The sequence below is a fragment of the Plodia interpunctella genome, chromosome 11 (genome assembly GCF_027563975.2).
Source record: "Plodia interpunctella isolate USDA-ARS_2022_Savannah chromosome 11, ilPloInte3.2, whole genome shotgun sequence".
Lineage (NCBI taxonomy): Eukaryota > Metazoa > Arthropoda > Insecta > Lepidoptera > Pyralidae > Plodia > Plodia interpunctella.
This window is the reverse complement of record NC_071304.1, coordinates 9,471,163-9,702,901: the sequence shown is the minus strand read 5'-3', so window position 1 is coordinate 9,702,901 and position 231,739 is coordinate 9,471,163. Positions and strand designations below refer to the sequence as shown.

The 231,739-nt window shown below is 35.1% G+C and overlaps 4 protein-coding genes, 1 long non-coding RNA gene and 1 pseudogene across 14 annotated transcripts; 3 read left to right on the top strand and 3 right to left on the bottom strand.

The window, feature by feature from the left end:
* Positions 1 to 1,044: 1,044 nt before the first annotated feature.
* Positions 1,045 to 80,753, top strand: LOC128673474 (protein winged eye-like). Of its 3 annotated transcripts, none has more exons than XM_053751336.1 (15): positions 1,045 to 1,164; positions 1,514 to 1,830; positions 47,075 to 47,160; positions 47,478 to 47,546; positions 50,668 to 50,791; positions 51,171 to 51,339; positions 51,714 to 51,912; positions 52,252 to 52,356; positions 67,239 to 67,394; positions 73,306 to 75,791; positions 76,041 to 76,263; positions 76,503 to 77,176; positions 77,467 to 77,652; positions 78,060 to 78,221; positions 78,574 to 80,753. In XM_053751336.1, exons 3-15 carry the CDS (start codon positions 47,103 to 47,105, stop codon positions 78,799 to 78,801), a joined length of 4,839 nt encoding a protein of 1,612 aa, XP_053607311.1. In that variant the 5' UTR covers positions 1,045 to 1,164; positions 1,514 to 1,830; positions 47,075 to 47,102; the 3' UTR covers positions 78,802 to 80,753. The 3 variants fall into 3 exon arrangements, with proteins under 3 accessions (XP_053607311.1, XP_053607310.1, XP_053607312.1); XM_053751335.1 differs by having other exon boundaries at positions 1,081 to 1,213; XM_053751337.1 differs by having other exon boundaries at positions 1,088 to 1,830; positions 67,269 to 67,394.
* Positions 80,754 to 80,870: 117 nt separating this feature from the next.
* Positions 80,871 to 95,741, bottom strand: Fmo-1 (Flavin-containing monooxygenase 1). Of its 3 annotated transcripts, none has more exons than XM_053751610.1 (9): positions 95,585 to 95,741; positions 92,264 to 92,462; positions 87,812 to 87,950; positions 86,631 to 86,814; positions 85,876 to 86,151; positions 85,346 to 85,509; positions 84,768 to 84,911; positions 81,560 to 83,842; positions 81,300 to 81,435 (listed from the first exon to the last, which is right to left on the bottom strand). In XM_053751610.1, exons 2-8 carry the CDS (start codon positions 92,458 to 92,460, stop codon positions 83,648 to 83,650), a joined length of 1,299 nt encoding a protein of 432 aa, XP_053607585.1. In that variant the 5' UTR covers positions 92,461 to 92,462; positions 95,585 to 95,741; the 3' UTR covers positions 81,300 to 81,435; positions 81,560 to 83,647. The 3 variants fall into 3 exon arrangements, with proteins under 3 accessions (XP_053607588.1, XP_053607585.1, XP_053607586.1); XM_053751611.2 differs by lacking the exon at positions 95,585 to 95,741 and adding an exon at positions 93,800 to 93,936; XM_053751613.1 differs by lacking the exon at positions 81,560 to 83,842 and having other exon boundaries at positions 80,871 to 81,435.
* Positions 88,258 to 89,696, top strand: LOC128673634 (uncharacterized). The gene is made up of 3 exons (XR_008405100.2): positions 88,258 to 88,877; positions 89,070 to 89,273; positions 89,557 to 89,696. It is a non-coding gene; the product is annotated as an uncharacterized LOC128673634 (long non-coding RNA).
* Positions 95,742 to 103,307: 7,566 nt separating the features above from the next.
* LOC128673677 (sodium-independent sulfate anion transporter-like) lies at positions 103,308 to 122,639 on the top strand. Of its 4 annotated transcripts, none has more exons than XM_053751685.1 (14): positions 103,308 to 103,502; positions 112,624 to 112,758; positions 113,332 to 113,402; positions 114,063 to 114,255; positions 114,967 to 115,071; positions 115,885 to 116,003; positions 116,601 to 116,763; positions 117,035 to 117,199; positions 117,847 to 118,008; positions 118,803 to 118,943; positions 119,245 to 119,390; positions 120,119 to 120,280; positions 120,803 to 120,956; positions 121,198 to 122,639. In XM_053751685.1, exons 1-14 carry the CDS (start codon positions 103,466 to 103,468, stop codon positions 121,248 to 121,250), a joined length of 1,806 nt encoding a protein of 601 aa, XP_053607660.1. In that variant the 5' UTR covers positions 103,308 to 103,465; the 3' UTR covers positions 121,251 to 122,639. The 4 variants fall into 4 exon arrangements, with proteins under 4 accessions (XP_053607660.1, XP_053607661.1, XP_053607659.1 ...); XM_053751686.2 differs by lacking the exon at positions 103,308 to 103,502 and adding an exon at positions 106,786 to 107,052; XM_053751684.1 differs by lacking the exon at positions 103,308 to 103,502 and adding an exon at positions 111,317 to 111,442.
* An 81,373-nt stretch (positions 122,640 to 204,012) lies between these two features.
* On the bottom strand, positions 204,013 to 216,729 carry LOC128673661 (probable cytochrome P450 9f2). Of its 3 annotated transcripts, none has more exons than XM_053751664.1 (10): positions 216,426 to 216,729; positions 210,706 to 210,869; positions 209,657 to 209,773; positions 208,192 to 208,403; positions 207,387 to 207,522; positions 206,989 to 207,078; positions 206,400 to 206,618; positions 205,966 to 206,063; positions 205,518 to 205,686; positions 204,013 to 204,327 (listed from the first exon to the last, which is right to left on the bottom strand). In XM_053751664.1, the coding sequence occupies exons 1-10, from the start codon at positions 216,632 to 216,634 to the stop codon at positions 204,161 to 204,163; spliced, it is 1,581 nt and encodes a 526-aa protein (XP_053607639.1). In that variant the 5' UTR covers positions 216,635 to 216,729; the 3' UTR covers positions 204,013 to 204,160. The 3 variants fall into 3 exon arrangements, with proteins under 3 accessions (XP_053607639.1, XP_053607640.1, XP_053607641.1); XM_053751665.2 differs by lacking the exon at positions 216,426 to 216,729 and adding an exon at positions 214,072 to 214,414; XM_053751666.2 differs by lacking the exon at positions 216,426 to 216,729 and adding an exon at positions 213,182 to 213,517.
* A 1,890-nt stretch (positions 216,730 to 218,619) lies between these two features.
* Positions 218,620 to 221,885, bottom strand: LOC128673882 (cytochrome P450 9e2-like; annotated as a pseudogene).
* Positions 221,886 to 231,739: the final 9,854 nt, after the last annotated feature.

Sequence of the window (231,739 nt, the reverse complement as noted above, 5' to 3'; positions counted from 1 at the left end):
AATTTGTAAAATCACAGTCTTGAATTATAATATTATGTAGGTATGATTACGTAAGAATTGAAGTATAGTATTACCTACGTTGACAGTAATTTTATTTTGATCTGCTAAAAGAAGTTTCACATAAATTAAACTTCTAATTTTACTATTCCACTATAAATATTACCATTATATAATCTGTGACATACATCACTAGTGGCTGTACAAGTTTTAAAAGCACTGTTTAATTATATTGGCAGTCTCATTTAATAAATCTCAAATTTAATAAATACTTACAAATTGGAGAAAAGTAAAGTGAAAAAGAATTGCTAGCTAGTGTTGTGGCCAGATATTAAGGATCGAAATTTAATCAAAAAATTATCTTTTTATATAAATTATTCCCATACTTTTTTTGTCTGATAGATAAGTACTTAGTGTAGTTATCATTGCCAAAAGATTTGGAACTTTTAGATACTTTTGTTAATCTTTATAATAATAGTTGTGTTGTGCATTTTGCAAAGTTGTGTCGTGCTCAGAAAGTGTCGACAGATCAGCAATCTAACGTAGCAAGTTAACGTTGCCTATTTCCATTTGCAATATTTCCTGTTTAAAAATGAACAGAGATTTACAAATAGCTTTACTATTATCAATATTATGCGGTTTGACCCTTTTTTAGAAACACGGTGTTTATCACCGTACTCTTGATGTTGTCTCAAAATATAAGGAAATTTAATATAACAGAAGAAACTACGATGTAAAAAAGGAAATACCTAATAAGTTGAGACAATCAAAACTTGTGTCAAAACGAAGACAAATGACATATAACTAATTGTTTATAGCAACTACTTTTGTAGCTAGCCAAGTCACAATTCTACCGAAAGCACAAAGTTAAAAATAAATAAACTCGTGAAACCTTACACTTGGTTTTAGAAAGACCGTTGCCTGGTTCGAAGAATGGCGGAATCCTTACAATGCAGGTTGTATACAAAACTTGTTTGACCAGAATTGAGAAAAAAAGTGGCGGGCAAGTTCGCCTACAACCTACAATAGCATTCCGCGTTCGTCGGGCCCGCCCGCGCTCCGCCCCCCGATCTGCCCGCGCGCCCCTCGCCGTCGCCGCCAGTCCGCGACCGAGCGCGACCGCGTGCGTTTGCTTCATATACTCATTATGCGCCCACCAGTTGTTTTGTGAGTAATACCATAAACAAAACGGGATACTAGCTAAATCCTTCACAATGTAAGCCTACCGTATACCACTTGAAATTAATGGATATTATTTAAAAAAAACAAAGTTGTAAACTTATATAGTGTATTTTTCTAATTTCATTACAATGATCTAATGAGAAAAACGAAAGGATGGTGAAACCGGCAATCTGTGCTGTGAAAAGTTGTGTGGTGAACAAATACGGTTGTTCTGTTCCGGTTGTTATCGATTTTTCGGCGTCACTACTCCCGAACAGCTGTTTTTGGGATGCGTATACAGTACATCGCTAGCAGTCGTTTTGTTTATCTTAATTTGTGTTTGATTAATTCACAGTACTTTTACTAGAAATATTCAATACAAATAAGAATTGTAATGAGTGTTGGCGATGGTTCGATATGAAGCTCAATAAAAAAAGTTGCAACCAAAGTGCATGACATAAAAAACGGAAAAAATCGGAAGTGATCAGATTTGTAGTGTTGTGAAGTGATTAAAAATCGGTGATTGGAAAATATATTGTTATTAAGTTTCACCGAAGTGTACATACAATTTATACAAAGCAAGGAAATCTGTGAGTGATCAAAATTCGGTGGGATATTGTGCACCACGTATTGGATTTACCTTGTTATTGTGGATTGAGAGGTGAAAATAAGGTAAAAATTGTTTTTATAGTACTTTTTGCTCATTTTGTTGTAAATATAAGCGTTAGTTGCTTGTTTGAGCGCACCGTGCCGCGTGCCTTCATACCGGTTTCGAAGTAGGCCTAACCGTGCACCGCCGACCTTCTCTACTGATAGTTTTCGAGAACCATACAGTGTTATTTTTAACTTTATACTTCAAATTTTAAAGCAATTCTCTCTTACACCCCAAATACCGAATTAATACATAGATAGAGTTAAGTATACGAAGTTTATCTGGCTTCCGTAAGAGGTAATTTTAGTAAAACAGTTACAAAATCTTATGAAGATATATCTATGTAATCTTAGCCTATAACATATATATTCTATATATCTTTTTTAATAATAATAATTTAGTAAAATATAAATAAGACAACAAATTGTATATAGTAGGTAGTTGACTTGTGTGGGGCCATCAAAAAAGGTAAGTTTTTAATAAAAAATAAAAACATATGTAGGTAGGTACTTAAATAATAACAAATAGACGTGTACAGGTAAAAGTCACTGAGTATGAGAAGGTAAATATAAGATAATTTTAAAAAGTTATAACTGGGATAGTTATACCTCATTTCAACCATGGCACTTCGATTACAGAAATTACTAGTCTTTGTCATGGCAGAAGAAAACTTCTACTTTTTGTTATTTTTTTTTATTCAACCTTCCATTAAAATATAGTTCTCTCTTTCTACCTTACTTAATAAAATAATCAAGAAAAAGTGAAGTGAATTATTATAAAGTAAAATCCGGTTTTTGAGTTATAGAACGTTCCCAGCACTATTTTTGAAATTTTATAATAGGTATTCATTAACGAACAGGATAGATAGGTAACTTCAGTATTTTGGTACCTTTATGCTTTTGAGAACATTGGATGGCTACCTGCTGAGGTGATAATTATCGAGAGTTTCCCCAACTTTGGAATATTTCCAGAAATATTCGGTAAATATTCCAAAATTACAGTAATTTTAAAGTTTTCAAAATCAATTTTACTTTATTCATAATAATGTTAATGAGGGATACAAAAGATATCAGGCAAATGCATTTGTAATATATTAGTGTGTTTATCAGTTTGCCGAAGGCCTATCTTGATTAATTTTGGGCAATTTACAATATTTAAACATATTTTTCATATAAAAAAATAATAATAATAAAATTTCATATAGTAAAATATCTAATTCTTTCACTGGGTTTTAACTCGAGTAAATTCCCAATTTTCCAGTTTCTACCTAAATAGCTGGGAAAAACCGTTTAAACAATCGTTATACTGCTTACATTCAGAAAAATATTAGACGATGAATACTATAGTATTCATAATTTGAGAGAAAACAATCTTATTTAATTACTTTAATACTGATACGGCATATATCACAAAGTTGTTATTTATTTACATAAGTTTTTTAATATATTACGAATTAATTATTACAACACGAAACATAAGTACAATTATTTAAATATGCTAAACTAAAAAAAAAGTATGTATTTTATGCCTGTATCTGAATTAAATTACAAACAGTAATTCGGCCATAGGAATAAAGGCTAAAGAATTTATTTAACATGGCTCAAATTTCTTAACGTGGTTAATTAAGTTAAAGGAAAGCCAAGAAAATCTTAATTACTCACCAAAACGTATAATACTTAAGATAACAAGTAATTTTGTTAAAGTGGCTAACTGTATACTTTACAAAGACTTTCATATTTATTTTTACTAATAAAAGCTCAATCATTAAATTTCAATAGGTATTATCAGTTTTTTTGGGAAGAACCGGAAAATCTCCGGAAATAAATTTGAATTGATATGATTGAACCTACCCGGGAAAATACCGGGAGGAAACCATATCTCTGTATCCATCATCATCACTGTATGTCTTTAGTATTTTCATGCGGCATCCGCTCTGAAAATATAAAAATGCTTTCATTGATTGGTATAACCACATGTAATTATCGGATTCTATCTAAACGCTTCTTGAAGACCGATTGTTACCTAGTTTGGCGACTACTTATTTAACAACACAAGAAATGTCATGTCATTTAGCTATACATAGTTTAAAAGGAACGGAATAACCAAAAAGCAGATAAGATTCGATAGATTTATAAGTACTCGTACCTACAGGATTTTGCGTCGTTTCTATTCTACTTTCATAATGAGTATATGTGAAAATATCTATGTGTTTGTCATCATAGAAAAACAAAAACCACGCGGAATAATCGGAAAATAACGACAATGTAAGTAAGTTTAGGTTCATCTTCGGCTTCCACCGCAATGGTCCACCGAGAAGAGATTTCTAATTTACACAACCATACACGGCCGCCATTTTACTGCCGTCTATTCCTGGAAGCCGGCAAACAGTCGCTCGTCTGCTGTCATAAACTCTGGATGGGCAACGGAATGGTCATACCATTTGAGGAATAATAATTCATAGTATCCTATTTTCAAAGGTTTTGGTAGGTACAGTCAAACGCTACTTGCAAATTCAATTAAATGTTGCCGTCATTTAGAATACGTTTTATACAAAAAGAAATATATTTTTTGCTGTAAATTTTGTTAAAGAGATCTTGTTATATAACGCGTGACAAAAATCATGTCCTTGCAGTAAACCGTTAAAGAGTTCCCTCGTCGGAATGATCCTGGTCCTGGGTTGCATAACATCAGTAGCGTAATAATGTATTGCCATCGTAATTAAAATCACAAGTAAAATTTAATTATCGTGTTATCAACAATCCGTGTGAACAATACAATCATACAACTACTTCTCTGTGGTTCTGTTAGATGAGTTAGAACCACAAATAAATAATCTTATTGTAAGGGATTAGGTACTATTTCTCATGAGAGATAAAAGTACTATGTACATACTTCAACTTGTAATAATAAAGTTAAATTAATTAATTAATGAGCAATTTGGCATTAGCAAAAATAGACGATTTCGTATAATGTAGTACCCACACTGTCTCCCCTTTGAGATATTTTAAAGTCTTCGACCACATTCAATTGTCACACAGCTACCGGCTGATTAAGGTTGAAACGCATTGCTGTTATAGCTCTAAACCTAAAATCTTATTTTACCCATACAAGCATTCTCGCACGAACTATTATAGTATGCGTGACAACATGATTGTTCCTCAGTTTTTTGAATTTAGGATTTGAAAATGTAATTCATTGAAATATAAGATCTTTAGCATACACGATGGGTATAAGTGTAATCATGGCACTGGTTATCAGTTACTTATTATCATGGTCAAGTACACTAAGCTCGATCTTATAGCGGAATAAAACACAACATCCACAAGGGAAACTTTGTTTATATTTAAAGTCAGAAGATGAGTTTTGGTCCTATGAATCAGTGTAGAATTTAATGCCCTAAAACTTAAAAAATATAGGACTATTCGATAATGGAGTCTCACAATCACAAGCCTTACAATATATACCCGTAAATCGATAACTACGTCCGTATTTTAGCTTGGGATTCTCATCATTATCTCAGCCCTTTTATGTCCACTGCTGATCAACGACATCTCTTCCTTTACGCCAAACTTCTCTATCCTATGCTAATCTAATCCACGTTAGCGAATTTAGTGATGTCATCTCGCGGCTGACTCTTGTCTTTCCCCTAACCTAGATTTGTCATATCGGTTAACAAATTTTGTAGGCTTTATATAGTACAAATTTTGCTAGTTCTCTTCTAGGTTACATTTGTGTTTGTCTTCTTTTCTAAAACTAAATTTGTAGTTAAAACCGCTAAGCAGACAAGTTAGGAAGCACATGGTGTTACTCTAGCTTCTGTGGTGAAATCTTCTATATTATGTACGTTACATTACGTAAGCTTTAGATAGACTTATAGATGAATAATTTAATGGGAATTAAATATATTTTAAGATTTTCACTATTTACTCTTATTGCCGGTTTGTGTTTGTACTTATTTTAGAATTTTTGTAACAAAATATACTTCATTTTGCGTTTGTTTGATAGCCTCATTTTGTAGCACTATATGGTTTCGACTATTATAAATACCTGACAGCTGTGAATGAATTCATAACAGTATTTGAAAGGGTATTTTTATGACAACTTTCTGACTAATTTAACATTCCTCCGACAGTCTCGGCTACCGTTACGAATCCCAATCTACATGTTTACGTAGCTACTCACAAGGCGTGAAATTGTCTATGCCCGGTAGGTAGCTAACTGAAACAATTAAGAACATATCTCGGAAACCATAGGAATATTCGTTGCAAGTCTCGAGCCCGAGGCACGCATTGGCCTCCAACCAAGTGAAATGCACAAAATACATTCGAGTTTTATCTCGTTAAACTAACGCCATACTAAAATGAACCGTTCCCTCTAAATGTTATGGACTAAAATGTATTGCACTTGTGAAATTATTCTGTCGATGACGTGTCGCTGGTAAAAGGTGAGCTGCGCAAGCGATTTCAGACCTTCGAATTTCGAATGGAGAATGTGTATTTGAAAATACGCGTTCTAAATAAGGGTCGCTTGGAATTGTCACGGAAGTTTAGGATGTAATTTATGGGGGGTAAGGTCGGAATTGGAATGGATGATAGTTTATAAGGTTTTTTATGGTGGTCTGTCGGCAATCAGCTGTTTCGGCACGCGCATTCGGCCCCCTGGGAGAGGATGATGTCAGCTTCGCCCGACGAGGGCTAGAAAATTCTATTAAATTTTGCTAAAATCTCAGCTCATTTTCGTTTCCAGTATGGCGGGTTAATTTTGTGATTAGTGATGCTCGTATTATTTAGATACTGTGGGCTTATTGCCACAAAGCAGGGCTGCAAAATATAGTAAACTAACTAGCCACCCGCCCCGAATTTAAATAGAAAAATAATTATAAACCTTCCTCAGGATTAAAAAAAATCTTTGTGCACTAAGCATACATAGGGACAGACGGTGGGAAGCGATTTGGTTTTTACTATGTAGGTACCATATTATATATATACAAATATATAACTAGTTACCTATTGTGTAGACTTATCTGCCATTAAGTTCATTTTTGGTCTAAGTCCTTTCTAAATAAATATTCTTTTGCATACTAAATAAATATGTTAAAAGATGATGGCGAATTTTCGTTATTAGTACCTGTGGCCTGAGATGATGTAACTATAGAGCCACAGAATGATATAAAATCTTCTTTGAAATAATAGCACCTTCTATGATAGACTTTACGAGAAGGTCCGCAGCACCCTCTATTCCATTGAGAACTAAAATTGAAACTCTCAAAGTGACCTTCGAAATGACAGCCCCCTTCGATAAACTTCATTATATCTTCGACCCCCGAATATTGCCCCTTCATGACGTCATTCGCATCGCACTGCTGTCAATATTATGCGATTAACTATTGTGGCTCCACTGAACCGCTGATGTCCTGGTACATTGGGCACAAATACAATTTCAAAATACATATGGGAACTTCTCAAGGAGTTTTGAATGGGTATGAGACTGTATGGCTAGTTCAATAAATCCTTTAAATAAACATGCAAATTCACCAACAAAATAACAAGAGACATATGAAACAAAGCCACTATGAAATAAGCAATATTCTATGGATCAACTAAGGTCGCATTAAGAATGGAGAAATTATCAAAATTTACTGTGAAATTAGAATCGATCTTCGAGAATTCTTGGGACGACGTTGCAGACGTTCTTGGAATCAGAACAATTTTAACCAAAGCAAACGTAATAGAGACGCATTAGATCTTAGATTTGAACCTGCCTCCCAACCTAGCTGGGTTGGGAACCGCAGAATTCATAATTGTCCTAATCTAAGCTAATAATCTAATAATTTTCGCTGGACATCAGTTGAACCTACATCGTCCCTATTCTAGGGAGGAACCACACTGTTCGAACTACTAGGAACGTAAAAGGGACGTTTTACGTTCCTAGTAGTTCGAACAGTGTGGTTCCTCCCTGTTAAGCATTGATCTTGCAATCTTGGGGGAACTTAGCAACTTAGCGCAAAATGTTTGGGTCCCCTGGGACCCAATGGCCAGTAAACGATGGTGAGATTCCACTGATGATCCTGATCCCTGTGCAGTCATGTCGCTGCTAGGTTCAAGATTCGAACACCGTTATATGTTCAACTGGTATACCAAAAATAGTGGTTTCCATAAACCACCACGGTGATGGAACACATCGCAAGGAAACCTGCACACTGGTTGACAGTTAAGTTCATTAGTATGTATGCGATTACTTGCCACTAAATGCTGAAAGTGGTCACAAAAGTCATGTCTAATTACTTTAGACGACTTGAATAAAATCTTTTCGTTATTCAACCAATCCAAATGAAAAAAAAATTCCATACCGTAGCATTCTAGAACTGACATAAATTTACTGAAGTATATCTGCCACTAGCTTCGTCAAAATATATAACAGAAAAATATTGCGCACGTTTCTTCGAAAAGTTTATTATCTAACAAGCGTCCCTGCACCTGACCCAAAGGTCCCCATTATACTGGCTTCTGAGATTTTTTTAGATGGATACTTCTAACTGTTATTTAGTCCAAAAAAAATGTAAGTTTTCTAGGTAGAAACTGCCTATGGCGATGCAGGCGCCTCTCAATTAGAACCTAAGCTAAATTTTATAGACCGTAAATCAGCCGTCCTTGTAAGGGCAATTTATTACTAGACCTTCTCAATTAGTTCTAAGTAGATGTTTTAATCCTCCTTTATAGGTTTTCTTTCCATTGAATTTTTAGTGTAATATAGGATAGGAGCACTCTTTATACCGGATATAAACCGGGAAATCCCTTTGTCTCTATCTTCACGTGTAGTCCTGAAACTCCGAATTCACATAAAAACTGAATATTTGACTTTCGTATTTTCCAAATATCCACAGTTACGCCATTGGAAATTCACGCTGAAGAACGGCGGACCAAAGCTGGTTGCTAATAAATTAAATATTTATCAGATTCTTACAATTAATTACCCCGGAATCGAATAAAGTCGATTTTATTTCCTAATTTATAAAATCTAAATTATTATAATAACGAGCTTGCATAATTAAATGCATCTCAAAACCGGACAACCGAATCCGAAATTTTAAAAAAATACGTAAAAATAAATCGATTTTCGATTTCTCGCGTTCGGAGAACGAACTTGGCAAATAGCGTTTACCAACCAGCGACCCTTGACCTCCCTATGAAGAAATACATCGTGTATTAGAAGGGTCAAATAATCTGGTCACTACAACCAGTCTTAGTTGATCTCACAGTGAAGCAAAGTTATATTATTGGAGGGTTCTAGTAAAGTGGATGATTCTAAGCCGAGGGAAGTGATCCATCAGACCTTATCTCACAGGAAACATGGGTCGGTTTTTTTATTTTGCTCGAGCTTGCATCCACAATCGTTGCTACTTAATTGGAATCAGTATTTTATTAAAAATGAATTATGGATTTGACACGTTTCATCCTAACGGGATAGACAGATTGTTTTGTAATAAATAAGTAAACACTTTATTATGCCAAAAACAAGACAAATTTTTAACAAGACAATTAGAAAAATTTACAATAGTTGGCTTTATCGCTCTTCCAGGCTATCTTGAATATGAATGGTACTTAGTTCTTAGGTTTAGAATTAGATTGTTGACATCCAATGAACACATCTTTAGATTTCTTACTTACCTACCCGTTTTTTGCGGGTTTCGTACCACGAAAAGATAAAAACTGAACCCTCATAGGATCAATTTGTTGTCCTTTTGTCGGGGCAGCCTCATAAGAGACACAATATTGATAACGGATAGGCATCGACAGCATTGCCAAAGAGGGGTGACTTCTACAACACGACAACGATCTAATATCGCTAAACAACATCACTGAAATCTAGCACTAAAGCCTCGTCGTCCGTTCGGTCGGACAAAGGAAGTCGGACCACGTGACTAGAGCGCCTCAGAATCTAGATATTCCCACGAGAGTGACAAAGGGCATACTTACTATTCAGTATTTACCGTAGCCTTTTTGGTTCCTTTCTATGTCTTTGTAGTCCGACTTTGCGCTCATTTTGTTTGAATAAGTAGTAGTTATTACTTATGTTTCTTATGTAAATGTTGCAATAAAAATCCATGCGTTTCCTGTACTTTGATAGTCTCACGCTTGTGATAGGATAGAACACTATAGCGCCATTGTGTGTAAGCGCAGTTAGGGGAATAAACAAAATAATTCTACATTCTTCAAAGTGTAGCCCCGGGGCTCAACTCCCCCCTGTGTAATACGAATTTCTGAACGGAAAATGCGACGGCTACGTAGGCACGACTGCGAGACTGGATATGATTTTCTCCCGGTATTTTTCAGGAAATTCTCTATACCATTCAATTTCTTTGCAGTTTTTCTCGTTTCTTCCCAAAACATGGAAAATTTGGTCCATGACATACCCTGTTATGGATAAAGTGACCAACAGATAGTAATTCATTTTTTCATATAAACTTTTTGAATCAACATAGTGTTTAGAAGAAATTGATACGTCAACGTACATTTACGCGACTTACAAATAAACAAAGAAGTGATCTTATGATCTCTCTTCATAGTGGTATTCCTCAGGGCGGTTCTTACGTGAAGTGATACACACAGTAACTTTCTTAACACTATTAATGGAGTGGTTTGCCGTTGCCTTCTCCATTTCACACACTCGTTGATAATCAACCAGAGTGCAGGTTTCCTCACGATGTTTTCCTTCAGCGGAAGCAAGTGGTGGTCGATGTGAGTCAGATTGGTATACAAACGCACTTATGTGGCCCGAGTAGAATTCGAACTTGGGACCTTTCGGTTCACAGGCCACCACCACCGCTTGAAGTCCCACGATAGAAGTAAAAAAATGTCCCACCAATAATCGTGATATTCGCCTGAAATCGAAACTTCGATTAGTAATAAATATTAAAAAAAAAAATGTTTTGGCACATTTTTTTAACCTTTAGATGATGTGTGCTGGACACAGGTCGCCCTTATATTTCCACCCGATTCAGTTCAAGACGAAGAGACACCTAATGTTGTAAAAAAAAAAAATGTTTCGACTTTTCGGTTGGATTGTTGGCCAAAACCGAAACGGTGTTCGAAGCCGAACATTCGGTTAAACACTAGTTTTCTTACAGTGTCATATTGAATTACTGTTAAAACATTACCACCTAGAAATAAATCAAATAAAATAAAACCTGACTATTATGTGAGAATATTCCTGTACACAGCCGCTGATTAACTAAAATAGCGGAGTTGCATCTCAAAACGAGTGTCTAAGACGCACACGAAAGTTTGAGACACATTTGCAGTACACACTCATGCATGTGAGACACTCTTGCCTGGCAAAAAAGACACGTTAAATTAGCAAATGTGCTGTCTAAAAACTCATATGTCTATGTTTCATTTAACGTACCGGTCCTTATCGAAATGCATTACTTTAGTGTTGATAGCCAATAAGTAACGTCCTGTATAAAATAACGGTATATTAAAACATGTTACCGTATTGGAATCCTCCAATTTCTTACGTCAGATGGTCTTAATAATAATAGCGTGCGCTTGACTCAATGCGGGCGACAAGAGGCGGGTCCGAGGGGCGAGTCAGGAGCAGAAGCGGTTTTGATTGCGCTATATTAATATTCGTAAATAGCTCTGTATTACGAAGCTAATTTTTCGTACTGAGTTTTGATATGATACAAAATCGCTACGTCTCCATACCATTCGTATGCCGGCTTGAAGGTTGTATGCAATTAGTTGTTCTCTGAATTTCACCGTTGTCGCGTTAATCTCTCACACCGAATAGGATACAGTTAGGGCTTACAAAAATAAAATGTTTTGTCTTCGAAACGTAAACACGACACAATTCGAATTGAAATCTCGCAACTAGCGTTGAATATAATGAAAGCGTTGTTCTAATGTTAAAGTATAGACTACAGTGAGGCTATTCACTAAAATTTAAGTATATTAGTACAAAAAAAAACAGCAAAACAGCACAAGTGAAAACTTTAAAATAAACGTTGTGGATTTTTGACGTCTTAGAATTTTCGATCAGGTTACGTGTCCCGACGCGAGTTTAACATTTTTTACCCATCACAAAAAGTGCACAATGTCCGGAAAAATAACAAATAAAAGAGACCCCGCGCTTGCCTGTACTGCGCGCCACATAATCACCAGTAAATAACCCAAGTCCCGGGCGGTACTAAAAAGCGCTGTAAAAACGTCCATCCAGCCGCTTTACGTCGCTTATTGCAGCTGCTGCCGTATTTCGCATGCTTAAATATATTATGTACGGTTCTATACATAGTAAAGTGCTATTTCTGTTTGCCTGTTTGTAGAATTAGTCGTTAACACGGACACAATCATATTTCGAACAAGTACCATTTTGCGTATTATATATTTGTCAATGAAAACACGACGAGTCAGTTACTGGTCAGTTACTAGTCATTTATTTTCATTATATTTGCTAAACTTTAACTTCACCTCCCTATACGACACGACCCCTGCCTTGTCCTTTCAATTGATCCACTAATGCCCTTCGTGGCTTCCCTTTCCCTCTCCGAGCTTCGACATTTCCTTCAGAATTTCATAAAGTCGTGTCGTGAGGGAGGTAAAATCGATGGCAGAGGATAGGTGTAAATGGAGACAGCTGATGATGATGAACTTTTAACTTAGCGCGAACCTGTTTTAGGGTGTCAAAGTAAAAAAGGAACCCTTAAATTGTTTCGTCGTCTGTCCGTCATCGGCTTAACTCAGTGACTCTTGGACAGTTTATTTTCTCTTTTTGATCTATGTAATTTTAAATCAATTTCTTTGTATGGTTTCTAGATTGGTAGTTTATATTCGACACATATCTTTTATTAAAAACTAGATGTTGAACGGGGCTTCGCTCCCGTGGGAATTTTGTGATAAAATATAGCCTATAGCGTTGTTGGATAATGCACCTTTCGAATGGTGAAAGAAATTTTGAAATCGGTTCGGTAGTTTCGGTGATTACCCGCCTCAAACATCTCACACCTCATCTCAGCTCACCTCTTTGTAAAAATAGTATAGATTACACACCTAAACCTTTCTCGGAAATCACACTATCTATAGGTGAAAATATATGTAATTTTTTAATTTATCGCGAACAAACAGACGCGGCAGAGGATCATGTTTTACTATACGTAAGTATTCGAGTACATTTGACATTTTATCTATCCAAATGAGACGGATAAATCATTGAAGTAGATTCTGTGTAAACATAAATGGATACGATGGTTTCATCTCTGTCTGTAACCTGTTCGTATCATCTCATTTACTCAGGCAATATCCCCAGGGAACACCCGGCACCTAGGATGCATTATTTGGGAAATTCGGATTCAGCTTGAATATGTAACAATATTATTCGAAATGCGGCCCTTTATATAGCAATATTATGCTGTCTGAGTGGATAGTTTCCAGAGCTAAAGATAGTGAATGTCAGTCACCGGGTCATTCAGATAGATTGGCTGTCTTATAAAGCTGAGACTAATTAATTTTCTAATGTCATAAATCTGACAATTCTATTCGAAAACTGATTAAAATATTCGAGTTACTTTTAAACTTTCACATTACATAATTATATACTAAATAACAGGTATTAAACGCGCACATACCTTTTCTATTTCCCAGACGTTTCGAAGCTTGTTACAAGAAAAGGTATGTGCACGTTTAATACCTGTTATTTAGTAAATAATATTCGGGTTATTCACTTATCATATGAATGTGACATGACTGATTGGTGTATGATTAAGGGTGAGTGGCACCGTCAACTTTGATGTTAACTTTAACGTGCGCAGAGAAACGTAAAGTACGCCATTTAGTCTAAACGTGAGCGGCGTGCCGGTTAAAGTCTACGTCAAATTTGACGGTGCCAATCACCCTAAATTCTAACAAATATATATTTTGTATTTATCGCATGCCATCACATCACTATTTCATAATATTAGCGCAGTCGCGTAAATTTAACACGACGTTTCTGTAATTTTTGAATAAAGATTCAGATTTTTTTTTCATTATTGTTTTTCGGCCAGTACCTACTTACAATGTAGACAATGGTGCAAATAGTATATTTATTATACAAAATTTTCGGTCCTTTTTGGTAATCACAATTTTTTTTTTTGCGTTTTCTTTTGACCATTTGTGGACAGCTCCGTGTCATCACATTGGGAATAGGGAATAGAAATTAAGAAATTACTAGCAATTTTACAAATCAAGTACACATACGTTATAATATTTTTCTCAAAACCACAAACTGAACATTTCGGAACGAACACTGATTAGAAGATTATTCTAGAGTACATACATACATATACAGTTTTAAATCTTATCAAAGGAATTAAAAGCTACCATTCTCACTAATGCACGGCATTGCAAACAAAAAGAGAACCGGTCCGAGTGATAAATGAAAGCCATGAAATGAATCGCTTCCTAGAAGTTCGTGAGAAACGGACCATGTGTGTGTTTGGTTTGGAGTTGATGGGTTGTATTGTACAGTCGACAGCATTAGTTATAGTGTAGCAGTGAAGAAAAACAATCTTCTGTGTTTCGAAGATTGTTTTACTCGCGACAAGAGCGATTCGACCGCTGCGGCCGCTATAATAACAATCCGTCAGTTTTGTTGAGGAAGGAATCATTTCCAAAATAAATCATTCATAAAATTGACATTACAGTACAGATTAATTATTTTAAAGTCAGATAGTAAAACTAATTTTTGTCTTTGTTAAAATTTGAAAAATTGTAATGACAGTGATACTCTGAGCGCCACGCTCCATTGATACAGAAAGGGGCGCGCGAGTCCCTTGAGTCGCGCTCCGTCATTTTATCGTCCGTCGGTAGACAACGCAGACGCAGAACTGTATGTAGTCTTATACGTCAACGCACGTCATTGTCACAACCTATAGAAAACATCGGCGATGCAACTTACTGCGTCGTCGCAACGGATCACGACCGAGCAATAAAGATGAGAGAGAACTGAGGGGTTAGTGTGGGTTTACATATCACTTCTCACCATCGTATCGATTCGAAGTGAGACGCAGCGAACCAATCGGTGATTACCCGCCTCAAACATCTCACACCTCATCTCAGCTCACCTCTTTGTAAAAATAGTATAGATTACACACCTAAACCTTTCTCGGAAATCACACTATCTATAGGTGAAAATATATGTAATTTTTTAATTTATCGCGAACAAACAGACGCGGCAGAGGATCATGTTTTACTATACGTAAGTATTCGAGTACATTTGACATTTTATCTATCCAAATGAGACGGATAAATCATTGAAGTAGATTCTGTGTAGACATAAATGGATACGATGGTTTCATCTCTGTCTGTAACCTGTTCGTATCATCTCATTTACTCAGGCAATATCCCCAGGGAACACCCGGCACCTAGGATGCATTATTTGGGAAATTCGGATTCAGCTTGAATATGTAACAATATTATTCGAAATGCGGCCCTTTATATAGCAATATTATGCTGTCTGAGTGGATAGTTTCCAGAGCTAAAGATAGTGAATGTCAGTCACCGGGTCATTCAGATAGATTGGCTGTCTTATAAAGCTGAGACTAATTAATTTTCTAATGTCATAAATCTGACAATTCTATTCGAAAACTGATTAAAATATTCGAGTTACTTTTAAACTTTCACATTACATAATTATATACTAAATAACAGGTATTAAACGCGCACATACCTTTTCTATTTCCCAGACGTTTCGAAGCTTGTTACAAGAAAAGGTATGTGCACGTTTAATACCTGTTATTTAGTAAATAATATTCGGGTTATTCACTTATCATATGAATGTGACATGACTGATTGGTGTATGATTAAGGGTGAGTGGCACCGTCAACTTTGATGTTAACTTTAACGTGCGCAGAGAAACGTAAAGTACGCCATTTAGTCTAAACGTGAGCGGCGTGCCGGTTAAAGTCTACGTCAAATTTGACGGTGCCAATCACCCTAAATTCTAACAAATATATATTTTGTATTTATCGCATGCCATCACATCACTATTTCATAATATTAGCGCAGTCGCGTAAATTTAACACGACGTTTCTGTAATTTTTGAATAAAGATTCAGATTTTTTTTTCATTATTGTTTTTCGGCCAGTACCTACTTACAATGTAGACAATGGTGCAAATAGTATATTTATTATACAAAATTTTCGGTCCTTTTTGGTAATCACAATTTTTTTTTTTGCGTTTTCTTTTGACCATTTGTGGACAGCTCCGTGTCATCACATTGGGAATAGGGAATAGAAATTAAGAAATTACTAGCAATTTTACAAATCAAGTACACATACGTTATAATATTTTTCTCAAAACCACAAACTGAACATTTCGGAACGAACACTGATTAGAAGATTATTCTAGAGTACATACATACATATACAGTTTTAAATCTTATCAAAGGAATTAAAAGCTACCATTCTCACTAATGCACGGCATTGCAAACAAAAAGAGAACCGGTCCGAGTGATAAATGAAAGCCATGAAATGAATCGCTTCCTAGAAGTTCGTGAGAAACGGACCATGTGTGTGTTTGGTTTGGAGTTGATGGGTTGTATTGTACAGTCGACAGCATTAGTTATAGTGTAGCAGTGAAGAAAAACAATCTTCTGTGTTTCGAAGATTGTTTTACTCGCGACAAGAGCGATTCGACCGCTGCGGCCGCTATAATAACAATCCGTCAGTTTTGTTGAGGAAGGAATCATTTCCAAAATAAATCATTCATAAAATTGACATTACAGTACAGATTAATTATTTTAAAGTCAGATAGTAAAACTAATTTTTGTCTTTGTTAAAATTTGAAAAATTGTAATGACAGTGATACTCTGAGCGCCACGCTCCATTGATACAGAAAGGGGCGCGCGAGTCCCTTGAGTCGCGCTCCGTCATTTTATCGTCCGTCGGTAGACAACGCAGACGCAGAACTGTATGTAGTCTTATACGTCAACGCACGTCATTGTCACAACCTATAGAAAACATCGGCGATGCAACTTACTGCGTCGTCGCAACGGATCACGACCGAGCAATAAAGATGAGAGAGAACTGAGGGGTTAGTGTGGGTTTACATATCACTTCTCACCATCGTATCGATTCGAAGTGAGACGCAGCGAACCAATCACATTGCAGTGTGGTTGTCGTTGCGTCACAATAGCGCAATGAGATTGATTCGCTGCGTCACAATTCGAATCGATTCGATGGTGAGAAGTGAAATTCAAACCCGCACTTCTCAGATCTCTGAGTGATATTCTTACTCTTCTTACTGTTGTACAAAACTCGATGACTACACAATCTTTGTATCCTGAATTTCTCACTGTTATATTTAATATTTTTTGGCGATAATCAGCCATGTTTATGAGCTATTCTATCAGTAGCATCTTTTTGTTTTAAAGCTCAAACTGGTATTGTATTCTATATGACGTTAATATATTAAGTTTTATTAAAGGGACAGACCGAGAACGTTCCAGCTGCCCCTTCTTTTATAAACAACTCAAACATTTTTTTCTGATGTGTCCGATAAGGGAACAAAACAGGACAGATCGGAACCTTCCCTGTAGTTAAATAGATTCAAGTATACAAGCTCTTCTCAAAATTTTCACTTTTCGAAATAACTTACGCATTTTTATGGGCACACCCGCACACCCGTGCACCTTGTCAATTTACAATAAATCAAGGAGCACAAAAACCAGCCCATTCACAATTCTTATCCATAATATCGCGGACCAGTTCGCCGAAATTGCTGGATTCGGCATACATTACTGGTTTTCCATTGGGATAAACAAAAGCTTTCATACAAACTACGCGATGTTTGTGTAATCGCGTCGTCATCTAAGTTCGACGATAATGTGCAGCGGGCTTTAGACAAAAAAGTGCACAATAGCGTGTGCCACGACGATAAAGGCGATCGTTCATAAAGCGCAGTTTCTCCTCTAATTACACTGTAATTGTGTAATTTCTCGGAGGATTGTAAATTACAAACTTTCCTTGGCCGTGTCAAGCTGCCGTCAATGGAGAATGTAAACTATGCGCGTTTTATTAGGTAAAAAGGCAGCCGAGTTTCCAAGTGATCTAGGCGCTTGATTGGAAGAAAAGTGGTTTCGAATGTCGTGCCACCGCCGACGTCATCGCCGTGGCGCTACTGTCGCTGTCAACAACAACGCGGCTGAAGTAATATTGATAGATCCATATTAATGCCGCGGGTTTTTTAACGTGGCGCGGTTTCGTAGACCATAGAGCTGTGCGCGGACTTGCGGTTTGTTTATAGAATCGATTGTTTTTATCCCTCGATCAAGAATAATCGAGACACAACGCTTCATCAATTGTTATCTCGTAGCCGCTACCGGTCAATAGGAATACGAAGGATGGACCATTTATGCTTTCGATAAAGGAAACATCATGGACATACTTGCAAAAAACAAAACATTTTTGTGTCTGATAAATATCTGTTTATTGATGCGTCTGCGTCTATCTTTATTTCCGTTTTACAGATAACTTATGTTATTAGCGACTGTAAACCTGCGTTTATTCTGCCAGCAACAGAAAGCCGCTAAATGTCAATTTTGTTTAACGATTTAAAGGCCGGTGGATACCGACTTCGTAATGGCTGGTTGCGTAGATGCGTCTACGCATGCGTTATACCCGGCTTCTCGAACAGGATGCCTACGCGAATCCGTGAACATTGCATAGTTCGTATGAGTGATTTTGCGGTAAATAAAATAGCAATATATGCGGAATCTGATAAATTCGGCGAACAGGTTAACGATAGTGTGGAGCCGGCATTACAATTCCATGCAATAAACGCGCACGCATACTCGTTACGTAGTCTGTGTGCACCTGTTTTATTCGTATTATAAAAATGTGGCCATTATATAAATATGTTTTTTACAATCATATCTTTTTGCCACAAGCTTTTATTGTCGTCATTGAGATCTTGTTGCATTCAACGCGTGACAAAAATATGTGCAGTAAACCGTTGAGGAGTTCGCTCGTTGAGAGCCCACACTGAGTGAACTACTGGTCGCTTATCATAATAATGCATTGTGTAACTGACGTGACAAAAATCAACTCTATTGGACAAGTCGAAGTAGGAGATATTAACTTGCAAGATTTAATTATAATCAAACATCGAGACACAGAGAAATTTAATAAAATCTTGTAAAAATAAATAGGTACTTACTTAACCATTATTGTTTATGTCCAATTTCAAGAACTTTATAGTTTTGTCCTATGTCCTTCTCCACACTTCAAACTATATGTATGCACAATTTCAAGAAGATTAGTTTAGTGGAGCGTGAAGAGGTAACGAACAAACTTACTTTCGCATTTATAATATTAGTTACGATATACAGGCATAGCACGCTTACAGTTTCATAACATGTATCTATATGTAGATTACGAAACAGAAGTGCCCAAAGATAACGTTTTTTGTCTCAATGAATAACAATTAAAAGTCATTAATAAACGTAGAAATCATCATCACATCGAATGGGAAGTTAAGTTTCGACGGTTATTCTTAACATAAACTGACTTTGGCCGTAGTAAGTCCGCGTTTTGCCCCACCGGCCATTGTATGTAGATCGGGAACATAGACTAGTATATATAGACGAGTTACATTCGGTCTATCGTTCTGTACCTAAGTGCCGAGATCTTATGAGCATAATATGATGTGCAAAAGTGAAGGTCTGATCATAAGTTTGTTTGGTTACCTCTTCACGCTCTATCTACTTAACCAATATTCTTGAAATATTGCATACATGTAGTTTGAAGTATAGACATAGGGTATCTTTCATCTCGGGAAAATAACTGTTCTCGTGGGAAATTAACGCGGACGAAGCCGCGGGCAACAGCTAGTATGCAATAAATGATTTTGTATTGTAGCTACTCTCAATCACAAATTGTATGGACTCCACGTAAAATGTATTTACAAATGTACGTAATATTTATTATTATTTAAAATTAAAAATGTGGACGCCTTGGTTAAGTTGTTAAACCATTTGTTCGATTAAGCTCAAATTTCACTCGTCCATGACACATAATTACACCAGTTGCATTTGACTCGATTAAATTGGTATTCCAGACACAAAAAGATATGCATTTTTCGGTGGTCTGGTATTTCAATCAAACGAATGAGGGCGCAATGCATTCTTTATGTTTGGCGAAAGACGAGAGTTTTTTGAGTAAGATTGTTGATGCAAAAACGGCTGGGTCAATTTTCATGAAATTTGGTATGAGGTAGCTGATATCTCGCATTAACACATTATTTTTATCCAGAAAGTACGCGATTCCCGTAGGATTTGGTTAAAAAGTCTCTTAGTCGCTTTTTAAAATGTATTTTGTTAATTATTATGCGCGTAACACCGCGGGTTGCAGCTAGTAAATATTTAAAATTAATTCAAGAAAGATACATCTACCTACTATCTTGACACTTTTTTAATACAGCCCGTTCTTCACCGAAGTCGATCTCCTTTAGGTACTGAATACTAATGACAGTTGTTGTTTGTCTATGACCAACATGTTAGATATGCAAGCGATAGAAGAGGCGAATCGCGACAACGAACGCCGATGACGTCATTCGTCAACGCGCTTAGAATGACCGTAGACTTTCCATAAAATATATTTTTTATTACAAGCTGTCCCAAATATTATAACATTCAATGCCATTACAAATAGGCATCTCTAATAAGTTATCGGTTCTAGAGAATTAGGCAAAAAATAATTGAACAATACAAAAAATAAGGTAGATAGATAATTAAAAACGTGATGTATAAGACCTACATTTGTTAATTGACGTCTTTGGAGAAAAGGCCGCGGTGAAGTTTGTTGCGCCGCTTCTTCTTCACCTGCGCTTTGGAAGCCGGCAGTAGACTTAGTTTAAGTAATTTTTTGACGACAATAAGTGACGTATATTATTCTAAATTGAATAAAGAATTTTTAATTTGAAGTAGTTTTGTGCAGTTTTGTGGAAAGTTTTTGATTTTTAATTTTTTTATTAATTTATTTTTAAAGTATACTTTCTGTTCTGTTATTTTGTATTTGGGATCTTCAAGGCAAGTGTGAATATGTTTTTGACGTGTCTTTGCTTCCCATCTGGCTAAGGTATGGTCAATCGAACGCACTCAAATTGTTAATTAAAAAAAATTTCCCAGTATTTTTATCGCGAATGTGTACCTATCGTAGTAGTTAAAAATATTTTTTGTAAACTTTGATTCCCAGCTGAATTTCATGATGTCGGTCCCTACTGCTGTAACTTTAAAACAATAAAAAGCCAAGCAAAAAGCTGTAAAGTTCCAACCTTTGTGTTCTAAAGCTTCCTTCGTTCTAAACTTTCTCCGCTTCTATTTTCAAATTACGGCAAGTTTTAGAATATGATATTTCTAAGCTTTCCAGTATAATTTACCAAGAGTTGTACTTTAACAAGCTTTTATAATGTTTTCCACAATTAGGGGCTCCTAAAGGGGGCCTATTTAAACGGCACCTAAGAGAAATGAAAAAGAAAAAAATGCAATTAAAAATATTTATACTTACGTAGATGTTGTTTGTGGAATATATCAGGTATATTTTAAGTCGGTGCCCAAAGTACCTATATATGTGTCGCTTTTAGTTAGATCCATCTAATTTGTAAGTTTTTAATCTATTTTCATTACTTCTTAACTAGCAGGCCGTTCCGGCTTCGCTCGGGTAAAACCATAGTAAATTGTACAAACCTAAACATCCCTGTTGAATCACTGTCGATTTAAAAAAACCCGATTTCAATCTGTTGTGCAGTTTAAAGTTCTAAGCATAAATAGCAATTAATAATATCACAAATAGAACATGTAGGTTTAATGTATTTTAATACTACTTTGTATGTACTCATGTATTATGCAAATACTTCTTGCTTTCAATATTTCTTTCGGACTTTTCTGACTGTCGCCTCGCAGTTATCTAAGAACGAACAGAACTTTTGAATTTAGGTATCAAAATATTAGTACGAATATTCTAGATCAGTTTTATTTTAGTATATACTCAGACGTCTAGCCATCCTAAACATGCTTAGATTCACTCACTTTTTACACCGCCCACTGTTTCTCAGCGTGTATCTACAATGGGCCATTCCATACTTATAGAAGGCGCCATAATAATATCAATATTGCTTAAGCCCCTTTTACATTATACGATATTCAGAATGCCAGTTTTCAATTCGAAGTCGATCTTCGACACGGAGCCAACCAATCACAATGTAGCATTGGGACGCGAAAACAACAACGCCGCATTGTGATTCGATTTGCGTTTCACTGAGTAAAGTTTCAATCATCGAGTGCGATTTCAAAACTCGCACTAAACACAACACTAAAGCTGAGTTGCGAACTTGTTCTCACAAGTTCGCAACTCAACTTGTGAGAACAAGTTCGCAACTCAGCTTTAGTGCGAGTATCAAAATTCACTTAAATACACACGCCTAGACTCTCGTCTAGGCGTGTGTATAAGTGAATTTTGTCAATGGAAGTAGATAGAATACAACCTCAAAGTTAACTTAATCCAACTTATAAAGCATAAGATGACAACAAATGGAATCATTTTGAAAAGTTATCACCTTGTTGTTTACCAACCTACTTCTTTTCGAGTGTGTTAATCGCTAACACTGGTGTCAAGCAGCTGACGTGACTACCTATTAACCAATTACCTATTAGTAACTTTAACGACTATCTATTGCGTCTACTAACAAGTAATCGCATACATACTAGTGAACTTAATATGTCAACTAGTGTGCAGGTTTCCTCACGATGTTTTCCTTCACCGGAGGCAAGTGGGTAATGGAAATTACTATACGAATACATGAGTCAATCGTAGTAATCGTCAACTGTAATAAAAATATTTGATAAAAAGGTGTGTATATATACATTGTTTTGATCTAAACAAACAAACAGAGCAAACTAAATAAAACCGTTTAATAAGCTGCATTACTATATCTTTTCATGGTGTAAATAGTGTGTTAGTTGTTTGTTCTTCTCCATAGAAGGACATAGGGTATATTGCATCCCGGAAATAAAATGTTCCCGTGGAAAATTCACGCTGGCGTGTCCGCGGGCAAATGTTAGTTATTAAGGAATTAAAATTTATGAATATTCATAAAAGTAATTAAGTCAACAAGAAATGTAAAAGTTTTTACAACTATCTAAAATAAACTAACTTAGTTAAACTGAGCATGAAAATATACGAATATTTTTTTATATGACCTCACTTATTCTGGAAGTATATAAAATTATGTTAATTTTGTTCAAATAAAATTAGAAACTTAATAACGTATAAATTTACATTTAACAATACAAATTGTTCAGTTAATTGAATAAAATTAGAGCAAGTTTCACCACTTTCTGGTGAAATATATTTCATTTTTACCACAATTTCAATCAAAAGTGCCCTGGACAAAGTAGCGAGAACCACAAGGTTTGCTGGCTAACTTTAACTTGGAACTATTGTAAGTTGAACTTTACGTAGTGTAAATCCTGAATTCAGTTATTTTTACTTTCATATAATATATAGATTAGTATTAATGATATAGCTACATCATTATAAATTAATTCTTTATTATCTATATTATTTGTCTGATAATAAAGAACATACAAACACAGGCTCAGATTATACAATACTACCTACTACAATAGTAACGCAGGTATTGATCGTATAATATTTTCTAGTTATGCCTTCTCTACTGATTGTTTGTTGTCAATTGTCAAAATGGTTTTTTTTTTCTCAAACACTCAAAATTGAAAGTTATCATTCGAAACAAATGCTCAATCCACAGAAATTCAATGTGCTGAGATCAGTCGACTATTACGTGTGAGTTGAATGGTTCCAGCTCCCACGCCTTGCTCATTAGAGGCGATTCTCCGGAAGAAGCGTGTACTAGATCCTTTTGAGACAATGATCACATTGGGTTGGTGATCAAGTCTAGTAACTACTAATATTAAAAAATATTTTGACTTATCTAGTATAGCACGGTCAAGAAGAATATAAATTAGTCCTAAATTATTTGATGAATTGTTAAGGGCTATACTCTTCTGGACAACAAAATAAGACCCGTGGACAAGAAAATTCTTCGACGCAACGTCGAAAGCAGTGGATGATGTGCCGTGCCGTCGTCTTTTTTTCTGATCTCACAATTTCTATATCACGGCTTGCAGAATTGTGCACCTTGGGAGACCTTATGAAGGCCACAAATAATGCGCTGGCCGTGGCAAACCACTGCTTCGATTTTTAAAATGCTCCAATTAGAAGGCGTACTCGACGAAGAAGAAGAAGCAAAATCGTTTCACGAAACAACTTCGCTCTAATTCCTGCTTCGATTTTCTTATGTTAGAATTGAATATTGCTTGCCAATTGTTATTATTATTTATTTATTGAAAATAGAAAAACATAGGTGTTTAAGTTGTAGCAAGCAATATTTTCTCTTGATGTCTAACAATGTTGTGTTGCCTAGCAACCGATGCAAAGAGAAGATGGCTGAGGTTGTTAACATTGCCTTTTAAAAATCAAAAGCTGAATAAAATGTTATCAGATTTATAAATAATGAAAAAATACAATGACAATTTGTGATTATTAGTTCATATAGATCAGTTTTATATTTTGCCATACTCTTACGTTACTTAGCGTTTGCTTTCAATATCTGGAGCGTAGTGTTCAGTGATCGCTCGACACTCGGTCATTTCGCTCGCCCAATGTGAACCACCACCAAAACAAGCAGCTTCACTAATTAATGATCACTTCAGGATTTCAAGATTGTTTCGAAAGGCGTTGTTTGAATAATTTCTTTATAGAAAAGTCTATTCTATCCTAGTAGGTTATTATTGGAGATTAGATTTCCCACTACCATTATAAATAAGAAAATTGGACGGATATCGAAGGAATATGATAGCCTGGTATAATAGGGTACTTTTATCCTACAAACCCTACGGCGGTAGCGAAAAATAATAAAAAATATGATAAACACCACATTAAAAATTTAAGGAGTTGCCTCTGAAGCTGCCGGCGTCGTCACATCTGCTAGATAACAGCTGACGGTTTCCAAACGGCCGGCTGAACGCACATTTTTCAAATATAGCTAAGAACACTCTCGATTAAATTCTCTTAAGTTTAATTTTTAACGAAACTAGCTGAATTTGTTTAAATGTTTTGTTAACTGTACTTAAGAACAATACAATAAAGAGCTATTTAACCCAAGTTAGAAATAGAACTTGTTTTATTTAAGTTAGCATTCGAGACATGTACCACGCAGGATGTTTGGCGGAATATGTTCATTGGAACGTAAAACACGATGGAGAGGGAACTATGTAATGCCGGCTCCACACTATCGCGGACATACAGAGCTAGAGCTGCGACAAAGTCAAGAATTAGTTTTACCTATAGATTTAATAAATTCTTCGTACAACCGGAGTACCTACTAATTCCATGGTTTTACCATCTGACTTTGAAATAATTAATCTGTAAAGTCAATTTTATGAATGATTGATTTTGGAAATGATACCTTCCTCAAGAACAAGGCCGCAGCGGTCGAAACGCTCTGAGAACCATCAAATACTTGTACTACTGATATCTACTCGTGTACCAAAATGTTTGCTGTGAGGGCTGAATAAAATGACGTAATATCATAATTTTAAAATCTAACTCGTCTCGCTCGATGCCGTATTTTTTGTACTTACTTTTTCAAAATCAGCTGATAAGCTGTGATTGAGTAACATTAACAGCCAAATTTTTGCTTTTAAAATAGATATAGGATGGAATGGTGGCCCACCCACTTCAACATCTTGTCAAAATGATTTGGACCCTCACACCTTGGTAATAAAGGTGGTACTCGACCCTTATCTCATCCCAATACCAATAAATCAGAGTTAGCAATTTAAGCACGCGCTGGCAGGCTGACGGATCGCGTCTATTGCTAATAAATATCACTGGTCATTGACAAATGCTCGCATCTATGCTGACAGGTCTAATTGCGGTGTCTATTTGTTTGTTGGTCATTCGTTAGTATACTAATGTTTGATTCCATGTGAGCTGCCCAAAGGTGGGAATTGATTCTGTCGAAAAAATGTTGCGTGTCATAAAAATGTCAACTCTATGCGAGTGTTGAATATTGTGTCAAAATTTCAACGTCTCTCTTTGTGGCAAGGAGGTGAACAGACCACCTGTACGTGGGGTAATCTTGTGGGTTTAAGAGGTACTTACGAGTCGGGTGGGTTGCTCCCGACGTTCCATATTACCTAATTCATTTTGAAAATGGTACGTAAACTCGGAAGCTATATCACAGGTATTGTCGACACTCTCGTCAATATAAAGACTAATGGGTGATGAACAACTGGCAGAAGAGTGTTATATTTCCAGTGAAATTTTATATGTGTGTCTTTCTATAACTTCGAAAATTTTACAGCAAGAAAGGTCATATGAAAACTTCATTCATCTTGCCATTCGTCATTTTCACCATGAGAAAAATACCGCTAACGAGACCTGATCGTTTTAACTCCGAAACTGACCCACTTCGTGTAAATTGGCGTAAACAACAAAACCTTAATGCGACACGATACGAGTTCAAAATATCCAATTTTGCATGCCACGGGGCAATATACCCAAAAACTTTCGATATAATCTACACTGACGGAATAAGGTTCGGGATGGCGTATTAGGATAGCATAAGTGGAATGGTAGGGTTATTTGTATTTGGGGACTATTACGCATGCGCGGTGAACTCTGAAAAACACTGAGCTACCGAATCTTCTGCAGTGGCTTTTCAGATGTCAACGAGAACGCACGTCCGTTCTATTTTACAGGATTGTAATATTAATACGAATCCTGTGGTTACCTCACTGACATTCAAGCTTAACCTAGATTCGAGGGATGGGTATTACGCATGCCACGTTTAATCCAAATAGGGATTTCGGAGTTGAAATTAGAAAACCGCCGTGAAATATTTTGTTTTCGGATTAAAATGTGTTTTGTCACGCGACTTGATCAGAAAAAAATTAACTTTTAAATTTTTTTAAATAGCTATCATAATACGACAATGATATTGTCGTAACATAAATAAGTAAATAAATCCTTCTAAGGTCCTTTAAGTCTTCATAACTCTAACCTCGTCGACCAAGAAGTAGTCGTACTTGAGTGGAAATCCAATATTAGTTATTAGGGTTAAAATCGAAACATATGGCAATCATATTTTATAGCTATCTATATCACAATCATATTTGTGACATTGCATGCGCACTATTTTCTACTAACCTAATTATCGTCACAAATACTGGCTCTAGAAATAGAGAAGTGACCTGTGATAATAAATAAGAAACTGTCCCCGTGAGAAATCGACGCGGGTGAAGCCGCGGGCAAAAGCTAGTAATAAATAACAAAGATATAGACGACCTCGGTGGCGCAGTGGTAAAGTGCTTGCCTCTGAACCGAGAGGTCCCGGGTTCGATCCCAGGTCGGGTCATAATGGAAATTGATCTTTTTCTGATTGGCCCGGGTCCTGGATGTTTATCTATTTATGTATTTGTTATAAAATATAGTATCGTTGAGTTATTATCCCGTAACACAAGTCTCGAACTTAATTTGGGGCTTGCTCAATCTGTGTGATTTGAAGGCTGTAAGGAACTCCGAATGAATCAAAAAATCTTGCTATCAAAATCAAAATCTGCAAATGCAAAATCTGATAGCAGGGATTTTTATATTATATATTATCGTTGAGTTAGTATCCCATAACACAAGTCTCGAATTTGCTTTGTGGCTAACACAATCTGTGTGATTTGTCCCTATACTATATTTATTGTAGAACGTATTTCACATAGCATAGCTGCTTTCCAGTGGATCACGTGAGTGAGACCATCCGAACAATTTCCTTTCGCTGGCTGAGCATGCTCATTGCTTAAGCTTCAATCGGCTGAGCTGTGGGGATTCACCCTTTGAGGACAATGACCTATTGGAATCATTGGAATACACATTACGATATATCGTAATATACTTTACCTATAAATAGGGTTACATACTTATCAATTATATTTGTTGCCCACAGAAATGGAAAAAATCTCTTTAGCTTTTCTGTGGACATATCGTAATATCCTCACTCAAATAATTTTCCAATTTCTAAGCTTTATTTTCTCCCGTACTTCGAGACGTCACAGCCACTACATTGGTAACCAAAATAATGTATATTTCAATAAGTAGTATCCTACTAAATATTATAAATGCGATAGTTTGTGAGGATGTGTGTATGTTTGTTAGTCTTTCACGCAAAATCTACTGGACCGATTGTTATGAAATTTAGTATATGCGGTTTGGTACATGAATGTAACCTGGAATAACACATAGGGTGCTTTTTATTTCGAAATTCCCACGGGAGTGAAGCGTATCTGGTACATAATATACTTAAAAATAGTAGTATTAATATCAAATGTCTGCATGCAATTGAAAAATATGTACCCTTAGGACCCGATCATAGTGATAAGTGACCACCGCCACAGACCCTTCATGTTATATCGTAAACAACGCTACATCTCGAATCATTCTTAGCGATTTTCGTCGCCTATGGTAGGGTGTCTGTCCGTCATAAGAGGTAGCGGAGACTACTACAATTACTAGTGACCGAAATACGCTTTCAGATTCGGCTTTGAAATCTAGATTCCTTAACAGTATATTATACAAATAGTTTATGGCATTTGTGTTGCAGATGTTTTTTTTATTTGTAAAATAAAAAATACGATCTAAAGCAAAAAATTGTAAGTAAAATAAAATATGTACCAACGTAGTTAAAATCTGGCATCTGCCTGCTCCCTGGTCCGTCTATACCTCTCCCGCAAGTACCCAAAAAGTGACAAAAAGATAGTCAATAAAAACTTTACTTGTTACTTAACACAATGACTGACAAAAGAAATATAAAAGAGACGATACCCAAAAAACAAACAATTACGTAGTGACAAAAGGACTCAGAATAAACAGCTGATTTTCGGTTAAGGAGGCTTATGTGAGGTAGTACATACAGACCATATTATTTATAATTTATATTGAGTTAAGTCTAAGATACAGACCACACAACCAACTTTTTGTATTCGCTTGTGACTTTGACCACACTACATTTTGTTGATCGTACAGTCGTCCTGTCCCAACATTACTCATCGGTCAAATGCTCCTTAGGGAAGACTCGCTTCGTCCAGGCGGGGTTGGCATTGGTAAGAATAATTGGTTACGATACCACTGGACTTACCCACCCGCATAAAGTTTGAATAATTTTACAGTGTTCAAACGAGTGGGCTGAGTGTTCAGTATCATCTTTGCTTTAAAAAAAAAAAAAAACGAAATTATCAACCTACTTGTCTACTTAGTGACCATGTGGTATCGTGGGCTGCAGTGAAGCATAAAAATAAAATAATAAAAAAAAAATTCGCGGAAAATTTTAATGATATTCATTGACCAAAAAGAAAAACAAATTTTAACACTACTTAACTAGAATAAATATGAAAATTTTAATGATATTCATTGACCAAAAAGAAAAACAAATTTTAACACTACTTAACTAGAATAAATATGAAAATTTTAATGATATTCATTGACCAAAAAGAAAAACAAATTTTAACACTACTTAACTAGAATAAATATGACTGATAAAAAATCAAAACAAATAAATAAATAAACGGATATGGACGGTCACTTTAGTTTGTGAATGAGTTGCGTCAGTCAACTTTGATGTTGACTTTACCCTGTGCAGAAAAACGCAAAGTGCGCCATTTTAGCCAAAGTTAACGTCAGAGTTGACTGGTGCATCCATACTGGTGCATGGTGGACCCTAAAAGTGTCAAAATGTAAAAAAAAAGATTAATTTTAGTCCAAGAATAAAAAAAAAAACATAGGTAATTCGTCTTACTCGCGTTCATTCTAATTTCAAATAAGGCATTTATTTGAAATTAGAATGATTATGTTTATGGCAGAAAAGAATCTATAAATACATTAACAAAGTAAACAATACGTTACAAATTACATTTAAGATTGTGAGAGACTGGTGCCTAAACTAAGCAGAGCTTGTAACTCAGTACACCAGCCTCTCCCCACTTGGTGTACATAGTGTCATATTGTTATTAAAAAGTAAACGTATGTAATTGAAAAGAAGTAAAGAACTATGTAATTGAACACTCAGTTATGGTAAAGTCCGACATAACTTTATTTAATTTACTTATTAATTATTCTATTTTCATTTTCATATTACGTGATTACTAACAATAAAGCGGTGAATATTAAAAGTGGTGCATATGCATCAACAGCTGCAATAGCTTTTCACTCACGATGAAGAAGCAGAAACAGCTACGGATATAATTAATTAACATTTGTTACATTGTTTTAAATTCTAATTAATTATTGATGCCTAGAAATGTACTTTATTGAAATGTATTTTTAAACTTCCATCCACATATAATATTATAAATGAGAAGAGAAAGAGGAAGTTTGTGAGGACGCATGTGTGTATGTTTGTTATTCTTTCACGCAAAATCTACTGGACGGATTTTTATGAAATTTGGTACACGGTTAGAATATAACTTGGAATAACACATAGGGTAGTTTTATCCCAAAATTCGCTCGGGCGCAGCTAATAATGTTATTAAATTATTTGTCTTTGTTCTTTGTAAATCATACACAATACAAAGTTGATATATAAGGTTTATTGTGTATTTCCGACGAAAAAAGTAGCCTATATATTGTTCCAGGTTATACTCTACCCATGTACCAAAATTTCATAACAATCAGTCCAGTAAATTTTACGTGAAAGAGTAACAAACCTCAAACATACATCCTAACAAACTTTCAAATTTATAAGTGGGATGATATGAAGTAATAGGTATATTGAGAGGTAAATAAAATATTTGTATATATAAAAACACATTACGAAATATGTTTATGAATAAAAAAATACTTGTTTTTTTACCCATTAAGTTGCACAATAACATCAAAATGGTTCGTATAATGAGAGCATATGATGGCAATTACAGTTTCAATAAAAAAAAACTAAAGAGAAGACAAAAACACCAGGCTCCCAGCAGCTGGTAGGAGACGTAGCTAGGCTTTAGGGTTAGCGATATAAATGAATTTAAGAGAATAATAATAATATCATATCAACTAGTAGAGTGACATTATATCACCTTTAACATGTGCATACGTGGTTTTAATGGCATTTCTGCCTAATCGTTACTCTAAATAAAGTACACCACTTTATCCTTAGATCCTTATATTTAAAAAAAATCTGCCGCGTCTGTCTCTCTCTGTCTGACTGTCCGTGATGATGAAACTCAATAACCAGGATTTGGTCACCCATCCACCCATGTGGTTTTCACTAATAGATAGCGTGAATCCTGTGGAAGGCACAGGTGTATAATTTATTATATTTTTACACGAGCGAAGCCGAGACAGACCGATAGTAGAAGAATAAAAAAGGAAACTCTGGCAGCCCTGTGAAGCGCCGTGTAAAAGAACAAAAAAAGTGTAGCTTCAAGAACAAAACACACTTGTTTTAGCTAATTCAATTGGCTACATGTGTATAGTGCGCTGTTTTTTGCTCTCGCCATTTCCGTGGGAAATTCTCGTGTCATTTCGAAGATTCGGTGGTGATTTTACAACAACTCCCCTTGCGAATATGCTATTGTTGCCGTCTCAAGCCGTTATCAGCTGTTATGGAATTTTAACCCTTAGTCGCATCATAGGACATCCAAATTGCATACATCACTTATAGACGTTAAAAAATTACTTTAAAATATGTCTGTGACGACTTCCAAAGCGCAGGTGAAGAAGAAGCGGCGCAACAAACTTCACCGCAGCCTTTTCTCAAAAGACGTCAGTGAACATCATACAGGGTCTTATAAGTACAGGGTGATTTCTTATACATTGGCATTAATTTATCTACATGCTCAGTCCATATATATATGGTCGTTCCGAAATGCCAGTAGTTTGTAGCTTGTGAGAATAACTATAAATATTGACGAGAAAAAGTGCCTGTGAAGGTCTAATTTCTGAATAAATGATTTGAATTTTGAATTTGAATTTGAACATTGTATTGAACAACTTTTCGTATGGAACAACCTTGATATCGCGAAAAAAAAAATCTGCTGATCCAAACATTTTCCACAAGTTACCTATTTTCTATACAGCTGTGGAACAGCTGAATTTTTTTCGCGATTTCGGAGTTACCCTCATACTAAAAGTTATTTAGAATCATGGACTGAGCATATAGACAAAATATTGCCAATTAAAAGTCACCTGTATAAGGTACACACAGTTCTATTCACCATCGAGAGGGGTTAGTGCTGGTTTGCATTTTCACTTCTCAACATCGAATCCATTCAAAGTATCACGCAGCAAACCAATGGCATTGTAGTATGGTTGTCGTTGCGTCACAATGGCGCAATGTGATTGGTTCGCTGTGTCTCGTTTCGAATCGATTCGATGGTGAGACGTGAAATGTCAACCCGACCAATAGGAATTATCGAACAAAATTTGATTTTGAAGGAAATAGCTTAAAACATATCCGTTTAGTTTAAGACGTAATGTGATCCCCCGCTGACGCCGGCGTCGCGCCTGATAAGATTGTTATCAGTGTTATCCCTATCACTGCACTCGCGTTATCAGTTCTAGCGGAAGCGGCAGGCAAACACTTGAAAGCCAACCTCTCTTTTTATAATTTATTTTATCTCCTTCATATTCTTCACATAAAATATTCCTTCTTTATGTAAAAATAATGGCTTTTTGTTTTTATTATTGTGGGTAACGTTTTTTATTCACTAATTAAACCTAAATGTGTTAACATTTTCGCATTATACAGACAACAGCACATCAAGTTAGCCTGCATGAACCTGAACATGGCAATAATATGTTAACAGCAGCGACGTTGCAGGTTGACGTGCTGTTGACTGTACCTGCAAAACACAATATTATCATGTATGCAATATATAATAATGAGATTGTTCGTATAATGTATAACATTGTCTATTGTTCTTTTCAGGTAATCATGGTACCAAATATGGATATATTTTAGTAAGTTACCATTTAGTTGCGCGTGTGGTGGTTCTCCAAGCGTTTGTCCGCAGTGGCCGCACTGTCCTCACAATTTATCCAATTGTAACAAAGACAAGAATTCGTTTTACTATATGTAAAGCTTAGATTAATAAAGACTTTGTGCTGTAATGTCAATTGTATGATTGATTTTGGAAATGATTCCTTTCTCAAGAAAATTGACGGATCGTAATGACAGCGCGGCCGCAGTGGTCGAAACGCTCGGAGAACCGCCCGAGTGTGAAGTAATTAAGTTAATATTACAATTAAACCCATATAATATCAAAACTCTCCTGAGGGCCTCTACGTGTTGGATCTATATCCCCACGCAAGCCTTTCAAAGGACCGAACTATGTGCCGTGAATTTCTAATGCCGGCGCCAAGGATCAGTTCGCCGACTTGGCGAATTCGGCGTACATTGCTGGTTTTTCATTGCGATAACGAAAAGTATTCATAAAAACTACGCAATGTGCGTGCATTCGCGTCGACATTTGTCCGAGTTCGGCGATTGTGTGTAGCGGGCATTAAGAGACGAAATATTAAAAAAATATTTTTTTATTCACTTAAACGCTCTTTAAACAGTCTTATATATTGAAACTGGGCCATGAATTTTGTTTTGTACATCACTACATAGTATAAAATGAAATCACTTCCCGCTGTCTGTCCCTATGTATGTTTAGGTCTTTAAAACTACGCAACGGATTTTGATGCTGGTATTTTCATAGTTAATGTGACTCCTCAGGAGTAGCAGAGTATAATTTATTATGGTTTTATCCGAGCAAAGACGGAACGAGCTGCTAGTAAAATATATGTTGCTGCAATCTCATGTCATAAAAAATATGCGAACGTACATAGCCTTGTGCCATAGCAACGCAGCGGCTGAATCAGCACTAAAAATGCAATGTGCATCAATTTGCATCCGACACGGAATGAACTCTGCAACGTTATTGCGAAATTGTTTGGTTCATATTACATCAAACTAAAACTAATCTTATACAGACACAGATCACATGTTTATCCATTATGGAGACAGAGTCGCGTAAATCTAAAGTCATGTTTACTGGCTAGGTTAGGTAGGTTAGCTAGTCGCTTATGAAAAAAAAAATTGTTCTCGTATGTGTGATCAAAAGAAAGACCATTGCAGAAAGAATTTACAAAGGTTGATGTGGAAGAAACTAAAAAATAAAGTAGAAAAGGGATTAAAAAAAAAACAAAAGTTTCTCTGGACATAGAAATGAATACATTCCTGAGTTCGATCCGTAAGGATTTGTTCTAATTTGCAAGGAACTCCCGTGTGCCCCCCGTCCACGCTGATATACAATCGAAAATACTAGGAGCACATAGATTATTAGAATGCTCTCCTTATGGAACAAACTGTATGTAATCAATTTACTTGACAGGAGACGTAACATTTCTTATGAATTTAATACGAAGTGACAATTGACAAGATTTATTGTAGAAAACTTATCAAAGGAAGATAATTTTTTGGTCTGAGGTGATTGCTCAGCTCTTACGGAAAAGTCCGCTTAAAATATTCAAAGAACTTATTACTGTATTTTCTGCCATACTAAAAATATTATATCAAACGAATTAATTTTTATTGCAGACTAGCTTTTTCTTCAATAACGCGGGTGAAACCGCAGGTAACTTATTATTGTCAATAACACAGGTTCTAAGCAACGTATCGCGATGAAACCTACACCAGATTTGAAGTTAGAAGATCCACGTTACAACTGTGAAAATAGCATCAAATTCCATTCAGCAGTTTTTGCTTGATGGGAAAACAAAACATACAGACAGACAAGAATTCTAAAAAAAAAATGTTTTGGCTTCTATTAGTTTTATAAAGACATTCCATAATATTTTAACATAACTCACTTGCAGCTTTATTATAGAAATTGACAATACGACTGATCCATGAATTATATGATGTCTTTAGACATAGATCTCTAAAATATGGCTGCATATCTTCTATATTTTTACATTATTTACATTTTCACAATCTATTTAGAGATACTAGGCAATCATACAGCTGATACAGTTACCACAACGTTATCAGTGGCATGCCGTGGAACGCGATATGTTCTCGGTTTATCGTTATCAAGTGACGCCGCGCCGTTCCAAGAAACGCCTACCTACGGCCAGGTAGCGCCCCGTTCGTTGGAAAAAATATAGGGAGGCGCGGTTTCTCCTGTTATATATATCGATATCGATGTTACATCATACGTTTTATTTGCGATTGATAAGAATAATTTATCGGTAAGAATATAAATTCTTTAGAATACTTCATATGGTCTTGATTTTATTCACAGTTAGAGTATTCTTAAGTAAAGTTGTATATTAGTTATCTGTTATGTCTGTATTGTATATATAGTCATACGAGTATTCCAACAATTAATATTTCCCGGTCCACAAAAAAGAAATTCTTAGAATAAATATATACCACAATTCTTTATTTTCGAGTGTGTTAATTATCCGTGTCTGGTGTCAGATTTTTTCAAGTCGCCAAAAGGCATATCATCCGGTGAAGGAAAACATCGACATTCAAATTATCCAAGCACTATTGTTCAACCGCCATGTAACGTTATTTTGCTGTTTTTTGTATTCCACGGCCTATGTCTATGGTAATTTTTTTGAGCACTGAAGGTCGCGATATCGTAGGTCCGATATAATTCTCAAAAGACGAGTGTGTAAAGTTATGCGATTATCAGATACAATATTATCTATTCTATAGATATTTAACGTGTGTTGAGCTTAAATTACATCAACTTGGGCTTGTATTCCACACGCGTGTTAGTAACTTTATAGTTTTACATTTAACTGTGCCTTAGCCAGTTCAAATAAGTACACACTTTAGGTTATTCATAACGACATTCATAGTTGAAATAAAACACAAGGTAAAAGTCGTGTCGTATAGGGAGGTAAAATCTATATAAATAAATATCTTAGTACAAATCACACAGATTGAGCTAGCCCCAAAGTAAGTTCGAGACTTGTGTTATGGGATACTAACTCAACGATACTATATTTTATAACAAATACATATATAGATAAACATCCAAGACCAGGGCCAATCAGGAAAAGATCATTTTCCATCATGACCCGACCGGGGATCGAACCCGGGACCTCTCGGTTCAGTGGCAAGAACCTTACCACTGCGCCAACGAGGTCGTCAAAAATCTATGGCAGGAAACATAGCACAATGGAAATTTTTCAAATCTGTATACGACAAGAATCTCATTCTAAAATTTACTGATGATAATGATTGTTAGGTTATTATACCTTATGCTTGGTTAAATCTAATCGGATCGGGTAGATTCTTGCGATATTTCCTCATTTTTTTATTTTGTAAATATTATGATGTCAGCTTGCTATCGTTAACCACAAGTTTATGAAAGTAAATCATAGCGATAAGTAAGTCCAGTGAGGTCATAAATTATCGATCAATGTCATTTGCTACGACGTAATAAGTACACTTTTGAAAATTTTATTATTAATATAATTAAACGAAATGACTGTTCGGCATTTTATGCATAAAAACAAACAAAGTATAGCAAGTCCCACCACAATGATGAATACTCTCTATATTTGGCGTGGGAGCGGCAACTGTTGCACAATACATTAAAATACCGACAGGAGAGATGGATCGATTCATTACTTTAACGATAATCCGATTAAAACCGAAACCCCATTGGAATATTACCCGTTCTTAGTTGTTTTTTATGCGACCACCTTTTGAAATAATTGCTTTTCCATAGCTCGGGTTACCAACCGTTCTTTTATTGCATAAAAAAATATCAGATCGCGCTTAAGCTTTCGATAAAGAAGTAACTGGTGAAAAGTGTATTTAAGGGGTATAATTAACTATAATACCGTCTCTTAGAAGCGCACATAAATCCAAACTTTTGTAGTTTCTATAGAGTTTGCAAACATAACCATAATCATAGCCGGAGTTGGGCAACTTTGTACGAAACTGTGCGGAGCACCTCAGGGCACGGTACTTGGACGCGACTCTTGAATGGCCATAATTTTGGTGTTACGTGCAGAATATTAATTTTAACCTATACAATCCGTTCGAATTATGAATGAATCGAATGTACAAGGTTACGTGAGACTCCTTAGTAATGACTGCTTTATATTCGTAAGTGGTTTTTTCCTCATTGATAAGCATTTATATAGTCTTAATTAAAATAAAAACTTCATGCCTGGTCGTAAGATGTTCTTTTATGATTATTTTCTGTTTCTTTTAAATCGAGAATGATTAGAAATAATTTTGAATTTTTGCCATTTATGTATCTATTATCCGTATTTTCGGATGCCAGCAGCTTCGGATGCTTCATCATAAAGATGAAGAGAAAGTTTTTGCACTATTATATGGGATTTGGTAAGGGACAGGAGAAGATCTTTTGTAGCTTGCTATATGGAATCATAAAAGTGTTCAATCGTTTTAGTTTTTTATAGCCGACTTTACAAATGAAAAAGATCATACCGGGTTATAAATTTGTATCTATAACGCTATAGTACGAGCGAAAGGCGGCGGCGAAAGTCTCTACTACGTCGTAATTCGTACTTTACTCGAATACTAGACTACGGTCTGCAAAACAGCAATACAATATTTTTTTTATATTTAAAAATGTCAAGTGACGATAATATCGAATTATTTGACACAACATATTAATGAGAGATCTGTCGTAGACGAGTAGCTATAACTTATTTTCTTGGGTGACTTATTAGATTTTATATGGGTTTTATAAACTTCTTTCCGGTCTAGGAGCACGGTTATTTATTTTTAATTATTCTATAAGTCTGTGTAGAATCATTGCGTTTATAAGAAGCTGTGTGGTTGATGCTTTAGAAAAATTATTCCGCATTAACTTTGCTTTAATTCATATAAGCATTTAGCAATAAGAAATAGGTTTAGATAAAACTACATCTATGGATAAAATTGGATTTGGACTTTTGAAATGATTTCCGCTTTGTTCGTCGACTGTTCGCGGCCTTCCCGTGTAGTTTTTCAGCGGCGTAGGTAGAGTGGAGTGGGATTATACATAATTGTGTGTTTACTTAGGGCTTCCTACGACCTACCAGCCAGACACTACCTACTGTGCGGCTATGTGTGCCTGGTACTTGTTGATGTAATTATATCCTGGCTGTGTCCATAAGAAAGCAAATAAATATATCAAAATTATGTCTCTTTAGCTTGGGGCGTCAAATAATTGTATCAAGAAAATGATACTCGTATATACTCTCGAAAAGACGGTTGCTAGTTTCTGATTTTGATCACCGGGTCAATATGTTCCTCTGTTTTCATGAATAATTTAGGCATAGCTAAAGATCGGTTGAATCAACTCACATATTACCACTCCTTTTTGGAAAGTCGTTATTTAAAACAACATCCATTAGTTCATATGACTCCGAAAACGTAAAATTATTGTAAACAATTTCTCCATAGTAGGTACTCAACCTACGTAACGATATAATTATCATTTAAACAGCAGGTTATTAGGTTATCATTTATGAATGGATAATGTAGTGTTTAAGTCTCGCTGTATATTATATGAATTAGATATTCAACCCTAGGTCAATTAGTATGCCTAATAAATAAATAAAACAAATTAGTCCAAACCGCATTGATGATTGAGAATACAGCATCCAACAATATGCTGCTGATCAGACTACAGGACTAGAAACGATCACAGTTTAAATTTTTATTGTAACTAACGTTTGGGTGCGTACCTTGTTGAATACGTTACTACAAGACAAACAGTGCGCTTGAAGAATCATCTTCAAGATAATTGGCAACGAAATTATTTACCGGAACACCTTAATTATAATGTAGCAAAAATTGGGTTTCAACTGGGCTAAATTGGCAACTTAGGGACCATTGAGCGCTGGGCTAATCGCGTAGTGCGGTGTAGACGATAACACGAGATAGCGGCTATCTCTTGTTCCGTTTGGACCGATAGCTGCATGAAAATAATATTGTGTTTAATTCTACTCTCGTATACTCTTCATTATTCGTTAATCCTACGTGGGTCCACTTCTGCGCAGATCATAATATTGTAACGCTTAATGACCATATGACGTCCTGTGTTAGCCATTCCGATCAACCTACAACTCATGGACTTATAAAAAATATATTTTATACGTCCATGTTACGACTGTTTTCCTAGTAAACACGCAAGATGTTTGCCTGTTTGTGTACATTGTAGTCTCACTTATAATTGGCATACTTAGCACGGATGCTAAAAAAAACAGATTTTGTTCATATGCTTCGTGCATCAACAAATAGCGATTCAACTGATGGCAAAATTACTTATTTTTTTATAGTTAAGTACTTATTACAATGGTAACTGAAGCGGTGGTGTAATGGTTAAGACGCCCGCCTGTGGATCGAAAGTTCTCAGGTTCGTATCCTACTCGTGCCATTTGAGTTTGTATACCAATCTGACTCATACAGCAATTTTTTATAGACCACCACTTGCTTCCGGTGAAGGAAAACATCGTGAGGAAACCTGCACACTGGTGGACAGTATAGTTCACTAGTGTGTATGTGACTACCTGCCACTAGATGGCGGTAAATAATAGTAAAAGTAATGTCAGATGCCTTTAGGCGACTTGAATAAAATGTGAGACCAGTGTTAGCAATAGCTCGATAAGATGATGATATTGCCTTCATTCCTAGTCTAGTCTTCAGAAATAGTTGCTTTTTATAGTTTTAGATTAAGATTGCCTTTGGTGCAGAAATAAAACTTAACCAAAAGTACCTTTTCAATTTTAAAAGTTGTTCTACTTTTTTATACATGAAGTGAGATATTAACCTACGTATAGATATATAGATAGACTAGCCGATGACAAACATAACGATTTTACTGGGGTTCGCCCCTCGTCTGTCTGTACACTACCACATCCCCCGTCTAATGGTATTGCTTCTGCCAATTATAAGATCTTTTCATTTGTTTTCGGATCATGTCCTTGGCAACCGGAGACATGATTAAATGGAATTTAACTACAGTGTAATACCAAATCGACGCTCGAAAGATTCAGAACTTTAAATCACCTGTAATTTCGAAACTGAAACGAACACTAATTTCGAAATCGGTTAAATTTCGAAATTAGTGTTCCTTGTGTAGATTTGTGATTGGTATTTTTTTGTTATTTATTAGTTTACATTGTGAATCTTCCTAAAATAATAAATAATGATATGTTTTTGATAAATATAAAGTTGCAAAAAGGATAATTGTTTTGTTTTACATATCCATGGTTAGCAGAAATATTTGTGCCTGCTGAGTAACCTTTGTCCGAAATATCTATGAGAGTAGAATAGTGTTTTTTGTTTGTGTAGGGTTTTGTTTCGTTCTTTTTTCTTGCAAACAAGTATTGTAAGAAAGAACAATATTGAAAAATCATCACTAACGAACCGGCCACGTTGTTGTAGTCAACGATAGTAGCACTGTGCAAGTAAGTATGTATGTATGTACTTCTTTGGCGCGGCCTCTCTGATTAAATTCCTCCCTCCGGGTGTAAGTAAACCTAGTATGATCGAATATAGAAGTTCGGGTGTTACTAGGCTTCCATAGTCATTGGGGAGTTATCCCGACTTCCGAGGGCGCTGCTTAGCAACCGTCAAGAAAGGAAAAATACGTAAGTCCGTGAAAGCAATCTACCTGTAGCCGAGCCTCTAGCTACCAGGAGCTATAAAATTGAGTTTGATTACAAAGGTTTATTAAAAAGAACTGTCAAAGACTAATAAAACGCAATTTTTAGGGTTCCGTGCCTCGGAACTTTGTTTAATACAGTCAGTAGAACATCAACCTACCCAAATTAATTGCAAACTCGTCGCTATTACTGCACCACAGAGGTTTATGCGGAGTAATTTGATATGCTGTTGACTGTACATTATCAATGAATACCTATCTAATATTTTCAAAATAATGATATGAACTAATGGCATTGTCTCTCTTACCAAACCGATTTACTAAAGTAGCTACCTTACTAAATAAAATAGCTAAAATTAAAACATTTTCCGGAAATATTTTATATGATTAAAGCTGGCTATTTTAATGAAAATCTGTTATATTATTACTCTCGAGGATAATTCTTAGATACGGGGATACTTAGGACGTAGTGATAAGTAAAATCATGGCGCCTTACTGGCTTAGTCGACTAATCTGTTTGTTTTCGTGATAAAAGTATATTATTAAGCTTACTCAGGCCCTATTTTTTTAAACCCTATAAAAAATAAAGAATTGTATAACCCCGACGGGTCAAAGAATTCATGTCACAAAGTTCGTGTAAACAGAGATTAGTGCAATGCAAGCGCATTGCATGCAGCGGTTGCACCTCGCCCATCGGTCGTTATTAAAGGCAAATCTTATCTCAACTTCGTGACGCCTGGTAGTTCAGTGGTAAATTTAATAAAAAAAAAAATGAAAATGTACAAAATCTTTAAACAAGATAAATCTATACTATTATTACAAAGAGGTAAGCGTTTGTGAGTATGTTTGAGGCGGGTAATCTCCGAAACTACCGAACCGATTTCAAAAATTCTTTCACCATTAGAAAGGTACATTATCCAAGATTGCTATAGGCTATATTTTATCTCAAAATTCCCACGGGAGCGAAGCCCCGGTAACATCTAGTCTTCAATATTGGACAGATATACGGAAAATGGATATACGAATTTCTATATTCTATGGACAAACAAGATTGGAATTTGCGGAGACAGTCAACAGAATACTCAAATTTCACAAAGGCAAGCTGTAGTTGGTGATTCGTAGACATTGGTTAAAATAGCTTTGAACATTGGACCATAAGTTTAAGACCTATTTAGCTAAGGAATGTACTCGTAAAACTGCATTTGTGTTCGCTTATGTCTAGAAATTATCGTAAAACATGCGACAGAAGATTCTCTAAACAGATAGAGTGCATTGCGTCAGTCAACTTTGACGTTTACTTTAATCTGCGCACCAACATTGTTTAAATAAAATGGCATAATTAGGAAATTTCTGCACAGGTAAAATTTAGGGTGGGTTGCACCCTTACTCAGCAACACGTGTAATAAATGTAGATTCCTCGCAAATCGTGAAGAAAATATAACGCATAACACTTATGCCATCTCCTTCTATGTCCCATGCGTAGGTATATTATCTTCATAGTCGTATTCCTCATGGCTGAGGTCATTACGTGGAATGAAACACATACACACAACAACTTTCTTGGCACTAATAATGAAGTGGTTTGCCATTCACAGTCCTATTCACACAAAAGTTAATAATCAACTAGTGTGCAGGTACCCTCACGAAGTTTTCTTTCATTGGAAGTAAATGGTGGTTTATGAAACTAATATATATGAGTTAGATTGGTATACGAACTCATATGGCACGAGTAGGATTCGAACCTGGGACCTTACGATCTACAGGCGGGCCATGCCATATCTACCACTACCGCTTCAAATGCGTATTATTCAAATGCAAATTCAATTTTTTTCAATAAACTTAGGATAACATCATCACTGAGGAAAATATGGGAAGTCTCGTCTCCTCAAGTTATTGTCAACAGATTTAAAAACGAAGCTTTTTAGGTGGAGTTCCTTCCACGGCTCTTTCAATAGGTAAAGAAAGAAACAAACAAAAACTATTTATTTGGTACCACACAATTAGCACAACAATCTTACACTTATTTAAGAAAAGTGGATTAGGTACCAAATTGATTTCCGCTCAGCTTATGTCACGGTGTTAACCAAGACGCTGGTCGCCCGCGGACACAATTTAAAAAAACATTAAAATTAAAACATAAATTGAAATGACACAAAATGGCCGACACAGTTTTGCTGCGCAACATTAATTCACTTAATAATTATAGGTAATTGCTTCACTTCTTGATACCACACTTGATTTTTTATTTGTCTATGACTTTTACAATAGAAATTCACTTGTCTATTTATTTAATTTGAAACTAACAACAGCAAATATGTATTACGACGAAAACGTATTACAGAAAAACGTATCGCGATAATAACAGTTTCAATAAACAATTTAATTTGATGACGGGATACTACTAAAACGAATTAAATAAAATTATCTTTCGAAAGTACTTACTTTAATTGATTTAAACAAGAAAAGAGTTTTTTTTATCAACAAAATGACGGTACAATACAAACAATAGCTTTTCCCAGGAATGTCATTTTCGTAAAAACTTATTTCAAACCGCTGAGCCTACTGATTAACATTAAGTTAGTCAAGTAAAACTATTAACATAAGTACCAGAAAATCAGAAAAACACAGAGTCACACACTTGACAAGTTGACACCAACTCGAAACATTCCAAAACGAATGCACACTTCATTTAAATTTCGAACACTACAATAAATTGAATTTTAATTTTTTTCAACACTCGCCTGCCGCCTAGGGTTGCCAGGTCTGAAATATTGGAAACCGGTTTTGGCAACTCGTTTTGCGGGATATTAAAGGAGTGTCAAGGTCGGTCGGGCATTATACTGTTTATAACCTTAAAATTCAAAATTCTTTATTCAATTTAGGATGATATACATCACTTATTGACGTCAAAAAATTACTTGAACTAAGTCTACTGCCGGCTTCCAAGCGCAGGTGAAGAAGAAGCGGCGCAACAAACTTCACCGCAGCCTTTTCTCCAAGGACGTCATTAACAAATATAGGTCTTATACATATATTAAAAATTAGGAGGACGAATTTACATCATTATTCGACGAATTTACTTCCCCATGGGTGGTGATAATTTTAATTAAACTAACATTATATTTTTTGGGACGAGACTTTTATTTTTCATATGACCTGAGTTGAAAACATCATGATTTTATTAATCAATTGAACAGAACTGAAATCGATTACAAAGACAGAAATCGAAAAGAAATTGAAATCACGAGGGCGTGATCTGTTATCGTTGCGTCCTCATTATTACACCAAGGAATTTGTTGTACAGCATTAATCAATTATATAATAACTACCTAAAAATATTGCAAGAAAATATCAAATTAGATAGTGTATTTTTGACCCCTCAAGACAGAAGGATTGAGGATAAGTTATAAGTTTAACGTGTCTGTGTATCGTGGCATCATAGAAGCCAAACGGCTGAACTGATTCTGATCTAATTTTTTTTTATTTGGATTAGACCCATACGTGAGCTAAGAACAGTTTCGATTAATCGAAACCCGTGAGGTAAGTCGTTTGGAAACAGCTCTTTTCTAGCAGATGAAATGCCAACAATTCTTCTTCTTCTTCTTCATGTGCCTATTCATTACTGAGTGTTAGCCGTCAGCTCCTTAAATTTTGTCTTATCCAAAGCCAGTCTGAAGAATTGTTCAACTGTTTTGACTCCCGTCCATTCTCCGATGTTTATGAGCCAAAACATCTTGCGTCCTCCCACTTTTGGATTTCCGGCAATCTTTCCCATAATTATTATTTGAAGACGGTACTGGGAGTTCCTCAAGAGTCGCAGGATTTTTAATTTAGTTTTTATATTTAGTAAATATTAAGACTAAAACAATCTAATATCAGAAGTACTTCTGAGTCGGAAATCCTTTCCTATAATATTTCTTCCATTTAGTCGCTGCTGGCAACCCTACCACCGCCGTCGCGTTTCTCAGAAGGGCCTAATCTGACCCATTTATAACTTCCCCTTAAACTTTGAAATGGGTTAACATAATTTATTCTGGACGTCTCTCACTGTTTAATAGGAACAATATACTTTTTGTCTGTCCGTCCGCTGAGCGCCGCGCCTTTGTACTTTTTTTTATTCCCACATTTCGATTATTAGTTTTTTACTAGTCACTTCTATGTTTTTACGTGTATAATGAAATATTTAATTGTAAAATATGTGGTATTCTAAGCTGGTTATTCATTCTGAATGTGCCTAATGTCACAATAAATGGCTCTTTCAAATATTTTATTCGTTTTATTCACGGATTTTGATTCACAAATCACAGCGTAATATCAGATTTCCATTAAATATTATTTGTGTGAGTTTGTTTTGTGATAATATGACAACTTTCTAGCAAATCCTCTGATTTATTATAGTTTTGTTTGTATAATGTTGTATTTGTAACAAAAATACTTGAAAAATAAATATTGAAACGATATATTGAAAATTGCTGTCTGGCGATGAAAGAAGTCGCGGCGCTACGATCGCTGAAAACAACAACGTGGCCAATCTGTTATTGATAGTTCCACATATTGCCGTCGGTTGATGTCTTATTGGAATCAAATTATAAAATGATTTAGGTATGTATTTAAACTTTATCGCGCAACTCAAAAAATTAACAATATGTGAAATTGAAAAAAATAAAACGTGTTGTGCTTTAAAAATTAAAATAATAACATAATTTTAACACAAATGTATACCTTAAAACAATGTATTGAATACATAAACATACATACAATTACTAAATTACCGACTGTTTTGCAATACTGTGTTTTGCAAACATTATATCGTTTTTCATATATACGGAACCCCAGTTCCTAACCGTAAGCTGCTTCAACGTACGCACAATCCATCTTACGTGACGCGTTAATTGGCTAGAACAGTGTTTTACAACAAGCTGGGACTACCAGTTTGTTCCGCTAGTCCCGTTCCAAATTGAACTGCAATTATCAATGATAACTTAATTGCAGCGAAAATGGTACTACTAGCGCCACTGCGAAATGTGATTCTATTCTTATATTCGCCATACAATTTGTCGATTTCATGTTCGAAAAATAACACGGGTTACGGTTATGGGTAAAGGTGAATTTATTTCACACTCTAGGGGGGTAACTTTAGGGTGTATTATGCAATGGAGTGGTGAAATAATAATTATGAACTTATTTCACCTTATTTTTTATTTTTTATGAGTTGTCAATAGACAACTTCTATGTCGCGGGATAGATTATGTGCTAACGGCGTTTACAATTTTATTATTCTTAGTTGTGGTCCCTGGGCTCCGACGCTCTATGGCGCCGGAAGAAACCGATAATTGTAATCATAAAAGGATGTCAAAACAACGTACTGTGTGTTAACACGCAGGGAGAGCCCAGAGGCAAAATTAACAAAATAAATAAATGAACAAAATGTTGTTTTGATAAATTTTTGAACGATCACGTGATCACGAACCCGCAAAAACAATGAATGAAATCTTACGAAATAAAGTGATCAACGAACCCAGACAAGACAAAGTTACACATAAAAACTTCTCAGAGCGATTACAAACGACGTAACCGTTCGTTCGTTCACACAAAAAGTCAGACGAGTTTTTCTCGACATTTGAAAGTGAGTGGCGATCCGTAATACCAGGGCGGCAGATTTTTTAAGAGTTCTAAAAAATATGACGCGCATCGCTCGGCTGCCTAAAAATTGAACGTTTGGCTTGTCTAAATGAGTATATGTAGGGGTTGTTGAATCCTTTCTTTACAACTCCTGCACAATCTAAATAATAAGTGATGTTCTTATTATGTATTTCCTTAACCTGTCTCATTGTTACATAAATAAACAGAATATGTAATGTTCAATTATCTTTTATCACTAACCGCCTTGTGCAATGTCATATGATACGCGTGCAAAATGTCAATTCGTTCGCTGCATATACCTACTTCACGTTTCTTATTCCCTGGTATTTGGTACTGACGAATAGATCTTTGTTGCATGGTCGTGCATGGTCATACTGGTCACCTTCAAGCGCCCAATGATTGTTGTTTTTTTTTCTTTATCACCAAACCCGTTATCTCTCTCTCTGTCTGACAATCATTTGGTACGTATTTTGTTATGTTAGCTGCAAACCGGGGACTCAGTAGTGGGAAATGTGGGAATTTCGAAATAAAAATCTACTTGTAAAAGGTGTCTTTATGGACTCTATCTAGCACATTTAAATGAAAAACGAACGAAAGTTACCTTGAAACAGACTGAAAAGAGGGAGAGAGAGAGAGACTGTAATAAAAAAAGTTCGGCATCTTACGAACCCGAAAATAAAACGTTAAAAACTAGTTAACGCTTGTATTACTTTACTGCCCTTTTCAAAATTCATGAGTTTTTTGACACGTCATTATTTTCTGTATGAAATTATAAAGGTGATAGCAGTTAGGTCTTCAATTTTACATTTTTTGAAATACATACACATTGTATTATTTTAATGTAGGTACAGTCAACGCGAACTCAGTGTTTTGAAGTTTTTATTTGTTTTTGCGCAGGTGGTGAAGTGGTTGAGCACGAGAGGCGATGTTGGGCGGGGCGGCGGGGGGCGCCCGCTCCCGCCCGCCCACTGACCTGCACCAAGGTATGCTATCCTAGTATTTATTTTTAATTGCACAGTGTGTTTTTTAAATAAAAAATGCTTTGACATTAAAAAAAATACTGTCGACGACAGTTTTATGTTTCTTTTTGTTATTTTGCTGAAAATTAAAACTGATAATCATTTTAATATTATTAAATTTTTTTCTTTACTTAAAATTAAACATTAACAACAATTTATTGACACAATAAAAAGCCTAACCGCTAACTTTGTTGTAGTTTTAACCATTGCTTCTTTTATACCTATTAAAATTAATCGTAATTTTTTTTAAAAGCTATTTTTATTATTTTCTTTTAACACAGGTGCGGCCCGATTTCCTCTGTACTCACTGTTTCCGACACCAGGAAGCAATCGTCCCACTTTACACAAAGGTATTAATAATTAATTACTTACTAATTAAAAATAAATCATAAAATTTCATTCATCCTATAATCATTTCGAATGGCAGTTCGGAACGCACGCTGTTAACAATTGGCAATGAAAATAAATAAAAGGAGTACTATTGACAAGGACCTTAGGTCATAAAATCTGATGATGAATATCATCTATTATTTAAAATTGCCTGTTCATCATTCTACTTTTAATAGTTTTAAGTATATTATATTACAGAACTTCGTTTGTTAGACGTTTTAGTACTTACGTAATGTTTTGGCTGTCAAATAGTTTTTCTTTTAGTGAAAAACCTTTTAATTCTTGTTGTAATGTCTTGTGTTTCTGGCGTCAGGATAATAAAGCTATCCAGATCTATAAAAAAATGTACTAACAAACAGAAATCACAGAATATTTTAGATTAAGAAAATTGTGGGTAAAACTCACCATTTTCTGTCTGCTTGGTTGGTGATAAGTCCACTGGAATAGGAACGACGTTACAAATCAATACATTACTTTGACGTGGTTCGATTGTTGGACTGGTACCCATGCAAAGCCGAGTCGGGTCGCTACGCATTTAAAGTTGGATCGCCGCACACGATACCATCTGTCAGACGTCAGACGCATCTTCACGCGTGTCGCTCGCGGTAACGGATGCACTGCAACCGCTTATGATAGTTTTTATCTTACTTTTATTTATATTTTGTTTATCAACCTACCGTACGACTCTGACATCCTGGTAACGTAATATAAAATATAGGATGGATTTAAAATTAAGTTTCAATGTCGGCGCATGGATTCTATGCGTCAGCATTGTCTGGGCATATTATATTGCATAGCTAAATCAGCTTGGCGATACAAAAAGGAAAAATGCCGACAACATCAGAATTTTATAACGTGTTATTTATTGTTTTCGTATAGTATCTTTATAATCTTGAAGCTCGCTAAGCTAACAACAGGCCTAATTGTTGTGGCAAATTTAATATTTGTAGCAAACATTAATAATAATTAAAAAATCATAGTCAAAATTTGAATTAAAATGTCTATGTATTAACAAAATTGTAATTAGTTTCCTATTTTTAAGTTTTATATTTACACTGCTGTGTTGTGTACGCAAATAAATAAATAAAGAAAATGATAACCAGGTAGGTAGGACTATACTTAATATTTATTATACTATGCCACAGACATTAAATTTTACTCTATGACTAAGTATTATATCATTGCCGCCTTAAAAGGATAAAGCGCAATGGAGAAGCAAATCTTTAATTCGAGACATTGTGGTAACTTGAGCAATGGTCATAGACAATAAAAAATATTGCTAGACGAAGTTGTAAAACGTTTAATGAGGAATATTCTCCGTTTAATTACACGGCAGACAGAACAGTAAAACTTTATGCGCCCCGCTATTATGGATTTCGTGAAAACTAATGTGATGTCAGACACGTCGAAATAATCATGAAAAGAGTACTACGAAAGAAGTCCCGCAGTAGTGGCGTTACTGTCGCTGAAAACAACAACGTAGCCTATATGTTATTGATAGTTCCTCATATTGCCACGGGACATCTTTCGTGGTACAGTCTCTACATTCATCAAGTACTAGTTCTGTAATAGTTATGCTGTCTTGGTTGTAAAAATACTTTTTATAAAACGTTCAAAAGGAATATAAATGTCGTTCTGTTTCTCAAAATTAGTTCATCAGTAGCGACGCCCTTACCGAGACAGACAAATTGTAACCAAGTACAAAGCCCGTAGGGCTTTATACATTGTCTGGTTACAATTTGTAATTTTTAAGTAGTTTTATTAACGTTATATCATCATAAAATTAATACACTATGCGTTATCATGTGATTTGCTTTTGACTATTATCGTTCATAACGTTATCATTGTCTGGCTGAAGAATATGTACAGGTTATGTTTTTTTTTTATAAAAACATAATTTTTCGGCTCGTTTATATTGATTGTTTACATTGACGACATCGTTTACATTGTCAAGTTTTAACTAAATTGCCGGAAACACAAGCAAAAGGGCCGAAAAACGGTATTTTATGTACTTTATGGGCTTCGCTCCCGTGGGAATTTCTAGATGAAAGTACCCTATGTGTTACTTCAGATTACCCGTGTACCAAATTTCATACAAATTCCTCCAGCAGATTTTGCGTGAAAGAATAACAAAGTTTGTTACTCTTTCACGCACGCACTCTTTTTGTTAAACAAACATACACACATACAAACTTTCGCATTTATGTAGGACAGAATAGGATATGATCTACTTGTAATAACTGGCGGGAATGACTATATCGTCGGTCTCTCTCGTGTTATTACCGCATGTGAATCACATGTGTGTGCGCCCGCGCAGAGTGACATGTAATTAAGGTCTGCTCCCTTGGGGGCGACAGAAATAACCCGCGACATGGTGATGATGACCTAGTACTGGTGCCATTTTAACATTGGGTATATAATTAGGTACTCGTTTAGTCTAGAAAAGTAATTGTAGCGAATCTTATCTTATAGTGCAATATATACATACAGGGTGTCTAACAGAAGACCTATATAGCAAGTAGTAAAATATGGTACCTACCGGTAGATCCTATATGTATGCAAAGTCCGAGTGGAGCCGCGGTAGGCCGCTAATTAAAAATAAATCCATTTTTTTTCAGTTAATTAACAGACACCAGAATCCTTGAAATATACCTTTTCTTTCTTATTGAGCTAACACTGTTAACAGACTGTATTCATCGCCTAAAGTTATCCGACATGACTTTTACGACTACTGTCGTAGGGTAATGTCATAGGGTCAGATTGGTGTGTGCACAGTCAACAGCACATCAATATCCTGCATGAACGTCTATGACGCGGTAATAGCGGCGAGTTTGCAATGAATTTGGGTGCAGGCTTACCATAAACTGTTTGAGAAGGATTCCAATGCAACTCAGTTCAATTTAGGAACCTAAAATGAATCGCATTCATACTAAAAATTAATCGATCGTACAAATTTATGCGATGCAGTTTAGTTTAGGACGTAAAGTGGATCGCGTTAAGAGATGATGGTAAGCCCCTGTTGACTGTACGAGTAGGATGAGAACTTGGGACCTTTCGATCTAACAAAACCTTTGTCCACAGTAACGGAGAGTCTGTTTGCGACCTCCCTGTCCACATTGGGAGTACCAACCCCTCCCCCCAACTCACCATACTCGCTGCAACTGGAGCTGCTCAACTGCTCGCAGCGGCTCCTCGTCACTGACAAGTAAGCCTGCTCCTTCGTTTGACTGTGGCCTCATTGCTCCGTCGTGATCGGTTGCGTTGACTCAGCGCGTTGCCACACCGTAGTTTTGTAGACTTACCATACAAAACTGCGTTGGTCCGTTGACGGAGCGCAGCGCAATGTAACGGAGCAATGGGGCCGCGCTTTGAAAATTTTAACCCTCTATAAAATGTGCTTTGACTGATCTTAGATTTATCTTTCGACCTAGACGTCGAAGTACTCTTTTTTATGATGCATCCATTATGGATCTTTTTGTCATTTGCCTAATTACCAAGTATTTAGACTGGGATTCGAACCCATCAAGATCAAGTAATTTTCTGACAGTTTCATTATTTACTAATTCCACTTTTTTATTTCATAGGGATAAAATGGATGAAGCGAAGTTAGGCAAAGGGTGTCTTCCTGATTCTCTCTGCTGCCCTGGTGACCGCCAGGTCATCGACGGACTCGGCGTCATGCAGCCGCTCACGATAAAGACGGAGCAGGCCAAGCGGTCCTGCAACACGTGTTTGACTAATTCGCCCAAGAAAGTAAGTATAGAATGGAAACAATGAATTTCCTGATTATCTCTGCTGCCCTAATGGCATTGATTATCGTCATCTTGCCTTATTAGCCTTTTTTGTCTGATAAAACCCAATCCTAGAGGGAGCCATTTAATTGCAAATAAACTTACAAGCTAAAATAACTTGCAAGCTTGCAATTTGCATAATAAAGAGTTTTCATCTTCACTTTGTGGACAAAAAACGATACCCATCCTAAATATTCCTACTCACAATAAGCTCCTCTATCCACTCGTGTAAGCGGAATATACCCTGAACAGCACATAAGGTGCTTTTACATCTATTCACATGCGGTCCAAGCAGCAGCTGTTGATGTCTCAGTTAACAAATTCTTCCTTTTTTAGGTTGTGCACACCGAGGGCGGATGTAGCCGAACGAACCCCGTGACCTGGCTGGGGGTCGCGGGTCAAAACGTCCAAGTTCAAGTGAAGAGGGAGCCACAACATGTCCATGTCTCTGAACTTGTTGCGGTCAAACTGGAACAGGCTTCGCCGGGCAACAAGCCTGACCACCCGCCTTCAATACCGGCCTCCTTGAACAATGGTGAGTGCTCTCGTTGGTTTATGCGAGCCTAGTAGTTTTGATCAGATGTTGTGCGCGACGGCATGCGGCATGATTCGTGTCGACAAACGATTCACGAGACGGAAACTATATATTTGTTGACGGATTAGAACGTAAGATAGTAGAAATCCTTATTTTACGTTCCTGTTACCCCATTAGAAATTAGGGATAGGGTAAACAGAAGTCATACAGTGGAAATAAATCGTTTATGCATACAATTATCTGTATAGATAGATAGATTACTGAGCCTACAGGACAATAAATTGATGTGATTCAAATGTCGTTTCAAAGTCCAGAAATTATAGCCGTATTCATTTTCAGGCTCCATTCCCGTGGGAATAGCGGTGGCGCGGCAAAGGGTCGGCGATGCCGGCCTCCTCGCCGCGCTCTCCCAGAAAGACAACCAACAACGAATGCACGATATCGGTATGTCTTTCAATTTATTTTCGTAGAAATTGATAAAGACCGTTTCTCAAACATACATGCTGTCCCTTTTCGACTAAGTCACATATACGTACTGTCCGTTGCTCTTTCACACCAATAGATAAGTTTGGGTACGGTCTTTATCGCGCCTATTGACAATCGTCATCGATAGTGCTTGCGCCATCCGAAACTCTGGTGGAATCTCTTCGTTGTCTCTGCTGGCCTGGTACTACTATGTATTTACTGTTATGCGCTTGGTAATGAAAAAAAAATATTTAAATTTGTTGAAGGACAATGAACGGTTTCGTTCCATAAACCTTATGTCGCTTGTTATAGAGCTTATTTTGGATAATAAGGTTTAGATTAAATAAATTACAGGTTGCTCCACTTTTGCCAATGCATTTCTCTTCTTTATTTGTCATGAAAAAAATATTTAAATTATATCATTGCGTAAATCACATGGTGTTTTTAAGGTAAATAGCGTTTGAATGTATTTGTTTGCGTTTGAAAGTATGTATTTATCGCACCTTTCGCGTCTACTAAATAAACGCCGTGATCACGCAAGCTTGTGCATTGTTCTCTACTCGATATCACCTTGAGGTGAACGAATTGGCACTGAATAATACATAAGAGTTAATATTTACATAGCTTCTTGAGAAACTTAATTTACTTGGAAAATTCCTATTGATTATGGAAATCAATTTTGCTAGACAAGGTTCGGTTACCACGTCATTGGTGCTTGAAATTACTTTGCAGATAAAACAATATTCTTTCATTAAAAATAATTAGTAGGTAACTTCCGTTTAACTGTTCATAGGATTGTAAATGTCATTAACGTATTCACATGATTATGACAATTTATCATACACATGGCAGTTTGAGCATCGCATTACCGATAAATGATGAATTATTTACGTAGGTACATGTTTGGTCGCCACCTGACCATTAATTTTAATGAACATGCGCACGAGTTGCACCTTACACCTCCGGGCTACCAGTTAAAAAGTGCAGACACTTCTGTCAAACTATCTGCTTCGATATTCACGAGTAGAATCATTTGTCAACTAAATAATTTTTCGTTGAAGTAATTTTTATATGTTGTCAAAGCAAAATTTGTAAATCATTATGAATTGTAATCAGCAATTGACTTGAGTACATACCTAACACTCTTCCTGTCGTCAATTAAAATACTATGTTTGTCACACAGACCCACGTGATATTTGTGGTTGGCACAGTCAAGTTTTAAAATTAACTTGTTGTTAATTGTATAACTTCATTAGAACTGCTGGTTCAGTATGAATCGTTTGGCATTGAGTAGAGACTGGAATTCTGCGTAGTATATTCTAGCCAAAACAACGTAATCTGTACTTTTAAATGGGACACGGTTAATTGGGTACGTTGAAACTTAAATTTCATATTTTGCTAATTGCTGAACGTGATATAGTATATTCTTTTTAATAATCGACATCATTAAAGTTTTATTTTAATTGTGGCTCCACTTTTTTGCCTTTTTCTGTTTGACAGGCAAAGAATGCCTTGGCTTAATGCCATAAGGTATTCTTCTTCGTCCACCACATTGTTAACTTTTGAAGTTGTGCAATATAGTTTAAATAAATAAACAAATATCTGACCAGTTCTTCAATCAATAATGCGATAATCTTTTTAAATGCTTTGTTAAAAGATAAGGATCTTTTCACTTGGATAACATAGACAGGATCAGATACATTCTGATTTCTTAATTACCAATGTAGTTCCGATTTTTCCCAATGTGTTTTCCAAAAGATCTTTGTCATACTATATGTTTACTGTGACGACAAGGACAAAACAGAAACGTTTCCTTTAGTCCTAATGTTATTGCAAAGAGGGAGATGTTTATCCAAGCGTGGCCGGCGACGCTTACTCCGTGGACCTGTCATAATCACCTCCTCACTATATCACAATGTAATATATTTTCTGATAGGTTTTCCGTAACACAATATTTTCCTTCTCCATTAACATTAACAATAGTCATCGAGCCGTGAAGCCGTGACCAATGCTAAGAAATTCACATTAGTCGAGTTGGTGAAACGAATCGATTGGTTGACAGTTGATGTCATTTGAGTTGCTAGACGGTAATCCTTTTCATAATCGTTTTATTTCGAAGCTAATAACGATATTACAACTAAATACTTATATATTATAGAACTAGCTTCTGCCTGCGGCTTCGCCCTCGTGAGTTATTCTATGAAAGCGGAACACAAACTTTCACCCCCCATTATTATAGTCAGTTGGGGGTTGATTTTTGAAAAAAAAAAAAAAAGCACCTTAAATTTGAACGGGAGCTTTTAACTATGTACATACCAAATTTCATTAAAATCTGTTCAGTGGTATAACCGTGAAAGCGGAACAGACAGATAGACAGACTTTCGCATTTATAATATTAGTATGAATAATGTAATTTCAGTACATTAGGTAGATAGATAGATAAACTCTTTATTGCACCATTCACAAAGGTGTTATAAGTTACAACAAGATATTCAAACAGAATGACTGCAAAGGCAAGCATTATAGGCTAAGCAGGATCCAAAGGGAGAATGTTTTTTTTTTCACTTGACATCATTTCGTTAATCCTCCTCTTTTCGAATCGAGATGTCAGATTAATCATATGGTTTTTATCCAAAGGTTCTAGAACAGACACTTTTGTAATATCCTGTTATTGTTTTCCTCTACGGATATTGGTTAATAAATCTATTTTACCATTTTTATATCACAGTTCAGTTTTTTAACTCTGCGTCATATCTAAAGAATTTAAGTATATTATAAAAGGTTTAATCTGTGTGATTTATGTCTTTATTACTTCCTCTATCACTTGAATAGTATAAACTAACTTCCTTCACAATTTGCGAATTTCCTTCACAGTTTTGCACCAGCCCATGCCATTTATTTTAACTGTATTAATTATGTGTTTGTGTGGAGCCTTTGTAATGAGATTTATGGCATAAAAGCGCGTGTGTATCCGACAATTATATGCTAATCAGATAATACGGCCTCGCGGTATCGTAATTCGCAATGTTATATGTACGTAGTGCATGAAATTAATGTTCTAACTACATTGTTTATGCCAACATTACATTATAATAACTAACTCAGTCGGTATGACCATGTCATATCATTCTTGTGTTCGAATAAAAAATATTTGGTTTCGTTACAACTTTCGAATTTTGTCAAAAGTCAGATTGAAACAGTAACAATGACCGCGAGTAGTGATTAAAGTAACTAATATTTAATTATATTCGTTTAAAATTTTTGTGTATTTTAAAAGATTATTAGGTGCGCAAACGCACACCTTATGCGATTGATAACGATGATTTATTACCAGTTCGCCACGCACTATCTTTAACAAATGACGGACGAATGGAGAATAACGTCGTTGTGTGATTAAAAACTTAACAAAACTTCTAGACTGTCAATAAGATGGGTTATTCGCTAACCGGAAGAACCGCGTATAGTTGATTATATCGAAAGATGTAATATACTGTACATTTTATTTCGTTAACTTGACACATTTGTAAGTTTATTGTTATTGTGAATAAGATAAAATTCGAATCAGAAATCTTTGTAAAGTATAATAATCAATTAATTTTTACGCTAAATTGCAATTTGCAGGTTGCAACCTGTTAAAGGTATTGTTAGCGATGCCAAATTTTTGTATTTTACTAACTGTAGAAGATTTTTATGCAATGTATTATGGTAACAATGCTTATTTGTGTTAGAATTTTTGTTATACAGTATTATTAGTATAGCTATGTTTATTTAGTTTTTGTTTCTCAATAAATAATTTATTTGCGCGTGTGCATACACCTTAATGGCGTCTGTAACTGAGTCCAGTTAGGGCTCAGTTTTGGCAAAATTAAATTTAAATAAAAAATTAAATAAAACTCATACATATCATCTGGCGATGCGCTGGAGAATACCCCAACCAGGCAGGTGGTTTTCAACTAAAATGCAATTATCTGCATTAAATATTCAGTCATTAGAAACTGACTCTAATTGCCTATTCGATTGTATCGTTGTGAATAACTTAAGGTAGGGTTAAGCAAAACTTATGAATATGTGAGTTCCTGTCATAAATTAATAAAGTGGTTTTCCTTTGAATTTTACTACACTTAATTATTTTATTATGATTTGTCAGTTTGAGTGATCTTTTTAAGGTAAATTATGTCCGGGGGTCTACTATGGAATTGCAACGTATCTACTACTGCGAAGATGTCAGGGTTAACTTTATATTATTAAGTTGGTATTTTGGTATACATAAATTTATATTTAAAAAATGGTAAGCCCTTCTGGCATAATAGGGGCCAACACTGTTTGAATGAGTTTCTTATGGGATTTCTTCTCAGCAGTGGTCGTTCCGAAATGCTAGCAGTTTGTAGCTTTGGTAAATATAATTTCATTTAGAATACGACGTGAAAAAGTGCCTGTGAAGGCCTAATTTCTGAATAAATGGTTTTATTTTGATTTTGATTGCATTGCTATTCCGTCGTGGTGCACTTTATGTTGGAGAGTGTTAATTGTAGTAGTCACGTATCATCGTGTGAAAGGAAGAAAGGAAATATCTTTGAATGGAACTTTAATTGAGAGACTTAATCTATACTATATATAAAGAGGTAAGCGTTAGTGAGTTTATATGTTTGAGGCGGGTAATCACCGAAACTACCGAACCGATTTCAAAAATTCTTTCAGCATTAGAAAGGTACATTATTCAAGATTGCCATAGGCTATATTTCATCTTAAAATTCCCACGGGAGCGAAGCCCCGGGCAACATGTAGTAAATTATAAAATTGTCACAATTTATTTAGCTACCTTCTTCGTGCTCGTGTGAAGAGCCGCTGCAGAATTTTTGAAATCGGTTCGTTAGTTTTGGAGGTTACCCGCTTCAAACATACAACGCTTACCCTCTTTATAATATTAGTATGGATATAGTATAGTTATAATAAACAACAGGTATTAAACGCGCACATACCTTTTTTATTGTGCGCGTTTAATACCTGATCCTCCGAACTCGACATCGAATACTAAACAGGTATTGAACGCGCACAATAAAAAAGGTATATGCGCGTTTAATACCTGTTGTTTAATATACATAATTATGCAACGCGAAAGTTTAAATGTACCTAGTTGTTTTTAATATTTATCCAGAGAATGCCATTACAATGCTCACGTCTGGCATTGCTTGGTCCATTTATTTTGCAGAGGATTAAGTGCGTAATAAAGAGATACAGTCCACATGTTGACATGGTAAACTAGAAACATGGATGGTATGGTCGAGTGACCTAACTAACTATAGAGTTTAAACTTAAAATAATCGTAATGTATTGAAGCTGAAGCGATGATTTTAGTATTACTTTGTATACAAGCGTGAATATCTACAGCCAGTCCAACGGAAAACAGTTTTTTGAAGTGAATACTTCTTTAGCGGCGTTGTGCACTTTTTGTGATGGATAAAAATGTTTAATGTCTGATCGAAAATTCGGAAGATGTCAAAAATGCACAACGTTCATATTCAAGTTTCCACTTCTGCCGGCACTCCCGGAGTGTAACACGTTCTTTTTATATGGCTTTCTTCCAACCAAAATATAATGAATTTGAGCCCTATAGGTAGATTGTGTTATACAGATTTTTGCCCTTTTAAAAAAAGAAAAATATAAACTTTTACGAAAAAAAATTGAAAATAAATTATCTGTGCTATATTAGCATTTAAGCACCATACAAATTTCAATGATTCAATTCAGACAGGCAATTAAAAAAATCGCGCGAAGCGTACCGACTGCCATTACTGGCCAACTGATAACATCAGATATTATCAAGTTTATTATTTAAAAAAAAAACACGAGTCGTGCCAATTACATGCTAATCAGACCTTGCAATTACAATAAATTGTGCGTGTGTATTCTCTTTGTGAGGTGAATTTAGAAAATACATTGTTTTATGTTGAACACACTCTATTGTCGCTGTATGTTCGTTTGGATGAGAATACGTATTATCGGCCAGTATTTGTGAGGTTTTTGATATTATTTAGAACACGATTGAGACAATGTTAGCACCATCTGTGATCTTCTACCTTCTTTATCTTATCCAACTATCTAGGGAGCACATACTATATTTCATAGTTGATCAAATTCGATTCATGTTTTTATAGCGAAGACGAACCTCACGCTCACGCGGACGAAGTCAAAGCTTAAACATTTTTAAACAAACCTTCTGTTACTTATAAATTGTATTAATTTATTTTAACAACTGATAACATGGTTATATATGCTTTGCCTACATTTAATGTTTCCGTACAGAAAGTGAAAAAAAAAAAAACCTTACAGGTTTCTATGCCAATATAATAAGTAGCAAATTATAATAGATGCAATGAATTTGCTATTACGCTATCTGGCATTAGAAATGTAATATCGTTACATTCAACAAAAACTCCTTTTAGAAGTGATTCTGAATGCTTCCTTTGTCAATACAAAAATCTACGTCATACCACCCCTAGGCTTGGGGTACTCTATGCAATAAACACATAATTAAAGTACATATGTGCAATATTCCTTCTTATTCCTATAACTATAAGGTCCTTTGTCTCAAAGCAAGGATTTACGATCGTGCGAAGCACTGAAGTTTCGTAATAATTATAACGTGACGCGTTTAACTATCTCTTATGGGAATTTGAATTATAGTCTATTGTGAATAAGGTTCAGTTTTGTATGGAACTATGACGAAAAATGATACAAAAGCAAATAATGTTGAAGAGCGGGCAATAAAGCCCACAGCAAGTGGTCGAAAACATGTGGGCTCTGACGAAATATGTATAAAATGTTTGATTTATACCAAAGATGGGGAAACTATGAGAGCTTCACGCCACGCATGCCGAGCTACTAACAAACAATTTACTTAGTAATAGTTGTATTGTTATTGTTATATTAATTAGCGTAATGAAATAATTTATAAAAGTGTAAAAACACATCGCACTTTTAACCATTGTTGATTGAGAAGTGAATTAACAACGAATTAATCAAAACATGTTTTTTTTTCTTCGTTTTGTAATAGAAACATGCGAAATAAAAACTGCGCCTATATTAATCCCGGCTATAACCTTCATCAGAGATTCTTTGAGTGGGAGATATTTTTAAAAATAGAAGAGAGTTGAAAAATAACTTTATCGTATTTCTATACGAAAAGCCATTTAAAAAATACAATCTGTATATTCGAACTGACCAGAAGGACTGGCTGGCTAGAAAAAGAGAAAATACTCTTGCTCCTGGTACCTTCGCCCGGTGCAAACGAAATATTTCTAATCACGTCCCGGCAATACGAGCCCGCCCGTCACAAGCATTTGGCACGCTCCCGGGGTAGCTTAGGGTTGCCTAGGTTTTATTTCTGTTTTTAACAACAAAACATTATACATCTTATTATAAATGCGAAAGTCTGTCACGCTTTCACGGCTAAACTGCTGGGCCGGTTTTGATGTTTAGTTCGCAGTTGTTTTTAATAAATATTTGTAATGATAGGTAATAATGTAATTTCTAAATTTCTACACCCTATTCGGATATTTTATAGGTAGGCCTCCGTAAATGCGACAGACAGGTTACGCTACATAATAATATTTATGTATATGTGAAGATTAAATCAATTTGAAAAATTATTGCTATGTTCCATAAAAAAAAAACACTGTTAAATAAATAAATAATTTCTATAATGTTAAAATACACAACCCTGCTCTATATTTGTAGGAGCACGATAGCAAGTCTCCCCGCGAGTCCCTCGTTGGGGTCGAGCGCATTCCTCCTGTATTCCGATGTTCCCCTGGTAGATACCGTGACGTTTCTATCCGAGCGTTTGCCCCGAGCCCCGATGGCGGCATTGCGAAGATGGGGAATGAGATGTGCCCCGGGTGGTATTGTGGGAATTTCAGAGTATTTTGTTAATATCTCGAACCATTACATACTGCCTGTAGGACCAACGTAATATTTTTATTATACCCACGATCAATTTAAGGCCCGAAAATCTTTGGAACTCAGTCAGTCTTGTAGATCGAATGGTTCAAGATCATTAATTCGATCGCTTCGATTGAATACTGCTCTGTTGTATCAGTGGCGTCATATTTGATCTTCTCAAATATGATTCGGCGCTAAGAAGAAGAAAAATATTAAATATTTATCTATTACACTGTTTTTTAGGATAACATTTTCACCACAGCTCACTTTTTACGTCTAGTAAGCAGATGCTCCCGGTGCCACGACCATCCAATCTAACGTCTCCAATTTTAGTTCGAAATTCGAACATAAACTTTTCAATTTCGCAAATGCACGGCCAAAATTCGAAATAAAATATAAAACCCTCTCTCAGGCTCTCGCAATCAATTTTGAACTGTAGGTAACTGCAATAAAGTTTAATTCTGATTGTTTTTTAGCAAATATAGGGGTTGTCTAACAAGGGGTGCGCTATCTTCGCTGGCGTGGTTGTTTGGTTAAAAAATATTGTTGACTTTCCTATTACTGGATGCATGTTGACATTTATTTACATTGCAATTATAATTTTGTTCCTGCATTATTAGCCGTTGAATTAATTGGATCAGAATTACAATATCCCTTTTTGCCGAATAAGGAGTCACATATTTAACCCATTAAGGCCTGCAAAAATTATTAATAAGTGTAAGTACCTGAATCAGATGTTATGGGAACATTGATTATCAATTTAACATTTTCCAAATTTTTTCTTGAAAGGTTTATTGATAATGTGTTAGAGCAGTTGTCTAAAATAAAAAAAATCAACGAACAGAGTTATTATGAGGAACTACTACAATATAACAGGATATTTTTTCTTTTTACAGGATGTTCTTATCTCAAAAAGTATACCAATGTAAAAATGAAGTGCCTATTTTTGACTAATAAAAGTATTTTATTTAGCAAAATAAAATTTTTCATATTTTTATATCGGGTTACGTATGTCGTCAGTTGACTATTTTACCGAAATCGCGTAGATTTAACTGAATGTTACCTGTAAATGTAGAAAATAATTTTTATGACAACAAATATGTAAATAAATATAAGTAAATCCGAGTCTGACTTGGCCATTTTTTACTTAATGTATTATTACAACTCCAATCGTTTAATGTTATCCTAGTACTTTTGTGCGTAATATTCGATTACGAAACGTTGCGAATTTTTTGCAACCATTTTGTGTTTTATTTTTTGCTGTGTAAGCTCGAACATCTTTTTAGAAAATTCGTTTTAAAATTTAAAACAAAAAGAAAAAGTACGTATTTTTTAAATTATTTATGTTACAGCACAATGCAACATGCAACATATTTTATTAGCTAGGTAACCAAGTTACTTCGCTGCAGCAGCCTATAGGCGTTGCAATCTATTTACGATACGCTTCACTACATCGCGAGCCACGCAACGCAAACGTGTCGCTATTTTAACACTACTAGTTGAATAGGGACACTATTAACTGGCCTAGATTTCCCTGTCTGGCAAAACAAAAAAAAAAAAAACTATGTAATTGAAAATAAAGTACTGCACCGATACAAAAATACGATTTTGTTGTCGCGTTAGAAAATTTGAATTTTTTTGTCATAAAAATGCAAGAAAAACTTAACGAAAGTAGTTTTTCGCGGAAAATTAGTGCTTGGTCGGAAAATCCTAGGTGCATCGGGGTCATTCGGCGTCGGATAAACCCTTTTCTTCAGCGCGCGTGATACTAGGCGATCAGCGGTTACGAGGAGGTGTATCAGAGCGCACGTTGCGATCTAGTCATAAGAGTGAGCGAGATAGACTTATGGTTGGAATGTTGGTGTTAGAGCGTGATGTATCGGTGAAGGTCAACTGATATGGCGCACAGAGTATTTACAAAACAGATTAAACATGAGTGGTAATGTTAGTTATTAAATATATGAACTCCTATCATAATGAGTATCCAGAAGAATTTACTTAGTAAATATAGAAAAATATAACTTTTATTGTACAAAATACAAGTAGTAGTAAACTTGACATAACATCTTATCAATCTTAAACACTACTTATATGTTTTTTGTTATTTATTTTTTAATTAATTTCTTTTCAGAATAGAAAATAATATAGAAGAAAAAGTTTAATTGAAATAATAGGTATAATATCTGTGTAAGCGATTTGGAGTGGCTGTTAAAAGTTCAAAGTACCTATCTGTTTTCGCTCTATCTAAGTGCTCTATGTTGCGCAGTTGTTAAGCAGAGATAGCGCTACACGTTGGAATGAGACAGGTAGATCAGCACGTGCTTCCTTTCATAATGTAGTGGCCTCCTCGCGCCGCTGTGGCTCCGATATTTACGTCTTCTTGCGGGAAGAATGACGAATATGACGATGGGACTTTTTCATTAATTTTTTATTTTATTTAAGCAAAATATGTTAGGTTTTTTATTTACGAAAAAACAATTGTAGAAATCAACAAGAAAACTTAGATGATCGTTCATTAAATTGAAATTTTTCCATCAAAAAGAAGTGTTTTAGACCGTAACAAAACGGTTCGCGATTGTTTATTTGCAAACGAATTCATAAACATTACAAACTCTATAGAAATAAGACAAGTATTTTCTTTATTTTGCGTAAAACTTTCGAATGTGGCTGTTGCTGGCAACACAAGTTTTTATTTTTTTTTAATTTTTTGTATAAGGTTGTTCTAAAAAAAAAGAAAAAAATCTACGGCTACGAACTCTGTCATGTGTCCCAATTAATATAAAAATAAAATACAATATCAACAGCAGTTGTTTGGAATTTATCAAGATCCTAACAGTGGCCTCTATGTGAAGTCTAGTAATATATATATATATATAAGTATAGGTACCTGTTGTTTAGGAAAAGGATTAGGTAGCTGTGGATTTATTTTGCCCATAACATAAACCGGTTGTACAATCAGCTGTACGAACGATATTTGAGCTCGATTCTTAGAATCGAGAGTCAAACATTTCGAATTTTGTTATCACCAAGTAGATTTTTTACCGCTCAGACTTTTAATATAGGAAAATGACGACTTAATATGTTGAATATTTTAAGCTAATTTAAGGAGACGTAGCTGTTACACTTAGATAAATAATTTCTTTGTGTTTAAGTATTTTATTCAGCTCAATAAGTACTTGCATATATAACAATAAAAACAATTAACTGGGTATGCAGTATGCTTGACTATTGTGGCGTCTCCCCATATTGATTATCATCATTCATCTCCTCGCCTGTCCCGAGTGCCCAAACCCCTGTACTCGGGCTGAGTTGATGGCAGCTTCCGATGAAGCCGTCGAAGTGGCTCGGTTCTGGCGGGAATATATTTAGATAGCACCCAATAGAGCACGCAAAGAAGAATAAAAATAAGTTTATTTTGTATACTCAATCAATATTTAGTAAATACCTAATTACCTTTTGCTTGCATAAATTTCTAACAATTTCCTATACGTACCTGGTGGTTCTCAGAGCGTTACGACCGCTGCGCTCGCGCTGTCATTGCGATGCGTCAATTATTCTCTTGAGGAAGGAATCATTTCCAAAATCAATCATTCATAAAATTGACATCACTACAGTACATAGTAATTAATGTAAAGTCATATTAGTAAAACTCATTCTTGTCTTTGTTAAAATTTGAAAAATTGTAATGACAGCGCGAGCGCAGCGGTCGTAACGCTGTGAGAACCACCAGGTACGTATAGGAAATTGTTAGAAATTTATGCAAGCAAAAGGTAATTAGGTATCCCACCTACTTGGAAACAAACACTGCAGATGCTCAAAGACCTTTGCACTGAATCTTATTACATTAGATTACATTATTAGAATTATACATTGTTGCTACAGAGCAACATTGTATAATTCTAATGTATACCTATATCCGGTAAAGGTACGCATTTATGATAATGGACGTGACGTGACGCATGTTGCATTGCATGCAAAAAATGCAAACAATTGAGCTCACTTAGTATTTTATTTAAGTGTGTTATATTTTATTTAATTTATTTTATAAAAGTTGACTGGTGCAATACCAGTCAACTTTTTACGTTAACTTTAACCTGCGCGGAGAACATAAAGTACGCCATTTTATCTAAAAGTAGTTTAAAATTAAAGACAAACTTGTTTGGTGACTCGTTTTACTATAAGCACAGTGTTCTAGTGTCTAAAACATAATCTAAAACTGTAACGATCATTGGTAGTCCTACTGTCAGTACTACCACATACAACAATGGACCTACCTACTTTGTTCATACAGTCGGTTATTGAAACACGCAAGCAATCGTGGAAGGTCTCAGCTCTCGACACGTGGTTTGGTTCCCGACGTTCTACGAGACCGACCGTGTGATTTGTTATACATTAATTGGCATTAGTATTTTATCTACATGCTCAGGTACATGGTACTGAACAACTTTTCGTATGCTTAACTTTATATTTTCCACAAGTTAGGCATTCAATTTTATATAGAACAGCAGATTTTTTTTTCGCGATGACGGAGTTACCCTCTTACTAAAAGTTGTTCAGATCATATACTGAGGATGTAGACAAAAAGTCACCATGTAAACTAATTCAATTCCTTTTGAAACATTGAGTGAACTCATAGACTAGCTTTAGCCATCGGCTTTACACGCGTGAATTTTGGGAATGACAGAACATAAAATTTTGGCCGAATCGAAGTAGGCCGATACGTTGCTCAGTTTTGACGCGCGAGCTTGTATAATTGCGAGCAAAAACCGGCAATGTAGGTGCTTCGAATTCGCCACGATCGGCAATGTTAACCGATGGCAATTCTCGCATCGGGAAAGCTTGATATAAAGAAACAAACTGTAGAATTATTCATATTGTTCATATTTCTATACTAATATTATAAAGAGAAAATATTAGTATTTTTTTTATTTATAATGAACAAAACTCAAAAACTACTGTGCTGATTTTGATGAAATTTGACACAGGGATAGGCGAAACATTCAGGAGTGACATAGGCTACTTTATATTATGGTTTTACTCGAGCGAAGCCGGGGCGAGTAGCTAATTATTAATACTGCAATATGGTTCAAATCTTTAGACCAGGACTGTCGAAAGTCATGCGCTAGGGTTTTTAGAATATCTACGCCTGTTCTTTTTGAGTGTGTTATTGCTAACACTGGTGTCAGATTTTATTCTAATCGCCTAAAGGCATGACATGATTTTTATGACTACCTGTCGACATTTATATAGGTAGGCAATAGCCGCACACACCCTAGTGGATAATTTGTTAAACAATTTCAGGTTTCCTCACGATGTTTTCATTCATCAAAATCAGAATCAAAATCAAATCATTTATTCAGAAATTATGCCTTCACAGGCACTTTTTCACGTCATATTCTAAATTAAATGATGTTTACCAAAGCTACAAACTACTAGCATTTCGGAACGACCACTGCTGAGAAGAAATGCCGAAAGAAACTCATTCAAACAGTGTTGGTCCCTATTATGCCAGAAGGGCTTACCATTTTTTAAATATAAATTTATGTGGCAAGCATCGGAAGCTTGTGGTGGGCAATGAGTCAGATAGAGTGTTGTCATAACGTTTTGTTAACAACTGCGGATGTGTGAAATCGTATCTATCGATCAATGACAACAAAGTATTGGACCGTACGTTTTGGTACCAATTGACATTGTGTCCGGTCATCTGCGGGGTTAAGAAAATCCTCATTAATAAAATAACGTGTGTTAAGTATATCTCTAACGGTTAAACCCCGAAGTGCGGGGCCAGACTGTGGTGCAGCCGGTCTCAAATCAAATCGTTCATTCGGAAATTAGACCGGCACATTCCACGTCAAATTTTTTATACAGTAATTTCTCAAAAAGACACAAACTACTGGCATTTCGGAACGACCAATGCTGAGAAGAATACGGGTATATCATGCCAGAAGGGGATCAAAATACTCGCAGTTTGTTAAACCTAATTGTAACCTGAATACTTTTAAGCTTAACCTAGGTTAGGTTGCCATTCCGACTAGACTTGTACAGGTGCAGCCGGTCTCTATTGGTTACACCCAGGTGCACTTAGCCATCTGCGACCGGCTGCACTTTGTTTTTTTTTTATATTGTTATCTTGAGAAAAGGCTGTGGAGATGCGCCGTTTTTTCACTTGCGTTTCAAAGATGGTAGTTACTTAAATTAGTTAATTATTGACGTCAACTATCAAATGTCGCGAGATTTCTAATGTAGAGGTCGCATCACGAAAGAAGTCGCGGTGAACAACAGTCGCTAACAACAATGACGTGGTCAATCTGTTATCGATAGTTACACGTATTATGAGACATATTTCATAGTTTGGAGCATGAGAATTGGAAAGTGCTCATAAAAAATGCTAATTAACGATAAAAAATAAATTATATCGAATGCTCAATGTAAGTAGCTTGACTTTTCGTCGGCACGAACATTGTTTATGTATTGCGCTAAAAATTATTTGATTATAATGTGCTAGCTACCTATAGAACGTAAATTATACAAAATCAATCGTAACAGCAATTAAAAATAAAAATAACGCAACCACTAATACGACGAGTACGAGAATATAAAGCGCTTCCTATGTAGGAAAATTCTGACAAATGCCATTTGTCAGAATTTTTAGTCTAATTGCATTTGTATTTAGAGTTTCCTATTGATATTATCTACGTATAGCATTTACTTTGTTTTTCTAATTATTTGAAAAAAAAATGCTGAGTTTAAATTAATGTTTTAAATTTAAACGATATGCGTTGGTGAAACGTGGTTCATTGTATAGACCAATAAGTATACATACATTTTTATCAATTAATAAACTTTTATTTATTTCCATGTATTATTTTGTCTGATGATGTTTTTATCATGACGCGTGGTGCGACGTCCGCTCCTTGCAGGCGCCGCGTCATTCTGTTGTCATTCCGTAGACGCGGCGCAAGCGGCCATGACGGTGGGCGTGGCCAACGTACTCTGCGACGATCGCCCGGCCCCTCTCGCCTGGCCGGCTCCACCCCCTGCCGCACCGCCCGCGCCCCTCTGGCAGTACCCAACCGGTAAGACACACCTCCTACAACCTCATGATCGCCTGGTAGCTACGCGCCAACTGCATTGCGAGACCGCCGTTTCAGCAACAAATAAATAGTTATCCCGCCTATTTGGAAACAACACCTCTTGGGTCATGGTGCTTTGGTAGCGGCATTGCAACTGTACTTGTTCGGTCAATACTGCCTGACTGGTTCTGTTTACGCGACCAAATTAAGAAGACTCTTGTTTAGTACAACAAGTGGTTGCATGGGTGAACTTCTTAAATCGGTCGATTTGTTGCTGTGTTGCCGTGTTTGCGCGTAGCTACTTTGGCGCCTTCGAGTTTTTTTTTATCTTATTGTATTGTTTCTGTTTTAATTCATTGTTTTTTTTTTTTTCACATCATGCACGTAGCTGTAACAATAGCATTCTTGTAACTAGTTTTTGAACTGACATTGATAAATTTGTTTTGGTTGTTGCAATTTAAAACTTACCGTACGTTTTAGACGTGTCTACTTACATACTTACCTACCTCGTATTTCCGTTTCCTGGTGGGATTATAGGCTATGTAGCCGCGAGCCCGTGGTCAGACTAAATGAAAACGTCTATATTGTCGCCAGCTTAACGTCATCCCTCTTGTAAATAAATTTATAGGTCCTAAGATGCGGCTTATTTTGTATTTATTTGACACTATAATTTACTAGACCTTTACATACACAGATACATAGGTAATTTAATATAAATTATTTGTAAGTTTGACGATTTTTTATAAAAACATCCGATAGGGATGTGGTCACATACGTTACGGTAAAAAATGTATCGATACTTCAATTTACCAGGTTATTTAGATTTACTAGCTTATATTACGTATTATTAATTTGCTGAACATTAAATAGTCGTGCCCTACGGTTTATACCGGTCTTTTCATCATAAATACTCACCTCAAAAAATGCAAAATTTTAAGGTATAGTCAACTCGAAAATCGTAATTTCGTATAAGATAAGTACATCAGATGAAGCTGTTGCTATAAATATATGTATGTTATTTGTTTCGTTTATTTCATTACCATGTTCTAAGTATACTTAACACAAACTTACAACGCGACGCGCCCATAATGTGGTCAAGAAAATTGTTTTTTTTTTTTTTATCGTAACTTTGACATAACGTTTAAGTACGATACTAAAATATACCACTTATTTTAAGTTTGCCAAAATCCCATCATAAAAATAAACAGCATTACCTATCTATTATATCATACTAACTTTTAGCCGCAGTTTTGCCCGTGTTTACACCGTGCGTTCGGTCATAACTTATTAGTATCGATATCTCGGGATCTAGGCAACGTATCGCGATGAAACCTATAAACGATTTTAAGTTAGATAGGCTATACAATTGTAATGTAAACGGCATCAAATTCCATCCAGTAGTTTTTGCGTGATGCGTGGACTAACATACAGAAATACAAAAATTCTAAAAAAAATGTTTTGCCTTTTATTAGTCCCATAAAGATCCCTCATATATTATTTTCTTTATTATCTTCTATGTAAAGACATAGTCCAAAGTCCACACATAGTTTTATTATATGTATAGATTTAACAATACCCATTATGATTTAAGAATGCTGTTTGATACTAATGGTGAGTTGCGTCGTCAAATTTAACGTTGACCTTAAACGTGCGCAGAGCAGAGCTCATCGCAACTCGTGGTCCTATAAGTAAACGGGTCTACGATTAAATTATTTATATCCATCGTCCCATCAATGGCACATTCAATGTAATTACGGAAAATATCGTAATTCTACGCAACTTACATATAAATAAACAATCTACAAAACCAATGACAAAAAAGGGTTTTCAAATCTTTCTTTTTCTCGATCTTATTCAGAGCTCAGGACCGGATCTCGTTCATTACGGCCCCACACTTTTGGCATAATCAATTCTTTGTCTTTAATTGCTTAATCGCGACTTTTGGCACGTTTTTTCAAGCCAATATTCCTTTTTAAAAGCCTTTCTTTAGTTACACCTGTCTCGGTTTTTGTATGTCTGTTTTGTTATTGAAATTGGGACATTATTTTAATCTTGATGAATAAACTGAACCACGATATAGATTGGGCTGATTACATCCTACTTACCAGTCATTGGAATCCAATAACTGGAAAGTTTTGACAAAGGACCGAAACGAATATGGAAAAAATTGGAGGGAGTACGACTATCGAGTCATTACCTAAGTGTACATTTAATGACTCGAAATTAAATTTATATGTGGTCGATTCGCTCTTCTTCGGCCCCGTCTTGTTTTTTTTTTCGTTTTATTCATTCGTTCAATACAAGATTAAAGACACAAATATACCAAATCATTATTGAACTACGGAAACATGATCTTCTGAATTCCAACGTGATCTACTTCTTTTCATGTATCTTGAATGGGTTTGAGAATTATTGTTGCATAATTATAGGTATACTGTTGAGCCTCTGTAGGTACTTAAAGACATTCAAAATTCTTCCATCGGCCGCCATCGAAACTATCTGTCGTCACCAGATGCAATCGAAGAATTTATCATCTTATTGTAGGGCTCAATCACTAATTGGTAACCAGATCCCGTTTATTATAGACCCTCGCCTGGCATCTCGAATAATCATTAAATATGGTATTTAACACTTCTTTCTTGATTGCAGTTTTAATTTGATGAATTTACAGCGCTAATTATATGTGTTACGAGGAAAAAGTAATCGATCGATTATATTTTTATAGCTAATACTCGAAGCATCTGAAATACTTAATGACGACTGACGACGTTTTGTTTTGGATTCTGTTGTCCCTCTCTCTCTCTCTCTCTCTGCTACAAAAAAACTTTAAGAATAAGTGTAAGAATTAAATATTGTAGCATTTTGTAGTTTTGACAAGGAATATGTTTTCACCAGGAGCACCAACTAGCAAATCAGTTTAAGATAAAAAAACATTATTTCAATGTAGTGTAGTTATTAATCATAATTCAGCTTTAAAAACTTGAGGCGTTCATCCGACAAACGACACGTCATTTGCAGACAAAAAATTACGCACCGAAAGTTAGCTGTCATTAAAAAAATGTTATCGTAAAAAATATCGACACGCGCCCAGCCCTAACATCTGACGACACGCCCGATAAGCTCCGCCTATTTCACCGTCTCGGCCAATCAGAGAACGGTGCGTGCTCAAAGGCGGGCTTTGACATTCACCGCCTTGAGTGTTTTAGTGTTGGGCATTAGCGCTTTTTACGTTTATGTTTTTCTTATTTGCAGCGCTCGGTTAATGGTGATTTGGATGTAAAGCCGTTACTTTCTGCATTCTTAAGAATGTGTGTTCATTGTTAATTTCCAAGGATGATTAGGAAGTATTCGTTAAGGTCTTAAATTAAAATGTTATTACGTATGGTATAGCATAATCTTGTACTGTGTTGTGAAGAATTGTAAAACTACGTTTACACATTGGATGACTTTCAACAATCGGTCTGTGCGAAGTACAACCATTGCGACATTTAAAACATTTTGAGAACATTTAATGATATGAAAAAAATTAGAACTCTGGCTTCGACTCGCGGGAATTCGAGTCTTGAATTTTTCATCTCATAAAATAACTTTCAAAATTAGTCAAAATAGCATGTGCATGTGTGTATCATGTGTGTTAGTGTGCTTTGTAGAGATTATTTCACATTACACACGTTCGGAATCGGAAACTGAAAAGCAATATGAAGATGTTGTATGATTAAAATCGCTTTTAACGTTTAAACACACCGCAAAATCTAGTGATTTATAGCATACAAAACAGTAAGAACTTCTTGTTACACAAGCACGCGCGCGACTGCGAGGGATAAGAATGATTTTTTATTTTTACTATGTCATAAGAAATCACAATAGAAATGGCTGAAAAGAGAAATGTCTCAAAGCTCCCACTGTTACAGTCTCGATAATTTCGATTAAGTATCGATTTGACTATCGATAGTTCCGGAAGTAGGTATTATCGATATTATCTATAGTAGTGATTAGTGTTCCTCATGAATAAAAAAACTATGGCAGTCCACTAAAACAGTTGTCTACTACACCTACCTACTAAGTATAATTAAGGTATCTATTCTAAAACACTTTGACGACCTCCGTGGCGCAGTGGTAAAGTGCTTGCCTCTGAACCGAGAGGTCCCGGGTTCGATCTCCTGACGGGTAATGATGGAAAATGATCTTTTTCTGATTAGCTCGGGTCTTGGATGTTTATCTATATATGTATATGTTATAAAATATAGTATCGTTGAGTTAGTATCCCATAACACAAGTCTAGAACTTTGGGGTTAGCTCAATCTGTGTAATTTGCCCTAATATATTTATTTAATTTTATTTATTTACTTGTTGTGTTGGTACAAGGATGGTTCGCAGAGCGTTTCAACGGCTGCCGTCGCGTTGTCATTAGAATTTATCAATTTTTAACAAAGACAAGAATGAGTTTTACTATATGACTTTACATTAATTACTCTGTATTGTACTGATGTCAATGTTATGAATGATTGATTTTGGAAATGATTCCTTCCTTAAGAAAATTGATGGATGGTAATGACCGCGCAACAGCAGCGGTCGAAACGCTCAGAGAACCACTCACTTATGGTATATGTAGTAGTACCAGTGGGTAGTGGATAGTAGTAGGTACTACCTATTTTGGAAGACTTTTCAATTTAGTTATAATCAAAAACTAACGACAGTTTCTTATTTATTTATGAGGAACAATAAGTATATAACTATAGATAACTAGCTGCGCCCCGGGGCTTCGCTCCCGTGGGAATTTCGGGATAACAAGTACCCTACCTAGTTGTTACTCCAGGTTATATTCTACCCGTGTACCAAATTTCATAACAATCCGTCCGGTAGATTTTCCGTGAAAGAGTAACAAACATACACACATGCATAGTATACATAATACGTCCTCAGAAACTTTCGCATTTATAATATCTATATATAATATATAATGTTTTGACGCATCTAACAAAAATTATAAACACGTGAATAGAAAAAGAATTGTATTTATCGTAATCGATTCGTCAAATTCATTTTAGCATCAATTAACGAGTTTTCGTTTTGTTCACGCACTGATAATTTTTGGGGCGTTCCGCCATGTTTCGTGTGAACTGTGTGTGTAATCGTTGCTTTAACTCGTATGAAAAATTTTAATGAAAAAATATATAGCAAGGAGAGGTACCTAATCATACACGACTGATGCAAGGGCATTCCTTTCTCCTATAGTCTCAAATGTATAAATAAAAATACGTGTAAGAAGCGACCTTATCTATCTTAAAAAGGTTAGGCGGTCTTTCGTGGGTCAAAGTGTAAAATTGTTCAATAAACTCCCTGTAGAGACTATTAACTTGCCAATGCCAAAATTTGAATCATATATTAAAAATGCTTTAATGGCTAATGCTTATTACACGATTAGCGACTATTTAAATGATAAAAAACCTTGGACCCTTCCTAAAACTTCCACCTCTCACACTTGATCTTACTTTTTTATTATTATTTATATCTTTTCTTGACCTTTTGACCATGTACTTTATTGTGTACTTACATTGGTATATTACTGATAAAAAACAATTTTATATTTAAAAAATGGTAAGCCCTTCTGGCATAATAGGGACTAAAACTGTTTGAATGAGTTTCTTTCGGCATTTCTTCTCAGCAGTGGTCGTTCCGAAATGCTAGTAGTTTGTAGCTTTGGTAAACATAATTTAATTTAGAATATGACGTGAAAAGTGCCTGTGAAGGCCTAATTTCTGAATATATGATATGATTTTGATTGATTTTTGATTTTATAGAATCTCATATCATCATCATCAAGTTTCCTTGGTATATTAGTCCCTAATATTGTTCTGAATTATAAATAAACAAAGAAATATAAGTAAACAAATTCTAAACATTATCTTTTCAGCCCAAGTGTCGATGGAGAGCATGATGGTGGGAGGAGTCGGCGTTGGCGGCGTGGGCCCCGTCGGCGGCGGCGTCTCCTCTATGGGGGGCTACCAACTGGTCCGCGAACCCACAACCGGCGCGTTACTTCTGCTGCCCGCGCCGCCAGACCTCCCGCACACCGTCGTCTGGGGCGGCGTCCCGTACCCCTCCGCTCCTCTCCTCCTCCCGCCTGCCCCGCACCCGTCCCATCTGCAACTCTTACCAGGCGACCTCCTAGCCTCTACTGCTACTCTGCAACATACGCATACTCATTCTACCAGATTGGTCACCCTAGCCCCAGCTCCACAACCTCAACCGCATCCATCCCATACTGACAAGCGGAAACCCATCATACAACCTCTTCTTACCCCTCACGCTCTTATAAAAATAGAACCCGAACCACCTCAGGAGAAACCACCACCACCGCAATTTGCGCCAGAACCTATGCAGCAACCCGTCATGACCACACATTTGTATTATCAACCAGATTTTGCAGAACAAGCGTGTAGGAGTCAAGCCACCTCTCCGGCTGCACCACCAACGCCGCCTCCTGAAACTCCTGAAGTCCCAGCACATAGAGATGCTTCAAACCAAACAGACCACATCGATGATGATGACGATTCCCCAAATCAAGCTGATGAAGACGAGAGAGATGTCGCTTGTATCGGTGTTGCCCATTTTCCTGAGGAATCTTCTGCGATGATGCAAACACAAACATCAATTTTACAACCTGGCTTAAGCTCAGTAGCGTCCATAGATAGCGCGGAAGACTCATCATCCGAATGCCTGGCAAATTCATCGGTGGTTGGAGCTGTAGAAAAAGCTATAGATGCAATAGAAAGAGATGAATCGTTGGATAATTCAAGTAGTGGTGGTTCTAATGATTTAGTTATTGATACAGGTAGTACTTCACCAATTTCACAACCTTTATCAGCACAAACTAGTTCAAGGTCAATGGTAGATGTAAGCGGATTAGAATTATTGTCCAATAGTATTGAACAGTTTGAAAGAACTACTCCAGGAACCAGTATGCCTACACTAGAGCCTGGTCCACTAACAATCGACACCAGAACTTCATCAAAATTGAATATTTTGATTAAAACTTCTCCGAAATCTCCACGTATTGCAGAACCAGAACAAACTAGAAGATTTGAATTTTCTACAGCAGAACCAAGTACGAGCGCACGAGCAAAACCTTCTCTCGACGGTCTTGGTTTGTTGTGTGCGTTAGCTGAGCAACGGTTTATGGAGGAAGTGGTTGAAAGTCCGCCACCTATGTCTTCCCGTCCATTTATTAAAAGTGAGCCTTTAATGAGCCCTACTGATAGGGACAGAATATCTCAAAAGAAAGAGAAACATAGGCATAGAGATGGCGACTCTTCAAGTGAGAGGAAAAGAAAAAGGAGCCAAGATAGAGAGGAGCGATTAAGACATAAGCTTGATAAAATGCGTCGACACAAACGTGAGAGAGAACACGACGAAGGAAGAGGGAGAGGAGGGGAATTAGAGGCTAGTTTGCGTCGCATTACTGCCTGTTCATGTGGTTTATCGTCTTGCTCACATGCCCCGGCCGTGGCTTCTGCACAAGATCTTGTGAATGCCATGGAAAAAGACATGCGAGAAAGATTACAAGATTTGCAAAGACAATGTGATGAAAAACGAGCACAATTAAATGCTTTGACTCCGCCCTTACCTGCCTTATCTACACCTTCGCCAGCTTCTTCTACACCAGCCTTATCACCGGATTCAGATAGAGGATCCTCTAAAAAACGGAAAGTTGGAAGACCTCGGAAGGTTTCCAGTCCTGATTCTACGGAAACGATCGTAGCTAAGAAACCTAAATCTAAGAGCAGTATCGTGGGATATCTTTTAGCGAAAGGTAAACTGAAAGGCGGAATACTATGTACAAGAGGTGAGCCTTCAAGAGAAGATGGTCGGACTAGCAAAGTTCGTCCAAAATTAAAAGCGGAGCCAATTTTGAAAATACATTCCGAGGAAGATGATAATGAATGGAGCCTTAATAGATCCGCGAGTTCCTCTATGGAAAGTTTGAATGAAGTTCGACAGAAAAATAGGGAGAAAGTGGATCGTTTAGCTCGGAAGCATTCAAGAGATGATTTGCCGGAATTGGAATTTGCCATGAGGCGAGGCAGTGGGTCTAGTGATAGAGATAAGGAGCGTCGTCGTGCTAAAAAGAGGCGGAAGAGTGTTAAATCTAAAGATAAAAATGATGGGACCACAGGAGAGGCAGGTTCCTCAGAACCAGTGGTACAAGCAGTTTCTAGATGTACTCTCACGGAAGATAAACTTGATTCATCTCCTCGGGTGCTTACTGCCATGGGTGGGTTATTCTATGCTGGCAAACTTAGTGCAGTCCAAGCACCTGATGTATATGCTATTACGTTAGATGGAGAGCGAGGGAATAAACCTCATATACTGTCAAGAGAAGAAACATTGAGGGATGCTGTAAGTAGTTTTGATATTTTATGCTTATGCTTTTTTCTGTCCGCAAAATTTCATTTTTGTAAATTGTATTTACCAGGCTTTATTAATATAGCTACATTGCGGGTTTATTTGTGGAATTGAGAGATTAAATTATCAGGTTGCTAGCCCATACAGCAAAATGTTTAAATTTGACATGTACTGCCTATATATGGTACACGTAACACGTTTACAATTTTTTTTTATATATAATTGAACTCAATTCTTTCCCAGATCTTAGAAGTGAGTCCCACATCGGTAACGGAATTGCCATCTGGCTCTCGTATTTGCGCCTACTGGTCGCAGCAGTACCGCTGCCTGTACCCAGGTACAGTGGCCGTCTCGTCTCCAGACCCACATGACGACAAGTTCGTGGCGGTGGAGTTCGACGATGGGGACTCAGGGAGGATAGCCATTGAAGACATCAGGTTTTTGGAGCCGAACTACCCTGTTGTCGGTAAGAATTTCTATTTACTTCCAATAAATAGGTATATTATAGTAAAACATGACATTACATGTAAAGCATAGATTTAGAAAGCGTCAAATTTAACTAAAAACTATATACATCAACATAGGATTTTAAATTGGTAATATAATTACTCTTGCGTATCTAAACTTAAGTCAAAATAATCATTACTACAATTATATCCTGTATCCTATTGAAATATACTAATGAAGCTATTGTTAATTTTTCAGAATACGAAAACCCGCTGTTCACGTTAGGGAAGCGAAGAAGAAATACCAGTGTTACAGAAGAAAAGAAAGTAGTACCTTATACCAGTGCTGAAGTAAAATCCAACTCGGAAACGAGACAGAAAGAGCAAAATGAAGAAGACAAACATAGAGATCGGAAAAAATTGAAAAAGCACAGAAAAGAAAAGATGAAACGTCAGTCTAGTGAAGACGACCCTACAGCCGGTGATTATGTTAAAAAGAAGAAGAAGAAACATAAATGCTGCGAAGAACATTGTAAACATAGACGACATCACAAGAAACATCACAGGAAACACAGAAAAAGACATCACTCTAGCTGCAAAGAACAGTCAAGCTCTTCAGGCGATGATAATCAAAGACACAAGTCGTCGTCCGATTATATTGATTCTAATAAATCCAATGAAGATTCAGTCGATTCTAATGATAGACTATCAACGTTAATAGCGGTTGAGAAATCGCCAGATGAGAAAATGAAGACTGTTATCAAAAAAGCTGTTTTGTCGAAGAAGGCGTTGGTTAAAACAGCCATACTGGACTTCAGCAATTTGGGCAAGATAACTCTGAAAAAAGACGAAGAACCTAAAGATAATTTGAAAGATAGTGGCATAGGGTTGGAAGATGAGCCCATGGCTTCGACTAGCGACGGTGGCAAAAAGGTAAACTTATACATTTATTTATGAATACTCAACGTAAAAATACATTATTAATTTCAATCCTGTAGATAGGTGTTTAGAAATAATAAACAAAGTATTTCTTTTACCTACAGAAAGATTTTTTATTGCATCGATATATAATGTACTGACTACCCACAGATTGAGATGTAATTTTCGTCAGTGCAGCACATTTTCAGATTTCTAGTACCAATGGTTATATTCCGTTGTCTGTCTGGGATGATTTTTCGGTTTCGATAAATTTCTGATTTTACAAGATTTTGTCCATTTTCCAGAAGACAAAGAAGCGCACTGTGTCATCGTCATCTGATGGCGCTTGCGGCGGGGTCAGCAAGATGGCCGCCTTCCTACCTGGCGGGGCGCTGTGGCGCTGGCACGGGCCTGCCTACAGACGGACGGCAAGACCCAGGCACCGCAAGTTGTTCTACCGGGCTATACAGCGAGGGGAAGAAATTTTGAATGTAAGTATTTTGACGGATAGATTTTAGAAAATGCCATAGATACACATTTATTGTGGGAAGTTATGGGTCACAACGTAGTGCGTGCCCGATACCTAGGGCTTTGTAGGCTACAAAATGTTGTGACCGCTTTTCTTCATTAAATATAAGATCACGGAATTCACGAAATTCTAAAATATTTATACCAGGCGTACCGCTACGCCCCTACCTTATCTACATGTTTTTCTGGTTAACTATTTGAAATAATAATTATTAAAAAAGAAACAAAAAAATAATATTTTTGAAAATAAACATGGTCTTAAAACTAATTGTGGGAGTCTCCTTTTATGCAATTAAATCGCAGGAGGCCAACGGAGCCTCCGGAGCTTCGATCTTTGAGAGTATTGAGGATATTGTCGTGTTGTCTCCAGGTGGGCGACGCGGCAGTGTTCCTGTCGACGGGCCGGCCCGACCGGCCCTACATCGGGCGCATCGTGTCGCTGTGGGAGGCGCGCGGCGCCATGGCCGTGCGCGTCAACTGGTTCTACCACCCTGAGGAGACCACGGGACTCACTGCGCCGCTTCACTATCCGGTAACAATTTCTTTGTTTACAAGCCGCCCGCCCCAGTATCCCTCGGGTACAACCATAATGAAAAAACGTAGCCTATGTTACTCATGAAGGTTTCATCTGTCTGTGAGCCAAATTCCAACAACATCGGTCCAGAGAAAAGATTTGCTTTCCTGTTTTTTTTCCAGCAGCAAAATATGAGGGGGTTTCTTAATATTTTAAGTTTATTTTTTTTTTATACCTATCCATTGAATCTATAGATAATGCTAGAGACAAACTTTAATATGTATGGTTATAACGTCACAACTCAATTATCCAGCAAACCTTCCACAGCCGTTTCTTCAAAATTGTAAAGTATTATTATTTATGATTACAGGGAGGCCTGTTCGAATCTCCCCATATGGATGAGAACGACGTCCAAACGATATCACACAAATGTGAAGTTTTACCACTGGCGCAGTACAAGGAGCGCATGGGCGATGACCCGGTGAAATACAGCACTGTGTACGATAACAACGATGTGTATTATTTAGCCGGGCATTACGACCCCACGCAACAGAGTCTGCGAATGGAATCCGACATTCCTTTCGCAACAACCTCCTAAGCAGTTATAACTGCCTGGTATTTTCGACCAGGCAGTTGATTTTTTTATGGTTGGAGGGAGAATCGTGTGAGGTCAAAATAAGGTGCTGCGCACTTCCAATTTGTCCTGGCCTCATAGTTTTCTGACCAACTTGAATTTTTGCAGTGCAATCAAAAAGTTTTGATCGTTGTAATAGATAGATTCGTCAATAGGTTTAATTGAAAGTACAGATTTTTACTACTATCTCGATGTTTAGAGTGTGTATGAGTAGATTCTTTTGCAATTCGTGTAACATGGAATGTTCCACATAGCTTGGATCACTTAATACAAGGTCTTAAAGTACAATGTAGATTTTGAAGCTCAATTTGTGACAATTTTTCACCTTACCCGTCCTCGAGACGATTTATATCGACTACAAACGAACATGTTAAAGTTACCCTTGTTACGTTATATAGCGGTATCCATTTTGGAATGTTGATGTTTCTTGGGGTTTGCGTGGGCCGAGTTTGTGAGTAATGGTGGTTATGACAATAGACTTTACGAGAAAAGAATAAGGTATAAAAATCGGGCGACCGAATTGGTGATGACATGTGATTTATTTTTTATACGTCTAACGCTGTAATCTCAGTGTACAGGTAGTTGTATTTTCTATGTATATTATTATTCTATTTCTTAGATTTTTATGTATACGTAGTTTTTCATCATATAAAATGTCTATTATCATTGAAATGCAATACTGTTTCAGCTAGTCCATTATTTTATTCAAAATTACCCAGTGAACTTTCTTAGTCGTGCTTTTGATATTTTTTTGGATAAATTATGTCATACTAAATATTGCCCGATGTGGTTCTATGAACTGTTTGTTATTTATATTGTTTTTTCACTGATTTTTATATTTTTTGGTTGATAATATTATGTTAATTAAAGTATTCTTTATATTATCAAAATGGTGCTAGATGCTTCGTACTATCGTTTATTTTCGGCATAGTTAAGATTGTATATAGATATTTTCCGAAAGTAGCCAGTATGCTTTATGCTCTTACTATATACACGCAATAATTATAGTTTCTAAATTGCTTGATCTAAACGTTGCCATTTACCATTAAAACTATTAATCTTTATATTTTATACGTATTATTTCTACAGGGTATGATCGAAACCCTGCTTTTTATCCTTTTCATTCATATCTGAAGTACATAAAGGGACTGAAAAGACAGGGATGTAGGTAGGTCGACCATGATAGGGCTGTAGGTAGGTTTTGTACGAGTGGCCAATGAGTTTGTAAGAAAATGTTGGAAATTATTCAGCCTTTATGTCGTTATTATAAGTTAGATGACTTAACGTTGTATTTTTAAGCTCGTTCGGTCTTTTTAAGTGGCCAAATAACTTTTATATCTTCTAGAGTACATAAAGTACTTCATATATATTTGCGTGCGTCGTACTTTTCGTTTTAAATATACGATTTAGATACCTAAGTTTTTTATAAGTTGTAATATTAGGACACTGTTTTTTCTTTTTTATGTAAGCATACATATACACACTTAACCTATCGAATCAATGAATGAAAGACAATTATATATAAATAAAGAGAAAAACTAAAGTGCGAATTTGGAAACAATATTGAAAGAAAGTGGTATTTTTATATTATCATAAAGTAGCTTGTTATTTTAAAAAATAAAGGTATCTGAGAAAGTTATTATAAATAAGTACAAACTTGATGTTGATGATCGAAGTTGGCTCGGCCCAGCTGATGTATACTAACTTAGGTTAATTTCGTAAACTTTAAAACAGCCTTAGGCATTGAGTTAATGCTTTACTCCATCGAAGACTGTTGTAAACTTTATGAATTATCCCCAATAATCATAGTGTGTAACGGGAAAGCCATAAAAATATTAGATTTAAAGATTAATAATATATCAGCATTGATAATATAAAGATTATAAATACGCTTAAATAAAATATTTTTGGCTGAATTTTGTGTTTAATTTTGTTAATCATTATCCCAAGTATTTAAAACTTTCGTTGCGGAATAGCAGCTGCTAGTACTAAAATTAATATATTCGCTAAAAGGCAGTCATTTAAACACATAATATTTACTATTCTTTATTTAATGAGCGAAAATGACACGAACATAAAATAAATTATTTAAAATTATTACAATACAGATTACAGGCGTTACAGGTACTGTTATACAATTAGGTACATTATTTATTATGCTTGATGTAAATAGTTTTCACTGATTCACAAAAAAGAATATTTTAATTGTATCATCAGAAAGTTATTGCGACATTTATAACCTTTGTTTCACAAGTTGTATTTTATTTATTTTTCTCAAAATTTCCATCGTACTCTAAAAATAAACTTAGCCAATCGTGAATGATATTACATTTAATTATACAACACAGTTGATTCTAGAGCTAACTTATTCTAACCTTATCTAAATCCATGTTTTTCCTTGTAGGGTCAACAAAGTACTTCCCGTTTCCCATTACTTATGACCTCGTAGGTGTTGTCATCAATGATTTTGTAGATGTCTTGCCTGTAATTTTTGAGGTTATGGAGGAAACGATTGGAACTTTCCTCTCGTATTTTCGTGAGGACTGATGGGAGGCATTGCGTACCTGCTTCCGTAGCTAAAGAGGCGTAGTATCGTTCCTGGAAAGATGAGACAAAAATGTTATTATTTCTATGTAAAAATCCTTTCTACCGTACTAACTGACTATTTATAATGTTGTGTTGGAAATAGGTCCGACATCATCAACATGTCAACTGAAATCACCTGAAGCCCGGGACTTTTGTTGAGCTAAAAGCCATCCGATATGACTGACCAACCTGGGACCGTTATTGAACCATCAATCCAATCTTAACTCTTTACAAAATGAAATGTAGGTAAGAAATAAAAATTAAAAGAAATTACAAAATTGATTTTTTCAGAGCGGTTGTTTTATATCCGCATGAAAGGAGGAAGGAACTGCAGTTCAAAAACATAACTGGCTTTGTGAATGTTATTGCAATAATTGTAAATATAGGATATTGACAGTAACAGTAATCAAGTATGTACGTCAAGGTAAACGACGCGATAACCCACCGCTCGGCGGAATCGTTCAAATTCTAGGTTGTTTTAGTACAAGTCTTGTTGTGATATTATCAAGACGTTGCGTGCGATGTATACGACTCCTCGGTGTTTATGGACGCCTGGTAATTTGATTAATTAGTTAATATTTATTTGTTACATTATTAATTAATTAATTTTATTTAATAAATAAAAAAATTCTTGTTGTTTTATTTGTCTAACAAAAACCGGTCTAACCCTAGATATATGTAAGTTTGATGTAGTTAAGTTATACGAGAATCTTAGATCATTTAGTCAAGTATGTTAAATTAATAGTGAAAAATCACTAATTTGTCACATTTTTCATTCATTATAGCGTTTCGAAACTTTGAGTGATTTGGCCGTTGTCTGTTGTCCACCAAAGCTGTGTGGTGCAGAATCAATGGAGTTATTTTCGCGTCGTTTTCCCATCGCGTCGCGTCGCGCTGCCTCCTCGTCGCGTGCCTTGGACCAAATAAAGAGGATAAATCCTCTGTATAAATATTTGTATAGCGACGAGTACTTGTATACAGACGTCGTGTACCTATTGGGCGATGGAGTAGACTTATCCTGACTTAGGTGAACGGGCGTATCGTCATATTAACAATCATAGTCGTATTGCTCATGGCCGAGGGTCGTGGTTATTACGTGGAATGAAACACAATAACTTTCTTGGCATTATTAATGGTGTGGTTTGCCATTGCCTTCTCCATTTCACACACAAGTTAGTAAGAATCAACCAGTGTGCAGGTTTTCCTTCACCGGAAGCAAGTGGTGGTCGATGAGAATTACTATACATGAGTCACATTGGTATACAAACACATGTGGCACGAGTGGGATTCGAACCTGGTACCTTTCGATCCACAGGCGGGCATCTTAACTATTACACCACCACCGCTTCACAATAACAATGTAATACCTTGATAAAATATATCCCACAAGAGTATTATTACCGCCATATACAGGGTTAGGTACTGGTAACTAACGCATGACCTTCCAAAGGCGCATAAGGTACATTGAGACTAACATCTTTTGTTCTACGACTTTTGTCTAAACGTGATAAATACACCAAAATTTCCTTTTTTTAGTTTTAATGTCGTTTCTATAAAACGTTAACTCTATATTCGATTCCGCTAATAACGCCACTGCACTGTCTCGTGTTGCTTGGCGATTACATAGAGTTAAGATGCACATCACAAAGGTGAGAGAGCCTTGGTTTATAATTGTTATCCTTTCTGATATGCCTTTCTGATGATCTTTAAATGTTCTGAATGTTACGATTTTGACTCAGATAAAATGTTACGGTTATTTTAAAGTTTTAACGGTAAATTAGACGTTATAAGAAGCTGGTATGATAGTGATAATACTTATTCAAAGTCTGGACAACACAAGATGTTTATTAAAAGATAAATGGATAAGTATATAACATCATGACAAACAAATACGATCGTATCTTAAGTCATTATGTCTATTAATTATAAAATATTGATTTATAGATCATAAGAATAACATATGAAGTCATATAAATGGAGATAATAATATTAGCTGATTACAAGTTAATAAATGTTTTGCGATAAACAAGTTAGTGTTCATTCCTTTTTCAAAAACAAGTTTTCCTTAAAATTGTCTTTTTTTAATACAAATGGTAAATAAATATAAGTTTATAAATTAAACTATACAATTTCATAAGATATGAAAAGTAATGGCTCTAAAACGGTGCCTTGAGGCACGCCTTTCCTAAACGATACTTTTTATAAAATGTGAAAAGTAAGGGCTCTAAAACTCTCCCTTGAAGCACGCCTTTCCTCTATAACACACGTAGTTTTCTTCGTCGATCAGTTGGTACACATCGTTTCTGTATTCGGTGAGATAGTCAAGGAACCTTCCGCTGCTGTGGTTATGGATCTTGGTGAAGACAGGCGGAAGGGGCTCAGTCCCAGATTCCGAAGATAAGGACACGTAGTAATCGGCCTTTTTGGTAATACAAATTGGTGAAGGTAATGCCGCATTTAGAGCTCCTATAATTTTCTATAGGAGATATTAATCGTGTGGAACACTCAAACGAAAACGTAACATTTGAAGTTAATTATCACGTTTCGTCAGACATTAAAGGCATAAACATTTTATTATAGAAAAGGCAAGTATATAGTACCCCAAGCATTATTTCGCGTAATAATAATATGACACATGAATATTCTCTGATCTCAATAAACATGTCAAATATTATCATGTCCCTACTACCGGCGTTATGTCACGTTGTTTAAAGTATGCCAAAGATAAATTTATTGTTATTTTGCTCCCTATTTTTGCAATCCCTGACCGCAATGCGACCCAGAATGGCGTCAGTCACATATTGTCATATTCAATGGAGATAGCCATGATTTAGCTCAGATTTTTACAATATCTCTTATTGATCAAAAATATCATTCACTGATTACCACTTAAAAGAATATCGTCTAAAATCTAGCACTTGTATCCTATTAATAGAGAGATCCCTATACATAACACCTCAAAATAAGTTATGTAACTTAGAAACTGACACAGTATCATCAAATTGATGAATTTTGAAAGTCACGAAGCGATAGTACCAAGAAGTCTCTCATCTCAGTGTTTTTCCGGTTTAGCTATAGAGCATTGGTATGGGACCCAGGGTATGTTTCCTACTTTTTCTCCTCAATTTTACGTGGTCTGATAACTAAGGAGAGTTGTCAGACTATTGGCACACAAATGCCTAGATAAAGTACTGATAAATATTATAAACAACTTCGATAACAAGCTAACCTTGAACCTATCATATATGCCCTTTCGTGTTCCCTTGGAGCTGATCCTCTACTTCTTCTGAGCGTACGAATAGATTCATCTTTCAAATTAGGAAGCGATAACAATAAAACATTACCTGATCAGGCCCCATCATATGCGCCTGTCGTTTCGTGTAACCCCTGGACGCTCGCTCCTTCTTCTCCTCCTCCCAATGCTCAGCCATCTGCTCTGATGTGGGCAGTTGGAAGGAACCGTTCATTGATTGAACGTAGTAGCGGACCTGACGATTGAAGAATTATCCTTTACAATAACAACTTTCCAAGGTTGATTTTTTAAGGGCAAAAAAAAATCATATGTTTTTAAGATTCCTTTCCTTTCAAGATTCCTTTCCCACAAAACATAATTAAGGAGCTTTGTAAGAAATGGTTTATAATGTTATAAATCAAAGTATACTAAACTAGTAGTTAAGTCTTTTGTCAAAACAAAAAGAAGATATTTATAACCTCAATGTACTGAACGTGAAATATTATGGAGTAAAAGAGGTTTTTTAGAGATAATGGTAAACATATGAACAATTTAATCTATAAATAAAGCATCCTTATAAGAGTAGGTATATATCGTAAATGAAGTATAGATATTTTAAACGAATTAACAAATGAATTGTAATTATATGAAATTAACGATGTATCCTTAGAAGAAGAGAAACATACTGACCTGTAAGTCAAACATAGAGAAGGCACAGACGTAATAAGGCACGCCTATGAAGCACATGGTGGGGTGGTAGATGTTGACGAGGTGTTTGTAGAGAGGCTCCACGCAATTGTCTTCAACCACGATGCCGCACGACTCATGGAGGAACGGGAAGTTGTAGAGGTATCCTGAAAAGCAATATATAATTTTTAATTTCAAGTCTGGCCAGACAGAGAATAGAAATACTAGTAAATCTCAAAATATTGTAAGGTTGCCAGCTATAACTGTATAGCTGTATACAGTATCGGCAAACAGTTCGTCTAACGTTTTTCTTTTGACATGCTGGTCTTATGCCTGTGACAAAAAAGGTCTTATACAAACTAGACACTTTACTCTTAGTTTGGCAATAGGGAAAGGAGAAAAGCCACTTTGAAGTGCACTTTTCTATGAACTTTACTCTGGGTGAGAGAGCGGTACCTACCTATATTATATCAGCTCCATAAAAAAATAAAATGTGCCAGCATTCTTATCTAAATTCTTAGCAGCAAACTTACCAGTACACAGGAAAACAACATCAACATCTTCAAAACTTCCATCTTGGAAGTATGCTGTCCTTCCTTCCAATTTGATAACATCAGGTTTCTGCACCAAGTTATCTGGGAAAACAGTCTTGGGTTGTTCCTTTAAGTGGTGGCTGAGAATCACTTTATCAGTTACGTTGGTGATTTCCAGAGCGATGTCCATGCCGGATGGACCAGCTCCGATAACGAGTACTCGTTTGTTGGAGAAGATTTCTGGGACCCTGTAGTCGTGACTGTGCATCACGTCACCTAATTGGACAAATTTAGAAAGTTAAGTCACGTTGTAACCGCAGATTTTGGATCTTTAATAAGTTTTAATCGAAGTCTAAAGAAGCTTACAAAGAAAGTAAACTAGAGGTGTAATACAATAAATTTTTTGATGAATAAGTCTTGTCAATATTTGGATTTGAAAAGGATAGTGAAGGAAAAATTTTTAACTTTTGCAGTAAATGTAACAAAATATAATGGTAGGCATAGATGGATTTATGAAAAAATCGGGCGCACACCCAATCATGATGGTAAGTCTTTCTGACATGATAGGGATCAACACTGTTTAAATGAGTTTTTTTGGCATTTTGTCTCAGTGGTGGTCGTTCCGAAATGCCAGAAATTTTTGAGAAAATTGTGCTACAAAACTTTGACGTGAAAAGTTGCCTGTGAAGAGGGTCTGATTTCTGAATAAAAGATTTGATTTGCAGATGTTGCTAGTATATCAATGCTCAACTGACCTTCATACTCTTTCAATCCTGGTATACTAGGTATGAACGGCGTGTTATAGTGTCCATTGCAGACGAATATATAATCATACTCCTTGGTCTGCGAGACTCCAGTCCTCAGGTCTTTGAAGGAGACGTCCCACAGCTCTCCGGCGGGTCCGGCTTTGGGTATCACCAGTTGGACGTGCTGGTTGTACTGGAAATTAAGAATTTCTGTATGTAATACAATTGTAATTGATCAAATATACTTACTTATCATGTCATATTATTGAATCTACAGTTTTTCATAAAGGTGCCGAAGTAAATATGGGTATTTCATTTTATGGCCTTCATTGAAACAAATATTAAACTTTTATCTAAATAGGTAGCTATGATTCACCACAAAATAATTGTAAACGAAAGATACGAATATGAAGATAAAAAGGATGAAAAATAAGAAACGGGACATCATATAGCAAAATATATAATATATATCTTGCTATATGATGTCCCGTTTCTTATAGTTAGCTACTTACAAGTTTAAATACTTATTGAATCAGACCTATCTATACGTGGAAAATAATAGATGAACATAACAGCGGAAATAACTAGGGCTAAATGCCGAGTGAAATAGGTATCCTGCTCTATTAACATAAATCCTAATATGGATAATAACCATGACGTTGAATGGGTCAAGAAATTACATAGATAAATCACCACACTTGTGTTCAAAACTATATAGAATATCTGAAATTTATTTTTATTTCTGAAAAGTTATTCAATATTTTTCGTTCTTTTCTTTGTTTTTGTATAAATACGAGCACACTCGATTGAAATGATGATTAACAAGTATTTAGGAAAGTCAATACATTATATATAGTTTTCGTAGGTAGGTATTATTCATTTTTATAAGAGGCACCAAAAAATATTATTATTACGTAACACAGCATAGTTTTTCTATGTAGTAAGTACTAGGCTTTTACTACAAATCCTCGGACCCTTTTTGGTTTGTCTTATAAAGAATAAAAGAAGAAAAGGAAATCCTTATGCGACAAAAAACTGACACCTGCTTGGGAAGATCTGAAGTTGGCTACCGAGAAAAAGCAATGGTACAACCTAAAAATCCTAAAATCGTAGGAGAGCGTTGGAGGCGTCGGTCGGTCGCCAGTCTTCTTCTCAAAGATTAATATATGTAGATGATGTTGTTAACTCACCTTGATATGCGAGGTGACGCCATGTTTGTCTGCGTACAGCTGCAAGAACGCCAGCATCTCTTTCGCGGGGAGGTAGGACTTCTCGCTCTCTGGTACCGGGAAATCTGGGAATCCCATCACTTCTTTGGGCAGATTTGTCCTGGAGGCAAAATACAATTCTGGGTACTTTTTCGACTCGGCGAATTATATTATTGAAGACCAATAATACGCCACAGACAAAGGACTATCTATGGCATCATACAGATCGTAATACTTATGTGTATTAACAGAAATAGTTTCCTATAAAAAGTAACCTCCATTTTTATTATTTTGGTGAGTAACTAGCACAAAAAATAAATTTATTTTTTGACCTTTTTAGTTAGCTGTACAACATTAAACGGCACACACTGACCTACGCTTGTAATGTGGGTCCGATTGACAATATAAAAACGATCACAAGACAACCAGTGGGCTTACTCTCGAAATCAATCTCAATCTCAATTTAGTCTCAATGCAATTCCAATCACAATTTTGTTTGTTACTCTTGAAGTCATTACTATTGCGATTGTATTGGCATTGGGATTGTCTCGTAATTGTCGATTCCACTGTACGTCAACATGACATCAACCTGTCAGCCACGGAAATAGAACAAATGAATGAACGAAAACTTTAATAAAAATTATAAAATTTAAGTAATTTTAAAGAAAATTATTTATATTCAGAGGTACTTTTATCAAAAATGCTTATTTCTTACTAATAACATATTTTTTAGACAAGAATGATCAAATTAAATTTTTGAATCGGCTTATTTGGCTGTATGAGTTTATTCCTGTGTCTCAACATGTGTAGAGTTTACAAAAAAAAGTCATAACATAAAACAACCAGCCGACGGCCGGTTACACTTACTTATTAAACCTATACAAAAAGAAATAAATCAATCAGCTGAAGCTGAAAATCCATATTGTGTTTTAAGTGCTCGGCGCTCTTAAGTTTGTGGGACGAAGTTACCAAAAATGAAGTTTAAAGTTGCTACAATATTCACGGCACAACAACGTTGTTTCTTCTTTGTTTACACTCCGAAATTAAGGTACGTATTTTTATTAGTATGTATGTTGTGAATGTTTATTATTAACTAGCGATTTAATGTTGTAAAAGTGATCTTAAAGTAGAATAATATGCTGGGCTAAGGTTAGCTAGCAATGAAATACTTGAGTAAAGTTAAATATCTATCAATATTAGTCATGTACTAAATCATAATTATTTCCTTTTCATGGTTTAGTATTGGGCAGAAAAGAAGTCTGCCTTGAAGAAGCTGTGCAACGGGCTCAGTCCATGAGGCGCACTGGCGGTAGCTTAGATATGGTGCTAGGGCTGTCACTACTTTTTATTTATTTGTGGCAGTCAGTGGCAGTCATGGGTGGTGGGTGACTCTCTTGCCACAGGTACCAGGGGAATAGCTGTAGACCCCTTTCCACAAAGTAATGTGAGTAAAATAAAAAATTACATTATATTTGTTTATTCATTATAGTATTGGTCTTTCTTATGCCAAAAGGGCTTGAATTTATTTGTAACAAATGTTTATTTAAATTTAAAAAAATACATAAATTATAATAATGATCCGCTGAATACATTCAACATTGAAATAAAAGTTAAAGGAAAAAATTATAGTAAAATAACAGTAAAAAACAAATAATTCATTTTGCACACAATTGTAATATACATCTAATTCAGTTATGTGATATATAATAACTTCCTTTCTTTTGCAGTCTCGCCCTTCTAAATTAATAGACCTGCCATCCACATCACAGGCTGCCACTGAAACCCTGGAAATAGAGCAAGAAATTCATATTCATAATCCACAGCCTCCTGTGGAGGCAGGGCTGCAGGTAGAACACAGCGAGCAGCAAGGTGAAAAAAGTTTTGTAGGCATTATATGATTCCATACTAATATTTATGAAGTTTTGTGTAGATTTTTAAATGTTATTTAAATAATAATTTATTAATTATTACAAATTATATTAGTGTTCTCTGTATTTTAGGTCAATAAAGATTATAAACAATAAATATATTTTTTAAATAATGATTGTTTTTATACTTCCTGTGAGGATATTCCCAACCAAATATTACTCATTATCACACACCACATGCTGCCCACAATTGTCGCACAAGATTTGCTCTAGCTTCTATACCCCTTTGCAGCTCTATAGAAGCTCCATCTCTTTCTTGTAGTGCAGGTTCTACATCAACAGTTAGGTCTGTATGTTATTAGGGTTCTCATCATCTTCCACTATTAAATGTGCCCGGTTACACATATTGTGGAGCATGCAGCAAGTGTTTATAATTTTTGTTGCTACAACAGGGTAATAATGTAACACTCTATATATTATGTGTTTATGCAGAACACTCGGGCTGTTTAATGCTGCACTCACATCCCTCAATGCTCGAGATAATGATTGCTGTGACATGGGAGTACCTAGTATCCCGCCAGTCGCAAAGAATGAAAGTGCTATTAGTATCTGTAAACCAAAACCAATTTATTAAACACAGGTTCTTTTGTGTTTCAGTATCACAAACAAACACATAATTTCAAACAAAATTACCTTGTATTTTTTACTGATATCATTTCTCGTTTTTGTAGTTTGCATCAAGGGTTCAAATTCTTAGCACAATCCATAAAAAAATGCCTTGGTGACACAATAATTTCGCTTAAACTCGTCGTCAGTCATAGCAAGGGTTTTATCGGCGTATCGAGCATTCCTACGCAAATTACGAGTTTCTCGCGAATCCTTCCTATAGACATCACTAAGAATTACGCTTTGCAACACCAAACGAACCATTTTATGCACTTTTTCACAGCTAAAATGTTAACTCAATTCTAACAAAGTTACTCTTTCGCTATTGTTACAATATCCAATAACAACACAATTTCAACGCAATATGGAGCTGTCAAAGTGGCTTCAAGAGTAACGATCTCAAGTTCCAAAACTCAATCCCAATGAAATTTAGTTCATTCAATATCCGCACCAATGTGGCGCTAGTGTTAAATTCAAGAGTGCCAAATGACGTTTCTTGCATTGAGATTGGGATCGTATATTGGGATTGTGATTCGAGAGTAAGCCTCCAGAACTGTGGATCAGATCAATCACAAGTACAAATGGAATTTAACCCAGAATATTATGTACCTATACGTAGGTAACAACATAAAAGTTATAATTTTTGGAACAATATTCGATGTTTCGGCATCCATACATCCGGCATAATGAATATGAGTAGCACATATAATAGCAATAGTATATGAAGGTCATATAAAATTGAATGCAGATTCTTGGAGATTTAAAACAAAAAATCTATAAGGAACTAGGTACTCTGAATGTACTTCATTCCTTTTATTGTTGTGATATAATGTGATAGGTTTATCTGTATCTTTATCCACGACGTCGTCGGCACGGAGAAGGTCAATGTCTTTAGGTGACAGGTTTCTATCTGTTTTCTTATTTATTACTTTACAGATTTCAATACAGTTTTTTCTAAGAGCTCTCCGATTGTCATTATTTTTAATATTTAAAATTGATAATGATTTTTAGCTTGTTAATTTTGGATATAAATGCGATAATTTTGAATTAAATTCATTCACGATTGAACCATAGACGAATTCACGATATATATAATGTGTATAAATTGCATTTTATGTCCGCTATACAATTATAGCTAAAATTCGTCATTGTCATTGGTTACCGTTGAAATTCGTCAGTTGGGTTTTCATAGCGGTAAATAAAATACCTCATACACAATACGCAATATACATGCTGTGTAAATCGGTACGATTTCGGCGAGACATTGTGTAGACCACAGAAATAGCCGGCATTAGAGTGTGCCCCGAAATACACATGTTTAAATTCCTGTAGGTATCAAGATTTTTTCCGCAAAATTACTTACTCATCAGTTGTTTTCGTAATAGGATATGTCAAACAAACATTTCTAGAACTTATGAAATTAATATCTTCTAAATGCTGTTGCCCTGATAGCCTGTGACCCAAACAGTATCGAATCGAAGTTGTTGCCATATAGATCGAAAATATTGCAAAACAATGTTGATAAACTTTGCCAGAACTTCCGAGCGGTACGTACATAGCTAGCTAACAAGGCCAGTTTTCTCAATATACTTCACAATAGATACTCTTTGAAGAGCTGCAATCCTAGTACTTGTGATAGCAGGCATCCAGATGCAGTAACTGGAAATTAGTGGGCTCTTTGCGTGGTTATTTTAATATTCTGTTTCATTGAATTGTTGTGCCACAACAATTCATAGTTATTTTAAGCAAATATCAACCATTGATTGATTGATTTATCCTTGCATGACCATGACCATCAGATTCGGTTCACATGGAAGTCGTATATACACGTGTTTTGCCTTATATAGCTAACAATACAAACGCACCTATTAAACAAATTGCAATATCATAATTATCTCACCTTAAACTCTTATACATGCTGGTGTGTATAGGTAGACCGAAGTCATCATAGCCGACTTTCTCCGTGTACACCCAGGTACCACCAAGTTGGGCCGCTTGCTCTAAAACGTCCACTTCGCTGACTGTCTCCTGGACTAACAGGTGACGAGCCGCGCATAGACCCGCTGCACCGGCTCCGATTACACATACGCGTGCCATTGCTGGAATGTAAAGAGTTGTTGGTAGTTTATGATTGCCTGGTAGTTTGATTGAAGAGTTGATGAAGTATGATGACAAGTATTTTTGCGAGTTTTAACAACCGTACAGTGCTTACAGAGGGGTATTCTTCGGTTATATATATACAGTCCTTCTCTTCGTTGAATTTCTAAGTAGTTTAGGGATAAATAATAAAAAGAGATAGAAACACATGCCTCGGCTTTCATTGCCAACATTGGCTTTGTCATCATCATTATGTGATACATAGTGGTTTATAAGACACCACCCTAAAAGGATAATTAAATAAGATTATTTCCCGCAAACGGTTATTTTATCACAGCTTGTGCAGTTTCGTTATTCATGGTGGCATAAAAATATCTTTAATAATGTTTCTAGACGACAACATGTCGATATAATTATCATCAAATATCAAAGAATGTTTTAAATTTGGAAGAAACTACAAATTGAAAACAAAATTCAACAATTTTCTAATGCGCAATGCATACGCGCTTTTTGAACAACATTTCAGGCCAGCCAGTCTTAATTTCCTAATTTATGAGTTTAAAAAATAAGTAGGTATGTATAAAGTGACCGGCGATGGAAGTCGGCATTCAGCCAGCAACAACAATTAATGTTTTTTTTTTAAATTGTCATCGTCGACATCGTATTCTGATATGGCACGACAGACATAATTGTTTTTTTATTGTTATAGTGGGCAAACAAGCATAAAGATTGCCAATAAACATCGCAAGCAACCCGACACGGGTCACCGATATGTTGCAGACTTTTGAGAAAGCGATACTCTTTTCTTGAAGGGCCCAACCTTGTAACTAATAGGAAATAACGCTGCGGGAAGTTTATTCCATAGTTTAGTACAGCGCAGGAAGAAGGTTTGTCAAAAAGGGTGAAGTTAAACAGTCAACCGTCAAGATGATATGATACGCTTTCAGCTTGTTTGAAAATATGTAATATTATAATTATATTGGGCGCAATATGAGGAGATAATACATCTATAACACAATTACATTCTACGCTGTTCGTCGAATGAATCAGTAGGTAAAGTCATTAATTTTGTCCGAGTTTCCGACCGCTGCAACTATGTACCGTACTATATGTCATAGTTCACTGTAGATATCGCTAATTACGAACTAACTAACGAGACGAAACGGTAGACATACAGTAAATATTTTTAATCATTTCGTATAAACTATGATAATATATTAAAAATAAATTACTTAGCAACGAATCTACTACGTTACAATGAGATTATGAAATATCTTTACGGATTAGAACGGAAATTTTCCACTGAATTAAGTTTGTTATGAGTTTTTTTTCACTTAACTTCAAAAGTGAGATGGTTGTGTTTCTTTGTAGCTTTGTTTTCATTTTGTACAAGAAAATAATATTCAAAGAACCACTGTCTTCCCGTTGATGTTGTAGCAACTTATTAAAATAGCATTCCCAAGGAGGTAGCCGGTTGTAAAATCACAGCAAAATCTTAAAAAAAAAAAACTTTATTTTGTGGAGCTGCGATCCTTGGGGTCGGGGCCAAGGTTCGCAGCTCTACAACCCCGAATGCAATTTGGAACACGTGAGTATGAGAGAAGAAAATAACATTTTCACCTGGCCCTGAAAGAAAGTGTTACATAGTGTGGCCAGATAAAAATATTATTTATTGTTATTTGTGTAGCTGAGTTTTATAACATTTAATAGTGGATTGACTCGTGTGGGGTCGACGCAATACGTTAACTCCCATCATTTAGCTCTGTCTGTCTCTGTCCCATTTCACGACTCCTATTCATACTTATTTTTAACGCAAACCATCCAAATCTTTGGTTTTCCATATAGAGTATAATGATATACATTATGAGGTAAGACAGGTTAATATGCAACTTCTGCGACCCTCAACAACATACGAGTAGGAACTCATCAACATAATTATACCGATTGAAATTATAATTCAACATTGGAAGGGTAAACGTGCACTGATAGTGGTGAATCCAGTTTTAACCAGATCACTTTCCACTGCATGGAGATAAATATGCTCGCTTGTATGGTACATATCTGGTTACAATCGTATCTATTTTCTAAGTTCATTATAACCATTTCTTATCGAACTACTACTCAAGGTACTCCACATCATGTTAAGACTGTTAAGAATTTTTTAAACTGTGACAATTTTATTTGTTTCGATTTAAATTTAAATGGAAGTGTAATATTATTCCTTTATATTCTTACATATAATTATTACCTATTTCTTAATTAATTAGGTTTACTTTCAAAATAACCACGGTTGCGCTTTAGTAAAAAAAAAAACCTATAAAAAGGTTTGTTTGAATGCGCATCTCTGGAACTTCCAAACTAAATAAATAAATATGTTTCTGTGTATGATAATGGACATTTTGGATGAAGGTTTGTGCTCTTCAGAATCCTGAATTCCTCATGGAAGCAACCACGTGGCAAAGCTAGTACTAAACATATATCTCACAGTGTCTAACAAAAGTTACAATGCTTTTTTCGGATAATGTCATTTACATGCTGTAAAACTGTAGAGGTTAATTAAGTTTGAATATACCTAGACACCAATGTATATAATAAAAATAATTTTTGAAATTCAACCACTTGTTAGATCGTTAAAAACAGAAAAGCTCAAGTTGTATAAAATTATATCTGAATGTAATTTAGATAAAGCTCCTGTTTATTTAGCAAATAATTTGATACAAATTTCGTTTTTGGGCTCGAGATTTCGGGATTTTGGATAGCCTTTTTAGGCTATCATTTCTAGAAACATTTTTCAATAAGATCGAAACACTTATGGGTGTTCCAAAAAATTAACGTGTTTCATGGTTTTTTCAAATTCCAAACAAACATTTCGGTTTATTATGTTTGAATAACAAACAAAACTGTTAGAGTTTTTTTTACTACCCTCCAACATATACTCTCAGCCACAGGTATAACTGCATTGGGTACAATATTTTCTCATTTAATTTAAAAAAATATATTTTTATAAAATTATTATCCAATTTTATTAAAATCAATTTTGGATATATGGCATGGCAATAAGTCGATATTGAATTAAAAATCGTTTTGTTTATGTTTTTGTTATTCTAAATAAGGTTTAACTTACCTAAATATCAATATAAATTCCTAAAATAAGTCTTCAATATATAGGTCACAACACTATCACTAATTTCACAAAGTTTTTTATTTTGTCAGTAAGACGTTGACTAGTCGAGGGATTGTGGTAAAATGCGTGAGACATCACGCTTGGTGCGCTTCTTATATGACGATCTGAGATGCGTACGCGCATGACTTTCGAATAAATAACTCAATAAAACTGTTTTTTAACAAAATGATTTATATCAATTATTTTCAGTAACATTTTCAACCAGCATTACGTATTCTTTTTTGAAAATTTTAATAATTCGTTGCAGATACTTTCGTTTTGTTAACATGAAATAATTTTGATATTATTTTTGCTTTAAAAAAGTGCATTACCTAAGCCACGTCTAGAATAAAATTTCCGTTTTGTCTTGTTTATAGCATTTCCGCTAATTCAGTGCGTTTCAATAATACTTGTTAATTTTTGTTATTGTTTATGTTAATCGAGTAAGTAGACGAGTTTCTGCAATTCCAGAATGTTATTTCGAATGTTTATCCGATATAAATGACGTGAAATGTAGACGTTAGTATTCATTGAAATAATAAATAAGTACATACATATTTGTTTATATATACCTACATTGTCGGAAGATTCAGCACCTGGTTTTTTAAACCCCTGGACTCGACGCGTCTTAAACTATTCCCCCCTCGCGCTCACACTTTGAACCCCCAAATTGAATAAAATAAGTTTCATTGATAAGAAGCTCTTCCATTATTAGTTCTGGTTCTGTCAAAGGTCAACGCGTTTACATAATGTACCTTATTCCTTCGAACTATTTCGCAAAATCTAATGTGTTTGGTGACTTGTTCCACAAGTCGACTAGGCGTCTGTCCTAGATCAGCTACTACTTAATAATCTCTGTTAGCCTGGTACCAAAACTTATTGAACCATACCTGGAGATCTTATTCCCTTACTCTGCTAATAATTTACGAGACGCGGGAGATCATTTTATGGTGGTCATTTATGCGTTGGTTAGTGCTGACGAAATTGGACAAGCGACTTGCATTAGATGCCTTCCGTCGAAGCGAGACAGAGATATAAACAATGTTGCTGTTTCGTTTTGTCGAAGCATTTTCAGTTTTAGTCCAGTTTTAAATGATTTCTGTGTTCTAATTGGCTATAATTGTACTCTTATTACACACTCAAACTTTTAATTTAAAAAATGTAAATTTAGATTTAGGTAAGTATTTCTCTTTTTTTTATTATCGATTGACTTATTTCATCTGGTTTACTTTTTACGCCCAACCAGTGCCCAAAATCAACGGTTGTACGCTAGCAAACAGTTCAAAAATATCAAACGCACATTATAAAAACATCATTAATGCGATAAGGTTGAATTCATTCAAGATTCGACCACTTGGCATTAGATCTACACACACACACACACACACGTATTACACGAGCATCACGAGCTGATGAAATCAATGAAACGCATTGCATTTGTGACACTTTATATATTTCCCGTTGAGCGAGACGGAAATATAAACAAACGCTATCTATGTCTTCTTCTCAGTACTTTTAACAAAGGCTGTATCTTATAAGTTTAACGTGCCTGTGTATCAGTACGTCTATCTGTGCACTCGTAATCCACAAACATTCTAATTATAATAATTGTTTTTCTATGCAAGACGATTGAAAAAATCTATATTCAATGTTGTTTTTAACCCCCCGACGCAAAGAAGAGGGGTGTTATAAGTTTAACGTGTCTGTCTGTGTATCTGTCTGTGGCACCGTAGCTCCCAAACGATTTTCGTTTAGATTTTTTGTGTCATAGATAATTTTATCCCGAGTGTTCTTAGTCATGTTTCATGAAAATCAGTTCAGCGGTTGAAAATTTGTATCGAAATGAATGTTGAAAGTAACAAATAAACTTGTTTATTGTTTTTCATGATCGTCTCTCATCTTGAGTTAGAAAATATATAGAACAGAATGAGAGGTAACAAACTAACATACATTCGCATATCTAATACTAGACGCCCGTCCCGACTTCGCTCGGGTATAAATGTTATACACCTAAACGTTCCACAGGAATCACACTATCTATTAGTGAAAACGACATGATAATCCGTGCAGTAGTTTTTGAGTTTATCGCGCACAGACAGACGCGTCAGAGGTCTTTGTATTGTAATATGTAAGGATCAGTTAGCATTAACATTAGAGGATAGCAAGCATTTCATATCTGGATGAGACTTTGTATCTTAAAACATAATTCAAGTTCATTTCAAGAATACATTACATAACCCTCTCTGTGCGTACATAAACTCTTGAGATTAGTTATAATTAAATATCAATCAAAAACCAAGCGGTGGCGAGAATTGAAAAATAAGTTTTTTATGCACTTAAAAAGTTATCTAATGCTCACAGATATTATTAACATTATATATTATTGTATTTATTTATTTAGATTTTACTTTTCCTTTTACTTTACTTATATATATTACTTATATATACTTTATTTATTTATTTTCTTACAATTTATAGTCTTCTCTGTTCATGTTGTACGTTATAACTCCTGACCAGCCTGCTACTGTATACATGTCCTCTCAACCTATCGCCGTTGACTGTAAGAGATCCCTACGTGGGATAAGTCCGCCGTTGTACAATGTATCTTTCTTGTATTAATTTTGATTAATGTGCTTATTTTCGTGCAATAAAGTTATTACAAACAAACATTCTATATTATTAAAAATAAATGTGGAATGGACTGACAAACGATGGATTTATGTATGACACGAACCCTTCTCTGTTCCGTTTATTTGTAAATCCTAACTAACATTGTAAATGCGAAAGTAAGTTTGTTACCTCTTCATGCTCTATCTACTCAACAAATCTTCTTGAAATTTTTCATAGATACAGTTTGTAGTATGGAGAAAGACATAGGGTACTTTTCATCCCGGAAAAATAACTGTTCCCGTGGGAAATTCACACGCAACAGCTAGTCTATGGATATTTCTGAATATATTTCCAATATGGAGGTTCGAAAGTTTTTTTTTTTTCATTTACACTACGTTACATAGATCAACAAAAAGAAAAAATACACGCTACAACAATACTGCCAGTCCATCTTCAAGATTAGAACAGCATTTGACATACATTACTCGTTCTTCATTGCGGCAAAATAAAAGCTCTCAAACAAAGTATGCAATGTAAGGAAATTCATTCGCGACGGCATCTGTCCGAGTGTGGCGGTGTTTAGTCGGCATGACGCAATAAAAATCCTCCATGTCATACTCCTATTGCTCGTCGATGAAATGGGTTATTGTATATTCGTCACAAAGTTAATTCGTCACAAAAAAATTGTATGTGTAAATTTGTCACACTTATAATTTTCTAATAAATATTAATTTTGATTATTGTAAATTCGTCACATCGTTATTTTCAGTACAGACAGCGGAAAAAATCATACAATAAATAGAATAAAAAAGTTATTTATTTTTAATCAACATCATCAGTTTCAACAGTAGTTCTCAAGTAGCCGACTTGCCCACATTATAATTATAAATAAAAAAGATAATTCAATCACAGTTATCATCGTCATGTCTTTAAATTTTACCTTAGTACTTACTACCTGTAAGTACTTTCTTAATTTAAGATTTATTTTCTCTCATTCCAAGCGCTCATAATCTTTCGTAAGCTCATAAGTTTGCTTGCTATCGCTATTTCATGCAAAAAGTATGTAAAATGTGAAATTGTGACGAATTTACAGTAACCCTTACCTACCTATTAATAATTAACACATTTTTTTTAATACATGTGACGAATTTACTTTGAATGTATGGGGAGTACAAAAACGTGACGAATTAACTTTGTGACGAATATACAATAACCCGATGAAATGGGTGATGAAATTTACGTGGCTGGCAATGCTTACTACACATTTATAGATACAATGTTATAACTCGATGGGAAGCACGAAGCTTTATAAATACCTAACAAATATTTTCACTACATACATAGTATAAAACATATTCGCTTTCCCTATATTTAGATTTATTGCTGAGATCATTAAATAAATAAATAAATAAATATATTAGGACAAATCACACAGATTGTGTTAGCCCCAAAGTAAGTTCGAAACTTGTGTTACGGGATACTAACTCAACGATACTATATTTTTATAACATATACATATATAAATAAACATCCAAGACCCGGGCCAATCAGAAAAAGATCATTTTCCATCATGACCCGACCGGGGATCGAACCCGGGACCTCTCGGTTCAGTGGCAAGAACTTTACCACTGCGCCACTGAGGTCGTCATTAAAACTACGCAACGGATTTCGATGCGAGTTATTTTAATAGATAGTGTGTTTCCTGAAGTTTGGATGTATAATTTATTAATGTTTTTACCCGAGCGAAACCGGATCGGGCTGTTAGTATATATGTAATAATATACTTATTTTATACAAACAAGGGTAAACGAAAAAAATGACATTTGAAAGTGAATAAATCGTATGTTGTAAATCAAAGCTATTTTCTTGCAACACAGACCATTTTTGAAAATTAGTTTATCTGTACAGTCAACAGCACATCAAGTTACCCTTCATGAACTTCTATGGCGCGGTAATAGCGGCGAGTTTTTAGTAGCTGAGCATCGACGCTTTATGGTCAAAAGACAAAAAGACAAAGATTATTTATGTGCAATAATAAAATAAATAAATAAATATATTAGGACAAATCACACAGATTGAGCTAGCCCCAAAGTAAGTTCGAGACTTGTGTTATGGGATACTAACTCAACGATACTATATATTTTATAACAAATACATATATAGATAAACATCCAAGACCCGGGCCAATCAGAAAAAGATCATTTTCCATTATGACCCGACCGGGGATCGAACCCGGGACCTCTCGGTTCAGTGGCAAGAACCTTACCACTGCGCCACCGAGGTCGTCAAATACATGAGTTTACATTTTTTTTTTACAATGTGGTGTTAAAAGAAGAACTTAATCCTACATGTTTCACCGTCCACGGGTGTGCAAATTTAAATGGAGAGCATGCTATCAGTCAGTATGGTCGAAACAGAAATAACTCTCAGATGTGATAGGGGTGTGTAGGTAGGTAGGTACTTATTTCTGAGCATAGGATGCGATAAGTAAACACCTCTCTAGAAAATTTTAAATTTTAACTTTATCATTAGTTTGTTACATCATTAAATATTTTTAATAATTTCAATGTAATTACTGATATTGGGTCTTCAATATTTGAAACTAGAAGAGATTTCAAATAATAATAAAAAAAAAAAATTAAAATTAAATTATTTAAACAATGAAAACATACCTACATAGCAGAATATGAAACATATTGTCACTTCAAATATGTGTTCTTTATCACCTTGCGAACTTAATTAGGTCGCCCTGCCTAGTAGACGATTTTACTACGTTGCAAATATAAGAATAGCTACCGTATATCAGTGAATATTGCAACGATTTGGCCAATTACATCATTTTTTAAATGTTTACTCGCGCTAAATATAGCACATAAGAAATTGCGACGTATTTTAGGTGTGTTACTGATAAAGTTCATTTTTATAAACCGTAAAGGAACATAATATACCTAAATATCAAATCTGTATACCACTTCATCTTACGCACAATGAAAGTTGCACAGACGTCATGTCAAAGGACATATTTATTCGGGGATGTGACGCCGCGAAATCCGCAAATTTGGCTGTTATTTTACGACCAACCGCCTGCGTGACGTTAATCCTCCATGAGAATGCTAATGGCTCCCCCACCAGCTGTCAAAACTATGTGTCCCTAAAATCCACGGGAGGACAAGAAATAGTTTCATTTTAGGGCGGAACCACACGCCACGAAAGGCTAACAAGTAAATGCTGTATTACTAGACAAATCTACACAGCAACCTAGAGGCACGTGTACTTAGGTAAACAGATTCGAACTTGGGACCTTTGCCGATGGCGGAAGGTGATTTGGATCACATTACATTGGGATCACATTTAAATAATTTATGGCATTTATCGCTAATGACGGTTATCGAGTTTAGGTATTAGTTTTACGTGTTTAGTGTCAGTGTACATATTGATCGGTGTTAAAACATCCGTATTTCTATAACACCTAGTTCTCTAGTTCTGAGTACAGTCGACCGCACATCAAGTATCATAGACCGCGGCGGCATGCGGCAGTAGTGTTGATTTTGCTATGAATTTTGGTATGTGTTCGATTTTGGTGTGAATTTTGATATCTAGCGGGGTCCCTCGAGCTAGAAAGATAAAAATAATAAAACTAATTGAAAACATTAAGAAACTTGTTAACTTTTAAACCCCTGATTTGTTGGAATAATCTCATCTGCTAGAAAAGAGTTAGGTATGACAGTTTCTAAATGGCTGAAAGCACATTTTCGACTCTCGATAAAATGATTTTTCCATTAAAAAAAACTAGATCAAAACCGATTTGGTTGCAATGATGCCACTGATGACATACAGAGAGATACACGTTAAACTTACTTCACAGGAAGCAAGTCGTGGCCGATGAAACTACTAGGTATACATGAGTTAGGTATCAACTCACGTGATTTATTATTATATCTACCTATGTAAGATTTCCATTTGTGACCTTTCGACTGGACCACCATCGAAGAGAATAGATACATATTCACTACCCTTCATTTTTAAAAAGGGTTAAACTAGATACTACTCCCTCTCTTTCTCTCATCTGAGCATCTTCCTGGTTTCTTCCTAGTCGCTGAGCGTCGGAGCCCAGGGTCAGTTGGGTTAAACTAAGTACTACTACCTATATACTTTTTATTACGCAAGCATTTGGCGAGCGAACGATCTATAACTGGGTCGATCGGGCTCGAACCTAGGACAGGGTAGTGATAACCCCGCCCGATGCCCGCCCGCCACGATGCAGTCGGAACCAGATAGCTACGAGATAGACGATACCAGCGGACACACAGTGTATTGATTGAGATATCCAAAATAAAAGAAATATTTTCTTTATGGTTTTAATTCAAATAGATATAAAAATGCTTCACATTTTAGGCTTCAAAATTTAAAGATAAACTCGCTCCAATAATTACGACTTATTAAAAGTTTCAAGTCTTTTTTTAACACTAAGCCTGTCGCCATCGCATAGCAATTACACAAATATAAATCACGTTGCTCTACAATGGTCGGTGCTCTTCTGTGGTCTTGTGCTCTTATCTTGTGTTACAAAATAGCTAATAATCCGTCGTTCAGAAGTGGAAAGAAATAAAGTGTTTTAAATACCTAAATAATTAAGCGAACGAGCGAGCGACCTACTTTCAAGAACTTTTTAATTGCACTATTCTATCAGAAATCTAATCTCTCATTTTTAAGCATTATATATATAGAAAAAGGTACATATAAGTTAGGTATAGGTACGACGTGTACTTACCATATAGTACTGATACAGTAGTCATTAGGCTACTAAGTCTTAAGACTTAGTATGATTACTATTAGTCCTGTAATTAATAATAAAAAGTTAAAGCATACTTAAAAATAAATTATGTTTTATCTTGTTCTGTCTATCTCAAATATTTTAAAGTGTGATAATGACAAAACATACTTTTATTTATAGTAAACTTTAACTTTTTATGAATAATGGTGTAAGGTGGCAATGGCAACCCAGATTACAATTGTCACTGTCAGTTGTCATTTTATGTCAGTGCTGGATTTTTTTTACAAAATGTCACACACAGCTGACCTAGTCGGAGGTGTTTTCAAGTTCTCCTGATTAGATGTTTTGTAAACAAATCAAACATAATATTGTTTTATTCCAATACATAGTTAAGATAATTTCATGGGGAATCGGAAATATATATTGCGTGTTTGTTTCGTTGAAAGTTAGCTGAAATTATGGAAACAGATGAAGAAAGAACACCTCTTATAGGCAGTAAGTTTCGTATCATAATAATATTGATTACCTACTAAATTCAGAAACAAACTATATAGAATCTATGTATATTTATGAATAGATGATTCTATAAACGTTTTGCGTGCTATAATGGGTAAATAAAGTTATGTCAACATTTAAATGTACGTACTTTTGCATTTACTGGTAGGGTGTAATCTAATTAATTGGGCTATTCTGATAATTACCCTCACATGACAGTACTTAATATTACTCATTATCATATTGTTACTTTGTTGGTTAGATAGTAGAAACTATTTATTTATTGGCACACAAAACAGTTTAACAACATAACATGTTAACTATTACACGACAAACTAAATATTAATTATTGTACTTATGAATTTATGGATAAAACTGAAAAGAAACACTTCTTAGTACTTTTTGAAGTAAAGTAAATACTTATTGCTATTTGCCTCTGTGGCCTTCTCTTGTGTTTTATCGGGGGTTGGCTTTAGAAAATGATATCTTGAGGGGCGAAATATTGGTCTGCCTTTCACTTCTTACTATTAATTGCATTTCATTGCAAATCACTTCAATAGTGGAAAGTATTACTGCAAACTATGACACTTCCAAAGACTGAAAATTACTTTGTTTCTAGAGTTAGTAGGTCTTTGTGTAACTAACAAACCTTTTAAATTTGTTAGTTACACAAAAACCTGAACAAAGTGGGCAGGTGAAGCAAGCAAGCAGCACAAATATGGCTGCAATGTTTGCCTACCATCAGGAGACCTGCATGCTTGTTTGCCTACTATGCTATAAAAAAAAACCTGAAAAAATTAAACATACAATATTTTATTGCCTTCATTACATAGACATCCACACATATTACAAAAAGTCCGTCTGTCTGTCTGTCTACAAATGTGATAAACTTTTGACCAATAAATAGATGGTGTGATTCCTGATAAACATACATTTATATTTTGGGGTAAATATGTAGATGGTTTCATAAACATTCAGAAGAATTATTAAATTAAAACTCCATCTTATTCATGGCAGGTAGTCTTTTATCATTACAATTAATTATGAGACAGACAAACAAGAGCTATTTCTTTACGATTTATTTGAATAAGGCTATAAAAAGATAACATCATCATTATGTGGGTTTTAAGTAATTTAACTAAAGAAAATCTCTTATATTAATTAATCTTCATTGCTTTATTGCTATATTAGTTAATATAACAGATATTTTGTATAAAAAAGGCTAATGACCTTCATTTAATAATAATATCAAATTGAATTATATTGTAATAATAGCTTTTTCCATTTGTTGTCATATAACTTTCACTATTAAAACTTGAATGCCCTAATTGTTATTCTAAGGAGTTTTAAAATGGTGTGTAAAGTTGTTAATACAACATTAGTGAACTTTTAAACTTACTAATGTAAGTTTAGTGTTACACACTCGACAATGTATATATATTTTACCACCACTTTCTGTCAGGTGGACTGCAAGTAGTGAATAATAGTAGTAGTATGATATGAGAGTGCATTAATTTTACTCTCTGAGTCTTTTGTGGGGTGTGGTACCGCCCTACAATAGTACCACTCCATATAAAACACACAACACCAGTCAAAGATGAAAAATGTGAAAATAAAATGTCTTAAATAAAATAGATGCGTATACATAAAAATATATAAAACGAGACATCACGGCGCGTGCGCAGGACTTTTCGCTTACGCCTTATTTATGTAAAGCAAGGTCAATCCTACTCGTGCCACATGAGTTTGTATACCAATCTGACTCATATATAGTAGTTTTCATCGTTCATCACTTGTTTCCGGTGAAGGAAAAACATCGTGAGGAAACCTGCACACTGGTTGATTATTAACTTGTGTGTGAAGTGGAGAAGGCAATGACAAACCACTTCATTAATAATGCCAAGGAAGTTGTTACGTGTGTTTCATTACATGTAATGACCTTGACCCTCAGTCATGAGGAATACGACTATGAAGAACACGGCATGATATTTTATATCGGATGTACAAAGTCTATGTCGGATGTAAAAAGAATACCGCACCGCTCCCGCAAAAATACTGCACCCGGCAAAATAACGTTCATTGAAAAGTGATCTTTATAGCGTCCTCGATAGACATATTTTACTTTGAAATCAAATAAGAAGACTGATCGCTGTCACCCACTCCCACTCGGCTTGACGTTCATTGAAAAGTGAGCTTTAAAGCGTCTATAGACACATAATAACTTACTACGTTTACTTTGAAAACAAATAATAAGACTGAGCACTGTCACCTTTAGTTATCAATGAAAAGTATGCCTACAGAGCACGCCTTAAAGCTCACATTTCAATGAACGTTACTTTGCCGGGTGGGAGCGGTGCGGTACAAGTGTAATGTATGTAATATATCTTTACTCATCACACGTCTGAAATTTATACGAACATTAGGAGGTAGTTGAGATTTAAATAAAAAAATTACAAACACTTCTGTTAATATCTACTAAGATAGCATAAAGCTAAGCTTAGTAATGATTGTAATGTACAAATATTTAAAAATACAATAAAACTTGCCGTGTCAGTAACTCGTCGTAAATGCCTTAGTAATTATCCATAGTATCTCACAACACTAAGGTCTGAAGCACACCACTCAAGCTATATAAGTAACTAGCTTTTGCCCGCAACTTCGTATGTGAGTAAAACTCCGTTTCCCGTGGGAATTTCAGCAAATCACTTCTTAGTTCTCCCGACACTGTCCTAGGAGCCTACACACCTAATTTCAGCTTTCTACGTCCAGTAGTTTTGGCTGTGCGTTGTCTGTCGGTCGGTTACACAGTAACGCAAGAGTTTTGTATAAGTATATAGATGTAGGCGCAATGCGTGATCAATGTCCTAGAAGATGGTACTATGGGAGATGTCATTTTAATTTTTACATGTACTAATAAATAAATAATTCAACATATTAATGTGTGTGATTTTCCTTGAATAGTAGTTTAAGTTAAGTTTAGATGTGTAAATGACTGTTAATTAATCACAAAATCAAATTAACTAATCTAGATTATATACACGTGGTAGTAGGTATATAACCGGGTATGGTACATAGGGTTCTTTTAATTCCGAGTAGCAGCTAGTAAACAAAGTTGTGATTTAACACCGAGTGCCCATTTAACACACCGTTTTATCGACATCATAATATCGCACGTAATTACAAACGATTAGCTCTTCCAATTTCAAAATAAATCGTAACCAGCCAGTCTCTTTCAGCTAGCAGTGGATCACTGGCCGTCTTCCATTTCCTTTAACAACCTATTCCCATATCAGTATCATTATATCCGCGGCCGGCACACATTCGTGCCACAAAAAAAGAACAAGAATAAAAAAAAAATCCCGCTCAGCCACTTGTCGTAAATTATTAATTAATTGAAGAAATCTTTGACATGTTGGCATGTGATTTATGACTTTATTGTGTTGATATTAGATTGATTTTCGGATGTGTTTTTTGAAGTTACGTTTGTGCTAGTTGTTGCTTATTGAAGTGGAAATGAGTGCTACAATCGTTTGCAATTCTGTTAATGGAGGTAAATATTATGCATGCTGCAACACCTTACTTAATAATTATAATATCCTTCTTTGTACTTCCATATTGCACAATTACAACACTGGTATTTTATTAAATTTATTTTAATTATTTGTAGGTACAGAAGAATAATCGGTGGTGGTGGTGTAATGGTTAAGACCTCCCTCCTGTGGCGTCCAAAGTCCCAGGTTCTAATCCTAGTCGTGCCACATGAGTTTGTATACCATTCGGACTCATGTATAGTAACTTTCATAGACCACCACTTGCTTCCGATGAAGGAAAACATCGTGAGGAAACCTGCGCACTGGTTGATTATTAACTTGTGTGTGAAATAGAGCAGGCAATGGCAAACCACTCCATTAATAGTGTTAAGAAAGTTATGTCTGTTTCATTTCACGTAATGACCACGACCCTCAGCCATGAGGAATACGACTATTAAGAACACGGCATGATATTTTATATCGCATGTACAAAGTCTGCAGCGCCCATGTAACAACTAGCTAGCTAGGTCTTGCAGGTTTCGGTGTTCACTTATCATCAGGTGGACCGCATCACCTTTTTACCTATTTGGTATGGTAGTATAAAAGTATAACTATATTAACTATCATTGGGGATTTGACTTGACTTTGATTTGATTAGAGCGATGGTTGACCCATGCGTCAACTTGTGAACGGGTGCTACCAGAGGGAACTGGTCATCTCGTTTCTCATATATTTTTATGTAATTTAATTGTGTTTCACATCGATATATATACTCTGATTACAATCATAACCTGTTTTGATATACCTATTCACTATGTACATTATAATAATAATAACTCATGGTCATATCATTTCATTGGTATATCCGGGAGCGGGTCTTGGCGGGAGACCTACACAACATCAAAATTCTCCAAAGGGCCTCTAGGTGTTGGATCCATATCCCCACGCAAGCCTCTCAAAGGACCGGACTATGTGCCGTGAATCCCAAAAGGAGATACAAATAATAATAATAATAGTTATTTATTTTAGGTAAAAACCCATACATTTGTACATTTACATATGTAAAATAAATACAATGTAATTATCTAAATGAAATAAAGTAAAAATAAAGCCACAAGGCGTATTTTCAGTCTTACAATGATCATTTTTTGTTAGGTTCCCGATGTGCTGTGATCCAATACCGCATCATCGGGCTTGTCAAGTCTTTACAAATTACTTTAAGAATGCTATTACTAGCGTCACGCAATCTGTCCCAGAAGGAAGATATACGTGACCTTATAATAGCAAAGAAATCGGGCATCCTCCCCTCAGCGAACATGCCCGACGCGCTGCAGTAGCGAGGAAGCTTCATAAGGATGCGGTATGCATTATTATACTGCACCCTTATGGTGCTGAAGGAAGACCTCTTATAATTATACCATAACTGACAAGTGTAGAAGCACTGGCAGTAAGCTCTAAAGAGGGTCTCCTTCACTTCTCCACTACATCTAGCAAAACGGCGCGCGAGCATGTTACACCGAACCGACAATGCCCGTCTCTCACGCTCCATATCTAAATCATCTTTACGGTCTCCAGTCACAATATGACCAAGATACTTAAACTGTTCGACAACTACTGAGCCATTCAATGTAACTTCGGTGACGTTCTCCGGACTCTTCCCCGCCCTGAAAACGAGCATCTCGGTTTTCGCTACATTATATTTTAGCCCATGAGATTTAGCATAACTCTCACAAACTGACACAACTGGGTGAGCCCATTGATCGATAGGCTGAGGAGAACCATGTCGTCCGCATAACTCAGGTTATTGAAGCAAACACCGTCAATATGGCAGCCAACCCTAGTTCCCCTCAACTCATCGATCAGTCCATTTACATACGCGTTGAAAAGATCCGGAGAGGTCAACCCGCCCTGGCGCACCCCGCATTCCAATCTCTAGGAATTGGATGTCGTGTCACCCCATTTTACAAAATTAGTCTGGCCTCCGTACCAGTACGTCAACAGCCGAACAATTGTTTCCGGAACTCCAAAGGAGCGCAGTTTGCTCCAAAGAATTTTATAATCCACCAGATCAAATGCGCTGCTAAGGTCCAAAAAGCATGCATAGACTGGTGTATCACGTTTGACGTAGTAGTCTGCAGCATATTTTAAACAAACAATAGCCGAGTCTGTTGACACACCGGGTCGGAAACCAAACCAAACTGTGCCTCGTCTATATTCAGATTCCGCAGCAGCTCAGGCTGAATCAACCGTTCAAATATCCTGCCCAAAATGGTGCCCAGGGAGATAGGCCGATAATTTTTCGATGAACTCAAGTCTTCTGTCCTATTTTTAACTATAGGTACGACTATTGTTCGCATGAGAGCCTCGGGGAGGTACGAATGTTTCAAACATAAGTTATAAAACACGCATAACCTAGACCAAAGAGGCTCTCCAGCATAAAGAACATGTTCTACACTTAAGTCATCGTGTTCAGGAGACTTGTCCTTTTTCATGCCACATACTGCCTTAGCGATGTCATCGGTACAAAACTGCATGACTGGTTCATCAGACAGCAACAGAATTTCGTTCTCTATCGTCCGCTGGCAATTGGGCATGGGTTCTTTTTTGAAATTGGTAGCAAATAATTCTGCTATCTCCCCTGGCCGTTGCAAGCCGTCCACAGTGATAGGTAAGCTTTGCTTCTTTTGTAGCTTTCCAAAATTTTGAAAAATTTTTATTCCTTCTGTGCATAGCCAAAATGTCCATTTTAATAATTTCTTCATTCTTAATACACCATTTCACTTTGTTCTTGAAAATCTTTCTGCTTTTTATCATATTAATATAAATGTCCCCCTTGGCCGGCTTGCCAGCCAACAACCAAATGTTGTATTGAAACCGGGCATTAAAGTGGGTTTCCTGGATATGGAGATTCCATCCGATTATAGGAGCCCGTCTCTTTGTGCCGATAGACCGCTTCTCTGAGCAGTCGATAGCACCCGACTGTAGAATACTAACAATATCACTAAACAGATCGTCAATCTCAAAATAGGCGTCGCCACTGTATATCGTAAATAAATCCTTGTCTGTCGTATCAATTTTAAAAAATTCTTTCTTACAATATTCATAATATTTATTTATTTGACTAGTATCTTTACATCCCCATTTTATATTTGGTTTATTTATTTCAAGCGCACGATTATGCCCCGAGTCTGCCCCACTGAACATTTCAAGATCACAATCAATGCACAATGGTACATGATCCGAGGTATAAACGCCATATAAAACATTTACTGACCTAACAGTTTCGCGGGCCGCTGTGGTGGTTATACAGTGGTCCAGCCACGAGCACGTACCGTGCGCTTTGCTCTGAAAAGTATCTGTAGGTGATGTGATGCCTAACATCTCTATATCAACACAAAAAAGTTCCTGTTCTGTGCAAAAATCCAATAATTCTTTCCCAAAAGGTGCACTGGGATCTGCGTTAAAATCGCCTAAAATATAAACTAACGGTACTTCATATTCTTCTAATATTGCATGCATTTTTGACAGACAGTCGGTAAACTCCGGTAGGTTATCAGTTTTGTCAGTAGGTAAATACATGTTGAATACAATAAAACATTGACTACCATTTCTTACAAATATAGTAATAATTCTATCACTACCACAATCAATAATAGACACATTCGGGAATCTAGACTTCCTCGACATTAAAGCTATTCCTCCATACGGACGGCCTCGAATAATGCCCTTGTTGGTGTCCATTGATGACCTGCTTACACAACCAAAATTGGTATCGACAGTATCCAACAGGCAGAGGTCATGTGGCATTAGACAGGTTTCCTGGAGGGCGACCACGTCAGCCGCACTGCATAAGTCCCTAACGTGTTGCATAGACGTTTTGACATTCTGACAATTGAACGTAACGATTTTACTAATTTTAGTCTTACTATCCATGTTAATTATTTTTGTTTACAGCAACAAAACGTTGTTTAAATCGTCGGAATATCAAATCTTTGCGCCAAAAATCCGTACTTAAAAATGTGTCCAAATCTTGTTTAGGCACAACAATTTTAATGGATCTAAAATCTAACTCTTTATGCTGAGATAATAACTGTACATCGATCGCTTCAGTTCCCATTTCATGTATATGCTCCTTGACGTCCTCTACGGTGCATGATGTTTTTAAGCGCGATAGATATATAGCTTCAGGTATTTGTGCTACTTGAAGTTTACTTAAACCTGTTGAGGTGCCGCATTTATTATTATTGCGCAACTGACGTATTCGCTTCTTGTTTACAACGCGCGTGAACCTCGTCTCCGTCAGTATCAGAATCAATTCTCGCATGCACGCTCATGTCGCGCATAGGGTTCGTGTTGGCGTGTCGATTGTCCGGAACCGGTCGGTCACTGCGACTGAGTATTGTGCGATAGGTAGGTGGGGAAATAATAGTTTCTATCGAGTCGGAGCGACGATGGCGGCGACTCATCTTCGATGTTGGGGAAGATAATGTTTTGTTATTTTTGCATATTTCCGTGTTACTGTCATCATTTCGTACTTTCGACTTTGATTTTTTCTTACTTTGTGTTAACTGCGGTTCTGCGTCCGTGTCAACCGAAGTGCAGGATTTCACATCTTGTGTTATATCTTTTCTTATAATATCAATTTCCGTTTTTGATACGTAGTCATTGCGTATATACTGGACATCAGACTTCAAAATAAGGATATCTTTTAATAGCCGTGTTACGTCAACGTGATCAAAACACTGGCGGCAATCGTTCCAAGTTTTTTGCAACATACGAAGGTTGTTTTTTAACATCCGTTTCCCTCAGGATTTTAAGAATATCCTTAATATTCTTCTTTCTTTTGTCGTCACCCTTCTTTTGTACATTTCTTATTCCTTCCGTGGATAGTGCGTTGTATAAATGGGATTTTCCGGCATCCACCTCTTCATCCGAGAAATTAGTGTCACAGATTTGAACTATAGAAATATCATCCATTACTTTAATTCTATTTTGGCAAAATGCCAAAAACCCGTTAATGACTAGTTGGTCCGACATTGTTTACGTTATGAGGTTTTGATATGTCGACGACATTATGTACTTTTATATATTATTAGAAAAAAACATTGTAAGAAACAATAATGGTAAGCCCTTCTGGCATGATAGCACTGTTCAAATGAGTTTGTTTCGGCATTTCTTCTCAGCAGTGGTCGTATAATAGCTACAAACTACTGGCATATCGGTATGCCAGTAGTTTGTAGCTATTATAGTACAAGATAGATATAGACTATAAATATAAAAATTGACGAGAAAAGTGCCTGTGAAGGTCTAATTTCTGAATAAATGATATGAATTTTGAGTTTGACAAGAATATTTAATGTTATACAATTTTAATGTAAGTAGTCTTGTACAGGAACCGAAAAAAACCAACTACTTTGACCCACGTGCAATTGTTATAGCCACTTAGTGTTCATAATTTAGGCTTCCAACGAGGGACCTCAACGATTACTTGGGACTATATGCATTTTTGGTATCATTAATTCACCATGTTCTGTCAGATGACAATAAAAGTTTGTGGCAAAAATGTGTACTTACCCTATTTTCCTTCACAGGTCCTCAAACTCGCAGTCGTATCCGTCGCACTGCAACGAGGCTCTGTAGTGTCGACTCGTGGAAGAGACGTGTGCCTATAACAATATGGCTGCCCAACTACTCGTGGGAGTACCTTCTGAGGGACATGATCGCTGGTAAATAAAAACAAATCATAAATTGTAGAAAAGTATTAGGAGCACAGAGTGTATGAGTACTCGTATGTGTGTGTGTACTGAAAATGTATTTTATAGCATCTATGCCATATTTAAAGAAAATCGGCCCAGCATCTGTTTAGTCATGGAAGCGTGACAGACAGACTTGCATTTATAAATATTATGGACTAGCTGTTGCCCGCGGCTTCGCCCCCGTAAACTTTTCACGGGATTAGTTTTTTTCCGGGATAAAGGCCGCCTATGTCCTCCAAACTATAAACTACATACATGCAAAATTTCAAGGAGATTGGTTGAGTAGACAGCGTGAAGAGGCAACAAACTTACTTTCGCGTTTATAATATTAGTTAGGATATAGAAAATTAATGTTATAAAAAATAACATTCCATTGATAGAAACGCTACACAAAATGGTATGGTCTCATGTAATGCAAATACGTAAGGTTCATTCCTATGCCTTGGATGGCGTCTTATCTGTAGAGATTAATATAATTATCATCTCGTTCATATAACTTGTAAATCTTGTTATTTTTATGTGTTATACCTATATTTTTTCCAGGTATAACGGTTGGGTTGACGTCCATACCCCAAGGTATAGCGTACGCCATCGTGGCCGGAGTCCCACCTCAAGTAAGCCACCAGTCAATGTTAAGATAACCCGGCTCGATACTATACTTACTTAGTATCTACACAGTTTAATGAGATTCATATCGCTGTTCGACGGCCTTGCTAATGGGGACAGGCGCCTGCGTTGACAATCGAGTCAGGTTCTATTTACTGCGCTTCGAAAGTCAGCGGTAGACTTAGCTATTTCGTTGTGATGTTGAAAAAAAATATTTATTTTGTTCTTTATTTGAATGAAACTTTTTTGTTATATAGCTTTATAGCTTTATAGCTATATAACAAAAACTTTTCATTAGAATCCGTCCAGTAGTTTCGAAGATTAGCGTGTACAAACAGACAAACAGACAGATATTTTTTTTCAAATTCTGACTCCATCGCCTGACTTCGTTTTTATGTAAATTTATTCAATGTACAGAATTTATTTTTCTACTGTTTTATTATATGTATTGATTATATAAAAGCCTGGGCAACATATAGGGTATAAATTCTGTCTATCAGTATGATGAGCATCATCTGTATGTGTGTATAGGTATCGTTACGCTTTGTCTGTTCAATAAAATTTCTCTAATAATTTTGACTCTTTACCAAAAATTGTTCGGCCACGCGATCGAAGTCGCGGGCATCAGCTAGTCTAAAATATAATGATTATAATCATCTTCGTTCCAGGTGGGTCTCTACTCCAGCATCTTCCCGGGGTTGGTCTACATGATATTCGGCAGCTGTAAGGACGTCACGGTTGGCCCCACCGCCATATTGGCCGCGCTGTTGGCCAAATATGTGGCCAAGAGCGTGGACTTCGCGTACTTGGCCGCCTTTTTGTCCGGGTGCCTCATTTTGCTACTAGGGGTGCTGCAGTTGGGTGTGTGATACAAGCTTTATACAGGGTCACTGGTGTCAAACGAAAAACCTCCTAAAGACTACTTGGGTACATCAAAATAAGCAACTTTTATTCCACGACTTTTCGTGATTCGTAATTTTTTTTCATATATAAAAAATACAATCTAATTTGCGATTCTACATCATGAGACAGTACAGTAGCGTTATGTAGCGGAACATAGAGTTAACCTTTTACAGAAACGACATAAAAACTAAAAAAAGGAAAATATTTCTATTTATTTTAGTTTTTGTCAAAAGTAGAACAAAAGTCTCTAGTACCTTATGCGCCTTTGGAAGGTTATGCGTTAGATACCAGTAACCCTGTATATATTTATTTTATTTAAACTTTATTGCACGAATATACATAAATAATATATACCTATTGTACATAACGCCCTACTTTTAACTCTATGGAAATAAACATAATTTCTTCTGTATCAGAGCCAATAACTTTTGTTCGTAACTCGTACTGAAAATTAGGCTTTTATCTGAAATGTATTTTATATTGACATTTTCCATACATCATAAGTACTTTACGACAGATTCATCTATTTAATTCGAAATATGTGGCTGTTTTTTTATTTACTCTTTATTTGTATTTGAAAAGAGTATGCAATGACCTTAGAATTATAGTACTAGGCGTTAGTACATAATGTCTCGATGGCGACGGCTGACCAAATATGATCATTTGCAGGGTTCCTGCTGGACTTCATATCCAAACCAGTTATAAGCGGTTTTACGACCGCCGCTGCGCTTCAGATCGGAGCGGCTCAGCTCAAGACATTGTTTAGAATCAAAGGTTTGAAACAATATGAACATCGGTGGCGTAGTGGTAGTGTGCTTGCCTCTGAACCGAGATGTCCCGGTTTCGATTCGCCGGTCGGGTCATTATGGAAAATGATCTTTTTCTGATTGGCCTGGGTCTTGGATGTTTATCTATATATGTATTTGAGTTAGTATCCCATAACACAAGTCTCTAACTTACTTTGGGGCTAGCTCAATCTGTGTGATTTGTCTTAATATATATTTACTTATATTTGGTACAATATTATCATAGTCGATCCACCTACTTGATTCATAGAGTCGAATTTTGAATACTTCTACGCAGGGCTGTATTTGGGGGCTTAGAGGGGGAAGGGAGGGAGAGGGAAGAGGGACGCTCCTAACGCTATACGACGCGTTGAGAGCTGGGCTGTAACTTTTAGAAAAAAATATACAACACAATCTGTATTACTGTACACTTACTGTATTACTGTATTGTCAACGCTGTATTTCCTCTCAGCAGTGGTCGTTCCGAAATGCCAGTAGTTTGTAGCTTGTGAGAAATAACTATAAATATAAAAATTGACGATATTGACTAGTGCCTGTGAAGGTCTAATTTCTGAACAAATGATTTGAATTTGAATTTCTGGAGGCAGGTCACCTTTAGCCAGGCTGTCGAACACCTGTATGAATTTTATTAAACTGTGGCATTGATGATATAATATAATAACTTTAACTAATTATACAAATCTCCCGATTACTCTGCGTTTCTTTCTACGCAGAGTAATCGTAAGATTTGTATTCAAAATTCGACTTTAGGAAACAAGTGAATATTTTTTTTATATTCCAGGATCTTCAGGCGACACATTCATCTCAGCTTTGATCAATTTCTTCAAACACATCACTACAGTTCAGCTGTGGGACACACTACTCGGCATATTGTCTATCGTCGTGTTACTTCTGCTTAAAGTAAGTTTACTACTCGCTCCCATGGGAATTTCGGTTTAAAAAGTACCCTATGTGTTATTCCAGGTTATATACTACCCGTGTACCAAATTTCACAACAATTGGTCCTGTAGATTTAGCGTGAAAGATTAACAAACATACACACATGCGTCCTCACAAACTTTCGCATTTATAATATTAGTCGTGTTAATTCTGTTTAAAATAGGTCTTATATAATATATTGTGGAGCTATTTTAGCTAAATTGTTTGCTTTTGGCCTCAAGTGTCTTTAAGAACAATATTGTTTTTGCAAAAATGTAATTTTTGATACAAACTTTTATTTTCGTTAGAGAGATCTTGTTTGCTTTAAAAATCACGTCCGCGCTGGAAACCGTTGAAGAGTTCCCTCGTTGGAAGCTGGTCCTGGATTCCGCATATTATAAAAAAAAACATTGTCAACCAAACTAGACAGTAACCAAAATTTCAGCTCAATCGGTTGACACCTGCCTAAAAATTGAGTTGTATTTTACACCTGAACACCTGTTTTTCCTACCATCAATACTACCGCAATTAAAATAAAAAGTTATAAGATGGGATTGTTTTTATAACATTTCCTTTCAGATATCGAAAATCTCGGTGAGCGATTCGTCACCAAGATGGCGGGTGGTGACGTCACAAGTCTGGGTGTATCTAGTCCGCGCCAGAAACGCGATCGTTGTGTTCATAGCAGCTATTATAGCCTATATACTTAAGGCGAAGGGATTCACGCCTTTCGCTCTTACTGGTAAGATATTATTTATTTATTTTTTCTAATCGAAAATAGAAAATATTCATTATGGTTTTGGAGATTCTGTCGTGGTTTTATGACCGTCCGCTTGTCTGATTGCAGTCCTCTTTGGGAATGTTTTTGATGCCTCTTAGCATATAGCATAGTCGCCTCCTATGACCTTCACGATAGGATATCGAGTGAACCTATTTAAGGCGGGAACCACACTCCTCTTTCTGAGAATGTCAGTGAGATTTTGTGATTTATTTTCAAGTTTTATTATATTTAGGCACAATCGACGGCGGCCTCCCCCATTTCGGCCCCCCACCATTTAGCACCACAGTGAAAAACAAAACCATAGACTTCGAGGAGATGTTATCTGTATTCGGCGTGGAAGGGCTGGTGATGCCGCTAGTCGCCATTTTGGAAAGCATCGCTATTGCTAAGGCTTTTGGTGAGTCAGATTTTGTTTAAGTAGTTTTGATCATTTGAAATGGCGAACTTAATCGCCATTTATATATAACTAGCTGCGCCCGGGACCTCGCTCCTGTAGGAATTTAGGGATAAAAAGTATCCAGGTTATATTCTATCCGTGTACCAAATTTCATAACAATCGGTCCAGTTGATTTTGCGTGAAAGAGTAACAAACATGCACTTATGATATTAGTAGCATAAGTAGTAGATTTATATGTAGTTTTAATATTGGTTATTGCCCTTGATTTTGTCTACTTAAAAGTAACCCTGAGATAAACTTTTTAAGATATAATAAAAATAATGTAAGTAACTTGTCTACAATTAAAATTAAACTTGCTGTGAACGAAATGTGTGTGCGCTTTTTTGTTTCGAATTGTGGCTGGCTACGTAGACGAGTATGTTACATTTTCATGAAATAATCGAGCTCACACTCTATGAAGTTGGTGTGCACCCGCCTTTATAATAATGAGTTTCTTCCGACATTCTTCTTTGTATAGTGGTCGTTCCTAAATGCTAGTAATGTGGCCTTGAGATATACTTAATTTGAAACTTGACGTGAAATAGTTACATGTGAACGTCTGAGTTTTTAATAAATGCACTGACTTTGACAAAATGTAATATTTCCAGCCGGGAGTCGAACCGTAGACAACACACAAGAGATGATAGCGATCGGCGCGTGCAACATGATGGCGTCGTTTGCCCAGAGCATGCCCGCCACGGGCTCCTTCACGCGGACCGCTCTCAACCACGCCAGCGGAGTTCTAACGCCCGCCGGATCGTTCTTCAAGGGTGAGAAATTACTTCTCTTAACTTATGTTGACCTAGTATTTTAGATAGATAGGTAGATAGACAAAATCTTTATTTGTAGCCACAACACAAAATACACAACACATACAGGGTTTTCATATTAATGTGTGTTGCAGCAATACAAAAAGGACACAACTCAGCGGGACTATTACCCGGGGGGGCAATACACTGATTTTCAGTTGTGACCTTAAGGTACCTAGATGCGAGAGCGAGATACAAAGACGATGATAATGGGAAGTGATTGCTATTCAATAATTGACCACACAGATTACCATATTGATATTTTAGTTTTCATGCCTAATACAGTCGAAATTTGTCATCGTTTACGTTTGCTCAAAGTATTATCATAATGCGCTACTGGTTTCTTTTCTCACTCTCTCTTTTTCTCTTATCACCTTCGCGTGTTTCTGTTTGGTAGGATTCAATCAGTACTAACTGCACTCTGGGTCTATGCAGCCCTGGAAATTTCAAGACAAAAAGTTGCCATGTGTTGCTATTCCAGGTTATATTTTTACCCATTAAATGTAATTTCCCGCTAATTGAATGCAATCCATTCTTTGGTTGAGTAACAAACATCCACACACACATCCAAATTTTCGCATTTATTATATTAGTATAGAAATCTTGTATGAAGTTAGCATTACTAAATTAAAGCTTAATTCTTGTATGAAGTTAGCTTTACTAAATTAAAGCTTAATAAAGATTAGTAAAGAGAGATCTCTTTACTAATCTTTATTTTGAAAAACTTTTCTGTAAATATGTCTGTTTGTTTACAGCGATGCTAGTCCTACTGGCCGTAACGCAACTATCCAGTGCATTCTACTTCATCCCTCGCGCTGCTCTAGCGGCCATCATCATGGTCGCCATGATGTCCATCATAGAGCTAAACATCGTCAAGACTTTATGGAAGAACTCCAGTAAGTTTATGATGTCCTAGTATTTCTATTACTTTTACTTATCTCACTAACAAGACATATCATCTGCGGGGATACGACTACTATTTAACGACATACCGACTTAACTGCTGCTACCACCCCACTAACTATCCGCGCGGGCGAGATGTAAACTTTACGAAAAATTACACATGTAAATGCATGTAAACATCTAATTCTACAATGCTCTATGCATTGTAAGATTTGCCGTTTACACGTGAATTTCTTGCAAAATTAAATTTGTTTCGTGCCACTTTCGTAAACTGATTCTAATGGCCGCCCATAGAATTGGAGCTGGCGGTATACACGGTGAGCCTCGTGGTGGGCGCGCTGGCGGGGCTGGAGTACGGCATCCTGGCGGGCGCGGCGGCGGACGCGGCGCGCGCGCTGCACGCCGCCGCGCGGCCCGCGCTGCACGTCACGCAGTTCAAGGTGACCTCTTGGAGGCTCATGATTGCCTGGTATTTTGCTCTTGGATTTGAACTGCTGCATTAAAAAATATTTAGGCAATGTGAGGTACCTATACTGTTTTAGGAAAGCTTTTGATAACTCATGTTTTTCTAGTATTCTGCTCCTATCTTTGACCTGTTACTCCGTGCTGGCATGACGCCGTTTTATGTTTCCGAAAAAAAGTTCGTCAGGAACCCGGAAAAATAAACACAGGTAGAGTGTATACTTTATTATTCCGTGGGCAAGGAACACATAATAAAAATATGGTCTCCAGCTTTGCGTCATACGTACGTGATGAAAAAAATGACAAAGGCCTTCGTTTATTATAATTCTAATCTTCAAAAGGCTTCAAATACAAGATTGGTGAAAATTACAATGTGTGAGGTACCTATTCATTTAGTATTTGTTTCTGTTTTTGTTCAAGATAAGCTTTTGATAACTCATGCCTCTTCTGGTATTCTGCTCTTAGCTTTGACCTGCTCCATTATACAATGTAGGGTATTTAATATTGTTGACCTTTCGTTTCTGTTCAACTCTTAATAATAACTCAAGATCTCCTGGTACACTGCTCGTGGCTTTTATCTCCTTTATTCCTCCTTATTTGACATTGTGTTTTTTGTTTTTGTTTCTTGATAACTTTGATAAATATATTTTTAAAACTAACTTTAACTTAGATAAATGTGCAAATGACAATTTCTCATCATCACCAGGTGGGGAACCAGGACTGCATAGCCCTGATGCCGCTAGGCGTGCTGTCGTACGCGTGTGCTGAGTACATCACACATTCGATCAGGAAACACGCACTCATCCCCACTCAGCTAGTCGTGATTGACGGCAGACATTTGCATTCCATTGATCTGGGAGTTGCCGAGGTCAGTTACTCTTTGGACTTTATGTTAACCTGGTATTGGCTGTTTCTTTAGTCTTTAGTTTTTGGCGCATGAATCGCAAATAATCAGCTATGTAATAATTACTATGCGACTAATTAAGTACCAATGTAACAGTACCTACCAATCAATGTTTATTAACTTATGGAATCAGGCATCTTAAGGGTAAATAATAGACAACTACGATTGACACAATCGCGTAGTGTGCAACCTTGTGTACTTTGCAATGCATAAATTATAATAATTGTTAGTTCATTTTTATATGTACAAAAACACATGAAAAGTACATAATCAACAAAATGGTCATTATTAATAAAAATAAAAACTAAATTGCAATTTCAATTTTTACCATCGATTATTTTTGCATTGAGACCAACTATTAAGGCGCTGTTTGTCGTCGCGTCACAATGACTCGATGTGATTGGTTGCTTGTGTCTCACCACGAATCCAGCCGTTTTTACAAAACACATAAAAATATATAGTTTAAACAATATATATTTGTTTCAGAATCTATTAACTGTGATATTAGACTTAGAGCGGAAACAGCACAAGTTTTTGCTGTGGAATTTCTCAGAGAAACACCAAAAATTGTTTAAAGAACTGAATCCGCAGTTTGGGAGCAGACTAGTCAACGGGCCTAGTATAGACCAACATGTTTTAGGTAAGTTTGTTAAAATCAAAATCAAATCATTTATGCAGAAATTAGGCCTTCACAGGCACTTTTTCACTTCATATTCTAAATTGAATTATATTTATCAAAGCTATAAACTGCTAGCATTTCGGAACGACCACTGCTGAGAAGAAATGCCGAAAGAAATTCATTCAAACAGTGTTGGTCCCTATTATGTCAGACCCATAAAGCTTTTAATGTTTTTTTTTTTTAATTTCTCGTTTGTTTTCAGGTCTGGACTTAATCAGAAGAGGTAACGGTTTGCTAGTTAATGCCATAGATTAAATATCATAGATAAGATTATAGTGATCAAATACATAATAAGGTATTGATAAACAAATTGTCGTAGAACAGGGAATCGAACTACTTGAATATTTTAAAAAATACTGAAGTTATTGTGATTTATCAATACGTGTGATTTTTTGGAGGTCAATAAAATCAGTGATAATTATGGTGTTTCACTTATTCTGAGCAATTAAAGTTCTGTTGAAAGATATTATTTTTGTTACCAACCCATTAACTGAAAAATATACTTAATTTATGGGTATACAATAAAGGTAATAAATAAAAAATCGATAAATTACACTATCGGTAGTACGACTAGTACTATGGTATGATATTTTTAGTAGGAATACTATAATATACCTAATTAATATGCGGAATACCTCCTTAATTTATATAAATAGATTCGTTTTTGTATTTATCTTTATAGAAAAATCTCATAAATAGAATATTGGAAGGTGAGTCTTCCGAAAATGAGTGCTGACATTCCAAATACTTTATTATTTCATGATTATCTAATAAAAATAAATGTTATATAGTTAATTTTATTAGATAATCATGATTTAATATAAGTGTATTTTGAAGTAAAATAGAGTAAAACCTATAAAGTTACCGTGATACACGATTCTTTTTATTTCAAATTGTTATTTGAATATAAATATATCTGATTGTTACATTGTGATGGAGTCGTAATAACATTGAAAAGATTATTATATATAGATTAAAGAAATCATAACTTCTTTGGAAAAATCAAGGAGTTCGTCATACAATAATAATTTGCAGTCATCAATATAAAATCAATAAAGCCATCTTAACCATTGTTTCTCCGAAACTAAATTTACGAAAATAGTTTCGAAATGTTAATTTCGTCGAAAATTTCATGGTTAAACGTAAACTTTTATGTATTGTAAAACTTGAAGCTGATACGCGAAATTTTGAAGGAAATTAACGCCATTTTTATGTACTTACATTAAGGACCTGTTTCACCACTCTCTGATAAAATATCAAATGGTAATCTGACAGTTAAACTAACCACTATATACATCTGCCCGATATGATTGGCCAGTTGGCCGTATTCAACACTTGTGAAACACAGTTTATAACGCCATCTTTCATCATCAGATTTAATATGTTGCATTTAGGCTATCTGATACTTTATCAGCAAGTGATGAAACAGGCCACAACCCTAGTAATTTTCTGAAAGTTCTAGATTTTGGTTATTTTGTGGTAACATTGCTTTGTATTTTAATTAGTAGTTGATAAAGTGTCACGAATTTATTTTGCTATTAAAATATATTTACATTGTGATGTGAATGTTGAGTGAATTATATTGGCAAAGCCACCAAAATGTTTATTTTGTATGTTAAATTTATTAAAATAATTTTGATATTATTTGTTTGACTTATTAATTCCCATTCTCTCCTTTTACTAGTACCCGTACTAGAGGCCGTCCCGGCTTTGCTCGGATAAAACCATACTCCTGAAAAGTTTGTTTGTCTCTGTGCCAAATTTCACCGAAATCGTTCCATTCGTTTTTACTTTGTAATTTTATAGCACGAAAATAAATTGAAATTAATACAAGATTCATGAACAACAGCGGAGTTATATCGTGTAGGGATCTCACAGTCAACCGGCGATAGGTTGGGAGAACATATATACAATACCTGTATTTATATATATAATTAGTGTGGATATGGATTAGTTTTAGTAGCAGCGGTCAAATGGTTAAAACGTCCGCCGGTGAACCGAAAGTTCCAGGTTCGAATCCTCCTCATTTCACGTGAGCACAGAGTACTACTTAAAGTACCTAATATATACTTAAAGTAACGCGAGTCAATCAAATTCATTCATAATACATGTTGTAAATACTTATTTGTTCAATTTGTCTGGCAATTTGCCTACGCATTCAGCTTTTCTCAAACGATCATTATAATATGCCACAACCACAGGATTACGACGATTGAACGGTACAAATTATCGTATATTTATCGGATTATTTGTGAAACATTATAGATGTCGCGTCGAGATTGCGCGCCATTATTCAGCGGGGTTTAACTCGCTGAATTTTAACTGGGAGACGCAAGAGCTCCGTTTACACTCACTTGACGGACGAGGGATTTACGTGTTTAGTGCGGATGGTTATGTTAAGTTTAACCTGAATCCTAGATCACTCCATATCTGCCCGTGGACAAATGGTATTGAGGATTGACGTCAGGTAGGCGGTCGATTGTAAAATGATAACTGAATCTTCAAAATTATAAGGTTTATTTTTTTAAATGTTCCCGTGCTTCGTGGTGCCATAACCCTGAATGTGATCGGGAATACGCGATGATGATGACATGAAATAAATATATTAGGACAAATCACACAGATTGAGTTAGCCCCAAAGTAAGTTCGAGACTTGTGTTATGGGATACTAACTCAACGATACTATATTTTATAACATATACATATATAGATAAACATCCAAGAATCAGGCAAATCAGAATAAGATCATTTTCCGTCATGACTCGACCGGGGATGGAACCCGGGACCTCTCGGTTCAGAGGCCACTTTACCACTTCGCCACCGAGGTCGTCAAATGAAATGAAATGAAGGAAATATAAATGAGAAACGCAGGAGCAATTGGACAGACTATGGCGACATCAGGCCACGCAAGGGCAGGTCATCATGTTGAACTGCTAATACTGAAGTTATTTTTATTTACACAGTGAATATCCATAGACCTGGGTCGTAATTTACAAAGTTTAAGAATTTAATTTCATGGAAGTTTTTTTTAGTAAGCACCTACTTCTAAGCCAATTTATTGCAAAACATAATAATAATATGTATACATAAACCTAGTTTAATGTGTTCAGACAATGGAATTAGTAGTTACTCCGACCGAAGTACTTACTAAGTCCATGGTTCCGACTTACACTTGATGATCTGAAAGTTTGTCTATATATTTATTTATGTACACAATATAAAAGTGTAAATATATAAAACTTTCAAATAGGAAATTAAGTACAATGGTACGACTTCATTGTGAAATTTAATCTATAATTATTGTACCATAGATTCCGGTGTTATTATATATTTTAGATGAACTTGCTTGCAACTTGCAGCTCGTTCAATCTCGTTCAACCATCAAACTGAACGCGGCACGAAGATGAAATCCTTGCTTAGTATTTACGATTTAAAATAAACGGTTGGGATTGGAGCGCGGGAAGCGACCGGCAGTGGGGGAGGTTACCACCAACAATGGCTTTTAAAATGTATATTTATTCAGAGCTAGCTATAGAAAGCTATCTAAGCCTTATAGGAAGTTTGGGAATTCAATTTAAACAGATTAGTATGCTTCCTTGAATTAGGATTAGTCTGTTTTTTCTTGGGCTTCTTTTGGGTAGAAAACTATGTCACATAAACAAGACACTTGTATGTTTGATCGGGTTGTACAGGGTGATTTCTTATACATTGGCATTACTTTGCATGCTCAGATGTAAACTCATGTTTTTCTAAATGTAAATAATCTTTGTCTTTGTTAGTTCATGGTCACTGAACAACTTTTCGTATGGAATCAACCTTGAAATCGCGAAAAAAAAACTATCAGCTGATCCATACATTTTTCAACAAGTTAGGTACCTATAAAATTTTGTATTGAACAGCTGACTTTTTTCGCGATTACGGAGTTACACCCATACTAAAAGTTGTTCAGAATCATGGTCTAAGCATGTAGACAAAATAATTCAATTAATAAAAAGTCACCCTGTAGAATATATAAATATATATGTAGGATCTTGTCTGAGTATATATTTATAAATAATTATACTCGGTATTTGACAAAGATTATTTATTTAAGGGCTGGTAAATCACGAGCAATACATTTTAAAATCCAACAGCCAAGAATCGTCCATGACAGCATTTGTTTTTTTTTAAAGAAAAGAAACATCGCGCAGGCGCGAGCTCGTCGTTACAGCGCATGCGCGTAGACATATATAAATATACATAAATTTAACGAACTACATATTTTGCCATTACAATACCAATATATATACATAGTATGGTCAAGATTGGCTGATGAACACCCTGTGTTGTCAGCCAAAAGGAGTCAGGTTCATTTATTTCCTTCATTTTATTGACAAACTGTAGCTTTAACATTTTAAAATGTTTTGTTGAAAACCGGAGTGGGCCTCGCTGCTGTTAAATGAAATGTATTTTCTAATTGATAAGTAAAATTTCCAATTTTGATCACTGATCCAATTATTGTAACCCGCTGAAACCTAATTGTGTATGCGTCATACGAAAGTAATACTGTTTGATGTTGACAAACCTATAGTTATATTTATCCCGGGTTAGTAATATAAATTAAATATATATATATTAATTAAATTCGCGTTGGATGTTTTGTTTATTTTTTTATTATAATTTAAAATTTCATATGAAATACAAGATTCTAAGTATAAGATAGAAGTACCATATAATATGTTTACACGTCAGTTTTTATATCGTACACGCCTCGTGTAGCATTTCGTAGAACGTCTACGAAATGTCTACGAGTCGTCTACGAGTTTTGCTACGACTGTCTACAATTAATGTTGAAATTGGGTTATTCTTATTAGTATCTCTCTCTCATCGTCGCGTGTTCCACGTTGTGCTCGGGGCTGTGACGCCGCGAACCCCGCGTTCAGCGTAAAAAGTAACCTTAAAATTTTAAGATTTGGCTTCGATCTCACAACCTGCCTACCTGACGTCAACCCTACGAAATGCTGTTGTTGTTTATCAGCTGCCAAAGTTAGTTGTCTATTACAAATCTCAACATATCATAGGATAGACATAAACATATCACATAGAAATTACGACGTTGGCAAGAGCAGGCAAAATTATCCGCTACATACCACGTCATACATATTTTAATCCGTGTTTACTGTCTCTGTAAAGCGAACTTTACATTGATTGGATCATAATAGCTGGTTGTGACGGGCTGAAGCGCCTGTGGTCGGTTCCAGGTTGTAATTCCCCGGCCTCTTGAATACAACCTGACTCACATTTGAGTGAGAAAACTAATGTGTTTGTATATATCATCACCTGCTTAAGAAATTATCGTCAGTAAACCAAGCTTGCACACAGCATTGCCTGCAAAGCTCGGATCATAAACTAGGTTATTTTCAAATTTCATCAAATTCTTTATCTCTTGCCTGTGATGACGTCTGCTTCAGAGACGTGGCCACTGACTATGAAACTAGTCCATAAGTTGAAAGTTGCCCAACGTGCTATGGAGAGAGCTATGCTCGGGATCTCACTGCGGGATCGTGTCCGAAATTAGGCCATCCGACAGAGAACGAAAGTCTCCGGCACAGCCGAAAAAGTCAGCAAGCTGAAGTGGCAATGGGCTGGCCACGTCTGTAGAAGAACGGATAACCGCCTCAGTAGACGTGTTCTCGAGTGGAGACCACGCTTACGTAAGCGAAGTGTGGGCCATCCACTGGTTAGATGGCGTGATGACCTGCGTAAGGTTGCAGGGTACGACTGGATTCGAAAAGCCCAAAACCCACAGCAGTGGCGCACCTTGGGAGAGGCCTATGTCCAGCAGTGGACTGCTCCAGGCTGATGATGATGATGATGGGGTAGACAGAATCAAAATCAAAATCAAAATCAAATCATTTATTACAGATTTAGATACAGAACCAAGAAGCGCGAGGCTCATTATTGGAATTGAGATTTATTTTTTATTAAAAAACTTTATTACATAAACTTAGACAAAATATACACAAATAATCAACTTAACCTTTCCCTTAATTGAGAGAGAAGAAGCATTTGGGACATTGTATACTTTTTTTTGAAGCGATAACTCCACACCACGGAAACAAAACAATTCAATATCATACTTCCCTAACAAAACGTGCGTGGAAATTCAGTTAAACCTCAATCCTAAAACCAAGTCCATGTGTTCGGATCCTTACTGCGCCCAAACATCGAGTGTCTGTTTGTCAGTGCGATCACGTACTCCTTAATTTACGAGCTCTGCAACTCGCGAAAACATAAAGAGGAACATGCCAATTCTTTGGGCCTGCAAGGGACTTTATTTCGAAGTTCTCACTGAGAATTTATGGGAACGGATTTTAATTTTAAGTGAATTTGTTACTAACATCTGAATAAACAGTTATTATTGTTTTATTGTTATAATTTCATACTGTTTTAACAATTCAAGATGTAGCGAGCATATAAAAGCAATGATTGTCTGGAGATAAGTAAAAGTATTATGTCATTGTATTATAATATAAAAATAAACAAGTCAGCTCGGTAACTATGTATGTACATACTGGAAGGGACTAGGTTTGGATACAGATTATAATAATATTTATACTGTAAATTTATGACAATGTTGTTGTAAAATCATAACTAACTTTGAAATTTAAACGTTCATTTATTGCAGGCTTCAAAGCATTACAGCCAAGAATGATACCGTAAACAGGACGAGAGAGAGGGACTATTACTGTTTTAATTATATTTTCATCCTTTCGGGAAAAACTCTTTGGGTTATGTTTTATATATTTTATTGTAATATATATTCTATACTCATATACGTTATATAAAAGAACAAGTGTTTTTTACTAATCAACGCCCAGCATAGAAGCCAAAAATGCGAAATTTGGGCAGCAGCTTTAGGTTATTACGTAGTGCTCAGATACGAAAGGAATTTTCAAAATTCGAACCCCAAAGGGGTAAAAGTTAGGGGTAAAGTTTGTATGAAAATTAACGGAAATCTTTACTGAACTACTTGAAAATCGATGGTTTTACTCGAGCGAAGCCGGGACGGGCTGCTAGTTGAGTATAAAGCTATAATTGTTACTATAATTACTGAAAGTGTATCATACTAAATTAATTTGCACTGAAAACCGCGGCCATATTTAGATTTTTTTTACAAAACAAACATTTTTGACGTAAACAAAAAATCGAAAACAAAAATCAAATAATGTCCGTATAGTAACCGTTGCGGAGTTCCCTCGTTGGGAGACAATCCTGGGCGCACCATCAGGCTATAGTTATCATAATAATTCATTCATAGAAACTGAAGCGACGTGGAAAATTTCAATTCTGTAGCCAACACTGTAAAATTGAATTTCCAAGATTTGATTACAGACAGACGGTACAGGTGAAACTAAATAAAAGCTTGTAATAAAAACCGAGTGACAGCAAAAACAGAAGACGGAGTCAAAACGTCTTTCCAATTAATCCACATCAGATGCTAAGCAAGACGAACAGAGCTCAGACAAAATCATATTAAAGAGTAATAAGCAAAAAATGATAAAATGGGGTTTCTTCTCGCCGCATGAGTGAATATAATATATTCAACATTATTGTACAGTCATGAATGTATATAAAAAATTCTATATTATAATCAGCTCGCGGCGCCATTCGCGGCATGATGTCGTAGATTTACATTTAAGTTTGTGATATGAAATAAATAAATTTTTCTTTCTTTCTTTCGTATAAGTCGCTCTCCAACTATCTCCATGCTCCGTTCAAATAAACAAACAATTATCGATTCTGCGGCAATATCGATTGGACTATCGATAAGTACTGTGTTAGCAAACTACGTTATATGAGCAGCTTAAGACGTCAAGTTGCTTTTCACTTTTCACAATCTCGCTCTTCACATCTCCCAATTGTATTAGGGACTGTCACGTCGCGAGGCCCGGTGTCAGCGTAAAAGATAAGTCTTGAAACTTTGAATATTCGGCTGTGATTTTACAATTCTCCACTTGCTTGAGGTTAATGCTATAGTTGTTAGTGCTATTGTTACTTAGCAGATGCAATGTATTGTGTCCATAGTCCTCATTCGACAACCACGGGAATATATCGCGCGGTCCTATTCTAAGGCGGGATCAGATGTTTATGATGACTGTAGTCTACAAGTATACTTACTTAAGTATGCGGCCAGAGCAGCGTGCCAGGATAACGTCGCGGTGTCATAAATTCAGATTAAATGATCCAGTCTGAGGGAGATTTTTATATCACTATATATTTGACTAGATTCGGTCCGGGCTTTGTTCGCTCCCGTGGGAATTTCGGGAAAAAAGTAAGTAGCCTATGTGTTATTCCAGGTTATATTCTCTCAGTGTACCACATTTCATAACAATCGGTCCAGTAGATTTTGCGTGAAAGTGTAACAAAAATACACACATACATCCTCAGAAACTTTCGCATTTTTACTCGTAATATCAGTAGGATGTACCAAACTGAATCTATTACCCACTTCGTCTCCAAGCAATCTCGACTTAACACCAATTACTTATGTTACGAGTGTTCGTCTGTTTACACCTGCCATTCATTTGGTACGACTAACCTGTTTTATTTGCGACTTTTATTTCTATCACAGCGGTGTGTTCTGTTCCTTTTGTGTCCAAAAGTTGAATGAAAATACCATATTTTCTTTGAAGCCATACCACATTGCTCAGTCGTGCTCCGTTGCGAAGATGCAGCTCCGTTTTCTATAGGTTTTACCACGGACGTGTGTGGTCGTACGTCGAAACTTCGTACAATTTCTGTGTTGCCTGTCGACGGACGTCAAAATGACGGTGCGTGACTGACTTCGGATATTCAGTCGGTTCAGTAAAAAAATATACAGTGGTTTCGCCCTAGAATAGGACCGACCGATCCTCCCGTGAATGTCGTACGAGGCGATTAACGGACACATAGCCTAGGCAGCTGATGGGTAACATTATCATTCCCATGGAGGGTTAACGTCAGGCAGGCGGCCGGTTGTAAAATCAAAGCCGAATCTAACAATTTCAAAGTTATTGTTTACGTTGACCCCGTGTTTCGCGGCGTCACAGCCCCGAACGTAACCGGAAAATGCGGAGATGAGAGAAAAAAGTATGTTACAGCATTTACTTATTGAACGCCTACTCGTAGACGCTCAACGTAAATACCACGAGTTTTGCTACGAATTCATGTTCTTGTCTACAAAAAGAACAATGTCAAATTTGGGTTAGTGTTAGTTTGTTAATGTTATAGGGGGGTTTATCATCTCCTCTGGGCTGTTGAAGCTATTTAGCCTTAGCCTTATTAGGGTCAGTTGCGTAGTAAAATTTGACGTTAATATTAACCGGCGCGCCGCTGACGTTTAAACAAAATGGCGTAATATGCGTTTTTTTGCGCATGTTAAAGTTGGCATGAGAGTTGACGGCGAAACCACCCTTGGAGTTTGAAATCTTTCTTGATGGATTCTCCCTTGGTACCAGGATGACAGAACCAGCGAAGATAAAACATATGGGCGTTCGACGGAGATTTCTTGTTACTCTGGCAATGAAATGTTTATAGCCATGTCAAATCCTGACGAGTTTAGCTAGTTCCAATTTTATGAGGACACGTTATGGACTTGGGGAATGGTGTTCGTAAAGATCTCGGTAATTGATTATTTTGTTAACGTTCGAGATGATTAGAGCTCTCCGTCGAAACTAATTTTAACCTAGCCAGACTCAATTATATTTTATACCTTTCAATTCTTAAAAAAGTCGAATAGATAAATAATTTAGTAATTTATTAAGTCGAAAATATAACCTGCAAGTCACTCTTTGCACTTAACACATTCCCACGAAAGAATTTCCAACCGAAGAAGAAGCGTATTTTATTCAGTTTGGCGCTGTATGTAAATATATCTTACTTTGAGGCCAACATTATATATTCTAGAAGAAAAATCTCAGACCGAAACGTACCTGGCTAGAAGCTGCTCCTTAGATATTCTGTTTGAAGTCTAGAAAAATGTCGACCGCCCAGGTTTCCTACCGATTCCGTCTTTACTGCAATATGTATGATTTCGACGATGCATAGACGAACAGATCTTGAGAGGAGGGGAAATTTGTTTATTTTTCCAACAAGTTTTTAAAAGCAACTTTCCTTTAAAAAAAGAACAAGCTAAAAAGTTATGTAATTAAAGGTAATATTTTGTTGAAATTAATTCCTCACGTATGTGAATCCAGAAGCGATATTGTTGAAAAGTTATAGTCTACTGCTAATAATACATGTAGGCGTAAAAAAATAATTTTAAAATATTAACATATTAGTCTATAGTTTTAATTTGATGTCTACACTTTCTAGTCTTTGGCAAAATAAAATAATTGACTAACAAAGATAAATTAAAGCCTAAACTGACTGGCTTTATTTTTCGAATCTATAATATTATAATATTTTGCAAATGCATTTTCTTATTTCAAAAATGTTCTCACAAAGAGCGAAGCATGACTAACACGACACGACGTATCTGCTCCGTCATCTGATTAACTTATAGCAGCCCGAACGGAAGCATTATGTTTCAGATAATATCCCTGAAGACGCGACTTGCGGATCATTGGCTCAATCAATAAACCTTATTGAAGGCACAAGATGAAAATTAACTCGGGAACTTTTGTTGTTCGACTGTATCGAGAACATGTTTCTCATTACATTCGATATTTTGATTTGACTTTTACCATCATTATATAGTATAAAACAAAGTCGCTTCCCGCTGTCTGTTCCTATGTATCTTTGAAACTACGCAACGGATTTTGATACGTAGTTTTTTAATAGATAGAGTTGTTCAAGACGAAGGTGCATAATGTTGCATCTGTGCGAAGGCTTGGCGTGTAAGTTATTGGCTATCGTTCTTTATAAAACGTATATTTCTACTGATTGGTAAAAATTAATACACAACAACAAAAATAACATTAAATATTGTCATTTCAGATGCAATAAACGCGAAACCGTATTTAATTTTGTTCCAGAAAAAATATTTCTAACTGACGAAGGAGTACTGAAAAACTTAAGGTTTTATTACAAAAGTTTTGTAAGTACCAGGCTTGCAGAAATGGCGTGAGAGTGATAGACCGTCGACGCTTTATTGCCTAAAGGGCCTGAAGGTCAGAAGGACCGCCCATTCAAGCTTCATGTAGCCGTTGGCTCAATTCGACTAACTTAGTATTAAGTAAAAATTAAATAATATAAAAACAGTTTGGTCTTCTTAAATACCTCGTTTGAAATATGCTGATGTCCTTTCTTATCGGGAATATTCAAAATACCTTTAAAATAATTTCTTAACATTCACACAACGATTGTGATTCAACTATTTGTAATTAGGTACATGCTTAATCTAATTGCATCCTGTCTATTCTCTTAATCTAATTACACACTGGTTGATTATCAACTTGTGTGTGAAATGAGAAGGCAATGGTAAAACCACTATTAATAGTACCAAGAAAGTCGTTATGTGCGTTTAATTCTACGTAATGACCAACGACCCTCAGCCATGAGGAATACGACTATGAATAAGAATAGTTTTTTATATTTATAGGTATTTATGAAGTTCATGTCAATGTTTTGTACATTATGTATAATATTTAAGTTTATCGTATCATATTTATCTCTTGTTCTTGTACACGCCATGCCTCTTTTTTCCATTTTTCTTTCGCGGGTCCAATAAATAAATAAATTAGGACAAATCACACAGATTGAGCTAGCCCCAAAGTAAGTTCGAGACTTGTGTTATGGGATACTAACTCAACGATACTATATTTTATAACAAATACATATATAGATAAACATCCAAGACCCGGGCCAGTCAGAAAAAGATCATTTTCCATCATGACCCGACCGGGGATCGAACCCGGGACCTCTCGGTTCAGTCGCTAGAACCTTACCACTGCGCCACCGAGGTCGTCAAAATTAAGAAATTTCTATAAAAATAAGTGATAACTTTGTGATTAGTTTCCTATTTGTAAGTTTTATATTTATACCGTTATGTTGTGTAGATAAATCCATTTAGAAGTTACTATCCCCTCTTATTAATAAAAAAAGTTAAAGCTCATTTTAAGCTAAAATATGTTTTGTCACTATCACACTATATAATGTTTGAAATAGTCTGAAAGAGACGAAACATATTTTAGGCTAAAGTATGTTTTAACTTTTTATGAATAACAGGATATAAATCCAATTCGTTCAATGTAGATTTATGGCGTATTTTTAAAAGAATACAATAAAGAAAAAATCAATCACCGAGTCATTTTATTATTTTAAAAATTACCTATTTTATTACTCTACAGAAGCCACATCTCCTCGCATTTCGTCCCGCCTGGTACTGAAACGGGGACTAAAAGTTTGGAAAACGGGAAAACTCCACAAAATCGGATAAGTTTGAAGCTCAAAAGATGTTATGTTGTTGTGTTTCATTGTAATTGGCCAAGTTTTTGCAGTATCTTGGGAATTCTCGGAGGCTGTATTGAAAAAAAATAAAGACTAGATATAAACCTAGTTAGACACTTTGCCCCTAAATATAAGATGATGTTTAGAATCTCTCAACATAACTATCTCGTCATCAAGGGTAGGCAAAGTACGTCTTATTCTTTTATTAGCGTCTGTTTCCTGTCATAATCGCATCCATTCCTGTGATATCTTCTCTCACGCAGTACTTAAATCTCTTATTTAGGTAGTATCCTTCACAAATAATAAAAATATGCCATACCAGGGCTTTCCCTACACATGGAGTTCTTCAAAAAGGGCGTGAAAAGATTACAGGTGTCCATATGCTGCGGTGTCCACTTCGGATCAGGTGGGCCGCATGCCTGTTTGCTTGTTCAGTAGTTTATAAAAAATATAAGATTACATTTTATTAAAATATAAATCTCTGTAGTTTTTAATTACATGCAAGAGCATTGAACCGTCTGTACTGTATAGAGTACTTGTCGACACAAATTGATACAAAATCGAGATCATTACACTCTTCCGCGGTATTGGAAATGACGCGCCTCGCCGAGCGCGGCTCAAACCACAAAATAATGTGGTTTACTGAAAAACTTATTTGCTTTAATGATATCATGGTTTCAGTGATTGGACCAATTATAATTGTATGGTTAATGAACTGGTGGTATTTTAATTTGGAATTTATTCCATTTAAAATAACGGAAATTTATCAATTCATTTATAATATTGTTGCTTGATAATATGTGCATTTTTCTTGCTTGTAATCTTATTGTTGTTCAATTGTCTTTATTTTCTCCAGGGTTGAAGGGTAATAAAAAAATAAATGCTCCTAATTTAGGATGATATACACTACCTTTTTACATCAAACATTATTAGGCGCTTTGTTTTATACGTAAGCCTACTGCCGACTTCCAAAGCACAGGTGAAAAAAGCGGCGCAACAAACTTCACCGCAGCCATTCTTTTAATTTCCTGTTGCTTACCTTAAGGAAACGTCTACAACACAAATTAAAGCAGACATTTTATGAATACGTAATCTTTAATAACGTAAAAATCTTTAATAAATGAGTGAAAAAAAGGCTCTGAATAAAACCTATCAATTAGGAAAGGGGAAGCAATCAGCTTTAAAAAAATGTTGGAATTCTTAAAAGGTTCGAGGCGTGTTTTTAAAATTGCTGCTTAGTATGCAAGCGCACGACGCCCAGATAAGTGCCTATCGATTCGATGGATTTTATTAGAAAATTTAAGTTTACGTATCCCTTTGTTACAGGTGGGTAAAAGCTTGACCTAAGTAAACTAAAATTAGAGAGCCAAGTAGTTAATTAAATGCCACATTTTATCACATTAAATAGGTACTAAAACAGTAATATTTCTTAGTGCGACATGTCGGATGCAACATGTACACGCGGAATATTTTAAAGTAAATAAGTATTTATTTTTCAATTATTGTGTATTAGAAGTACCTACATTAGAGTACATTAGGTGTTAGTTATACGAAAAATTACATTGTTTTAGGTAAATGTTGTTCTTCTACAAAATTGTAATAAAATGTCTACCTTTATGACACTGCTAGTGCTAGCTAGTCCAAGCCATGCCCCACTGCTCAGTCGTGCGTCGCTCGCGTCCGTCGCATACTATTATACACTGGCATGGCATGCGTTGACGTACGTCGAAACTTCATAATAATTTCTGCGTCGTTTGTCAACGGACGTCAAAACGACGGAGCGCGACTGAGCTGTGGCTCTAAAACAAGTTATTAATATTTGAACAATATTTTGTTTAACAATTTTTTTACAAGATCTAAGTAATCTAGTTATCTATTTCCCATTTGAATTCGCGCAATACTTGCCGCCTTGTTACTCCCACCCTGAGAGCGTGTGGTGCAAAATATAAAAGCTTGAATTATTTTTATTACTTAAATAATTTTATTGTTAGTGCTAATATATATTTTTGCGCAAATGTGTGCTAGTAAAATATGACCAAGAACCTGGTATTTATTTTTATTCAAATTAATTTTCTACTTCGAACAAATACTGATATAAACGAATACAAACTTCTTGAATTTCGTTCAGTCACCTTCGTTTTCGTCATTCACCCAAGCCAGGATAGATTAGAGCCAAGCCTCGTCGATGCGTTGCGTCATGTCGCTCCGTTTCATAGTTTTTGACATCGACGTGCGTTAACACGCCGAATCTCCTGTCCTGTCTGTCAACGGAGATCAAAACAATGAATTACAGCTGAGCTACGAATCCGCGCTCTTAGCAACAATAACGCCATTTTATCATAACTTGCGTCCCTCAGCAGATGCACTCGATCACAAGTAGAGTTGCTAGTTGGGAACGTGTACAATTATCAACTAACTACCTAACTACACTAACAACTTTCCGGTTAGTCACGGTTCGCGCTGCACTTTTGTTCCGACTACCTTTTGAAGTTACTTGGACTGGCATGGCGTACTGTTCTCTTAAAGTTCATGTTTACTAGATGCTAACTCTAAACTTACCTTGATCCGTAGGACAAATGAGCATTTACAATAAATCTTCTTCTTTTCGAGGCGTTATGGCCATTATTGGGCCACGTTTATTGATATGTTCTGGAACAGTGGGACAGTTAAGGCACGACAGTAGGGGAGCCATTGACTGGACAGCACCACAGTCACAAAGGTTGTGGCTAGAGAAACTCCACAATAAATTAAACTATACATTTTGCGTATATGTTATAAAATATGTTATAGTTGAGTTAGTATTGAGGTGAAGGAAAATATCGTGAGGAAATCTACACACTGGTTGATTTATTAACTCGTGTGTGAAATGGAGAAGGCAATGGCAAACCGCCCCGTTAATAGTGCCAAGAAAGTTGTTGTGTGTGTTTCATTCCACGTAATGATCACGACCCATGAGGAATACAACTATTAAGAAAGAGTTAGTATCCCATAACACAAGCCTCGAACTTACTGTGGGGCTAACTCAATCTGTATGATTTATTTATTTCTATAATCTGTATTATTTATTTATTAATTATACTTTTTATAAAATTTCAAAACCGGTCCAAAAAAGGTGCAACGAGATATTTCTTACAAGCCTTTGTATTTGTATGTATGAACTATGTTTGTCGTTCGGTAATATAATCAATCACTTGTTTGCTAGTTTTGTTAAATATAAAGCTATTGGCAAAAAATCTAACTAAGAAATCATTCCAAATAAATCCAATACTTCACAACAATTTCAAACATCACCGAGCACAAACTCTCACTCGGGCTTCCTTGGAATAACACCAACGACGCCTCAGAATGAGGATTTACCGCCAAAAAAGGTAAAATCACGACAGGTAGCCAGGTAAAAAATATTTTCCTTGAACACCGTGGGTTATATAAAACGTATCATATGAAATTCTGTACAAAAATAAAAGCAACACATTTTCCCCCTTCATCCTCTATACGGAGATCTCGCAAAAAATATATTTTAACACACCTCTTGAGGAGACGGAGCTCTGTTCTTTTTGTAACCCTTTTATTAAATGCAAATGTTATGAATAAAGTTTTGGTACTAGATTTAATTTGATCATCTGCAAATAATGGAAAAAAATATATGCAAATATTTTTCCGCTGTCAGTAGTTTACGTCAATTTGATTAATAAATAGATAATTATATAAGTTTATGCAGAATTTCTCACTATTTTTTAATTAGGGAATCAAGTATGCATTCATTTATAATTTAATATACATAAAGCTCCACTGTTTCTACCCTCTCTTTTGTTTTTATTCAACATGTGAATAATATAGGTTACGTAATTACTAACATTGTTAGTTTAAGTCCAACATTTTGTTTAATGTAACCTGTACGTTATTCCTAAACTATAACTTATTTTTTGCACGTTAAACAAAAGGTGAATGTCGTAAATACGTACTAGAAATACAATATTTTAGTCAAAGCAGAGGTATAAATACGGGAATAAGTTTAATATAAAGACGTGCAGGTTTCGTCTCGTCTGCGGAAACATTCAAAGGTATTATGTACAATAAGGTTTCCTGTCGATAGTAAAGCTTTTATTGAAAATGTGCGCATTTCCCGGAATATTTCTATTCAGCCCTTGTTTAATATCGGGATACTAGGGACATATTTCGTGCCATTTATTCATATTTGACAAGACATTTTTTTTTCATGTCTAAGAGGAATTTTGCTTGTTTTTGTCGAGTCGAAATAACTATAATATTACTGATAACTGAGCAATTAAAGTGACATTTGATTATTGTGTTTGGTTATTGAAATACCTTTCTGTTTTTTCTCCCAGCCGAGTAGCCAATTATAAAAGTAGTACACTATTTTATTTTCCTCCAGAAAAGTTACTAATTATTCATCAACAAGTAAATTGGAAGAAAGAGAGGAAGATACAAGCTTGTTATCATAATTTCTTAATTAATTTCGGCCGTAGTTGTGTTTTAATTACTGAACATAATTATCGCGACGATCTCCGCTAATGAAGTGCCCTTAGAGTTTGTTTTTGATACTTTTCGTTTGATATTCCTGTTTCCGCCTGTCCAAAATATTAATTCTGACGCAATAGTAGGTAGGAAGGTCGATGAGGTCTTAGTAATTCAAGAAACAAATTTGTTAGACAAATTAAAAAAAACCCCGACTTTCAATATTCATTTCGCTACAACTTTTGGCTGAACCGATCTTGATCAAACATATGTAAGACCGCATAAAAAAATGCTATCAAATGTAAAAAAAGCATTCAAATCGGTTCACCTGTTGATGATGATCCGTGCCAAGTACAAAGACAGAAAGACACACTTAGCGGTCACATTTATAACACCCATCTTTTTGCGTTGGGGGTTAACATCAAACTACTACATAAATACATAACATAAAATAAAGTCGCATCCCGCTGTCTGTCCCTCTTTATGCATAGATCTTTAAAACTACGCAACGGATTTGGATGCGGGTATTTTAAATAGAGTGTTTCAAGAGGAAGGTTTAGTTCTATATTCTGCTTTACCCGAGCGAAGCCAGGACGGGCCGCTAGTTGTATATAATTAATAAGGAAGGTGCTGGCAGTGGGAACAGGTCAACTCGATTCTCATTTGTTCCTCATATTGTTTTTGTAGCTATTATAGTCAGCACAAAGTCAAGATGTTTCAAAAAGTTTACGTATTTAATGACTTATTACAATATTTTAAAAATAAAATCAAATGTTAAAAATGTCCTATTTATCGACCATCGGTGGCGCAGTGGTAAAGTACTTGCCTCTGAACCGAGAGGTCCCGGGTTCGAACCCCGGTCGGGTCTTGATGGAAAATGATCTCTTTCTGATTGGCCTGGGTCTTGGATATTTATCTGTAGGTATATATGTATTTGATAAAATATAGTAACGTTACGAAATGTGTTATGGGATACTAACTCATAGTATCCCATAACACATTTCGTAACACGTTTCGAATTTACTTTGGTGATCTCAATCTGTGTGATTTATCCTAATTATATATTTTATATATTTGTTTGATCTTAATGTGTAGCCGCAAAAAATCTAAATATTTCCATATTCCTTTAATATACCGTTTTTATAGAGGAAATGGAATTTAAAAACCAAGAATTGTTCAGTAAAAGCTAACTAACAAGGAAAGTAAAATAAAGCGAAAAACGCGATAAAAACATCCATAAAGTTATGTAAGTAAGTCTGCCTCATGTTCGTTAAGGCGGATGGTAAGGGGGTGTTTACACGGAGACAGTGAATTTGAGTGAACTAACGCAGTTTTGCGCTACTTGCCACTAGTTGTTGGTTGTTCGTAAAAACCATGTCGAATGCATTAGGCGATTTGAATACAATTTGACACTACATAAGAAAGAAAACTGCAATACTCGAAGTGCCGAATATTAATAAATTATTTACAGTCAACCGAATGTTAAGTTACCCTGTAAGAGCATTATAAGACGAAAATAGCGACGATTTGCATGTTTGCTGTCAGTTACGAGTGTACATCATGAGTACGTACCATAGCCAATATCGTCGGCCAGGGATATGTATGTATATATCGTTGTATATATGTATATAGGTTAGCGCTAACGTGGAGGCGCAAACATAGAAGTAAAAATATAAGGATAGGACAAAAATAACTCATTATCTCTTGTATCTAATGTATTGAGTTATATCAGAACACGTAGAACAAACATTGTTATTAATGATGTCAGCTATCTAGCCCTGGGATGTTGCTGGTGTTTTAAAAATAACCTTCTTTGCCTATTGGTAGTTCTGCGATCACATACAATCGCGGGACTTCACTCTAGCGACTACTCGGCCGAGCGACTCGCACAATGTGGCGCCGACCGCTTTAACCGTTACAAGACGCCGTGGTCTTAATAACGCAGTTAAGCGACGGCAGCGCCACTTACTTTCACGTCATAAACCGCACAGGTTGTTTGTTAACCGTATTTTTTTTGTAAGCTTTCTGGTAGAGCTCTCGTTGCTAAAAATATCATTGAAACAAAATTCAGAAATAAAATTCATTAAAAGAAATATGAGAATCGAGAAGAAACCCTCATGATTATTTTTGTAAAATTCTCTTTTTATGATCGCCTGACCAAAAACGTAAACTATTTTAAGTATTTTAAGAATAACAGTTTTGAACACAATTTGGGAATGAAGTTGAAATAATACTCGAAAATCGTTTCTGCCAACACAAATTTACTTTTCGTATCCCTGGAGATGCTCTTATAAAATCAATTTGCTAAACTGCTTTCATATGATCATTTAACATAAAGTCCGTCATAAAAAAAGATCATGAGAGCATTCCAATGTAACATATTTTTAAAAAAATCCGTAACTGAAATATTTCACAAATAAATCTCAAACAGATCTAAATAAATGTCCGGTCCAAATAGACGCGTATTTGTAAAAGCCAATATTTCACAGCATAATGCGGACAGCGGCGCTTTGTGACGTGTGACGGCGGTGGTTCGAAAAATAGTCCAAAGCTGCGTGTACACTAAAATTACACTGGACAACGCAACATTACGGTTAGTTGCGTGTCTATAAAATATAATGTGCACTCACATAATGAAACATTATTCAAAAGTTAGCTTTTGCTCGCGGCTTCGCCCGCGTTAATTTTCCGGCATGAAATGTATGTCCTTCTCCATAATTCAAACTACATGTATGAAAAATTTCAAGAACATTGATTGAGTAGACACTCAACCAATATCCTTGAAATGAATGATATGAAAAATAAAGGTAACAAACAAACTTATATAATTTCGCATTTATAATGTTAAGATTTAGTACCTTTTTGTTCTCATTACAGTATAATTAAAACGCTTTTTGACTCCGTTTACGACTGTCACTGTCATACAAACTATATTTTTTTTTTTTTGTGAGTATAAGTATCTGATTTGACTTGATGGCAACTCTATTTTACAACCGTTTGTTGGCTTAACGATGTCATTTTAAACAAATCTAATAATAATAGGCACAGTTAATTCTAAAACTTTAATTAATTACACTTTTAGTGTAAACAGCTACTGAAAACTGGATGAACAACGAGCGATGTTTGTTACTCTTTCACGCAAAATCTACTGGACCGATTCTTATGAAATGTGGTACACTGGTAGAATATAACCTGGAATAATACATAGGGTACTTTTTATCCCGAAATTCCCACGGGAGCGAAGCCCCGGGGCGCAGCTAGTTAGTTTATAAATTCGGAAATTGATTATTCATATGAACAAGTGCAACAAAGTAAGCAGCAACATCGTTTTTAGCAAACGTTTGTTTTTTTTATGAAAAGATCGCAATTTGGCGCACGTCCGCGTTAATTGGCCAATGCAGTTTGTTGCGAATTTATCGACGACGTGACCCGAAATCCTTATGTTTTATAGCTTTTGAGTGTTATCCGTTTATTCAACATTCCGATGCTCCGCGGCTAAATAATATTTGTTTTTTACAAAAACAAATATTTTGACTCAATTTCGAATTCAAAATTGTTTATTTAACTTAAGATTATTATATATCACGTATTGACGTCAAAAATTTACTTAAATCTAAATCTATCGCCGACTTCCAAAGCGTAGGTGTGAAGAAGCGGCGCAATAAACTGCACCGTAGCCTTTTTGTTCAAAGGTCTTTATAAGTATTTTACAAGTTAAAGAAGGCACATTGTTTGGACGTAGTTATACAAAAAAGATTCAAGCCACGCAATGTCACATTTGACATATTGAAGATTGAAGTTCATGTCGGATTACGTCATGAATATTTATTATCTATTTAAGTATATATTATTTTAATAATGTAAAAATATAATGACATTGTTTTTCTTATACAAATGCATTGAAATCAGTTTACTTACTTACATTTATTGGGTATATTTAAGTAAAATGTGTTTGAATTATTTTTGACAAAGTAATTTTTCTTAGCATTTTCATCGAAATTCAATTCTTAAAATGAATCCACTTTGGTTAATTATTAAAAGATTTAATATTTATTTAATAAAACAACAAATTTACTTAAATCAAATTAAAGTAAATAATCTCATTTATTCAGCACCTATATATACAATATTTTATAACAAATCATAGAAAATAAAGTAAAAAATAAATCAAATTATTTCTTATACATTTATTTATTAAATCAAAATATTACTTAAACTTGTTTTTCAAGCCTTAAAGTGTAGGTACAAAAGGTACAAATTATACATAGTTCTAAACAATAATTAGTTACTTATTAAGAAGATTAGAGTAGGCGTGTCTTCATTTATATATGCCTATTCCATTCTTCTTGTAGATCAACATCGAAATCGGCTCTCCCCGAAACCATCAATATACAAATTTAAGAGACTTGTAAAAATCATGACAATCTTTAGGAAAAAACTCAAGGAGTGATTCCAAATCGTCTAATTTTGTCTGAGGAATTTATTTTCCATTAGGCAATAATAAAGTTAAATCAGACTCTTGTATCAGAAAACTTTTCCCTTTTATTTTCTGTTCTATATTCAGTTCTTGATATTCCTCATTGTTTTGTAGTTTCATAAATAAAGTATACAAGTCTTCTTTCTTCATTAAAATTTCTTCAGTTTGTAATCAGTTTACTTTCGTCTTATTCAAAAAGTATTTTTCTACTACGTTTTTTCTAAATTTTTCATGCAAAAAAATCATCCTTTTCCATTCTATATACTTGTATCGGGTTTTATTTTTAGCATTTTTCATAACGGATATATATTAATTTACTGTGTAAATCCTTTTTATGATATTTTAGTTGGGTCTCAATTTTCGAAAAGTCTGTGTCATTGGGCAAGAATGTATGACCTGACTCTAGATACTTAAAGGTTATTGTTTTTAATGTCTGGTGTTCATGTAATATTAGCCTTAAGCATAAGTACGATTTTAATATTACGGTTTTGCCCACCGCAGCAGTCCTCCATAAAACCAAGTGTTGTACTTTTGAATTCAATTTACTTTTTATATGTTTTATCAAACATGAGCCAACCTCTTGAGCTCCTCGACCCGCTTCGCTCAAACGTAACTGTAAGCAACATCGTCTGAACCTGCGTGAACACCACACTTATATAACCCTTAATGATTAAGTTGACGTTTATAAAATACGATACTGCTTGGGATTCGGGGTAGTGGGAGCGTTTTTTCCAAATCAAATGTGATGCATTCAAAATTTTCTTCTGTCTTGGCTCTTAACAAATCTTTATTCATATTTGCTCTTAAGTTTTCTGCTCGTTTTAAGTGTTCTACCCTTGCTCCTCAGCAATACTATTCTTTAGCTTGTTATTAAATGCGTCACATCTACTGCAAGTATCTTTCCCAGGGTCTTAAACAGTAAATTAAAGTTCTTATAAAACATTTGTTTTAGTTTTGCACACGAGATTGACGGTTTTGAATTTCCATAAACTTGCTTTAACATTTCGAAATACTAATCATATATTTTTCGGAGAGTCAATCCTAACTTGAGATATCGACAGTTACTATTTTGTTCACGTCTATAATGAGATATGTATTTGGCCAATGATTTGATGACGTTTTTGACAAACTGAACATGTTCTTGTGAAGTTTTATTCCATCAACTATAGATTGTCCTCTTTTATCCTTGATGCATTCACCGCTGCGAAGTTTTCTTAAACATACATCTACTTAAAATGGTCTACGTACGTGGTTCCTATATTACTGTTAAGTGATTAATACAAAATATTTTATACTACTGCTGACGTTGATGCTCACTGTGGACAAACCTCTGTGGTTTTTGTCAGTGTTCTTATATTATGTACTATATATATTTGTTCTTTATATGTGAAATAAATATAAAAAATAAAAAAAACTTTTTTAGGCGAGATTTGGAAAGTTTTCACACACATACACGACAAACTTCAATATCTATCCTTATCACTCGATTCATCGTCAGTGTTCGGCATAAAATCCGAAATACTATCAAAATACAGTTTATTACTTATACAGTCAGGTTCTTTCGAGTAAGTTTTCGGTCGGTTTTTGTCTATGCTCTGAGGATCGACTTCGCTTAAAGTCTTAAAAAGACGCTTGGAGACATAAGTGGTAGTGATGACGAATGTCTTTCTGTATGTTCGCAATCAAAAGAATTCATGCCCTCTGAAGTCGTTTTTAGATTAACCACCAGTGGGGGTTAATGGCGAGTACATTGGTGCCACAGGTGAAATCAAAATAGTAATTTTGTATCGCGTCGGTCAACACTGTAGCTTCAGCTGAAAGAAAAAAAAATGTTCCAACCCAAACCCATTCCAAGCCCATTCCAAGCCCATTCCAAGCCCATTCCAAGCCCATTCCATGCCCATTCCAAGCCCATTCCAAGCCCATTCCAATCCCATTCCAAGCCCATTCCATGCCCATTCCAAGCCCATTCCAAGCCCATTCCAAGCCCATTCCAAGCCCATTCCAAGCCCATTCCAAGCACTTAAGTGAACAAATGAATGAAAATAAAAATGAAAGCTCATCAATACTTATTTGTGTATGAACTGTACTTAGTTCGGTATTGCATGTCCCCGCGTCGGTTAAAACTGTAGCTTCACTTGTACTCGGTAATAGCATAGTATGTATGGCACCGAAACTTTACAACAAAATTCCAAATCAATATAAAAGCTTAAATTTAAATCTATTTAAAGAGCACCGTCTTTATTAACTGATAAATGTTATTATACTTTAAATGATTTCTTTAATGATAGACTCGGATAGAATTTAGGGCTAGTATACATTATAATTATTTTTTTGTTTTGGATTTGTAGTGGATAGCATGCTCCTCTTTATTTATTTATATTTGCATACCTATATTCAGTAAAACATGTAGGTTTAATTCATTTTGACATCAATTTGTATATTTGTACTCATGTTTTTGGCAAATAAATGTTTTCCTTCCTTCCTTCCTTCCTTCCTTCCTTCCTTCCTTCCTTCCTTCCTTCCTTCCTTAAAGATAATTAACATGTTCAAACCCAAACCCATTCCAAGCACTTAAGTAAATAACTTTAAAAAAATAATAATTAAAGATAATTATTAGCTATTTGTGAATGAACTGCACATAGTTCAGTATCGCATGCCATGCCCATTTCCGAAGGTATATTACACAACATATATTTATAAATTTTATAATGTTACAATTTAAGCATCAAAAACTGAGTTTTTGCAATATCACACTCGAGAGATAATAAGAGAGAAAGATAAAGAAATATCTCAGCTTTCTAGTCGATAATTATGAATATTAAGTGATGGTTACACTGGTACATTACAATAACTAGTTAATACCAGACGCCTCGCTAGGTACTGCGCCCGTCAGCCGCGCTCCGATGCATTCACTCCGGGTGGCGTAGAATGTAACTGTGCGTGCACTTAGCACAATTTCTTTTATGCACATTTATAATTCCAGATTATATTCTAGTTGTATATTAAATTTCATTACAATCTGTTGATGAAGATGTTAATTGACGACCTCCGTGGCCTAATGGTCATCACTGCTACATGGGGGTCTCGGGTTCGATTCCCAATCAGGTCAACATGGAAAATGATACTTTTCAGATTGACCTAGGCCTTGAATGTTTATCTATTTATTTATTTATTTGTTATAAAATATAGTATCGGTGTGTTAGTATCCCATAACACAAGTCTCGAACTTACTTTGGGGCTAGGCTCAATCTGTGTGATTTGTCCATAATATATTTATTTATTTTAATCACTCAAATGACTAAATGAGCATTCTAAATTTAATTTACAATAATTAAAATTGGAATGAAATATTATTATTATTATACTATTGGATACAAACGTAAAAAAAATTATGGAAGTATAAATATTTAAATTATGAATAGAATATTATAATAATACTGTCATAATCTAAACAATAGGATACATGGTTTCATTCCACTTTTAATTATTATAAATTAAATTTTAATGTGGAGATGTATCTTATTATTTAGATTAAGACAGTATACTTTTATACTCAGCAGATATTGAGACATATGTTTACTTTTATACTCAGCAGTGAATATATTTGAAAATTCTCAGTCAAGTAGAGTTACGTGCTAGGGTTCGCTATCTAGACTGCAGTATTCACGTCGAATGCAGCGCACCTGTTGTTGGCCATGGCCATCTGTTATCAATGCGGTCGTAACGCCTTTTGAGGTGCACTCGCAACAAGAAATATTGTTAAGAGGCTCCAGATTCCTGTACTTTGTTTATCCGTTTTTTTTTTCTATGCCACAACTAGTTCTACTGAAAATAATAATGAGATGGAAAAGTTCTGAAATCGAACGGGAATTGAATCCGCGTAAGGCAGGGGCTTACCGAGTTATAGTTCTCTTAACCACTGTCCTATTGAGACCATGCCAATTTATAGATACTACCCTATTTTCACTTCAAAAATGATGAAATTCCATACAAACTTGCAACCCCTATTTCAGGGATGTCGTTTTCAAAATCTAATTAATGACAATATTATTTTTATTGACTACAGATTACAAATAAAAATTTCATTTCGTCTCACTTCAAAAATGACAAAGTTTCATACAAACTGGCAACCCCTATTTCACCCCCTTAGGGACGGAATTTCCAAAAATGCTGTTTTATTTCACGTTTCCTAATCACAATCAACCTTCCTGATGCGTTTCATCTTCAGGCTCAGTAGTTACCGAGATTTCGTGATGCGTGAGTGTAGTACTAAGTATTAAGTTATTTTTTGTTCATGTAATTATTATTTTACGATTAACTAATGCCAGGTAACAACTAGTAGCTCAAATCCAAATTCAAATTCAAAATTCTTAATTCAATTTAGGATGATATACATCACTTATTGACGTTAAAAAAAATACTTAAACTAAGTCTACTGCCGGCTTCCAAAGCGCAGGTGAAGAAGAAGCGGCGCAACAAACTTCACCGCAGCCTTTTCTCCAAGGACGTCAATTAACAAATATAGGTCTTATACATATATTAAAAATTAGGAGGACGAATTTGCATCATTATTAAAAATGTCAAAATTTGAATGAATAAATAAAATAAAAAGTTGTATTTCCAATGGAATTATTGAAAATTGTCACGAAAATTATTGAAAAGCTAAATGTACAAAACGTACGTAATAATGTCATAAATCAATTACATGTTATGTTGTGAGGACACTGCACCACGCTTGGGCCAAACTACTAATAATCACATACACATCAATGGACTAAATTGTTAGCCAGAATGCAGGTTTGCTCACTATGTTCTTTACTAGAAGTTGTAGTCTACGATAACTACTAGGTATATCATGTATAGTAGTTTTCATAGATCACTATTTACTTGAACTCTGGCTGGTATACAAACTGGGATTAAAAAAATATGATTCCATTTTCATTATGGTAATAAAGCCTGATGCATATTTGCGAATTTATATAAGCCATAATTGCACGGTGGCATGGGAGATCGGCCAACTGTCATATAACATCTGGCGCATGCAATATAATGCTATGTACAAAAGCCAACTTCATTTATATATTTTTTCATGACTATCTGAATTGTAATATTGCCTATTGATAGCGTTTCGATAGACTATAATTGTGCAGTAAACGATAATATTATTGGAAATAGAAAATTTTTGTTAAATGTTCAGATTATCCATTCAAAATAGCCGTATATAAAAGCCATTTTTAACGGTATCACGAAAGTGAACTACGGCGTGACATCTGCCGCGTCACGTCCATGTGTAAAATAGGTCACAGTTTATGTCGAAACAGATATAGTGAACGACTCGTATGCTAGGTTACATTTATATATTACAAAAATTATGTATATAAGTAGTATATAGGGCTAAGTATATAAGGATTTTGTAACATTTTATTTTGCTCTCCTTACACATTGACTGCCGCACAAAATCTCAGGGAGTGTGTCTGAAAATCAGCGTTACTTCCAACAAATTACTGTTGGTGATAACTGAAGCTGAGACATTCCTTTGTCACCAGTTTGCCAGATTGTTATTACAAAATTTATCTTTAAAACTAAAATAAATATTAGATAATATGTTATTTTATGTACAAAAGGTGAACTTAACGCCATGCCAATCATTAGACCACACAGATTTGTCATGGTATTGATAAAGTGCAGTCGTGGAGCGAAAATAAAACATACAACGTGCCAGCTGCTTTTCCTTAAGCGCAGATTGTACAAGTCAATCAAGGGAAAGGGTTGTAAACTAGAGATTCTTCTCATAGGCGATGATACTGAACTGAATTTTTATAAAAGTAATCGTTGAGTTAGCTCAATGATACTAATTCTATAACATATACAGATAAACATCCAAGACCCAGATCAATCTGAAAAAGAACATTTTCCACTTTGACCTGACCTGACCTCCAGTGTAGCAGTCTGGCATGATGACCATTCAACCACGGAGTTCGTAATTAAATCTAAATTCCACCAATATGCCCGCTATACAACTATACGTGCACGTGCGCATATTCGAATTTCTTTCACTCACACGTTTATTCAAATAATTATTTATAAAAAAGGGGCTTTGTCCTTACGTCACATTTCAGGAATTTACGAGTATGTTCACGAAAACGCTAGAATAACACATCACAAAATATTGGTATTTGGAGTTCTTCAGTTAAAGCAATTTCCTCAACTGTAAATAGACGAGTTTGTTGAAAATTGGGCCGAAATGACACACAGCAAGAAATGCTGTCTGTCAGTCGTGTCCCGTGTCACGTGTTAACATGTGGAGCGCGCTGTCACGTCACGGGCAACTTGAAAACTGGGCCAAACGAACACTTGGCCAGTGTTTAAGCATATTTGTTAGTAAGAAGTAAAAACGGTTCATTCATTTGAATTTTTATAAAATTAACCTGAAATTAAACTTTTATTTTTGTAAAAAATATTTTTATTATTTAATTGAAAAATAATAATATTTCAGGCTATCACAGGCTATATTCTTTCCATACAGAAGATTACATCGATATCAGTCCATCAGATTGAGTAGCTAACGTACCTATATCGAAACTTTTTCAACCCTTCAAAAAGGATCATTGCTTAATTTTTATTCTGTAGTCTCTCGAAGTAAGCCATATTTAGATATATTAAAAATGGGAAAGCAATTAAAATAATAAAATACTCACCCACTTAGCTTATTTTCTTAAAAAATTCTAGCAAAAACATTTACCACAAAAATTCAAATTCAGAAACAAAACAAACCGTCAACTTATTCCAAAGTTGCGGCCAGTTAGTGCCAGTTTCAACCGCACTGTACCGGAATTTTCTGAAATTTCCCGAAGCAAATAGACTTGTACTGAAGAATTCATTTCGAACTTTTGTTATTTCTATTTCTCTTTTCGATATCTAATTATTTTTTTGTTTAAGTCGTAGTTTTCTATTGTTTTATGGGTTTTGTTACTCACAAAGGAAACAAAGGAAATCACAGAATACCTTTTAGTTGTTTATTTCTGTGATGTGGTCCTTTTCTCAGTAACGCGTTGATCAAAGAAACTTCCTTAACATATAGATTACAATACAGTTACATAGTTGAATACCTGAAAAAAAAAATGCAAAAACATGGAGATTAAACATATTTTACAGTTTAAATAATTAATGGATGGTTTGATATTTTTTGCATTTGTAGAATAAAAATGATAACAAAATGTATAAACAAATTACGCAGTCTTCTCACATATTCAACTCTGGTGTACTAAGGCATCATAATTCTCGAGGAGATGTCGTCACGTCGAGCCGTAATTGTGTCGAGTGGTGAGACTCTCCGTGACCGAATTATGAATCGGAAGCGTATTGCATACGGCTGTGTGGAGATACAGATTTCATAAAAGAATTTTCTTTTTTCGAGCAGGCTCCAAGTGAGATTTTCGTTTGTTAAGTATATTTAAGGCAGAAAACAGATTGCTGCGCGAACGACGCCGCGAAAGCTCTGCCCTACTATTTGCTTATCATATATTGCGAAGCGTAGAGCTCGAGATACATACATTTTTGGTCACCCATCCAACGGCAGACGATTGGGAAAGTGGGTATACTGCCAATAACCTAAGACTTGAGCGCGAACCACAGCACCGTCAAGCTCATCTACATTACTGACAAAATAAAACTAATTAAAAACCGCATGCTCACAATGCGAGGCGTAGTCACAAAACATAATAGAGTAATGGAAGGGTAACGAGGAAAGTGGGACAAGGGAACTACATTACTTTTGTTAAGGATGGCGTAGTTGACGCTAAAATAGTATTTAAAATAAGCAATTATTTTTTGTGATAAAATATTACAAAAAATAAAAATTATTAATGACATAAAACTGAATTGTATAAAGTATATATTTTGTATGTATTAAAATTTTTTCATACATCTATGTGGTTAAGTAAAATACAAGTTTTATTATACCACTTGAAAGTTAACTGACAGACTGTATATATAGACTGTTTATATATAATATAGGTATTAAAAAATATCACGAAAACATATTTAGAAATTCTTGTATGAGTAAAGACATACTATATTTTATTTTATGCGAAAGTCTATCCTTCTGTCTGTCACGCTTTCATCTATAGGCCGATTTGGATGACATTTGCGATAGATATATTCAATGATCCGAGGTGATATAGGCCCACAGACAGAGCTGCGAACAAGAGCTAGTTCAAATTCCCGAGAATGAAAAATCGATAACATCAACAGTCTAGAAAATTATTAAAGGCTGAGCACGGATCGGTTAACTAGATATTTATTTTAAACAGAAATTCGACGTGAACTGTAAATAATGTTTAATATGAATATCAAATAATATTACAGTTATTGCCAGTTATTACAGTTAGTATCAGTTTTTCTTAGAATATGTTTTACCAAGAAGCTGCTAAGGAGCTAAGGAGTTTCACGTACAATTTCATGAGCGTGAAATATATTAGTAACGGTTTTCGATAAAATATATTTCTATTTATTAATAATTATTGCTTTCCGAGAACTTGTAAACTTGAAAACATTTATTTATGAACAGAATTTTGATTATGAATTTAACAACGTATGAAGTATATTTATTATAATAAGTTTTTTAAATTACCAAGTAAGCAAACAGGCATACGGTCCACTAGATGGAAAATGGTCACCGCAGCCTATGGACGTCTGCAGCACCAGGGATGTCACACGAGCGATGATGCCGGCCCTGAATAAATCTTTTCACGCCCTTTTTGAAGAAATAAATATATTAGGATAAATCACACAGATTGAGCTAGCCCCAAAGTAAGTTCTAGACTTGTGATATGGGATACTAACTCAACGATACTGTATTTTATAACATATACATATATAGATAGATAAACATCCAAGACCCGGGTCAATCAGAAAAAGATCATCCGACCGTCGATCGAACCCGGGACCTCTCCGTTCAGAGGCAAGCACTTTACCACTGCGCCACCGAAGTCGACAAATATCACGTTAAATTTGTTTCGCTTCTTGTTTGCTGACATTCATTTCTTGTACAATATATTTCAAAATCAATATTGATTTATCAAAGAAAATTTATAAATTCATAGCGGACATCATTGTCTACGAGATTCATAAAAATAATATCTAACGATACAACGGTAATGGGAACATCACAACTTACTAGCATAAAAATAGCTAGGTGGGAAAATACAGGAAAAAACTAAGTGGAAAGCCAGATGTGAAACGTAGATTACGTTGCACTCTTCTTACTTATAGTTTTCATATTGCGTGTGAGAGAAACAGAAGATTTTTCGCCAAAGTGGTTGTTAATTGCGAAATGTTTGCAGTTAGTTTTTAATGGTAAGCGATGGTTTAACTGGTTAGTATTTTTAGGTTTAATTATATTTTTAGATAATGTGGCTTTTAGTATTGATGCTAAGAAATTGTGTTTTATTTTTCCGTGAAAAGTCGATGTCTTTCTCCGTACATTGGTTGAGTAGGTAGATAAAACTTGAAAAGTAAAAAAAAAATCCTTTATTTTATTTCATTCATGAACTTATTTTCACGATGCGTCCAACATGAACACGATTGTTAAATTTAAAATAACTTTGATAGTGTAATTATGACGAAATTACAATAATAAATTTAGTATAATAAATTTCAGACTAATATTTTTTTTAAAATAAAGAACAAGACACGTTTTTCAAAAGAGAAATATTTTTACTATCAATTCTAAAATACTACCAACTGTATTAACGACACCGCCATTTTAAATTCATATTTCTTGTTAACAAAATGGCTGCTCCCCAATGCATCGCGTAATAAACAGCATAATAGTACATAGTTTTAGTTTATTTTGTTATTTATTGCCGTTGTTTTTATTAGCTTTGCCGTTAAACTTGCCGCTGCTTCGTTCCGTCTTGTTTTAAACTTTGTGGCTATTTTGAAGTAGGTACTATCGGATGGTCAGCAGTTTGATATATAACTATAAAACGGATTTATTTGTTGTGTGTACTGCAGTGTTGCTCACTACAACAAATCTAATTTTATCTAGGAGTGTACAAGCTGGATCTTTGCGGAAGTTTTTTACTTTTCTAGCTACGCCCCGGGGCTTCGCTCCCGTGGTAATTTCGGGATAAAAAGTATTCTATGTGTTATTCTAGATTATTGTCTACCCGTGTACTAATTTTCAAAACAATCGGTCCAGTAGATAATGCGTGAAGAGGTAACAAACAAACTTTCGCGTTTATTATATTACTTCGGATATCTGTTAAACTATAATTGGTTGAAAAGTTACACTTATGTATAGGTATGGACAAGAATAAGTGTGTATATTATTCTAAGTTAAACAATTTTAAATTTAAATATATTTAAGTTAAACTCATGGTTATTTTAGACAAAATAAGTATATAAACAGATCTGAAATGAAATAGAACAAAGAGACAAAAAATATTTTTTGTCGTGAAATGCAATTTTACAGAATTTACGATTGAAATCCTACTATTTGTGTTACAGCCTCGTTCCCAAAAATAATATTAAAATGTACATATGTAAATGGCGTATGCTCGTCCATATTTATTACGGCCGTCATTTAGCGGTGTCGGCGCGGCGACAGTGTATTACGGCGGATATGAGAGTAATTGGACGTCCACTCTCCGCGGATTAATAATGTTAATTTTTGATTAACGGATTTTATCATTAAATCTGTTTTAAAAGTGCCAAAATACCGTTTAAGAACGTGATATTGTTTCGTATTTATTTATGTTTTTTAAATTTATATTTGGTCAACAACTATGATTGAACAATAAAAAAGAAATAATTACACGACTGATGTAATTTTCACTGTTATGACAGTTTATTTCCGAAGATTTCTGGACCTCATGCAAAGCCGTGCGGGGTCGCTAGTCTATACAATTATTATAAAGAGGTAAGCGTTTGTGACTCTGTATGTTTGAGGCGGGTAATCTCCGAAACTAAAAACCGATTTCAAAAATTCTTTCACCATTATCCAAAATTGATATAGGCTACTGTCGTCTCAAAATTCCTACGGAAGCAAAGCCCCGGACAACATCTAGTTTAATAATTTCATGGTCACAAACCTATCGTAACATGTACTAGTCGATTCACTGTGGGTTTAAAACTCGGTATAAAATCACAGCCATTTATATCCAGGCCGTGTGAAATTGGATTGCTTTTGATATTGAAATCAGTTTTAAGGGGACGATATTCAGTCGTATAATGTAAATTATAGAGTATCGAACATAGAAATTCCTATCCGTGAAAATTTCTGGATAAAAATAATCTAGTAGTGTAAACAGTGCAAACAATTTTCAGAAATCTGAACGTATTAATAAATAATTATAAAATATGTCTGATCCAATAGAGATAGCGTTGAGCGTTGGAAACTTACGTTTCTTCCAAACATTTTCCTACTTGTTAGTCTCCACTTTACAAGGTCGTTGGCATATATCTTACATAATGTGCCTATATGTCGATGTTATAAGTAAATAAATATATTATAAATATATTAAGATAAATCACACAGATTGAGCTAGCCCCAAAGTAAGTTCGAGACTTGTATTATGGGATACTAACTCAACGATACTATATTTTATAACAAAAACATAATTATATAGATAAACATCATGACCCGACCGGGGATCAAACCCGGGACCTCTCGGTTCAGCGGCAAGAACTTTACCACTGCGCCACCGAGGTCGTTGCAGTATAAGTACACTAATTAAATATTGTAGCTTAATGTAGTTAATTTTATAACAAAACGGCGCTGCGTTAATCTGTTGACGTAATGTATACGGAGAGAGAGAGAGAGACGGAGCAGCAAGGACGACCTCAACAGCTTCGCCTTAACAAATAAAAAACTTCCATCTAGTGATACTCGTCAGATCTCTGTTAATATCCACAAATCGTGTCGGCCGCTACGCGGGAGCACCCAACTTTTAATAGACATAGCTACTTTTGCCACAATTTTCCCTCGGTAACTTACGGCGTTATTCAAAAAGAATGTTTCGATTTAAATTCTTTACACTTTTACTAGTCGATAAATTGTTTGATTAAATTTGAACTTTCTTATTTTAACTACTAAAATTTTATTTCTCATCGAAGAAGACTATTGAAGGATTTGTATGTAATATTACACAAATAAATAATATCGACGGAATCGGCTGTAATTTCTACATTTTTTAAAATTGTATAGTTTTGTTTACCCGATTCCATTAACGAAACAATTTTTTTAAGTTTTTTGTCTGTCTGTTTGTTCATGGTAATCTCCGGAACGGCTTTTCCGATTTTGATGGGGGTAAGGTTAAGAAAGTTACGGAGCCACAATATAGTGTAGCTTTTATGTAAATATTTACAAAGAAAGGTATATAATAAGAGAACTTTTTCCAGGCTTAGTAGATACCAAGTTTAATGTGTATATATGTTAAAACATTGGAATCAGCAGCTTTACCACATGAGTAAGGAATCGGAACTCACGAGCGTCCGAAATTGTTACCTATTTTAATAGGGTTAACAAAGACGATTTAGAAATTATAAAATAAAGAAAACATTTGTTAGATTTACACCCAATATATATAATTATCACTTTTGATTACCAGTTTACACTTCAATCGACTAAAAACAATTAAAAATTCGTCAATTTTTACTGAGCAGGAGCGCGAAATATTAAGACAGTCGTTACGCGGTCCTCAGTCTTGTCTACTGGCCGAGGGCGCGTAAACAGGTTCTATCCAGGTGCGGCGCGTACGCGACAAGCGGCTAGTGGACACGCACCCATACGCTGTATGCTTGTTGTAGTGTACCTACGATAACGTTGTATTAGCTTTTGTTCCGTTTCTCTACTCCTGTGGCTTTACCATCTTTTATTTAACTTGCAATGTTGCAATGAGGTTAACTACGAATTACTGTTTGTTGACGTGGACTCTTGCAATTCAATTTTAAAGTAGACATCTTCAACATATCGAGATGAAATTTTGTATTGTAATACAAAATTTCAGCTATTGCTTGTGCACATATTGTGCACATTGTGTTCCAACATCTATTTATTGTGATCTTCACGGCTAAATAGCGCACCCAGGATCAGCTCCCAACAACGGAACTCCTTAACGGTTTATTTTGACACGCGTTGTATGGAATAAACTCTCACACACACAAGTGTCAAAAATTACATTTTTGTAAAATACTTAGGTATTTGTGATCGCATTTTTAGATAACTGTTCTTTTGGATGGAAAAGGAGTGTAGGCAATGATTACCATTGGGTAATCATACACGGCTTTACGCATACACACGCATATTTATACAAGTTGGAAATTATGTCTCATTATTTTTACTTCTAATGCCGGCTCCACGCTGTCGTCGAACAGTTTGCCAAACTTTGGCGGCTTTGGTGTACATTGCTAGCTTTTCATTGCGGTAAATAAAAGCACTCGTACTAATTACGCAATGCTCACGCATTCGCGTTGGCATGTGTCCGAGTACCGCGACAGTGTGGAGTTGCCACAACATTGCTTTAGCGTGAACACTATTATATTATGAAGTTTAAATAAAAATCTAAATTAATATAAATCGGTTTTGTGTAGAGGGCGCCATTGGGATTAAAGCATGGCAATGTCAAAGGGTCAGTGACCTTCCCAATCTTCTAACATAAGGGTTTTCACTAAGTACTAAGTTGAATCCCTCGTTTGAAGGTCGGAACTTAATTAATTGTCCCCACACGCTGGCAAAAGTTTAGACGACACTCGCTCCGATGGCACAGACATACTAAATAATAGACGTATATGATATGTTGAACAAGTTTTTTGCAGAAATGTTATTTTTGCTTATATAAGTTAAAGGAATACATCCATTTTAAAAACTAGTAAGGGACATTTTTTCCGAAATCCATTTTTCTTAACAAATCGACTTAAAATTATAATATCCGCGAAATAAAAGAACACCCATCGCGAGCACTTGGTGCACACAACGCGTGACAAAATAAATCTTACTTGCAATAAACTTTTGAGTTTTCTCTTTGGGAGTCGGTCCTGGATGCACCGTCATATCCATCCACATATCAAATAGATCAGAAAGATTTTTTTCATTTATATTTCACTAGTTTTTGCCCGCGCCTTCACCCGTGAGATGTTTCCACGGAAACAGTTATTTTTCCGGGATAAAAGGGAGACCTACTTCAAAGTATATGTATGCAAAATTTCAACTTGAAGAGCTTGGAGAGGTAACAAACAAACAAACTTATTTTCGCATTTATAATATTAGTTAGGATCTGAATACAACGATATTATGACGAATTGTCTATTTAATAGTAGGTCTATAGTAGTGCATAATTAAGTAAGTTCATTAAAATTGTGGTTGTTTCTTAATATGCTGCTGTTTATTAACAATGGTGCACGGTTATTAGAAAATTTCAGAGATGATGATATATTACAATGTAAATTAAACGCTTCTCCCTTTTGTACGCGTGCTCGGTTTGCATACCCGGTTGCATTCTTGGTTATGAAGTCTGATGAGTTTTGATAATTGTGCTGTGGATTTACAATTAGCCGTCGCCAGCTCCATGTGGACCTACTTTTGTGAGGGTCGTCACCGTCATCTCTGAAATAATTAGTCTTAGTGGACCTAAGCGCCTCTCAAATATATCCCAAACTAGATGTTGCCCGGTGCTTAGCTCTCGTGGGAATTTTGAGATGAAAAATAGCCTATGACAATCTTGGATAATGTACCTTTCTAAAGGTGAAAGAATTTTTGAAATCGGTTTGGTAGTTTCGGAGATTATCCGGCTCAAAGATACACCAACTCACAAACGCTTACGTCTTTATAATATTAGTATAGATAGAGATACAACACGTTACAAATCCATTCTTCCATACTAATAATACTAAGAAAATATTTTTTTATGAAATATTTTTTGTTTGTAATGAATAAAGCTAAAAGCTGCTGGACATATTTTGATAAAACTGGTAGAGAGAGATAGAAGAAAAGTTCTGGAGTACGTAACATAGCTTACTTTTTTATTACCCTAATGAAGCGGGGCCGCTAGTTATATTATAAATTATTTTCGACCTCGCCATTGAGGTTGAAAATAATTTAGTTTGTGGTTACCACACTCGCCCGCCATCGGCAGGTCCTGGGTTCGATTCCCACAATATTTGTTTGCGGTTTTAGGGGTTTTGTGCCCGTTTCTGTGTTTGTGTCCATCGAACCTGTGGAATCGAACCATCGAACACGAAGCTTATAGTGTGGACCGTTGTCCAATTATTTATATTATCAGTGATTATCCTTACATATTATAAAACAAAGTCCTCTGTTGCGTCTGCCTGTATGTCTTTCTGTTCGCGATAAACTAAAAAAATGCATTTTATTTATTGATTAATTCGAATTTTTTTCTTTTTTCAGTGTTGTGATTCCTAAGAAAGTTTTAGGTATAATATATAATTTATTAAGGTTTTACCCGAGCGAAGCTGGGACGGGCAGCTAACAGCTGTAAACTTGAATATTCCAACGGTCATAATATTTGATGTCAATCATAAGTTCTATCCAATCGTGTTTACATGCAGTAACCCATCATGGGTCACTCTATGGGTCCGTAACCTAAACACACAAATGTGCCAATATTCCGATAGATATTTATTTTATTACGGTTGGGTGGGTATATGATCTGTTATGCTAGTTGTGAACACATATATGGTATGTAGGGTTTTGTCATTATTATCGTATCGAATCGAATTACTTGCCACAGAAAAAAATATATTCGAAAAATGAAATATAATTCGATTTATATAAAGGCATTAACGCATTTTTTTAATGAGCGAAGGTTTGTTGATTGAAGTCCTCATTTTTTCGAAAAATAAAAAAGAAAGGAAAATCGTTAAAATAGGCGTTTAGGATAACGTGAGCATTTGCTATTTCAGTTTATAATTTTCTTGGCAGAATTGTAAGAATAAAATATTTTTAGATAAAGAACACTCGTACACATCCTAGCAAGAAAAACTAATCACATCTAATTCTAAAATTCAAGGCATACTCCCTGACATGGCGTCAAGGTCTGCAACAGAGGTAGCGAATCTTGTTCAAATTCCGCACTACTCCCCGGGATCGCCGGGATCCCGGGATTACGCGGGATTCCGTGACGTCATCGCCGCTAGCTTATCCCGCCGTCAGCTTAGCCGGGATGATTTTTCTCCCGCGAAATATTGCTCTTTTGACTCCTATTCCATCTTGTGGCGGTGACAAAGTGTCGTAAAATTATAATTTTAAATGAACTAGGGCATAACTTAGCGTGGTACTAGTCAGATCTGTGTTAAGTGAAGATTTACACGGAAATTACACGCGCTGAATATTCTTATAACTAGTCGGGAAAAATTTACTAAATGGGAAAGTGGACGTACAGGTTTCCTCACGATGTTTCCCTTCATCGGAAGCAAGTGGTGGTCGATGAAAACTATACATGAGTCAGATTGGTATACAAACTCATGTGACACGAGTAGGATTCGAATCTGGGACCTTTCGATCCACAGGCGGCCGTCTTAACCATTACACTACCACCGCTTCACGGAGTTACACGTACTGAATATTCTTATACCTGGTCGGGAAAAATGTACTGTTTGAGACAGACCAAGTATTCAAAAAAGACTAAATGGGAAAGTAGACTGATTGTTTTGGAGGATTCTCGAAGTCCTTGGGTTGGTGCCTGGGTCAAAGGATATTCATGGTTTCAAAGAGGATAGGCGGCCAGTGTGACGAAAACCTTTGAACTGGGTACTGTCCATTGCATGGTGGCATTTTTTACTTTTTGTCCGATGCCGAAGCCAACGGTTGTTGAATTTGAATTATTATTTTTCAAAATAGTGTCAGTAAAATAAACTTATAAACTTATAAATATGATGATTTTATGAATTACTACAATTTTTTATTAAATTACCTGTAATACCTAGTTATATAAGTAATATTTTGTCATATAAGCAATTTTCGAATGAATATGACATTATAGGCACATGAAATGTTAGTAGAGAAAGCTCATAAAAGCTCGGTTCCAGGTAAAAATAACCACATTGCCTTTACGTAGACCGAGGTTTCTTCAGGGGGCGTTATTTTAAAGATTAAGTATGTACGATTTTAGCTGGACCCCACGAGGGGACAGCGACTACCGATTAGCAATAGAACATTTTAATTAAAATTAATTTGAATATGTGTATTGTCATTAAAAATACGGGTCACTCACGTAAGATTACGGTCTTGAGAAAAGTCTATTATCAGACGGAAACACATTTACGCATTTTATATTTATCTTTATTCATCTCACACAATTGTTACTAGAGGTATAATACAGATCACCAAGAATCACACAAAGTTCGAGTAGAAAACTAAAATATGCTAGTTTGGATATTGATTGACATGTTGACGTGCCAGAACATATGAGAATCAAAGATACTTAAACAAAGACAAAATATTTTAACTTACTTTGTTACAAACTCGGTTATATAAGAACGAGGAGTTGTGTGTTTGTGTGTGTGTGTGTGTGTGTGTGTTTTTTAGCAAAAAAGTGTCTTAACTTTATTTCACATCGCAGGCTCTATAGTGTTAGTATTTGAAAATAGAAGCCTATGATTGACTTCAGGTCTTTAGCTATATTGGTACCAAATTTAATTAAAATCAGCACAGCAGCGCTGCAGTGGACATGAAATTCTAACAGACTACGATTACTGTTAAAGTATGGATATGAACGCTCGTATCTCACTGTTATTATTAATTTTGCATATCAAACGAGAAACCGGTTAAATTAAAAACACTGCAACCTTCGCTTCGAGGAGCGACAGCGGAATATGAACGGTCGATACCACGTGATAAGTTTCGATTTCGCATGTTTGTTCGACCTTTCTGCTATGTGATACTTATTCTATGCTATAATACAGACAGAAAGCTTATGCCCACCCACATTTGTATTATAAGGTAACGTAATAAGGCGGGATGTGTATAAAAATAAAAAAACACAACCATCGCTCATAATCTACACCCCATGCCCGTAGTGTGTAGGTACAACGCAAGACGAATTTACACTGCCAGGCAAATTTACAGTTACAAGGGATTATTTTTGAGTAATATTTTAAACTTTGACATTGAACGCAGAAAGTCAATCCATATAAAATCATCCTAATGGTACCTAGTAAGTATAGCCATACAATACTAACTAACCAGTTTGGTTAAATTGAGTACTCGAGTGTCGTTACACGGTTTACATCACAGCTTCAACTTAACATCACGTATAGACGGTCATTCCGTAAGTTACAGCTTGTAGGACATTAAGAGCACTTCATCTTCAACAGCCCTTAAATTTTCATTAAAACCATACCTCAACACTTATGGTCGAAATTCCAAAGACAGAAAAAAACAGTTTTGCGAGAATAGGGCAGTTGCCATCAAGTCAAATCATTTACTTTTTCCAGGTTTCACGAACAAAAAAATTATATGGGGCTTGTATGATAGTGACGTCACAAATGTTGGAGTTCAAAAGTGATTTTATTATACTTTAATCTGAACAAAAAATGCTACATATTATGTATTAAAAATAAAATTTATCAATTCAAGTTATATTTGATTGTATTGGTTTCATTATGTGAATGCTTTTATACATTTTATTTTATACAACTACGCTATTGGAAAATGTTTCGTTCCATTTTCTCTGCCAAAAATCACACCCGCCGCGGTAATCCCGCAATGTTATCCTGGCAACGCGCGTGTCATTTGTTTTGATTACAACACCGCGCGGACTGTCTTGTAATGTTTATTTTATATTATTTTATTCCAACAGCGAATCTCCCCGCTTTCATGTCTGCCTGGTATTTCGAAGCGGACTGATGTAACAATTGATTTTCGTTTGCTTTTTTCATTATATTTTATACATGGCCCAACTTTCTCGCTTTTATGTCGGCTTGGTACTTGGTCCCTGTATTCAACATATCCCTAAATACCTACGTTGCTTACACTACTAGTAGAATTTAGCTGTACCTGGAAGTGATTTTATACAAAAACAGTGGCTATGTAAATAAGCTGGTTAATTACGACCAGTTAGCATATAATAATAATATAAAGCATATATTTACATTATTACTATTAATTAGAAGCTTCAAGATATTAAATAAACATAATTTTATAGCCATATTCAAATATTTATAAATGACAAATAATATAAATGGACGTATTTTTTTAGATCTTGAACACTTTTCATCAGTTTACACGGTAACAAGTTTTATAAAATCATTTACTACCAAATATTAACAAAATTAGTACGCAAACTGAACAGTAACCTAGTCAACTAAGAACTTCCAAGATGACTAATCACGTTGGCAATTTAAATGGTTACATTAAACTGACCGCTCGCTGTCCGGCCAGTTAGCTAGACAAAGTTATCAGAAACTTTATTCATAAGATCTGAATTGGGAATTTAGACCATAAATTGTTATGGGTAGAATACAATTTAGGCTGGAATGCGTTTTGGTGAAAATTGTAGTTTTAGGCCATGAAATTGGCAAAGTGTGGAAAGAAGTTCTTTTTCTTCGTATACTTCACTGTTGAGGCAGTGGATTGTCTTTGTGTGGAATGAAACACACATTTTATTATAGGCTTTGTGCTCGACATAGTTAATTCCATTAATTAAAATTTTATTGTCGTCAGAGAGATCATGTCCATGCAGTTGGGGAGTTCCTTCGTTGGGAACCGATCCTGGGTGCATCATCAGGTAATGCTTATCGTAATGTATTTTCATGGAAATTGTAGAGACATGTAAAATTTCTATGAAGACAAGCGGCAGTAGGAAAAAATTTGCAATGAAATGAATGAAATGCAAGATACGATTACAGGAAAAGTCGAGGTGGGTGAAAATATATATATTTTTTAAAATTCAATATTCATTTATTAAAAATACGAATAATAAAACAAAATAAAACATAAATAATTGCAAAGTTAATCAAAAATGCCACCCCGAATTGTACCCGGTTCAAAAGTGCCCATAACGCTAGCTGCGTTTCCTCGTTGGATAGCAATTGATAGCCTTTGAACCAAGTACCATCCGGAGCGGTAGTCACATCCACGACACCTTAAACGCCGTCCTATCTCACCAACAAAGCGCTTCGCCTCCGAACACCATGGGCCAGCCGTTTCCACGGCAACTGGAACGGCAACTGAAAATAAATGTTTGTAAATAAAAATAGATTTTCACCTATCGCATGACCTGTCTAAACCATGCAGCGGTTTTTTAGTTATATAATTATAATTATAAGTTTTTTTACTATAGTATAGGATATTTCGTATGGAATATCAATTTCTAGGGATGAGTGTTATGTAAAAATGCAAGAGCAGGGCTGTCTGCCACAAGCATTGTTTGCTTTATCTATAGGCAGTCTTATGGAAGAATGGAATTCTTATGGAAGATTTTTATACCTATGTTTAACTTTAACCTACGCAATGCTGGGTTATATTTATGTTTGTGAATTGAATTTATAGACAAAAAATATTGTTTTATATAGTATTACTACAATTTTAGATACATAACAGATTTTCTACAATTTTCATAGCCTCAAACCTGAACCACAAGTTACAGCCAATTAAAAGTTGGCTCCAATTAACTGAGCCATAAAGTTATGTAGATGAGGCGTTGTGAGAACACAGTTGTTTGGGCCGTTGTGTAGAGTTGCCGCGTCACCATGTTGTTAGTTCGTTTAGACTAGGACTAGGAGAACATGTCTAGTTCATAGTTTGTAAGTACTTACAAATGAGGATTTCCATTCATAAATAATTAATTATCAGGCTTCAGAGATCGTCTAGAATGTTTTCATTACCTATACTCTTCTTCTTCATAGTCGTATTCCTCATGGCTGAGGGTCGTGGTTATTACGTGGAATGAAACACACACAACTTTCTTGGCATTTTTAATGGGGTGGTTTGCCATTGCCTTTTCCATTTCACACACAAGTTAATAAGAATCAATCAGTGTGCCGGTTTCCTCACGATGTTTTCCTTCACTGGAAGAAAGTGGTGGTCGATGATTGGTATACAAACTCATATGGCGCGAGTAGGATTCGAACCTGGGACCTTTCGATCCACAGGCGGGCGTCTTAACCATTGCACCACCATCGCTTCTACCTATACTAATGACCTTGGTTTCTTTTTAAATTAATAATTTTAGTGCATTTAGCTTCAATCTAACCTACTGTGAAGTAAAGATTTGTGCCATGCAACACACGCAAGCTAACAAGAAATTCCGATTCACTATATTACCTTAAAGATTTCCGGTACCTAAGTTAAATAATTTAGCATCTTTTTTGATTACGATGTGAAAATAAAAATATATTTTGTGGCCGCGCGGGTAAATGAGTCGTGTGGTTACCACATTTTGAAAATGTAAGAATTACAAAAGGTAGAGTATAAACCTTCATAAAATATAATAAACATCCCGGGAGTAACACGACAAAACATTAACAGAACTCGTTAACAGTCGTATGCGCACATTACGCTAAGTACCACCCCACTTAATATAAATTTACGATCTCGAATGAATGCAAAGTTTTATGGGCGCGTGAAATGGAACTCTTCAAGAATCATCCCTTTGCTTAGAGTTATAGTCTAGATCCCGTGCGTTGAAATCACAGTAATAGATAGTTGTCGTAAAATAAAAAAGTTCACATTTCGCGAAGTGCTTTGAACTTTTGAATCGCAAAAACATAAAGGGAGAAAGATCAGTTTGCAAATGATGTTTATCTAATATTATAAATACGAAATTAAATTTATTTGTGTGTTACCTCGTTACGATCTATTTACTCAATCGATCTTTCTGAAATTTTGCATGGATATAATTAGGATGACCGAGAAGGACACAGAGTATAATTTATCAAGGAAAAAATAACTGTGACCGTGGGAAATTCACGCGAATGTAGCCGCGAGTAAAGCTAATTTGACTTAACTGGTGATCAAAATAAATTGTACCGGCGTCGTTGTATAATGATAATTATTCATTATACGTTAGGTTCGGTATTATTATAAGTGAGGTAACGCACGTCAGTAATGGAAAATGGGGTTTCAAAATGTACCTAAAATTGTTATTGACCATTTTGATGAGATAAAAAATATATTTCACGTGTGCGCACCGCTGACTTAGGCAAAATAGCGTTGCGTTTTTCTCCTCATATTAAAGTTAATGTCTAATTTTAATTTAAAGAGAAGTTTTCGGAAAAATTAACAGCAAATTGACACATTTAGCTTATTGAAACGTACACACATAGTTCAATATTTTAAAATGCATCTGGATCATGTAGACCATCATCATGAGAATCTAGTTATATATTTTTTCATCATCAATTAATTTAAGAACTTTGTTCTAGTCGGTGGAGCATTTTCCATCTAATTCCAATAATAAACTGCATGCGGAAGCAAAAATGTAAAAAATAGCTATTCTATGAGCAAATTCAATAAACGTTATTCTAAGCTCCTCTGACGGGAACTTGTCAAGGAGGGTGATGGAATTCGATATACGCGTGAGCGGTGACATGTGCAATATTCGCAAATGTTGAAATTGTGTGCTTAAACCGGTTTTCACTTAGAATCATAGAACAATTACTTAGAATATAATAGAAATATGTTTATTTAAAATAATACGAACAGACACATAACATATATAAAAACATTATTTATCAAAAATTCCATTCACAATAAAACTTTATACCTATCTCGCAGCGAAAATAATTCTGGAATCATTTACAGATTTTTACGTCTGCCAAAACAAATTTAACTTAAGCAAACCTATTTTGAAGGTCAAAAAGTAAGTCTAGAAATTTGGCATAAAATTCTGTCTTATTAGCTTTTTATTTTATTCTTATCTAGAGCATTGTATACACGTAATAGCCACAATAATATATGCAATAACATAATATGTCTTTTTTGCTTTGCATTGACAATTTAATTTATTTAAATTTACTATATTATTTTTCCAAATGTGCAGCTGAGTTTGTTCGTAAAGCCAAGTGTTATTGCAGAGGTCTTACAGAGAATCAAGATGATCGTGAAGCCTTATTTAATTTTGTATTCGTAAAGTCGTTATTCGACTCAGGGGTATTAAAAAACGTGATAACGGTGGCGTAAAACCGTCATTCACGAGGAAATTGCTTTAAAATAATTTTTGTTCAAAAATTATCGCTCGGCGAACTGCATGGCTTTTAGGGATATTTTTTTAAAAATAATGGCTTTAAAAATAATAGTTTTTGATTTTTTAATGGTCATGGTCGAATAGCAAACATAATTTTACAACAGAACTACTTGGCTTGTCTGTTATGTACATTTTTAATTATCTTTGTATCTCTTAGTGGTTGCATAGGTAGTATATAAACACAATTTGAACCAACATACAAGGAGACGACTTAAAAACCAAATGGCCAACATACAAACAACCTACATACAAAGTAGAGTTCATTCAGTCGTTTCACGAAAAGAACATTCAAAATTAAGAACAATTGGAGTTTCGTTCCCAAGTAAAAGGATACAATTTTAAAATCCCCCCGATCCCGTGAATCCCGCGTCTCAGAAGTGGGATCGCTAGTTTACGACCGACTTGAAATCGACATTTTATAACTGGGGATTCCGTCTAATGTCACGATCTTCGATCCCGAAAGCTTTTGATTATATTGAGCTTTCAAAATACGTAATGCAAACATTGAATCTTGAAGTTAAGAGTTCGGGGCAGCCACTGCAAAGATTCGCGAATGATGGATATAGGCTATGGTCTTTTAAAATATCATCCTTTTCACAATATATACTTGTTTCAATATGCTTAGGGATAGGGGGTAATAAAAGGCTCACATAATACTAATCGCACAGAGTGGGGAGTTGCCAAAAAGCCTTGACTTTTCAGGGTGATTTCCCCTAGTTTTATTTCATTCATTTTGATTGCAGAACCTTAACTATATTATTAGGTTTTTCGTTCACGTCACAACGGAATAATGCTTTTCATGTGGATATTTTTGAGTGAGTGGAGTATGTAATAGATGACTTATTTTACCACAAATAGATATATAGGTAACAAAAGTTATATCATCCAGTATCTGGATTATATAAAATCAAAATGAAATCATTTATTCAGAAATTAGGCCTTCGCAGGCACTTTTTCACGTCATGTTCTAAATTAAATTGATGTTTACTAAAGCTACAAATTACTAGCATTTCGGAACGACCACTGCTGAGAAGAAATGCCGAAAGAAACTCATTCAAATAGTGTTGGTCCCTATTATGACAGAAGGGCTTAACATTTTTTCAATATAAATTTATTTAAGTATAATTTTTTATCAGTGTAACTGTACTCGTAAGTATAACAATGTAAGTACACAATAAAGTACATGGTCAAAAGCTTACCGCTTACTTAAAGCTTACCTTGACATTATGCACCGATATAAATTATGCATCATCATAAATAAATTTAAAAATGAGGTTCTTGTCGATGGTGTATTTTTCATTCTCCTATTTTATAATATATTTATCTTACTAATATTATAAATGCGAATGTTTGTGAGGATGTATGTGTGTGTATGTTTGTTACTCTTTCACGCAAAATCTACTGGACCGATTGTTATGAAATTTGGGTGGAATATAACCAGGAATAACACATAGGGTACTATTTATCCCGAAATCCCCGTGGGAGCGAAGCCCCAGGGCACAGCTAGTTTATAATAAATTTAGAGAAATGGTATGAGAATATTTCATATCATTTGGTTACCCTGCTTATTATTATCCATTCGTTCCCTTTATCTTTGAGTAGACAGAAAGAAATATAGAGAAAGGTAAAACTAAAAAGGGACAAAATTGTAATAAGTTTAGGTAAGATGATGAAGATCAATTTCCTCTTAGCGGACCCTGGACTCCGACGCTCAATGGCCGCGGAAACCGGGAACACGCTCAGATAAGAAACTACTTACAAATTAAAGAAAACACTTCATAGGATAGTAACTCGGAATAAATACGAAACTTAGAGCAGTCTCTGACGGGATGACTAAATTAAGATCCTTTAAATCTAGTTGATAAAATATAGAAACGAAATAGCGATCTGGTGGAAGTTTTAATTAGCAAGATCCAGTTACATTCAAAAGTCTTGAAACTTGGATTGTGGTTGTGGCACTGATACATGTTGAAATAGATAACACAACCTGTTTATAAATGTGCCCGAGACACGTGGTTGCGTAGCTTCTTGTGTATCAAGTAGGCGAAACAGATTTATTGGTATGTATTAGCTTAGCTGTCTTTTTGAAGATTGCATTTGATTTTTGTATGTCTCTATAAGTTTTATTTTATTTAAACATAAAAGTTAACAATAGGTTCTCTTAATAACGCACCAAAATAGAAAAAGACAAAAATGAACAGACATAATCAATATTCAGTAATTCTATTTATATTTTGAGAAGAGATTCAGATTGCCGGTGTCCATGGGCTGCGTTGTTTGTTTACCATCAGACAACCTGCGTGTTCATTTACCCTCTATGCTATATTAAAAATGATATTATATTACACATTACTTATCAATGTAACAAATAAATAAAAGAAATTAATCAAGTACAGTTATGTGACCAGAAATATATATATATATATATATATATATATATATATATATATATATATATATATATGTAAGGATGCGTTGTCTCGTGGCTTGTCTATTACGGTTTTTGTCAATGACGATGTGCTCAGCATCAATTCTGTTGTAGTGGTATTCTGTGGAATCAATTACTCGAAGTCTGAAGTTTTGTCTGTCTGTTGTCTTATTATAGTAAAGTTCCCAAAGTAGTTTGCATTGAGTATTTAAAGTTGATAAGTTGTTATTACTAATGATAGTGAAAAAAGAAAGAATCTTCTTTTGGTTATAAATTCCGCCGAATCAAAGATTAAAATATCCAAATATTGATTTCTTCGATGAATATACAGTGCCTGAAGAGGATTTTGAGGATTACGTTTCAAACCTTATGCGGACACGAAACGATGCATTATGTAGATTTATTTATTAATCAAGTTTAATCAAGTAAGTTTACAAACTAAAACAAATTCGTCCAGTAGATGTTGCGTGATTGAGTAATAAACATTTTCTCCCACATACATTCATTATCAATTATCATCATCAACAGCCATTTAAACGTCCTCATTGCTGGGGCACTGGCCTTCCTTCTGGATGGATCACGAGTATGGGCCGTGATCCACCAGGTGGGCCAATTGCTGATTGGCGGGTTTTAAACGACTGAAAGACAAAGGGGACCGACGCCCTTCAAAGTACGGGGGAGTTCAAGAAAGATATACCCATCTAACGACCGACTATTGTGAGAGTGTCTTAACCTATACCACACACATTATACAAATACAAACATACAAATTTAAAATTTATTCACGAATAGAATTTCAAAATATTCACTATAGTCATAATACGCTTTGCTTTTGGCTCGTGTCTTCAAAAATTTCAGTCGAATGAGAAACGATCGCGTGGTCATGAAGTTTACAAGAAAACATAAATCACATTTGGGAAATTCCACAACCATTTTCAAGTATATTCTTGAAATAGTACTAAAATTTGTGAACAAAAAACAAAGGATGTTTTACTTAGAACTTGTTGTAATCGTGGACACTGGACAGATATCTGATTAATATGGCATCTGTTCTATTATGTATGGCAATGAACGGTTCCAACAGAAAATTTAACTAATTTGTGTGTGCGTGAGAATTTAGAGTTGACAAAAAATGTCTAATGTTTTTATTTTTCCGTATTTATTCATTTTGTGCTAAGTTCTATATAGTTTTCAATTTGAATAGTCGTAACGTTATTTTAGATCATTCAACCTCTCCAGTCTAGACAAACTGCGTGAAAAGCCACGAGAATCAATTCGGAGTAATTTGTGACTCAATAAATACTGTCATTTAGAGCAATTTATCCAAAATAGTTTTAGTTTTTCCAGCTCTATTACTTCGAATAAATCTTGCACACCATTTGTCTTTGTGGTTTTTAGACGAGTACAGTTAATAGCACATCAAGCTATCCGAAATCATTACAAATTCGACATTATTACACCGTCACATAGAGTTCTATGCAGTTAACTGTACTTTTAAAGTTCTAGACAGGATCCAGGTTTATCTTCATCGAATGTTGAGATTGCATCTCTGTGCATGCTTGTATTCAACTTGCTAACTACATTTTTTAAACATTTTGGTTCATTTTGTATTGATTTGGATAAGTTACCATTGGATAATTATGACGATGAACCATCTTGTGTTTATCTGAATATGTAAGTATAATAATGAATAATAATTTTTCACGATACAATTCTATTGCCATAGTTTAGTGATCTATAAAGGAAGCTGACTGTAAAGAGTGGCGCGAAGGCATCCGCAGTGCCAGAACTGTTCTCATAGTTTAAATCCACGGTATTCATTTCAGGGATATGATCCAACTCATAGGCGATGGTGAAAATAAAGGAAAAGAAAACTTAACTAGTGCTAGTTTGGCTAGTGTAAGTTGGAATGGTGGAGAAGTACTCAAAACCGTGAAGATTGGCGTGCATTGGAGGAGGCTGGATATGCATTGACGAAATAAGCTGTAGAAAAAGAAGACATTAGCTAGTGTAGCCTAACGAGATATAACATGGAAATGTTATATCTCATTTTATGGAAATAAAATATCTAGGCTAACCACATTCAGAAGGCAGTTTAGGCGTTGCAAAACCGTTAAATACTTGTATATTAGATTGCTTTTAAAGATTCTTCTGTGATTTTTCGGCCGTCTACCTATCGTCCACGCTCTTTGGGAATACTGTAGCTGCGTATTAAGTATCAAGGCTAGTCTTAACCATTAGTGGCGATCCACAGTAGGATATAGAGTAGTGTTAACCTTTACTGGCGTTGTATTCACGGTAGGATATGGAGTTGTCCTGTTCTAAGGCAGAAACCTTGCGCCACAATATTTTGTCACTTGTACCACGCGTTAATTCTTCGTGGGTTTAATGCTGAGAGGCTGGAGTGGTCGTTGTTTTTAGGATATCAAATGTTCCTACGAAACACTCAAACATCCAGATAATTGTTTCGTTTACGTCAAAAAAGGAAAAATAAACTGCGTGATTTTATCTGCGGCGATTTAATTGTTGTGCATAATGCGAATCTGAAATTCTTTTTGCGACTGCTCAGTGACCTCGGTGGCGCAGTGGTAAAGTTCTTGCCACTGAACCGAGAGGTCCTGGGTTCGATCCCCGGTCGGGTCATGATGGAAAATGATCTTTTTCTGATTGATCCGGGTCTTGGATGTTTATCTATATATGTATTTGTTATAAAATATAGTATCGTTGTATTACTATCCCATAACACAAGTCTCGAACTTACTTTGGGGCTAGCTCAATATGTATGATTTGTCCTAATATATTTATTTATTACCTGAATTGGGTTGATGGTGTCCATTGGCTTTGGTGTTTGCTTACAATCAGGCAGATCGCATAGTCATTTACCCAGTATGCTATAACAAAGATTGTGGCAGCTGTAATAATATCTATTAGATGCGCCCCGAGACCCCGAGAGAGATAGGAATGTTATATAATATAGGTTATGGGTATGACAAAAAATACTGTTAGGTTCAAGAATAAGCTTCTTACAGGTGAAAGAATTTCGAAAATCAATTGAGTAGTTCCGTAGTTACCTTCCTTTTCGGAAACAAGTGGTGGTCGATGAAACAACTACAATACATGAATCAGATTTGTATATAATCTCATGTGGCACGAGTAGGGTTCGAGTCTGAGACTTTTTAGTTCACAAGCGTTACAACCATTACACCACCACAAGCCACAAATTACAAGTTAAAGCCTGCAATTTGCAATGAATTAGGAAATATTACATACTTAAATGATAAACAAATTAAATTAAGTAGTAGTAATGGATCAGCACTTTAAAGAATAGAAGCGAAATGCGAATTGGAAAAAGTTTACAGTAATTCCTTGGCATCGCTCCCTTTAGCCCCCGAGGGCTATGGGGCAGAAAAGTGAGGCAATAAAAGTTAATTTCTCGTGTTTTTAGTTCTAGATTCTTCTGATGCTCCGCTGAGCTAACTTACAGTTAAACCTTTTCAGTTTAGGGAAATACCCTTTTCCGAATGTTTGTTAGATTTTCTAATTCTTATCTTCATATACTATTTTATTTATATTTTATTGTTTTACTTAAAATTCTAAAATAATAGTACAACGCCCTTACATTGGTTTACTGTTTCAGAATTTAAAGTTATATATTTTAGGACAAATCACACAGATTGAGCTAGCCCCAAAGTAAGTTCGAGACTTGTGTTATGGCATACTAACTCAACGATACTATATTTTATAACAAATACATATATAGATAAACATCCAAGACCCGGGCCGATCAGAAAAATATCATTTTCCATCGTGACCCGACCGGGGATCGGTTCAGAGGCAAGCACTTTACCACTGCGCCACCGAGGTCGACAAAAGTTATAAGTTCACACTTATTTCAATGTAACAATAAAAAAAACAGCACAACAATGTGTATTTACATTTTAAGTCACACAAAATTTCACTATCATTATTTCACATAAAAGAAAATCTAGTGCAAAAAGAACACACTTTATACCGTAACCGGCTACCAATTCCCGCGAAAAGCGATTACAAAAATGTGCAGGAATTGAATCTGAGAAACATACAGGGTGATGTTTGAATGTGCGAAATGAAATTGTTGAAACGCCGGCGCCGGGACATTTCACACCTGCCGGCGGAAACCGATTAAAATGATAAAGCGATGCGCTGCGGATTTGTTCCATCGATATCAGTGGTTTCTGGATGCGATTGAGTTAGACAAATTTAATAATTAAATAAATAAATAAATTCTTTTACTTAAAGGATTTGTACTTACAATATAACAGGTATCTATACTAATAGGTTATATATTATAAGTAGGTAGTACAAATTATTTTATAAACCCTGATTTCCAAACTAGGCACAGGCCTGTATTTTGGAATCCAGTGTAAATTGCGGATTTGAATGAATGAGGTATGTGTAATACATATAGCATCACGTTTTAATTTACATTTCGTTGTATGGCAGCGGGGTTACCAGTCAAATTGAGATTTACTTGTGATAGCATGATAGTGTATGAAAAGGATTTCCAATTTTAAATCCTTGATCGATTATAAAATCTGTCCGGGAAGAGAACACAGCATTATCACACTCGTAAGTTTTTCCTTTACTTCCAGATAGGAATGGAAGTTGTTTGATAAACTTGTTAGCTTTGCTATCATGATCAATATCGCTCAGATAGTAAAAGTGTATGTAATAAGTCATTGCTGAAATGGATAAATGGATTGAATATGACTTGAAAATTATAAATTTACTCGTATTATTAAATTTTAGTAAAAATCGAACAAGCGAGTGAGATCTTTGAAGATAGGGTTAAATATAATGGTTTATGGTTTAGATCTCACTCGCTTGTTGTTGGTAGGAATTATGGTTAATTCCTACCCAATCCAAATACACTTAAATTCATGTTTGAAAATAATTTGTCACTTCCAGAATTCCGTACACACATGAACCAGTTCCGATTTAATCTTTCATTCCGGCGTATTGCCCCGGCACGAATTTTTCAGACGTTACGCGTCTGACAAATGTTATCAGAGCATCCTGTATGTGAGAATTATGGTCCGCCGCCGTTGCCCTTTTTAATTGGTCAAGATAAAATGTTTCTCGAAACTATTATTCATTTAGGTGTGATTTATCTATAGATTTATCAATATTTATTAGGAAAATGTTGACTTTTATGACCAATATATTATATATATATATATATATATATATATATGTATCTCTCTCTATTGAAAAAAAATATTATTTTTTCTTGACAATTAATATAAAGTGGGTTGGTTGCACCACTCAAGTTAGTTTAACTTAAGTTTAAAGTTTAATTGTTTAGGTAAAATTAGGTATTTTTTAAGTTAAAGATAACATTGAACTTACTGGCGCAACACGCCATAAGAAATATCCGTTATATAACTAACCCGTTATATAACTGATCACAGTCTGGTTGGTCATGTAACGGTCTAGTAATAGCCATAATCCGATTAGTTCTGAACCTTAGAAAAATAATTCGCGTCAATATTTTTTCTGTGCTGTGAACCGAACATTAGCTCAGAAACATTGGTTACTACAACCACGGAGACATAATAACAAACTGAAATTTATTCAAATACCTTGGTTGGTTGAACCTTTAACTTTCACATTCACTTTAACGTGCGTTGAAAACCGCAAGTACGCCAACTTTGTCCAAACGTCAGCGGCGCGCCGGTTAAAAATTCTCCGGTTAAATTCAACGTCGTGAGATGCACCGTCAAATTTGATGGTGCAACTACCTTTAGCTGTCTAAGTTACACCCTATATAAATAACAAGAGAAAAGATAATGTATTCAAGTATATAAAAATAATGATGCTGGCTCTCGAGACTACGCAAACACTCCCTTGACTTTGATACTCACCTCTGTTTGAAAGTCGTTACGTTAAGCACTATTTTAAGATGAGGAGCCATTAAATTTACGCTATTAGGTTCGCTTTAATGTTTGAATTATACTTCTGGGAAAAGTAAACATTTTTGACAAGTTTAATTTTTATTTTCTCCTAATACTCTGTTACCATATTTTGTTCAGTCTTCCTTTTCCGTTTTCGTGGGCCGGGTCGTGAGGTTCCCTCTATTATGGTTAAGCTACGTGATGGCTGTCCCATGCGTCAACTCATGAACGGGTGCTGCCAGAGGGAACTGGTCATCTCGTTTCTCATATATTTTCATGTAAGTTAATTGTGTTTCACATCGATATATATATTATAATCAGCACTCGGATCACAATCATAACCTGTTTTGATAAACCTTTTGACTATGTACATTATGTACTTTTATATATTATTAGAAAAAAAAACATTGTAAGAAACAATAATGGTAAGCCGATCTGGCATGATAGGGACCAACACTGTTCAAATGAGTTTCTTTCGGCATTTCTTCTCAGCAGTGGTCGTTCCGAAATGCCAGTAGTTTATAGCTTGTGAGAAATAACTATAAATATAAAAATTGACGAGAAAAAGTGCCTGTGAAGGTCTAATTTCTGAATAAATGATTTGAATTTGAATTTCCTTTCACATACGTATTTATATGGTCAAACCAAGTTCAATCAAAAGAAAATTGCAATTTAGTTGCGTAGACAGCGTTAATGGATGTACACTTCAAGTGTCGAGACTTCCTTAAGGCTACAGTTGTCCCCCGACGTGGACAGATGGCGTGACGGGAGTTATCAATCACGTCCCGAATTAAGGGGACACTGGATAGCTGCGTTGATTGCTTAGGACGTGATAACTCTCTGTTTTTTTTTTGGCTGACAAAATATTTGATTGGTCAACTGAATTCTAATTGTTCCACTGACTAAAATACACTAGTGTTTCATAAAATGGCGGGAGTATATGAAAGTGATGAATTTGGACTATAGGCCGAACGCAGTGAGCACTGCGCCATTGAGCGCATACCAGCGCAGATTACGTCGATTTTATAAAAACAAAAAATATTGACAAGAAAAAGTCGTGACTGACACATAGTTTTGAGTGTTGAAGTTAGCTTTGAAATAATGAAGCGCTAGTGATACAAGCTGAGCTAAACTGCGTCTCGAATCGGCGTGGCCATAAATACAGATTGTCAAATCAGAACCTCAGTTAGAAGGGTAGGGCAGCAGTGATTTATTGCTAATGGGTTCTATCTACTTGACAAACAGACATGCAGATGATAGATAGATATTAATACGAAATATTTATGCAATATCCCCATGGCGTACCCCGGGGACTCGTCTCGGCTCTGCGCAATCGTGGTTCATGTATCATTTTGGTGACGTTTTTGCTTATATTTTGATTTGATTGCCACTAGCTAGTATAGTTCCTGATGTACCTAACTGTTTGTCTACCACTTCCAATCACTTTTGATTGCTTTTTCCAAAGGGTGCAAAGCTGTGGGCTAAACCTGGTGCACAGATAAATCAAAGGTCTTTGTGAGCTCTGTCAAGATTCAGTTACTTGTTCTTTTTTTTTTAATTTGAGTTACTTTAATTTAAGATAGAAGATTTGGCATGCTAGATTTGAATCCAAATATTTTTTTTAAAACCCTTTCTCTTATTTTCACAGCTTTTCACGATTAACATAATGAGTTTTTTCTACTAAAATTATATTTTTGACACAAGCTTTTACTGTAGTCATATACAAAAATCAAGGCGTGCAGTAAACCGTTGAGAAGTTCCCTCGTCGGGAGCCGATTCTAGATGCACCATCCGATCATCCCTATCATAAAAATAGATTGTTATGGAAACTAAAACGACGTGGAAAATTTCAACTCTATACGACAAACAGAAGTAGTAGAAATTCGATTTCAAAATTTGATTGCAGACAGACAAACAACGGGACAGGTGAGATTAATTAAATTCTTGTGAAATATGAATAAACAGTACACGCGTGGATGAGAATAAGAGAGAAGGGAGATTTAGTTTTAAACCCTCACTTTCTTATTTGCAGTAAAAACAAGTTATTTCTGAAAATAAAACGAGTCGTGTCGCTGTTTGTTTAGATTTAATCTGTGGAATGGTTGTGAATAGAGAGGAGGGTAAACATAATCGTATCTGCGATTGCGACGATCTGTTTCACAAACTTTACAATCCGTTGACGATTCCGGGAATAGATTCTTCACTGATTTATGCTATACTACTTCGTTATGAACTTGTTTGGCAACGTACTGATATGAATTGCAACAATTGACCATGTCATTTAATTTAATTAAGCGTATAATATTGTGATATTAATAAGGCAATGTGAATTATTTACGAGTTAATCAAGATCTTTATTCATTATACTGACTAAAGATATCTGAATATTATTATAGTGGTAGTAGAGACAATAATCGTCATATACAGATATGGAAAATATGGAAGTAAAAAATAATTGATAAGCGGAAAATTAAAAAAAACCTTAAAAAGTAAATTAAATCTTATAATCTCTTTGTACCAACAAAAGTTTAGATTTTTAACGTTAAAAATGTTCGTTACAAGTCTCGCGATTTCGTGTCGATTTATCTTAAAATTAACGGTTTGACAGAAAATTTGTCTTTCGGAGTCTAAATTATTACGCAGTAATGTGTGTTTATCGCTGCTTGTCAGTAAATTATTAAAAGCACGCACATACACAGAGAGATCATAAAAATTTTAATAACAGGAAATAATAAAATAAGGAAAAAAAATGTTTCCCTTTTCCCCCAAAATGGAGATTTGCAAGCGTTTCCTCCATTCCCTTGATTGGATCACAATCTGCGCGTCAAAAATAACTGGATTCGTTCAGAAAAATGTGACAGCATTGGAATGGACGGCGGACGTCCCATCTGTCGTTACGGCGCAATCGTCAAACAGAACCACAAACACAATGCAATTAGGGTTTTCACTAAACCATATACGATATTTTTATTGTTACGAAAAACAACAAAAGAGAGATATAGTTTTTACTTCAGATATAGTTTTTGAGATATAGTTTTTTTTTAAACAGACGCTCAACACGGATAGGTATTAAATATTATATATATATTTATATAAATATATATTAGTAATGTAATCTTATCTGTGCACTTGGCCGCTGTCATATAATTGGTCGTCTCTGAAGATTCTATCGAGTAAAAATATTATGAACCCATGAAAAATCTCGAAAAACATCAAAATTAAAAATGAATTTTAGTAATGAAATAAATTCATCTAAGAAATAGTCTATTTAATGTTTATATACTCGTATAGACATTGTTGTTACAATATTCCTTCTAAGAACTAGGTTTTACATCAATCATTATATTATATTTCACGACTGACCCAATATGCCTTCACCATAAAAAGTGGGAAAATAAATTTCCCAGTCTTCCCACTAGTATGAAAGTAGGTAAAATATATTCCCAACCATTATGGACGTTTGGACAAATTATTGCCGCGAACAAACAATAACAAAACTGAATAGTAGGCAGCCCTATGACGATTCCCACATTTGTGATTATCGCGACGCGAGCCGGGACCGCTTTCATTGTTATTGTGATTAGTGGATGTTACCGGGATATCTCTGGAATTATTGGGAAATGCAAAACACTGGTACCTACTGTTATTCCTCGCTCCATTGAGCTTGCTTTAATTTCAAATTTCATTCAGTAGTAAAACAGTGTGTATTTTGTCATTTCGCAATTATCGAACCAATTAAAATGAACATTCGTTATAATACAGATACAGTATCACGTTTTCATCCTTTACGGGGCAGACATAGCCAACAGTACAACCAGTAGTGAAAACTTGAAGGAATTAAATAGTCACTAGTTGCTTGCTATAGCTTTCTTAGAAAATAATCTCTATCTTTTCCCTTGATTGAGTTTTACAATTTAGAATACTAGGAGTTCATGAGAATAACGCAGTTTATTAAAAAGTCATTTGTCTTTCAATATGATTTTTTAAAGTTTATTTTATCTTAGCATCATTTTGGCCTACACCAGGAGATCATGAAATAAAGAGAGTTTATGTTCCAGATATTATTAGACGTATTGACATGAAAAAAATCTATTTAGTAAATCCCGAACAAACCTATGCTACAATAATAAATGAGAATTTAGAACAAGACAACAGATACATATGTCTCGTTTTAGCCCGGAGATCAGCAGACCTCAACGGAAATGAAACAGACTATTGTTAAGCGGCAATGAGGTGGTCCTAACTTGAATAGATTGTGATTGGGTGTACCTTAACTTTCAAGTCACAAATCAACTTTGAAATTGAAACTTGTGAACAATAAAGAAATTGACAAATAAGATTTCATTGTAGTTGTATATATTTTTTAATTTCCGTCTTTCAATTCAAGTTTCAAGTTATGAAACAAGACTTTTTTATTTCCCTAATTGGAACCTCTTACTCATGTATGGACTCCTAGTACTTTTCATGAAGTGTATTTTACAAATTCTAAATATCTAATCAATTCACGCGGGCGACACTGCGGAAAAAGCCAGTCTAATTTATATTTTATTCCAAAACGTATGATACGATGATACTAGCGAAATAATTTCAAGCTCGTATCTCCAGAATGCCAAGTAGGTGAGACGAAAGTTAAAAATCCCTTAATCCATAACTTATGCGGGATCAGTGCAAATGATATGGCCAAAGATTTAATATATAGCTACCTATAGCTGATAAGGCGCCGGCAGTTACAGAGTATTTACATAATGATGAGATGCTAGTGGGAGGGTTATGTGACGATAAGCTGGCTCCTGAACGTGTCGCGGTATTCCTTGATTGAGTTACGTCATCTCACCTGATATACTAATTCGACATGTTTCTCCCTCTCTCATTTCCACGTGTTTCAAATTGTGTTTGGCCGACGAAAATATAATCTTAAAATTTTGAAGATTCGGCTGTTATTATACAGCCTGCTGAAATCAATCCTCCTTAAAACTATGTTATATTTACTAGGCTATGTGTTCCATAATCGTCTCGCACGACGTTATCTTCTACACTCCCCAAGAAACCTATATACCACGGCTTTCGACACACTATAGAAGCTGTGGAAGAGGTATTATATTGATTATAATTGGATGCGGACCTCTTGATTACAATAAAAAAAAAATCGTATCGCCCGCACATACTGTCAAAAAAATTGATTTTAAAGTTAAAAATGGTGATGTAATTACTATCTTAATTCATTTACAAGCAAAGAATAGGTATTGTTTATATTTTATAGTAATAAATTGTGTTAGTACATACAGTACTAATTACCTAGAGTTTTTTTTACATGGTTTTATATATAGTTCATTAAACTCAGTGCAACCGGACCATCAATATTATTAATTTATCTGTATTTGATTTTCCTCTATAGTTTCCATTCGATAGCTTTCATATTTCCAGTTTTTATTATTTTCTCGCCAAAATTAATACCATATTTATCACTTAGATTTTGAGTTATAATATAATATTTAGGTGATTTTTTAGCGAAAGGCTTTTATTGATACTTACGTCTTAATCCTTCTCCTTTAGAAGTGTGTTAGTTCGATTATAAACTTTGAAGGATCTGAATAGCTAAGCAGATTAGTTGTCCTTTGATCTGTTCCAAGTAATAGGGTCATTTAAATTTAGTTATCTAGAGAGAGAGAGAGTACTGTCGAACGCATGTACAAGTTACCCTACATAGATCTTTAAGTCGCGACATAAGTAAATATTGAAAAAAAAAACAATTGAATTTAATAATTCTTTATTTAAATAACCATATGGTATGGGTAAGGGCATACCATACATACCCAACTACCAAAAAACAGGAGTATTCTGCAGCAACTCAAAAAGGTGAAAATCTTTGCTCACAGCTGTAATGAGCAAAGCTCTGGTTTTATACGAACTTATTAAATTTTTCATCATAGTTCTCGTAAATAAATAGTATATATGTTACTATAAAAACACGAACTACGGTAAATCCTTAGATATTCCAGTAAAACCTAAGATTTACCAACTCTTAATGGTAAAAGTCCGAACAATTTTGCGATTCTAACTTTTACCACCATTCACTTGGTAAATCTTAAGATTTATATCAAAGGCACGGTAAATGTTGAGAAAATAATTTTTCTTTTGTTATTTTTTACTATTTAAGAAGTATTTTAAAGGAAGGTATTACCATACCTTTAAAATATAAAAATATTTATAAACAACAATACTGACCAAATGAAAATAATTGAAAATAGGTAAGGATTTGACAAATTACATAGTTAATTAATTACTCTCACAATTATGATACCAAGTTCTTGACTGAAAAATAAATTATTAATAACAATTACTCATTGTTTTATTCCCAAAACCAACATTTACCAGCCGTCAGTAGCAAACCTAGCATATACTAAGTTTTAATGGCGAAAGCCCGAAAAATTCGTCGATTATTTATAAATCCTTACATTTACCAACCAATGCCAGTAAATCCTAAGATTTTCTGAAAAAACCTAAGATTTACCTGTATACGGGCTTTTACAGTAACATAATTAGCAATAATTAAATTTTCAATTAATTTTATTTATTAATTTAAGTGCCATCTGGCACTCAATTTTGAAACAGATATCTTCAATAGCTTGCGCTGAAATTTTGCCATTGCATTATTATGATAGGCATGACCCGATGGTGCAACATGAAACGGCTCCCGACGAGGGAACTCCTCAACGATTTACAGCACAGACATGCCTATATATAACAAAAGTTTATATAAAAAAAGTCGTTTCGGATCAAATCGTAAAGAGACTAATAGACAGACATACTAATGATACTATAGGATTATCTTCATTTTAATAATAGAATTTCCTAACAGCAAACAATCAAAGTCTAGTTCTGTAAAAGTAGTTTTTAGTTATACCAGTCTCAATGTAAACAAAAAATTGTTGACGACAAACATTTAATATTATGAGGACGGGACGTAATATTTTTCCCTGTTCATTTAGGCTTTGTTCATTTAGGCGTGAATTTGCTTTGTGTACACAGTTTAATTTTCTTCAAATTATATCAAATTATTTTCTTTATGTCTTTTAATCCGATAACGTGAGAAATTCCAGGATAAAATCTACGATGATTCAGAAAAAATCAAAATTCTTTATTCTACTTACGACTGACTAATATCTATCACTTTTTATTGTCAAAAAATTGCTTAAAATTAAGTCTACATCCGAATTCCAAAGCGCAGATGAAGAAGAAGCGGCGTAACAATTAACTACGAAGAAAGAAAAAGCAGTATTCTATTCTTCTCGAGTTTGTTATTGCTAACACTGGTGTCAGAGTCGCTCAAAGCCTTTGACATAACTTATATGATAACCGCCATCTAGTGAGAGTAGCTTACCACACTAAATTGTCAACCAGTGTTTTATGATGTTTCGTAGACCATTTCAACATAGGTAAATGGAATCACAAGATCTATGTAACTATTGTAAACCAGTAAGATTGATATACAAACTCATGTGGCACGTGTGGAATCAAGTAAAAGACACAAGACATATTTTTTCACTGAAATTTTCATTAGATGATCATGATAAAGACAAAACCAAGTGATGAAAGAAGCCTTTACGGAGGAAGAAAAGTTTTCAAGCTAAAATGACTTTGTTCATAAATTTTCTACATTAATTTATTTAATTTATAATATTTATTTCATTTACTTTAAAATCAGTAGAATATTTTGTATCGTTTAGCAATAGACTGCTTAACAAAGTATTCTACAAAATGTAGAAAATAGATGGAATCTGAAAGTCGGACTTTTATCTTAGGGTTCAGTAATGAACAAGACAGTGTAACTAAAATTATTTTAGGTATTAGAAAACTAAGTAAAAAGAGTTCTGAAATCTAGTTTTTAGATTTTTTTTTGGGTTTAGCAAACGGGTCACTGGATGGTAAGTGATCATTGCTGCTCAGAAACAAGTGCAACTCTAGGGCCATGATAGCCATTTGCTGATCATGAATTCATGCAATTGTCATTGGTTCACTAGTGTATACGCGACTACAGCCGCTTGACGTGGTAGGTAGTAGTAAAACCATCACGTCAGATGCATTTAAGCGACTTGAATAAAATCTGACACCAGTGTTAGCAATTAACACACTCGAAAAGAAGAAGTTGTGTCTCGTTTGAAGGTGCCATGTTGTACCGGATAGGGAAAAAAGCTTTAATTTTTCATTAAAATATTTTTGGTTGTATTTCATGGTAAAATAGTTGCGTAGTTAATAAATATAACCTAAATAAATCAATATATCAATTGTATTAGGTCACAATCACACGTTTCATTACGGAACCTTCAACAGAATACAGCTCACGCTTAGCCAGTTTCGCTCCAGTATAAATTGTAAACCTATTGTTTCATACGCTGTAAACTCTCAGATAAAACCTGAACCAAATCTAGATATAAATGGGAAAGTTGGGAATGGAGCAGCCATCGATAACTGTGACGTCACTTCTCAACTTGTACATTTGTTCAGAAATTGGTCCGCGATAGTTCGCGAGTTGGAACGAGTTAAATTGGCCTCTGTAGTACAAACTTGCTTTGTGTGTTTATTTATGAATTGAGAGTTTGTTTTTTATTCCATATTTGTGGATGTTTTATCATAATTTCATTTTCAGTTTAGGCATGATTTAATGCTGATTGTCACTGTCCGGTGGTGGCCTTGTAATATGAACCTTCTGGCCAACACTGTTTAAATGAGTTTCTGTTTAAATTTCTTGTTAGCAGTGGACGTTTTGAAATGCTTATCCCAGGCGTCGCGGCTACACAGCCCCAAATGTAACCGGGAACCGGATTTTAAGAAACTAACTATGCTATCTACTCGATAGACGGAATCTGCCAGAGGAAATATTCAAAAAGGACTTGAAGTCGTCAAGGACGGTTATGATAGGTCTAATAATTTAGGATAAATTTCCATTAGAAGTGGACACGAAAACGGATGCTAGACTCCATTGCTTTATGGCCGAGGAAGGAACAGGGAAAGCGCTCATATAAGAGAGAAACAGAAATACATAACTAACTCAAAGAACCAAATGAGAGATTTTCCTAACCTGAATAAACTAAAACGTAGTTATGCGATGTAAATATGTTGTTATGTTTATTCGCTTTGACATGTAGATGATTTGTTTGTATTCTGCCTTTGAAGGTGATGCTCGTGTTAGCGAGTGTCTCGGAGATTTTATCTTGTTAGTTTTTAGATAAACTTTCAAATTAGGGAACTGTTTTTTCAAAAATAATATCGTATTTATTCGTCTAAACGCCTTCGCCGCCCGTCGCCTTCAGTTGTCAAAATACCAATTGTATATCGGAATGATATTTGGAATTCAGTAAAAATCTGATTATTGTTACACCCGGTGATCTTCCAATGCCAAGCGATCTGGCTTTCTGGCTCTGTATTTGTAAAAAAAAACATTGGAGATTTGGAGATTTTTGTTTTAGGGTTTTTATAGACCGACATTGTTAAACTACTATTATGTGAAGTATGTAATGAAACGTGTGTGTATGGTAAACTATTTTTACAAGATTCTATTTGGTTTGGAATGTATACATTACAAACTAATAAATTATATAATAAAATAAGTAATAACATATAATAAAACAGTAGAAAAAGAAATCTGTATTGTTGTTATATACTTCATTAATAAAAACAAAATTAGGCGATAGTGTGGAATAATCTAAATAGCCGTATAATTTTGTGAGAAGTCTTTATACGACTTGAATAAAACCTGACACCAACGTTAGCATTAATCGATAAGATAAATAATTTCTATCCGTGGCTTAAACGGCTAGAATTGATGAAATTTCAAACACATATATGTCCTGAGTCAAATATAGGCTACCGCAGTCAGAGTTGCAGGCAACAGCTAGTTGTAAACAAATCTCTCTGTCCTCCGTCTACCGGTGGAACTTCACGAAATTCCTGTCAACTTGGCAAGTATACTTCACCATTACGGAATGAAACCCACTCAGGCGGCCGCAGGTGTCGCTGTTGCTACTTACGAGCTCATTATATCTTGCTCTCTCGTAGACTATGGCTTGCTTTACTGTGCTATTACTTATTCTTAAAAAATGGCGAAATTTTCGCAAAAGTCTTGCGTTTTTAGCGAAAATGTCGCACCATGCACGTCGCACAGGAAATAATTATATTCATTAAATTAATTAAAGCCAAGAACGCGTTGCTGTGATGATTTGCGAAGCTTTAAGAAGGAATGGTTGGATTTGGCATCGATTAGAGCGGTTTGGAAAGATTTGGGGGAGACAGCAGTGGGACGGAACAGCTTAAAAAAATCATTAAAATAGACACATACACGGTACAATATACACACATTTGATTTTACGGATATACAGACAGATTATCAGAAAAAAATACCTAAAAAAGTTCAAGTATAATATATATATATAAATTGCAATGAAAATAAGTTGCTTTGATCACAACTGATATTGTCAAGAGGAAAATTGGTTCGGTTTATTTGCATTCGGCTTTGGAATAAAACACGACTAAACATTGATGGAATATCTAAAAGGGTGTCCGTGTAGAAGAACTAGTTTATTTGCAGGCTTAAAAAATATACATACCACAAACAGAGTAACGGATACCAAAATAGTCCCTCTCAAAATTGTAAATAACTGTTTCATTTCAATACATAAACATTTTACTGAAATATATATAAAATAATTCAAAATATGCAAATATACAATTTCACGAAGTTTCAAGCCACAAATCCTTTTGTCTTTCGGGAATCATTCGGGAACAATAAACTAAACGAAACGCGATGAAAGAAAAACCAGACTCGTAAACCTATTATGAAGGGAACGTTATCAATGGTAACAGAAAAAAGAAGGGGTGGTTCGCAAAGCGTTTGAACCGCTGCGGACGTGCTGTCATTACAATTTTTCAAATTTTAACAAAGACAAGAATAAGTTTTAATTTATGACTTTACATTAATTACTCTGTACTGTAGTGATGTCAATTTTATGAATGATTGATTTTGGAAATGATTCCTTCCTCAAGAAAATTGATGGATTGTAATGACCGCGCAGCAGCGAATCACCTCGAAATATTGCAATATGAAATATAATTATAGACTGTAAAGAACTAATTTAAAAATAATAAACAAGCTAAATCATTGACTTACACATATATATTTTATAGCTTAAAATAACTCACATGTCACTATTTACAAAATCACATGCCACAGGACATAATTATTACGGAAATATATTTACTTTCCACATCTCACAGCCACCACCTTGGTTTCTTATAACATAAGAAAACTTAGTGGTCAAGATGATTCTAACAATATGCCCAAGGAAATCTGTCGAACTTTACATACATACACAGAGCGGTCATTACAATCATAATGACCGCGCAGCCGCAGCGGTCGAAAAGCTATGCGAACCTCCCGGAGAGTATTTACATTTATATTCATTATCCGTGAAAACTGGTTGTTGCTGATGAATCGTATGACTAGTTATAACTATTATAATTTCTACTTTCATTCTCTCTCTTTCTCATCTGAGCATTTTCCGGTTCCTTCCTCAGCCATAGATTATCTCAGCCCAGGGTCAGATATCTTACCTTTTCATCTCCACTTCGCACGGTTGCCGGAATTTTAATACTTACTTAAATTACTTGAACAATACGGAGATGGTACTCGAAATTGAGTTGAACTGAACCAATTTCCTACAACTGCTGAAAAATTCGCTAAGCATAGTTCCAATGATTTTTTTTATTGATGCGAAAATATATGATAATATCAATCAAGTCAATACTCAATCACGCCGTCTACTGGACGGATTGCTGAAATTTGACACACGCGATGATAACTTAAATAAATAAATACATTAGGACAAATCACACTGATTGAGCTAGCTCAAAGTATACTTTAGATACTATATTTTATAACAAATACATATATAGATAAACATCCAAGACCCGGGCCAATCAGATAAAGATCATCTTCCATCATGACCCGACCGGGGATCGAACCCGGGGCCTCTCGGTTCAGAGGCAAGGGCGCCACCGAGGTCTGATTTTTGGTCACAACAAACTTGGTGTGACCAAAAATCATGTTCACCTGTCTCCTTCCTTCTCTAATCTGCGGACGTTTCATTCCAGCCCCGAAGGCTGTACTCTGAAACTCCACCTGACACAGCTTAGGAACCGTAAAAACTTTCTACAATAAAATGCCGTAATGACCACGTTTTCCCAAGATATATATGACAATCCCCTTTTGTTTGCTAAGAATATTTGGACGCTGAATTTGTATCACATTTTTTGGTTCGAAATATAATTTTATCGCGCTCATTTTTCATATAAATACTACATTCATATTATTATGCTGTTAATCTTCTGAATAAATGAAATAGTACTTCAAAATACATAAGCAGAAAATATAATTGTTATATGGAAAAGATTTTAAGTTTATATTTTACTAATCTTTGACTAATTGACGGAAATATAAAAAGTTTATTTGTTAGACAAATTAAAAAAACCCCGACTTTCATATACATACATTTCGCTACAACTTTTGAACGGCTGAACCGATTTTCATGAAACAAGAACACTCGAGATAAATCTGTAACATAAAACTAAACGAAAATCGGTTCATCCGTTTGGCAGCTACGATGCCACAGACAGATACACAGATACACAGACAGACACGTTTAACTTATAACACCCCTCTTTTTGCGCCGCGGATTAATAAGATGTGATTGTATGGCGTATGTGAACTATATACAAGTCGATTTGTAGAGAAAATAAACAGAGTAAGTAGGCATTTATTTACGTAAGGCCACACAAAAATAATTTGTTTTATTTTCACATCCAGTTACATGGGTAGTTACAAAACCCTGTCTAAACCCCAAACATTTAATAGCTTTACGAACGGAATAACTGACAACTGTCACTGTAGTCGCTAATTAAAACTTAATATACATACAGTACACGAAAACACCTCCAACACCGCATTATGGGTACACTGGCGGGGGGACTAGTGAATAATGAATGATTAGCTTCCAGCGTAAAATGGACTGTATGCCACACCTATTTTTATATAAGCAACGGGGATCGGTATACAAATGGAGGCTGGGCCGGCCCTAGATCTGTGAAGTCCCTCTCTCTCTATCGACACTAGTTTACAGCTTTCCTTATCCTTACATTTATAAAACAAAGTCCTCTGCAGCATCTGTCTGTCTGTCTGTTCGTTCGTTCAAAAGTTAATGCACGGATTTTCGTGCGGTTTTCACCAATAGATAGTGTGATTCCTGAGGAAGGTTTAGGTGTATAATTTATTATGTTTTACCCGAGCGAAGTCGGGACCGGCGGCTGGTATATTATAAAATATGACGTGAAAAAGTACCTGTGAAAGTAATACCTAATATCAGAATAAATAATTTGATTTCAGCGTTATCTCGATTGTTGAGCTCAGGATACATTTTCCTGATTTTTCTTTCCGTTTCACACCGTCTTCGGCATTTCTAGTTGTCAGGCCATATTTATTTTTGTAGTACTAGGCTTGTAAAGTTTTTAACGTATGAACACAACATTTCACAAATATTTTTCGTATGACGGCGAAAGCGAAAATTGTAATCGTTTCAATCGTTTTTAGTTGTTTTTTCAACTTAGTTCTCGATAACAAAAAATAGCATCGTCAAACACCTCACCCAATTCCGCAACTCGACTAGGGCCGGCACCAACTGAAAGAATAGAGATAGCTCAGCATAGACTGGCTCTGAAAACCCCTAAAGGAATATGTGATGGTGGAAAAGATATATAGCAGTGTAAAGTTTTCTTTGCAAACTTGTATGTTATTTATTTCGTTGCGTGCGAAACAGTTTTTTTATGGAATAATGGGATATATTTCTTATTTTAGTTGATAGAAACGGTGATGTTGGATGGGCTGGAACGTATGTTTATGTGTTATGAACAGTTTTGTGTTGTAACACGTTTTCTTGAGCGGAAGACTTTCCTTACTTTTTGATTTCAATTGGGGATTTTTTTATTATATTTTTTTATGATTTGGCCACCTTTGGCCAAAAGTGGAGTTAGAATCAGTTAAAAAAAATCCATAAGACCGAGGTTCGCATAAAAAAAGCCATCATTTTACGACTGACCGCTTTCAAGACTTTTTATCCTTAAGTATTCATGATTATTTGGAGGTTTTAGGATGGAAACCCAAGCTAAAAACATATAGAAATCGTTAAATTAAAACCATATAGTTGGAGTGGATGTGTTTCTCCTCCCTCTTAGAGAATGCAGTTGTGACCTATCATCACCAAAACTATGTTTCTCTTAATCGCATCGTACGACATCCACATAATATCATAAGAAGCGGTCTTATAAAACGCTGGAACTACACGCCACACATCTACAGACCATTTCGATTAAAAAAATATATTTTTTTTTCGTAAATTTAAAAAAATTACTTAAACAATATCTAGTAACACAGGTGTATTTCCAAAAAAGCACTTACACGGCTCCCGAGCGTCTCCAATTACTGCAAATAGGCTTTTGTTGCCGAAATTAATAATTTATTTCACGAGAACAAAGAAAATGGTTCTAATTTTATATTCGAAGAGCGGCCTTGTGTATTTTGTACAGAGTATTTCAATTCTTATCAACAAGGACTTTTGAAAATCTTGATGATATTTTAGGACTGTGTAAGATTGGATTCATCTAAACATTTAGTTGCTTGGTTTGCGCAGAGTGGTTTTATTTATGTATTTATTTGTTTTTGAGTGATGACCTTGGTGGCGCAGTGGTAAAGTGCTTGCCTCTGAACCGAGAGGTCCCGGGTTCGATCCCCGGTCGGGTCATGACGGAAAATGGTCTTTTTCTGATTGATCCGGGTCTTGGATATAATATTGGATCTATATAATATGTATTTGTTATAAAATATAGTTTCCTTGAGCTAGTATCCCATATCACAAGTCTTGAACTTAGTTTGGGGCTAGCTCAATCTGTGTGATTTGTCAGAATGCAATTATTGTATTTATATATTTCAGTTTATCGCGGCCGGTGACTTTGTTTAAAAGCTGACGCCGGTATTAGCAATAATACACTCGATATGAATTAACATGTACCTATGTTACAGTAATATGTCTATTCAAAATTAATACAAATTGAATTAAAAACATTTCTCTCGTCCCGCTGTCTTTATTTGATGTCGGTCTGAATGTAAGTAAGAAAGTCATTTAGTAATTGTGCCCGCGCGACTGTAAAACTCTGGCAACATAAAAGTACTTGGATCGAGAGAATCACCGTTGTGTTCCGCTTTGCACTCAGATTGGATCCTTTTTGATGTTATTTTGCGGGACATAGAGAAACGGCGTAGTATAAAAGAAGGGATAGCTAATCTCTATGACCTTGTGGTCACACCGAACTCGTTCGATATATTGACCTTAGTCAATATGAGTCATCAGCGTTCTCAAATAAATTAGTTATGTTGTATAAATATAACTAAATAAAACATTTAAGAAACCCTATTCGAAACTGATTGCTATATAATTATCATCTGCTAGAATAGAGCTGGCATTTCCAAACATAGCTTAGACTGCTCTCGGTTAAATTCTCTTTGAAATAAAAAATCTAGATCAAAATCGGTTCAGCCTTAAGCTGCCACAATGCCACGAACAGACATACAGATACACAGAAATACACATTAAATTGTTAACTCCCTCCGGCTGTCGTCGGATGTTAAAATTGAATGAAGTTTTTTGCGCCGCTTCTTCTTCACCTGCGCTTTGGAAGCCGGCAGTAGACTTAGTTTAAGTATTTTTTTGACGTCAACAAGATGTATGTCATCCTAAATTGAATAAAGAATTTTGAATTTGAGTTAAAATTGATTTTCAATTTAAGTTTAATCATAGAGTAAAGAGGAAGGGATCAACACGATTGCACTTTCGGGCACTTAGAGAAGAAGTCAAAACGTAGAGCGAAACTTAAAAGCTACGCGAATTGTTCTCCGGGGACCAGGGACCGGCGCGGACTGGCTTCATTACAGATATAAAGAGCACAGGAGACAGCGCACGTAATACATTTAGTGTTCTACGATCTTCTTGGTGTATAATAAAAATACACAGCAAATAAAATTTTGTTTTTCATAGCAATTTTGGGGGAAATCACGGGATTTTCGTGAAGAACTTGCTTTGACTTATGCGATAGATTAGCCAACCAAATTTCTGCATGAAATATCTATTCTGTAGAATCATGAAACAACAAAATAATGCTTGTCCGTCTACAGGATTACTGGAATAGGTACCTACATTCGCATTGAAACAAACTCACAAAACAAACAAAACGTTAATTTTCGAAAACTGGAAAGCAAAGCCAATAACGTGACAAACCTGGGGAAAAATACCAGGGACACAGAACTGCATAATAGTTTTTTCCGTGTCCCATTGGAAAATCGCTCGTAACATGTCCAGTTTAACTTGAAACTTGGTGCTGCGAATGCAAACCGTTCCGGCAATGGATTTTAAAGAGGCGCAAGGGGAGAGGTAGGCCTGTGTAGGGTAAACGGTGGTTTTGGAATGGACCGAGCGTTTCGAATAGTGGCCGTGCTTTCCGGTGTTAGAAAACGTTCCTCTTTTCATGTTATCCTGGTACTTCGCGGTGGGCTGACTGCCGCGGAAATGGCATTTTGTTTTTTTTTTAGTCTGCGTACAAAATTTTAACTTTTCCAAAGATAAAGTATTAAAAATCTAGATTACGCAAGTAAATACATGTTACGAAACACAATATGTAGATATTTTGTGTTTGTTTTGTTTTCCTGAAGAAGAAATGCTTTGCGAAATAAAAAAGACACACTTCTATTAAAATTATATTCAGTGCTCCTATCTTGAATACTTCCCCGTAAATTCATATATAAAAATGTCCTTGACGTAAGTATGACAAACATTAAAAGCTCCCGCAATATATTACCCTAACAAAATCTCATTATATTTTAAACAGCACATACTTCTCATGCGATTCTCGGAAGGATTCTGAACGAAAATTCAGACTACCGATAGTAAACATTACATAATACACACACACATACAGTATCGCGATAGATTACAGGATAAACAGTGTCAGAAGTTGCGAAACTCGAAGGCCTTTTTGAAATGATGATATTAAAAAATACTTTTTTACTAATAAAATAGGTAAAACTTGGTATACTAGTGTTTAAAATAAACATACACTAACATAGTAATAAACATTTTGGTATGTGTTATTAAGTTGTGAAAAATGTAACAAGAAAACTTTTGAAATGTCTACGAAGTTTTCACACGAACACGTCACCCTTCGTTCTGTAATAACATTGAGACTTGAGATTTTTGGATTTTTTTCTAAATATAGATTAGAAAGAATGAGAAAAATTATAAAAAACTAATTAAGTAACCAATTATTTAAAGTAAATATATTATTGTCTACGCGCATGCGCTGTGACGACGAGCTCGCGCCTGTGCGATGTTTCTTTCCTTCAAAACAAATGCTGTCATCCACAATTTTTAAGCTGTTGTTACTTTTAAATGTATTGCTCGTGATATACCAGCTCTAAATAAACAATCTTTGTCAATTGCCGAGTATAATTATGTATAATTATTTATAATATATATTCAGACAAGATCCTACAATTATCGTGTAATAGTAATGTATATATAACGTGTAAGAATATCATATATAGGTATCTCGTGTTAATAAGTTAACCTGCGCACTAGACTCAGCCTGTCTTATAATACTATTACACGATAATATAGTCTTTATATCAAAATCTAATTGTATTAACGTAATGTCAAAATATGTGTAAGTACTGTTTTAACTTTACTCACGGAAGCACGGTCCCACGAATTCAGTGCATTATTATTTTAAGCTCTCACAGTATAAATATCTCTCGTGTTCAGTCTCTGCCAGCTGCAACAATAATATTATTTCTGTCTGCTCTGTGAAGATAATTGTGCTGATATGTTGTTAAGATACTCTCTAGGAGCAAAGACCTTGTGTGTAATTGTGGCTACAATCCTGGCATCGTTGTCATGGGAATTCCGATAAGTGTATCAATGAAAAAGTTTTTCACAAAATTGCCATTTTTGACACAAGTTTTATTTATCGTCAGAGAAACCTTATTCAATACATGAAATGTGGGATCCCCTTTTTTTTGCATAATTTTATTATCCTAACTTAATTTAGCATAACGAGTTAAGCATACATTTTTTTGACATAATAATATTTTGACATACTTGTTTTTTGGCATACATTTTCAATAAAGTTTTAACTATGCATTTTACTATAATTTTGATTTGCATAAAGCTATAGTGTAGCAGTAGGTTAGGGTGCGATATGCTTTGGAATATTATGCTTATAGTAGGTATGCGTAAAAAATCGTGCCTAAAACATTATGCCGAATAAGCATAATAATAATTAAGCACAACATTAGTTGTGCTTAATTATTATTATGATAAGTAAAAGTATGCCATGTTAAATTATGACATAAAATTTTAGTAATGCATAAAAATAGGGAACCATGAAAAGTCCGTGCAGTAAACCGATGACGTACTCCCTCGTCTCGGGTCATTCCTGGGTGCACCATCTGGTCATGCTTATCAAAACAATGCATTTTCATCCAACATAAACGTGTACACATATTTCAGCTCAATTGGTTGAAGATATCTGCTTCAAAATTGAGTTACAAGATTTCATTAAAACATACTTATATACATTGCAAGTTCAATATAAAAAATAGGAACCCTCCGACTCTGAGGTTACTGGCGTCGTCTCATCGCTCTCTCTCTCTCTCTCTCTCTCTCTCTCGCTAAAAAAGAGACGAGTTTCCAAACGGCCGAATACACATTTTCTAAGAACACTCTCGAATACATTCTCTTTTAAATTAAACTATATCAAAATCTGCGCCTATTACGATATATTAAATTGACCCTACTTTAGAACTGTTAGCTATTATGCAAATGATATATATTTTTATATAAATATGTGAAAGTACACTTATACGTGAATTCGGAACAGCAAAGTGAAATTACATGGGACATTATGTAAATATCTGGGATAATCCCAATTTTCAGGCCATCTGACAACCCTAGCTTGATATTTACCACGACTAATTAAATGGAATAGTGCGAGAATGAATATTAGCGCGGCGGGTCTCGCCCTAAAATTATATTCTGTATCTTCCCGTGGATGTCATACGAGGGTCAACAATAGCATTGTCAAAGGAGGTTAACGGGCGGCTGGTTGTAAAATCATGGTCAATCTTATTTTTTTTTGAACTTTGGGGCGTCTTAGGTCCGTATGTAACCAGGAACACATGAACACGAGTAAGAGAATGCGGAGAATGAAAATATAACGTCCTATAATGTCCTAAACAGAGCTACAAATAACCTTGAGATCTTCCTCTGTCCGAGTACTAACAAAAAATTTTCTTGTGAACTTTAAAAATTACCAAAAAATATTGTGAATGACTTTTCTCACTGATTTTAATGTAACAGTACGTACACTTCATGTTATTGAAAAAAAAAATCTATGTAACGGCAAAAGCGTATGAGGCGATTTAGGAAAAATTTGAATAACATGGATTTTTTCCTGAATCGCCTCGTACGACATCTACGTTCAGGTTCTATTCTAGGATAATACATTTTCATTCCCCGCCCCTGATAAATGTGAAGTAGCAAAACGAATTGCATATAAAAGCTATGTAAAATCTATTCAAATTTACAGCCCTTGCCGTTAAGTATATTTCTATGCAGTAACTAGAAGTACAGGTACACAGAACATTCATCCACAGCTCATTGAACCAGAAAAAACCACAAACAATCTATTGAAAATAACCAATAATATATTAGATAAAAAAGGAAAAAATCGCACAGAATTATTCACACTGAAAATTTTAACACGCATTGTTCTACCCTGAGCTACGACGGAAACATACGGGACCGCATTTTTATGAGCAAAATAGCTATACTGCTTTCGGTTTTAGGGCCCCGTGCCCTTTACACCCGTTTTCGTAAAAACCTTCGCCGTCTTACCCCGCTTCCACATTTATACATTTATGGTCATTATGATTCAGTGAAGACGCCGTATGCTAATAATATTATGAACTAGCTTTTGCTTTCCCTCTCGCATCTCGGTTTCCAAGCAATATATCAAGGTGAAACCTGTACTAGATTTTAAGTTAGATCTATCCGCTATACAACTGAGAAAATCGCATCAAATTAGTACGTAGTTTTTACGTTTTGCGCGAACAAACACAGCCCATTTACAGTTTTCATATATGTATAGATACAGATATAGATTTACAAATTTCAACCTTTACCATTTGCGTTAACTAAAATAGAATTATATTCGTGATTCTGTCTACCTCGTAAGGAATAAATACGAGGTATTCCTCGAAGCGCACTTGTTTTGAGCGCACCCGTCGAAGCGCACCAAAATTGTTCTTCGAACCGCACTAAAAAAGTGGAACTTCGAGGAACACTAAAACTACTACTATTAACTCGACATTAATAATCTAAAGGTCCCCACGACTGGGGCGTAGGCCTTCCTTATGGATGGGAAGAAGTTTGTACATAGTAATATTATTGCTATTATCTGTAAATGTTAATGTACGCTCTTAATGTGCGAGCCCGGCTCACTCTTGGCCGGTTCTTCATAAACAAAATAACAGATATTCTGCGTTCATTTTTTATTTTACATGAATGCTGAAGGATGTCTGCTCTCAGTGTGTAAATTGCGTTATCTTGTAGAACGCGGGAGGCTACACTGACCTATAACAATGTTGAAACGCTGGACTGACTATTGACTTGAGCTCCCGATTCGAGAAATAAATTCAGAAGTATTCTAATATAAATACGAATGTAGGTTTGTTTGTTACCTCTTCAAATAGGTAGTCTTAAAAGTCATGTCATATGGCTTTAGGCGACTTGAATAAAATCTGACAGTGTTTGCTAACACTTGAAAAGAAGAATACTTCTTTAAGCTTTATCTACTTAACCTTCTTAAAGTATGCAGAAGGACATAGGATAACTTTCATGCGGGCGGAGCCGCGGGCAAAAGCTTATACTTTGTAAAGACACATAAGCCGAAATGGGACTGAAGGTGATGTGTGCCGAACGCACCGTGACCGCTGGTCTTTTTTAGCTACCAAGTGGCGTGGACGCCAAGGACCCTCAAGGTCTAAAGGATATCTATCGATAGAGAGGAATACCACGGGCGAAGTCGTAAACGGGTGGTGTTACTATCTGAGAGCATTTACATAGAACTAAGAAAGTATTTTTTTATGATTACTTCTTATACTATGTCTTATTATTTCTAATCTGAGCAAATGTCCATTTATATTCCCGACTGTGATGCCTCAAAGCGATACCAGGGTTTACTAGAATTTAAAAAATACATATGGCTGCATTTTGACGTAATTTCACTTTGGGAACGCTGTTGTTGCCTTTCAGCTTTATGGCATTTTGTCCCTTGGTCGCCTCGTGCGATATCCACGTGAGAGTATTTCAATAACGTAAGGCATAAAGGTTAGCTGTCGGTTTTTCTTTGCAATAACGCTGATTTCCTTCTCCACGCAATTTACAATCAGTGCGCCCATTCTCGTGTCTCGGATGAGCAGTAACTGACATAAGTAGGTATAATATAATATCGGTCTTAAAGATATTATATTATTACACAGTAAAACTATCATGCTAAATAGTAGTAAATCAGTAAATCTAATTCAAAGTCAAGTTTTAAGCGTTGTCTCGTCATGAAATGATGATAGATAACAAAAAAAACAATTCTGAAAGTAAATTTAAATTATTAAAAAAAATTAATGACTTGGACATATAAAAACAATCCAGCAAATCGTTTTTGAAATCAGTGAAGACCACGCAAACAATCATAATGTAAGGGTATATTAATAGGATATAAAATAGGATGATCCACGCGAAACACTAGACAAAGTACTTGGCCAGGAGAAAGGCGATAAAATATATATATTGCCAAATGCCAATGGGATTATATCATAGTGAAGGAATCCACATTCGAACCTACATAAGGAACCCGATTTTGGATTTTTGGACGTACGGAATTCTAAAAACTTTGTCAATGCCATACTGCGTTGAAGACACGCAGTAATAAGACAATCTTGCTTCCACGTGCTAAAATAAAACTAAAAACACAGCCGAATCTTTAAAAAGATATTGTTTCTTTTTTACTTTAGTAAAGAGAGAATTTTCAAATGTTACAAATTGATATTAAATGTTTATTTCCACAAGTCGTGGCCTAACATTGAGACTAAATAAACTGCAGGGGTCAAAGGACACCCGACCTCGCGCAGTCAATAGTATGTCGATAGTTTTTATTGACCCCGCTTACATTTTTGATGCGACCCGATTTTTGTACCGAACATGTTTCTTGGATAATATTGTTATTTATCTCATCTCTCTCTCTGTCATCTGATTGTTTTCCCGGTTCTTACTTCAGCTGTTAACCGTCCTCCACTATGCACTTGTTATTTTTTATTACATCATATAAAAGTATTTTTGTATTAAAAGTATAGTTAGCATATTAATCTAAGAGAATTCGTTGTTTATAGAGACAATTTCACCCCCAGTACTATCATTTGAGGGTTGGCTTTTGAAAAAATATTAGCCTGTTTGATCGGGGCTCTTTAACTCCACGTACACCAAATTTTATAAAAATCGGTCCAGCGTTTTAGCCGTGAAATCGGAATAGACAGACAGAATTTCGTATTTATAATATTAATATGGCCAGATTGAGACCTCATCGATTTTCCGCTCTTCTCTCTTTATTGCATACGGACCTGCAATTTTTAGTTTTAATTCATTAAATATTCTTTCAGAGATTGATCGCTTTCTAAATGCATGATTTGTTATAATGCTCGGTTACCTGCTTCATTAATTAGATATTGCCAAAATTATAATTAATAAATTTGTGCGCTTTAATAGACTTCAAATAATATGCTTCCTATTTAATTTCAACGTGAATTATATTCCCAAAATACATTTTTGGCGAAGAGCGCCGACCGTGGCGATAATTTTTTTTCATTAGTCTCACAAAATGTGAACAATCTTCACTGTATTAATGATTTTTTTCCTTTATGTAGTCAAAACAAACATCATTACATTGTTTTATGTAGTTTTAAAAAAGTTTACAATTAGTGTGTATGTGATCAATGTAAAGCCAACATCGTTAACCACGGGTAAGTGTAAGAAAAGATGTTGAGAGAAACACATTATAATATATTATACAATCATAGCGTGTAAGGAAAAATAGTTAAGTTTGTCTAAAGAAATTAAATTTAAAGGCGTGAGTGACCATTAAGCGTCAGATGCTCATCAATAACGCAACGTTTGAAAACATCAATTCGCATCGAAAAAAATATAGAATTTTGTTGAGAATAGATCTAACAGGCCCTTTAAAGTAATTCGTGAACCTTTAATGTAATTTCCGAAAAAGTCTATTCACATTTATACGCCTCGTACGGCTGTAAAATAGAAATGCACGGTATGTTTTATTACGCAAAAAGACTTGTAAAAAAAACGCAGTTTACAAACTATTCATTGTGCATGTGTTTTCATTTTAATTAATAATATAAATTGTTTATCATGGTACTGAGCCGCACTGGCTCCCAGGTGAAAGTCGAGTTCATCGGAGAGACCAGCCGTCAAATCATCAGGAACGTTAAAGGTCCCGTACGTGACGGCGACATTCTCACCCTGCTCGAGTCTGAGCGTGAAGCTGGGAGACTTAGATAAGCGGTATGCACCAATATCTACTCTAGGATAAGGCACTATGTAACCCAATTATATACTAAAATTATTATGTATAAACATCTTAAGAAACCGTCAAAGATGACCCATCAGTGAACAGCTTTCTCCATCTCAATAAATAATTACAAACAATAAAATAATTATTTATTTGTCAGATCATAAAATCCATAAATTGTTAGTAGAATTCTTATCCTATGTTATTGAGCAACAGTCCAAGTATTCTATAACGAATTGAGTCACTGTATCGAGATTCATGTGCGTGACACACATGAATCTGGACCCAGTGTCTCATTATTGGACAGTCAACCTGTCAGACAACACATTTAGTATGCCGTTGGTGCTGCTCCGAATACGTTGCATTAACGAGGCCACTCTTTTCCTAATGACAACTATATGATTTGTTTATAACTATAAACTGATTGTATATTGAATCAAGTCTGCATTCATTCTGAGCTCAATAGTATAATTCAAGTATATCGTATAAGGGTGTTTCTCAGAGGAGAGGAAACGAACGCGGACTGCTCAAGGGTTATCTGACTTTAAAATAATTAATCTATAGTCTATACTATAGATTAATTATTTTAAAGTCATTAATTATTTAAATAATTAGACGTAGCACATGAAAATTGATCGCAATGTCACCGCGGCCGCAGCGGTCGGAACGAACTGAGAACCGCCTATGTTACGAGTACGTTACTGTTAACAAAAATATTATAGCTGCATCCCAAGGCTTCTTTCTCGTAGGAAACTCATCATATAATTTGCTGTTTAATATTTGCACGCAATTTAAAACTGTAACACCTTTCCTACATGTTTTAAAGCAAGTAAATGAATTTTAATTTGAATATTCAATCACGTTTTGTATATCAAATTTCATCGAAAACTGCCCAGTACATTTTTGTGATTGAATAACAAACCTCATCTATGTATGAGGTTTGTTATTTTTTGTGTGTGTTTTAGTGTGTCTTTCGCATGTATCTGTAGGATTCATGGGAGAAAATCATAGAACAAAAAATACCCACATGAATACGTCGCGTTGGATAAAGTTTTTTTTTTTAATGGGACGAAAAAATATGTGGAGCGAATGCGACATATGTAATTCCTTCTGGGACCACATTTTCTGAATATCGTTTATTTAAACTTCTGTCTTATCAACTTAAAGGTTCCTCAGGGAATCGGTTTAACGGTGATCTGGTCTGAAATATTATTGAGATAAAAGTTCAAGTACTCACGAGACTGATACAAAAATATCGAATATCTTTTTATTGGTAAGGTTAAATTTATCAAATGTACGAAATAATTTAGTTTCTTTTCAATTTTATAAATCTGGCATAATAATTGTCTGTTTTATTTCGACTACCTACATAAAAAATATGATGTTAAAATATATTTGCGTTACGTACTTATTTAACGTTATTTTTTCGTAATGACGTAAAAATATTTTTCTTTATGAGGTAAATTAGATTTTGACAATCAAAATGAAGATTTCATGGCATGTTCAGAAATGTTAATTTATGTGTTATCATTTAAATGAAAATTATTTCAAAAATATACACGCACCTTTACAATTGCGACTACTTAGATTTGGTTTAGGTTTTATTATACACAAATCCATGTTTAAATACACATACAATCTTCATGAAAATATTTCGCGAGTTCTATCTTAAAATCACTTTTAAATATTCCTGTCAACTAGCCAATTCTTCGCAGTAAAACCCACGGAAACTTCAAGTGGAAATTTAGTTTTGTTATATTTTATGACATTTATTATACGTGAGCTTCAAACTCCCGGCCAAGTGTACCCAATAAAACAACAATGGGAACCCTACTTTAAAAGAGACGATACATCTTAAAATTTCTGTCCAGATCCTCTTGTCTCCCACGCTTTGTCCCCTGCGATTTCGAGAGATATCGGAAAAATACTTATTTTAGCTTGTATAAGTTAAACTGATGAATGACGCCATGTATGCAATAAGGGTATTTAAAAATTGCTTCCATATGTATATAAAGCTTTACTTTTGAGCATGTATAGATTATTATATTATAGGAGTATATGATTACTTCATTAGTTCCATATGTATGCTCCGGCAACGCCATAACAAATTTCCCGTGGTCAATTACTGGGGTCCAAAACTTTTACATTTCTATTTTCACTATTTTTACTATTTGTATTCTCATTCCTGTGCTCATTGCGTGAGTTCACAAATGCCACCTTATTTGTGATCTGTTATGTGTAAATAGTTTTAGATTTAAGTCTATAGTATTAGGCGTTGTAGTATACTTGCGAGATTACGTGCCCCGTCCTCGCACGTAATTGTACATCACAGCCACCTGACTGATGCTCCAACGTCTGTGCGTCTCGCCGTCTCATAAACAACTGAGCGTTGACTTATATCACAGTAGTGGGGAGGAAGTGAATATAGGCATACACTACAGGTGTAATGGTTAAGACGCCCGCCTTTGGATCGAAAGGTCCCAGGTTCGAATCCTACTCGTGCCACAAGAGTTTGCAAACCAATCTAACTCAAGTATAGTAGTTTTCATCGACCACCACTTGCTTCCGGTGAAGGAAAACATCGTGAGGAAACCGGCACACTGGTTGATTCTTATTTACTTGTGTGTGAATTGGAGAAGGCAATGGCAAACCACTCCATTAATAATGCTAAGAAAGTCGTTGTGTGTGTTTCATTCCACGTAATAACCACGACCCTCAGCCATGAGGAATACGACTATGAAGAAGATTAGGTGTAAACCTGTAATGGTAGTTAGTAAGAAAATAAATAAATAAATAAAAATATCTTCGTCATGACACGTCTCAATATGTCTGTCGATTCTGCTAACGTTAAATAAAAGAAAGAAAGAAAAAGACACATACAATCAAACATTAACACTAAAAGGTAAAGTACAAAAGAGTAAGTTCTTTCTTTCTTAAACTGCTATTTGCAAGAATTTTTCAGTTTGGGATCGATCAATATATCTATCGTCTTTAACGAAGACTCAGCGGCGCGTTTAGCACTATATCAGAACATCTTAAATATCGCGGAAAACGGGAAAATGTTTACAGCAAGCGTTGTCCTCCGTTGGGACAATTTTATCCCAGTTTCCACCAATATGCATATTGGTGGAAACTGGGATAAATTTGTACCTGTACCTACGTCCCATGAGACGAAAGCTTGAGGTACAAAGTGAATAGACGAAAAGTTCAAGTAATAATACGTAAAATATGAACAGGATAACTGTATCTTAGAGCCATTTGGCTCGATTTGGCGTCGATACTGGAATCCTCAGAATAAAGGTAAAGTTATTGTAGTTAACAGAGATGGGTTTATGCCCGGACATCTCCTTATCATCTTCGCATGATCCCTCAAAATGTTGAAGATTGCGCTGTGATTTTACAACCGGCTTGACGTCTACACTCCTTGGGAATGGCGTTGTTGCCTATCAGCTGCCTAGGCCCTTAGTCGCCTCGTCCGACATCCATGGGAGTTTGTTGTTGTATGTTTTTCTATGTGTATGTGTGTAATGTTTCTCTATTCTGGGGCGGAACCACACGCCGAATTTTGACGGAGCATAAAAACTTTTGCCCGGGCACAACCCATCTCTGATACCTAGTTAAGGATTAACTTCTGGAAACTAGCGCATTTGGTCTATTCATCACATAATTTTGACTCTTTATTTTTCTTTGCAAGTCAGTGCGAGATAAAGTATTTGGCCGCCATTTTGAAACGGTGCTGATTTAATGCGGAATTTGTTAATGTTGGTTTGTGTAGTCTGTGAAAATAAAATGGTATTTATAAAAAAACACTTAAGATCATGTCATTGGTACCAAAAATAATTAAACGTTTCAAATATTACAATAAAGGTTGTAATAAAATCGCATTACATGAGATCGATTAACTCTAATTTTTATCTCAAAAAAGTAATCATAATCATTCATATTTTATTGCCAGTTATACTGAGAAAAAATAAAAATATAATTTGAAACTGGCAACACTATAATTCACAACAGCCGCCAATACATTAACGTAATAAAGGGCACCACTAAAAATCTATGCACACCGCGACGCGATCCAAATTTATAGTCTGTGGCAATAGCCGGATTTGTGTTGAACCACTAAAATTATACATACATTATGTGTACAAAATTCGATATTTCATAAAATTTTGGATAAAACATTTGTAGTAAGTACTACTGGTACAAAAAATAATGTTCATTTAAATAGATTCCAAGAAAATATTGTTGGTCTTTGTTAAATTGAAATTTCAACGAGAGATTCAAACGAAATTAAAATTCAGACGAAATTTTACTAGTTGCTCGCCGTGAACACAATAATTTTTTGACGAGTTTTTACAACTTTGTAAAAACTAATGATTGAATATTTCAAAAGTGACTTAACCGATTTTGATGCCCCACGAACTAAATAATTCTATTGACGGATCCTACATACCTTTTAAATTTCATCAAAATCAGACCAACGGCTCGAAAGTTATTGCGTTACAAACATACATACAAAAAATGTATTTTTGCCCTAAGTTGACTTGTAGACCTCGCTCTCTGTCAATTAATATTTAAAAATTGGTTGTAGTCAAAATACATATAATAATTGTTAAATTTTGTAGTTATACAGTGACAGTGGAGTACAAGGCTTAATGCTGAATTTCGCATACCCCAAACTGCGGCGTGGTGAGTTAAAATGTGCTTGTTCTAAAAACCCAGTGAAATCGTGCCAAATGTACGCAATTTGTACGCGAGATACGGGAATAATTATGTCTGAAGACGTCGCGTTTTTAGATTTGATCTCATGCCTTGTGTTAGATGAAATTAATTTATTGAATTGTAAACATCTATCGCCCAATGTATTTTGAAAGATTTATATCGATAATATATTAAACTAAGACGTGGCCATTTATTTCGCAAAACCTATTCTAGTAGTATACTAATCATGTAAAACGATAAACGCAATCTAAATATATTCAAATTATAATTTGAGTGTGTGATTTAATAATTTATAATGAGTACGTAAATACAACGGTTATCTAAAATACTAGACGTTGCCCGGGGCTTTGCTCCCTAAAATATAGCCTATAGCAATCTTGAATAATGTAACTATCTAATGGTGAAAGAATTTTTGAAATCGAATCGGTAGTTTCGGAGATTACCCGCATCAAACATGCAAACTCACAAAGTCACAAACTCACAAACGCTTACCTCTTTATAATAATAGTAAATAAAAGATAAAAAGATAAAGATAATTTCTAAGAATCACTCTTTATTTCACCTTGAAATAAAAACATCCGCGAATAAAGTAGATCTAAAAAGGTCTGAAAAAAGTCTGTCTGAACCATTTCTGAATTAATTTTAATAGTATACATTATAACGTTTCAAAACATAATTATCTCCCGTATGTACCACTCCAACACTTGATAAACGTATGTGTTTATTTTATAGCAGCGCCCGAACTTTTTAATGTGCAATTCAATAAAGTGTCAGTGTTTGTGCAATTTTCGTATATTGTTTCAACAAAACTGATTTTGTTTCTAGTATTTCTACTAAATACACGAAGCGAAAAATTTTGTTTGAATATTTTAACAAAGCTAAATCAAAACGATATTTTTAGTTTTGATTTTCCTCTGGTATTCCCTTGAAAATATTACGGTTCCCAAAAAGTTGCTAATGAGAATTTCTTTAGGAAATCGCCGGAAAGTTTCCACGGAAGAAATTTCCGAGAACAAAACTTTTCTCGGCGACACGTCATTAGTGAAGAGAATCAGTTCTTTTTTATTAATAACAGGGATAGATTTGTATATATGATTAGGGATAGATTTGTATATGGGATAGATTTGTATATATTCTCGGGGATAATTCCCCGAGAGGTATTAATAATATGTACAAATATCCTATCCCTGTTATTCATAAAGAAGAAAAAACATGCTTTAAGTTTAAGTATGTTTTGTCTCGTTCTGTCTGGCGCTTGGTTACCTCGTACAGGAATGTATGGAGTGATTCTATTCTAGGGCGGAATCACACGACTCATTTTTATGTGTCCTTGTCATTTGATACATTTATTACAAGTCAGGCTATTACTTGTCGTTTTTGAAGCATATTCCAGTTTATTTTAGTTTACAACCCATGGAAACTCAAAAAAAGAAATAAAAATAGAATACGTCAAAGTTACATTTAATCATAATAATATTTCTAGTTGACTTATTTGGATTTCTATGCTGCACAGTTCCTTTATCACAAAATGCAGTGAAAAGAAACGAAAGGTGAAGTACGAAAATCATAATTGAATAGAAGAATAAAAATAGACTTTATTGCATACACATACAAAATACATTTTACTAACACAAATTAATCCTAAAATCTATAACAAGCACTGGATTATGCATACGATAAGTGAAGCTAACAATAAATGAATTAATTATCTTGTAAATCTACTCCCTGGGCTCCATCTTCACATAACTGCCTCCTAACACCTTGATGTTAAAATCGGCCGGATTCAGAACGATAGGGTCTAGGGTCTTCTTACTCTTCTTGATCTTGAAGTTCACCACTAGATTGTACAATAGCACTTTAAGCTCGAGCAAGGCAAACCTTGAAGCTGAAAAAGCCGTAATAAATTTTGAAAATTCGCAATTTAAATTTTTATTTTTTTTTTTGGAAATGATCTTTCGGAGATGATCTTACGAATGTTAGCCATCGACGGCGGCGCAAAAAGATATATGTCGTGAATAATGTTTCGTGTTAGTTAAATGTTAAATCCCTCTTCAATATTAGAAACATGTACTTTGATGATCGACTTGTGGATATTACATCCAAACGTTAATTTGTAGATAGATCAGATACAGATAGTATCGATAAACTACCTCTATCTAGCATTAAATGAAAGCAATGTCAAATTCTGATAAAGAAATTCCTGATGAGTAAACATAGTCAAACCGATTCTGATGATAGCAATTATCTTATCTGAGCATTTTACGATTTCATTTCAACCATTAAGCGCCTGAGTCCAAGGTTCACTATACAGGTAGACTTTTTATACATTGGCAATATTTTGTCAGTCCGTGATGCTCAACAACTTTTAGTATTGGAGTAACTCTGTAGTAAAAAATCTGCTGCTCTATACAAAATTAAATAGTAAATACTTAAGTTGTGGAAAATGTACGGATCAGCTGATCTTTTTTCGCGATTTCAAGGTTGCTTCTATACGAAAAGTTGTTCAGTACACCATGGTACTTTTCGTATGGAAGCAATTATTAGATAAAATAATACCAATGTATAAGAAATATAAATATATTAGGTCGAATCACACAGAATAACACAGTTCAGTTAGCCCCAAAATAAGTTCGAGACTTGTGTTATGGGATACTAACTCAACGATACTATATTTTATAACAAATACATATATAGATAAACATCCAAGACCCGGGCCAATCAGAAAAAGATTATTTTCCATCGTGACCCGACCGGGGTTCGAACCCGGGACCTCTCGGTTCAGTGGTAAGAACTCTACCACTGCGTCACCGAGGTCGTCTATAAGAAATCACTGTATAACGCAATATGTATGTGTTTCGCCGTCTGCCACTTCAGCTTTTTTACTGGCTATGTCGTATTCATTCTGCAGATACAGTTAGTTGGTGTTTACGAAGTGGGCAATGGGCTGACAATGGCGAAAAGTAGGAAAACATTTATGGGCTCCGACGTTCAACGGCCAAAGAATGGAATTGGGAAAATGCTCAGATATGAGAGAGACGCCAAGTGGGCTATGATATTAACATGAATTAAACTCACCAATACAATTCCTCGGACCCATCCCGAACGGCATAAAAGTGAAGGGTTTAATTTTATGCTTGTTCTCATCAGAGAACCTTTCGGGGTCGAACACCTCAGGGTTCGGGAAGTACTTCTCATCCATGTGGATGCTGTTCACCATGTTGTAGATCACGTCACCTGGCTTCAGCTGAAAATTCATATTGATTAGAGTATTATTAGAAGAAATACTACAGCAGACCATGACTGATCATGGTGAAAACTTTGCATGATTGGACTTGTCCTGTAAAAGTCATTACGCAATGGTCGCCAGCGTTTTAGGCACCGTTACAACATAAACTTAGAGGGTTTTAATATTTAGTTTGGTTATTTATTTGTTGTCGTGTGTGATTTTTGAAATGTTATTGAAATTTTTATGTGCTTTGTAGACGTTTAATTATACTTTACATAGGTGTAAAAAACTACTTACTTTTACTGGTTTTGCTCCTTCCCTCGGCGGGGGAAGTTCGTACGCTTTAGTACAAGTTCTATCCATTATAATAGCGGCAGCCCATTTTCTCATATTTTCTGAAAATATTATTTAAATAGTTATAATGTCCAATATCACTATCACTACAACTTAATACTCCGTCATAATAAATTCACAGCTAAATACTTTATACATGAGAATAAAAGAAGATCTATGAACGACGAGGACGTGAAAATATTTATTTCAGAGCCATCAACGCGCGTGTGATACCCCTAATGTTGCAGTCGTCAATGGCTGCAGTGTCCACTTGGTTGGTTGGTTGCATGCCTGTTTGCTTGCTCAGAAATATAAAGAAAAATACTCAAGGACTTATACTAAGTTATAATGTATCAAGGTTCAACAGACACAAACAGAATATATATTAATATGCTCACCGTTAATGACGCAATCCAAATATTTCAGCTGCGCCACATTATCGTAGGTCAAACTGTTCCCCGAGTCTCTGAACTGTTTACACTCCTGGTAAAGCTTCTCCTCCACCTCTGGATTTAGGGCTAGCTCGTGGATGGTGGTGGTGAGAGCCCCGGCTGAACTCTCGAAGCCCGCAATGAAGAATATGAACACCTGGCCGATCAACTCTTCTTCGGTCCATTCTGTATTTCACAAAATGAAATAGATTTATTCTGATGGAATGAAATGATGGACTTGATATAGCAGAAATGGTCGTTGAAAATATAAAGTATTAACCTAGCACTGGTATTTTGGAGCAGGAAGATAGAAAGCTGGTGATATAATTTATTGATAAAAATCAATACACATGTTACCATCGGGAAGACACATCAATTACATGTTTACAGAAGTATATCCATAATATGCTGGTGATTAAGTAATCCCCGAAATATTTTTGATATTGAATATGATAAGCTATGCTATTATTTATAAAATATTAGATTACAGGAAGTCCTACTTTTAGTCTGATTATAAAAGCGTAGCCGAATTGATAAATAATCTTGAACTCATTACTTCTTGCATTTCCTTTTGGCTTGAAGGCTTCTTCAGTAGTTGCAAATCCAACACTGCCGTTACCGTCAGTATCTTTAGTTTTGAGTTCATCTGGAATTAATTGATCTAAATCAGTCTGTATGTAGTCAGAATTACTTGATCTAAAATTTGTGTTACATAGTAATTTCTCAGAAAGTTACAAGCTACTTGCATATCGGAATGACCACTGCTGAGACGATAAGCTGAAAGAAACTCATTTAAACAATGTCGGTCGTTGGCCTCAGAAGGGCTTACGATTATTGTTTCTTATAATTGTTTTTTAATAGTATTACAAAATACATCATTGGATCAAAAGACATATTTTTCTATTTAATACACAGCAATTGGTATGTATAAAAAAGATTGAGAAAATAATTTACCATTAGAAGCCTCCATTAAAAGCTGGATCATATCAGGTCGATATACATTGTGAGTAGTTCTGTGCTCGATAGTACTTCTGACTATATTCTTGAAGAAATTCATTGTTTTTTCAGGGAATAGTTTAATGTCCAATACCTGTGAAAATGTCATGTGTTAGGAAGTTCTACTTTAGGAAAGAAGTATAACCATAACGGGTTGTTAAACATTAGAATCCATACGATAACAAATCTACCTAAGTTCTTGTTTAGAATACCACATTCGTATTTTTGCTATTTAAATCTCACCATAGAGTCGATTCGAAGTGAGACGCAGCGAACCAATCACATTGTGGCGTAGTTGTCGATGCGTTACAATAGAGCGTTGTGATTGGTTAGTTGCGTCTCACTGTGAATCCACTCGATATGAAGAGAGTAAATGGCAAGCTGCACTTTACACACAGACATTTTGCTATATATTTATAGTAAGAAGGTACTAAAGTGTCGTAAGCAATTTAGCAATAATTGTTTTCATTTTTATTCATCACTAACTCTTACCCGCGGTTTCGCCCGCGTGAACTTATATGCGAAAGCGAAACAGACGATTTTCTTCCAAACTTTCACCCCCCCATTATAGTCATTTGGGGGTTGCTTTTTGTAAAAAAGTAGCCTATGTTTGAACGGGGGTCTTTAACTACATACGTACCAAATTTCAACAAATTTGATCCAGCGGTTTAGCAGTGCGCTTTCACTGCTGACACAACAGGCAGACAGAAAGACAGACTGACTTTCGCATTTATAACATTAGATTTTTTCATCTGTAACGAACCTTGAAAATCCAGGGTATCAGCGTGTAAAGGAAGAACAGAACTCTCTGATAAAAACTAAATACGAAAAGATCACGACCCATGAGGAAGAATTCATTGTCCTTCTCCTTCACAGAGTTCACTTGGAGACCGAAGCCAGCTGAAGCGATGACGTCATTGGTATACCGACGTATCAGGTCATCTACGTGTATATCTTCTTGTTTGGATACTCTATCTGAGAAACCAAATATATTTTTGTCTTAATCTATACAATTATTACAAAGAGGTAAGCGTTTGTGAATTTGTATGTTTGAGGCGAGTATTCTCCGAAACTACCGAACCGATTTCGAAAATTCTTTCGCCATTGCAAAGTTACATTATCCAAAATTGCTATAGGCTCTTTATCTTATATTGCTTTATCTCAAAATTCCCACGGGAGCGAAGCCCCGGGAAACATCTATAGTATAAGATAAAATTGAATTTAACATCGCATAATTAGAAATTGCATTGAATAATTATGATAAAGCAATGAAGTGAAAATAATGAACTTTGCCAATTAAAAGCAAAAATTAATTGAAACGACTTGTAGTGTATTATATAGTAAAACAAGCTAAAGTCCTAGTACAGTCAACAGCACATCAAGTTACCCTGCATGGAACTCTATGGCGGGTAGGTTGATGTGCTGTTGACTGTACGATATCGATGGAAAGATATTCTAGTGCTATTAAACGTCCCAACAGCTAGAGTAGGTACATATAAATGCGATATTTGACTTTTGTCTGTATGTAAAGGTCAAATTACTTCACGTTCGATTCACTCCCAGAAGTCATAATTTATGATGAAGGTGAGAAAGACAGTTGACATGGTTGTGTTAAGGCAACAGTGTCTATATTATCATGTTCATTGACAACCGCAAGGGGAGTATAATATATACTTGCATTGAAGTCTTTTGTGCAATAAATAAATAATTTAAAAATATCGTTTTTTTTATATTTGATTTTATTTGAATTCTGTTTTGACATTCTAGTATATATTTTTTTATTGTTTTTGGAATTATAATTTACTAACTGCGCCCGGGGACTTCGCTCCCGTGGTTTTTTTCGTTTGAGATAAAAATTACTCTGTGTTATTCCAAGTGTACTGTAACCCGCGTATCTACCAAATTTCGTAACAATCCGTCCGGTAAATATTACGCGAATAAGAGTAACAAACAAAAAGTAACAAACAAAAATTCCGTTATTATCTGAAAGTGAAAAATAAAAATATTTTTGAGTTTATTGCGAACAGACAGACAGACGCGAGACGCGGCAGAAATCGCTGAAAATCATGAAATCCTTTAACTATATTAATGCTAATGCAACTATTTTCGAGTCTTTTTGCCATTTATTCAAAATCTATAGAAAACAACGGAGCTATTGCTTGGTGCGATGTCGCAACGGAGCCCGACTGAGCAATGGGGCATGTCTCTAATTATTTTGAACGACGTACCCTTGAGTTCATCTATGACGTTGTTGGAGGTTTCAAACATGAAATTGATCATCAGCCTCATCTTCGACGCCGTGAAAGCCGGACTTAAGGTTGTACGCATGTCTCGCCATTTTTCTCCTAAAAGTATAAAAAATTGTTAGGGATATAATTGATGAAGTCCGTAGCGTGGAGCGTAGAGCCTTCGACCGTCCTGGAGCTCGATTCTGATTAGCAATTCTTAATTTCTTCAGTTTTCTCAAAGGTTTTTGTGTTCATAGATAAGTTTATTTGTTTAGACAATTAAATAAACCCCCCGACTTTCAATATTCATTTTGCTACAACTTTTGAACTGGCTGAACCAATTTTGATCAAACATATCTAAGAACTACCGCTAATAAAAATTTGCTATCAAATAAAAAAATCTCAATCAAACAAAAAATCCAAATCAGTTCACTCGATGATTAGTTACGGTGCCACGGACGGACAGACAGACACACTTAGCGGTCAAGCTTATATATATTTTGCGTCGGGGGTTAAAAACGATGGATCACGTTTAAACGAACTCATCAACCGAACGAACTTTTGCCATTGTTATAACGTAAAACTTTCGAAAAAAAAAATTGGATAAATCGTGAAGATGAGGCGGCTGGTCCTGGGTTCGATTCCCATTGCGAGCAAACATTGTATATTGATTGTGTCCTTTTCTGTGTTTGTGTCGATTGATACAGTTAAGCTAGTGTGGTGTGTTGTCCATTTATAATTGGTAAATACAAATAGAGAATGAAAAGACAAAATATTTGTATAATTAAATGTTTGGTTGAAAAATATTTTAATTTCGACTGAAATTTAATAATATTCGTTGCTTTGTAATTGTAAATAAATAAAGCTTTCATTGATAATATAAAAAATAATAAATGTGTTCAACAGATTTGTAATGCCATACATACACTATCGGCAAACAGTTCACCAAATTTTGGGCGTTCGGCATACATTGCTGGTTTTTCGTTGCGTTAAAGAAATGCTCTCATATAAACTACGCAATCGGGTAGCCATCACCAGATTGAATTTACCTTTCATTTGAATGAGGCTGCCTCCAAACAATGGTTCGGAGTCTTCACTGAAGAACGCCTTATGATCGACAAAGTGATCAAAGTCCTTCACTGTGGTGTTCCTGATTATTTCCGGATCCCGAATCAAGATTACAGGATCAGTGCCTTCTATGAAACCGACGTATCTGTAACAAAAAATGATAGGATCGAAAGGTCCCAGGTTCGAATCCTACTCGTGCCACATGAGCTTGTATACCAATCATGTGTAGTAGTTTTCATCGACCACCACTTGCTTCCGGTAAAGGAAAACATCGTGAGGAAACCTGCACACTGGTTGATGCTTATTAACTTGTGTGTGAATTTGAGAAGGCAATGGCAAACCACTCCATTAATAAACTCCACGTAATGACCACGACCCTCAGCCATGAGGAATACGACTATGAAGAAGAACCTAGCGGTTATTTCCAGCTTCACTTGGGTAAAACATAATAAATTATACCTACATCTAATCCTAAATGTAATCATCGGGAACACTATCTACTGATGATAATCGCATGAAAATCTGTGCATTACTTTTTGAGCTTATCGCGAACGGACAGACAGATAGATGCGGCAGAGGACTTTGTAATTTACATTTAAATATGCAATTTACAGACGAATTAGTCGATATAATCTCGATTTTCCTTTTATCTTTTCTTTGTTAATAACAAAAAAATCGCTAATTATGTTTCTCTCAACTCGACCGCAAGAGATACCGCGTCGGTGAAAAAAAAAAAAGCCTATGATGACGTAAGAATATTATTAGAACATTCGAGTATTTTTATTTCTTATAGGAAACATATATATACCTAGGTATATGAAATACATATATGTTACTATGTTTCCTGTTAGCGACTGTACAAATAAACAACACAACAAGAGACAACAATGGTACCTATAATTATAGTCTAATGGTGAAAAAACTGATTTCAAGTTATGCCATGATTGACAACCATTTTGGTGTATTCAAAATAATTTCCGGACAAATTGCTGTTGTAGCATTGTTTATTAATTCTTTTGTAAAAAAAATCTACTAAGGTCGTATAATAAAAACTTAATAATTCAGATTAGCCTTAATCACTATCAGGCGACACACAGCGTGAAGGTCATAGGGTCGATGACCGGACAAACCTTGCATTTCTATAGCACTTTAATTGAAAATAATTATAAAGACATAATTATTATGTATCTATATGTATTTATGGCATAATATAATTTTACGTATCTGTCGATTTGGTGCACAAGACAAAACACACACTTGAATTCAATAAAAAAATCTGTGTTTTACTTCATTAGTGTTAGGCGGAAAAATCTTAGGTAAACAATATATTGAGATGTCCCATCTCTACGGGGTGGCAACAGCACTAATGCCGTGCTGTGATTGGCCGACGGCTCGCTATGTTTTTCTATTGCTCTTGTTAATTAGATTTATTATTTGATTCTGTATTATATCCAAGATTATGTGTAGATATATTGTAATTGAGATAACTTTATCTTAATTGCAACTAGGTCTTCCTAGTTTCCTTTAAAGCTCTTTAATACTAGTTACAAAGTACACTATTATCATTAATAAACTATAAAATCTGTTACTATTTGGCATCAAGTTGCGAATGACATCAAAATGCTGTAAGTATAAAATGATTGAATGATTGATTGAATGATTTGAATGATTTATTTATAAACTTGCACGTATACGAAAATAATTTACCAGTTGGCTCCACACTAGGCCGCAAGCCTGTCCTGTGGCAGCCAAAAACAGGTTGACAGTGTGGATTTAAAAAGCCAATGACAATAAGGTTTATTACACATAATCTATTAAACTATATACATATTTGTGTACTACGAAAATTAAATGAGAAGATAGGGATAGACAAAGTATAAAGTCACTTCAAAGTCGCCAACAACGAATCAGTTTGAACACAGTCCCAGGTCATTAGTAGTGCTCTAACCAAGTGTTTACATTTTTCAGGGCTCACATTTTCTATGTTACACAAACGTGTCATTTTGTTATAAATTACATTTGAAAAAAATATATTAGGTAAACAAAATCAAAAATATGTGCTAAGTGAAGTTTTTTATCTAAGTTGTTATCGCATAGGCCACATCAGATTTAAATTTATCTGACTCATTAATTAACTCTTTAGCATATCTGAGATTTTAAAAATGTCATATATACTGTTTTCAATTGTAATTCAATGCTTTTTATTACACCATAGAAAAATACGAAATAAATAAATATTTCACAATACAAATATAGGTACAATATTAATTATGAAAAAAATTATATATCAATATAATCATTTTCATATGTAATCATCATATTCTATAAATCCAGAATTTAACTGGATAAATATATAAATATCAAAATTCATCCCAAACGTGTAATTTTTGACGGTGGGGTGTGTCAGTGTTTCCCATCACGTGACCAAAATTTATCATAATAAACAATGATACTCACTTTTCATTCGGATATGCTTTGTACACGTCGTCGATGACGTAAGAAAATTGTCTCTTCATGAAAAAGAAGTCGTTGGCATTTCCGAAAAGCGGGACACCTGGCCGATATTTGATTCCTTTGTTCTCGAATATACGATGTATATTTTTATGTTTGAAAAATATATATGCGACCGATAATGATATACCGAATATTATTAATTCTACAATCATTTTACACTTTTAATATTTTTTAATAATTTTGTTTTATCGCTAATGTGTTTTACCGGCGACATATGAAGCGGCACTGTTTACGTTGAGCACTGTCAACCGATAAATATACAAAAACTGCGCGCGATACCGGAGTCGAAGTCGCATTTTTGTATCAATACTTGATTATGAAGGGAATTATAAACATGAGGAAATCTACACACCAAGTGGCGCAAGCAACTTGAAATTGAGAAGATTATAAAGATATATAATATATAAACCGCTGACATTAAAGTTTTTTATTTTCATTTTGTATAATACCGAGAGTAGTGCGTCGTTTAGTAAACTTTGACGTTTAGATTAAACTGTAACGGAGTAACCTACTAATTCCATGCCTGTAACGTAAAGCGTATTTTGAATTGTAGTTCAGATTAAAGTTGATATCAAAGATGACAGATGCAAGCCATATTAAATTTTTACGTTCATCAAATTTTTTGGATATATTTTTTATATGGTAATCTATGTATATACTACACTATAATATAATTAATTCGCTTTTTGTTACGCAGAAAAGATTTTTAGTAATTCATAGCTGTTATCGACATCTTTTTTACTTATTAAATGGTTTTATTTGAATAAATTGTCACAAATTAAACTTGTTTGTTATAGGCGAACTCAAAAACATATAGCAATGAACATACTCACTTTTCATCCGGGAATGCTCTATACGTTACATCAATATCATGAAAAAAATGCTCCTTCACGAATACAGTGTTATATGTATTACCGAAAATCGGGATACCAGGTACATACTTTATTCCTTTTTTGTCATACATCCAATGCAAACATTTGTGTTTATAACAAAAATATGCGATGATAAATGTTATTATGAAAATTATTATTTCGACAATCATTTTTCCACTATTTCACTTTTTAAACTCAATTATTATAAATTAAAATTATTAATTTTTATTTTAACACAGCTAAGGCAAAGATAATAACTCTACTGGTCGATGTATCGTCCGTTTATGAACTATAAATGTATTTTGTGCGCATCGCAAAATTATGTAGGCGTAAACAATTGATATGGAAGCAGAGAGTAATGTTTTGTGTCAAGTGGCTATTATGTTACATTACAATTAATATAGAATATCCTTATAAAGGAAAATAAGTATAAACACAGATTTATGTATTTTTAGTGGCGCCTTTTCTCCTGTAAGAATGTAATCAAAATATAACAATTACAACACAAATATTCAAATTCAAATCATTTATTCAGATTTTAGACCTTCACAGGCACTTTTTCTCGTCAAATTTTATATTTATAGTTATTTCTCACAAGCTACAAACTACTGGCATTTCGGAACGACCACTGCTGAGAAGAAATGCCGAAAGAAACTCATTTGAACAGTGTTGGTCCCAAATATTTCTGTTGCATAACAATAACAGTCCAATAAAATGAAATAATAAATTCAAAGTGTCTCAATGCTAAGTAATCTCTGCCAGCCAACTTTTATGTATAAATGGTAGAACTTGTTTAGGAAAAAATAAATTATTTAGGTATACAATTTATTACGTTTTACTCGATACAATAAGTTATATTGGGAGGTGGACTGGAGCTTACACAAGGTAAGACCTGTATTTCTCCCTTGAAAAAATGCTGAAGCCACCTGACGTCCATCTTTGGGAATGCTATGGCTGCTTTATCTCTTATTCTCTTATATCCTTATATCCTTCATAGTCGTATTCCGCATGGCTGAGGGTCGTGGTCATTACGTGGAATGAAACACACACAACAACTTTCTTGGCATTATTAATGGAGTGGTTTGCCATTGCCTTCTCCATTTCACACACAAGTTAATAATCAACCAGGTTTCCTCACGATGTTTTCCTTCACCTGTATAATACTTATATACTATAGGGCAAAAACCACACTGCGCATTGACGTCTTCCAGTTTATTGTTCCTATGATTATTTTCAGTTAATTATAATTACTATAGTTCCAATGTACACGTAGGTATGGAATGGACATGCATACACATTGTATAGTTTCGATACGACCTATTTGAAGTTAATTTGAAGCGGTACTGGTGTTATGGTTAAGACCTCCTGCGGTTCGTATCCTACTCGTGCCATATGAGTTTGTATACCAATCTGACTCATATATAGTAGTTTTTATGGACCACCACTTGCTTCCGGTGAAGGAAAACATCGTGAGGAAACCTGCACACTGGTGGCTAGTTTAGTTCACTAGTGTGTATTCGAATACCTGCCACTAGATTGCGGTGAGTAGTAGTAAAAGATATTTCAGATGCCTTTAGGCGACTTGAATAAAATCTGAAACCAGTGTTAGCAATAACACACTCGATATGATCATGACGCGGTCTATGCGCTGCTTAAGACTGCGCAATGGACGATGACCCAGTAATACACTCATTGTTATTATAACCATTATCTTGTTATCAAAACCACTTGATTTAACATTGTTTTGATGTCAACAATTTGTTTATATATCAAATGTATAAATAAGTAATGAAACAAATTAAGAGCGATAGCGACGCAGCGATTTCCATATTTACTTAATGTCTCATGTAATACCAAAACCATGTACAATATCAAAACCAAAAACTTGTAGTTGTGAACAATACTTATGTTGGCCCTTATGCAGTTTTGATAACTTTGTGAATCTATATTATATATATATATATATATATATATATATATATATATATATATATATATATATATATATATAGTTGTTACTGAGTGACTGAATGCCAGACAACGCACAGCCGAAACTATTGACTAAGAAAGGATTTCCTGAAATACCCAAGAGAAACGGTTTTTTACTCACATACGAAGTTGTGGGCAAAAGATAGTAATTAATATCGCTTGAAACAAGAGTTTATCGTTTGAAACAAGAGTTTATAGCTTGAAACAGGAGTTTATCGCTTGAAACAAGAGTTTATCGCTTGAAACAAGAGTTTATCGCTTGAAACAAGAGTTTATTGGTTTATCTAGTTAAAAATATATATATAAAAAACCCCAATCGTACTCACCTTTCGTCCGGAAATTCTCTGTACACAGCATCTATAACGTAAATTAAATGTTTCTTCACAAATATATTATCGTAGTTATTTCCAAAAATTGGCGATCCAGGTATATACTTTATCCCTTTCCTATCGAACATCCATTGTACTTTCTTGTGCGTATAGTAAAAATACGCAATCATAAATGTTATTAGGAAAATTACTATTTCTACAATCATTTTGTCGCTTTTCACTTCATTTATTTTTAATTAAATTCATAAATAATGAATGACACATGTATGATGAAGTTTGTCAAACTACGAAGTATCAGTCGGGACTGGGCGCTCTGGATATAAAAATTGACATTTAGACCGGGAGCTTCCTAGAGGAAACCTACTTGATCGAACATCATTCTGGATTTGTAATAGAACAGAGCTAGCGAGGACTGGCGGCGCGATAGTGAACCCTACTATTTTTATTTAATTATTTAGTGTCTTCACTTCAATCAGTTTTTCTATTCTATCATTTTAATCATAATATCGACGGTGATTAAAACTACCATTTAAACGCTGCCAATCTCACGGCCAGACTTAAAGTTTCGACGTCAGTCTATTGGTATAAGATCCGCTTTATGCCATATAAATTGAAATCATGTTATGATAAGGAAAATAAAAGGATTTGGAGCAAAATATAAAAAATACTACATAGTCGGCCTTACTTCCGCGCTGTCAGTCTTCTTCTATTATAAAATATATGTCTAAAAAATTGATTCCAGGGTGATGTTCGATCAAATAGGTTCCCCTTGGGGCCGCACCCGGGGTAACAGGATGTCGTGTATATGATTGATACGGGAGTCAAGGTCATTTTAGTTGTATCGAGTTGGTACTTAATAAGATTTGAGCTAGGGAGTCGTCCTGGATAGAACGACATGTGTATGACCATAAAAAATCAAAGTTAATGAAACGCTGTCATGCTCAAATAGGACTGGGCCGGTCGCGTCTGCTGAATGCACCATGATCGCTGGGCTTTTGTAGCTACCAAGTGGAATACACATGGTTGATACAGAAACAGAGGAAGACCACGATCAAGATGGAGTGACGATCTGAGGGCATTCAGAAAGAACTGGTCGGAGGTTGCGCAAGATAGAGAGAAATGGAAGGAGATGGGGGAGGCCTTTGCCCAGTAGTGGGACAATAAGGGTAAGCAACAAAAAAAAGAAATGCTTTAAATCAGCTTTTGTGTGAAACGGAGATGGCAATTGGTAAAACCTTATCAAGTCTTAACATGTTATATTCCACGAAAATACGCTGACAACAGGATTCAATAACACTTTTTCGATTTGCGTGTTCTCAATCGCACTTAGCGCTGTGACGCCACCAAGCCAAGTTTAAATTTGGATTGCTTTAGTTACATAACAGCTGCCTAATCTTACTCGACTCAAAGGTTTATTCAGTGTGAAACCGATTCAATGTTTACAACAGCGACAAATTTTACAACATTTTCTTGTAATTTATTGTACACAAGAAATAGTTATTTCTACGAATTGTTTTTCATACGATTTTCTTTAAAGTTTCAGCGCTATTGTTCTTTTTCTTTTCGAGTATAATACACAAATTATATACAAATTTTAACCGGCGCATCGCTGATGTTTAGACAATATTCTGTACTTTTCGTTTTTCTACACACGTTATTGTTAACGTCAAAGTTGACGGAGCAACCGACCCTAATAGTTTTATAACTAACAAAAACTCAGCGTTTTGGTATGCATATTAATCAGTTCAAATGAAAACAACTACTTTCTATACATATTTTATTTGGATTTTTACTTGCATTCAGATTTAATATTTTATTGAAAAATATTAACAAAAAATGTGACCTACTTTAGATTAATATATAGTATTGATACATTTGATAGATAATTCTTAGATAGATAGATTCGTTCATTTGATTTGCCACAGACATCAAAGAAATAACAGACTGGTCTTATAATAAAAAAAATTCTTCATTTGCCTCATTCTAAAATATTAACTAATGTTAGTACTAATAAGCTAATTAATGTAAATTATAAGTCTTTTCTTGTTATTTTGTGGTATGATCCTTATTTATTTATGCATGTAACGTGTAGATTTAATTACTCTTAACATCAATTTGCATGTAGTCTGTGTTTTTGCAATTTTTTTATCTTTCTATCGATCGGTTTTGTTTCAACTATCGATAACACTAGTTACGTCCTCGCTTCCATCTTCACCCAGGTCCCGCCAACTGCTCTAATGTTAAACAACTCAGGTTCCAGCTCAATGGGATCGGTGGTCCTCTTGCACTTGACAATTTTGTAGTTCAGAACCAGCTTGTAAAGAAAGGCCTTCAGTTCGAGCACGGCGAATCTTGATCCTAGATATTACATAAATATTACATGATTAGAAATTTGAAAATTAAATATGGTGATATGTGTGAAACAGAAAACATTTTTGATGGTTCTCGGAAAAATCAGTTAAAAAATATATGTTTTTGAAATATATTTATTGACACATAATTAATACTTTACTATTATTGTCATCAGAGAGAATTCAATATCTAGCAAAGAAACATGTTTATGCAGCAAACCGTTGTCGGGAGCCGATTCTCAATGCCAGCTAGTAAATAAATATAAAAAAAAAAACTCCCTCGTCGGGAGCCGATTCTCAATGCCAGCTTGTAAATAAATATTTTGAAAAAAAAAAACTCCCTCGTCGGGAGCCGATTCTCAATGCCAGCTAGTAAATAAATATTTTGAAAAAAAAAATCTTTACCAATACAATTTCTCGGTCCAACACCAAACGGCATGAAAGTAAATGGCAGTATTTGGTCTTTGTTTTCTTCAGAAAATCTCTCTGGTCTAAAGACATTGGGTTCAGGCCAATATTTGGCATCCATGGGGCTTACAGAATAGTATATCAAATCTCCCGGGTTTACCTGAAATGAAAAATATTGAATTTAGTTAAAGTGGTCTCATTGTTTCGTCAAAGGATCGAAACACAACAGCAGTATATGTAAAATCATTAGGGAAAAAGGTACATTTCGAGTGCTGTGTAATTATTGGCTTTTCGGTGCTGTCCAAATTAGAATATTCGCGGTGCGGCAGTGTCGCGCTTCCGTGATTCGCTTTGACGTGTTTCTCAGGTCGTAATAGAGTTTCTCAAGGTCGTAAAACATTATTACCTGATATGGTTCACCTTCAGGAGACGAGGCCGGGAGTTTATATGATTTGCAGCATATTCTATCCATGACGATGGCGGCTGACGATTTCCTTAAAGTTTCTGAAAATTTTGATAAAATGATTTCTTTACAGATTAAGTTAGGTCTTGAGCTAACTAAGGACCAGACATGAAGAAACTATTTATACTTATATTAATTATATGAAGATTTAGGATAAATAAAACTACAATATTTTACAATGAAAATAAATAAATAAGTACGATAATATGTGTTATAATTTAAAATGTAATGTGTGTGTTTGTAATGTGTGTAGCAATGAATATTGTACCATCTTGTTACTGTTAACTACTATTAACACGAGGCGACTAAGGCAACAGTAGCATTCCCATGGGGGGTTGGCATCAGGCATGTGGCCGGTCGTAAAATCACAACAGAATTTTCCAGGGTAACCGTTAATATAGTTTTTATGCGCTGACACTGGGCTTTGCGGTGTCACAACCCCGAATGCAATCGGGAGCACGCGTGAAAATGAGACAATTTCAATTTAGAAATTGTGATGTGTGTGACGGTGTCGTTAGCAGAAATCTCACCATTCAACAAACAGCATTTCATGAATGCACATCACTAAAGTGGACGCAGAGGTTTCGAAGCCAGCTATGAAGAAGATGAGCACCTGGCCAGCAAATTCGTCTATAGACCATTCTGGAATACACGAGAAAAAAGTCATTATTTTAAATACCTACCTACTTAGATTTGCTACACACGTCACACATGCTTTTAAACTTAATTTTGAAAATAATAATGAGATAATAAAATCGGGAATTGAACCCACGCCCCTTACTCGCGAGATTATTATTTTAATTATAACAGTTACAATGAACGGGTGTCTCTTGCGTAACATTGAAATTCGGAAAAATGAATTTGTCCCTTCTGATATTTTTAATATATATTTTCAATATTTGATTAATGAAAAACGTCACGAGAGTAGAAAAATGTAGTTTTTTTCAAAATAATTTCTCAACAGTCATACGAAACATTGGATATTGGAAAATACGCGAATTTTTACTACTTTTTTTAACGTTACTCACACGTTGTATAATTATATTGTCTTCAGGCTTCGTTGAAACGTAATTAAGTGTACTTACTTTTCAAAATATCTTGAGGTTTAAGTTCTTCATTAACGGTCGCAAATCCAATGTCTCTTAATTCGTCTTTGTCATCGTTGCTTTTTAATTAACCTAAAAAAATTAAACATATTAGAAAAATAAAATATTTTTGTGTAAGTACTTTTTTTTATATACCCATACCTCCATACAAATAAAGATTATATTTTCGTTTGTATTGAATAAACTGTAAAACTACTAGACATAATTTAAGGAAATGTGTACAGAGACAGACAAAATCTTCTAGAGTAACATAGGGTATTTTTTGAAATGGTTGTTCGCGAGCGATGCCGCGATAGGTTGCTAGTATTTAATAAATGAAAATAGGTAAATTACCTTTAGATGCATCTATCAACAACTGAATCATGTCTGGTCTGTCCACTTTGTTTCTTTCTCTGTACGAAATAGTATCAGCCACTATAGTTCTGAAGAACTCTACAACTTCAACAGGAAATATTTGCAAACATAATTTCTGTGGAATAACCATATCATTCTGTAAGTATTCTGCTCATTTATGTACGTAAACCTATATTACATTTAATATATCGGGTAAAATTTGTCACGTATATGAAGACTGCCGCGAATTCGCTAGTTCCAATTGACATCATGCCCCTTCGGAATGTAAAGTATATATTCCCCATCAGCATATTTTTTCAATACTCGGCTTCGCTCGGGTAAAACCATAAAACTATTTTTCAATACGGTCTATTGTCCCGATTAACTAATCGGGACAATAGACCGTATTAAAATATATAGTGTGATTCTGTGAATAAATAATAATAATCTTACTTATTCACAGAATCACACTATATATTTTAATAACCCGCATCAAAATCCGTTGTGTTGTTTTAATTATCTAGGCATACACAGGGACAGACGCCGGGAAGCGACTTTGTTTTATCCTATGTATGACCGAATCCGAGTATTATTATCTCAGTGAGTCTCTCAACTCTCACTTGAGTCGCTCGAGGACTGACCTCTTTAAATATTTTTCTTATCTAACCAGCCCAAGAACAGCCCAGCCAAAGAAGCCCAGATTGCCCTCCCCACTACTGAGATATTTTGGGGGAACTTTTCGAACGCTATCTTTCAAATTTTGATTCTTCAAAAATACGGTACGATCGGGAATCATCCTAAAGAATAAAAATAGCTAATGTTGCAGTTGATTACTTTATATTACTAGGAAATAGAATTGCCAGAACAGTGATTTGTCCTAATATATTTATTTATTTATTTATTTATAAATATAAAGATTCTCATAAATAACATAAATGACGCAGCCCATTGCGGCTCCGTTGTTATCGTGGTTACGATTATCTCGTCGATCCGTCGACGGACGTCAACACAACGGAAGCCGATGGAGCGCAGCATTGAGGCTTGATCGGGCTTTAATCTTGAAAATTATAGATTCAAATTCGTTCTTTTTTTTTTCAAATAGTGTAATTTTGATGATAAATCATATGAATATCTGTGTTTAAATTACTATTAACTACCAAAATCTTATTTCTGAATATTTTCGTAGAACATTTACCATGCGATAAAAAAATTATATTAAGAATAAAAATATAAATAAAACAGAATTATTAATTAAGTAATAGCAACATAGTTCAATGGAATATGGGTATGATAAATTATATAAATATACATTACCTTTCATCTGGATATGCCTCATAAACATCAAGAACATCTTCACGCAGATGTCTCCTTATTAGGGTACTTTTCAAAACATTTCCAAAGATTGGGACCTTTTATATATTTCATACCATTTTTATCAAAAGAATTATGTATTTTTTTTAAAACATACTTTGTAATAGGTTGTTAAAGTGGTGATAATAAAGAGTAATATTTCAACAATCATATTCTCAGAGTTCGTTCAATAATCGGAGGCGACTGTGTGTAGGTCGCAATATTTGAATTGACCAAATTGCCGGTCTAAATTGGTACCGACATGATTAAATTTATAAGTGTGTTGATTGATATCGAGTGTGTTATTGCTAACACTGGTGCCAGATTTTATTCAAATCGCCTAAAGGCATCTGACTTGCCTTTTACGACCACCTACCGCCATCTGATAAGCAGTCGCATACACACATGTGTGTTGATGAAATCGTACTTTATATAGGTAGTTATATTATATATTATAAATAACAAACACACAATTTTAAGACAACTACACATTGTTAATCCTATCAATTAAATTTTACATATATTAAGATTAAAAATAGAATTCGCGTCCTTCTGTCTGTCTATTTATTTGTATGAACATGATCAACTATCGGACGGATTTATATACGATTTTCACCAATAGTGGAATTCCTAAAAAAGGTTTAGATGTATTATAATATTATGGTTTTACCCGAAAGAAGCCGGGACGGGCCACTAGTGATAATAATAAAGATATAAACTAAAACAACACAACAATAAACAAACATTAATCGGACCTTGTATAGCAGGCAATTCTCACTTGACAGATAAAACACATTTAGCGGGCGAAAGTAGCCACTATCTAATTTTGTTCAGATAGCCACAACGACAAATAGCCATCCCGGCCTCTGGTTATCGCACATCCCTAGTCGTAGATTAGGGAAACAAGGAAATATTTTACTTCTAACTAGCATTTCGTTAGTTCGTACAGATGTGTTTTTGTACAGTTTTTTCAAAGAGTCCGTCGGAAACTAATCTGAAAGTTGGTTTTCCACTTTACTTTTTGGAAAGAAATTGGGAAAATACTGGGTGTAAATCCAAATTATGGTTCAGTGGCAAATTACACAATTGTTATTTTAAATTTTCGTTTTCGTTTTTTCTAAAGAAAAACGGTGCTAATGAAATACTTCTGCGGGTGCCTTCTGTATTTAGATATTCGTCATTTTTATTGTCAATAATTCTATATACATTTAAATTGCTAAGAAATTACTTTATTATAACTTTAAAACCTAAAACCAAGCAAGATATGGATATTTGAAATTCCCAATTGGACAAAGAATGGTGATAAAAGAATTCTGACATGCTAGTATCTTTCTGTGCTAATTTTTTTATTTGCAATTTAATATCTCGGGGAAATACATGTAAAAATCTATTTTGCAAGACAGACCTTTACAAAGTTTTATTTTTCATGACATGACATTTTCGAACAATATTGATAAATATTGTTCGAAAATATGAAAAAAAATAAAAACAAAAAAAAATAAATGGAATTATTTATTTCCTTTTTTCTTAGATCTAAGACCGTACCCTTGTCTCCCAAGGGACATACAACACTTATTCCTGGTTATCAAGTGTCCGGTTAACTATTCTGGGATTTTAATGCGTTATTGCATTGAAGATTTTCTTTGCAAGAATGTTGACATATAAAATGTATGATGAGCTGAGATTTTTCTTCTCGATTCCTTGTCCACGACTCTTGCATTTGCGTACACTCAGCAGTATATAATATTATTAAATATTATAAAAGCGAAAGTTTGTGAGTATTTATGTTACTTCTTCACGCTCAAACGGCTTTGCTAGTTTTTATGAAATTTGGTATTGTGGAAACTGATACATTAGATTAACACATTTTATACCGAAAGTATGTGATTTCCGTAAGATTTGGTCAAAAATTCTGATAATCAATGGCGCTTCATAAAGTAGATGGCGCTACTATGCATAAAAAATTAAGTATTTTTTAAATAATGGCTGCATGCAGCTAGTCTGTATTAATACTAATAATATTATAAAGAGAAAATATCTGGTATTTCTGTTTATAATAATTAACTCAAAAAATTCTGAGCATTTGTTGAAATTTGACACAAATATAGATGAAACCTTCAAGAGTGACAGGCTACTTTTTATTCTGTTTTTACCCGAGCGAAGCCGGGGCGTGCCGCTAAACATAAATAAAACGAAAACCTATATTATTATACATATTTAATATTTAAGGTATTGCAACATAAATATAGTGATTGTGAGGTAAACTCTTATTGATCTCGTTAGAAAATTGCAGTCAAGTTTATCCAAACCATACAAGTAAATACAAATAGGTTTTTTTTCAATTGCAGACACGAAACGTTTCAAAACATGCCTTTCTTCTTCCGATGTTCCTGTAACATAAATGAATGAAATTTCATTTGACTAAAAATATATTTAATACCCTACATCTTACAAAAAGAAGTCTTTCGTTGCGTCTGTCTGTGTGAACATGAACAACTGAAATTTCCGGACTGATTTTCACCAATAAATAGTGTGATTCCTTGACGTTTGTTTTGTGTACTTAAGCATAGCCGCAACAGGCCTCTAGTAATAAATAAAAAACACAAAAGCCCTGATCATGATAGTGAACTAATCAGTCCACTTAGTCCATGGTCACGTCAAGATTGAGATTTATATTTTTCTGACCATGGTCATTGATGTTTAACCATATAATATTTAGTTATAAAGCAAGGTTGACTTAGTATATCACAGCACACGTGTTGTACTTTCAGAAATCAGAGTGCTGATGCAAAAGAAAACATAATTTAGGCTGACAATATCTAGTCTCTTACAATGTCTAATGTGTTAAAGAATCCAGTATTATAATTGAATGATACGAGATCGAGCTGACCAGCTCCCTCCGGTAGATCTCGTGCACAAGTTGCAAGTTGCCGCATGGGTCAGCCATCGCGAAACTCAACCACAATAAAGCGAACCTCACTGCCCTCACTGGTGTACTATTTGAATGAGCATGACGTAATAATAACATACACTTTTCTTATAGGTATTTCAGAAGGATGGAAGGTGACATAGGTAAAAATATGAATAAACTTTTCTTTTGTGAAAAAAATATTCACCATTGCTCAAAATCTGCTGCACGAGAATAATTTTAATAGCATCTGTTTTATGTTCATTGATTTCAGCTATATAACATGGGTATAGAATAATCGCTATTTTTACGAAGACAGTTATATATACTGTTGTGAGTTGTAAACGTACTTGACCCTGAAAAAAAGGTGAAAATCAATTTAAAAGAAATTTTAAGCTAATGGATTTTGAAGTTTTACCTTTTGTACTTACCGTCAATATATTTATTAAAATTGTGTATATCATACACGTAAACGTTATAATGTGTGATAATAATTTCAAAATAAACTGTAAAGAAGAAAAATGTTGTATTGAATTGAAAACAGTAAAATTAATAATAAATACAATTAGATCACAATTTGTTTTTCAATTTAATGCTACCGTTTTACAATTAAGTCAAATAAGTTAATCTATATTCAAATTTAAAATTCTTTATTCAAATTCAAAATTCTTTATTCAAATTCAAAATTCTTTATTCAATTTAGGATGATATATATCACTTATTGACGTCAAAAAAATTACTTAAATTAAGTCTATTGCCGGCTTCCAAAGCGCAAGTGAAGAAGAAGCGGCGCAACAAACTTCACCGCAGCCTTTTCTCCAAGGATGTCAATTAACAAATATAGGTCTTATAAATTCTTATAATATAAACTCGAAACATTAATTCCTTACTTTTAATTGATAATGTTTTGCAATATCATCCGTTGCGTGGGTGAGAATTTTGTAACCTTTCATAAGCTTGGCAATTTTTTTACATTTTCTCAACACATGAGCTCTTATTTCCACAGCTATACTTTCATACCATTCATGTGGATATAGAATCTTCAATTCATCTTTTAATTTTTCAATCTTTTTCCTTAAAAGATGCAGAAGTATAATTCTCCATGCCATTTCCAAATTCACAGAAATTATGCAGATATGACCTAGTATTGTTATGTGTGCATCAGATACTTCTCCAACGTTTCTTTGCATTACAAGTATAAAGCAGTTAAAAAGTCCTTCTGACACAAAAAGCGTGGCCCACACAGCTGATTCAAAGCCAGTCGAAAAGTAATGTTCAACATTAGGATACAATTTATCGAATTCATCCAAACTATCAAAAATTTTTCTTATATCGTCTTCTTCAAATATAATATTGTAGAACACTATTATTAGATATTCCAACGAATATACTGTGTTCCACATTATTGCAATAACAGAGTTATTAATATGAACATAAATTATACTAATCGTTATGGAAACTGCAAACACAAACGATATCACTTTGTGCAAAACTCTCCAAATTATATGCAGCTCACAATATTTATTGTTGCCACTTATAAAAAATGTCACTGTTAATAATTTTATATATTGATATATAGAATGCATGGTAAACTCTATATTGTTACTATCTGTAATTATAAAATAATATTAAATAACTTTTGATGTAATGAGAAAATCATCTAAATAGCCGAAAGGGTTACAATTAAGAAAGAAGAAAAGGAAGTTCATAATCTAGAATCAATAAGCTCAATAGGCAAAAAGCGATAATATGGTGGAAAAGTTTATGTCCAATGACTGTTGTATAGCTACTAACTAAACAGCCCCTGGATTAGTTTAGAAAGTTTGTTACAGTATTCTACATTGTACCTTACCGATGAGTAAACCTTCCGCATCAAACTTTTGTCAAGTTTACCAGGCGTTTTTATATTAAGTAGGCATTACTTGCTTCCCAATTATACTACTATTTTAGCCTACCACCGGCTCGGAACGAAGGTTTCGAATATGAGAAGATCCGGCATGAAACAAAGTCATTACTTTTAAAATAACTTCAATTACAATTACCACAATTTAAATTAATACCTAATATTCCTTGAATTTATTTCAAGATAACGTCAACGTTCACGCCACGCTCTGAGTCTGAAGCGCCTCGTATACCTCAGAATGAACGAATGAATAAATGACGTAGCGTTACATATTTGAAACTTCAATTGAAGCTAAACTATGGGAGTAGTAAGTACTAATTCCATGAGCTAAACGTATGGTAATATCAAACTTGACAGCGTTTATGGTAACACGATAATATTGTTATTATTTCACTTGCAGAATTGAGAAATAAAAATTCAGCAAATAGGTTGGTAATGTACGATATATATGGACAATTTTGATGCCAGACAGCGTTTGACTGCTGTAATAAATTCTTGTCATACCTACAAAATATGTTATTATGAACGACTTGTAATGTTAAGTACAATTATTTAAAGTGCTGCATTAGAAATGATAAATGAAATATTAATGACCACAAATTGGTCATTTTAACTATTCCATAATAGACGTTTCGTCTGAAGTATAACAGACACGTGCGTTTTAATATTCATTACATTAAAGTTAATGAAAAATAATAAGAATAAGCGTAAACGTAATGACGTTTTATAATGACATTAGAAAAGGCGGGAATATATATGACTGTATCGTGGTCACTTTACATGTTATCTTGTAGGGGGCACGAAATTAAAACTAAAATATATTGGTCAAAAATGTTTGTCTTCATCATTGCTACTTTTGACCTATCAACATCTTCATATCGAGTGTGTTATTGCTAACACTGGTGTCAGATTTTATTTAAGTCGGCTAAAGGCATCTGACATGACTTTTACGACTACTTTGATCTATAATTATGGGTATGATAAAATACACACCGCCATTTTGATTTTACAATAATGTCACATATCCTCATAAAGAATCCCATGAATCTTATCAAAGAAACTAACATACAAATATGAATCTTCAAAACGTAACTTTTCTTTTTGTTTCCGCTTAGTATGTGACCAGCCCAGCCAACTTATAGGTCATAATAGCTTTCCCATGGAGAGTTGACGTCAGCCAGACAACCGTTTGTAAAGTAACAGCCGAATTTTTACAATTGTTTTTACATAACCTCCCGTTTGCGTGAGATGCGAAAAAGAGAGAGAGAGAGAATAAGGAATAAGACGATTCGTCATCACAAAATTTTAATTCTACATTCAATATTTATCTAGATATTGAAGTATGAGAATAGTAGTCGTGACATAGGCATCGAACGATCCCAAGAGAAGTGTTGCGTCAATTTTGATCGTGCCATACAAACAGAAACTTATTGGATGTCTTTTGGTTGCATTTAAAAATAGTTTGAGAATCCTTTCTTCTTTTGCTGATGTACCTAGAAACGAAAAATTTTATAAGTAATTTTATGATTAAAATAAATTTAATAAATTCAAAATTAACCATGTTATTAATAAAACAGTTTAAGCATACTTGAAGTTAAAATATGTTTTGTCTGTTTTTATCAATTTCAAATATTACCTATCAAGTGCGATTGTGACAAAACATACTTAAGTAAATAAATATATGAGGACAAACCACACAGATTGAGCTAGCCCCAAAGTAAGTTCGAGACTCGTGTTATGGGATACTAACTCAACGATACTATATTTAATAACAAATACACATATAGATAAACACCCAAGACCCGGGCCAATCAGAAAAATATCATTTTCCATAATGATCCGTCCGGGGATCGAAATAAGGTCCCGCTCTAGGTTCAGAGGCAAGCATTTTACCACTTAAACTTAAAGTATGTTTTAAATATTTGAATATCAGGGATAGATTGTAGTAATTTCCCACTGGCACTCACCTTTACTTAGAATTTGTTGAATAATTATTATCCTCAATGCTTTTGTATAAGCGTCGCAGCTGTTCGCCAAAACGCACGGGTAGAAAAGTGTCGCCATTATTATAAGGACCGAAATAAGTAAGGTAATATGTTGAATGTTGAAATCGTGCTGAAAATAACTTTAAATATTTATTTGCTATAAAATATTAATTTAATAACTAAAAAGAGTCTTATCTATCCTATCGCCGGTTGACTGTAAGAGATCCCTACATGAGATATATCCGCCGTTGTACATGTATCTTACTTGCATTAATTTTGATTAATGTACTTATTTTCGTGCAATAAAGTTATTACAAACAAACAAACCAGAGATCATAAATAAGGATGAGATAAGGCCGGAAGAAGAAGAAGAAAATATGTATTTTCTGAAGCTTAGATCTCCGTTCTCGTAAAAATTTACTATCGCCTATTGACTGTAAGATATCCCTGCATGGGATAAGTCCGCCGTTTTAAATATATCTTTATTGTGTTAATTTTAATCTGTGTACTAGTAGTGTGCAGTCCCATATATGTCAAATACTTTCGTGCATCAAAGTTATTACAAGTGAACGAATTTCTATATAAACGTATCCTATGCGTTATCACAGGTTACATCACCCGTACTATACAGAATTTCATCTTAACCTATGCAATAAATTTTACATATTTTAAGTAAATAACATAGGTACAAACTTTCACGGTTACAAGTATAGTAGGTACATACATTTGGTTGCAAATGAACTTACCCGCAAAAGGGACTTGCATATCACGAATAACAGACTTGAGAACATCACAAAGTTTGATATTATCCGCAACACGAACTGAAAAAAAGAAGAAAACTGATGTTCACCGTGATTCGTCTCACGCGCATAGATTATGTCATAAGATGAATTTTGACAAATAAATAGGTTAACTTACTTTGAATTGAACATTTTTTGTTACACCATTCGCCGCTTTACTTATAATCATGTAAGCTTTTAGCAACATTGTCAATTCTGTACATTTTTCCATAACATTATAACTATCCAATACATCACTTTTTTCATACCATTTATTCGAGTATAGCGCTTTCATATTGACTACCAATTGTTTTATTTTGCCGTTAATCATCTGAACCAATAGAATCCTCCATATCATCTCTAATTTAATAGCAATTGTGCACAAACTATTCAAAAATAGTATAGTATAACTATAAATCTCTACCTTCTGTTTGATTACAAGCAAGTATAAATTAATAAGACTTTCAACCACAGTAAATGTAGTCATCACAGCTGATTGGAAACCAAGAGCATAATACATATCATTATTTGGATACAATTCGTCAATTTTCTTAACATCGTCTAATATTTTCCTTATACTTTCTTTTTCAAACACGACAGTATGCAAAACTGACAGTAAATATTCGAATGAATATGACATACTGCAAATGAATAGTGTTAAAGAATTATTGATATTATTGTAAACGTTTAATATGAGTATAGTTACTGCAAATATTATTGATATAACGTTGTGTATAATCTTCCAAATAAAAAATAGATTTACGTATTTGTTTATACCGCATATTAATAAAGAAACTGTTAGTAACTTTATGTAAGAATACATGTTTGACAAAGTTTTAGAAGTGGACGAATTTGTAGAAGTCTTGTATAAGTTATCATATACCTACGTTAGTCAATAATAACAACTAGGTCATAACTTGGTTATGAATTAGAAATTTTTGTGGTATAATTTAATGGGATATGAATAAAACATGAAGTTATTACTTACATTGAACGCATTGCTACTTCAATTTGTCGAGTACCGAAATAGATAAAGCTTATTTCAATCAATTTATTAAGGGTGAGTTGCAACTTTGACGTTGACTTTAACCTACGCCCCGCCATCATTTAGTACGAAGCACGAACTGTTCTATAATGAGCTCAGTAGTTTCTGTTCCGACATGAGCTGGGTGTGTGCTGACGTAGAGAAAATAGGCTTGCAGAGTAATACTTATACGTACGTTAGCGCCGCACATGGGTGTAAAAGATGGCTAGACCATTGTGTCGTCTCGGACGCTGCCTGGCAAACAGTTGTGGAGGTACGTGTTATAGAGGATGTGTTTGTATCGGATCACTTACCCTTGGTCGTTAAGAGTGACATTAGCATTTTAAGACCTGAATTGGCATCTTCTCCTCTACACCGAAGCACTGTTGTGTGGGGAGTGCGTGACGAGAAACAGGTGGCTAGGTATAGTGAATTATGTAATCATAGTTTGAGTGAAGTTGATTTTCCTCCAGAGTTCTCGGAGTGCAGTCGTGGAGCATGTAGCGGCTAGTAAAACTAGTGAGAGATCTGAGGGGGGGAAGAGCAGCTCCAAACATCTATGTGGTTGGAACAAACACGTTCACGAGGCTCACAGGGTGGCCAGGCTTAATTACAGACTGTGGTTGCTATACAATCGCCCTAGTTCAGGTAGAATATATGTACAGATGAACGAGTCGCGTAAAATTTTTAAGAGCCGTCTA

Coding starts and splice junctions, on each gene's coding strand:
- LOC128673661 (XM_053751664.1), bottom strand. CDS start 216,634: ATGATTGTAGAAATAGTAATTTTCCTAATAACATTTATGATTGCGTAT. Junction 209,774..210,705: donor CAGCCTCATTCAAATGAAAG/GTAAATTCAATC, acceptor TTATACTTTTAG/GAGAAAAATGGCGAGACATG. Junction 207,079..207,386: donor TTTAATGGAGGCTTCTAATG/GTAAATTATTTT, acceptor AATTAATTCCAG/ATGAACTCAAAACTAAAGAT.
- Fmo-1 (XM_053751610.1), bottom strand. CDS start 92,460: ATGGCACGCGTATGTGTAATCGGAGCCGGTGCAGCGGGTCTATGCGCG. Junction 86,815..87,811: donor GCGTCACCTCGCATATCAAG/GTGAGTTAACAA, acceptor CTTAATTTCCAG/TACAACCAGCACGTCCAACT. Junction 86,152..86,630: donor AGGATTGAAAGAGTATGAAG/GTCAGTTGAGCA, acceptor TTGTCCAATTAG/GTGACGTGATGCACAGTCAC.
- LOC128673677 (XM_053751684.1), top strand. CDS start 111,355: ATGCACGCTCATGTCGCGCATAGGGTTCGTGTTGGCGTGTCGATTGTC. Junction 117,200..117,846: donor CGCTATTGCTAAGGCTTTTG/GTGAGTCAGATT, acceptor TAATATTTCCAG/CCGGGAGTCGAACCGTAGAC. Junction 120,957..121,197: donor TATAGACCAACATGTTTTAG/GTAAGTTTGTTA, acceptor GTTTGTTTTCAG/GTCTGGACTTAATCAGAAGA.
- LOC128673474 (XM_053751336.1), top strand. CDS start 47,103: ATGTTGGGCGGGGCGGCGGGGGGCGCCCGCTCCCGCCCGCCCACTGAC. Junction 52,357..67,238: donor ACAACGAATGCACGATATCG/GTATGTCTTTCA, acceptor CGCTCCTTGCAG/GCGCCGCGTCATTCTGTTGT. Junction 75,792..76,040: donor AAGAAACATTGAGGGATGCT/GTAAGTAGTTTT, acceptor ATTCTTTCCCAG/ATCTTAGAAGTGAGTCCCAC.